The sequence below is a fragment of the Periplaneta americana genome, chromosome 3 (assembly GCF_040183065.1).
Source record: "Periplaneta americana isolate PAMFEO1 chromosome 3, P.americana_PAMFEO1_priV1, whole genome shotgun sequence".
Lineage (NCBI taxonomy): Eukaryota > Metazoa > Arthropoda > Insecta > Blattodea > Blattidae > Periplaneta > Periplaneta americana.
The window spans coordinates 179345410-179633767 of NC_091119.1; the positions used below are offsets into that span (position 1 = coordinate 179345410).

Consider the following 288358-nt stretch of genomic DNA (forward strand, 5'->3'; position numbering starts at 1 on the left):
TAATACTCGTTCTCTTTCACATCTAGGCCTGTCATTTAAAAAAAGTAATCTCAGTAGGATGACTTTATCGGATATTTAATTATTATCATTAGGGAAAGGGATTTGGAGTATTATAAAGAATGGTGAAACGTAGTATAGATATTCGTAGCTCAGCGACTGTCAAGCGAGCTGCATGGCCAAGTACAGTCCACTTCATACAAACTTAGACGCAACGTGCTGTAAACGTATTTCAGAAAAAACAAATTGAATATTTAATGACATATAGTGACCTACATACATAATCTGCATTTCTTTTTTAACTACATATGCTTTTCTTGGCAACGCACAAGACACCAATAAACAACATTACAAATATACGTAGTTAAATATCAATCTCTGCGTCCTCGCGTGTTAGTCGACATATTGATGGTTGATAGACAGATGTCTTCTGCATGGAACTCGCCTCTGAATATGTGTGTTTTTCTGTCAGGAAATATGATAATATGTATACTACGTATATTACAATATTTACAATATATGCAATATATATTGCAATATTTACAATATAGCCTAATACAGTATCATTAAATGTTGGACAAAATGTAGAACCAAACGAAATGGCATTTTCAATTGATGCTATGTTTTGTTCATGAAACAATTATTCCTGCTGTGCCTTGTTATAATAAATTGTAAATATTATTTTCAAATTTTCAAAATACAACTTTGCTCTGTTGCAAGGAAGAAAATGTTTTAACATCTGCAGAGACAATTGGAGAGTACTTGAAACAAGATACGTCAATTAAATTAGCATGTTGAATGACGTCATTGGGACACATTTTTGTTAGTACATCTGAAATCCGACTAAGAATACCGTACCCATCATTTTTAATTAAAACTCTGTTCATTTTTTCACCAACACGTTTTCCTACTTCACCTTCTACTGCACTCAGTTTATTTATAATGGTCCTCATAATATTTATTTGCTCAACTAGTTCTACTCCTGACTTTTCCAATTGAATAATGGCATCCGGTAAATATCCAAAATTTGGCTTAATATCCATGACTTCTTTCTCGATTGTTCTATCATTTAGCAGTTCCTGGCATATCTGTATCGCAACGGCATCATCGGGATCGAAAGACTGGACCACTTTCTTCACAGATTGGAGGTGATGTGCATAATAATTACAAGCTTCTAACCATGACCCCCAGCTCTTAATTTTGTATTGTTAGTTGGTTTCACTTTCGGCATTGTACCTGCACTTCACTACTCTGAAATGCAAACCTGTATGTTGAAGTTCTTATGCGACAACTGTCCCATTCACCTGTTGTAGACGTGCAGAGATCTGAGAGTATGTCATGGAGGAGAGGACTTGGTAAAAAGGGTTGTAAACAAATGGCTGTGTAGATGCCAATACTAGCTTTTACTACTCCAAATTCCGTTCCCTAATTATCATATAGGCCTAGACATTATACGGATTGCCAACACTGAACATAAATTTAAAGTATAGTATATTACAGTGTAGCATGTTAATTCATACACTGTCAATTAATGACATAGGATACGTCAAAAGGATTACAATAATCATAGGTATACTGACGTTCAAAGATAGCTGACCCCACTAATCGATAGTGTTCGATAATTTGTTCGTGTAAGTATCGCTTCTTTAGTTATTACTTCTATGAATAGATTGCAAAGGTAACAGTGTCGCCAATAGTATATAATCTACTTGATATTAATTGCACAAATTTGTATAGCTTAATGAAAGTATGCTACTTTGTATTGTATATATTTGTATAGATTTGGCCGATGAATTGTATATGCCTTAAATTGAATAGTAATCTATATAGCTCTACTGATAAATTGTTTGTGTTTGTAATTTGAAGTAGTTTGCATGATATGTATTATCAATTTCTGTATATCACAACTGGTTGAATTGTTTATGCCTTAAATTTAATTAAATTGTTTTGTATTATAATATAGCTCAACTTATGAATGATCGTTTGCGTTTGTAAATTTAATAATCTGATTGGCTATGTATTGTATACTTTTAGTAGAGCCATCGATGTAGCTCAGTCGACGACTCGCTGGGCTGCTGATCCGGAGCTGCGTTCGGGCTTGGGTTGGATCCCCCTTTGGACTTTGGTTTCTTCGGAGGTTTTCCCCAGCCGTGGGACTGAAGTCGGATGGTCTATGGCGAGTCCTTGGCATCAACCCCTTTGATTTGATTACCCCCTTTGATTTGATTACCTGGTTGGGTTTTCCGAGGTTTCCCCCACCGAAAAGGCAAATGCCGGGTAATATTTTGGCGAATCCTCGGACCTCATCTCATCTCACTACACCTCGCCAAAATGTAAAAAAATGTAAAAAAATTGTACAAAATTGTAAAAATTGTAGAAAATTACTAAATTGTAAAACTATAAAAATTTGTAAAAATTGTAATTGTAATATTGTAAAATGTTGACATGTTCCACATCTTAAAGCTTCATTGCTCATGTAAGATCTATGGAATAAAATAAATGAATGAATGAATATAAATATACCCGCATTACAAAATTCAAATTTTCATCCCTCTCTGACGATTATGAAAATATATTAGAGTTAGCGGGAAACCGCTGATAATGTCAATTATGAGAATAATTTAGACAATCTACATCAACATTCTCCCAAATAATTTTTTACCAGTCTCAATAATAGTGTCATCTATTGAGAACTAGCGGAACCATTTCAAAGTTTGTCAATGTGTTATATCTTTGGTTCTGACTTTTCCCGTTGTTAGAAAGTTTGCTTATACCAAATACCTTACTATAATAATACCGGACAGCTAGCAATTTTACGTGCGAACGACGCTGGTGCTGCTACCTAGGCGGCCGGAGTGGTGATACTCTCGAAACAAGCTGTAATCAACTGCATTGTATATTGTTGCTGGGCTAGTTAATAGTTTTATTAATTAGTGCTGTGATAAAATGCCAGGGTGTATATTATGTGCTGTTTATAATTGCTACAAAATTACAGTATTACAAATTGCTCCAAATCGTACTTTCGATTTCCGACGGATCATAAAACGTGAGTCAACAACATTCTTTAGTAGGCCTAATTCCTTCGTCTTTGTGTTGATAGAAAAATACAAATAGGCTTTTTTTTATCTAGACCTAATAAATGAATAGAAGTTAAAATGTATCGGAAATTTTAAAGTTTTATCAACATAAGTTTTTTTGTTGTCCACATGCCTTTACTAATTATTACAAGCATCAGATTACTATCAATTTTATCTTTGCAGTTGTCAGCAATGCGTATATAAAGCATTATTGTAAATTCATTCCTAATATCAGAATTGATTTTGTCTCACTAAACCAAAGAAAAAATATGTAACAATTAATTACGGAAAGTAATATGAAATATCCAATATTTCTCATAATATGCAGCTTTGATATAAGATCATAATTTTACATTAAATATTAATCAACATTTCTTAAGTGTTTCATATATTACTCCACATTAGTAACTCACGTTTTAAACAATAGTCAGAATCCCGCTATGTTAATATTTGTATATGTGGACCTAATTCCATTCCGCTCCGCTAGATGTCAGGTCCGCGATATTTCGCACTCACGCCAATGCTGCTAGTATACAGCTGTCCGGTATTATTATAGTAAGGTATGTGCTTATACGATCAGGAAATTGGAAGTCAGATATCTTTGAACTTTAGTGTACCTAAGTACAATAATTACACAACAAAAAATTCTACAAGTCCCACAATTAATCTATTTAAAGTTAAAATACTATAGTCATACGAATATAATTAAATATTGCATTTAATTTAATTTAAAATTCACTCAAATGATGTCAAAAAACTCAATATTTAAAAACTTCATTCAACAATAAATCCTTCAAAATCCTCTCGGGGAAAAACTACACCTAGCATTCTCTAGTTTTCCAAGTAATTTATTACAGAGCATGGATCCACTATATCAAACCCCATTCGTTCCTAGACCAACTCCCTCGGGGAATGGGTGAAACTAGCGCTGAGTTAATTCTGATGATTTCAGAAGTAAAAATCCGCCATTACAATATCTGGTAATTCGGTATAAAACGTTGGTCAATATGGCGATTATCATCAAGGATCAGTGACAGGTTATGTTTGGTTTGTTCAGGTTTTTGGTATGCAAGGCATACCAAAAAGCTCAACTAATCAAACCTAACCTGTCACTGAACCTCAATGATGCCATTCATGTCCGTTTTCTGACTTATTACTGACAGCATCACAAAACAAAAAATTGCCAGCATTTGCCCAGCGTAGGCTATATGCAAGGCATAACAAAAGTCTAAACTAACCTACCCTAACCTAACCTAACCTGTTAAGATTCGTATATGCAAGGCTTAGCGTGAAACTTTCGTAATATCACCAAAATTATGTTGGTATGACTGAGAGGAGAGCTCTAAACACTTGAAGGTGTATAAGCGAAGTACAAGGAAGTAATTCAACGCTAGTTTAGCCATGATAATAACATGAGAATAAATGATGGCAAAGTATGTTCGAGATCCAATTAATCGAGTGAAAACGTAGGAAAAATAAACCAACCAAGTAACTTGCCCCAACCAGGATTTTAACCCGAGACTGATTGTTTGACAAACATGCTAATCGTTACTCCACAATGTTGGACAAGAGATGAGATGGGATACAAGTTAGTGAACTGTGGCAACAGAGCGTCACAACACACGTATAGTTTGGCAGCTGTCATGTACAGTATTCCATACGATTCTACAGACATAGAAAGATTGAGTGGAGTCGAACAACATGCATTACCGTACCTATTTGGCTAGAGTACTATAAGGTTCATGAAGACAAATAACCTGGCACTGTGGTTTCATTGCACTGAATGATCTTATATTATTAAAAACACGAAGTACCGTAGTAGCCTACTGCTATCATTTGTGTCATTCAAGTACTTCCTGGCGTAAACAAAGGAATATTTGTAACTTGCTTGGAAAAAACGTATAGGCGTACACATTTGATATAGGTACACAAGTAACTTGGGCCTACATATTATGTACAAACATAATCATTACATAGAAATTTTATAGAATAAAAAAAAAATACTATTTACACAAATAAAGGTTATAGTAACTAAATTGAATGATTTTATTGAGAGTACGATACCTTTATTCATAGTTCCGCAGCTGTCAATGTTAGAAAATGAGGCTCCTTCTTTTTCTTCTTCTTCATCATTGATGCTTTAATCCCAGCTTTCGACTACATTACTACTCGAACTGATTGTAACACAATGTTCATAGTAGGCAGTTCGTGCACAGAAGCCTTCGGTACGTTCTAACACTTTTACAAGCACACGACTCTAAAACTTTTTCTCTAATGTCACTTTTTATAAAATCTTAATATTGTTTACTTTTCTGTACGGGCGTTTCACTGCACCACACTAAACAAATACCAAGAAAATCTCTTGCACAACACTATAAGGCACTCCTAGAAGGATATCTCTCTTTTTCTCAATGTTTAAGCCTATACCACTCAAATTAATTAATCCCAATTTCTTGCACACTGCTCCAGAAAGCTTTTCCTAAAATCACTTTTACTTCCAGTCTTCTGCAATGGCACCATACTACTTATGATAAAAGAGCATCGCTGTCTTTCTGTCAATGTTTTTATAGGTAATTCGGGATTTCTATAATTTAATATCCGAAAGCGATGTCAGTTCTAATCTAATTTTAAAGTTATATCTCTCATACATTTCATAATAAAAAAGAATCATGTTTATAATACATTATAGTTTGTGGCTTACGAATAAAAATTACATAGATCTGTTGAACAGGAAGAATAAACACAACGGTACAGTCAGTCAAAGTATCCATGTCACCAGACACAAAACAAAATACTATCACCACAGTCTAGTGTATACAGTCACGAAGCTCAATATGTAGGAATTATGCAGCCATAGATAATTGCTGACCATTAGGATCGCTACTATCGCCTCATCACAGACAATGCGAAATAGTACCGGCACAGTCTATTGTTCCTAGTACCAGCGAATAGGGATTATAAAGAATGGACACTGAGCGAATTTTCCTGTGTTTTGTTTCTCTGTGTGCCGGCGTTTAGTTCCACTTTCAAGTGCTAGAGGTTAGTGTAATCGAGTATATGCAAAGATAATAATTGAGAATAAAGTTGAGACAGGATCCAAACATCACCTACCTTATTGCATAATCCAGTAACGCTTTGCTTCAAATAAATTCGAGTTAACAGCTTTTCCTCATTTCTCAGTGATAAACTAGTTGTAATAATAATTTTTTATATTTCAGATATAATAAATTATATTACAAAATAATATAATACATTATAAAATTATGTATCAAATTCGTTTAATATTTATATATAATATAATATAGGGATATGGTTTTACTTCTCATAGGAGTTTTCTTTTTCCATTTTCAGTGCTATCAAATCATTACATATTTCAATTGTTGTTGAGGTCAACGTCTCAACTCTCATTATAAAGGAACTGTAGTCTAGACATTACAGTTAATGACGGATTTATTATTTTATGGATCTAATTTATTTTATCTGGGTACATAATATACCTAGATATATTAATTATATGTGTTATATTTCCACTGTGTCGACTGCTAGCTGGTGTGATGTCAGCGCCAACTCTATGGAGAAAGCAGAATCTCACGCTCTAGCTGGCTTGAAGGTCATTGAAATCAGTCCGGCTGCATCAAAGGTACCGACGTGAAGTGTCCATTCTTTATAATCCCTATTCGCTGCTAGTACCCTCAACAACTCAAGCTTCGTGACTCTATATACTAGACTGTGCTGTCACTACGCATACCGTGCGTTTTTTTAAAGCGCTTCATACCTTTGCTGCAGCGAAAATAGGTTCGAAAAACAACGCAATTCGGCCAGCTGACTGCCTTAAAAGAACCGAACATGTTAAATAGTTTCAACTTCCATGATAATGACATGGAATATCGGTAAGAAAATTATTACTAGACGATTTTAACAATAAACGTTGCAAAAGACCAACACACGCATTCCGTAATGATGGATCGTGCAGCAAACTCGTAAACAACCAAAATAGTAGATGTTTTTAGTCAAGAATTGACGTCCCGATTTGGCCGGAACAGTTCCGATTTTCAGAGTCATGTCCCTTGTCCGCGCCAGGTTCGGCCGGGACAATTGTATCTTCCGGTTTTCCCCAAGACAAATGAAATGATCAATGATCTGCGATTGTATGCCTAAATGTAATTGTTTAACTTTCAATACTAGTGAATAGCAGTTATGAATGAGTATAGGCAGAGTTAGAACGTTAAAGTTAGGTTAAGTCGTGCATAAAAAAAAATCGTGTCATGAGTACTATTTCATGACGTAACAAAGTTTCTCGTATTTCATCAAGTAAACCCAGTTTAAAAAAAAAATGAGTCATTGCCGGTACTAAAATTCCTAGCACGCCAGATATGCCACTCTTGCATTTAATGATATAATATTATGACATTGTTGAATCACAATCATAAAACTGTTCGCCTTTTCATGGCTCCTAAGTTGATGCCCCTGTAAGTGTAGAAGCATAGAGGAAGCAAAAGGAGTTACGCCTATGGCCGCGTACAGAGCAATATTCGTATCTGATCAGCAAAATTACCGATTGGGGGGTTTTTGTGTGGTAGTTACGCATTTAATCCCAGCTTCGACTCTGAGGAATATGGTCACCTTAGTTTAGTCAACTGTCCGAAGACAGGTTGGAACCTCGTGACACCAATAAGGCATCACTCATGAGGTAACTAAGCCAGGAGATAATAGGATAGGGTGGCCAGTTCATTTTCTACTCTACTGCATACATCGTTGATTAATTACGATACATATTAGGCTACTACTATTACACTAATCAGACTTAAGATGTACTATATACAAACAATTTATTGTTCTTCCTCTGACACAGGCATCATGGTTTTCAAATTATAGACATCTCAAAATAAAAACAGTGATCTTTGTTTCTATACAGAGTGGAAGTGAAATAAACTTGCAGATTGAAAGGGATGTAGGGTACATTTAAACAAACAGGAAACCTATATTACATTTTGTGATTAAATGCACAGTTAATTAGAAAATTAAGTTTGAAGTTTCAGCAGTCCAGCAACATCGCCACCAACACACTCTACTCGTGATACAGATGTAAGAGGTCAACGAACTCAGTGTGTCTCAGAAGGTGAGCTGCTCTCTGCCAAGACGTTGCCACTTGCTCGCATCGTGCAATGGCTTGAATTTAGAGGTTATTAAAATTAAATTTACACGAAAACCGTGCATGCTATTGAAATACGCCAAAAGGATAAATTACCCTTTATTAGATTTCCTATCTATATGAACAAAAACGATTCTACTCACTATAGTTACAGAAAAAGACATTGCTAAACATTTGGGAAAAAAAAAAAATTTTTTCTGAAAAAAATATTAACTTTCCACCAATATGATATAATTTTTTTTGTTACATGCATGAGCTATTCCCTCTGGAAATCTGCAAAGCAATTTTACTTCCACGCCGAAAAGGAGCACATCTTTCCGATGTCATCTTCAAGAAATAACATGACAAGTGACATTGTGTAATAATGGCAATATAAATGGCATATTATGTATATGCACTTCCATCAATAAATAATGTTTGTACTGTGTTTATTCATGCCATTTATGTTAATTCAAAATTTCCTGTTTTCCTCCGCCACTCTGTATCTAATATTGATTAAACCAGTGTAATCAAATTTAGCCACATAGTAATGCTCAGTTTTCCTTGTGTGTTAGATTAAATGACAGAATATATCACTGCCAAACTGAGTTCAATCTGTTATGCATTAAGATCCTTATCCTCCATTGGCAATATTTAAAGTGGCATACCTTTAAAATGGCATACTTCACACACTTTCGTTCTATAATGAAATATATTGTTGTTGTTTTCTAGTGCCAGGCATTTGACAAAGTCATTTGACCTCTTGCACTCCAATATTTTTGAAAGATATTGTCATGGTCAGCCACTGAAGCACAGATTTTGAGGTGTTCCGAATCCATTTCTTGGTTTGAGTTGCACAATGGGCAGTTAGGGGACTGATATATTCCAATTCTATGAGCTGTTTGGCCAAACATCATGGCCTGTTGCCAATCTAAATGCAGCTACAGACGATTTTCGTGGTAAATCGGGAATTAACTGTGGATTATGATGCAGAGAGTTCCATTTTTTCCCTTGGGATTGTGTTATCAAATTTTGTTTGTTGAAGTCTAAGTATGTAGATTTAATAAATCTTTTCACAGAGTAATACGTAGATTTAGTAACAGGTCTGTAAGTAGCAGTGCTGTCCTTCTTTGCTAAAGCATCCGCATTCTCGTTTCCCAGGATTCCACAATGGGATGGTATCCATTGGAATACAATTCTTTTATTGAGTGATATTAATTGAGAGAGCATTTTAGTTATTTCTGCTGTTTGAGATGAAGGTGTGTGTTTAGAGACTATAATGAAATATGTACTAATAACTCAACTAAAACTAAAGATATTGTTGTTTTTCAAAAGAAAGCTCTAAGAAATCTTGACCTTACCTTCTGAGTACACTCCTTCTGTGATGATGTTTTAAGTTAAAAATCAAGATACCGATATACATTACCGGTCAGGAAGTTTTCGATCACCTATCACAACTATGGATTTGTGGTTAAAACAGGGATTTCGTTTTGAACATTCTATCATATTATAAAGCTAGAGAGAGAAAATATTTATTTTGTTGGTCTATTTAGTTTTTCCGATGTGTTTGTACATTGAAATAAAGTATATAGTTATTTTCATAGCTGATCGAAAACTTTTGACCGGTAGTGTACCTTTAAAATAACCAGAACCTACAGTCCCGTTGCTCTAATTTCCGGCAGCCAATCACAGTGCAGGTCGGCTACATTTAAACATGTGCGTCTTGTGATTCGCTTATGAAGACGTTATTCATTTCTTAAGGCTCGATAAATACTTAATATAATCGCCCGCCATTTTGGCTCTTTCGTTGGCGTTCGCAGAAAGCACACGAAGACGTTATTTGCCACTCAATTATTTGCTGAATTACAGTGTGTTTGATTTATTATCATAGGAGCTACGACATGATAATGTTTAACGGTGTGGCAAATAGATTCCTCGTCTGGTAGCTCGGGAACGAAAGAACAAAAATGGCGAACGATACTACCTACCTAGACTTGATAGAGCCTTCACTTCCTAAGACGTAAGCAAAAAGGCAGAGTCACGCTGGGAATAACAGCGTCGTGACTATAACTGCATAATTTTATAGTAATACAAGACACAAATCAGATCTCCATCTAGCCTCTTCACTAGCCACGTTATTGCTTCCAGTGACTTTGTCATGACAACAACCAAGGAAATGTTTTCATTCAACACAATAAAGCTCGTCCTCATACAAGTTAGAGGATTTCTGAACAGAAAACAGTGTGACAGCTGCAACGGGGTTCGAACACGCATCCGACAGAGCGCGCGGCAGACGAAACGCTGGTACAGGGAGCATCTGCATGCTGAAGGGCAGAGGGGGTGTATTACGGCAATGCGGCGAGGGGAGGTTGCGCGCGCAGCTGCTACTTGCGGAGTGAAGGGGGGACGGACCCTCCTGAATCGTCCAGAGGAGTCCATCGAAGTGGAGATATCCAGATAATTCGAGAGAGCTATCTCTGGACACCCGTAGAAATTTCTCGTAACTATGGTTTAGCTATAAAAGAAGAAACGCGAGCGAACTTAAGCAGTTTCAGTTTATTCAGCCATTCAGTGAGTAAGCCAGTGTTGTTACAGCCAGTGAACAGAGCAAGCCAGCCAGTCTTGTGTACCGGAGTTCGACTTGAGTGTGCGTCCGCAACTGTGTCAGCATCCGAAGGCCTGAGTTCGAGTGCAGTGGACCGCAGTTGGAGGGACTTGAGTTCGAGTGCAGTGGACCGCAGTTGGAGGGACCTGAGTTCGAGTACAGTGGACTGTCTCTGAAGGTCTGTGGTTCGAGATACTGTGAACTCAAGTGACTGAGCTAGAAGAACCGTGAACTGAGAACTGACAGTTCTGTGTTGTAAATAGTGCTTTGTGAATATTAGTTAAGATTAACAGTTCATTGTTGTTCGTAATAGTCCAAGTAAATTGTCATTGTCGTTTGTGGAGTGCAATAACGAACGCTGTGTTGCTGTGCGGAGAGCAAATCCCATTGTTGATGGGAGTGGAATTAAATTATAGAGAGTGATAATTATTGTTAAGATAATAAAATTACATTGTTGTCTAGTATAAAAATTTACAACAGGGTTGGAGAGTTTTACCCCATCCACCCCTACAGCCCTGACCTAGCTCCCTCGGACTTTCACTTGTTTAGGGCATTAAAAGATGCTATTCGTGGAAGACATTTTGAGGACGAGAAGGTGATTCGTACAGCGAAGAACTGGTTTCATAACCAAAACAAGGATTGGTAAGTTACTGACACGGCATACATGTCCTTGTGTCTCGCTGGAGAAGGCCATAGAACTGAAAGGAGAATATGTGGAAAAATAGGGTATCTAGATAAAACATCATTCTTTCATATAAAGAGTCCAGCGCTCAAAGCTTAACTGTGATTTTCCGATCATTACTGGACAATGACTATCAGTGTTAATGCCATATAACTCTCTATGTACATTCTATATGTCTTAAGCTATGCATTGACAGTCTTGGTTCATTTTCGACAAGAAAGTGACATCCATCATTCTTGCAGTGGACTCTTCATATGTGTAAATCACACTGTGTGGAATAAATAATTTTTGAAGAAAAAAAATATGGGGCATTACTTTCTGGGCGACCCTCGTAATAGTGATAATAGTGATGCGAAATTAAAAAAAATTGATAAATGAAAATTTTGTTCTTAATTCTCTAAGAACATCAGTGGCTATCTTCAGACTAGCAATTGGACCAAGTTGGCATTTATACACCAAAATGTGATCTCTGCAGAGAAGATGATTCAACTATGATAACTGCAAAGTTATCGACATTTCAGATAAAAGTGTTAATAACATCACAAACGCTTACTGCCTTATTAGAAAATCCAATGTTCTGAGCACTTGATTGATTGATTAATTAATTAACCAATTAATTATAAGAATAGAAGGAATGGAGAAGCCTGAGGAACATGGAAAGAAATCATGCTTTGTTCTACTTATATAAATATTTGCTATTTTACATATTACAAAGTGTAATTCACATGTACATACTGAAGACTTCACTAATATAAAAATGTGGCGAAAAAGCTTTGGGACCTATACCATGATGTACACAGTAACAAATTCTACAAGAGAAGGGTCAACAAAAGAGTTCGTAAAGTGCTTCAAACTTGGACAAGTTACTCTCTACACCAGGGATGTCAAAGTGCCTGTACGCGTATTACCTGCTCATACTACAAACAAAACAAATCCAACAAGGTTCACCTTTTAGCAAGATAAAGTATAATCACTGCTCTTAAGGAAATGTTGTGCGGGTTCTTGATAGCACGCAGTGCAGGCGCTTTGACATCCCTGCTCTACACCACAGTGCAAGCATCCACAGTTAGTACCAATAAGTCTTGCCAGGTACTCTATCCTCTTTTATACCCATATTGTCCATTATATCCATTTCGAAGGTCTTCAGTGCAGGTTCAAATGTAATTTCTATAACATCATCTTCTTTTGTATCCTTATCTGCTTCTGTAAAGAATAAACATTATCATTAAATAACTAACATTACCTACCATAAATATACAGTTAAAGGTCAATGTAAAAGACGAGCATTACAAAGGTACCCTATACCAGTGTTTCTCAACCGCTGGGACGTGACATCAATTACACTGGGCCGCGAGATATTCTCCTGGAATTCGTCATTTTACTCTTCTAAGTCTTTTTTTTACGAATAAATTTGTTATAGTGGAAATATTCTTAAGAGAATAATTTTTGTGACTGTGTCGAAAAGCACAGATCCAGATCATCTCTAAACTCTAAATTCTAACTAAATAACATCTGTATAACAAATGACAAATGCCAGTGACCAAGCCACTTATTTTTTAATGATCGGGAATTTTTCAGACTTAGAAATCTTCCAACATTCGGGAAAGAAAATACCACTGTTTATGACTGGTCATAGAAATTTCCTGCAAGCAGATTACAACAATGGGCGGAGAATTCTCTGTCACAAAATTGTACAAAATAACATCTATGTTGCAGATTAGCAGGAATGTATAAACAAATTTTTTCATCAATAATTTCAAGTCTTTATTCTTGAGTATTATCCCTGACAATAACTAACATATTGATCAGTGTAATGCACTTTCATGACAACAACTCATATCAATTTCAGTATGCTGCCATCTAGCTACTGCAAAAGAAATCACGTTATAACCCTGAGAGAATCGCATGATTTTACTTCTTTATATTTCAATTTGTATCATCATATTTTTTGTAAAAGGCAAGGATCCCAGAGACAACAAACTGCAGACTAAAAAACAATTTCATGGAGCAGTAGCTTGCAACTACACTTCCATCTATACTCCTGTCGCTCTAATTTCCGGCAGCCAATCATGTTGCAGGTCGGCTACATATATAGTGAGGGTCACATAACAGTTCCTAAACAGCAAATATTGCCGTCTTGTCAGTGTTGCCAACTGTTACCAGATCTCACATGATCCTTCGTACTAAAGGACTTATTTACTTACAGTTGGAAGGCTATTCTAAATAATTCAATAATTTGTAACATATTTTCGTAGGCAAACTATACGAGAAAGGGAACAACATGTCAAGTATTTTGTCTGGCAATACGAAATTTATTGGTTTGACTAAACAACTAACTCATGTAAAAATGTATTTTGTTTGACCACATGAAATTATTAGTACTAACTCCGAAAACTTACCTGACTATAGTCTTGAATTATAACAACACATAAAATAACTATTATGTATTAATATTAATATTGATATTAATTAATTATTAGTATGTTCAAATTCCACTAGTTTCCAGAAACAGGCTCAGAAATCTAGTACAGTTTCAATTTCATGGAACTCGAGTACCGAAAAATATAGTCGATATTTGTCTCAGCTGCCAACATACTAGTTACAAAATCACTACCATTTGTAGTATTTGTCAGTATCGAAATTCGAAACGAAGTTGGCAAAAGAAAATTCAACCTGCAAACTAGAAAATCACCACAATCCACTAGCATATGTAGTAATGGGGGAAAAATGGTTAGGTTTCACCCTTAGGGTATGAAGGGTATGAAGTAGGGTATAAACGTGTCCATCTTGTGATTCACTTATGAAGACATTATTCATTTCTTAAGGCTCGATAAATAGTTAATATAATCGCCCGCCATTTTGGCTCTTTCATTGGCGTTCCCAGAAAGCACACGAAGACGTTATTTGCCGCTCAATTATTTGCTGAATTACAGAGCATTTGATTTATTATCATAGGAGCTACGACATGATAATGTTTAATTGTGTGGCAAATAGATTCCTTGTATGGTAGCTCGGCAACGAAAGAACAAAAATGGCGAATGATACTACCTACCTAGACTTTATAGAGCCTTCACTTCCTAAGACATAAGCAAAGAGGAGGAGTCACGCCGGGAATAACAGCGTCGCGACTATAGTGGTCACTGCCAAAAGTTCATTTTCAACAGTGGTTGGGGAAAACCTCAGAAAAATCTCAACCAGGTAATCACCCCAAGCGGGAATCGAACCCATGTCTCAGTGCAACTCCGGATCAGCAGGCAAATACCTCAGTCAACTGAGATACACTGGTGGCTAGCAGTATTTTATGCTATACAGCACTCTCAGAACTAGTGATATATATACGAGTATAAGCATATCTCTAGTTGTTTTTTTTTATTCTGCTATTTAACGAAACTGTATCAACTAATAGGTTATTTAGCGTCAGTGGAATTGATAGGAAGTTGGTATCTGGCGACATGAGGGCAAAGATTCACCAGGAATTACCTTACATTTCCTTTACAGTTGGGGAAACCTTGGAAAAAACCCAACCAGGTAACCAGTCCAACAGCTAATCGAACCCATGCCCAAGCAGAGCTCTAGATCAGTAAGCAAACATACTTACTGCCTGAGTTATGCTGGTGGCTACTTCCAAACACACTCAACAGTTTTGCTTACCTTTGTAAGTAGCTTTCGTTTTATAATCATATGTTTCTTCTGCTGCTTTAGGTATTGGAATAATGCGACCTGTTCTTACAGATACTCGAACTTTTTCCCCAGCCTCTGTGTACCTCCATTCTATAGGTCCAGCTTTTCTGCAGTAAACAAACGAAAAGGCATTACAAAAATACAATCAAAGTATTTCACATTTATATGTGAAGCATGTTTTTAATTTTAAGGAATTAGTGTCTTTTCACTTTCTCAAATAAAGATATCACATACACATCTAAAGAGATACCACTTTAATTTTAAGGAATTAGTGTCTTTTCACTTTCTCAAATAAAGATATCACATACACATCTCAAGAGATACCACTTTAATTTTAAGGAATTAGTGTCTTTTCACTTTCTCAAATAAAGATATCATATACACATCTCAAGAGATACCACTTTAATTTTAAGGAATTAGTGTCTTTTCACTTTCTCAAATAAAGATATCACATACACATCTCAAGAGATACCACTTTAATTTTAAGGAATTAGTGTCTTTTCACTTTCTCAAATAAAGATATCATATACACATCTCAAGAGATACCACTTTAATTTTAAGGAATTAGTGTCTTTTCACTTTCTCAAATAAAGATATCACATACACATCTCAAGAGATACCACTTTAATTTTAAGGAATTAGTGTCTTTTCACTTTCTCAAATAAAGATATCACATACACATCTCAAGAGATACCACTTTAATTTTAAGGAATTAGTGTCTTTTCACTTTCTCAAATAAAGATATCACATACACATCTCAAGAGATACCACTTTAATTTTAAGGAATTAGTGTCTTTTCACTTTCTCAAATAAAGATATCATATACACATCTCAAGAGATACCACTTTAATTTTAAGGAATTAGTGTCTTTTCACTTTCTCAAATAAAGATATCACATACACATCTCAAGAGATACCACTTTAATTTTAAGGAATTAGTGTCTTTTCACTTTCTCAAATAAAGATATCATATACACATCTCAAGAGATACCACTTTAATTTTAAGGAATTAGTGTCTTTTCACTTTCTCAAATAAAGATATCACATACAAATCTCAAAAGATACCACTTTAATTTTAAGGAATTAGTGTCTTTTCACTTTCTCAAATAAAGATATCACATACACATCTCAAGAGATACCACTTTAATTTTAAGGAATTAGTGTCTTTTCACTTTCTCAAATAAAGATATCATATACACATCTCAAGAGATACCACTTTAATTTTAAGGAATTAGTGTCTTTTCACTTTCTCAAATAAAGATATCACATACACATCTCAAGAGATACCACTTTAATTTTAAGGAATTAGTGTCTTTTCACTTTCTCAAATAAAGATATCATATACACATCTCAAGAGATACCACTTTAATTTTAAGGAATTAGTGTCTTTTCACTTTCTCAAATAAAGATATCACATACACATCTCAAGAGATACCACTTTAATTTTAAGGAATTAGTGTCTTTTCACTTTCTCAAATAAAGATATCACATACACATCTCAAGAGATACCACTTTAATTTTAAGGAATTAGTGTCTTTTCACTTTCTCAAATAAAGATATCACATACACATCTCAAGAGATACCACTTTAATTTTAAGGAATTAGTGTCTTTTCACTTTCTCAAATAAAGATATCATATACACATCTCAAGAGATACCACTTTAATTTTAAGGAATTAGTGTCTTTTCACTTTCTCAAATAAAGATATCACATACACATCTCAAGAGATACCACTTTAATTTTAAGGAATTAGTGTCTTTTCACTTTCTCAAATAAAGATATCATATACACATCTCAAGAGATACCACTTTAATTTTAAGGAATTAGTGTCTTTTCACTTTCTCAAATAAAGATATCACATACAAATCTCAAAAGATACCACTTTAATTTTAAGGAATTAGTGTCTTTTCACTTTCTCAAATAAAGATATCACATACACATCTCAAGAGATACCACTTTAATTTTAAGGAATTAGTGTCTTTTCACTTTCTCAAATAAAGATATCATATACACATCTCAAGAGATACCACTTTAATTTTAAGGAATTAGTGTCTTTTCACTTTCTCAAATAAAGATATCACATACACATCTCAAGAGATACCACTTTAATTTTAAGGAATTAGTGTCTTTTCACTTTCTCAAATAAAGATATCACACATCTCAAGAGATACCACTTGTAATTTTTTTACAAGTTAATTGTGTCTAACGCAAAGCAGAAGAATTAAATTTCATAAAAGCTTCCTGTAGACTTGTATTTTATTAGACACTTCTAATTATTTACAACTGACTTCAATGCTCTGTTTCACAGATATGTTAGTAACCAGTGGCGGCTCGTAGTCAAATGTCCAGGGTAGGCAAAATTTACAGAACATTTTTATGTAATTCCCGCGATTTAATGACAGCTCGCTTTCATCATGCCCCCCGAAAACTTAACTCTTGTTTACATAACAATACTGTTACATCAATGAGCCGTCTCATAATTTGTCGGTTTTTTCTAGTTTATTGTTATACTGCTGTCTTGCAACCCTTGTTGTTCAGACAACATTTCCGAAATTGGATTCAAATTCTTTTCAAGTCTCTTTAGACTTACCGAGTTACAAGTATGATCTGATTCCAAGTACCTTCTTTAGATTACAATAACAAACGTGACCACCTACAGCTTAGCTTTAACTTCACTTCCTGTTAGCCATTTATGTGTTTCATACCATACTTACTTACTTACAAATGGCTTTTAAAGAATCCGCAGGTTCATTGCCGCCCTCACGTAAGCCCGCCATCGGTCCCTACACTGTGCAAGATTAATCCAGTCTCTATCATCATATCCCACCTCCCTCAAATCCATTTTAATATTATCCTCCCATCTACGTCTCGACCTCCCCAAATGTCTTTTTTCCTCCGGCCTCCCAACTAACATACTATATGCATTTCTGGATTCGCCCATACGTGCTACATACCCTGCCCATTTCAAACGTCTGGATTTAATGTTCCTAATTATGTCAGGTGAAGAATACAATGCGTGCAGTTCTGCATTATGTAACTTTCTCCATTCTCCTGTAACTTCATCCCTCTTAGCCCCAAATATTTTCCTAAGAACCTTATTCTCAAACACCCTTAATCTCTGTTCCTCTCTCAAAGTGAGAGTCCAAGTTTCACTACCATACAGAACAACCGGTAATATAACTGTTTTATAAATTCTAACTTTCAGATTTTTTGACAGCAAACTGGATGACAAAAGCTTCTCAATCGAATAATACCAGGCATTTCCCATATTTATTCTGTGTTTAATTTCCTCCCGAGTATCATTTATATTTGTTACTGTTGCTCCAAGATATTTGAATTTTTCCACCTTTTCGAAAGATAAACCTCCAATTTTTATATTTCCATTTCATAGTGTTTCATACCATGAAGGATTAAATTTTCTTGCACCTTTAGCATTGACTTTATGAACAATAGAGCTTAATGCAGGAGTGGGTCGTCCATTGTCCAAAATACTTCTCTTTTCAATGTCATTACGACGCGAAAACGGACAACGTAACAGTTTACTTATTATATCAGTCATAATATAATATTGTTATCACTTACATTAACTATAAATCACCAAATATATGTAACATTAATATACAGTAGGTACTTGCAAAAATCACATTTTCTAAAATACACTGTTAAAAAAAAACATCTTTTAAAACACACTGTTTAAAAACTGTTATACTACTCGTAACAATCTACGTTCCAACTCGTGAAACTTTCAAACAGAAATTTCGCAAATCGTAGGTGTTCGATAATGCTCGTGGGTTCTCGTTAGGGCAGGCAGAATTCTAGCGCGCTGGCTTAAGCATAGAATGCATGCACTAAGAAAGCATTTAGAATAGCGAACTCTTTTAATGCTTACTCCAGGGCCAGCTTTGAAGTTACGTGGAAGGTCGGCTAACTTCGCTTCTGCCTACCTTCTGACGCATCGTGATCTGTCCAGTGTATTCTTGTCGCATAAATCGAACTGCCAGTAGTAAGCAACGTCCAACTAACCCTCAAAAAATCCCATTCATCGTTAATTGAAGAATTTCTAAGCACCTAGACAAGAGTATGTAATTATATAAGGTTTTCCAAATGTGTTGGGGTAGTTAATAAACATCCACTTTTAGGTTCTTCTAAATGTGTTGAGGTAGGCTTAGCCTACCCTGCCTGCCCTGAGGAGCCGTCTCTGTTAGTAACTTACTTTTATCCATGACTGGTATCTAAACTGGTCTTTATTTCATCGTCCTTAGCAACCTAAACAATGGCTTTATTCACAGCACTTAATTAAAAACTTTTTGTGTGAGATCGTGCGTATTTGCTTGTTTTCCGCACAGAACCAATACGCGGTAAGTGTGAAATACCACATTCAGTATTCCCAACGTAACACACATAACAATTTCCCTCTTCTTACCGCTTAAGCGCGACATTCATTTTACTGCTTTAGGCATTTAACATATTATTTTTAGAGACGTTTAACATAGTAATAATTACAAATTGGAAACTTACCACTGCAATTTCACCTAAATTGCAATGTTAATTATTGTTTTTAAATATTTGCAAAAATTAAGTAAAGTCTACTACTCCACGAAACTTATTGCATTGCTGATACAAGTAACATTAAGGAAGCTGTGAAAAAGCAACAAGATTCCAGATGCGGATGTTATTACTGCAATATGTTATATAAATAATATTGTTAAAATATTAAAATGAAAAATAAATCATTACATAACCTTACCGTTTGTTTTAAGTTCGCATTTATAGACTGGGGGGAAAAAAAAGACAGACGTATATCACGGCCTGCTGGAGTACAGTAAACACAGAAAACATTTTATAGCAACAATGCTGATGAAAGATATTTTGGTTTTCCGAAGTTGCCGTCATTAAACAGAAACCAACATAGAGATTTCATTGAAACTAATTAGAAATTCCTCTTTCAGGTATGTAATAAACGATCTTCGCACAAAATAATGTACGATACACGAGAGGTATGTTTGTTTTCATGTTCTCGGAAATTAAAAAAGCTCAACTACGTTTCGCTTTTTCAATCTTTTCCTCGACCATGAAAACGTCAACATACCGCTCTTGTAACGTATATTACTATTCTGCGAGATCATGCATATTTGCTTGGTTTCCGCACAAAACCAATCCGCGGAAAGTCTAAAATTCCACATTCAGTATTCCCAACCTAACAACCATAACAATTTCCCTCTTCTTACCGCTTAAGTGACATATTGATTTTACTGCTTTAGGCTTTTAACATATTATTTTTAGAGACGTTCAATATAGTATTAATTATAAATTGGAAACTTACCACTGCAATTTCACCTAAATTGCACTGTTAATTATTGTTTTTAAATATTTGCAAAAATTAAGTAAACTCTACAACTCCACTAAAGTTACTGCATTCGTGGTGCAAGTAACATTAAGGAAGTCGTGAAAAAATCAACAAGATTCCAGACTCATCATAGACTGGGGGAAAAAAAAAGACAGACATATCACGGAAGTCGTGAAAAAATCAACAAGATTCCAGACTCATCATAGACTGGGGGAAAAAAAAAGACAGACATATCAGGGCCTGCTGGAGTATAGCAAACACAGAAAACATTTTAAAGCAACAATGTTGAGGATAGATATTTTTGTTTTGCAAATTTGCCGTCATTGAACAGAAACCAAGATGGAGATTTCATTGCAACTAATTAGAAATTCCTCTTTCAGGTATGTAATAAACGATCTTCACACAAAATAATGTACGATACACGAGCGGTATGTTTTCTTTCAATTCTCGGAAATTAAAAAAGCTCAACTACATTTCGCTTTTTCAAACTTTTCCTCGAACATGAAAACTTCAACATACCGCTCTTGTAACGCATATTACTATTACATGACAACCAACACATTAGCAACCATAGGTTGCAGCCGCCAAATTACTCTTCAAGGAACGACCACTCATATAAATTGAGGGAAAGAAGACAGAGGACGGACACTGGAAAGTTTTCTTTTCTCAATCGTACTATCAGGGACTGGAATGCTTTACCTGCAGACTTACTAAAGGCTTTACCAATAACCAAAAATGTATTTAAAAATAGGCTTAAGGACTTTACTAACAGATGGTAGTATATTATACACACTATTTAAAAGGTGTAATTGATATCTGGTTATTTGAAGTGTTCTATCAGTGAGGAAGTGTGTTGTGTCAGTGAAATGTGTAGTGTCAGTGAAGTCTATTGTGTAAGTGAAGTGCGTTTGTGTCAGTGAAGTGGCTGTGCAAAGTATTTGAAAAGTGAAATGGTTTTGAAGTGTTAGTGAAACCATGATAGAATCAGTGCAGTGAATGAGTTGACAGCGAAATAAGTGTAGTGCCAAAAGGTACTTGTGCAGGTATAAACCTGACACATTCGTGGGTCTTAGTTCGAACTTAGGGTTAAGATACAAATTAGATTTACTTTAAATATTATTTTAAGTGATCATGCTTCATTTAATTTAGGATGCTCCTTGTTATTATTGTTTTTTTATTAGTTGTGTTTATTATTATTATTATTATTATTATTATTATTATTATTATTGTTGTTGTTATTATTATTATTATTATTATTATTGTTTTTTTATTAGTTGTGTTTATTATTAATTGTCATTATTGAGTTTAATTAGTTACCACTGCCACCGGGTATATACCCATTTGCAGTGTGAATAAATGTTGTTGTTGTTTTCTAATGCCAGGCATTTGACAATGAAGTCATTTGACCTCTTGCACTCCAATATTTTTCAAAGATATTATCATGACCAGCCACTGAAGCACAGATTTTGAGATGTTCCGAATCCATTTCTTGGTTTCAGTTGCACAATGGACAGTTAGGGGACTGATATATTCCAATTCTAAGCAGGTGTTTGACCAAACAATCATGGCCTGTTGCCAATCTAAATGCAGCTACACACGATTTTCGTGGTAAATCGGGAATTAACTGTGGATTTTGATTCAGAGAGTTCCATTTTTTCCCTTGAGATTGTGTTATCAAATTTTGTTTGTTGAAGTCTAAGTATGTAGATTTAATAAATCTTTTCACAGAGTAATACGTAGATTTAGTAACAGGTCTGTAAGTAGCAAATACATACATAAATAAAATTCATACCTTAAATTTATAACTTCTTCACAAACAACACATTATAAAGAAAAGGCGTACAATTTAAAATTGAATTTAGATACCCACAATGAAATTTAGATATCAGTAATGGATAAAATATTGTATAGCACACGACAGTAACAAATTTTATGCACTCATGGAAATTATCACCATTGGCTTTGCCTAGGACGCTAAACTTTCTAGTACCTAGCGCATAAATTCTAATTTTACTCTCTTATACTATAAATTACTATTAATATACAGTGATACTTAGGAATAGACACTAATGTTGGAGCCAAGATACTGTTACTAGTCCAAGGAACAGATTTTGGAAGACAATGCTAACATCCCTTCCAATGGGGATGCTGACGTGCAGGATGCCTTTAAAACTCTCTTAAAATATTCTGTAACATAACCTAACCTACATCGATATTCTTATAAAGGATGATGAGTTTTTATTGTTATTGCTATTTTTTCGAGTATCATATTGGCTAGAATGACCAGACGTCCTCTTTTGTCCGGATATGTCCTCCTTTTTAGGCCTTTGTCCAGGGTCTGGGCTGATTTTTAAAAAATCAAGAAATGTCCTCCTTTTCGTAACTTGTATTTTTTTTTCTTATTTATTCATTTATTTATATACCAGCCGTACCCGTGCACTCCGCTGCACCCGTTAGAAACAAATATAAAGTAATTACATAATTAAAATAGGACATTTGATCCAGGGAACATTCGTGTTTGATAGAAGGATAAATCGTTTAATATGTTACTGTACTTAATTCAAATTGCATCCAAATCATTAAAATGCGATCATTTTGGTCCAGAGACACTCATTTGGTGCAATGACAATTCCTTTAACATGTTTCTTAATTTTTATTACATGCAACCATAGTTTAATGAAGATTGACATCATTTAGATTTAATGTGTATATTTTATTTTACTTGTTATAGGTTTCCACTGAATTAGCTAATAACTTAATTTCAACCCTTGTTTTCTACATATTCAGTAAATGGCGCTTGGCCCACTATGGTTCTGAACCCTTCAAATAATTTAAATTATATTATATAATATTACATATTATGTTATATTATATTATATTATATCAGAAGTTACTGTAATAACATTATAGCATTATGTCCATCTAGAGAAACTACCGTACACTTTCCAATGGTGAAATAATAATTAATTATACAAATCGGTTAATTTAGCTTCTGATATTACTTCATACAAACACAGAAACATTCTCTGTAGGCTATGTTTAATAGCTTTCGATTGTTGATGTCCAAGGCCCCTGTTTCGATTGTTGTTGTCCAAGGCCCCTTACAGACGAAGTCATTTGTTCTTAATTCATTGCACCGTCTTAGATGGCGTTATTTTAATTTTAAAACTCATTTATCTCATTAAATATCAGTCCTATCAAAATTTTGTAAAGAATAAAACTTATCGGAAATCATTTTGAAAGGAACTTTTGTTATGTAACATTTTTCACAAAAATCAATAATAAGCGAGATATTTCGATTTATTAATTCAGGCCCCCTTATAACCCCCCTTTTAAATAAAGTATTTTGAATGTCATATAGCCTAAAATCTAAGTTACAACGAACTTAATTTATATTCCAATTTTCATCGAAATCCGTTCAGCCATTATCGTGTGAAAAGGTAACAAACATACAGACAGACATACAAACAAAAATTTAAAAAAAGCGATTTTCGGTTTCAGGGTGGTTAATTATATATGTTAGGACCAATTATTTTTGGAAAATCGAAAATTACCAGAAAAATTTCGGCTTCAGATTTATTATTAGTATAGATTTCGGAAAACGTATTATTTGTCTTTGTGTTAAATTTTATATTACCTTGTTAACATGTTTCAGCCTGCTATTGGCCATTATCAGAACTCTGAAACATGTTAACAAGGTAATATAAAATTTAACACAAGAAAGACAAATAATACGTTTTCCGAAGTGATTTAGTATTAAAAGTTGTGTAATCAAGATGTATATTTATTTATTTATTTATCTGTTATTAAACATAACAGGAAAAGCCCAATTACAATGCTCAAGACTGACAATTGGTATAATTTATAAAACATAACCAAGGAAAAGGAAACCTATTTTGAAATTACTCATTTGATGCCTTTTTAAGTACTTTCCCTGTAGGTGACAGCAGCATCGATGGAATATACTCTTTGCCAATGATCATAACTCTCTTTGCTCCTCTTTGTTAGGTCCGTAACACACTTGCAGAGTTTTCGCAAGCGAGAAATGTGTTGCAAGAAAATTAAAAAATTGATAACATGGATTCAAATGGACGTCCACACACTGGAAGAGATTCTCGCTCGAGGCAAAAACCTCGCACGAGTTTCTCGCTGGAATCGGTAGCTCAGCGAATTTTCTTGACACATTTATCAAAGATGTTTGACATTTATACTCTTTATGACGATTGAATGTAGAAAAAGATATCACAGGTGGCGATGAATTGTATTGTTTTTATTTGAAAATGAGGAAAGATGGCTGATAATTGCAGTCAGAAACTTATCGAACTTGTATGATGTCACCCGTAGGCCTATTTATATGATACACGGGATGAAAACTATAAAAACACCAAACTTAAAGAAGAAATCTGGAGATAAATATCAGATTATCTGAAAATAAGTAGGGCTATATTTTATTTTGATGAGATTTAATAGTATTAATTAAACATTTGAAATAATGTATCTACGTCTTAACAGTTTACATAATTTTAATCAGAACATAGCAAAGAATCCTCTATCATATAATGAGTAGCAAAAAACTGAGGTCCATTCAATCAGAAATAATGCCTAACGTATCATCATTCACATCGAAACCAGTGTCCAAAACTCGCCCTTATTTTCGTAAGATACAATGTTATTTTCAGATATTTCTGGCTTTAATTTTAGGCCTACTTTTTTTTTATTAACAAAATATGTTCATGTAACTTCCATTTCCTCATCATCTGAATACTCAGATTCAACATAGGGTCCGTATGTAATTTGTAAAGTACGACAATATATTTACAGGTTATATATTATATTTAAGTACGACGATATATGTAAATACATAACCTATAATATTTCTCCCAACGAGTCATTACTATAAACAGAAAAATGCTTTCTGCATGAAGGCAATGCATAGATGATCATAGCAAGGTATGATCTGTGATAGCGAGAACTCGCTAAGTGTGTGGAGGAAGGCTCTTCGCCTCTTTCTCGCAACACATTTCTTGCTAGCGAAAACTCTTCAAGTGTGTTACAGGCCTTATGGTCGTTGCTCACAGGTAGCTAGTAAATCGAGAGATCAAGGTGCGAATGTAGATATTGTATTTGATGTATTTTTATAATAATTTTATTATGCTTAGTTCCCTTAGTTTCATATGTAGGTAAATGTAAAATCATTATTATTAAGTTTATCATAATTATTTTGTAATAAAATAGATATTAACATAGGTACTTTTAAGTATGATATGAGCCTAAATCTGTATTATTAATAGTTTGTAATAAAATAAATATTGACGTAATTAAAATATAATGCAGACCTAAGCCTAAATCTAAATATATATTTTCTGTCCTATTTTTTCGAACAATGTCCTCTTTTTATCGATGTGAATCTGGTCACCCTAATATTGGCCCGAATGTAATAAAAACAGCTGTGTGAAAACCGTACTCATATTATAATTGCAGCTTAGGCCTTTTCTGTTGTAAGAGACTTCTACTTTATAGCATGTGCGGATTATCATCATATGTAACTAGTCGATATTTGAATATAATCAATAGTCTACATTCAGTAAAATGGCAACTTATCCAGAAAGAAATGTTTCAATGTATAAGTAAAAAAACAAGGTTTCAATATCTTAAACTAAAAAAGAAAATTAAAAAAAAAAAACAATACATGTGTTTGTACAACTGTTGTGACTGTTTATTGTATTTTATGCTCGACCATGCCGAAATGTAGTAATTATACACCTGGTAGCAGTCCTTTAATGCATGTCATTAAAGTACACCTACTCATTAAAGTACAGGTATTCAGCCAATGACAACTCAGCTTACAAGAGTTCAGCCAATGACAAGTCAGCTTTGTACCGTTATAAAACCGCGGATATGCAATCGAAAGAGAATTAGCGAAAAGTCACGGAGGCTGGAAATCCAATACTGTCACAGAAAGTTATGTTCTGTTACTATAATAATTAGCGTTAATTGTAGATAATATTCAAATAAATTCAATTTGTCATCTCATTTTTCAATGTCGAATTCAATAATCAAGGTTATATCAAGTTTAACGGGATCACATCAAGGTCAATAACATTATTGTTCCTCGGAAAAAATCAATACTTTCACGTCTGCGCACATCTCACAATTCACGACCTAGAACAAGGTCACTTCTGATCTTGTCAGATACAAATAAAATGTATGCATCTGAATAATTTCAAGTTAGAAATATGGTCGAGCATAAAAAGTCGTATGAAACTTGCCTATAATGATAATTAAGATGCTCGTATGAATATTATGAAACTTGCTTGCGCTCGTTCATAAATATTCATACTTGCGTCTTAATTACTATCATTATAGGCTCGTTGCATAATGTACTATTACCGCATTTTATGAATTTTAATTCTCTTATTACCTTAACAATGAATAAATGATAAAATACTAAACACAATTATTTTATGCTACAAAACTACAATGTTTTGCCTATCTTATGCTGCAATAATAGTGGAGTTTAATACATTTTTAATTTTTTACTTATCTGTCCACATTTTCATGGATTAACACCATATCATTCATTTTCTCTATCTGAATTGTAATTAGGCACTAGACCAACTTACAAATCTGCTGGATCCACTAAGGCCACTTCATTGGTAACCAGCAATGGTTGTTCTGCTCGAATATAGATTCCAGGAAACTCAGAATTCTCTCCAAAAACCTTCAACTTGCAGTTGAGGCCTTCAACAATGACCCAGTTACGCTCCTGGATCACTTGGCTGATAATGCCCTGCTTTCCCTTGTCTGGCCCAACCAGGATCTCCACCTACAGTGACAAGTTACAAGATTTATTTTATATTGTATGTCTGCCAATCAGTAGCTGTTGACAGCTGGAAATCAAATCTGTAATCACACTTCATAAGAATATAAATTATGAGAAAAAATGTTATTAAGTCTGATTTAGAGCAAATTTCCGGACTTCTATTGGGATAAGGTTACCAGATTTTTCTTCAGTTTCCGGGGACAGATACAAATATATGAAAAAACTTTTAACATTTCTGTTGGTTTGTCATTTACTCAGATTGTTTTTGTACACTTAACATAATTAAAATAGTACCCATTATATTTACACACTTTCTACTTAATTATACTTAAATTAGCCTACTGGTATTTTCAGAAGATTTTAAGCAGGTCTTTTCTGGATTCCCAATTTTGCAGCAAATTCCTGACTGATCATGTTAAGATTGGTTAAGATATTAAGCATGGCTGGAATGGTTTCTAAACTCATTCTGAAGGTGAAACGAGCGTTGAGTGACTTCCGCCAATTTTGGAATAGACACTGATGCACTTGAACTGCCAACATAGAAAACAAAAAATCACACTCAATCACTTTCACCTTCATCTTGAACGGATAATAAAAACCTAAACTAACCTAAATGCGTCGGTATCTATTCCAAAATCGGCGGAAGTCGCTCAACGCTCGTTTAACCAAGAGCTAATTTAATCAACTTCTGGGGTTGTGCACAGGGAAACATTTTCTCAGATTTATACACCGACGGATCCTTGATTTCCAGAGAACAAGGTGCCGGTGCAGGTGTTACGTGCTGTCTCTTCTCACTTCATAGATCTCTTGGATATGGAACAAGTTTTGATGGAGAAATCATTGCAATAAGTGAAAGTCTCAGGAATCTTCCATTTCACATCAATAAATTTAAAAATGCAGTTATATTATCAGACTCCAAAGCAGCTATTCTATCAATAGTCTCTAAACACACATCTTCATCTCAAACAGCAGAAATAACTAAAATGCTCTCTCAATTAATATCACTCAATACAAGAATTGTATTCCAATGGATACTATCCCATTGTGGAATCCTGAGAAACGAGAATGTGGATGCTTTAGCAAAGAAGGGCAGCACTGCTACTTACAGACCTGTTACTAAATCAACGTATTACTCTGTGAAAAGATTTATTAAATCTACATACTTAGACTTCAACAAACAAAATTTGATAACACAATCTCAAGGGAAAAAATGGAACTCTCTGCATCAAAATCCACAGTTAATTCCCGATTTACCACGAAAATCGTCTGTAGCTGCATTTAGATTGGCAACAGGCCATGACTGTTTGGCCAAACACCTGCATAGAATTGGAATATATCAGTCCCCTAACTGCCCATTGTGCAACTCAAACCAAGAAATGGATTCGGAACACCTCAAAATCTGTGCTTCAGTGGCTGGCCATGATAATATCTTTGAAAAATATTGGAGTGCAAGAGGTCAAATGACTTTATTGTCAAACGCCTGGCATTAGAAAACAACAACAACAACATTTTCTCGAAGGAAATTTTAAAAACTTCACTCCATTTTGGTCAGGGATCAGTATTTTTTCATTCCACTTTGCTATTTTCTGTGAAGTTACATATTTCTTCAAGCAAGAAATTTAATCAAATAAATTATTTCATCTAGGTCATTTTAAGAAAAATAAGACGTCTTAGTTGTCATGGTAATATTTTTACAGCACTAATGCGATAATGTGGCATATTATGCACGATTATAATGCTGATGCACAAAAAAAAATGTACATTTACAGTATATTTCGTCATTACTGGTATCTAATAAGAAAAAGTTGTTTCCGGTATCCTCCCACACTATACACAGGAAAGAAAATGTACTTAAATAATTATTTTCATATCACTTAAACAATCCTCTCAACTAACCTCGGCTTAATGTCACTTAGCTATCTCCTCACTTAACCCATCTAACACAAGTATCATAATTACAGACAATAACTTTGTCACATTCAAATATAAAACAGAAACAATTCTCCTTAAAATTTATGACTGGTTTACAACCAATAAACTAGCATTAAACATTAATAAAACTAACATAATTCAATTTAAAGCCACTTCAAATTTAATCTCTGAAACATTGGACACAACTATCAACAATATACCTCTACTAGAAACATCAACAAACAAATTTCTTGGTTTGCATATTAATAATACATTAAATTGGAAAAATCATATCAAAGAAATAACCCCCAAACTTAGCTCAGCATGCTTCGCAATTAGGTCGTTACAACAATTTCTAAACAGCAGTATCTTAAAGACAATATATTTTGCCTATTTTCATTCCATTATGTCCTACGGAATAATATTTTGGGGAAATTCTGTAGATAGTAAAAATATATTCTTATTACAAAAAAGAGCCATTAGAATAATAGTTGGAGCAAAGGCTAGAGAATCATGTAGATTATTTTTTAAAAAATTAGAGATTCTAACCTTAACAAATCAATACATATACTCTACAATAAATTTCCTCTTATGTAATAAAGAAAATTTTCCAACTAACTCAGCCATACATAGTATAAATACCCGCAGAAGGAATGATTTTCATACGCCATCATCAAATTTATCATGCTTTCAAAGGGGAGTACGTTACATGGTGATAAAATTGTTCAATAGTCTTCCTGAAGACATTAAGAATCATAGCCAAAACCCTGCATTATTTAAGACAAAACTAAAAAATTACTTAATATCTCACACTTTCTATTCTGTAGATGAATTCTTGACATTTCACAGTACTGTGTAAATATTATAATAATATTAAATGGTAAACATATTACATTGTATAAAATATTATTGTTATTAAGGTATTAATTCTGTACATATTTCATATTTGCATTTTATATGTATTGCATTTTATTGTTAAACGTAAGAATTGGACATGTTCTTTATTCTATGCTGTAAAGCAAATGTAAGAATATTATGGAACAAATAAATCTATCTATCTATCACATAAAGAAACATAACTCAGACGTCAGTCCTGTGTGTGGAGTGAAGCGATATCGAAGATTGGCCTTATTTTCATTACCATGACTGTAAACCTAGGTTTATACATATTTTATAGCATTAAACTGTGAGCTAGACTACTTATTTATAGATTAGTTTTTCTTACCCTGTCTCCTTTGAAAAAACTCCAATTTAGGATTGGCTCAACAAATATTTTCTTGTGGAGAACTCCAGGCTGATTATCGGACTGGAACTGTGCTGTCCATGGACGATCAACATCAAAACGAAATTTTTTTCGTTTCACCTCGCGTTTTTGATACTGTTGTCCCTTTGGCGTACGCCAATATACCTACAAAACATTATGGAAAATATTTTGTTATTCTGTAATGTACAAAATCATTGTAGGTTAGATTGCTGGTAACAATGAAGTGAACTGCCAAAACATATTTGTTGAATTGGATATTATAATTTTCGTTACACTACATATTCTATGCAACTAGTTAAACTTTTCCATTAGTAGCTGTAGAAATAACAGACCTACTTGCAAGAAATGATACGGATAATTAAACTATCGGTACAACATTACATTTAATACCCTACATTTATAGTATTAGGGCGCACTCCATAAGATATTTAAATACACAGCATGTTATTTACTTAAAAATAAAATAAATCGTTAAGACAATGAAGATGAAGATGTCACCTCAATTTGGTCTGCTCCGATACACTTAAAAATACAAACTTGAACTCACCAATGTTTTTTTTATTCTTAACTAAATCAAAACATATGACCATCTAGATAACCGATCATCTTAACTAAATCATACAATGTGATCATCAATTACTATATTAAAAACAATAACACCACATAATAAAATAAAGAGGTTAGATCATAACCTGCTCCATACTCCTCTTGATATAAGATTCCGGAAGATTTGAATATTTCTTAGTTAATTCTCCTACTTTAGAAAATAGTGATCGTGTTAGCCGCATTTTGGTAAATAATATATCACCGCAATAAAATCTGTACAAATTTTCACCTAATAATCGTTACTTGTTATACTCAGCAATACTCACAAATAAACAAATTCATTTTATTATCTTTTTCGGCAGAGGGCAGGGCAGGCTATTCAATCAATGTCGCCAACAGATACTCAATGTCACCAACAAAACATAAAAACCCCATATTCTCACCAGACGTATTAAAAAATAGTAGAACCGCAGAAAACCTTTTAATGAAATATATAAGATAGGTATCTATTAACAACAATCATTACATCTACGATAATTGTGCTTCACATTTGATCCGAACTTTGTTTTCTTAATTCGAATAAAATAATATTTAGGCCTATCTATTTCATACCGGTATCGGTACCTAGTAATTCTTATGGTACCCGGTAAGCTATTGTGAAGGAGGAGCCCGAATGATAGCACTGTAGTAGTGCAGTACCGGTATGTAGTGGATTTACTACGCTCAAACATTCCTGTAGGAGGAATGGTATATGAATTATTAATACATTTTGAATATTGCGTGCACTACTTTTAACACTTGAATATAATTAATTAACTAGACAGATCAATTTCAGTACACACACACTATTTGACTCCACTCTTCAACACCTTTCAACAATCAAAACACACCCACATAACAGGCAGAGAAGTTCGAGATGACGCCGTGATCTAGTAGGCTCTGAGGATGGTGCATGAAGCACTGAAACAGCTTTAAGCCGCACAAATCTTACATAATTAACATGAGTAAGTCCACTAGTTAATCAATTAATTATTAATAGTTGCGGTCTTGTAGATATTGTGACTCAGTTTTGGTGTCATCCGTCGATTCAGGTTGAACAGCTCTATGATTCCAACAGAGTCCCTCTAAAATGTTTCCGTCCAGTCCAAATAAAAAAACCTATTACAGCAAAGACCTAGTAAAGTCTTCGACTATAACTTCCACAGCCTGATGCCATTTTTACGCCAATTACAAAATTATATCATACTACCACCATTATTAGGTGATGATATTGTACTGGTAATGATACTAATATTGAAATGGAACGTGACAGGAGAATGATAGTAGACAAAAAAAAGAAGAATCCCGAAAAAAAAAACCCTCAGGTTCCTTTATAATTTTCTCATTAATTCGTTAAGTATGTGGTGTTTTGTGTTGAAATTTACTCAAAAAAGTTCACATTTTGCGATAGCTTTTTTATTGTTAAGAATACAGTTTTGGATGGTTAGGTAGTCTATCAAGAATCTTATTGACATTGTAACAAACACTAACAAAAGTTAAACAGTGAACAATGAATTTCTATATTAAACAAATCTGGCTTTTTCAGGTATAGCTCCCTGTAAAGCTGATTTTAATAATTTCAAGGGAAAAATTGTTCCAGGACCGTTACTTTTGTTGTCAGTTGGCTAGATTTCATCTTAATGATTTCGATAAATACTAGATTATATGTGTAGTTCAATAACAACTAACTCCATCTGCCTTTTATCTAGACAACAAATTATTGTTCTCAACCCTGTAATAGGACTAACATTAGGCTAAAAGGTTTGATATAGTTACTGTGCTCAAATATAAACACTATTTTCTAACAGTATGGTACATTTTTCTGGTAGAATGCACCAGCTTGGTGTATACTGTAAACTTTTTATGCAGAAAATTAAGTACAGGTACCATAAATCTGTAGGATATCCACAACTTTCCAAGTTCAGGACTAGTTTATGAAGTAAATTTTACAATTACCAGTAACAATATTACATTCTACACCTCATGGTCTAGTGGTCAGAGCTTCTGGCTATAGTTCATGAGGTCCCAGGTTCGATTTCCAGTTACAACACAGTAATTTTTCCTTAAAGGGGATTATTCCTGTGTTCGTCCATGATCTGGAATTTTGGTTAAGTTTAGATTTAAGACTACTCCTGGTACCATATAATCATAATCATTGGGGTAATGTAACTCCGCCTTCCAGGCACCCCAACCTTAGAAGTGGGTTGCAACTAAGCCAATGCCAGGAGAGAAGACCAGAAATGTCGAAAAGACAACCTGGTGGCATTGGTTAAAAAAATATATTACATTCTACATTCTGCATACACTTACTGTTTACCATACCAGCAACTTCATTTACAGAAAAATAAATGTATTTATTTCTCGTATTCTTCAAAATAAGATTCAAGAAAAATGAGGTAGGAAAAGTATTGAATGTGGAGAAACGTTGCACCTTGGAACATGTTATCATTTCTTTCATTTGAAGTAAAAATGATATAGTAGCAGTTTATAAACAAAACTGAGCAGTTTATATTTTTCAGTCATATTTTATTAATAATTCAGGATATTTTATCATCATCATCTTCACTTCACCTTTTTCCAGTGACAGGAGAATGAGTCATCACATCTTTGCCTCTCCCTTCTTTGGAGTTCTCTCTCTTCAGGTTTGAAAAACAGAAGAATTTTGGTAGTCTTGTCCTTTTCTATCCTCAGAACATGTCCATATCATTTATTTTCATTCTTCTTTCTTAATCCTTGCTTAACCTCCTTTTTAGGTGCCAGTGCCTTTAGAGAAGAAGTGATTCTTTGGAATCACACACGAGACATGAATAATGAAGGTACTTCCATGGTGAGGGATCAGCTCAATGCAGGGACCACCTTCGAAAGACAACACGGACATGTATTATATAGAAAACATACAGTAGGTTAGAGTAGATGGAAATTAAATTCCAATTCAACATTCAGCTTCGTGAGTGGCAGAAACCCACATTCAGATTGGTCAGCCAGGGGATTTGAACCCGAGACGATAGCGACTCGACCACCATATTTGAGTCTAACCTTTCATTTAAGATGAAAATGCTTAATTGTTCACTATAAAAATACTTCTGTTTTTTTCAGTACCGGAAGTGTAAATTAGTCACAGAATAAAGAAATCTCACTTCCGTTAATTCAGTTTTTCTTATAAAATTTCCAGTTACTTTTAATTATTAATATTGTAAATTATTACGTTCATTACTTATTTTATTAGCTTTGTTTTGAATCATTATGAATTCTGAATTCACAATCATGTCTGTTTTTTCCACTTAAATTATTTTTAACCAGCATCATTAACTGAATGTAAATGTAAAAAAATTGTACAAAATTGTAAAAATTGTAGAAAATTACTAAATTGTAAAACTATAAAAATTTGTAAAAATTGTAATTATAATATTGTAAAATGTTGACATGTTCCACATCTTAAAGCTTCATTGCTCATGTAAGATCTATGGAATAAAATAAATGAATGAATGAATGAATGAATGAATGAATGAATGAATGTTTGTGAAGTGTGTGCAACAACGTGAAAATAAGTCATCCTTATGATACAAATTCTTCTTAGTGTACCGGTATTCATTTTATTGAAAATATTTTGTACAAATAGTTTGGATATACAGATATCACAATTTATTTTCATGTGTCATTACTTTTATAATAATGTCCTGTTCTCTCTGAATGTAAGTCCTGCACAATTCATAAACTTACAAATCAGCATAAAACAATCTAATATCTACGGAATAACTATTTACAAAATGGCTTATACGTAATTTTATATTTGTACTTGGTGACTCAATGAAACGAAATTTTTTCATTCCTTTAGAAAATTTAGGCGGGGAATGATAGCAATACTGAATCAATGTCTAATGTTTAACCATTTCATGTCACTTTTGTATGTAGGGAGATGTCTATGTCTCAAAGTGCCATAGCAATAAAATATTATTTTTTATAACAACAATGACAGTCCAACCGCTATAAGAAGAGCATTTTGACATCACTACAATCTTGGAAGACATGATGTAGTGCCGTCAATATTATGCCTCAACACATGGCTAAGAAATTTTCAAGAAAAGACCACCAGGCAAACAGGGAACCATTATAACACTAGCAAAGATTGAGGCTATAAGAACCGCTACCAGTATTGTTCAGATTCCTAAACAATCATTGTGACGACTTCCAGCAGTATTAATCTCTCGCTAATGTACACAGAATATGGAGTAAGGACTTGAGCTTTCATTTATATAAGTTCCAGATTGTCCATCAATTAAAACCTATAGACAAAATTAATTTACAGTCTTCGGTTGATAAAAGCAAGAATTGTATGTTTCAAGCCTTTACAGATGAAAATATCGTAAGTTTAAACTCTTGAAATAACGCAAAATGTAGTACATACGTAAAAATTATGTGTTTAGAACGAATTTATTCGAAATTAATGTTTTTCAAGATACATTTTTAATTTCGTTTGTTTGTTTGTTTTTTGCGAAATTTTAATTCAAAATGTCCAAAACATAATTATATTTATTGGAAGTCACATAATATGAGCGTGAATTAATACAATAAGCTTTGATACAGGCGATACAGCTAAGTTCTCTACCCACTGTACTGTTGGCAGACACGACAATGATTGGAGTGAGCTGGATTTAAGATTTTGTTTTAATTACGTAGTCTAGTAAATTTTTTTTTAATTGTGATTTAAATGTACCTAATCTGTTTTGCATTGATATTTATGTACAAAATTTTGAATTTAATATTCAGACTCTATTACAAAAGAGAATTTTTAATGTAATATTTAAACCGTACCTATTTTGAATGTCTTTATTTTTAAATACTGGTATAAAGTAGGCTGAATATATTGTGATGCCAATTAGTTTATATTATTCACAGAAACTTTATGAGACTATTACACTGAATTCTCTACACAACAGGTATCAGAAGAAAATTATAAGTATTGTTAAAATGAACAAAAATCTTTACGATCCCCTTGATGATGCAAATTTCTCGTCTTTGTAGGAATATTCAGTATCGGTAGTATATTATATTTTGCACAACGAAAGTCAAAAAGTCATTTTTTAAATAGGAAATCACATCAAATTTATATTTGTGTTTGTGTTTGTATTTTTTATGTAGTTCAACAACATGCCCCATTACATAGATCGTAATATTACATGTTTTGAAATTTCTGAATAATTGCATGTTCATACTTAAAAATTTACCAATTGCATAATCAATAAATGTCTATGTGATAATATGGAATATGAAATATGGAAAATTCAGGTGGACCAAATTTTGTTCCTGGGTCTGTACAAAGAAAACAAAATCATAGTAAAATACCATTTCAAATTATGAACCCTATACCTCCCTACTTACAAATTTACCAATTACTGTACATAAGCAATAATAATTCAAAATTAAGAAACTCTACGTTTTCCTAGTTACAAATTTTTCAATTACATTAGCAATAAAGATAAGTATAGCGTCAGGATTTCCTTTACATGTTGTAAGAAGTTCTACTCATTGTTGTATGTACATTGTTTGCCAAACCATAAGTATTCCAATGGACTTTTCCGTTTCTAGAGTATGATTTTTGATTATATGTGACTAGTTGCAGAAAATGGGACCTAAAGTCGGATTTTTTTTTTTTTTTTTCAAAAAGAGGATGAAATACTGAGCATTAAAAAAATCCATGGTTCTAGATTCTATAGCTTTTAATATATTACTTGAGTAGCTTAATATCAAAGACAGACATCTGTCGTCTGCATAGTTTTGTTCTAGTGTTCTTTGTAATATTTAACACAATTTATTTTATAAATATAGTGTCAGAGTTTGCATATGGTTTCACTATAACTGGAAAGAGCATGAAAAATTGTATAAAAAACCACAGCTATCTAAATTTCGATTGAGGTCAGATCTCCGTCTTTGATATTAAGCTACTCACTTATCGAATGTTTCTTATTACATTATGTACTTTTCGAGAAAAATGCAATTAAAGTTTTCACTTGTTTTCTTAGCAACCATAAGAAAGATTTAGATATTTAAGAAGCAAAAAAAGCCTACAGGTAGCGCAAAATGTCAAAAAATAGAAATGCAGTTTTTAAACCACAAATTCGTTATTTTGTTCTCCTGTAAAATTTCCTGTCACGACTTCAGGTCCCTTTTCGCGCAACGGGTCACATACGTTGTTCATCTCAAAACTTTATGAAAAAGTTACAAAGTTATGAAAAAGTTTTGTGTACAGTACTTATTTACTAGGTCAGAATTAGTTACAAGCCAGAATCCGCCTGCTATTCTTATGTTATCTCAAAGTACTTGTCTTTGTCAAAGTATATGCTTGACTGTCTGCAGGCTAATTGACTGGGATGTGTGTGTGTGAAATAACACTGAAATTAACCAAGTTTCTACACCGAAATTGAAGATTTTTGTTCACCATAAAATAGGATTCTTAATATCATAGGAAGGTGTTACCATAATTTTGAAACACAGTGTACAGTAAATATTATTTAGTAATTGATTAAGTGGCGATCTTACTCGTGTTCATTGTGTAAGCATGTGCGGCTTACAGCTGTTTCGGTGTTTCTTCACACCATCCTCAGAGCCTACTAGATCTCGGCGTCATCTCGAACTTTGCTGCCTGTTGTGTGGGTGCGTTCGATTGTTGAAAAGTGTTGAAATGTGGTGTCAAATAGTGTGTGTGTTCTGAAATTGATCTGTGTGTTGAGAATTTGATCAGGGTGTGTTTTGGTGTGTCTGTATATTTCATAATGTTCTAGTGTGTTGAGTTTTTGGTTTTTGGGTTGTATGTGTAGGATTTCCATGTCTGTATTTATGTTATTGTATGTATGGTTAGCATTAGTTATGTGTGCGGTATATGTAGATGTATTGTGTCCTCTGGTTATTGCTTTAATGTGTTCTTTGTATCGAGTTTGGAATGATCTGCCTGTCTATCCAATGTAGAAACCGTCGCAACTATTGCATGTGAGTTTGTATACTCCTGTGTGGTTGTATTTATTTGTTTGTGTTGTTTGTGTGTTGAGATGTCTTTGTAGTGTTTTTTCTGTTCTGTATGCTATGTTGTAATTCTGTTCTCTGAATGAGGATGCGATCTTGTTTGTGTTTTTGTTTTCGTATGTTAGTGTGATGTATTTCTTGTGATCTTGTGTTTGTGTTGTGTTTTGTGTGTTTTTGTGTTTGTTGAGTTTTTGTTTTGTCTTCCTTATATTTGGGTTATAATCATTTTCTTGTGCTATGTACTTGATTGTGTTCACTTCTTCATTGTAGTGTTGTTGGCTCATGGGTATGTTGAGTAATCTGTGTACCATTGTCCTGAATGCAGCATGTTTGTGTTGTGTGGGGTGATTAGAAGTGTTGTGTATGTGTGTGGTGGTGGTGGTTGGTTTTCTGTATATTTTGAAGGTGTGTTTGTTGCCAACTTTTTGTTATGGTGATGTCTAGGAAATTTATGGAGTTATTGTTTTCGAGTTCCAGTGTGTATTCAAGTGTTAAAAGTAGTGTACGAAAGATTCAACATGGATGATTATTTAGTGTTAAGAAAATTTCGTTTCATAAGTCACGTTCTCAAGTCTCTTCATTAAAAGAGGAAAATATATTTTTTTTTTAGTAAGATTAATGCAATTCTGTCATGACTTCGTATTCAAGGGTCAATGATAATACGCTGTATAAGGACAATATCCAGGTCCGTTCGCTGGTTGAGCAGGAATGCCACGACTGTTGAGTCTGCAGACATGTTCCTCCATTCTCGGATCCGCTTCATTGAAGTCCAAAGCCACCGAGGACCACAGACGTTCAGCTGCTGCAGCCGCCCTGGGCCACACCCTGGGTGACAAATTGGAAGCGTCTGCAAACTCGCTCCACATGCAGGCCTCTCCTCCAATCACCAGGCTCTTCTGTTCTTCAGTTCCATTGAAACTGTTTGGATCACAGGTATAAAATTTGTGCCAGTCTCCACCACTGGCGAGGTGATCGAGATACCAACAAGCAGACACAAGAGCAGGATGGCCTTCTGCTGTTACCTAGAAATAACAAGATGTCAATATTAACGTCACTAAACTTAAACTTACGATACAGTAGAACCCATCTTATCTGGCACCAAAGGGACCAGGCTAGTTCCGGATAATTGAATAAATACTGCTACCTATATACAAACAAATAAGTTAACATGGAGCAACCATTTGAAATACATTTCTGAAAAAGCTCGTAAAAGATTCTCCCTTCTAAAAAGACTAGCAGGAAAGAAATGGGGATGCTCTAGGAATACTTTGAACACTACATACAAAATGTTTATACAGCCAGTGCTGACATACTGCGGAGAAATTTTAATTACTTCACCTTTCATAAACGAAATAGAATATGTTCAAAACCAACTTTCAGACTCATTACTGGTGGAATCAAAACAACTCCAATAGATTCTATGAGATTCCTCACTAATATTAACAGCATCAAAGTGACAATAGATGAAAAAGCACTGATTCATTATGAAAAACTTATTAGATTACCAGGAAACAATTGGCATTCATACAGTCCTCTCGGTAGATTGAAAACTCAAAAAAGTTTCATATCCATTGTTCAAGAATTAAAACGGAAAATCAATATCCCGAATTTAAAAGAAAACCTACAAATTAAACCAAACCCTTTAACTCTATTAAATATGGAATATAATCTAAATTTAACAGAAGAAATACTGAAATCAGAAGTAAACACTGAAATACTGAAACAATTGTCTTTAGAGACAAATAATATTAGGTACCCTCCATAAAACTGGCTTCATTTATACACTGACGGATCCATGATCTCCAGAGAACAAGGTGCCGGTGCAGGTGTTACGTGCTGTCTCTTCTCACTTTATAGATCTCTTGGATATGGAACAACAAGTTTTGATGGTGAAATCATTGCAATAAGTGAATGTCTCAGGAATCTTCTATGCCACATCAATAAATTTAGGATGCAGTTATATTGTCAGACTCCAAAGCAGCTATTCTATCAATAGTCTCTAAACGCACACCTTCATCTCAAACAGCAGAAATAACTAAAATGCTCTCTCAATTAATATCACTCAATAAAAGAATTGTATTCCAATGGATACCATCCCATTGTGGAATCCTGGGAAACGAGACTGCGGATGCTTTAGCAAAGAAGGGCAGCACTGCTACTTACAGACCTGTTACTAAATCTACGTATTACTCTGTGAAGAGATTTATTAAATCTACATACTTAGACTTCAACAAACAAAATTTGATAACACAATCCCAAGGGAAAAAATGGAACTCTCTGCATCATAATCCACAGTTAATTCCCGATTTACCACGAAAATCGTCTGTAGCTGCATTTAGATTGGCAACAGGCCATGATTGTTTGGCTAAACACCTGCATAGAATTGGAATATATCAGTCCCCTAACTGCCCATTGTGCAACTCAAACCAAGAAATGGATTCGGAACACCTCAAAATCTGTGCTTCATTGACTGGTCATGATAATATCTTTGAAAAATATTGGAGTGCAAGAGGTCAAATGACTTTATTGTCAAACGCCTGGCATTAGAAAACAACAACAACATATACAAAAAAAAGTTCGTATTTCACGGTGCCAAATTTTGACACTGCAGTCATACCAGTGGCGGCTCCTGCGTATTTCTTAGGAGGAGGAAAGAAGTTAACAGCACGAAATGACACCTTCTTGAATGAAACATGCTACAAATTAGCCTACATGCATACATGTAAGACCAGGTTGTGTTGGGGTTGGCCTTCCCTTCTATTCTTGTAAACTGAGTTTCCTAAATTTTCCAAAATATATTACGTTTTCACTTCCATTCATTGTTGAATAATTGCACAAATAACAATTACAAGGAAATTAACAACCTCGCAGCATTTTTCGCGCGAACTACAGCATCACACGTGTTGGAAGAGACCAACTACTAACACGTAACCAGAACCGTTTTACTGAAGTGGGAATGGGAAATAATCTGTTAGGAAAGTGAGAACACTGCACCCACCCACATGGTCTGTGTTGCCACATGTACATTTTACAAGTTCAGTATCACAGGCTTTTGAAGAATGTCAGTTCTTGTAAAGTCATACTACCATTATTGTTCAAAGCTGCCAGTGGCCGATTAATTTTTTATGTTAAAAATAATGCAGTTTGGAGTACCTACTTTCAATTTCAAATATATTTGTACAATACTGACAACTTGGCTGTTGTCCTGTCTAGTAGACAATGAATGGAAGTGAATTTCAGGGGCCAAAAAGATCTACGATACTAACTTAGAACTACTTCCTCTTTGTTTTATATAAATCCAACTTCAACTTTCAGATATCCTCGAAAGTTTCAAACCATAAATAGTAGCTTATATAAAGTGCAATGAATAATATTTTTTTAATTATAATTAAAAAAAGTTTATATGGTGTCTTTCATAGCTTTGCGTTAAAACTGTTCTTATTGTGCCTCCTCCTAGATGTGTTATAGTTTGGTTGAATGCAACATCGTTAGGTGGCAGCGGTAGTGAGCTTGCTGTCGGTTTCTATTTCCCACCCATGCGCTGATTCAGAGGAGGATCTCCTCCCTTTCCGTTCATTTACTTGCTTTAAAACTCTACTTCTTTCTCTGGCCGCTAGTGCATTGTTGTCTATGTTTGTTAACTGCAGTAAAGGAGGAAAGGATTGGCTTTCCTCCACACAAACAATCTTGCATCTTTCTCATAATTTTCTAGCAGCATATGAGCGCACGTCGTTAAAAACTCGATCAACCGAGGTTTGCTTATAGCTGTGAACTTAAAAATTATCGAATCTTCCTCGAATTTCAAGGCACATATTTTATTTGGCATTTACTTTCAAAAGAAGAAAAATGTGAGGAGGACGTTCCTCCCTTCCCTCCCCTGAGGAACCGCCACTGAGTCATATGAAGCTTATTTCTCTATCCCTTGCTCATAACTGAATAAACATAATAACTGTGTGGATTTTCCTTATTAAAACACACAAATAATACACTAATTTTAAGTTCGAATATTTAATAAAATTAAAGTTCGTGCAAAAAACTGTGTATGCTTTCTTTATTAAAACACATCACACAACACAAATAATACATTCACTTTAGGTTCGAATATTCACTGAAAATTAAAGTAATAATAATCAATCAATCTTCTTAACGTATCCAGCTATTTGCTGACAACATAAAGTCCACTATAGTCCACTGTAGTCTATTCAGTTGTTGTTTTTCACGAGAAATGAGGGGTATTTTGATCGGTGTTCATTATAGATGCCTGTTGCTAGTAGCCAGAGGTGGGGTGTAGTCAATATATATTGCAGGGCTGTGTCTTCTGCAACTGGTACTGATGATTTTAATTTACTTCTTTTGTGGTTAATGGATGGACAGTATAGAAGAATGTGGCCCAGATCTTCATCATGATTATTACACCACAGACAAGTAGGATTATCAGAAATGTGAAATCGGTGTAGGTACAATTGAGTGACAATGTGACCTGTTCTGGCTCTTGTTTAAAATGTTTGAACATGTCTGGGCAAGTTTTTGTACATTTCCAGGTCATTTGGTTTCTTTTGTACAGACTGTAAAATTTTTCCTTTGTCAGAAGAGAGCCAATTGTTGATTCATAGGTTTGTAAAATGAGACTTTACTGAAGCAAAAGCACTGGATAGAGATATCACTTGAAGAGGTCTTGGTTGCAAATTATGTTGCCTGTTTTGCAATATTATCGACTTTCTCGTTTCCAGGTATACCACAATGATAGGTATCCTTTGAAATGTTATTTCCTTTTGGAGTTCTTTTAATTTACTTAGTTGTTTCTGAATTGGAATAATTCTATGTGCATATAGGTTTGGTACATATTTAATTATATTAAATATAGCCCCCTTGGAGTCGGTAAGTATGCAAATAGATTTTTCAGAAATTTGAGTAACACAGTGAAGAGCAGCATCAATAGCTATAGTCGCGACGCTGTTATTCCCAGCGTGACTCCTCCTCTTTGCTTACGTCTTAGGAAGTGAAGTCTCTATAAAGTCTAGTTAGGTAGTATCGTTCGCCATTTTTGTTCTTTCGTTGCCGAGTTACCATACGAGAAATCTATTTGCCACACCATTAAACATTATCATGTCGTAGCTCCTATGATAATAAATAAAACGAAATAATCAATTCCATAATAATAAAATTATCCAAACTGGAATAATTTTATCCTCAATTTCTATATTAGGCTTAATATTATGTACATTAATAATAAATATCTTTTAAAGGCTTTAAGTTAACTTTAAACTAATATCCTTCAGCAAATAATTGAGCGGCAAATAACGTCTTCGTGTGTTTTCTGCGAACGCCAATGAAAGAGCCAAAATGGCGGGCGATTATATTAAGTATTTATCAAGCCTTAAGAAATGCATGACGTCTTCCTAAACGAATCACAAGACGCACACGTTTAAATATAGCCAAACTGCAACGCGATTGGCTGCCGGAAATTAGAGCAACAGGACTATAGCAATTCAGTGTCAAGACTGGAGGAGGATGAACATGGTATGAAATAACTTTCTTGATATTTTGGAATATAATACCCTGCCCCTGATGTCCCATTATTAGGATTTAGAGATCCATCTAAAAAGTAATAATAATAATAATAATAATAATAATAATAATAATAATAATAATAATAATAATACACGAAATTTTAAATACCGATAATGTTAAATTGTAAATAATTTTAATAATGACCCCAAATAACAAACTTTTTCGTACACCACTGCCAGTGAAACTATTAAGGCATATTCGGTAATTTAACGAGTTGCAGTTTGCAGCGAAATTTATTCATTTTGAGAGAGAAAACCATTTTTCTTGGCGAGTCACCTCTTCCCTCAACCCAGATCCTACACCTAAATGTTTCACTTACTAACCTTCTCTAGTTCCTCTTCCATATCTCCTGTCCAAACATGGACTACGGTGCCTTCAGGCAGAATGACTCCATTGTCAAGAACTTCTTGCCACACGAGAGAGTTTGCACTTAGATTTGCAGTCATATCAAGAAGCCTTTGAATGTAGATTTCTTCAAGTTTGCCAAAGTTTCCTGTTATATTACGGGATTCCATGAATTGGAGGATATCTGGATTACTGGCCCTGAAAAATGAGAAGGGAAATATTTTAATCCCTATTTTATTGTGTCTTTTGTCATCTAGTCTACTGTCGAAAAATCTGAAAGTTAGAATTTATAAAACAGTTATATTGCCGGTTGTTCTGTATGGTTGTGAAACTTGGACTCTCACTTTGAGAGAGGAACAGAGATTAAGAGTGTTTGAGAATAAGGTTCTTAGGAAAATATTTGGGGCGAAGAGGGATGAAGTTACAGGAGAATGGAGAAAGTTACACAACGCAGAGCTGCACACATTATATTCTTCACCTGACATAATTAGGAACATTAAATCCAGACGTTTGAGATGGGCAGGGCATGTAGCACGTATGGGCGAATCCAGAAATGCATATAGAGTGTTAGTTGGGAGGTCGGCAGGAAAAAGACCTTTGGGGAGGCCGAGACGTAGATGGGAAGATAATATTAAAATGGATTTCAGGGAGGTAGGATATGATGGTAGAGACTGGATTAATCTTGCTCAGGATAGGGATCAATGGCGGGCTTATGTGAGGGCGGCAATGAACCTCCGAGTTCCTTAAAAGCCAGTAAGTAAGTAAGTATTTTATTGTGTTTCAGCACAGAGATGAAATGATTAGAAATTTCTAATCCATGTTACAGTGATATGCACAGCAGAGTCCGTATAGGCCAGTTTCTGTCGGATGCTTTTCCAATTCATTGCTGGCTAAAGCAAGGAGAGGCACTATCACCTTTACTTTTTAACTTCACTCTATAATATGCCATTAGGAAAGTACAGGATAACAGAGAGGGGTTTGGAATTGAACGGGTTACATCAGCTTTTTGTCTGTGTGGATGACATGAATATATTAAGAGGAAATCCACAAACGATTAGGGAAAACACGGAAATTTTACTTAAGGCAAGTAAAGCGATAGGTTTGGAAGTAAATCCCGAAAAGACAAGGGATATGATTATGTCTCGTGACCAGAATATTGTACGAAATGAAAATATAAAAATTGGAATTTTATCCTTCGAAGAGGTGAAAAAATTTAAATATCTTGGAGCAATAGTAACAAATATAAATGACAGTAAGGAGGGAATTAAACGCAGAATAAATATGGAAAATGTCTATTAGTATTCGGTTGAGAAGCTTCCTAGTCTGCTGTCAAAAAATCTGAAAGTTAGAATTTATAAAACAGTTATATTACTGGTTGTTCTGTATTGTTGTGAAACTTCGACTTTCACTTTGAGAGAGGAACAGAGATTAAAGGTGTTTGAGAATAAAGTTCTTAGGAAAATATTTGGGGCTAAGAGGGATGAAGTTAAAGGGGAATGAAGAAAGATACACAACGCAGAACTGCACGCATTGTATTCTTCATCTGACGTAATTAGGAACATTAAATTCAGACGTTTGAGATTGGCAGGGCATGTAGCACGTATGGGCGAATCCAGAAATGCATATAGAGTGCTAGTTGGGAGACCAGAGGGAAAAAGACCTATGGGTAGGCTGAGACGTAGATGGGAGGATAATATTAAAATGGATTTGAAGAAGGTGGGATATGATGATAGAGACTGGATTAATGTTGCACACGATAGCAACTGATGGCGGGCTTATGTGAGGGCAGCAATGAACCTCCGGGTTCCTTAAAAGCCATAAATAAGCAAGTAAGTATATTAAAGAATTTATTCTATCATAGGTAAGGCATCTTACCTATTCTCTTTTGGTTTTTAATGGAGTTCTCAATTCTCTGCTTTGTCTAAACAATATTTTAAAACTTCTCTTGGGATTCTTCTCTCATTAGTATAATTTTAAATAATATTACATTAAATATGAAAATGTTTCAGATTTTTATTGAGGAAGATGAAATTGGGGAGACATGGGCTCCCCTGATGTGATGCCCTTGCTTATTAACACGTCATAATTTAGTCTCATTTCTAATCGACAGTATTCTTATTAACATATTTGGAATGCTTTCGAAAGAAAGCTCTCTAAATAACGAAATGATACGAGTAGACCATAAATATTAAACCAACCAACTCATCTTCTCTTTCCCAGCCAGTTCTTTCCTCATCCTGCGACTTACCAACAATCAAAACTGACTTCGTCTCCTCCCAAATGTATGTATTTTTCAGGGAACAGTTCCACTGCTTCTGCCAGAAACTTGTTAAAGAATTCATAACTGGTTTCGAGAATAGGATCCACTGGTCCAAATGTACCATCAGGGGTGGACCCTGAGTAACAGGGCGTCAGTAGGTCTGGTTGACCCAATCCCCAGGACTCTGTGTGACCTAGAATCATTTAACAACATACATTAATACGAGTAAAATTTAATTTTATAAATCACGACCTATAACAAATTACAGGGATTCAAATAATTCTGTTTTATTGTTTTATTTCTTATTTTTTAACAAAATTATGGTATTTTATTGTTCAGTTCCAAGCAGATTACGCAACACTCGACAGATCGCAACACGCATATGCTTTGGCATGTGCTGCATATAGCAGTAAGAATGTTATATTTTCTTATCAATTGAAGACCGTTTCTTGGTACAATTAAGATTGGCTTTTACATGTAAATTAGTATTAAGCACTATGTATAATACTGTATATATTAGCTTGTGTCGCCGAAAACGTTCTCACCTTCAGCGTATAAAATAAAACATTTGTAATTCTGTATCCTAGCATATTTAGCACTAGATGTATTATATTATATTATGTATTTGTCAATTTTCTGTATACTGACGACGCCATGAATGCTTGTCATTCTTATGGCTTAATAAAAATCTGCCTGCCCGCCCGCCTGCCCACCCGCCCGCCCGCCCGCCTGCCTGCCTGCCTGCCTGCCTTCAAAACTTGACAAATGCAGAAACGTAAAATTTCACAAATTATGTTTTTTCTGTTTTATTGAAATATTTTATATTTTTCATTTTTAAAAAGTTGGTTGTCCTATTGGTTTCTACAAATGATGTATTACTACACAGTAAAGAGTTAAAAAACAAAGTTCCAATATGTAATACCGATATTTATTACTATGTTAAAATTAAGGGGTTTTTTCTAAACTCTACACGTTTTACAGAAGTAGTTTCACAAAATCCTATATATGTGTAATTGGATAAAAGAAGTTTAGTTAAACATATAAATCTGTTGCATAAATACACAGTTATAAATGATATCATGTATGTTTTGTTATTTTCTGAAGATAATCTTGTTGTTGACTAGTTTCAACCTATTGTAGGTTATCTTCTGAAGATAATCTTGTTATTAGCTAGTTTCAACCTGTTGTAGGTTATCTTCAGAAGATAATCTTGTTGTTGACTAGTTTCAACCTGTTGTAGGTTATCTTCAGAAGACAGGTAATCTTGTTGTTGGCTATCTTCTGAAGATAACCTACAACAGGTTGAAACTAGTCAACAACAAGGTACCTAATTTTAATACATGAAAGAAATACAGTAATATTCCGAACTTTTTTTTATTAGGAGAAGTAAATTTCCTTCAAATTGTTATTTACTTTGTGTAGTCAGAAAATTTTTTTATTTTTATTTTATTGGGTTATTTTACAACGCTGTATCAACATCTAGGTTATGTAGCATCTGATTGAAATGAAGGTTATAATGCCGGTGAAATGAGTCCTGGGTCCAGCACCGAGAGTTTCCCAGCATTTACTCGTATTGGGTTGAGGGAAAACTCCGGAAAAAACCTCAACCAAGTAACTTGCCCTGACCGGGATTCGAACCCAGGCCACCTGGTTTCGCGGCCAGACACGCTGAAAGTTACTCCACAGGTGTGGACTAGTCAGAAAATGTAATCAGAGTTTTTGTATGGTGAAGTGCGCCTGGTGTTCTGTCTAGCCTGCAAAGCATTAGGAGTAACTGCTTGAAAGTTGGATATTTGATCGGATGTTCAATCTGGCCAATTGTTCTGCGACCGGTCGAATATAAACCAGTTATAAGTGCTGTTCTGCAGCACTCTAGTTTCTATTTTGACATGCCAAGGCCTTCTCAAAACGTAGGTTCGATTCCAGCTTGAGTTAATTATACGGTTGGATTTTTTCAGAGGTTTTCTCCAATTGTAAAACGAATTCAGGTAATGTTATGGAAAATACTCTGTTTCATCTCGCCAAATACCATTTTTTATCACGAATTCCATCGACGAGGTCGTTAAATAACCTATTAAAATTCCACAACCCACAGTTGACTTAACATATTAATCTCTTTCAAATGCAGAGTTGAATCAGACAGTTCAATGGACTGATGATAGGGTAGTTCCGTGGTAAAGAGGACCACAGTATTACAATAAAATCTACTCTACAACCTCCGAATATTTCTGCGATAGAACACTGACTGTCTTTGGCCACAGTTTAAGTGCAGAACTTACTCCGCTGCACTATATTCTAAACTGCTTACCAGGACTGTCGAATTCAGGAATAACTCTAATTCCCCTCAGGCGAGCATGTTCAATCACTGTACGAATATCTTCTCTTGTGTAAACGTGGGTTCGGTGGTTGTACGCCCCTTTCTCACTGAAACAAATAATTGTAATTTTAAGTAGGCTAGATATTCTTGGTACAGATCCAGAAACAAAATTCAGGTGGCCAAAATTTTCCTTCTGGGTCTGTATATATGAAACAATAATTTCATACTTTCACACAGAAACAAATTCGTCAAAATATATAGTGAGGATCACGTAAGAGTAGCCCCTAATAGGCCAATTTGGCCATCTCTTCAGTGTTGCCACCTAATACCAGATATCACCAAAGAGGGTAAAATCACATTGCTATATACTGAAATAATAATAATAATAATAATAATAATAATAATAATAGTGTTAACAATAACAATGTCTTGCTTATTTACCCATCTCATCCTCATGTTGCGAGGTTTTTCCTAAATGATTCAATAATTTATTTATGAAATGGTATATTTTCTTCCTGGACTTCTCGCATATTATGTTGGTAATTAGGATTAGTATGATCTAATATTACAATTTATTTTGTCAGGCAACATGAAATTTATTGCTTTGACTAAAGAGGTTACGATTCACGAGACCTAACCTAAAAATGTATTTACTTACTTGCATTTTCATCAGTTTGCTCTACTGTAAACAGAAATCATTGCTGCCAACATAACAGTTAGAAAACAACTGCCAATTGTAATATGGTTTGTCAGTACCCGAAATTCGAAACGAAGTTGGTAAAAGAAAATTCAACCTGAGAACTAGAAAGTCACTATAATCCACTAGCATATTTAGGAATAGTGTAAAAATGGTTAGGTTTCACCCTTAGGGTATTAAGGAAGCTGATCCGGACTATACAGCCTTCAAATGTATTTACTTGTTCATTATTTATTAATTCTACTTATTTATTTTATACAAAATTATTTTAAATTACCGGTACTTTTTTGTTTCGGAAGAAGGTAAAGGTAGTCATGTTACATATCATGGAGGTAGAGCCCCATGCTCTCTGGACCGTGGCACTAGAAGGAGGTGGTGTGGTCGGCACCACTCTTAGATCTTTTTACCCCCGGGAAAGACCAAGTACTCACTTTGATAGGAGGTTCAGTGGACCATTCTGGAAATTTGGAGACGAGAAAATCCCGTCACCACCCGGGATCGAACCCTGGACCTTCCAGTCCGTAGTCAGCTACTCTACCAACTGAGCTACCCGGCCGGTTTCGGAAGAATGAATATGTAAAATGTTTAATCTCTTTATACATTAATTGAAACAAAATCCTTTGACATTCATCGCTTTCTTCACTTACGATCGATTAGGGCTATTTTCGTAGGTTTATAATTTTTAGTACTCTCTTCAAAAATAAATACTTCAATATTTTGATATGCGTTAATAACAATAGTAACGCCCGTAGCACACTTGAAGAGTTCTCGCCAGCGAGAAATGTGTTGCGAGAAAGAGGCGAAGGGCCTTCCTCCTCTCACTTGGCGAGTTCTCGCTGTTACAGATCACACCTCGCTATGATCATCTATGCACTGCCTTCATGCAGAAAGCATTTTTCTGATTACAGTAATCACTCGTTGGGGGAAATATTATAGGTTATGTATTTACGTATATTGTCGTACTTAAATATATAACCTGTAAGTATATTGTCGTACTTTACAAATTACGTACGAACGCTATGTTGAATCTGAGTATTCAGATGATGAGGAAATGGAGTTACATGAACATATTATGTTAATGAAAAGAAGAAGTAGGCCTAAAATTAAAGCCAGAAATATCTGAAAATCACATTCTATCTTACGAAAATAAGGGCGAGTTTTGGACACTGGTTTCGATTTGAATGATGATACGTTTAGGCGTTATTTCAGGTTCAATGGACCACAGTTCTTTTTTGTCATTCATGATATGATAGAGAATTCTTTGCTATATTCTGATTAAAATTACTGTTAAGACATATAGATACATCATTTCAAATGTTTAATTAATACTATTAAATCTCATCAAAATAAAATATAGCCTATTTATTCTCAGGCAATCTGGTAGGTATTAGTCTCCAGATTTCTTCTTTAAGTTTCGTGTTTTTATAGTTTTCATCCTGTGTATCATATAAATAGGTCTACGGGTGATATCGTACAAGTTCGATAAGTTTCTGACTGCAATTATCAGTCATCTTTCCTCATTTTCAAATAAAAACAATACAATTCATCGCCACCTGTGATATCTTTTCCTACATTCAATCGTCATAAAGAGTATAAATGTCAAACATATTTGATAAATGTGTCAAGAAAATTCGCTGAGCTACCGATTCCAGCGAGAAACTCGCGCGAGGTTTTTGCCTCGAACGAGAATCTCTTCCAGTGTGTGGACGTCCATTTGAATCCATGTTATCAATTTTTTAATTTTCTCGCAACACATTTCTCGCTGGCGAAAACTCTGCAAGTGTGTTACGGGCCTAATACATAGTTAACACATTGCCTTCGCGTGGGTTATTATGTGCAGTTAGAACGCGGCCCACATAGCTGCTGGAAACACGCCGACTCCCGGAAGAAATCGAATATATTAATTCTGCAGTGCTAGAGAAAAGTGACAAGTCAGTTTCCACAAATCTTTTTTGATAATTTATTGACAACTTACGGAACATCTGCTCGCTTGGAAAAAAATACATAAGTATTTCTCCCATTACAATAATTCATACAGAAAAAAATCAAATCGACATAAACCAATGTAAGTTGTCAATAAATGATCAAAAAAAGGTTTGTGGAAACTGACTTATGTCACTTTTCCCAAGCACTGCAGAATTATTCCCAAACTTTTTCAACTCGCGATCTCCTTTTACAAAGATCTGAATTGGGTGAACTCATTAATATAAATAATATTTAACAATCTTGAATTAATTTAAAGTAGATGCAGTTGCAGTAAATAGGTCTACTCTAGGATTCCCCTTCAAAAATGATGCAACAGTGCTTAAAATATTGAAACTACGTAAGTTCAATAATTATTGAGATAATTATAATTGTACATTTATTTTATATTGGGTTATTTTACGACTCTGTATCAATATCTAGGTTATTTAGCGTCTGAATGAAATGAAGGTGATAATGCCGGTGAAATGAGTCCAGGGTCCAGCACCGAAAGTTACCCAGCATTTGCTCGTATTGGGTTGAAGGAAAACCCCGGAAAAACCTCAACCAGGTAACTTGCCCCGACCGGGATTCGAACCCGGGTCACCTGGTTTCGCGGCCAGACGCGCTGACCGTTACTCCACAGGTGTGGACTGCATTTATTATATATTTATTTTACATTTAGAAACATTAAAACTGAAATTAAATAGGTAACGTTAATAAACATGTCTGTTCTTCATGATATACTGCGAAATCTACCCTCTGTCACTATTCAATCGCATAATGCCATAGCATAGCGATTTGTGTTTGTACTCGCCCGTCTGTTTCTCCCTTCCATCGCCTGGCACGCATCTCCGATGTCTTCTTCTTAGTTGTAATAGACTGAGGAAGCTACTCCCTATCGCTAAATATCAGTCCCCTAACTGCCCAGTGTGCAACTCAAACCAAGAAATGGATTCGGAACACCTCAAAATCTGTGCTTCAGTGGCTGGCCATGATAATATCTTTGAAAAATATTGGAGTGCAAGAGGTCAAATGACTTTATTGTCAAACGCCTGGCATTAGAAAACAACAACAACAACATCTGAAGTCGATAGTTCGTTATTCCAGGTGTAACTTGTAATGACAATATCAAAACAATAAAAAAAAGCCTAAGACTTTTAGCAGCGATCTCGGCTGAGGGAAACACGTCACTGCAATAAATGTAGGCCTACAATTGAAAATTCAACTGCATTCATTAAATAGGCCTACTAGAATATGCGTCTATCATTTTTACAAGATACATTTTGTTAGAATTTAATCTAATTGTCTGATTACCTGAGCTGTGGAAAGACAGCGCTCTCGTAGGGAAAACTGTTGTCATCTACTATGTGCCAATGAAATACGTTCATCTTGTTTATTTCCATAGCGTCAAGAGTTTGCAAGATGGCGGGCAGCGGGTAAAAATGTCGCGCAGTATCCAGCAGGAGGCCACGATGTGAATATCGCGGGAAATCCATGATAGCTGAACTGTTCACTTTCAGCTGTAAAATAATGACACGAACATATGACAAACCAGTGTTTATAATATTAATACCGTGACAGCATGCACATCATAGTAATTAACAATGTCCACTTCAACATTTATTATTGACTTAGGAATTGACCTAACAAAAATGCAACCACTTTCACTGTCACAAGGAGAACAAAGGAAAGACACGGATAACAAGGAGGATACAAGAATAAGAAGCAGAATATTAGGGTACCACCACAGTCTACTATATACAGTCACGAAGCTTGAGTTTTGAGGGTGCTAGAAATAATAGACTGTGACGGTACTACTTTGCATTGCCTGTAATGAGACGATATTAGCTACCCTAGTGGTGAGCAACTACCTAATGTTTGCATATTTACTACGTATTGAGCTTCGCGACTGTATATACTAGACTGTGATACCACGGAGAGTACAAGATTAACAAGAGGAATATAAGGATAACAAGGGAGATGCTGTCCGTCCGAGTGGTTATGTCGCATCTCGGATTCCCCCCCCCTTTCTGCTGGCCCCTCTATAAAGGCTAGTGTCTGGGCAGTCTTAACTATTTCCTGAAAACATTTTCTGTTCGGAACAGAACTTCTACGTAATATTATACAACTGTTAAAATAATTGAAAGAAGTGAACCTCATTAAGTACGTAATTAACCGTCACGTGATTTTACCTCATTTCAATGATCCTGCGACATAATCATTCGGATGGACAGTACAAGGATAACAAGGGGGTTCAAGGATTAACAAGGGGGATACAACGATAACAAGAGGAAGGCAAGGAGAACTAGGGGAAGGCAAGAAGAACATGGGGAAGGCAAGGAGGACAAGGGGAAGGCAAGGACGACAAGGGGAAGGCAAGAAGAACATGGGGAAGGCAAGGAGGACAAGGGGAAGGCAAGGACGACAAGGGGAAGGCAAGGAGGACAAGGGGAAGGCAAGAAGAACTCAGGGAAGGCAAGGAGAACAAAGGAAAGGCAAGGAAAACTCAGGGAAGGCAAGGAGAACTAGGGGAATAGAAAGAGAACAAGGGGAATGTAACGAGAACAAGGGGAATGCAACGAAAGTGTTTTTACAGTTATTGTCATTGACTTAGTTTTATCTTCTGAAAGTTTCATGTTGTACTTTCTAAGAATGAATTGCTGCAGTAACTTTCGAGGAATATCACTTTTGTTGATTTCGTACAAAATTTTGTCCAATATTCTTTTGAGAAGATTAACTCCGTACGTAGATGAAATTATTGGGGATCATCAGTGCGGTTTTAGGCGTAGGCCTAATAGATCGACTATTGATCAGATTTTTTGTATTCGACAGATATTGGAGAAAAAATGGGAGTATAAGGGTACAGTACATCAGTTATTCATAACTTCAAAAAGGCATATGACTCTGTTAAGAAGAACTTTTATATACCGGTAATATTCTTATTGAATTGGTATTCCGAAGAAACTAGTTCGATTAATTAAAATGTGTCACAGTGAAACATACAGCAGAGTCCGTATTGGCCAGTTTCTGTCGGATGCTTTTCCAGTTCACTGCAGGCTAAAGCAAGGAGATCACATGCTTTTTCAAAATTTAAAAATAATGAATAAAGTGGGCAATTAAATTCTTTCCTCTTTACTATTAATTGCTTAACTACGAATGTACTCGTAGCATCTATGCATAAACGGCCTTTCCGAAATCAACATTTTTCTTCGCCAATTTTTTCTTGTGTTATTTTTCTTAATTTTAATTTCAAAATTCCTGCACATATTTTGGATGCTGTGATTAAAAGCGATATCCCTCTATAATTCTTATCTCCCTTTTTATCAACAGGTATCAATAATGATGTTTGTCAGTCGCTTGATATTGTCCCGTGTGCCCAGATATCATTACAAATTTGGACAAGTCTGATTTGAAATGTTTTGCCCTCATATTTCTATAACTAGCCGTACCCGTGCGCTCCGCTGCACCTGTTAGAAATAAATATAAAGTAATTACATCATTAAAATATTACGCTTGATCCAGGGAACATTCGTGTTTGATAGAAGGATAAATCGTTTAATATGTTACTTAATTTAAATTGTATTTAAATAATTAAAATGCTATCATTTCGGTCCAGAGACACTCATTTGGTGCAATGACAATTCCTTTAACATGTTTCTTAATTTTTATTACATGCAACCATAGTTTAATGAAGATTGACATATCTTTTAGTTTTAATGTGTATATTTTATATTACTTGCTATATGTTTCAGAAGTTACTGTAATAACATTGTAGAATTATGTCCATCTAGAAGAACTACAATTTCCAATGGCGAAATAATAATTCAACAATTAATTAGCTTTCGATATTACTTCATACAAACACAGAAACATTCTCTGTAGGCTATCTTTCATAGCTTTCGATTGTTGTTGTCCAAGGCCCCTTATAGACGAAGTCATTTGTTTTTATTTCAGTACAGTGCCTTAGATGGCGTTGTTATTGTAATTTTAAAATTCATTTATCTCATTAAATATCAGTCCTATCAAAATTTTGTATAGAATAAAACTTATCGGAAATTATTTTTAAAGAAACTTCTGTTATGTAACATTTTTCATGAAAATTAATTATAAGGGAGATATTTCGATTTATTTAATTCAAGCCCCCTTGTAACTCCCCTTTTAAATAAATTATTTTGAATGCCATATAGCCTAAAATCTAAGTTACAACGAACTTAATTTATATTCCAATTTTCATATAAATCGGTTCAGCCATTATCGCGTGAAAAGGTAACAAACATCCAGACAGACATACTGTACAAACAAAAATTTCAAAAAGGCGATTTTCGGTTTCAGGATGGTTAATTATACATGTTAACACCAATTATTTTTGGAAAATCGAAAATTACCAGAAAAATTTTAGCTACAGATTTATTATTGGTATAGATTCTATTGGGATAACATCAATTTCATTACCATATCTATTTTTCATGTTTATTAGTGTGTCTATGACTTGTTTTAATAAAGGCATTGTATTCTTCTGTTTCATGGACAATCATAAATCTGGAAATTAAAAAGTCTTCCCATTGACCTTAATATTATTCAAGCCTCTTCAACAATGGAGTGTATTTCGCAAGGAAATGATGAAGCATTTGTGATCAGAAAATTATTGACAAGTTCTCTGGAGAATAGTCAAGTGTTTAGCCTCTTGAACTGTGATCTGTCACAGATATGAGTTACTTTTATTTTCGGGATTATTGAGTTGATAAGAGTCTGGGCTAGAAACCAAAACATACTTGTATCGTGATGAGATAGGAACGTTGCGATTCTGCATTTGAAGCGATACTTGATATCGATACTGAATCCCATATTCTGTATATATTCTCCCATATCGATATTTAAAGTATCGATTGGTATCGCTAAAGTTAATTAAAGAGCAATGTTACTTTCACTAAATCAAAATAGTAAATTCATATTCAATTATACAGTTGGCAAAGAAACGTCTAATATTACAATGAAATATTTAAATACTTTCCAATAAAAGATGAGCTTACAAAATATATGAAAACGAATGACATCTCAATGTTCCAACAGAATTGACATCTACTAGTGTATAGACTATATTTATTCCGTATTGAAATCATTTCGTTTGTACCATTCTTCTTCATTCTCACCATGGTTAACTACAAAACCCGATTTGTCTTGCCACTTTCAATACTCTTGTTTCAATAATGCAATTTTTCTATCGATATTAATATCGAAACCCCAGTATCGAATCCAGTTATAGTCAGTATCGCAAGTATCGATACCTACATATATTGATAGTATCGCAACGTCCCTAGATGAGGAGGTATGATCAGCGAATAGGGATTATAAAGAATGGACACTTCGCGTCGGTACCTTTGATGTAGCCGGACTGATTTCAATGACCTTCAAGCCAGCTAGAGCGTAGATTCTGCTTTCTCCCTAGAGTTGGCGCTGACATCACACCAGCTAGCAGTCGACACAGCGGAAATATAACACATATAATTAATACATCTAGGTACATTATGTACTCAAATAAAATAAATTGGATCCATAAAATAATAAATCCGTCATTAACTGTAATTTGTAGGCTCTAGAGCTCCTTTGAGAGTTGAGACGTTGACCCCAACAACAATTAAAAATGTAATGATTTGATAGCACTGAAAATGGAAAAACAAAACTCTTATGAGAAGTAAAACCATAAACCTATATTATATTATACACAAATATTAAACGAATTTGATACATAATTTTATAATGTATTATATTATTTTATAATATAATTCATTATATCTGAAATATAAAAAATTATTATTACAACTAGTTCGTCACTGAGAAATAAGGAAAAGCTGTTAACTTGAATTTATTTGAAGCAAAGCGTTACTGGATTATGCAATAAGGTAGGCGATGTTTGAATCCTGTGTCTCAACTCTATTCTCAATTATTATCTTAGCCTATGCTCGATTACACTAACCTCTAGAGCTTGAAAGTAGAACTAAACGCTGGTGCACAGCGAAACAAAACACAGGAAAATTCGCTCAGTGTCCATTCTTTATAATCCCTATTCGCTGGTATGATCACGTAAATGCAATGTTGCCGAATTATTACATGAAACAATGTAAAACATTTGACGTTTTATAATAAGAGAATTTCATGGCACTGACCGCAGCTCCGCTGTCGTCTATGGAGAGCAGCTGTGAGAAGGTCTCCATCCCCCGCAGCACGCCCCAAACAGTCTGACTCGTCAGGAGGGCAGCGCCCGGCAGGTCGGGTGTGTTGATGCGCAGTTCATCTGGAATTGTTAATTATTGCTGTTGGTAGATTGCGCGTAATACGAACTATATGCTAATGTGTATCCAAGCCAAGAACCGTACTAGACCAAAACAATATGGCGTCACTATCTGATCTAGGATTGGTTGAATGCCAAAGCACGGTCAAGATAGGCTACAAAATATAGTCCCGTAAATATTTAATTATAACTAATGATTTTACACAAATCAGGACAATTCAAATCAGTGAAATGTAATTAACCATAATGCTAGATTAAAAGAAACCTAATATATCTTTACAATAATGTGTAATTTATCTTTTCTGTTTACCACGTGCGTAGTGATACATTCGCATGGTTCTCGGCTTGGATAGATAATATAACTAGGCCTACATATTATTGTGTACTCAATGTTAGAAATATATTTCAAATATCTCTAAACAATCACGGTGCTCATGTGGCAAGGATGTGAACATTAAAAAAAATATCGCATTTGTAGGCCTAAGTATATCATACTTTTTTAATGAATATTACCGTATCTTATTGTATTGTATTGTATTGTATTGTATTGTATTTATTAACATTCCATGGTATTCATACATGCTTACAGCTAGAATATGGAACAAGTCAAAAAACTTAATACTATTATTAAATCTTAATTTATAGTCACAGTCTAGATGAAATATATACAGACGAGATTTACAATATAGTCTACTAGTACAACACATAGTTTTAGTATCAATTTCATGAAGTGTTATTGAATGTCATGAATTCACCTACAGAATAGAAGGCGTGAGAAATTAGGTACTTCTTTAATTTGGCCCTAAATAATTTTATGTTTTGAGTTTCCTTTTTATATCGATAGGGAGGCTATTAAAAATTTTAACTGCCATATAACGCACTCCTTTTTGATAGCACGATAGACTTGCCGATGGAGTATGAAAGTCATTTTTTTAACGTGTATTTATGCTATGAACTGTTGAATTAGTTACAAAGTTTTCACGATTACATACGAGGAAGACTATTAATGAAAAGATATACTGACAAGCCATGGGCATTATTTGTATATGTTTCAAGAGAGAAGTTTTATATGATATTCTTATTGAATTTGGTATTCCCAAGAAAATAGTTCGATTAATTAAAATGTGTCTCAGTGAAACATACAGCAGAGTTCGTATAGGTCAGTTTTTGTCAGATGCTTTTCCAATTCACTGTGGGCTAAAGCAAGGAGATGCACTATCACCTTTACTTTTTAACTTTGCTCTAGAGTATGCCATTAGGAAAGTTCAGGATAACAGAGAGGGTTTGGAATTGAATGGGTTACATCAGCTGCCTGTCTATGCAGATGACGTGAATATGTTAGGATAAAATCCACAAACGATTAGGGAAAATACGGGAATTTTACTGGAAGCAAGTAAAGAGATAGGTTTGGAAGTAAATCCCGAAAAGACAAAGTATTTGATTATGTCTCGTGACCAGAATATTGTACGAAATGGAAATATAAGAATTGGAAATTTATCTTTTGAAGAGGCGGAGAAGTTCAAATATCTTGGAGCAACAGTAACAAATATAAATGATACTCGCGAGAAAATTAAACACAGAATAAATATGGGAAATGCCTGTTATTATTCGGTTGAGAAGCTTTTTCATCCAGTCTGCTGTCAAAAAATCTGAAAGTTAGAATTTATAAAACAGTTATATTACCGGTTGTTCTTTATGGTTGTGAAACTTGGACGCTGACTTTGAGAGAGTTACATAGGTTAAGGGTGTTTGAGAATAAGGTGCTTAGGAAAATATTTGGGACTAAGAGGGATGACGTTACAGGAGAATGAAGAAAGTTACACAACACAGAACTGCACGCATTGTATTCTTCACTTGACATAATTAGGAACATTAAATCTAGACGTTTGAGATGGGCAGGGCATGTAGCAGGTATGGGCGAATCCAGAAATGCATATAGAGTGTTAGTTGGGAGGTCGGAGGGAAAGAGACATTTAGGGAGGCCGAGACGTAGATGGGAAGATAATATTAAAATGGATTTGAGGGAGGTGGGATATGATGATAGAGAATGGATTAATCTTGCTCAGGATAGGGACCAATGGCGGGCTTATGTGAGGGCGGCAATGAACCTCCGGGTTCCTTAAAAGCCAGTAAGTAAGTAAGTAAGTAAGTAAGTAAGTATTTCTATAATGTAATAAAATAGGAAGAACAGAGTCTCTGAAAGGGGACAAAGATTAAACATTCGGTTATCAGACCACTCTTAAGTCATATTTGTTAATTACTGTTGCTACCTTCCAGACAATGGAAGATCACTTTACAGAACTAAACAGAATCTGGAAATTAAAACTAAATAGGCTACTTCAGATTTATCTCCGATCTTATATAAGCTATTTTTGTTTACATTTAAGTTTCTATAGCATTCTTTTGATTACACGATACGATAATCACTTGACATCGAAATGAATATTTTCAACACTTGAACGTATTTGATAAGTATTGTGTTTCGAGGTTTATAGTCTCGTGTATGTTCGGTGAAGATAACAGTTATTTACATTAAGATTAGCAGCGACAATTATTAAAATTCTGTTTTCTGGATTAGAAAACAAGTAACCTACTCTTGTAGCTTACATTATTTAAAATAACAGAATTGCAGTGTCATTATCACTAATGTTCAGTTACTGATATATTCTCAGTCGCCAGTAATGAGGCCATGTTTTTCTAAATAAGCTTGTAGGGGCATGAATTTTCAAAACGGGACAATTAAACACGTGACTATTTTCGAAAACTGGAAAAATAACAATTGAAAATGCATAATCTCGATTTTCAGATTGTGGGGTCACATCTGTTCAAATATAAACAAATCCTTTGTGACGTAATAACAATAATAATATTACTAACAATAATAATCAGAGCGGGCTTTTTTATTAGCGATAAGTGTGAAATGTGACAGAGAGATGCACCAGGAAGTATTGCACGTTTTATAATAAATGTGACTGATTTATGACAGTAAATTTGTCCCAAATTTTCGCTAAAATTAGCTGTTACTGCCACAAATGCCCATTTCTGCGATGAAAACGAGAAAAAAGGGCATTTTTAAAATAATTTTATAGAAATACAATATATTAGTATTGAAGATGTTAACTGTAAAATAACGAGAAAAATTATTTGAAAATTCTATTATTCCCGTTAATGGCCTATAGAACCATTGATGACTAGGCTTCTGGATAAAACCGAGTGAAGTAACAATAAGGCTGATTTCCTCTAGGCTACTGTACAAAAGGTAGCCTACAATTATTATTATTATTATTATTATTATTATTATTATTATTATTATTATTATTATTTATTGCTAACCGTTAGGCCTACTCCACAGGTGTGGATTTATTTATTTATTTACTTACTTTTATTTATTTATTTATTTATATATTTATATATTTATTTATATATTTATATATTTATTTATATATTTATATATTTATTTATATATTTATGTATTTATTTATATATGTATATATTTATTTATATATTTATTTATATATTTATATATATATTTATTTATATATTTATATATTTATTTATATATGTATATATTGTTTATATATTTATATATTTATTTATATATTTATATATATATATATTTATATATATATATTTATTTATATATATATTTTTATTTATTTATTTATTTATTTATTTATTTATTTATTTATTTATTTAGCTACTAGCTGAAAGTACCCGGCGTTGCCCGGGTTTTCCTTTCTGCTTCTATTTTTAATTAAACTGGTTATTAAATTTTCGGAAGTCTCGGAAACCTAACTATACACAACCAAAACGAATTGTCTTTACTAAGCTTTCCTCGCCCATAAAGATGAATCTTTACTTAACGTCACTTACATGAATTAATGAACTCAGCCAAATGCCTGCCAGGGTTAACTCAATTTAAAACAGTTGTAAATCAGCCACCGAAAAGAAAACATTTCATCATGTGCCTGACGTTAAACTGTTGTTTTAAATTTATTTATTTGTATTTATTTATTTATTTATTTTATTTATTCTGGTGAAGTTAAGGCCATTAGGCCTTCTCTTCCATACCGCCAGAAATACAAATAAAGTAACAGAAAAATCAAACTATAAATAAAGTCAAACCCAACGAAAATATAATTCCTTCTCCTCTTTCTGATCAGTTTCATCATCGAATCAATATTATACATATATAATTTAATTTATATTGGAAGATTTTTTTACCTCTTGACCGCTGTACACCCACTTATATCATATCCAGCTTTTTTAATATAACTTGAAACTATATCTCATAAATTCAGAACATATTATATTAATTCTAATTTTACACACAGAATACAGATACAATATTAACTCGCAATAAGTCATTCTTTAACATAAAGACTAATATTCTGAGAAACGTATAGGCCTACCGGTATTTTAGAAATTAAGAGATTTTTATTTCCACGACGCTTAACATATTAAATTTGCAACGTGAACAACAATATTTTGAGAATAATACAATGTTATTTTCGGTGGACTTATGTACATTCACATACTACATTAGCAACATGACAAAAGTATCATTGAATTGATTATTGATATGTGTAAAATCTTTTTTTTTTCACTTCTTTGTATAAAATATAGTTGAGGATGTGCAAAACACGCAGTTTTTTAGTTAATGTCTGCAACTTTGAGCGACTGTCCTTGAGCTTCATTTTAATATGGCCATTAAAAATGCTAGTGGCATTGAAATTGCAGTTGCTTAAAATTGAATGAGTAGCCTATCCTAGAAATACGTGGAATAAAAACATCTCCTTTTATTTTTGCAGTTAATATTATCAATTCTATTACGTTTCGTATGAGTTTTTCACACCAATTCTTATTCGTGCATAATTTTGGTGGGTCAATATTTCGCAATAGTACTATTGGTTATTCAATATTAAGTAAATTATGTGGTAGCAATCCTTGTAGTTTCAAAGAATTCTAGAATTCAATTGCATAAAACAGTCTGCTCACTATCTACAAAACTGCATCGAGGAATTCATAATACGGTCCTGGACTGCGTAAAGATACTTATTGCATGAATTATCTAGTTTTAGTCTTCATCATGTGTAACAACAATGTAATTTAATTTCGTGTTAAAATTTCCAAGGCCTCGTGAAAGTCGATGTTGAATACAACAGACAATAATAAAAAAACAATTGACTGTAGAAGATTTTGTATTTTAATATTATGCATGAAGATTTGATCTATTTATTTTTATTTTTTATAATTTTAATTAATTTAACTTCCATTTGCACAATTTTAATGTAGCCTATGTTCTTCTCCTGGTTATGAACGTTAAATGTGCAAACTTTGTGCACATATCGGTCAAAGCGTGTAGATTTATTTACTATCACAGCGTTGCAATTTTTTTTAAATGCTCAACAACAAAATGCACGATGTTCACCTGTCCACGCTATGATGGTAAGTGAAATGGCATGACTTGTGCTGCTCTTTTTTATTTTAAATTGGGAACTTAGTCCTAATTGAAGTGAATGTATAATAGCAGGCAGAGTAACTACCTCATGCCCCCATGTTTAATGTTGCTACCAGTGCACTTCATTAGAACCAGGTGCCCAGCTTCGAAGAAGATACAGTAAGCTTATATGCCACTCAAGCGTAACTATTAAGAAACCTGTATGGCGCCCAAATCGGGGAAATCGTTCTGTCGGACCCTGTACTTAATCTTGTAGTTTTCTGGAACTAAGTTTGCTAGGAGTTTTCAGAGCTCAGTGGGAAGTATTTCTTCAGCACATAAATGTATGTAGGCTGCTTCTGGATGAAAACAATCCTTACATTGCTGCTACCCGAAACCTTCAAGATTAAATTGATCGGAGTATTAGTCGCTTACCCCTTCAGCCAGACCAAGTTAATGATTTTCGTCCAAAATGTTTAAGAAGAATACTTCGTGAGGACTCCTTTAAGAAATGGAGTGAACTTCCTGGAAAAGGGAAAGTGTCACATTTTATTCCCACTGGAAGAAAGGGAATGCATGGATTTCCAACAAGAAGGATCTCTCCTGCAGCCAATGGACTGAAGCGATCAGAATGAGCTGCATAGTTATTCCAGTCAGAAGCCTTGGTACTACCCATTGCAGAAGATGCGATGAGCCCATGTACTGGGTTTTTGCCGGAAGGGAGAATTACTGAGAATTGACCGTCATAATAAAATTCGCTCCATGATTGCCAATGAACTTCGCCGGACTGATAAGCATGAGGTGTACGAGGAAATTGGGTGCCTTTCTGCTGACGATTCAACTCAAAGAGCAGATATCATTATTATAGACCGAAAAAAAATTGTGGACTCATTCTCGATCCCACAGTCCGTTTTGAGAACAGCGAGGAACAACCTAGAGAAGTCTGCAAAGAAAAACGGGCAATTTATCTGCCATGCTGCAGCCATTTGGGGATCAAATATAACATCAAGGCATGGGACGTTATAGGAATTATGATTGGGGCTAGAGGCACAATCCCGATGGAGTCCTTAGAAGTCTTCCGAAAATTAAAAGTTCCTGACAGCACCCTGGACATGATATCCTCCACTGCACTGAAGTCATCGATTAGCATAATTAATCATCACTTATAATCTTCATAAAATGTAATTTGTTTTATAGCCTAAATCGTTTGTTGCATTTGCAATACATTTCTCAATGATAGCCTACCTAACTAGGGTTTCTATTAAAGAAAAAATTGAATTAAATATAAATATTCATTTAGAAATGATTAGGTGGCCGATTATTAAACCCAGGTTGGGACGGCTATCAACTATATAAGGTTGTAACCAACTGCGGAAAAGCTATTTTATAGTTCCATGTCATGTTTGCACCAAGAAAATATCCTAGGCTATTTACACTCAGTATTTAGTAACCTCCAGAATGTTTATCAGAGCTGAGCGGTGCACGGACTCAATTTCCGAGAATTAAGTTTTATACGCTAAATTTGCATACATGTGACGAGGACATAGCGGATCTTCTGTTATGCAACTACCGGCAATGTTCCGATTTCCGAAGCGTGTTAAATGCTGTTAGCTGCTGCAGTACATCGCTTGTGCTTGTCATTCACCGCTAACACTCTGGCTCCAAGTCTCGTCTGCTGGTTATCACCCAAGTTAAGATAATTGCTTCCGGTATACTGCATCCCTTACGTTCTCAAGCCATAAACTCTTCAAACTCCATGCATATAAAAGTAACTGGAACAATGATGTTACAGTATTTTTTCGGAGAGAAAGCTTATTATGTTTGTGATACCTGATTTATTAAACCTCGCTTTAACTCAGTCTGCCAATTTTATGAAACAAGTAAAAGTGATCTTCACTGATCTTGCTTGTTTTTCGAGTTTTTTCTCTAAATCATCAAGATTGAAATGTTTATTTGAATCAATAATGGATAATGAAGATTGTGAATGGGACCACGAAACTGTCGTTTGTGCACGAGGGCTGTTAAATTTACTGAAGGATTTTGATTTTATTTTCTGCTAATATCATTCGCTGCAATATCTCCACACTCTGATATTCTGTTTCAAAAAGTAACAGATGATGTTTTTTGTAAAACAAAAATTAATAATTTCGAAGAGTACAAGCAAGGAATGAGAAATTACTTTGAGGAATTTTGAAACAAATGGATGGTTTTGTTGCTGAAAATTATCCTCAATCTGAAAGATCATGGTTGGATGCAATTCTTAGAGATGATAAGAAAATTGTATATAGTTGTTCAATGAAATCCTCCACGTTATCAGAATTTACATAATTCAAATTTGCTGAAAATTCCAAACTGAAGCTTTTGTGTATGCTTGACCATACACAATTTACCACTTTTTCAAATTCGCTCCCTGAAGAAATAGTGTTAAATGTAAAAGAAAACTATGAAGCTTATTTTGATTTACTGTATTAACAGTGTAGTCGTTCTCGTTCTATGCACTTTCGTCTTTCGTGTTTTATGTAAACACGGCCAGGCTTCGGCTCGGTAAATATTCTTATAACTTACACTGCAAGGAAATTATAAAGAAAATTTGAAAATTCAACTCAAACATTCATCAATAAGCGGCTATTTCCAGGAACGTAACTCCCGCATATAACGAAAGCAGACTACTGTATTTTAAGCATTTAATAATCTCATCCCTATGTCAAAATGTCATGCGACGTCACTGGATACCTGGATATATACTGTATATCCATTATTATATTATACAGTAGAACGTTGGTTACATCTAACGCAATTGTATTGTATGCAGTTCTGGTTTGTACGTATTCTGAAAAAATTACATTTAATCCTTTAGTAGTCGCACAAGGGTTATAAACACCCCAGTCACATATATGGAGCTGTTAACTACGTAGACCTATTGAGTAAGCCCGTTGAGTAACCCGTACTTCTGAAAGTTCCAATACCTTTCTTAGAATTGGTAAGGCAACAATAATCGTAATCATGTTTGAAATCGGAATCCACATACTATCCAGTAGCTTGGTTAAGAAGTGAGATGATTCCACATTCTCCATAGTATATTCTCCCGATCTTACGCCCTCATATTTCCATCTTTTCCGTTCTCTATCCAACAATCTTCAAGGGAACTCTTTTGATAACGAAGATGCTTTACAAACTTGGCTTGACGACTTCTTTAACTCCAAACCAGCAGATTCATTTAGACTAGGGTGACCAGACATCCCGTTTTTAACAGAATTGTCCCTTTTTCAGCCTCTTGTCCACTGTCCCGAGAAAAGTATGCTCGGGACTCCAAATGTCCCGTTTTTTTAAATGGCATCCAGTTTCCCTAAATTATTATTAAAATATTTATTTTTGTTTTATTTTATTTAATAATCGCGTAAAACACCGATTCATTCTATACTGTTTCCATCAGATGTCACTGCAATGAATTAAATTCGATAATCGATACATCAGAGCTTAGATCGATAATGAAATGGCTTTTTTAGTAGGAATTTAAAAACTGTCAAAATTGTCACTAATATTTTAAAAGTGATAGATGAAAATGGCCTATTCAGTGAAATTAATCATGTGAAGAACATATAAAGAGAGCAAAAAGTGAACATTGTAAGAAGTGTGATGTTAAAATTACAGAGAGGTGGACTGAAACATTACAAATTAGGAAAGTCAAAGATATTGGCTTTACAAACATAATTCAGATTGTAAGTTTTGTGTTAGGAATACCTGGCAACAATGCATCATCAGAAAGAGTGTTTTCATTGATGAATTCAATTTAATCTGACGAAAGGAATGAGATTTCAGTTAAATCATAAAGACTATGTTAATTACAAAATGTCATTTCAAAAATGTGTCTTGCATGGACTTCTATGGTTTCCTGAATAATAGGCCAACACTTCTAGAGCAAATTCACTCATCAAAGAAATATGATGCAGGTTGTACAGTTCATTTTCATGGAGAGACAGTTAAAAGGTAATATGAGGCAAAACATTTTGTTATGAAACAAGTTCAGAATACAGTGACATCAGTGGCGGTTCCTCGGGGAAGGGAAGGGAGGAACGTCCTCCTCACATTTTTCTTCTTTTGAAAGTAAAAACCAAATAAAATATGTGCCTTGAAATTCGAGGAAGATTCGATAATTTTTAAGTTCTCAGCTATAAGAAAACCTCGGTTGATCGAGTTTTAAACGATGCGCGCTCATTTGCTGCTAGAAAACTGTGAGAAAGATGCTACATTGTTTGTGTGGAGGAAAGTTAATCCATTCCTCCTTTACTGCAGAAAGCACACATAGACAACAGCGCACTAGCGGCCAGAGAAAGAAGCAGAGTTTTAAAGCGAGTAAATGAACGGAGAGGGAGGAGATCCTCCTCTGAATCAGCGCATGGGCTGGAAATAGAAACCGACTGGTCGTGCAGCAAGCTCGCTACCGCTGCCATCTAACGATCTTGCATTCAACTAGACTATAACACATCTAGGACGAGGCACAATAAAAACAGTTTTAACGCAACGCTATGAAAGACACCATATAAACTTTCTTTTAAATTATAAATAAAAAATATTATTCATTGCACTTTATATAAGCTACTATTCATGGTTTTAAACTTTCAAGGATATTTGGAAGTTAAAGTCGGGTTTATATAAAACAAAGAGGAAGTAGTTCTATGTTAGTATCGCAGATCTTTTTGGCCTCTGAAATTCACTTCCATTCATTGTGTACTAGACAGGGCAACAGCCAAGTTGTCAGTTTTGTACAAATATATTTGAAATTGGAAGTAGTACTCCAAACTACATTATTTTTTAACATAAAAAATTAATTGGCCACCGGCAACTTTGAACAATAATGGTAGTATGACTTTACAGGAACTGATATTCTTCCAAAGCATGTGATACTGAACTTTTAAAGTGTACATGTGGCAATACAGACCACGTGAGTGGGTGCAGTGTTCTCGCTTTCCTCAGATTATTTCCCATTCCCATTTCCGCGGTTCCGATTACGTGTTAGTAGCTATAGTCTCTTCCAATACGTGTGATGCTGTAGTGTGCTCGAAAAATGCTGCGAGGTGAATTTCCTTATAATTGTTAATTTGTGCAATTATTCAACAATGAATGGAAGTGAAAACATTATATATTTTGGAAAATTTAGGAATCTCAGTTTACAAGAACAGATTATTGCTATACAGGAGGGAAGACCAACCCCAACACTACCTGGCCTTACATGTATACATGTTGGCTAATTTGTAGCATGTTTCATTCAATAAGGCGTCATTTCGTCCTGTTACCTTCTTTCCTCCTCTTAAGAAATACGCAGGAGCCGCCACTGAGTGACATGGATATGATGTAAGATCCAATTAACCTGAAGTACTTTTAAACAGATAAGCTACCGATAACCTAATTAATCCAGACTAGTTGCAATATAAAAAATTGTCAATAATGGCTTAAGCCAAATGTCCATGCTACTCTATTATGTACTAGCATAAATATTACAGCCTAGTTACTGTAAGCAGTATAGTATTTATTACTTTAAAATAAATAAAACTGGACCTTATTGCTCATGGACATATAACGTAACGAATGTTCAGATAGAATGATGATTCATTTAACTTTAATAAGTGTCCCGTTTTTTATTTTGGAAATCTGGTCACCCTAATTTAGACGCGGAATCGAAAAATATCTCAGCGTTAACAATGAATTATAGACAATGTAGGAGAATATATTACTGATTAAATCCACCGGCATGGCTCAGTCGGTTAAGGCGCTTTCCTGCCGGTCTGAAGTTGCGCTCGGGCGCGGGTTCGATCTCCGCTTGGGCTGATTACCTGGTTGGGTTTTTTCCGAGGTTTTCCCCAACCGTAAGGTGAATGCCAGGTAATCTATGGCGAATCCTCGGCCTCATCTCGCCAAATATCATCTCGCTATCACCAATCTCATCGACGCTAAATAACCTAGTAAATAACCTACAGCGTCGTTAAATAACCAACTTAAAAAAATATATTACTGATTAATTTCTGTCTTCTATTCATCTCAGATAAAAATTTTGTCACAGTGAAAAAAAGCTACAAACTTTTGAATCAACCAAATATCTGTGCTCAAAGAGTTCTAGTAAAATTTCCGACGTACTCTAGATGGCAAGGAAGAGTGTTAAGAGTTACATTGGAAGTCACGTGGTTCATGTTTTTTTTTTATCAGGAATCACAACTTTAACTGTATGCCTTTCATTTCTTACTTCCCATATCATAGACTTATCTTAGCCAATGTGAACCATGTCACTGATAAAATCTGTTGAGAACTTAACACAGCAGTCTCATTTTATATATGCGAACCTCTCAGAGGTGAGTGAAATGTTTACTTTTGGTACTAAAAATGGTTTTGTCCACGGAACTCACACTTTGCAATAATCAAACTGAAAGTACGACAAGGGATACTTAACTGTTTCCTCTAAAATCTACTTCATTTTGAGTCCTCTAGATAGCAGCAAAACTTAAAGAACAAAAAATGTTCAAAGGTACACTATGTTGAAGGTACAACAGTCTCCCCTTGGACGTTGTTTTTGGAGAGAGAAGAGTTTAGACTAGGTACTAAACTTTTTAAAAAGTACTAGATCTAGTACTGAAGTACTAGGGTGGAGACTAGAGATGAACAAAACTAACTGCCGCTCTCGCTCGCTGCGTTCGTTGCATTTGTCTTTCGAGTTTCGTCTCGTAACTCTCGTCCGCTTCGAGTCTCGCTCATCATTCTCGAAAGCATTTCGTCGGTGTGGAAAGATTTCGTAACTTTCAATAACATACATCATTGAAATAAATAACATAATAAATGTTTAAATGAGACAAAAAGACAAAACAGAACAGTATCTTAGTTATTAAAATGTTCTGGTTCTATTATCTGACATTACCTATGGTTACATAAACAGAAAGAAAACACAATTCTCAAATAAATTTGATAAAGAATGTCGTATGGTTACAGATTGATTTGTGTAAGAACGATCTAAAAATTATGATAGGAGTGGTTTATAACCCTCCACATAATTCAAAATATCATAATAATGAGATTTTCGTTAAGTTAAGTCAGGAAATGGAATCATTTGCGGGAAATGTAGGAAACATTAAGTATATAATTTTTGGGGATTTTAACGCGCGCATAGGAGAATTAAACAGTAATTATCATAATACACTGGAAAATATACTTGATAACATTAATATAGAAAGAAGAAGTATGGATAAACATATAAATAATGAAGGTAGGAAATTAATTAATTTCTGTAATGAAAATAATTTATATATCCTTAATGGAAATTTCGGCTGCGGTATATCTGATAACTTCACATATATTTCTAAAAATGGAAGCAGTGTAATTGACTTAGGTCTATGTTCATATGATATACTTACTTACTTACAAATGGCTTTTAAGGAACCCGAAGGTTCAGTGCCGCCCTCACATAAGCCCGCCAGCGGTCCCTATCCTGTGCAAGATTAATCCAGTTTCTATCATCATACCCCATCTCCCTCAAATCCATTTTAATATTATCCTCCCATCTACGTCTCGGCCTCCCTAAAGGTCTTTTTCCCTCCGGTCTCCCAACTAACACTCTATATGCATTTCTGGATTCGCCCATACGTGCTACATGCCCTGCCCATCTCAAACGTCTGGATTTAATGCTCCTAATTATGTCAGGTGAAGAATACAATGCGTGCAGTTCTGTGTTGTGTAACTTTCTCCATTCTCCTGTAACTTCATCCCGCTTAGCCCCAAATATTTTCCTAAGCACCTTATTCTCAAACACCCTCAACCTATGTTCCTCTCTCAGAGTGAGAGTCCAAGTTTCACAACCATACAGAACAACCGGTAATATAACTGTTTCATAAATTCTAACTTTCAGATTTTTGGACAGCAGACTGGATGATAAGAGCTTCTCAACCGAATAATAACACGCATTTCCCATATTTATTCTGCGTTTAATTTCCTCCCGAGTGTCATTTATATTTGTTACTGTTGCTCCAAGATATTTGAATTTTTCCACCTCTTCGAAGGATAAATCTCCAATTTTTATATTTCCATTTCGTACAATATTCTCGTCACGAGACATAATCATATACTTTGTCTTTTCGGGATTTACTTCCAAACCGATCGCTCTACTTGCTTCAAGTAAAATTTCCGTGTTTTCCCTAATCGTTTGTGGATTTTCTCCTAACATATTCACGTCATCCGCATAGACAAGAAGCTGATGTAACCCGTTCAATTCCAAACCCTGCCTGTTATCCTGAACTTTCCTAATGGCATATTCTAGAGCGAAGTTAAAAAGTAAAGGTGATAGTGCATCTCCCTGCTTTAGCCCGCAGTGAATTGGAAAAGCATCAGATAGAAACTGACCTATACGGACTCTGCTGTATGTTTCACTGAGACACATTTTAACTAATCGAACTAGTTTCTTGGGAATACCAAATTCAATAAGAATATCATATAATACTTCCCTCTTAACCGAGTCATATGCCTTTTTGAAATCTATGAATAACTGATGTACTGTACCCTTATACTCCCATTTTTTCTCCATTATCTGTCGAATACAAAAAATCTGATCAATAGTCGATCTATTACGCCGAAAACCGCACTGATGATCCCCAATAATTTCATCTACGTACGGAGTTAATCTTCTCAAAAGAATATTGGACAAAATTTTGTACGACGTCAACAAAAGTGATATTCCTCGAAAGTTACCACAGTTGGTTTTGTCCCCCTTTTTAAAAATAGGTACAATTATGGACTCCTTCCATTGTTCTGGTACAATTTCCTTTTCCCATATAGCAAGTACAAGTTTATACTAGAATTAATAGAAAGCTTTAAGTTAGATATGACTAGCTATAGTCACCATCTTAGTCTTATTATCAATATGCAATTTGAAATTTTAAATGAAGTAAATATTAGCAAAATGAAAAATAATCTCTTGGAGAAGATAAATATAAATAATACTAAAAAACGACAGTATATATGGGAAAATTATAAGGAAAAAAAAAATTTTATTAGGTTAAATAGCAAAATATGTGAAATATTAAGTGTGGGTTTTGAGTTTTTTTGTGATAAAAATAAGATAAAAAATGCCATGGAGTTATTATATAAAATTGTAAAAAACGCGGGCATCGACATGATTCGAGACGAAACAAAGTATGTGCATGCAAAAATTAAAACATGGTTTGATGACGAATGTAAGGAGGAAAGAACTAATTTATTTAAAAAATTTAATCGTTGGAAAAAGACACAAAGAGAAGAGGACAAACAGGACTATATAGACAAAAGAAAAAATTATAAAGACTTGATAATTAACAAAAAAACAAAGTTTCCTTATGAATGAATCCAAAAAATTAAATAATTGGATAAATAACAATAACATACATGAAGTTTGGAAATATCTAAAAAGCACTAAATTAAATGCTAGCTCAAACAAAAAAAATTGATAAGATTAAATGGAGGGAATATTTCTATAATATATATAATAAAGGGGATATAAATAGAGAATTAAGCTTTATAGGACCAATGAATAAATATAACAATGACTTAGATTGTGATTTTAAAATTAAAGAACTACAAGTAGTAATAAAAAAAGCAAAGAACAAAGGGGAGGGTAGCGATGAAATACCAACAATTTTCTGGAAGAAAATGATGACAAAAAACAAATATCAACAAATGATATTAAAACTATTTAATAAAATAAAAAATTCTAACTATTATCCAGCAAATTGGGCTTGTGCAAAAATAATTACAATTTATAAAGAAACAGGCGATAGGAATAACCCTGGAAACTATCGAGGTATCTCTATATTATCCAGCCTTAGTAAACTATATATAAGCCTGATTGCACAGAGACTTGCAAATTGGCTGGTTAAACATAATATTATTAACAACTTACAATTCGGATATAAAAAAGGAACATCGACTGTAGATAGCTTAATATTAGTTAATGAATTAATAAACAAATACACTAAATACAAGAGAGGGAAATTATATTGCTGCCTTGTTGACATATCAAAGGCTTTTGATTTTATAAATAGAAATAAACTGTTTTTTAAATTGGCGAAGATCGGTCTGAGTAGTAGTTTCATTAAAAATATAAAGGCGATGTATGAAAATGCTTGCATTATAATAAATGAGGTAACGGGGGCAGACAGCGAATGTGAAATTCCCATGACTAATGGAATAAATCAAGGATCAGCACTCAGCGGTTTACTGTATATATGTTACGTAAATGATTTAGCTGACGACATAGAGAATAACTGTGGGCACTGGCCTACTCTTGGGAATGTGCAAGCACCTGCATTGCAATTTGTTGACGATACACTTCTATTGTCAACAACGGTAACAGGTATGAGGAAATTATTAAACACTATGGAAAATTATTGCTTAAACTGGGACCTGAAGTTAAACAAAGATAAAACAAAACTGTTAATATGTAAACAGGGGTGTAAACGATCAATGTCTGAAAATATACTTATCAATGAATTTAACTTAAAAACGACGACGAACTTAAGATACCTCGGAATAAATATAAACTACAAAGGAGAATGGTCTTATCACATAAATAATATATATATATATATATATATATATATATATATATAATGTTGGTAGGGAAACTGTAAAGATTATAGACTGTACTATGTATAAATTGCCCAACATCAAGGTTAATATGCTTAATAGAATTTATTTCACTACGGTTGAAGCTAGATTATTATATGGATGTGAGATATGGGGATTAGAAGATAAAGCTATAATGAAATTAAATAGAATAAGAGCAACTTATTGTAAAAAAGTATTAAATATTAGTTCAAATTCTTCAAATAATGCTGCTAGAATAGAAATGGGAATGGATAGTATCATGAGCACAATATTAGTCAGAAGCACAAAATACTTAATTAAAAGACTCCAAAGTGAGCAAAATAAGTTGATGAAACAATATTTACTAAATCAAATTGATAATACGACAAATAAAGCAATAATGAATATTAAAAATTACATCTTTAAAATTGGGCTAGGGTGGTTATGGAATAGTTTAGCTACAAGAAATATGTCAGCAAGCCTAAATCTAATTAAATCAAGATGTAAAAATATAACTAGGCAAAATGATTTCAGTAGTAACAATGAAATGCGATCCCTAATATTTTTTAATGAATATAAAAAAATATGGGGAAGGAGTACATATATAGAAAATGTGAATATGAAGGAAAGATTTGGACTAGCTTGGTTTAGACTGGGGATTTGGAAATTAAGAAATAATAGAGGCAATATACCTCAAGGCACATGCCCATTGTGTGGAAGGAGAGAAGATGACATTCACATTGTTCTTGAGTGTCAAAATACTGAAGATATACGTAAGAAATTTATAAAAGAAAAATTCCTTCAAATAAATAAAGAAATAGCTATAAAAAAGCTCATGAACATTAATAACATAAAATTGCAAAAGCAATTAGGTTTATATCTTTTTTTGGTTAAAAAAATTAGAATGGATAGAATAAAGGAAATAGATGTGAACGAAAGTAATTAAGAAATATACAAATAAATAGTGAAACAATTGTAGTGTATGTGTATGTGTATATATGGTTCTCTCTTTTTCTTGTTATAGATGTAAAATTATGCATGGAAGAAAGTAACAAGTGTAGATGTATGGAGAAATACGAGGAAAGTCAACATCCCTTAATAATAAACAAATACACGGAAAATAAAATACCGGAGAAGATTGCAAAATTAAAAAATAGAAGGAAGGAAGCATTAAGGGGAAGTACAGTTACTGAGCTGACTAATAAATTCAAGTTTGGAAGGTACGCTTTGTCTAGACTCACAGATAATAACATATTTGACTTAGTTAGAAATTATTTGGCTATCTTTTTTTATTTCTAAATTTAATAGTTTTGAAGGTACGTCAAAAGAATATTATGAAATAAAATTAAGGAATGAAGGCTTACCTACGAGAGAGAGCTTGTATGAACTGTATAAATACTTTTGTAAGGAAAGAGGTATGGAAGAAACTAGAATTAGAGATGATTTAGATACGCTAGCTGCACATTGCAGAGTGAAGAGGGAAGTACATCTTAGGAAGGTAAACCAATACTGATGGTACCAATATTCTAGAATGAGTTGAGTCTTGCACAATAACTGAAAGCTAGTGCAAGACAAAACAAATATGTTAATACGTAAAACGTAGAAATTGTATTTAAATAATAATATATCTTTGTGTAAAATTGTTGTATGTAATGTGTCTGTGATCTATTATATATAATAAACCAATAAATAAATTTGCATTTCTAAGAAACATAAAAAATAACGTTAATATCTTCACGCTCGACCATGTCGAAATGTAGTAATTATACACCTGGTAGCAGCCCTTTAATGAACCTCATTAAAGTACACCTATTCATTAAAGTTCAGGTCTTCCACCAATCAGAAAATACCATTGTGGCAATACGAAAGCGCAAGTATCTATTATTCTCGGATATGCAATCGAAAGACAACTAGTTCTGTTACTATAATAATCAATCAATCTCGACGTCTCGAAACACAAGCAGTCTTTACGTCAATGACGCTACGTAACACAACATTGTCGTGCGGGTTTTCGGCTTTGCGGGCGCTGTTAGTCTTGCTTCCTCGATCGTTGTTCATCTCTAGTGAAGACCCTATGTTTAATCAGATGTTGTAAATAATATTCAAATAAATTCAATTTGTCATCTCGTTTTTCAATGTCTAATTCAATTTCAAGGTTATATCAAGATTAATGTTTATTTTACTCTCTAGATTATATCAACGTTAATGTCGACATTTCTTTCTCGGAAAAAATCAATACTCTCGCGTCTGCGCACATCTCATAATTTACGAGGTATTGTACAAGGTCAGTTCCGCTCCTCAGTCAGATAAGAATAACATGAATACTTATGAATAATTTCAAGTTAGAAATATAGTCGAGCATAAAAAGTCGTATGAAACTTGACTACAATGGTAATTAAGACGCTCGTATGAAAATTATGAAACTCGCTTGCGCTCGTTTCATAAACATACTCGCGTCTTAATTACTACCATTATAGGCTCGTTGCATAATGCACTATTTTACTTGAGATTGCACACTTGATCTCAAATATATGAAAAGAAAATTCCTAGCCTTTTAATAAGGGCCTGGTAACTAAATAAAGACTGGGAAACGGATTATTATACACTGAAAGGTAGAGATATTATTTTAAATAGGCTACTTGATTGTTTATACATATATAACAGTTGCCAAAGTAGATAAAAGTTCAGTCAGGTATAAACAACTGTGGGGATTCAAGGCTGCTTGACGTTCGGGACTTCGAGAGTGATCAATCTCGACGTCTCGAAACACAAGCAGTCTTTACGTCAACGACGCGACGTAACACAACATTGTCGTGCGGGTTTTCGGCTTTGCGGGCGCTGTTAGTCTTGCTTCCTCGATCGTTGTTCATCTCTAGTGAAGACCCTCTATTTAATCAGATGTTCAGTTCATACCACGGTTCATACGGTACTCATAGTAGCACGTCTTTCACTTGTTTACAGAATCGATGGCAGGCATTGCTCGGAGAAAGGAAGGCTCCATCTACATTCTGTGTATTCAACTACAGTATTTTTCAATCACATTTCCAAGGCCTAGTTATATACCAGTTATTAGAGTTGGGCAATACGATTCTTTTTCAGAAGTCATACATTACGAATCGATTCTAACGATTCGTTCACGATTCTTCCAGTCTGCGATTCCAACTATTCTTTTGAATCGTCAATGAGTTCACGATTCTTTCTAGTCTGCGATTCCAACGATTCGTCAACGAACGACTTACAGGACACTTTCCTTTGCAAACCACGGGTAGAACAAAAACGTTCTACATCTCTCGCATAGATGGCATAAGAGGCGAGACATTTGATTATCTCTTTCTCATTGGCTCGAACCATTCATCATGGACTCCATTAGTCTACAAAATTATTCAAGTCAGTGCTTCTTAATTATAATTTATCAACTGAACCTTATTATCAAGTATATTTTTTGCATTACATCTCTATTTAACTATGTAAATTTCAGGTTCGTGTTCATTATTTCTCACACTTAACAAATTCAGTATTTTGATTTCACTCTCGCTCGGGAGCATTCGGCACGGTTCGGAAATGTCCGCTGACAGGTTACATCAAACAGGTAAATAGAATCGCGGGTTGCGATACCATGTCAATTCGTTACTATTCTTTTGAACGACGATTCCTTACGATTCTTTTGAACGACGATTCGTTGATACCACGAATCGATTCTCACGATTCTTTATTATTAGTCGTTCGAGTGAACGATTCGTTCACGAATCGACCCAACTCTACCAGTTATAGACAAGAATAAACAGGTTTACATTCTCCATAAAAAAATCTTTACTTACAGTGCTCATCCATGTGCAGATAGGGTAGATCCTCACAAGGGGCCATCAGCTGTATTTCCAGGGAGTCCAAGTATGCCCTGAACTGAGGATCCTTCTTCCAGCCCTTCGATATGGGCTCGCGGTGGGATCTTGTCCTCATGTTGATGTCCCGTGTCTGAATTATGACATTATAATACCGCTTTATGGCTTCCTGAAGCAGATCACAATTCTCTTTGGTCACCTGAAAAAATAATATCAGAAAAGTGTCAAGTTTCTCAGCTTTGGCAAACTTTTTGTAATTTTAACCCACAAGAGCCTACTAATTTGAAATACTGAGTGAGGGACGAAGCAGGACTGCACAAAGTGCGAGAAAACTTAAATTACCGTTTCTAAAAAAATGTCCATATATATTTTACAGAAAATAGCATCATTTGATTTCTCATACTTAAGGGCATACTCCACTAATAATGACAACTGAAGGGTACACGGGAAAAACGAAGAATGTCACAATTCCTTTAAGGATAATATCGTTATCTAATTCACTGTATTACTACAAATTTTTAGTGTTATTTTTACCAAAAGTGGTAAAGGAGAATTAAAACCACAGATACACTCATCACTTCCTTCATTTCAAGTAGAAACACCAATAAATTTTGCAATAATATACTGAAATAGATCATTATCTCACCCTTAATGGAAATATGACATTGTTCGTTTTTCCAGTGTACCCTTCAACTTTATTTCCAAATCATTTCTTTTCGACCAAATTTTGAGAGGGTATTTACTATGTAAAGGACGAACAAAATACAAATTTTGAACTCTCAAATGTTTTTGTCTTTTGACCCTTTTTTCCTATTTTTTAAGTATATTCAAATCCAAGTTTCTAGTAGCAGATCTCAATTTTTAAGCTTCCTTTTTTATTAATTCACAATACATAGAGAAACATTTCTATGCATTCATTTTATCAAATATCTCTTTTATTCACTTTCAAAAAATTTTTTTTTGAAATGTTGAAAATGTTAGTTTTCTATAATTCATGAAAAAAGTATTGTATTTTCAATAAGTCAACCCTTAAGGAGATTCAATGTCCTTAAGGAGATTCAAGATCCTTAAGGAGATTCAAGAATAACTTAAAAAGTTGTTGTGTATAAAGTGTAAATTAAAATTAAGGTGACATTTATTTTTTAAGGTGATATGTGTTTATTTAGCTTAACGAGATACTCCCTTGGTTTGAATTGTAAATTATTTAAAAATAGCGTGTAAGAGGGTCTTAGACTATAAATGTTTAGTTTAAATGTAGTTCTGTTTAAAAGTATGAATAAAAGTGTGATTGTTTGCCTTAATTGAACTGTTGTATCAGTGAAGCGTGGTGAGTCAGTGAAGTTATGGTTTTACAGTGCAGTGAATAGTTCCGATCAGTGATAATTTATAGTGTCAATGAAATGTGTTTTATAGTGTCAGTAAAATGTGTTATATAGTGTCAATGAAATGTGCCATAGTGCCAGTACAGTGAGTGAGATGAGAGTAAAGTGAAAGAGTATTGTCAGTGTTATTATTAATTGTAATTATTGTGTATAATTGTATTATGTATTCTTATTCTATTGCGCATTTGTATTGTGTATCTATGTATAATGTATAATTGTATTGTGTATTGTAATTTTATTTTGTATTGTTTATATTGTGTATACAACTGCCACCGGGTGCTTGCCCACTTGCAGTGTAAATAAATACATACACATGCACATAACAATGATACATTGTTTCAGACATGTCAATGAACAATCGAACTAGAATGGTATACTGATATTCGAATTCAGGTACTCTAGTATAATATCATAAAAGGGATTTACATGTAACTAGTCATATAAACAGGCTTGAAACCTTTCCGGGTTTACTTGATGTACTGTTTCTGGCAATTTGTTAAATAGGTCAATAGCCACATTGCAATACCATTTATTTGATTTAACCAATCTAACCTTGGCCTCATCCAATAAATAATTACTTCTTGTGGAATAATTATGTCGATCCTTACCCGTATAATATTCGGCTGACGAATGTTTAATTTAATCAAACACTAATAAGAGTTTATTACAGGTAATATTTTTTTCTGAACAAACAATGGTCTGCAGTGAGCGACGAATAATGATGCCACTGATATAATTCTTACGGCCTTGAAGAGGCGAGTCCCCCTCTATTAATTTTATTGGGGTTACGACCCCCCATGGTTTTGTAAGTTGAGGGGAGAAAGTGCTTTCCCCCTCCCCCAAAATCGGAGCTTATATTTTAAACGTTATAAAAACATAATATTGTTCCGTTATCTAACGTGAACTTCCCCATAAAAGAACAAGCATGACCATTGTTTTACTTTCTCAATATACGTAGTAGAAAAACTGTTACAATGCTGGATATGTTATTTTCATATTCCGTGCTGACGTGATGGATTAATTCCCGAACGCATTTATAGAATAGTAATATGCGTTACAAGAGCGGTATGTTGAAGTTTTCATGTTCGAGGAAAAGTTTGAAAAAGCGAAACGTAGTTGAGCTTTTTTAATTTCCGAGAATTGAAAGAAAACATACCGCTCGTGTATCGTACATTATTTTGTGCGAAGATCGTTTATTACATACCTGAAAGAGGAATTTCTACTTAGTTGCAATGAAATCTCCATCTTGGTTTCTGTTCAATGACGGCAAATTTGCAAAACAAAAATATATATCTTCAACATTGTTGCTTTAAAATGTTTTCTGTGTTTACTATACTCCAGAAGGCCGTGATATAGGTCTGTCTTTTTTTCCCCCAGTCTATAAATGCGAACTTAAAACAAACGGTAAGGTTATGTAATGATTTATTTTTCATTTTAATATTTTAACAATATTATTTATATAACATATTGCAGTAATAACATCGGCATCTGGAATCTTGTTGATTTTTTCACGGCTTCCTTAATGTTACTTGCATCACGAATGCAGTAACTTTTTAGTGGAGTTGTAGAGTTTACTTAATTTTTGCAAATATTTAAAAACAATAACTAACAGTGCAATTTGGGTGAAATTTCATACTTTCCGCGGATTGGTTTTGTGCGTTAACCAAGCAAATATGCACGATCTCGCACAAATATATTTGCAATTGTTACTGTAATATTTTATTACATAAACACAAGTACGAAGAGCGTCTGTGAAAGACTTCGATTACAATTTTGTAAAAACAAAAAAATGATACAGAACTCTGAAACGCCATACAAATTTTGTTTCCGAAAGGAACTTCCTGAAGAGCCAACCAGAGTGAGGAAAGCATTGGTGACGATGCAAATATTATTCAAGGGCAAGAGACAGGAAAGCTATTATCTTGTGTAAAACAAAATGTTGGCAATGATCACATCGGTGTGATATGTAATCAATATCTTGACTGAAAGGGTAAGTTCATATGTAGAAGTGACATATGATTTTTATTAACATGAATATTTATTACCATCAATAATTTTTCTGTAAAGACGGACCTAGTACAATCCAGTTGTACAGGTCTGCCTTAACTCTAATAATTATGATTTATAGGTATAACAAGTTTCCCATTAGTGCCTTGCAAAGTTCGAACATGAGAGGGGATATCAAGATACTACAAATAAAATCGTGCACATCCGGTTACGAAAAATAGAAATGATCAGTGGCGGCTCGTGAACTTGTGGATTGGGGGCGCTGCAGTAGATTTTGGTATATACAAATTTCACTTCAATCTTCTCCGGAAGGGAAAGTTGAGAAAAATTAATATTCTGTAATTCACACACACTCATGCTTGCACATTTGCACTGGTTAAGTTACGGTACTAAGATGTCACACCAAAGCAACACTCGGATATACTGATGGTCAGCAATTTTCTAAAACTGGAAAAGAAGTCTCTTTCATATTTTACATGTTATATCAAAAGGATTCTACTCGCGCAAACATTTTGAGTTAAGGAGGCTGGATATATAATAATAAGGCAAAAGAGGATATTAATTTCTTTATATTAACTCGATAAGATTCTACAACAATAAGTATGTGAAGAGAAAATAAAAATTTTGTCATTAAGTTTCAAGGGAATAGAGAATCCATTTGACGCAGCATTGCAATAGCTGTGTGGAGGGGAGGAAAGATCTTCCCTTGTAGCCTGGCTCTGCAAGCCACTGCAGCGAAATATGGGTTTTAAACAGCGGCAGTTTCCCTCTGCTTCCCTTCACCTCTCTAACCCCTGACCTAGCAAGACACACTCTCTATGAGCTGTCCCACCTTGCAGATCCCAGGACGACTTTGAATGCAGTGTCAATTCCAATTCAGTCGATGCGCAAAAATATTATGCATCAGATAATAGTGAATATTCCCGGCCAGATGAAATATAAAGCAATTTACTTAAGAAAAGCTATAAAAAATTATTCTACAAATTAAAATTAAAATTATTTTTATTTTCTTGACAAAGCAGGGAGTACTGCAGCTCCGCAGCTCTTATGGACGAGCCGCCCCTGGAAATGATATATTGCTACTGATCGCCTGGCGCTATAGTCAGTATGCAAAGCTCTTCCTTCTCGCGGAGTGAACCAGTTTAATGAATGTGCTACTCTTTCTCGCTCTTTGTGGGTGGACGGCTCTAGAGAGGGCTATGCTCTGAGTCATGAAAGGCAGACGATACTGAACCATCCAGGAGTTTTAAGAATCGTTGCAAGGACGCGATTATCATCGTGTACCTTTCAACTGATATTTCCTCCTCTCTCCTCATTCATTCATTGCAGTTAAATATCGTCAGAAGCAACAGATTATGAAACTACAATCATTATAACTTGAGAGTGTTTTTTATTTTTGTTAGTAATTTTTATCAACAGTAATCTCACTAGAGGTTTCGATTTATCTAGTGAAAATCAAAACTCGAGTGGGATTTAATTGACTATTACACGATTAGAAGAAAGTAGGCTATATAAAGATTAGAAGTAACAAAGTGTACAATAAAATATTAATTGGCTTACGAAAATGCAACTGTCTTCAAATGTATTATTGTACCGTCTCAACATTACGCTAGATGGCAGTAGTGTTTTATGATTATGTTTTCTTGTTACCGGTATCAGTTGTGCCAACTATGGAATCATCATTGAACTCTGTGGACTGTTACTAGTCAAGAAGGCTTTGTTGATTCAGTTTCATTTTTATTAAAACATTTGCATTCCATTTCAATCATCCGGATCCCAGTAATCAACGTCACTTGACAGATGATTTTCAATAAATCTTAGTATTAAACAATCTCTGTTACGTGACTATCCATAATATATAGCAGAAGCTATAACAAACATAACCTAAATAATATAAACAAGTGTTAGAAAAGTTTTAATTAGGGATGATGAAATAAACAAGAAACGTTTTAATTAACGATGATGAAATAAAAAATAAACATGGATAATTTTAAAAGAAACAATTACTGAAAGTACAATTTTCAAGTTTGAATGTTTTGGTGGTTCAGTTGATGTTATATTGGACGTGTGCGTAAAAGAAGTGAACTCGTTGGTGTACATGGTGTATCCCTCAACTCATTCAGGATTTCCGAATGGTGCTCTTCATATATGACCAGTGATCTTTATTAATTCTTGTTCTTGAATGCCAAAATGCGAGTCATATTTGAAAGTGATGTGCATCGACTGGAGTGGTTTGTAATTTTCTGTTTTTTGACGGCCAGACCAGTGCAGTTTGAAATGTTGGCAAACAAAGAAACAAATGCTAGGGTAGTGATAAAAACAAACAAATGCTAGGAACGCGATAAAATTAAACAAATGCTAGGGACGCGATAAAATTGTGCGATAAGCGGCCATGATTGGTTGAAAGACGTCCTTTCGTACCGTTTTATTGGTCGAAAGTAGTGTGACGTAGTAAAAGTGTAATAGTCTCTTTAAAAATAATTTATTAATGAAATAATAATACATGCACTTAGAATAATTAAAATGCATAGCCTATATTAACAACTACTCTTTTAGAGGTAACCTATATATTTTGAGTTTAAAGTATGAACGTTACAACAGTAAGTGTGTACTTATTTGGTTTTCTATGTTGTAAGTAATGTAACTTATTTTATTCTTGCATTTATTTACATGTCAGATTTTATCTATGCATTACGCTTATTCCTTTGTTGTTACCGATGTCCATTAGTTGATTTATATATTAGTTATGAAGATAAATGTACCAAAGTGTCCAATCAATTATAGGCCTATTTCAAGCTAACACTTTTTTTTTAATTAGGAAAAGTAAATTTCCTTCAATTGTTACTCCATTTGTGTAGTCAGAAAATGTCATCAGAGTTCTTGTATGGTGAAGTGCGCCTGGTGTTCTGTCTACCCTGCAAAACATTAGGCGCAACCGCTTTAAAATCGGATATTATGTCGGATGTTGAACCTCGTCGGTAGTTCTCCGAACGATCGAATATAAACCGGTTCTAAGCGCTGTTCTGATGGATGGACTGTGTTATGGACGACATTAAGAGGCTTGGAGTGAAGAACTGGTGGACGGTGGCTAAAGATCGAGACCGATGGAGAAGAATTCTTAAGGAAGCCGAGGCCAGATCCGGGCTGTAGCGCTATGGATGATGATGATGAAGCGCTGTTCTGCACTCCTCTACAATATACTACAAACTTCGCCCTGCTCCATAGGCATCCAACAGTACGTGGAAATGAAGCATGTAAACTAAAATAACCAAGTCTGTTGAAAACTGGTAAGAGGCCTTATGTTCGTTTCATGTTTGCAGAGTGTCTGTGAAACCGAAACTCTCTTTGCATTTGTTCAATATTTCCCCTTCCTTCCATATTATGTTCGATGCCTTTCTCCTTAGTTCCTCCTCTTCCTGCGTCTTTATGCTTTAGCTGCATAAGGATGTCAAGCACATATCTTGTGAAGTTACGCACAGTAATGAGTAGACTTCGTGGAATTGCCACGAGAATCGTAAGGTTTACTACGCACGCGGTATAGACTGTATGAAAAGGGGACGTGCAACGGATGGAGTAAGCCTCTGACGTAAACACTGAGCAGTATACTGCGGTTACAATAAAACCTGTATCCTGCAGTGAAGAAATATAATGAATGATCATTGAAGTAGGAAATGTCTAAACATGTAAATACACAATTATTTTGTAGTGAGATATATTAACTCTTAAAATTTAATGCAAGATACTCACATCATCCTTGAATATGTTCATTGCAGTGAAGAGTTACGTACATTTTGAGCGACTGCAAAGTAAACCTCCGATGGTCACTCAAACAGTTTTTATATTGGGAAAATGTACGTTCAACATCACACGATGTAATAGGTGCAAATTTGAAGAACGGAAAGTCACTACTTTTTAGTACACCAACTTCAGACATCTTGTCGTGACCTGATAGTACATCATTTATAATACGAAGTTGTGAATAGGCAGAATTTTCAGCAATAATGTATCTCAACTTACATTTCACTTTTTTTGAATTAGTGAATTGTTATTTTGGATAACGGTTTGTGATACTTTATACACTATATTAAGGGCTTCTGAGAGTTGTACTGGTTGCGGGGGTAAGGGTATTCCAGGGGAAATTGTTTGGAACAGCAACACTCTCATTGTAGTATGTTTGATTGAATTCTTGTCTACACTGAACAAATGTTAACCTTTGACTATTCCAACCACAGTAATGCAAAAACAAGTGCTTACATAGGTATACATTAGCTGTAGCTGCTCTATCTATTTGGACCGGTCACATCTCTTAACATGAACTGCTTATACTATGAGACCGGGCGGTCGCACACCTCCTCTATACTACCGTACATCGGCAACCTGATTGCATGCTGCGTGTGGCAATTCAACGATGTCTAGTAATGAGTATAGATAATTTTTTTAATAATATGACTAAACATTCACAAAAATATACGTACAGTGAAACCTCGGTAAGACACTCTTCAAGGGAACGCATAAAAATAGCGTATTAAACGGGATCGCGTATTAGCGAGAATGGGTATTTTTGGATTTTTTAAACTTTAACACAAAAGTATGAATCAGCATAAACATTTGTAGAAGAAATTTAAGAATTAAATACTGTAATTATGCAGGATAAAAAAAACGTTATTTTATTTTCTTTCCTTTCAGAAAATGTCAGAACAAATACACTGTCTTAAAAGTGTCCCTTTATTAAAAATTCAAAAATTATTTTCTGTCTTGCACTTGATCCAGTATTATGAATAAATTGCATTTTCCTCACGATTTAAATCAGTAATTTGACTACTAGAAACATTAACGGATCTACGAATCACAGATACCTCGGCAAAGGCTTCGTTGCGAGAAGGATTTGGAACGTCTACCGCTTCCACTTCTTCTTCGTCAATTCTTCACTGACAATGCGATTAAAAAACTGCCAGCAAGAAGGACAAGCTCTGAATACAGTAGTCTCGCAGGTACTCGAGGGTCATATTCCATTCTCTTGTATTCACCGAACAAAGACTTCTACAAATCCTTGAATATGAGGGCGCTAGCGGTAAATGTAGAAGTCCAAGAAAATTTTCTCAGTATCCTTTAAAGTACGATATTTTCGAATTTTCAACAGACGAAAGAGAGTATTAAACGGGATGATGAGCGTATTAAGAGATGGATTTTACATGGTTTAATATAGGGATATCAAAGAGCGTATAATGCGGGATAGCGTGACAAATGGGCGTGTATTATCGGGGTTTCACTGTATAAATAAATGAAACAAAATATATTTAATAAAACGCATATGTTCATGGTAAAGGTAATTATTTAGCCCGTCAAGGCCCTACTTATATAACCCAAAAAGTCTTTTTGTCATCAATTTTTTATTTGTTGAGTATATTTTTGTTTAATAAACGGCGGGAAACTATTGAAATTATGTTTGATTGTTTTTACTGCGTGTTTAACTTATTTCGGATAATTTCCGAGAAACGCCGGTCTTCTACAAGGTATGTGAGAAAATTAGTAGGTTAGTTGAGGGGATATCGAAGTGATGTGATTTCAATGACCTTAAATCTTTTCACATATCCCTCGGCCTCACGTCACTTAGATATACGCTCAACCAACTCACTAACCTTATGACATACTTTGTAAAAGACCGGCGTCTTCTCGGACATTACGAGAAATAATAATTTCAACAATTTTTCCGCCACCTTTTAAACACAAATATACTCAACAAATAAAAAATTAATGACAAAAACGCACTTTTTTTGGGTAGCCTATTATATTTAGAGACTGCTACCAATAATCGGCGAAAGATACCTAGAGAAGAAGTAAGAATATTGTATATAGCATTTGTGGACCTAGAGTGACTGAGTGGATTGGAATAAACTGATGAGGATCCTAAAGAAAATTGGTGTAGATTGGAAAGAGAGGAGGCTGTTCAGTAACCTTTATATGAAACAACGAGTCAAAGTCAGGATAGGAGAGGAAATGTCAGAAGGAAGTGAAATAGGGAGAGGAGTACGTCAAGGATGTCCTTTATCATCTATCCTGTTCAACATCTACTTGGAGGATTTAGTAGCCTAAAGAACTGTTTTCAGAACATGGGAGGAGTGATAGTATGAGGAAAAAGAATAAAGTCCAATAAGATTTGTTGACGAGATGGTGTTGTTAGCAGAAGAGGATATGATACCAAGGGATATGCTACTGGAGCTAAATACAGCTGTGAGCAGTATGGAATGAAGATAAACGCCAACAAGACGAAGACCATGGTCATAGGAAGAAAAATAAAGAAGATAAACTTGCGAATTATAAGTGAGGCAGTATAGCAAGTGGACAGCTTCAAATATTTAAGGTGTACTACGAGCAGTAGGCCTAACATGAGCTGCTGCCAAGAAGTCAAAAGGAGGATAGCAATGACCAAGGAAGCTTTTAATAGAAAAAAGAGCATCTTCTGCGGACTTCTGGAGAAAGAACTAAGGAAGAGACTAGTGAAGTGCTTTGTGTGGAGTGTAGCATAGTATGGAGGCAGAAACGTGGACATTACGACGAAGTGAAGAGAAACGAATAGAAGCATTTGAAATGTGGATATGGAGAAGGATGGAGCGTGTGAAGTGGACAGACAAAATAAGAAACGAAGCTGTGTTGGAAAGAGTGCATGAAGAAAGAATGATGCTGAAACTGATCAGGAAGAGGAAAAGGAATTGGCTGGGTCATGGTTGAGAAGAAACTGCCTACTGAAGAATGCACTAGAAGGAATGGTGAACGGGAGAAAGGTTCTGAGTAGAAGATATCAGATGATAGACGACATTAAGATGTTTAGATCATATGAGGAGACAAAGAGGAAGGCAGAAAATAGGAACAACTGGAGAATGCTGGGTTTGCAGTGAAACACCTGCCCTTGGGCAGAACACTATGAATGAATGACGAGCTAAGTAATTGCCTATAATGTTAGTAAAGTCACAGTCTTACTAATAAAAACTCTATATACAGACGTTTAACTGTCATATACAATGAGTAGCTCGTTTATAAGTCGTATGTAAATTCCTTACTAATAATCACTACATACGTCGTGTATAACAATATAACTGTTACACAGCTACGTCATAGTTTCGTCATTACTTCATTACGAAAGGTAACAGAATATCTGAGGTTCTCTATTGCATCCGGTAGAGTGCTCTAGAGTGCCGTGTTAAGTATCGACAGTACAACTGGCTCTGATCGATTACCACACTATATTTTGATTAAAGAGTACAAGCTACAGCAATATTATTCTTATTATTCTGTGCTCTTTGGTTTGTTCGTCATAAAATGACAGTCGATACAAACAGCTGTTAGAAAGGCGGCATTTTTCCTCTATATACAACGCTTAAACAAGGGGTTTCGTGTATATAACTACTGCAAAGCAATTCCCATTGTATAGTTACAGACTGTTCATACATCCATCGCTTATGCATGGTTTATTAGTAACGTTTTCTGTCTCAACTCTGCATAATTCTCGTATAATAGTGCATTATGCAACGAGCCTATAATGGTAGTAATTAAGACGCGAGTATGTTTGTTTATGAAACGAGCGCAAGTGAGTTTCATAATTTTCATACGAGCGTCTTAATTGCCATTATAGGCAAGTTTCATACGACTTTTTATGCTCGACCATATTTCTAACTTGAAATTATTCATAAATATTCATGTTATGGTTATGCAAGTGAGGAGCGGAACTGACCTGAATTGTGAGATGTGCGTAGACGAGAAAGTATTGAATTTTTCCGAGGCACGAATGTCATTGACCTTGATATAATCGTGCCTCGTTTTATGGTGACAACGCTGTTTAGTTCTTTTAGCACTCTGATTATTATATTATTTATGTATTTGTTATATTAAGAATTTTAGAAAAGGGCGCAAATAGCCATAGTAGCTGACGCGCTCTTCTTAAACCCCACTACTACTAACTGATATAATCTAGAGAATAACATGAAGATTAGTCTCGATATAACCTGGAAATTGATTTAGAATTGAAAAACGAGATGACAAATTGAATTTATTTGAATATTATTTAAAATTAACGTTAATTATTATAATAACAGATCATAACCTTCTGCGATAGTATTGGATTTCCAGCCTCCGTGACTTTTCGCTAATTGCCTTTCGATTGCATATCCGAGAATAATCGATACTTGCGGTTTTATAATGGTACAATGGTGAATTCTTATTAGCTGAACAACTGAATTATAATGAATAGGTGTACTTTAATGAGGTGCATTAAAGGGCTACTACCAGGTGTATAATTACTACATTTCGGCATGGTCGAGCATAAAAACTATACACGGTTTATTAGTATAGTACATTATGCAACGAGCCTATAATGATAGTAATTAGTAAGTATGTTTGTTTATGAAACGAGCGCAAGCGAGTTTCATAATTTTCATACGAGCGTCTTAATTACCATCATAGGCAAGTTTCATACGACTTTTTATGCTCGACCATATTTCTAACTTTAAATTATTCAGAAGTATTCATTTTATTTGTATCTGACAAAAGATCGGAAGTGACCTTGTTCATAGCTCTTGAATTGTGAGATGTGCGCAGACGCGAAAGTATTGATTTTTTCCGAGGAACAATAATGTCATTGACCTTGATGTAATCCCGTTAAACTTGATATAACCTTGATTATTGAATTCGACATTGAAAAACGAGATGACAAATTGAATTTATTTGAATATTATTTACAATTAACGCTAATTATTATAGTAACAGAACATAACCTTCTGCGACAGTATTGGATTTCCAGCCTCCGTGACGTTTCCCTCGTCTTTCGATTGCATATCCGAGAATAATCGAAAACCTGAACTTTAATGAATAGGTGTACTTTAATGACATGCATTAAAGGACTGCTACCAGGTGTATAATTACTACATTTCGGCATGGTCGAGGATAAAGACCGTTAAAAGATAAATCGTTACTCAAATTTAAATTTATCTTTAAAAAATAATTACGCTTACCTGAAATGTGAAGATAGATGGACGGACTACGACATAGCCATCGTAATTGACGATTTGCTGGGGTTTGGGCCAGGGTTGTCCGCTAGTCGCGGTTACCCACGGACCCGGAGAGACCTTGGTGTGGCGGTTATAGTATCGAGTGCCATTGCACGCTGCTGCAAGCACCAGCAAGCACACAGTCAACAAGCGCAGCATGTCTGAGGCTCTGTGTGTTATCTGTGTCGGAGGCAGACTGAATCAGCTGCGGGAACGAGCTTCTGTTGACAGCTGGGGCGATGGGCGCGCACTCTAACCGGATTCGGGAAATCACACGGAAGGAGGGACTGGAGGAGAGGGTTTATTTATGTCTCCATTACGTAAATAATAATGTGTTTGAAAATATGCGGAGCAAATCACAGATTTCGGTGTCAATGAAATGTGAATTAAGAGTTGATGGGCCCGTAATAGAGGTTCTTTACCTTGTTTTGGCCCGATTCCAAAGCCAATTATGCGATCAACTTGCGCGACCCATGGATTTATTTTCAACTGAACAGTGCCAATGTAATAATGCCGTATAATAAATGTAGGAATTTAATAATAATAATAATAGTAATAATAATAATAATAATAATAATAATAATAATAATAATAATAATAATACGTACGTACTACGTACTTACTGGCTTTTAAGGAACCCGGAGGTTCATTGCCGCCTTCACATAAGCCCGCCATTGGTCCCTATCCTGAGCAAAATTAATCCATTCTCTATCATCATATCCCACCTCCCTCAAATCCATTTTAATATTATCTTCCCATCTACGTCTCGGCCTCCCTAAAGGTCTTTTTCCCTCCGGCCTCTCAACTAACACTCTATATGCATTTATGGATTCGCCCATACGTGCTACATGGCCTGGCCATCTCGAACGTCTGGATTTAATGTTCCTAATTATGCCAGGTGAAGAATACAATGCGTGCAGTTCTGTGTTGTGTAACTTTCTCCATTCTCCTGTAACTTCATCCCTCTTAGCCCCAAATATTTTCCTAAGCACCTTATTCTCAAACACCCTTAATCTCTGTTCCTCTCTCAAAGTGAGAGTCCAAGTTTCACAACCATACAGAACAACCGGTAATATAACTGTTTTATAAATTCTAACTTTCAGATTTTTCGACAGCAGACTGGATGATAAGAGTTTCTCAACCGAATAATAACAGGCATTTCCCATATTTTTCTGTGTTTAATTTCCTCACAAATAAATAGCACAGGCAGTCAAATCTGGGGAGCGTGGCGACCATAACCAAACACCAACAACTCTATCTTCATTCCCTGAAGCTGTAAACGGTGGCGAAATCTTGTTGGCAGACGATAGATAAGTCGTAATGAGTCAAGATTTTTTTTAAATTTGAAAAATGTATTAATTATTTCTTGAATACATCTTTCAAAGTTATTTGTGTCACAAAATAAAATGTGCATTTATGGCACACTACACACCAGAATCTTAAAATTCTTATTATTATTTGTCTGGTGCACTGTGTTTTTTATATTCATCGTCTATAAACATCGTTTGCATAAATGTGTACCCCACTTACACGTACAATTAATATGAACATAAACATTTCAACAGCAAAAAAAAAACACGTAATATAGTAGAGCTGCGGTGCCCACATGGAACCCATGGGTGAATTTCCCTCTAAACCACGGTTTAATTGAAGGGTTCAGAGCCATAGTGGCCAAGCGCCATTTATTAAAAACGGAGAAAGTGATTAAAGTTAAGTGAATACCATAGTTTAATGAAGTCACTGGAACTCTCTGCCGCCTGAAGTCAAAGTCTGCCGAACATTGAAATCTTTCAAATCCAAGTTAGAAAATTATCTTATGACGAGTTGCCAAACTAACTTACTATTATGACAAGTGTTGTATTGCATGTTTCCACGTATTCGCATTTTTTTATGTTCTAGTGATATTTAACTTATTTTACATTTTTGTTTTCATATTTTCCGATAATGGTATATCTATAATGTGATAAGTTGAGCTATATATAATCATAATTTTCCTTACTGTGTGTACTTAAAAATATTGTATTCATTGTATGCTTTGTACTGCACTATTTTATTATTGCCATTAGTATTATTATTATTATTATTATTATTATTATTATTATTATTATTACTGCTATTCTTATTTTTTATCATTATTAATATTATTAATTGTCTTATTTTTTATACTTTATACTTTGTATGTCTCATTTATTTTGACCTGCTGTTCACATTTTATTATGCTTTTTTCTTTCTTTCTGTATGTTATATATTATGTCTGATTTCTACTTACTTGTTGTTTACATTTTATTATTATTATCTTATTCAGTTTTGTGTGTAAAATTGTAGTGTACTTTGTAAATTTGTAGTGTTTTTTGTAACGCAGTTTTACTCCTGGTTGAGTGTTAGAGAAGGCCGTATGGCCTTAACTCTGCCAGGTTAAATAAATCATTATTATTATTATTATTATTATTATTATTATTATTATTATTATTATTATTATTATTATTATTATTATTATATCATTTAGTTTTAAAGTGAATACTTTATATTACTTGCTACATTATGTTTCCATTGAATTATGGTAATAACTTCATTTTAACCCTTGTTTTGTACGGTTTTAGTAAATGGCGCTTGGCCCACTATGGTTCTGAACCCTTCAGTTGTTGAAATATAGTATAATAATTATGCCAGCGAAAGGAGTACTCCCTCCTAAGCACAGCATTCTCGGCAATGTGGCTACTCGCGGAACCTGTTAACGCCAGGCCATCAAGGAAAGATTCCTGCTGTACATTACGTGATTTTGCAGACAGTTATTATCAGTGGCGTAGCATGAAATTTTGAGCAGGGGAAGCTAACTCAAGTTGTCTTTCATGAAATATGAGAAAACGTATTACAAAAATACAGTCAATGTCAAGTCAGCAGTCGAAGATTGGTTGGAACATCGTAAGTAACACCAATAAGGCATCACCTCAAATGGTACGTAGTAAAATATGATTTCACGGTTTACACATATCTCTTAACAAATAAACACGTATATGTATAACATTAGCTCACTCCCTGTCATACTTAGAGAAATCACAATATTATTATCATTACGTAAGTATGCGTCTGTCTTTTGGTTGTGTCCTTCATTGACAGCAAGGGAGTCGGTCATTTGTTTTTTAGATCACACTTTTGTTCAAGTCAGTCTTGATAATACAATTGTCCTAAAAAATTAAAGTAAATTAGTGTCAGGAACTGTTATTTCGCTCATTATTTATTATATCAGCCACAATGCACACTAACACTTCAACTGAACACAACTGACGAAAAGGGATAACTCGGAAACTACTTATTTTAAATGTTAAAGCTAGCTTCTTTTCGAGCCTTGTGACTAGGGTAGTTTAAAAGGGATGGAAAATCTGCGGGGTGGATTACAGAGAAGAAACCGGTCTGCTTGGAAGCTGGTGTGTGCAGGCTTCTTGTTTACTGCTGCATCACAAATCATCCTGAGCTGCCGCATCACAATATTTAACGCGTAAATATAAATTATATTAAAATTAATAAATAATTTTCTTCATAAACTGCAGGTTTATTATGAAATTATTATTAACTGGGGAAGCTAAGCTTTTTAGCTTACATTGACGCAACGCCACTGGTTATTATGACGCAATGTAGAATTAACAAATTGTTTTTCATTTTGAAGGACATTGTGAATACTATGCCACACAGTTTAAAGATTTATTGGGAGAAAAGAGTTAAGTGAAACATCTGATGGAAATAAACAAATACACCACAACGTATACTGCGAAACACGTGCGATCCAGCAGCCTGACAAGCAGAGACCAGCCGCTAGAGTCCTCTGCAGGAGGGAGCTCCACTAAACCGGACCCCTCCTCCTCCGTTCCCTCGGGCTTTACAGTAGCGGCACCCTGTACATCAAGAACACAACGTATGCGAGATTGTAAGCTTAATACACATAAAAACAAATCACTATTCTGAAGATTACATAAACTTTATCAAATAGTAAAAAGTATCTAGATACTTTAGATCTAATTAAAGGTTGGAATTGCTTTTTTGACACCAACAAGGCATCACTCATGAGGCAACTAAGCCAGAAGATAATACGATATGGTGCCCAGTTCCTTTCCCTCTCCATTGCATACATCGCTGACTAGTTACATATTACCACAGTCTACTATATACAGTCACGAAGCTTAATATTTACTAAATATGCAAACGTATACAGTTGAAATATGCATCCATATATAGTTGCTCATCACCAGGATCTCTACTATCGCCTCATCACAGACTCTTTCCCTAACAGACCATAAAATGTATTGTACTTTCGATATCGTGTTCTTTTGAAAAAGTTAGCACCTTCCTTCCACTATTGAAATATGAAATACATAAGGTTTATATATTATTTTCATAAAATATATATATTATATTCTATAAACTCACCTTCCTGGATCTTTGGGAAGAAGGATAGCTCTAACCTATTTTTCTTACAATTTATAGTACTACAAACATCTCCTTGTCCCATATTATTATTCAAATTATTGTATTACACTACTCCTATGAAATTAGTGTACGTACGATTGTGTTACTTCGTCTCTTAGGTAGTAGATAAATACAGTACTCAATTGTAGTATTAAAATACAGACAAATAGAATGTGACGGGTGTCATACATGACATTATGTTTAATTATAATGTACAATTGCGAATATAGGAATATAAGTTAAATATAGTAAACATAACCTATAACATACATATGTAGTGGCAGGGCATTGGAGGCCACTAAAATGAGATAGAAGGGGGCAACTGGTACAGTAAACATTACCTATAATTTCAACATGTTTAAATATTCGTGCGGTGCAACTGAAAATTATTGAATCGTGCATAAATGAATGTACAAGAATTTCGCAATATTTAATCGAAATAAAGGCAGATATCACACATACGAACAACGTAATTTTCACACCAAAAATAATATTACACATTAACCCGCAAGGAATTATGTCTGAAGTGTCCCCTAATCATTGTTTTAAATTTTATTAATGCAATTACACTACATTTTAGAGAAATATATGTTACTCTTTATGCATTCCAATTAATTTATATGGTTGAAACGCCGCCCTTCGTGATCGGGTTAAGCGAGTCACATGGTCTGCCTTACGGCCTGTATTAGATCACGATGGCAGTGACACAGTCTATTGTTCCTAGTACTCACAGCGCTCCAAGCGGCTAGCAACTATCGCGAGAAATACAACTCGTTGGCAAAAAATTACCCCAAGCTTCGTGACTGTATATAGTAGATTGTGATATTACACTAATCAGACTTCAGCTGGGGATTAACAATTTTATTATTACAAACAGGTTTACAATGTAATATCACATCTTCCTGAGACCAATGTCCTACGTTCTTATTTTTTTCCCCAATTCTATCTTCCCAATCCCGTTCTTCCAGTCCTTTCTCTGCAAACGCTTTATTTATATCTTGCAACCAGGTGTTTTGCGGTCTACCTCTGTCTCTCTGGAATCCAATCTAAAACTCTTATTGGTAGCCTTCCATCATCCATTCGCTTTACAGGTCCATACAATTCTGTCTACATTTTACGAAATCTAAAATTGAATTTTCTTTATTCATCTGTTCTCTCATCACTTCATTTCTTATTTTTTCAAGTTTAGAATGTCTGGCCGAATGTCGTAAAAATCCATTTCTAATGCTAATAATTTTGATCGCAATATTTGATTTAACTTCCATGTTTCCGCTCCATATGTTGTCAAACTGAAAGTTTGGACTATAGACAGATAAATATTTTTGTTTCCTTAAAAATAGTCTTGTTCCATAATATTCCATTTAACATTGCTATTTCTGATTTTCCTTCATTTAGCCTATATTTAATACCATCATCCTGTGTTGCATTTTTATTATTTTTGTCTCCTAAATATTCAAATGTCCCGCGCCGTGGCGTCGCGGTCTAAGGCATCCCGCTTAGGACTCGCGTTATGGACTGCGCGCTGGTTCGAATCCTCGTGGGAGAAGACATTTTCTCATGAAATTTCGGCCAGTGTATGGGACCGGTGCCCACCCAGTATCGTGATGCACTTGGGGAGCTACGATAGGTAGCGAAATCCGGTTGCGAATACCAGCTATAACGGCTGGGTGGATCATCGTGCTAACCACACGATACCTCCATTCTGGTTGGATGATCGTCAACCTCTGCTTCGACATGTGGGCGTGAGGCCAGCAGCCGGCTGGTCGGTCTAGGCACTTCACGGGCTGTAGCGCCAGGGATTATTATTATTAAATATTCAAATTCATTGCATCCTTTGATGATGCCTATTCCATTTTACAAAACCAAATCTCTTGTATTTTCACCGCATCCCATATAAAATGTTTTGTCAAAATTTATTTTTAATCTCCATTTATCATACTCTTCAATCAATTTTCTAAACATATATTCTGCATCATCACATTAACAACAATTAAATAAAAGTATAAATCTCTTGTAGGTCTCATCCCTATATTTCTCATAGCGCCCGAGGGAAACCACGGTAAGCTATGTATGAGTTGTCTTGACGACAAGCCAATTGGCTTACTGTGGGATTAGAACTGATGGGAATCCGTCAAAACATGTATACTTACTTCTGCAGATACTTTCACCGAGAGAAGAGTCTGCCCAAGTCGAAAGCTTGTAAACCAGTTTGTAGTTCGAGACACCCAAGCTGGAGGAGGTGCGGAGATGGAAGACAGATATCTGAAGATGATGGTTAAGACAAGAGAGACTCCGGACAAGGCCAATGAGTCGCGGTAGAAAAGCACTGAAAACAAAAGAGATCCAAGTTAAGCATGCAAAATAAATAGGCTTTGTTAACTAAATGACCGTCATTATAACTAGTGAATCTGCCCCGCTTACATCCCGTGAATCTACATGGGGATACGGGAATGTAAAGTTCCGTTTTTCCATATTCTTACTAGAAGAGAAATTGAATTCAATCCGATCCTTTCAACCAAAGACACAAATAAATATTGAACTATGCAGATTCCAGAAAATTACGGCGAAGAGAAAAAAAATCTCTTTGCATTGTATGAAATAGAATCCATATCTTAACAATTCAGTTATAAACCTTTTACCAACAGCTTATGAAATTAGCCATTACACTACACAGTTTTCTCTGAGAGATGGTAAGAACTTCAAGAACGTTATGTTTCAGTTAAAATAAAGTGTGTGTATTTGTCTTCTACACTTTTTCTTTTAATGTTGCTAAAATAACAATATCAGGGAATTAAATCAGGGGACCGTGGGGGCCACATATTATTAGTGATGACTATCATTAAACACTTCGCGCGAATTTTCCGCAAGGAATAAACGGCTGTATGTGCTGTGGCACAGTCCTCCTGGGAAGTCACGAAACTATGCTCTCTATCAGTTAATTGAGCAAAAAGGGCTCTAAAATGAAATTCACATATATGTCATAGTTATTGTATTCTAAAAAAATAGGACCTATTTTCTTTCACCGCTAGTAGCGCATCGTACTCCTGTTTCTTAATTATGTATGGGTTCCTCGTGCAGCAGGTTAGGTTTTCAACACTCCTGTATCAGTTGTGTTGTGTTTTAATATAACCACGCAGGTGGAACCAATGCTTCGTCCGAAAACAGGGTCAAATTCTTCACCATACACACTATTCAAAATCTAGTCATAAAATCCATTCCTGGATGCAGGTCTACCAGGATATATTCTTGTACTACAGTAACTCAACATATCTATATATAGTTTGAACTGGTAATGGAAATTACGGGAAAACGGCTGGACGGATTTTAATAAATGACCCCTCATTTTGAAGCTTGGAACTCAAAGTTTTTCGAAAAAATAGTAGTTTTCAGTGAAATGTCAATTTTTAAACATAATTTTCCTATTTTCCAAAATCCATCTGTCGTCAGTTTTGAGAACTAACTAATAGCATTCACGGTCGACTTGATATTCCCTTCGCTTTTTTGTAAAGGAGAAGCGAAGCGAGCATCAAGTCGGCCGTGTTGCATTTCAGAATAAAACAAAACACATACTACAGTAAACAATTTTACATGAAGGCCATGATCTGCAAGAATGCTGACATATTTAGAGCTCAAATTAAATTGGTTATTAAAAACTTAACTTACTAAAAATAATTTACAGGTTCGATTCTGTGGTGTGTAATTTTCTGGGTACAGCTGTGTATTGGATATTAAAAACTACAAAACTTGAGGTGTTTTGATAACATTATTACCATTAGAAATGAAATATTATTGTAGTTAATGCCGTGATGTGACTATTTTTCATTAATTATTACATATTAATGCTATATTGATGATATGAAAGTGAAACGTTTTGGGGTTATATAAGTAGATGTAGAGAATAACTTAAATTAGATTTTGAATTCTATATTTTACTGAGTGGCGGCTACATAGTATACTGAAAGCTATAAAACTTATGTAAGATAATAATATTATTAAAAATCAAATATTTTTATAATTATTAATCAAGTGGGTTTGGGTCTTTTTCATATATTTAATGGCGGTGTGGTGTAGATATTTATATGCGTGGTTCTCTTCAGTATTGGCTCGAGAGAGAATATCTTTCATTGTAATGGAAGCAAATAACTTTCCGAATGTCTGGTATTCTTCATTTAAAATAAATCTGAAAAATGTTTATTTTGAACGTCAAATGAACTTAGTTTGCAGCATTTGCTGCACAAGCCACTAGTAAGGTTTTAATCTCAGTAACTTCGTAGTCGTTCGAACATAGACATAGGAAATTCCCATTTGCTGCGAAACAGGCCTAAGTGATTTTCTTCTTGTGAAATCTTCCAGGAAATGTGCAATGTTATCTCACCTACGAGGGGACACTTGTTTCCGTTGCTGTGCAACATCCAGCCCAGGTACTGCAGCTGCAGGTAGTGGCAGAGCAGAGTCACGCAGGAGAGGTTCAAGCGGTTGCAACCGTCGTGCCGCAGCCAGAACGTCGTCAGCACCAGAACCGCGTACACTGCGCAGCAACAAACATAGCGTTCCTTAAATGTATACAGACTGGAAGATGTCCATGACATAACTTCACAAAATGAACGTTAAGATATAAAAGAAATAAAATTTTGCTTTGCCATTTTGGGTTATTTCTTTTTATTTGGCGACAAATCTACTCCGTTTTAATTTAATTTACAAACCTTTCCTCATTAGAGGGCAACCATATGGATAGAGTGATATAAACAACATGAAACTTTATAATAAAATAACGAGGGTGTGGTATAAAAATACGGAAATTATAGCTTTAATATATAAAAGAATCTACAGAAAGTAATAGAAATGAAAGAGTGACGAGTAACTGGATAAATAAGTGCGTATCTAGGTCAGCGAATGACGGAGAGAGTGACTGGATGAATAATTGCTTATCTAGGTAGGCGAATGACGGAGAGAGTGACTGGATGAATAAGTGCGTATCTAGGTCAGCGAATGACGGAGAGAGTGACTGGATGAATAATTGCGTATCTAGGTCAGCGAATGACGGAGAGAGTGACTGGATGAATAAGTGCGTATCTAGGTCAGCGAATGACGGAGAGAGTGACTGGATGAATAATTGCGTATCTAGGTCAGCGAAAGACGGAGAGAGTGACTGGATGAATAATTGCGTGTCTAGGTCAGCGAATGACGGAGAGAGTGACTGGATGAATAAATGCGTATCTAGGTCAGCGAATGACGGAGAGAGTGACTGGATGAATATTTGCGTATCTAGGTAGGCGAATGACGGAGAGAGTGACTGGATGAATAAGTGCGTATCTAGGTCAGCGAATGACGGAGAGAGTGACTGGATAAATAATTGCGTATCTAGGTCAGCGAATGACGGAGAGAGTGACTGGATGAATAAGTGCGTATCTAGGTCAGCGAATGACGGAGAGAGTGACTGGATGAATAATTGCGTATCCAGGTCAGCGAATGACGGAGAGAGTGACTGGATGAATAAATGCGTATCTAGGTCAGCGAATGACGGAGAGAGTGACTGGATGAATAATTGCGTATCTAGGTCAGAGAAAGACGCAGAGAGTGACTGGATGAATAATTGCGTATCTAGGTCAGCGAATGACGGAGAGAGTGGCTGGATAAATAAGTGCGTATCTAGGTCAGCGAATGACGGAGAGAGTGACTGGATGAATAATTGCGTATCTAGGTCAGCGAAAGACGGAGAGAGTGACTGGATGAATAATTGCGTGTCTAGGTCAGCGAATGACGGAGAGAGTGACTGGATGAATAAATGCGTATCTAGGTCAGCGAAAGACGGAGAGAGTGACTGGATGAATATTTGCGTATCTAGGTCAGCGAATGACGCAGAGAGTGACTGGATGAATAAATGCGTATCTAGGTCAGCGAATGACGGAGAGAGTGACTGGATGAATAATTGCGTATCTAGGTCAGCGAATGACGGAGAGAGTGGCTGGATAAATAAGTGCGTATCTAGGTCAGCGAATGACGGAGAGAGTGACTGGATGAATAATTGCGTATCTAGGTCAGCGAAAGACGGAGAGAGTGACTGGATGAATAATTGCGTGTCTAGGTCAGCGAATGACGGAGAGAGTGACTGGATGAATAAATGCGTATCTAGGTCAGCGAATGACGGAGAGAGTGACTGGATGAATATTTGCGTATCTAGGTCAGCGAATGACGCAGAGAGTGACTGGATGAATAAATGCGTATCTAGGTCAGTGAATGACGGAGAGAGTGACTGGATGTATATTTGCGTATCTAGGTCAGCGAATGACGCAGAGAGTGACTGGATGAATAAATGCGTATCTAGGTCAGCGAATGACGGAGAGAGTGACTGGATGAATAAATACGTATCTAGGTCAGCGAATGACGGAGAGAGTGACTGGATGAATAATTGCGTATCTAGGTCAGCGAATGACGGAGAGAGTGACTGGATGAATAAATGCATATCTAGGTCAGCGAATGACGAAGAGAGTGACTGGATGAATAATTGCGTATCTAGGTCAGCGAATGACGGAGAGAGTGACTGGATGAATAAATGCATATCTAAGTCAGCGAATGACGGAGAGAGTGACTGGATGAATATTTGCGTATCTAGGTCAGCGAAAGACGGAGAGAGTGACTGGATGAATAATTGCATGTCTAGGTCAGCGAATGACGGAGAGAGTGACTGGATGAATAAATGCGTATCTAGGTCAGCGAATGACGGAGAGAGTGACTGGATGAATAAATGCGTATCTAGGTCAGCGAATGACGGAGAGAGTGACTGGATGAATAATTGCGTATCTAGGTCAGCGAATGACGGAGAGAGTGACTGGATGAATAAATGCATATCTAGGTCAGCGAATGACGGAGAGAGTGACTGGATGAATAAATGCGTATCTAGGTCAGCGAATGACGGAGAGAATGACTGGATGAATAATTGCGTATCTAGGTCAGCGAAAGACGGAGAGAGTGACTGGATAAATACGTGCGTATCTAGATCAGCGAATGACAGAGAGTGACTGGATATATAAGTGTGTATCTAGGTCAGCGAATGACAGACAGTCACTGGATAAATAAGTGTGTATCTAGATCAGAGAAAGACGGAGAGAGTGACTGGATAAATACGTGCGTATCTAGGTCAGCGAATGAGAGAGAGTGACTGGATATATAAGTGCGTATCTAATTCAGCGAATGACGGAGACAGTGACTGGATAAATAAGTGCATATCTAAGTCAGCGAATACGGAGAGAGTGACTGGATAAAGAAGTGCGTATCTAGATCAGCGAAAGACGGAGAGAGTGATTGGATAAATAAGTGCGTATCTAGGTCAGCGAAAGTCGGAGAGAGTGACTGGATAAATAAGTGCGTATCTAGGAGGGCGAATGACAGAAAAAGTAATTGGAAAAATAAGTGCGTATCTAGGAGGATGAATGATAGAAAAAGTAACTAGATGAATAAGTGCGCATCTAGGTCAACGAATAACAGAAAGAGTAACTGGATGATACGTATCTAGATGCAGCGAATAATAGAGGGAATAGAATAGAATAGAATAGAATAGAATAGAATATTTTTTCGCTGGCAGAGTTAAGGCCATAACGCCTTCTCTTAATCAATAGTAACATACATATTTAAATTATGAATATTTACAATGCAATAAAGATTCTACAGCAATATTCTACAGTTAAATCCAGAGTGACTGGATGAATTAGTGCATATCTAGGAGGGCGAATGATAGAGTGACTGGATGAATAAGACAATGCGTATCTACTCATAGATCAGCGAATGACAGACAGAATGAGTGGATTTATTTATTTTATTTCGTTATTTTACGACGCTGTATCAACATCTAGGTTATTTAGCATCTGCATGAAATGAAGGTGTTAATGCCGGGGAAATGAGTCCGGGGTCCAGCACCGAAAGTTACCCAGCATTTGCTCGTGATGTGTTGAGGGAAAACCCCGGAAAAAACCTCAACCAGGTAACTTGCCCCGACCGGGATTCGAACCCGGGCCACCTGGTTTCGCGGCTAGACGCGCTGACCGTTACTCCACAGGTGTGGACGAATGAGTGGATGAATAAATACTTTTGTGTCGGGTGATTAAATGATAGAGTGAATAGATGAATAAGTGTGTAAATATATTGATGAGTGAATAATATAGAGTGACCGGATGAATAAGTGAGTGAGTATTTGAGTGAGCGAATGACAGACTGTGACAAAATGAATGAGTTAGTGAGTGAGTGAGTGTGTGAGTGAGTGAGTGATTACTTACTTGGAAAGCTGAATGACAGATAGAGAAAGCGACTGGATGAATAAGTGCGTATCTGGATCAGTGAATGACAAAGAGATTTGTGTAAATTAGATGTATATAAGTGAGTAAGTGTTTGGGTGGACGAATGACAGAGAGAATCACTGGATGAACAAGTGCGTCGGCTGCTGAGCGAAAGACAGGCAATCAGTCTGACTGACTGAGAAATGAGCGAGTAAATTGGAAATAAGTGCACGAGACAAAGTCTTTAGTAAATGAGTGATATCTTACACAGAGCTGGCACACCCACTGTGGCCTGGTACATGCTGGAGTGTCTCTGCAGCACGAAGCTGTAGCGGATCCATGGGAACGTCTGGTTGTCCCCGTATCTCTCCACATGCCTCCTTGCAGTGGCGGATAACAGATTCCAATGCCGACTCGGTTTGTAGTTGAACAAGTCCACCTTAAATATACGGTAACACATTACGGTACATTATAAAATTATGTACGTCCTTTTTGGTCATCCCCTTAAACTATATTCAACTACTCGTCTACATATCCACCATCTCTCTATCCACCTCTCCTACCTTGGTCATCCACTCACACTTACACCCAACTACTCGTTTACACATCCACCATCTCTCTATCCACCTCTCCTATCTTGATCATCCACTCACACCTACATCCACCTACTCGTCTACACATCCACCTGCTGGGTAACTTTCGGCTTTGGACCCCGGACTCATTTCACCGGCATTATCACCTTCATATCATTAAGATACTAAATAACCTAGATGTTGATACAGCGTCGTAAAATAACCCAATAAAAAAATACACATCCACCATCTCTCTATCCACCCTGCTATCTAGGTCATTCACTCACACCTACATCCAACTACTCGTGTACACATCCACCATCTCTCTATCCATCCTGCTATCTTGGTCATTCACTCACATCTACATCCAACTAGTCCTCTACACATCCATCATCTCTCTATCCAATCCTCCTATCTTGGTCATTCACTTACATCTACATTCAACTACTCGTGTACACATCCACCATCTCTCTATTCACCCTCCTATCTTGGTCATACACTCATACCTACATCCAACTAGTCCTCTACACATCCATCATCTCTCTATCCAATCCTCCTATCTTGGTCATCCACTCACACCTACATTCAACTACTCGGCTACACATCCACCATCTCTCTATCCACCTCTCCTATCTTTGTCATCCACTCACATCTATATCCAACTATACCTACTTATCTACACATCCACCATCTCTCTATCCACCTCTCCTATCTTTGTCATCCACTCATATCTACATCCAACTACTCGTCTACACATCCACCATCTCTCTATCCACTCCTCCTATCTTGGTCATACACTCACACCTACATCCAACTAGTCCTCTACACATCCATCATCTCTCTATCCAATCCTCCTATCTTGGTCATCCACTCACACCTACATTCAACTACTCGGCTACACATCCACCATCTCTCTATCCACCTCTCCTATCTTTGTCATCCACTCACATCTATATCCAACTATGCCTACTTATCTACACATCCACCATCTCTCTATCCACCTCTCCTATCTTTGTCATCCACTCATATCTACATCCAACTATTCGTCTACACATCCACCATCTCTCTATCCATCTCTCCTATCTTGGTCCTCCACTCACACCTACATTCAACTACTCGTCTACACATCCACCGTCTCTCTATCCACTCCTCCTATCTTGGTCATACACTCACACCTACATCCAACTAGTCCTCTACACATCCATCATCTCTCTATCCAATCCTCCTATCTTGGTCATTCACTTACATCTACATTCAACTACTCGTGTACACATCCACCATCTCTCTATTCACCCTCCTATCTTGGTCATACACTCATACCTACATCCAACTACTCGTCTACACATCCACCATCTCTCTATCCACTCCTCCTATCTTGGTCATACACTCACACCTACATCCAACTATCCTCTACACATCCATCATCTCTCTATCCAATCCTCCTATCTTGGTCATCCACTCACACCTACATTCAACTACTCGGCTACACATCCACCATCTCTCTATCCACCTCTCCTATCTTTGTCATCCACTCACATCTATATCCAACTATGCCTACTTATCTACACATCCACCATCTCTCTATCCACCTCTCCTATCTTTGTCATCCACTCATATCTACATCCAACTGCTCGTCTACACATCCACCATCTCTCTATCCATCTCTCCTATCTTGGTAATCCACTCACACCTACATTCAACTACTCGTCTACACATCCACCATCTCTCTATCCACTCCTCCTATCTTGGTCATACACTCATACCTACATCCAACTAGTCCTCTACACATCCATCATCTCTCTATCCAATCCTCCTATCTTGGTCATACACTCACACCTACATCCAACTACTGTCTACACATCCACCATCTCTCTATCCATTTCTCCTATCTTGGTCATCCACTCACACCTACATTCAACTACTCGGCTACACATCCACCATCTCTCTATCCACCTCTCCTATCTTTGTCATCCACTCACATCTATATCCAACTATGCCTACTTATCTACACACCCACCATCTCTCTATCCACCTCTCCTATCTTTGTCATCCACTCACATCTATATCCAACTATGCCTACTTATCTACACATCCACCATCTCTCTATCCACCTCTCCTATCTTTGTCATCCACTCACATCTATATCCAACTATGCCTACTTATCTACACATCCACCATCTCTCTATCCACCTCTCCTATCTTTGTCATCCACTCACATCTATATCCAACTATGCCTACTTATCTACACATCCATCATCTCTCTATCCACTTCTCCTATCTTTGTCATCCACTCACATCTATATCCAACTATGCCTACTTATCTACACATCCACCATATCTCTATCCACCTCTCCTATCTTTGTCATCCACTCACATCTATATCCAACTATGCCTACTTATCTACACATCCACCATCTCTCTATCCACCTCTCCTATCTTTGTCATCCACTCACATCTATATCCAACTATGCCTACTTATCTACACATCTACCATCTCTCTATCCACTTCTCCTATCTTTGTCATCCACTCACATCTATATCCAACTATGCCTACTTATCTACACATCCACCATATCTCTATCCACCTTTCCTATCTTTGTCATCCACTCACATCTATATCCAACTATGCCTACTTATCTACACATCCACCATCTCTCTATCCATCTCTCCTATCTTTGTCATCCACTCACATCTACATCCAACTACTCGTCCACACATCCACCATCTCTCTACCCACTCCTCCTACTTTTCATCACACGTTACTCACGGCCTCCTCGTCGATAGTGATGTTGATTTCCTCCCCGGATTGCATCCACGCGCCCAGGCTCAAGGAGCAGTTCACCTTGTCGAAGGGCCAGTAGGTGAGGTCGGGGGCGCACAGGGCGAAGTACACGGTGCCCGGCGCGCACATCACGTAGCCCTTGGACTTGATGTCGCACCTCCCACTGGGCATCCGCACCTCCACCTCCCAAGTGGCGGTCCTGCAAAAAAATCTAAATTAATTAACGAGCCGTGTGTTGTCTGCATAAGTATCGGAGAAGAGGAAGCCGTAGTTCTTGTCTCAATTGCACCAGATATGGTGCCTGAATATTAATGTTGCAAAATGAAATGTAAACTATTTTTTTTTTCATTTCCTAAATATACGAAATACAACATTAAAGGAATGCGGTATTACAAAAACCTGTTTCAAGATTTTCACGTATCTACGAGGCATGTCCTGAAAATAGGCACTGTTAACGCATATTACAAGGTGCAGTCAATATACAGGGTGATTCACGAAGATTGTGTCATATTCTAGGATATGATTTCTAACATTATTGTGATGAAAAAAGTTCATATAATTATATATGTCATATTTTTTTAATTCAATGAGTTACACACTCCTGAATATAAAAACATAAACGTAAAAATTAGACCTATGAAGGTTTAAGCATTTAATCAAATAGTGTAAGTTCTTACAGTCAATTACTTAACAATATTACATACATTGAACCTTTATATTATTACATGAAGTAGTATTTAAAAGTTATGACAAACGTTTTCACCAATAATTTGGCATCTTCAGGTCACATTAAAAGAACATAGTGACATAAAATGAACACTTAAGATATTCAAGTTAAGCACAATCGTTAAAAATTAAAAACTAGTATAATAGGCAATCTGAGCAATATGCTATTAAAATACATGTAGCAGGAAGATGATACCATGAAATCGTGGGATAGTCTGATAACATTGTATAAACTGATAAGTGTACACAACGAAGAAAGAAGACATAATAATCTTCAAGTTTATGCGGGTGCAGTTCCCAAAATGATGAAAATATGCTACAGTATATAGGTCGCTCCTGCTGCCGTTTATGGACGTATGGAATTAAAGCCCTGTAAGTATAAAAAGGGTAATGTGAAAGAATTTTTTAAATAGAAAATTACGAAAGGATATTAGTATATTATGCAACGAGCTTATAATGAAGGTAATTAAGAAGCGAGTATGGATATTTATGAAACGAGCATACGCGAGTTTCATAATTTTCATACGAGCTTCTTAATTACCATTATAGGCGAGTTTCATACGACTTTTTATGCTCGACCATATTTCTAACTTGATATTATTAATTTTCTTTGTATCTGAACTTGACCAATGTCCCGTATGTTGTGAGATGTGCGCAGACGCGAAAGTATTGATTTTTTCCGAGGAACAGATATTCACATTGACCTTGCTAGGCCATAAGAACCTACAGAGATAACATTGAAATTAAATTAGACATTGAAAAACGAGATGACAAATTGAATTTATTTGAATATTATTTACAATTAACGCTAATTATTATAGTAACAGAACATAACCTTCTGCGACAGTATTGGATTTCCAGCCTCCGTGACTTTTCGCTAATTCTCTTTCGATTGCATATCCGAGAATAATCGATACTTGCGGTTTTATAACGGTAGAAAGCTGACCTGTCATTGGCTGAACAGTTGTAACCTGAGTCGTCATTGGCTGAAAGACCTGACTTTTAATGAGTAGGTGTACTTTAATGACATGCATTAAAGGTCTCCTATCATGTGTATAATTACTACATTTCGGCATGGTCGAGCATAAAATTTTTTTGAAGTCGTGGTTAATGATATTTACAAGATAGTTGAGGAGAAGTTGACTTGAGTCCATTGATGCAGCAACACGACTGAGCTTTACAGTGGAATGTAGTAAATAAAGAAAACTGTGTACCAGCCAAACCTAGTGGATAAACCGGAATTATTTCTGTAGAATTTTGAAAAGCGGGTTATTTAAATTAGGATATTGTTCATTAAGGAAATGGGTATTATTATTATTATTATTAGAGTAGGTGGCAATGTAAAACTCCTCTGCGGCATTCATGTACTTATAATTATTGACAGTTTTTAAAACTTGTAGGGTGTCATCTATACCTGTAATTTCATGGTTGTGATTGATTAGGTGTGTTGCAAATTTCGACTTATTTCTATTATATTTGAAATCGGAAACAAGTTCCCTATAGCGTGTGCGGAAATTTCTCTTGGTTTGTCCTACATATTTACTAGGGCCTTTAAAATTTTAAGCATTTAAATTCTGTGGTGTTTGGTCAAATCATGATCACTCCAAAATCCTGTTTTCAGATACACGCATTTTTATCTTCAATTTTCCTTCACAAATCATAATTCTAGCTTACATACAAATGTGAACGAAAATAACAAGATTAGATGAAGATATCACAAGGGCTGCGCTTTCAGCTAAAAAAAAGGTCATTTTTGGAGTATCGTATTCTGAACAAATACCACAGAATTATTTACGAGAATGGTACTGAATGTATATTATACATTCATTAAAGAACTTTCACATTATTACTCATCTGAAAAATCTGTCTTAAAGCCGGTTTTCAAAGAACTCACTTTCTGCAGCAATACATGAAGTCGCCCGAATGTGAACTGCGCGCGCAGCATTACCTAACTTCCGTTGTTCGGATGGTAGATACGTTGTACCGATGTTGCGTTATCTCTAACCCTGACACTGATGTTACGATACTTTGTATCGCTGCTATTAGTTGTACTGTAACACACACACACACAGTGCCACACGTCGAGACAGAGAGAGAGAGAGAGTTCACAAGGATGCGTGTTACAGAAGGAAGAACCGTAATTTTATCCAAAATTATTCATAATCGGACACATGTATATATGAACTCTCTTCTTCACAATGATATCAGGAATAGGATCCTAGACTATAGCACAATTTTCGTGAACCACCCTGTATTTCCGAACTACACTTGCATTTATTGTACCGTTAAATACACATGTGCGTGTTAATGAAGATAATTCCTTCAGTGCTTGTTGAGTCAGTCCACCAAACAGCGTAATATTGTATTTAACCCTTAACTTGGCAAGACTTCATTTCTCACACTAGTTTATTAAACCGTGTCGGACTGTAAAGAAAACAACAATCGCAATGTCCATATTTTATATGTTGTGCAATGTTATAGTATTGTGAAATTTTAATTTTCCTACCAATTTTTTTTCTATTGCTCTATTAAAATTATAGCCTACTAGTGGCTTGTGCAGCAAATGCTGCTGCAAACTAAGTTCGTTAGACGTTCAAATAAAAATTTTTCAGATTTATTTTCAATGAAGAATACTTGTCTTTTTTATAGTTATTTGCTCCCATAATAATGAAAAATACTCCCTCTGAATGGATTTTTTTAGCCAAATACTTTTTCTTGAGCCTATCCAACTTCAGTTTTTGAGTTTCAACGCGAGAACGCAAGTATCAATGTCAGGACGATAGCAGTAGCTATTTCAGGTCATTGTGGATTGTAGGCAAAAGTTTAAAAAAATGTCAGGTTTGCTAAGCTTTCGAACAACAGCATTTTCTTATAGCTGCTGCATGTAGAACCTGAAATGTAGAGCGTAAAATCATTTTATCCTACTAAGAGATCTTGCTGAAATGATTTGGAGACTACAAAATTTTCTAGGCCTCTTATTTTATCAGTAAGTAATACCTTTTGATCTTTCCTTAGGAACTGTAATTTTTGCGCTCTCTCGAGCCAATACTGAAGACAATGACACACATCAATATCTACACTACACCGCCATTAAGTATATGGAAAAAACCCAACCCCACTGGGTTAATAAGTATAAAAATAGTTGATTTTTAATAACAATATTATTATCTTACTTAAGTTTTGTAGTTATATATAGCAGCCACTCAGTAAATTATAGAAATGAAGATCTAAATTAAGATATTCTCTACATTTACTTACATAACCTCAAAACGTTTCACTTTTATGTCATCAATATAGCATCAACATTATGCACAATTAATGAAAAAGAGACGCATCATGACATTAAGTATAATATTTAATTTCTAATGGTAACAATGTCATCAAACTACCTCAAGTTTCGTAGATTTGAATATCCAATACACAGCTGAACTCAGAAAATTATACACTGCAGAATCAGTTTTTAATAACAAATTGAATTGAGCTCTAAATATGTCGGCAATCCTGCAGGTCATGGCCTTCGTGTAATAGCCTATTGTTTATTGTAGTGTGTGTTTTGTTCTGAAATTCAATCAAGTCGGCCGTGATTCACTAAAATTAGTTCTCAAAACTGACAACAGATGCATTTTGGAAAATAGGAAAATTATGTAGGAAAATTGACATTTCACTGAAAACTACTACTTTTCCGAAAAACTTTGGGTTCCAAGCTTCAAAATGAGGGGCCATTTATTAAAATCCGTTCAGCCGTTTTCCCGTAATTTCCATTACCAGTTCAAATTATATATATAAATAGCATATTAACCTGTTGTATCCTATAGAAAACTTTGTCAATTTAAGAGTTAAGAACTGAACTTCTACACGTGATTTTATGCAAACATGTCAAGGACCTATTTTTATTTTTTCCTGGAATCTCTCCATATACGTTTATGGCTAGTCTTCTTCTCTGTTTTTTGAAGCGTTACATTTACGTAGTATAGATTCCAGTTGTTTCTTTGGTTCTAGATTACTACTCCATCTCCAATGCCCTGTGTGTTGCCTACATTCAGGGCAGTCCGGAACCTTAATGAGTGTCCCTTGTACAGGGACATCACTTTATTTTTACTTCAATTTTTATTGTACCTGAGTTTTTGAATGTACTTCACTCCCACCCCTTCTACTAAGGAAGTTCCAACTCCACACAGAACCAAGACCGCAGATAGTAAGCAGTACTGAGTTACTGGGTATAGTACGTTCCAGAAATATGTTCGCGTTTTCCAGTGACGAAAGAGCTTTCAATATTGAATCATATTTTCGCACAGGTACTGTCCGTTTGCCTACGTCGCATCCCGATTTCCCCCATCTGCTTCTGCTCGCCCCTCTGTAAAAGCTGGGCTGTCTTAGCTCTTTTCTGAAAACATTAATTTCTCTTAGGAATTGGACGTTTACGTAATATTATACAGCTGTTTAATTTAACTTAAATAAAAGGGCCTCGTTAAGTAATTAACTGTCACGTGAGATCCTCCCTTTCTACAATCCTGCGGCATAACCACTTGGACGGACAGTAGATAGTATGTCTGAGTAATTTTATATTTTCGGGTCGGGCAGAAGTGAAGATTGAATTCACAGTACGTAGAGTAGGTACAGAATTATTTCAACATGAGTTACTAGTACGAAGGACGAAACTGGCAATTGGAATTAGATGCAATAGTCTATAGTGCGATAATATGCACAAAAGAACTGAAGCCTGTATCGAAATGAACGGCCACCATTTTCAAAATTGTGTTTAAATATTCATATTATGATTATTTTTCAATTTAACTTCTTTCTCTATATTGTACGCTGATGTGCTGTAGACAGTATAGCCTACACTGCATAACGAATACGTTCGCATGGATAACTCACTTCGTGAGTAAAAACACTTATTCTTAATACAGTACTGTACTTTGATTAAAGAAAAACCTAATGAAAATTATCAAACTCAAAATCGCGATATTTCCTAGTTTACGTAAATGGATGAACTACTTTTCTTCCATCCTATACCTAGTAGAGTGATTTGTGTTTTATGCCAGTATCATCGAACTCCAGTCTTGGAGGGGGGAGCAAGCGGTGTTTCCGGTTCTCTAAAGGTATAGACAGGTTAATATTAAAAATGTTAGTAAAAATAAAATGATGTCCCTGTATATCTCATGCAATATCAACATTGTTCTTTTAGCATGCACTGTGACTTCTTCTACTGACTAGCCACAAACGCCATTCTCTGACTCGCGATGTTTATTATTTTGCTGTTTGTTAAAACTTGTTTAAAACAATTGAACGGCAAGCCGGCTTTGAGTATGATCTTTAATACTTTTTTATTGCTATGAATGTGTAATAAAGTGAAAATTTATCATCAAATATAGGCCTACGTGAAGTGTATGGTGAAAATTCGATAATTGGGGGTATGTTTCAAAAATGGGTTCGTATGTCAAATGAAAGACGATAGAATGTGTGTAACAGCAGCATCTGTATTAAAATGAGGTAGTCGATTTGGTGTTACGTGTACAGTCAGAAAAGTAAGACCTTATTTGCTGTGTATTCACATCGCTGTATTATTCGCCATTCGAGAGTCTTAAGCATTTCAGATATAAGCTTATGTTCTATTAGATCAAAATTAGTACTTGGAACTTTTGCCGCGAGATTTAAATGCTCGTTGAAATTCCTGTATTGAACTTTCTGAGAAGACAAATCAACATCCAGATATGTTCTTCAATTCTTGAGTATTTGTCGACCGATTTTGAATAGACTCTGGACTCTATGAAAGTCTATAGAAAAAAATCACTTGCTAATAAATCAGGAGATCAGGGTGGCCAGTTTAAATGTATATAGGGTGTTTAAAAAATACGGGGCATAATTTCAGTTATGTATTTCCCACATGTAGACAATCAAAATAGTTCATTACAACATGTGTCCGGAAATGCTTTATTTCCGAGTTATGGCCTTCACAACATTGAAATTCACCGGAACGTTTTTCTTTCCGCAGTTCGTTGTCATTACAGAAGATGTTCAAAATGTCCACCTCCTGCTTAAATACAGACCACACATCGATGTCTCATTGACCTGCGAACACGATCCCAAACTCCAGGAGTATTGCGTATGTCCTCGGAACATGCCACAATTCGATTCCGAAGGGATTCCAAATCAGGCACCGGAGACGAATAAACCAATGATTTTAAAAGGCCCCACAAGTAGAAATCGAGAGGGTTCAGATCAGGTGAGCGTGGAGGCCAAGCAATTGGGCCACCTCTACCTATTCATCGATCAGGAAACCTTCGATCCAAGTACCGGCGAGCCGTACGACTGAAGTGTGCAGGAGCGCCGTCATGCAAGAAGTGAATGTGTTGACGATTGTTCAGTGGAGTGTCTTCTAAAACATGAGGTACGGTTCCGGTGAATTTCAATGTTGTGAAGGCCATAACTCGGAAATAAAGCATTTCCGGACACATGTTGTAATGAACTATTTTGATTGTCTACATGTGGGAAATACATACCTGAAATTATGCCCCGTATTTTTAAACACCCTGTATAACAATTTTTAAGTGCTAGTAGTTAACTGTCGAGAATGCCGCGATTTTCAAAATTGTAATTGTTTTTGCTGGATCATCGCTTTATTTTAGTTTCAGTGTAAGTAAAAAAGCTTCTTCATTTGGAAATAGACTTACGTGTTCTTTCACATTCACTGTGTTATTTTGTCAGTCTATGACTCTATTCTATGTACTTATATTCGTAGGAAGTTTTGTACCCATATATTCTTACTCACGTAGCAAACTGTGCGACTTCTGGGACCCAGATTTCGTCGCTGTTCACATTTAAAGAAGTGATGCCACCATAATCATCCGGGTTCCAGCGAAGGTGCTCGTCTGTCCATTGCTGTAAAAAGTTACAGATTATTCTAAGCAGAAATAATTATTTTTGTACATTACTTCTTTGTTAAAGTTTTCATAAGACTTCAAGCATCAGGAAGAAGAACACGTTTTCAATAATATATTTACATTCAAACAACAAACCATTTTAACACTATAATGATATGATTAAAATTAAGAAGGAATAAGAATATACTAATAACAAGGGCTTCGAAACACCGTCAAATTTAACGTAAGTGAAAAATGTGTTTATAAAATTCATTTAATTCATACAAATCATAGAAATACTGAAAAATATCTTAAGTTCTAGTCATTAATTAGTGGGAACAAATTCCTACAATGGTATACAATACACTTGCTCTTCTCAATAATAGGCTATAATGACCCAAAGCGGATTTTGGGTCCCGATACTAAACGTTAGGTTACGTCAGTTACAGGGAGTTGTTTGAACTTATTACTACACTCCTTCCATATGCCAACGGACGCGACGTCTTGTTGCTGTGTAGGGACAGAAAATCCACTGTCTGATTATGACAGTGAAGTTTGGACTCGCAAACAATATAAGAAAATATGGAGACAGTTGAAATGAGATTCTTCTTAAAATAAGAATGAGATTGAAACCCTACCACATGTGCTTGGCTTCTGAAGAAAGGGAGAACTTCTCAGGTAAAATCGCCACAAAAGAGTAAGAAATTCAGTGGCTAACTGCTTCAGAGAGTGCAACAATTCTGAAGTGCATGAAGAGATTCATTGTATTTCAAATTAATGTTTCACTAAGAGAGCAGATATAGTTGAAATGGACAGACAGAGAAATAGGGGATACATAATTGACTCAACCGCACACTTTGAAAGAGGAGGCACTCAAATACAAGATGTAAATCTGGAGAAAAACATCATTATCATCCTTGTTGTGCTTACTTTTCAAACAAATACAACATCGAGAACTAGAAAACGATTGGCTTGGTTTTGGCGCAAGAGAAGCTATTACAAGATTTTTTGCTGATCTTTTCAACAGTTTAGATCTACACAATTCTCATCTCGAAGACATCGGCCTGCAAATCTTAAGGGATTCCTTTAGCTATAGGCCTCGTACATAATCATTTATATTCTTAAAAATTAAAATGGATTTAACTTCTTGAAAGTGATAGCTGCCCACTCAAAGTTACATAAAGAAAATGAAAACAGTTATTATACTAATGCATTAAAATTTATTAGCAAGCATAAATTAAAATACTATCTTGTTTGAATTGATCAGAAGGCTGTTTCTTCATGGTAACCCTTAGAAAGGCACCTAACCTATAACTTCTCTCTAATGTGCTACAGTTCATGCTTCATGTTACGTTTTATGTTTCCAGGTTATGTATTGACTTCTGTTCTAAGTTTCATGATCTATATGATGTCCTACGATATGTAGTTTGTTATGTTCTATGCTATGTATTATGTTCTATTTTTATGATTTATTTCATGTTATGTTTCACATATTTATATTTTATGTTCTATGTTATGTTTTTGTGTTTCACTTTATATTGTACGTCATGAGTAGGCTTCGAGACTTCGGACCCAATAGAGCAGTTCAATGGGAAATCCACATAACGGTGTACTGAGTATAGTGGTAAAGCGTACAGTGGGTGGGGGTACTGTTGAATGAATGTCAACAAATACGCAAAGGAAAACGCTCTGGATTTGAAGATTTTGACGAATAATTTGGTTTTTATACAAACTGTGTCTCAAACTATTACACGGTTAGAAAAATCAGAGCAAGAGATGCCGGAAGCCCTCAAATTAATTTAGAAAATGATGCAGAGAATTAATGAGACATCAAGTACACCGGTTACTGAACGTATAAAATAGAAGTGGAAATCAATTTTAAGTAAAAATAACGGATATGGAACATTGTGTAAAATAAACAGCAAATTAGTGGACATAGAGTCACCCGAGAATAAAGGACTGTCTCTTAGAGACTGCAATGATGTTAGGTTTTTTCGTTTTGCTCCTATCACGTCATGCGACGTAGAGCGCAGCTTTCTACAGTACAAACTTTGTTTGGCAGATAACCGAAAAAGATTTACGTTTGAGACACTGAGAATGTATCTTGTAGTAGGTACATTGCAATTCGGTACTGTAACTGCACTTCCTAAAGGTGACCAATAGGATAAATGAATAAATTAAAATTGCCACATGCTTATTTCCACCATTAACACTGTGTATAATTAAACACAAATGCTTATAAAAGACAGGAGAATAAATGCTTTTCACATTCTTTTGACATTGTCATTGTGTAATGTATATTTACTTTCAGAATGTACAGGGACATCATTTTATTTTTACTTCAATTTTTATTGTACCTGAGTTTTTGAATGTACGTCACTCCCATCCCTTCTACTAAGGAAGTTCCAACTCCACACAGAACCAAGACCGCAGATAGTAAGCAGTACTGAGTTATCGAGTAAAGTACGTTCCAGAAATATGTTCGCGTTTTCCAGTGACGAAAGAGCTTTCAATATTGGATCATATTTTCGCACAGGTACTGTCCGTTTGCCTACGTCGCATCCCGATTTCCCCCACCTGCTTCTGCTCGCCCCTCTGTAATAGCTGGGCTGTCTTAGCTCTTTTCTGAAAACATTAATTTCTCTTATGAATTGGACGTTTACGTAATATTATACAGCTGTTTAATTTAACTTAAATAAAAGGGCCTCGTTAAGTAATTAACTGTCACGTGATTTCCTCCCTTTCTATAATCCTGCGGCATAACCACTTGGACGGACAGTAGATAGTATGTCTGAGTAATTTTATATTTTCGGGTCGGGCAGAAGTGAAGATTGAATTTACAGTACGTAGAGTAGGTACAGAATTATTTCAACATGAGTTACTAGTACGAAGGACGAAACTGGCAATTGTAATTAGATGCAATAGTCTATAGTGCGATAATATGCACAGAAGAACTGAAGCCTGTATCGAAATGAACGGCCACCATTTTCAAAATTGTGTTTAAATATTCATATTATGATTATTTTTCAATTTAACTTCTTTCTCTATATTGTACGCTAATGTGCTGTAGACAGTATAGCCTACACTGCATAACGAATACGTTCGCATGGATAACTCACTTCGTGAGTAAAAACACTTATTCTTAATACAGTACTGTACTTTGATTAAAGAAAAACCTAATGAAAATTATCAAACTCAAAATCGCGATATTTCCTAGTTTACGTAAATGGATGAACTACTTTTCTTCCTTCCTATACCTAGTAGAGTGATTTGTGTTTTACGCCAGTATCATCGAACTCCAGTCTTGGAGGGGGGAGCAAGTGGTGTTTCTGGTTCTCTAAAGGTATAGACAGGTTAATATTAAAAAAATTAGTAAAAATAAAATGATGTCCCTGTACATATGTGTGTGTTTCCCCATACTAACGTACTCTACTCTAAATAGCAACGTTGTTACCTCAACACATCTCTATCTACCTACAGTGAGTCAACAACCCATAGTGCATGCACAGTAAACGTACTGTATCGGGTCCAAAGTCTCGAAGCCTGGTCATGAGTTATAACCTATTATATCGTATGTTCTATGCTATGTGTTAAGTTGCAAGTTCCTATGTTATGTTCTGTGTTATGTTTATGCATTTATGCTATGTTATGTATGTGGTATGTGTGTAATACCTATGTTCTATGTGTTATACGTTTTATGTATGTTACGTGTTTCATGTGTGTTATGTATGTATGTTATGTTGTGGTACGGCTAGCATGCGATGGTTACAAGTTACACATGGGCCCATTGAACTACTGCGGCCAAATATTCACATGGGCAAGATGTGTCCAGTAAATTTCCAATGAATATCTCCAGAGGCACATTTTCTTTAAATCTTCGACACGGAACTCCCAGATTCATTTTCCTTCCCAAGGAGAATATACTAGAGGTTTCCATCGTTCTCAACCATCCAAAGTTATCGGACACGTGTGAACACAGAAACCTCAGACCTAACCGCAAGTATGGAGATAAATATCCCTTTCTTGCCTGAAATCGAACCCATATTCTCTAGCTACAAGTGTGTCAATTTAAAACAGAGTGAAGAATTCATAATGCGCAAATGTATAAAAGGAATTCTTACCCAGAACATCCAGCAGTGAATATTAATGGAATTTATATGTTCGTCCTGCAACAAGAAATTGATGTAAATTAATTGACCATACAAAGTGCATCACTAATGGTATAGTAATATCAATATTAATGGCATCAGTACAGGATTCTTTAGCTCACATTATTTTCTTCTTTCTCTGTTGAAACTGCGCTTAACATTTTATTTTTTTTACTCCACTTATATGTTCACTGGCACCCTTACATATATTATTATAATGTACCGAAGTACATATGATATTTCCATGCAGATATTTTGCGTCATCATACGATGAAAGAGTAATGGAACGGAGAAAAATTCTCTCCGGCGCAGGGATTTGAACCCGGGTTTTCAGCTCTACGTGCTGATGCTTTATCCACTAAGCCACACCGGATTCCACCCCGGTGTCGGAAGAATCGTCTCAGTTTTAAGTTCCAACTCTTGGGTTCCTTCTAGTGGCCGCCCTCTGCACTACGTCTCTGCCGGAGAGAATTTTTCTCCGTTCCATTACTCTTTCATCGTATGATGACGCAGAATATCTGCATGGAAATATCATATGTACTTCGGTACATTATAGTAATATATGATATGCGTAAATCACTTCGTGATTTAAGACGGCGCTTATTCCGTCGGATCCCGGCCAACTAGTCATTCATTACGAGTGCACCTCAGCACATATGTGGACTTCGGTCCTAGGTCCACAGATATCTATGACGTAGTGCAGAGGGCAGCCACTAGAGGGAACCCAAGAGTTGGAACTTAAAACTGAGACGATTCTTCCGACGCCGGGTGGAATCCGGTGTGGCTTAGTGGATAAAGCGTCAGCACGTAGAGCTGAAAACCCGGGCTCAAATCCCGGCGCCGGAGAGAATTTTTCTCCGTTCCATTACTCTTTCATCGTACCCTTACATAACCTAACTCTTGCAACATGTTTTTTTTTATTTCTGCATTTACATTGAGTCTAGAGACTTCCACAGATAGGTACTCAAATAATTGAGTTTAAAAAAAAACAATCATAGTCCAAAAACATACATTTTCATGAGAAACAGAAAACTATCTGGCATAGAAGTTGTTGACACTTCAAGTATGAAATTCATCATGCCATTTCTTAAGGTGTTCTAGAAACTTAGGAAAACTGAAGCACATTTATAACTTAAATTACCTCATAGAAATAAATGTGTAAATGCAAGTAACCGTGGACAATGGTTGTTTTAAGAAGTTGTGGCTGAAGTGTGCCTCCTTTAATCTTCTTTTTCTTTATTATATCCTGTTTCTTCTCCTTTCGTTGCTTATTTTCTTCCATGGGGTTACTTCTGCACCTAAAGATGACTCCATAACTAATACAACAATTCACGTGCTAAAATATTTTTCTCTGAGTTGGCTTTTGCCGCGTACGTAATGAGATTAATTGGAAATGAATAATTTTATTTATTTATTTTATTTATTTTTATTGCTAGTAAGTTTGAAATTAATACAAATTAATAAATACAATGAAAGATAAACTAACCCACTCCTGAATAAGTAAGACTCGTGCTCAGGAGGGGATTCCAATATAGACAAAAATAAAATTAAAATTGAGAGTGAATACAGATTAAATAGTGTTTAATATGTTTAAACCCGAACTATAAATCCAATACAATTTTTTTTATTTTTTTTTATTAATTTGGAGAGGATTCGTGGTTGAAATGTTATTGGAATAAAATTTGTTTAATAATCTGGGACCTTGACTCATGCTATGATAAAAAGCTGTATTGGTTTTAAATTTTGGTTCAGACAAACGCAGAGAATTCATATTTTTAGTTCTATATTTATGTATATATCTTTCAAAGTTATTAAAATTTCTATGAAATGTGCAAGAATAACAAAAATACGACTTTTGTTTTAGCTTTCCTAAAAATTGCAGTATTGTAACTTGGTTGACTTTTACTCTCAGATAGGCTACAGCCAACCAAGGCGACTGTTCATGCTGTTCAAGATGGGCGATAATCTCTGGGAAGTCCATAGAAGTGACAAGATTCTTAATTTGGATGAAACGAACAGAAGGCCTATTAAAATGTAGAGGAATTGCTGTTCAGAAGTTTGAAATTTACTCACAAAACTGATGCTCCTCAGCAACATGTTGACACTGACGACTGTATCGTAAGAGTGATGAGAAACGGGCCTCACCGTCTTGTCGTAGTCACATAACAGGTCCTGCTTCAATCTGGTGGTTTCCGTCTTCCGTGTCGGATTTTCGATGCAGTCATCTTCAGCATGCACGACTGAAAATTTACATGTATCTTTTTCATCAAAAAATACATCCAAAAAGAGAAATCTCCAAGCAGACTAATGAAGCTTTCTATACTCACACCACTGTAACTCAATAAATACAACATTATTGTAATATTTCTATACTTTCACCACTGTAACCCAATAAATACAACAATAGCTACTGTAATATTTCTATACTCTCACCATTGTAACTCAATAAATACAACATTACTGTAATATTTCTATACTTTCACCACTGTAACTCAATAAATACAACAATAGCTACTGTAATATTTCTATACTCTCACCATTGTAACTCAATAAATACAACATTACTGTAATATTTCTATACTTTCACCACTGTAACTCAATAAATACAACAATAGCTACTGTAATATTTCTATACTCTCACCATTGTAACTCAATAAATACAACAATAGCTACTGTAATATTTCTATACTCTCACCATTGTAACTCAATAAATACAACAATAGTTACTGTAATATTTCTATACTCTCACCATTGTAACTCAATAAATAGAACAATACTGTAATATTTCTATACTTTCACCACTGTAACTCAATAAATACAACAATAGCTACTGTAATATTTCTATACTCTCACCACTGTAACTCAATAAATACAACAATAGCTACTGTAATATTTCTATACTCTCACCACTGTAACTCAATAAATACAACAATAGCTACTGTAATATTTCTATACTCTCACCACTGTAACTCAATAAATACAATAGCTACTGTAATATTTCTATACTCTCACCACTGTAACTCAATAAATACAACAATAGCTACTGTAATATTTCTATACTCTCACCACTGTAACTCAATAAATACAATAGCTACTGTAATATTTCTATACTCTCACCACTGTAACTCAATAAATACAACAATAGCTACTGTAATATTTCTATACTCTCACCATTGTAACTCAATAAATACAACACTAATATTTCTATACTTTCACCACTGTAACTCAATAAATACAACAATACCTACTGTAATATTTCTATACTCTCGCCACTGTAACTCAATAAATACAACAATAGCTACTGTAATATTTCTATACTCTCACCATTGTAACTCAATAAATACAACAATAGCTACTGTAATATTTCTATACTCTCACCATTGTAACTCAATAAATAGAACAATACTGTAATATTTCTATACTCTCACCATTGTAACTCAATAAATAGAACAATAGCTACTGTAATATTTCTATACTCTCACCATTGTAACTCAATAAATAGAACAATACTGTAATATTTCTATATTCTCACCATTGTAACTCAATAAATAGAACAATACTGTAATATTTCTATACTCTCACCATTATAACTGAATAAATACAACAGTACTGTAATATTTCTATACTCTCGCCACTATAACTGAATAAATACAACTATACTGTAATATGTCTATACTCTCACCACTGTATCTCAATGAATGTAACAATACTGTAATATTTCTATACTCTTACCACTATAACTCAATAAATACAACAATACTGTAATATTTCTGTACTCACGCCACTGTAATTCAATAAATACAACAATACTGTAATATTTCTATACTCACATCACTGTAACTCAATAAATACAACAATACTATAATATTTCTATACTTTCACCACTGTAACTCAATAAATATAACAATAGCTACTGTAATATTTCTATACTCTCACCCACTGTAACTCAATAAATACAATAATACTGTAATATTTCTGTACTCTCACCACTGTAACTCAATAAATACAACAATAGCTACTGTAATATTTCTATACTCTCACCACTGTAACTCAATAAATACAACAATACTGTAATATTTCTATACTCTCACCACTGTAACTCAATAAATACAACAATACTGTAATGTTTCTATACTCTCACCACTGTAATTCAATAAATACAACAATACTGTAATATTTCTATACTCTCACCATTGTAACTCAATAAATACAACAATACTGTAATATTTCTATACTCTCATCACTGTAACTCAATAAATACAGCAGTACTGTAATATTTCTATACTCTCACCACTGTAACTCAATAAATACAACAATACTGTAATATTTCTATACTCTCACCATTGTAACTCAATAAATACAACAGTACTGTATTATTTCTATACTCTCACCACTGTAACTCAATAAATACAACAATACTGTAATATTTCTATACTCTCACCACTGTAACTCAATAAATACAACAATACTGTAATATTTCTATACTCTCACCACTGTAACTCAATAAATACAACAATACTGTAATATTTCTATACTCTCACCACTGTAACTCAATAAATACAACAATACTGTACAATTTCTATTCTCTCACCACTGTAACTCAATAAATACAACAATACTGTAATATTTCTATACTCTCACCACTGTAACTCAATAAATACAACAATACTGTAATATTTTTCAGACAACGCATACTAAACCAATATTCACGTATTGATGTACGACTTTGTACTGGAAGGTCAGTATTGAATGTGTGAACTCCCTTGTAACATAACACTTCACCGCCCACCGTGTTCAAATTACGCCAGTATCAAAAGGAGGAGATAATGAGTTTGTGTGTGTGTATGTGTATACAGTAATGATTTTCAGACTGTATTTTCCTCAAGAGGAAAAATGAAACAGTATTTAGGATTGGAAACATATTTCCTTAAGACTTAACATGGTTATAAAGTATTGCTTTACACTTCCATTCAAACATCATTATTATTTTTTTAATAGGAATATTTCTATGTTAGTCACTATTTTAGTTAATCATACAACCAAAAAATACGCTCTTCTTCCTCCTCCAGAGTTCCGGATCCGGACACTCTCCATCGTCCATGTTTCTTTTCTGCATGTTGTCCTAATTTCATCCTTCCAAGTAGATCGTGTTCTTCCTAATTGTCTTCTTAAAGATTCTTCCATACTTCGCACGAGTCTTTGGTCGATATAAGGAGGATTTTTTATGATAATTTCTAGAGAATACGGCGTACATGCTCACCAGGTCTTACCGTGTGCGACTTTTATTTGTGGGGAAGCCTAAAAATGATAAAGTCTATTCTAAAGAAATAACCCTCACACTGTCACATATGAACTGAAAAGCAATAACTTTTGCGTGTGAAAGCTGTTTGACCAGAAGAAGTCAGGAATGTCTGAATTCAGGGAGAGAGACACTCCTATAACACAGGTTATATAGTGTTCGGAATTTATAAAATAGCATTGGATATATAGGCGTCTTCTTAGCCCACACCTCCTTCTTTGTAATATAACTATAAAATAAGTTATTTTCGTATTTTATAACGTATATAAAATAACAGAAACAAGTCTAAATACTGTAATTGAGCATTGCTTCCAAGTATAAACGCTTTACATTGTTTATAAATATTATTATATATTAGTTGATTTGTATTTTCAATAACCAAATAAATTGCATAAAATTTACTTCTGTTATTTTATGTACCGGTATATAAGCAGGTACATAAACAAACTAGTTCAGTTGCTTTAAAGAGAGGGATGATATCCGCTAAGACGAACCTATATACCCAATGGTACATTACTATAAACGCTCTATCCTACTCATAACATAAAAACAGTAGTACTGTATATTATGAAACAAATTTATAATGTTATAATTTATTGTATGAGTCAATGTTTAGGAAACGAGAGAAACAAAGGCAATAACTGCATAACATTATAAACGTGTTTCAGACTTTATTTTTTCTACGACAGCATTATAAAATAATTAATAAAGAAATAACATATGAAGGGTACAGAGAAAGAAGAATCAAAGTCACAATTCTCATAAGGGTGATGACATCATCTAATTCAGTCAGTGGCGTATTCACAATTTTTCAATTTACATATCGCTATTTTAAATTTTATGTATTATTATTGTTATTATTGTTATTATTATTATTATTATTATTATTATTATTATTATTATTATTATTAGGTACATTTTATAGAACAGAAATATAAATCCTTTAGGAATTAAACTTACATCACACAAAAGAGGTTGACTAACGAAGGTGATTCTAGAAACTCAGAATATTAAATTTGTTTAGGATTTCAGAATTTAAATCAATTTATTCTACTTCAAATGTGTTCTAGATCTTTTCGGTAGGTATACTAATGGAGTAAAGTAATTCTTAACACTCAGATCACAGCCGAGATAAACTTGTACTAGTATTTCGTAAGAGTTCCCATCAAGCAGTCCATCTAAGGAATAGGACCAAGTACCATAGACTATACACAACGAAACAAATACGATCCACTATTTTGCAGAACAAGACCCAAACACGGTCTCTATCTGGTGATGACGTCACAATGAGACCATCGTCTTCATCTGTCTCGTCCTTAGCAACGGCCGTAACCTAGAATAATAAATAAGGTCATTAATATTAAGAAGGCGATATTCTAATATTCTATGGCTACGTAAGAAAATACAAATAATATAAAATAATACGTACACCCAACTACTGCAGGTTTTACATTGGAGTTGAAAGATACCTGACCTTACTAATCGTTAGTGATCGATAATTTGTTCGTATAAGTGTGTATTCTTTGGTTATTGCTTCTATAAATAGATGGCGAAGATAATAGTCAGTGTTGACAATGGTACATAAATATACCCGCATTATAAAATTCAATTTTTCATACCACTACACTGATTATAAAACAACACTGGGTTTAGCTAGAAACCGCTGATATTGTCAGTCATGAGAATAATTTATGCTTAATCTACATAGGCTAATCATTTTTCTTGACACATTTTTAACCGCCCCAATAATGGTGCCACCTATTGAGAACTAGCAGTACTCTTTCAAAGTTTGTCAATTTTTTTATATCTTTAATTCTGACATCCCGTGGTTGAAAAGTACGCTTACACGATAATAAAATCGTAGGTCAGATATCTTTGAACGTTAGTGTACACTGGCGTTAAAAGATACTTTACTAACAGATAGTGATCGATAATTTGTTCGTGTAAGTGTGTATTCTTTGGTTATTGCTAAGATAACAATCAGTGTCGCACATAGTAAATAGCCTAAATATACTCGCATTATAGAATTCAAAATTTCACCCTCCCCCCTCTAATGAATGTAAAGCACTGGATTTAGCGGGAAACCGCTGATACTGCATGATGGTAATTTATACTTAATCCACATTACCATTTTCCTCAACACATTTTTAGTCCACACCTGTGGAGTAACGGTCAGCGCGTCTGGCCGCGAAACCAGGTGGCCCGGGTTCGAATCCCGGTCGGGGCAAGTTACCTGGTTGAGGTTTTTTCCGGGGTTTTCCCTCAACCCAATACGAGCAAATGCTGGGTAACTTTCGGTGCTGGACCCCGGACTCATTTCATCGGCATTATCACCTTCATTTCATTCAGACGCTAAATAACCTAGATGTTGATACAGCGTCGTAAAATAACCCAATAAAATAAAAAAAATAAATAAACACATTTTTAACCGTCCAAATAATAGTGTCACCTATTAAGAACTAGCGGAACTACTTCAAAGTTGTCAATTTGTTATATCTATGGTTCTGGCCTATCCCGTTGTTAGAAAGTTCGCTTACACAATCAAAAATCTGTAGGTCAGATATTTTTGAACGCCAGTGTACGAAATGTTAGACTGTACAATAATAATTACTGGAAAAAAAAAACTATCACTTATACCTGACGTGATATTTGCATGAGGACAACCAACTGGCCCACTCTGTAGCTCAAGGCACGGTTTGTAAGATTCTGTATGCATGTTGGAGGATCTGTCGAGGAGGACAAACATCTGAGAGCAATTGTCACTACGAGAGACACGCCTAGTAATACCAAAGAATCACGGTACAGTCGCACTGAAACAAAAGGCAAAACAAATAGCTGTTAGCAAAGAATGTGATACGCGTTTATTTTTTTCTGATTAGTGATATGTAAGTGGACAGCCCTAATAATACATTGGTTGGCCGCATACCGGAAGCACAGCTACCCACATGAAAGCGTGGAAATATAAAATGTATTCACTGTATAAGTACCTAAGCATTTCCAATATTGTAGAACAAATTATAACTTACCCACAATCGGGCTGCTCTCTCCAGTGTTTCCCAGAGTCATTCCCAAATACTGCAGATAGATGCAGTGACATATTAAAATGACACAAGAGAAGGTGATTCGTTTATCATCCGACGCAGAAAGAAACACGAAGTTGAGTAAAACCATGATTGCATTAACTGTAAACAAAAACATACATTAAAATACTCAAGTATAGATCATAAGATAAACGTAACAGAGCTAGAGACTACAATTTCGAAACCACGCATGTTAACAACGCATCTTTCATCAAAAATTCAAAACGGAGTTATTTTGCGAAACCAGAATAATAAAAAATTCTGTGCCACATGGTTGAGATATACTTTTTTTATTAAATATTTCAGTTGCTTCCTAACAATTAAGTTCTGTATTAAAATACAAACAACATTCCTTCTTGCTGTTTATTTTCTTGATAAAACAATTTGGGGAGTGACAATGAGTAGTGAAATTTGTACCCAGTTTTGGCCTTACAGGCTCTCGCGTCACGGATCATTCACAAGATAAGCGTGAATTGAATTACTTGCTTTATGTCAATACAAAAATATGAACTTTCATTTTCTGCATCACAGACAATTTTTTTTTAATTCCAAAAAGTAATATGCATTCATTCATTCGTTTTTATAATATAGTTTTTATTTTATCGCGTCAATAAATATTTTAGAACAGATGTACCGTTTTGGATACTTAGAAATATGTTCAGCCTGATTAAATATCTCCTTACTCATAGTCGTATAATGAAAAACTAAAAACAGAGTTAATATGTTTTACTAATGCTCTTACCCAGAGTCGTACAATGAGAAACTAAAAATAAAGATAATGTGTTTTACTAATGCTCTTACCCAGAGTCGTATAATGAGAAGTAAAAATTAAGATAATGTGTTTTACCAATGCTCTTACCCAGAGTCGTATAATGAAAAACTAAAAATAAAGTTAATGTGTTTTACTAACGCTCTTATCCAGAGTCGTATAATGAAAAACTAAAAGTAAAGTTAATATTTTTTATTAATGCCCTTTCCAGAGTCGTATGATGAAAAATTAAAAATGAAGTAAAAGTATTTTACTAATGCTGTTACCCAGAATCGTATAACGAAAAACTAAAAATAAAGTTAACGTGTTTTACTAATGTTCTTAACGAGAGTCGTATAATGAAAAATTAAAAATAAAGTTAATATTTTACTAATGCTCTTACCCAGAGTCGTATAATGAAAAATTAAAAATAAAGTTAATATTTTACTAATGCTCTTATCCAGAGTCGTATAATGAAAAATTAAAAATGAAGTAAAAGTGTTTTACTAATGCTTTTACCCAGAGTCGTATAACGAAAAACTAAAAATAAAGTTATTTTATTTTACTAATGCTCTTATCCAGAGTCGTATAATGAGAAACTAAAAATAAAGATAATGTGTTTTACTAATGCTCTTACCCAGAGTCGTATAATGAGAAGTAAAAATAAAGTTAATGTGTTTTACCAATGCTCTTACCCAGAGTCGTATAATGAAAAACTAAAAATAAAGTTAATGTGTTTTACTAACGCTCTTACCCAGAGTCGTATAATGAAAAACTAAAAGTAAAGTTAATATTTTTTACTAATGCTCTTATCCAGAGTCGTATAATGAAAAATTAGAAATGAAGTAAAAGTATTTTACTAATGCTGTTACCCAGAATCCTATAACGAAAAACTAAAAATAAAGTTAACGTGTTTTACTAATGTTCTTAACGAGAGTCGTATAATGAAAAATTAAAAATAAAGTTAATGTTTTACTAATGCTCTTACCCAGAGTCGTATAATGAGAAATTACAAATAAATGTAATATGTTTTATTAATGCTCTTACCCAGAGTCGTATAACAAAAAACTAAAAATAAAGTTATATGGTTTACTAACGCTCTTACCCAGAGTCGTACAATGATAAATTAAAAAATAAAATTAATATATCTTGTATTAATGTCCTTACCTAAGACCGGAGCACCCACGATCACCTCAGGTAAGAAAGAGTGTCTCTGCAATGTGAACCTGTACTCTACCCATGGTAAAGTTGCGTTGTGTTCCAATAGATCCAAGCGTATTGTCGAGGTTGCAGACAACAGCTTCCACTCATTTGGTTCGTATTTACTCTGGTGTACCTAACCCAGTTAAAATAACGTTGTTATTTAAAACCATATCTCTTCGTGACATAGTTCACACAAAATAATGACAATATTGAATTATTCGTATGGTTTTCAACTGTCTAGGGATTCTGTTATACAGTGTGTATTTGTAAAAGGAAAATATGTTTCTTGGACTGGGAAGAAAGAAAAAGTAGTGCTAATCAGACTTGGTCAATCAAAAGACGGTTTGAGAACAATAGCAACGTAATTTTTTAGAACAGGCCTACACATTGTTTGCGCTCTCCGAGCCGGCTCACAGCTCATGAGCGGAGGCAGATATTAACTGCGCTCTGTATAAGGGTGGACTGGAAGAAGGAGTGACCTCGTACAAAATGTACACAAAAGAAAGTAGGCCTACTATTAAGAGTGTTTATGACATGAATTCCCATTCAGTGTTTGCAAAACTATCTTGGACTATTATTAATTAATAAATAAATATTTATTTTACAGAAATAATAGAAATTCTATAGCTACTTAAATATACAATATCATTTTGTTATATATTTTTATTTATCGGTGCATCAAAACGGGGTTTTATGCTGTTGGCAGCTGAAAGGAACAGTAGCCTACTGATCGTAATGAAACATCAGTTACAAATGTTCGATGCCTGCCTTTATTAAAGTTGATTATAGAAAACACTTGCTCACTTGAGCCAAACATAGCAATCATTTTCACATCCAGCCTGTGTAGTCGTGGATATTATTGCTAATGTTTAGTCTTGTAAAACTCAACCAGGCTAGTAGTATTATCCAAACGATCTTTAGCCCTTAGGTCACATTGAAGATCAATAAGTTCGAGCTGTAAATCGTTAAATGTTAAATGTTATGTTCCGTCTTTTAGATTCCTCCATACTGTACTGTAGCAGTAGGTAAGCAACGTGAAACAGTTACTGAGAATAGGCCTACACACTGCACTCCACTAGATAACTGAGTGGTCGTTTCCCTCTCCTCTACCTATATCAAGTCTATGTCATTCTGACGCATCTTCCTCTCCGTTTCGGCGAAAGGTAAACACAGCTCTCCCGCTCCCAAGGAGCGCGCGCGCTCGTTGAGCGCTGTTTGTGCAGGTATGTCCTAGAATGTTCCACAAGGTTGACGTATTATTTCTCATTATAAGTTTAATAACGACAATTAATTTCCTTTATCGTGATATTTGTAGTCCACTTTCATGAACAAATGAAGGGCTCCCTGCGAAAAGGAGGTAGCTCTACTTTTACAAAGTTGTGGAAAACAACAAAAACATTCTAAAATAATTCAAATTTTAGCTGAGCTTCTTTCCTTTTCTGACTTACCCGTTTATTATAAAGAGAGAGCGAAATATCATCGCCAGCCTCCCGCCATGATCCAAGTCGGAAGGAGCAGTTCAGACTGTCGTAAGGCCAGTGAGTGGAATCCAAGGCACAGACTGCAGCATACACCGCAACCATCGAACAAGTCACGTAACCGTTCGAGTACACGTAACATCCGATGCCGGTTGTCTCCTTGTCCATGTTCCGCATCATACTTCTGAAACATGAAATACCGATTGTGCCCGGCTAGGATTGTATCTGCCTTACATAACTTTCATAAATAAATAAATAAATAAATAAATAAATAAATAAATAGGGAAGTAAATAAATAAATAAAGGAATAAAGAAATTAATGAAGAAAAGAACGAATGAATGAATGAATGAATGAATGAATGAATGAATGAATGAATGAATGAATGAATGAATGAATGAATGAATGAATGAATGAATGAATGAATGTATGAATGAATGAATAAAGGAATAAATAAATAAAGGAATACAGGAATAAATAAATAAAGGAATAGATAAATAAATAGGGAAATAAATAAATGGGGAAATAAATAAATAAATAAATAGATAAATAAATAAATAAATAAAGGAATAAAGAAATGAATGAAGAAAAGAACGAATGAATGAATGAATGAATGAATGAATGAATGAATGAATGAATGAATGAATAAATAAATAAAGGAATACAGGAATAAATAAATAAATAAATAAATAAATAAAGGAATAGATAAATAAATAAATAAATAAATAAATAAGTAAATACGTAAATAAGTAAATAAATACTCGTAAATAAAAAAATAAATAAATAAAAGTAGGTATAAATAAATAAAGGAATAAATAAATAAATGAATAAATAAATAAAGGAATAAATAAATAAATAAATAAATAAATAAATAAAGGAATGAGTGAAGTTATGAAGGTCCAGATGCAGATACGATAGCCACAACACCTTTGATTTCTCTTTTAGTGCCGTGTAAGCGAATTCTGTCATTACATCTCAGAAGGCCAATATAACTCATTTTATAAATTGACTTATATTCTGTGCAAGCTTCTGTATTCTACTCTATATTGTATATTGTGCGTAGCTCAGTCGGCTAAGGTATTTGTCCGCCGATCTGGAGTTGTGCTCGGGTGCGAGTTCGATTCTCGCTTGGACTGTTTACCTGATTGGGTTTTTTCGAGGTTTTTCCCAACGGTAAGGCGAATGTCAGGTAATCTATGGCGAGTTCTCGGCTTCATCTCGCTATCACCAATCGCATCGATGCTAAATAACCTACTAGTTGATACAAAGTCGTTAAATAACGAAATAAAAATATAATCAAGAGGTGGAGGAATCCATTACTTACGGAACAAGACGTGCCACTTCCGGTACCCATATTTCATCAGTTGACATAACCAAAAAATTGATATTCTCGTATTCTGACGGCTTCCAACTCAAACGCTCGTCTTTCCAGAACTGCAAAAAAGAATAAATTCCTGTTATCGTCTTCAGCTCATAAGGGAGCGTTCAACACTGAAAGGTTGGCTAGGACCTTCAAAATTTGTACATTGAAAGGTCGCATTTATAACAAATTTTCTGAGAAAAACATTTTGAAATCGACCTGTAATTCAGTTAAATAGTATTTGGAAGTCCTAATGATGTCGCTCGGAGGAAGGCAAGCACACTGTAGAACCAAATGTAGCACTGTGCCCTCTGTGTAAAAAAGGGATACAGGGACTTCTCGGACACACTGTATATTACTTGATACATTAAATATTTATGGTTTCAAAATAAAACTACAAAATATACTTCTACTCACCCAGAGTGTAAAACTGTGAACATTCAAAATGCCGTGTTCGTCATCCTGTGAATGCAATAAAAATAAAATTACTTACACTGTCTCGTTGCTAAACTAATAACATTATCCTAACTAATCCTACTACTCTGCTCCGTCGATAAATAAGAATATGTTTGAGTCTAAAGAAAGCAGAAAACATTACAACGTGGTCTGTTGTTGTGACGAGAATCCAAGCCTCCGCATATCGGTAAGACATCGTGTCACAAACACTTTCAAGTCTGAGTATTTCTGACAAAGTAAATATCATTCAACGCCCTGAAAACAAATGTTAAGGATATTGCTGGAGAGAGTAAGGTAATATTTATTTTTTATTTTTTATTTATTTAATCCTTTATTTACTGATTTACTTCTTTCTTTATTTCTTCATTAATTAATTCATTCATTCATTCATTCATTCATTCATTCTTTCTTTCCTTTCTTCATAACTTCACTCATTCCTTTATTTATTTATTTAGTTAATGATTTATTTATTTGTTCCTTCATTTCTTTATTTATTTATTTATTCATTCCCTTATTTATTTATTTGTTCCTTTATTTCTTTATGTATTTATTAATTTATTCCTTTATTTATTTATCCCTTTATTTATTTATTTATTTATTTATTCCTTTATTTATTTATTTATTCCTTCCTTTATTTATTTATTCCTTCCTTCCTTTATTTATTTATTTATTTATTTATTTATTTATTTATTTATTTATTTATTTATTTATTTATTCCTTTATTTATTTATTTATTCTTTTATTTATTATTCCTTTATTTATTTATTTATTTATTTATTTATTTATTTATTTATTCCTGTATTCCTTTATTTATTTATTCCTTTATTCATTCATTTATTCCTTTATTCATGTATTTATTTATTCCTTTATTCATTCATTTATTTATTGCTTTATTCATGTATTTATTTATTTCCCTATTCCATTATTTATTTATTTATTTATTTATTTATTTATTTATTTATTTATTTATTTATTTATTTATTTATTTATTTATTTTTCTTGAGACATATATTTTAGGAAATAAAATTAATTGGTATTAATGTTGTAACAGATTCGCTTTATTAATGAATTAACAACTCTTAAATACCTATTCCCGTATAATCGATTTTACTGTCCATAATATTCCTTGAGTTTCTTGTGCTATCTCAGTGGTATTCAATCTTTTTTTGCTGACATACTCTCGAATATATTTGTACCCTCAAACTGCATAGGAATTATATAAGAATTGACAAAAGACTAGCCTATGACTGATGTATTAAAAATAAATTATTATTATTTTTATAGTAGATTATTTTACGACGCTTTATCAACAGCTTAGGTTATTTAGCGTCTGAATGAGATGAAGGTGATAATACCGGTGAAATGAGTCCGGGGTTCAGCACCGATAGTTACCCAGCATTTGCTCATAATGGGTTGAGGGAAAACCCCGGAAAAAACCTCAACCAGGTAACTTGCCCCGACCAGGAATCGAACCCGGGCCACCTGGTTTCGCGGCCAGACGTGCTAACCGTTACTCCATAGGTGTGGACTAGTATTATTATTATTATTATTATTATTATTATTATTATTATTATTATTATTATTATTATTATTATTATTATACAGTACTTTCGTTCTGTTATAGTTTATCAGTCGTTGTTCAACAAAATTTGTAACAGTGACGAAGAAAAAAATGAAAACATATCAATAAGAATCACGATGATCAACGTTGTACTTCTCAGAATACAGTGCGGCACTGCACATTGAATAATGTGGTAAGGGGAAGCGTACCCATCCCCTTTCTCCCCTTCCATTTAAATGCTGAGCTTATTGCGTTCTGTTGATGTATTCGGAAAGTAAGTTTTGCCGATGTATGGTACACACATTGACACACTGAATACGCCTATGTAGTCATTGCAAAATAGAACATAAGATAATAAACTTCACTTATTCTTAGCTGAGTGACTGCGTGCCTTTACTGCTGGCTATCAAGGACAGACTACAAACTTCCACTGCTAATTTCGGGGGATGGGGATTCATCAACCATTCAACTTTCTTACAGTGATCTCTCCCTCTCTCTCTCTTGGTACGTAGCTCATTTGCAAAATTTGTATAACAAATGGACGATTGAGAACATCAAAATTAAAGTACTATTTAGTGCATATTCTGCATGTATTAATATAGTGCAATGTCTCTGCCATAGTAATCAACCACTATACACTCACCTTGCTTTACAGCACTGTTTTGAATGACGTAACAGACATGACGGAGTAACAGATCTGACAGGTAACAGACATGACAAAACAAACAAGCATGTGCTAACCTAAAATTTTTTTGCTTAAAAATCTTCAAAATATCAACTTAACTACTGCACACGTGCACTATTATGTCCTCTTGATCTTGACTTTATATGTTATTTGTGGAAAACACAACACAAACAGATCTGACAGAGTAAAAATGCAAGCTTAGACTAAAACATAAAGCAAGAGTATGACACACAATCTCGCCAAATCAAAATGGGTGAACATAGCAGTACAATCAAAATGACTCTTTGTGCATCATCTTGGCTTGTGCTGACATCTGTGGGGTTTCTTTTTCAACTGTGTATCCATAGGAACAGAATGGTGTAACAGACCTGACTGACTTACTGGACTAGAGTAATTTTGTAATCTTATTTAAGGAAATATAAACTCAGACATAAATGAATAAGTTTTGATAATATCAAATGTTTCTTTGATTTTTTCCTCAATTACATTATTAAAAAAACCTTTATCTAAACATAATCATGCTCCATTTTAAAAACTTAACTAGTATTGACACAGTATTTCAGCTAATACTATGAGAATTTTATTTTATTCTCGTGAAATATTTCACATGAAGGAAATAATTCTTGTGACGTTTACTACATTAGTATTGAAACTACTCACTGTTAGGAATTTATAACTCTATCGTTATAAATGCAATAATGGGAAGGGTAAGAATTGATGGACGTCATTTGTTATACAAATTCTGCAAATGACCCACGTACACAAAAAGAGCTGATGTCTGAAGAATAACGAACACCAGTCACGAGAAATGAAATAAGCTAAGCATTGGGACATTCACTAGTCATTCAGAAAAAGGGAGACGAACTCGCGAAAACAGCCGAATCGCCATGTTTAGTAGTTAGTCATAAAACAAAATGCATATTTTTCGAAACGGAGATGATAATGAAAGGGGAATTGTGGAAAGTGCTAGTGGAGCGACAGGGTAAAATGGGAGAGCCCCGAGAAAAACCCACACAATTTTGGCTTTATCTACCACAAACATCTCCGCCATCGCCAGGATTTTAACTCGGCACTACTGTAGATTTAAGCAACGTTCTGCTACCAAGGCGATTATAGTCTGTAGTAACACAAATCATCCAAAAACGAGTGTGCAGCATTACTACTGAAAGGATATATTACGCGTATTTCAAGGTCATGGCCCAAGTCTCGCTCTACGAGTTATACTCTCATTACTACTAAAGGAAATATGCGCATTTCAAGGTCACGACTCAAGTCTCACAATACGAGCTATACTCACATAAGTCAGGCTTTTCAGGAACATGTCAGGGACGACTTTGGTTGCCTTTGTACGAGTGTCAGCGGGTCGCAGCTTCTTATCGTAGTTACAAAGCAGATCTTGCTTCAAACGAAGCGTCTGAATTTTCGTCTTGGGCACCGTGCAGGTCTCCTCAACTGACTGTGCTGAAAATATACAGCTAGTATGTAGGTTGTAGTCAAACGATGAAACTCATAAAGTCAACACTTAATGAAGTGTTTTTATTTTTATTGTGTATTAACAGTGAAATGTAATATATATATATATATATATATATATATATATATATATATATAGTAGTTTATTTTACGATGTTTTATCAACACCTACAGTATGGTTATCTGGAGTCTGAAGTTATACAACAGTGATAATGCCAGCGAAATGAGTCCAGGGTCCAGCTCAGAAAGTTACCCAGCAGTTGTTCTGAATGGGTTGAGGGAAAACCCCAGTAAAAACCTCAACCAAGCAACTTGTCCCAACCAGGATTTGGACCCGAGCCCACTCGTTTCACGATCAGACATGCTAACCGTTATTCCACAACGGTGGACGTAAACTAAATAAAATAAAACTGTTTCGATGGATGGTAATCTTATATAAATATAATTGATTAAATTCACATTTTATCAGTCTTATTAAAGGTATGCCACACGGCCTTGTTTCCCACGTTTGGTTTGCGTACTGGGTTCATACCGGCCCACGTTTAGCACTCCATTATACCTGTTAATTAACGAAATTGTGTTGGCTAAAAAAAACAGTTTGTCCTCTTAATAGTGCATTCTCTTTTAAATTATTATTATTATTATTATTATTATTATTATTATTATTATTATTCCTACTATTTACCTCTGACTCAGGTTCTGGCTGATATGTACATCTATTAGCAGGCAGTACATCTCACTTGACGATATGCGTCAGAGGAAGAACAATTTTGTTTGTATACATCTGAAGTCTGATTAGCGTAATATGTAACTAGTCAGCGATGTATGCAATGGTGGGGGAGAGAAACTGGCCACCCTACCCCATTATCTCCTGGCTTAGTTACCTCATGAGTAATGCCTTATTTCTGTCACTTATGAGGTTCAAACATGCCTTCGGACAGTTGACTAAAGCTATCATTATCACGATTATTATTATTATTATTATTATTATTATTATTATTATTATTATTATTATTATTATTGCCTTGTGCGGAAAATACCCTGTGCCTAGCAAAATATGTTTAGATAAAACAATATTAGAAAGAGAAAATTAGTTTGCATATCTCGGATACACATTATCTTTTTTCGATGAAGTAGACATTTCACAGAAACTTTCTAAATACACCAAAACAATGGGAATAATTAACACCATTATGAAACCTTCCCTAGTACAAAGGCATAATACTCGAATTCGCCTTTACAAGACCTTGGCGAGACCTGTACTTTGTTACGGCAGTGAGGCATGGACATTGAGGAAGAAAGAAGAAAGCAGAATAACGGCCAATGAAATGAAATTTATGAGATATACAGGGGGATATACGAAATGGGATCACAAACGCAATGAAGATGTAATGGAAGAATTACAACTAGAACCTGTAATTAATCACGTAAAACATTATCGAAACAACTGGATAAATCATCTGCATCGCGTGCGTAGAGATAGAATCCCAAAAAGTCATGCTCCACTATCGTTCAAAAGGGAAGAGATCTCTCGGTCGTCCAAAGAAGCGCTGGATTGAAAATTCAACAGAGATCGTAACAGGCTATATGGCCTAACACTTAAAGGGAAGATTATTATTATTATTATTATTACTATTATTATTATTATTATTATTATTATTATTATTATTATTATTATTATTATTATTTATACCCATTCATTAAGAATGCTTAATTAGAACTATAACTTATTCTTTTTCCACTCCTCTGTGTCTATTAATTTTATGCTATACGTTGGTAGATCCAAGCTTGAATATGCATCTGTTGAATGGAACTCCATTATTTCCACTGACTCGGCTAAATTGGAGAATATTCGAAGAAAATTTATTTTTTTTTTGTGTTCTTATAGATTTTTACATAATTCCGATGATTATAAATATGAGATTAACTGCAAATATTCTAATTGCGGTAATTTATTTGCCAGACGTCAATATCTTGATTATTTACTTTTTGTCCTTAAGTCCTTAAGGGTGATATTGATTGTGAACCCTTGCTAAGCAATATTAGTCTTCGTATTCCTGCTAAGGGTTTAAGATTTCAAAAAAAAAATTTATAATAAAAATTCTAACTCTGTCTCCGGTCTGCAGATGTATAAAATATACTAATTTGCATAGATTGAACTTGGATCCATTTAATGTGTAGTAGCTATACTATAAGTTACTTTGTAGAGTTTAATGTCAGTTATTCATTTACGCTTTCTGTTTAGATATGTATTATAATATTATTTTCGTCATGTTTCACATCATCTGTATTATGTTAATTCATATGACTCCATCCTTCCATTTTCAATTGTCATTATTTTAATAATTAACTCCTATGCGCTTTTATTGTAATTTCTATTATTGTTAATGTTTCTGTTATGAAATTGTCATGTACTGAACTGTTATTGGCTCCTGGCTGTTGTACAGCACATTAAATATTAGTAAATAAGTAAAAATAAAACTAAATAAATTATTATTATATAATTTTATTACTATTATTTATAGATTATTTAATTCCCTTGATTAGATACACTTAAATCTTACAGAAAATTGTATTTATCTATTCTAATTCCATTACCATAATTTCTGTATAGACATTATAGGAGATAACAGGGATTTCCAGAAATCCACTTTCACTTTTTTCGGTATCGGGATGACAACGTATATTTACATAAAATTAGAAATCTACTTCTTTCAGCAATGCGATATTCTATCTCTATATTTCGTAAAATTCAAGTAAAAAACAAAAAAGTCAACCTGACTCGAATAATGACAAAGCAATTACGCAAAGAATGAGTGTGACGTTTTCTTATGAGAGAAAATATGCAGAATATTCAAAATTGAGGCCCTGGTTATACAAAATGTTAGATAAACATAAAACGTTAAGATTAATGAAAGAATAATATACAACACCATAATTTAAATCTCAACACAGTGAATTTGTTGCCGGTATTTAATTAATTTAGCCCATATAATTTACCTACTTTTCTTTCTTTCAGTCGATAATCCGATAAGCCCTAATTTTCTGGGGAAATGGAACCAAAATTGGAAGCGTCTTGATTTTACAAAAGAAAGCCATTAGAATTTTATGTAAATCAAACTATCTGGAACATTGTCGGCCACTTTTCAGACAATCACGGATTTTAACAATCATAAATTTGTATATATATGATCTAGTACTTTACACTCGACAAAATATCGACAATTACTCATTAGTGGCCAATATACATGATCATGAAATTAGAAATAGTGAAGAAATTAATATTCCATATTGTAGATTACACAAGAGCAACACAAACTTTTTAATTATGGGGATGAAATTATATAATAAGCTCCCAAGTCAATATTATAAATTACCAATCAATAGCTTCAAAACTAGATTTTATAATTGGTTATTAAATAATCCTTTTTATTCTGTTGCTGAGTTTTTCAACACAAATTTGTATGAAATTGTATTTTAACAAATAAGTTTAATTGCAATTTAGTTAAGTTTTCTTTAATTTAAAAGTTTCATATTATTTCGTGTTTTCATTGTATTATTTAAATTTTGCTGTTTCTTTTATTGGTGTTTTTTTAAATGTATTTATATGTTTTTCAATGCATTCTGACGAAGCCTAAAACTGTATGTCTAATGGCCAAATTGAATTGAATAGTTCCTCAGTGAATAATCTTCAGTTCACTTACCACAATAAATATACACTGTAAATAAATATAAAATAAACACACAAGAATGCACGGGTGAAGTCATTATGTAATATAGAATGCACACAATGATAGTTCCTTTCGATAGATCAGGAGAAATGTTAAAGCCGATGTAGTAGGGCTATTAATATCAGTGATCCTCCTCCAGAGTGAATATTGAGTTACGAAAAAACCGTTTAAACACATGTCTGATGGTACAGTCACTTCAAATGCTAAACCACATAGAAAATATTTCTCTCACCGCACAAAACTCATCACAACACACTACATCGCGTTCTGCAGTCAGTTTTACCTCAAGCGAGGCAGATCTGTGTAAATCAGCTGTTATTAAAGTGGCATGCGCATTATACTGTGTTTCTACCCAATGAATGTCCTCTCGCTCAAAAGAGCCATTTAAGTATGTATTGTTTCAGTATATTATTGTTAGGGCGCTACTTACAGCTTTCAAAGAACCCGGAGGTTCATTGCCGCCCTCACATAAGCCCGCCATCGGTTCCTATCCTCAGCAAGATTAATCCAGTCTCTACCATCATATCCCACCTCCCTCAAATCCATTTTTATATTATCCTCTCATATGTCTCGGCCACTCCAAAGGTCTTTTCCCCCCTCTTCAGGTCTCCAAACTAAATACTATATGCATTTCTGGATTCACTCATACGTGCTACATGCCCTGCCCATCTTAAACATCTGGATTTTATATTCCTAATTATTTCAGGTGAAGAATACAATGCGTGTAGTTATGCGTTGTGTAACTTTCTCAATTCTCCTGTACTTCATTCCTCTTAGCCCCAAATATTTTCCTAAGCACCTTTTTCTCGAACACCTTTCTTAAGGGTAAAGGATAGTTACTGAAATTTGACTAAAATTCACATTTTTTCCGCTTAAGGGGAGAGGATGGTATTTTTTTAAACTTTTTTCCTATTTGGTGTAAAATATTAATTTTTTTATGTAGAGAGCTCATAGCTGTGACAACTCAACCAAATAAAAATATTTTGAAAAAAAATTATTTGGGGGACCAAATTTGAAAAAAAATATACCCAATGCAGGATTGTACTAAAACCGATATATCTAAACCGTTTTTAAAGATAGATTCAAACCGTTTTTGCAATGTATTTGCGAAAGCATGTTCTACAAATTGTAATAGAATTTTGATACTAGTCCCTACGTTTGTAAAATAAACAATTAAAATTTAATGACAATTTTCTGATTTCCTTTCTTGCAAACAAACGGACGTATTTTTTAAATGAAATCAATTAACAAAATTCTGTTACAGAGAAAAGTTTCCTAATAGTCTAAAGAATGTGTGCTCTAAATTTCATGCATGTATCTTTAATAGTTCAGAAATTATATCCATTTTTGTCTGGCAATGTAGCAAAAAAAATGAAGTTACTGTAAACCGATAAATGCGGGCGTGTGATTTAAATATCCATAGCGTAGGAAGTTTAAAAATGACGTCTCAACATCCGATAAGGGCAAAAATAGCCACAAAATGTTATTCAATGCATTCCACACATATCAAAGGGTATTTTAAAGAAAAAAAAGTTGAAAATTTAATTTACCGGAAACAACAATAAAAGTGAGCGTGTGATTTAAAAATCCATAACGCAGGAAGTTTAAAAATGGCGACTCAACATCCGATAAGGGCACAAATACCCATAAAATGTTATGCTATGCATTCCACACATATCGCAGAGTATTTTAAAGAACTTTTTTTTTTAATTTAATCATTTTTTCACCAAAAAATACAATCCTCTCCCCTTAAAATAATCGTTTGCCTGTGGAGAATATATTACAAATAAAATTTAAGCCCTAACTCGATGCTAAGGCATTTAATAATACCCTTTTTAAAACTGATAGCCAGGTATTTAAAACACTGCACCTACTTCACTTTCCAATCTCACTCGTCTTAAATTACCGCATTCTCAATCTTATTTCGGTTGTTTCATATAATTCATTCAATAATATGGAAGCCCTATCTTCATTATTTTTTCCGTTTTATTCACTAGATAGATGGTATTATCACAGTCTAGTATATACAGTCGCGAAGCTCAATACGTAGTAAATATGCAAACATTAGATAGTTGCTCACCACTAGGATCGCTAACATCGCCTCATTGCAAGCAATGCAAAATAGTACCGTCACAGTCTATGGTTTCTAGCACCCTCAAAACTCAAGCTTCGTGACGACTATATAGTAGACTGTGGTATTATTCCTACAGCTATTTTTGTCAGACATGCTTGAAAATCGTTTCGATCTGAGTGCAGAAATGTGGACGGACACACACACACACACACACACACACACACACACACACACACACACACGTAACTAGTGTATTATATAGGTTGGAGTTAGTGTATTTTTGTGTTTTACATTTGTATATCGTGGGCTTACAAGGAAAAAGTATTAAGTCCAAAAATGGGAAAATTATTAATGGTAATAAATACAACAAATTGTGCTCTGTCTACAGGGAAAAGAAACTAAGTCTTAGCTCTTATAGTTCCTCGGTAGTGAAACCTTCACAAATTAAGCTCATTACAAACAAAATGTTGGCAAGAAAAAGAGTATTAATTGCACTTACCTTTCGCTGTACACCTCAATGTCACTTTTAGTATATCCGTACAGACAATTTTAGCCCATAATCTGATCAGGTATACAACAATGTATGCTATTCATTAACATTGTGATTGCATATGTTCTCATAAACATGAACAATAGGGAGGAAATCGTTAGAGCTAGCTGTGCAGAATGCTGAAGTGATTGCTGGTAAGTGATTCTTCTTAAACGTATACATGATATAACCAAAGAAATACTGTAATTATTTTAATATTTTCATGTTACTATTTTTATGATGTACCTAACCTTTTTTAATCTTGTTTTAGGGTCCAGTAAGAACTGTGAGAATAATTTAACCAAAAATATGGAATTAGTTTTGAATGAGTGGAACTGAAGTTATGAGAAATTTAATTATACATCTAAAATAGACATGATAGCATTAAGATATGTTACATATTATTAAAGGATGACTTTATAATTATTTTCGAGATGCAGTAAAGAAAATGATCATTTACCAGCAGAAACCTCGTCAATCACAAGTTAACAAGATTCTGTGTTGGAGGAAATGAATAAAGTTTTTGAAAATTTTGCATATTTAGATCCTCATTACCATCCTAACTCCGAGAATCAGAAGGCAATGAAATGTGCGGCACCTGAAGGACCAACTCAAGAAAGTTAAAAGTAGATGGAGGAAAAAGAAATTCAAGCAAAAAAAAAAAAACTTAGGTATGTATGCTATATAAAATATAAAAAAAAAAAAAACTTGGGTATGTATGCTATATAAAATAGAAGACCAAAATTACTAAGGGCCGTATTCATAGACATCCTTAGCGCGGGCTTCCGGTGGATGATCAGCGAACTAACGTTTTTCTTATTTATAAACCAGTGTTAGCGATATGATATATGAATCCTGTACAAGTAATCAGTTGATAGCCGGGGCTAGTTTAGCACGCTCGTAGCGCGGACTAGCGAAATGTCTATGAATAGCACCCTAAATCTATAAACTGTAAGTTCTGTAAACTTAAGTGCACTGAAAACATTTCTGAAAGGAGGCGAAAGATTTGTTTAACCTATTGAAAGTTGGACAATTACAAAGGCAGAAAAACTTCATTCTCCATTGTGTCAACAGTTACCAACATGTGGCACTGCAATCGACTAGGTTCCAGAACCTTCCGTGAATGACAGTGGAAGTAATGATTCTGAAGATGACAGCTTGTGATTTAGCACTACGTTATGAAGTTCAAAACCTGGACATATAGTTCCTTTCAATTCAGCCCTATTCGTGTTGAAACCATAATCCAATCTGCAAAATGTGCTAATATGTAGCTTGATACGTGCATTATTTAAAAGAACGAAGTAAATGTGTTTAAATGCAAAACAAGATTTTTTTAACATTAAAACTTTCAAGTTTATCTCAGTACTTTATGTTTGGGTTTGACACCTTTTCCTTGTAAGCTCACGATATTAGGCCCATATCATTATGTTTGAGACCTGTATCATATTTCAAGCTTTCTCCTGAAAGTTTGCGTTATGTTATGCATATCACTCGAGTTTCTCAGTCCGTATACCAGAGGATAAAAAACCAGCAAAGTCCATGCATAAAAATTTACTTCAGGTGTTTTGGAATCACTCAGTAATGACACTAGTTAGGTATATTTGTTTATTTATTTAGCTAGTAAGCAAAGCGAGTACAAATTCAGAATTATACAACAAAAATGTTTCTAGCCACTATCGTTAAGAGCCAGGCTCGTGTACGGTGTGGTCTTAGTCAATCAACATAACATTTATAAAGGCAGTTTACTAAATTCAGACTGACAACATACAAGACAAAAAAGAAAGAAAAATAGAGGGAAAAAAACTCACTTCGTATAAATTGGCAATGAGACAAAAACCAATGACGTTAAATAAAAACATGAATATAGTCAGAAATAAAAAGGTAAAAATACAGCATTTGATAATATATCTTTCAAATAATTTCATAAATTTCTTCTTTAAAAGGTTCAATTTTAAAATATTTCAAATTTGAAAAATTATTTTTAATTTCATTATAAAGTCTTGGGCCGAAACTAGCACCATGTTTATGACATTTAGGCTCAATTAATGGGAAAGTAGACTTTTGTCTTCCAGTACGATATTCATGTCGATCAGATTTGTTTTATTTGATTTCTGTGGTAGTAAGTAAACTATATTTATAAATTTCTTCAATAGTTAATACTTCAAAATATGTATTAATTAAATTTATTGGGTAATCCATATTTTTGGGACGACAAATTTTTATTCATCTTCTGTGTAATAACATTAACGGATTAAATACAGATGGTGCTACTCCACCCCAATTTATTACACCATATTGTATTAATGATTGTACTAAAGTTAAAGATAATATTCTCAATGCCTTCAGTGATAAAATTTCGAAATATTATGAATTTATAAATTGTCTTTCATATACTTCTACACAAAATCAATTCGTTTATCCTAACGTTGCTTAGACCTATTGATAAACAGGAAAAAAATGACAATAGTAGTTGGTTTAGTACTTCAAGCTTGGGTACCAGTGGAAGCTGCATCTGGTGTGTACTAGCATGTCCTGTGAGAAGGCTCGATGTTCACTGCAACGACCAGAAAAACTGGAACAAAAGATAAGACAAATTTGATAGTGAAGTGGTTGTGTTGAAAATAAATGTACAGCTGTCAAAAAAAAAGTGGCCGCACTTGTGAACAGCGAATATTTTCTAAGTCCACTTCGGATAACGGTGATGCTACATGACTCATACGCTTATAGAAGCAGTTTCGGAATTAAGATTTTTAAGCAGGCGTCATTCACATCTGTGGCTCGTATAGGAGCCATAATATGTTCGCTAAATGATTCGAAGGTTATGAGTTCGAGCCTTGTTCAAGTTATTTGTATTCTGTTACAGTTCTTTAGCGATACCTCTAAATAATATTTATAGTTATTTTATTTTGTTATCGATCGTTAGCGATATAAATAATATTAAAGTTACCACTTGCATTATCATTTTAGCTATATAAATAATATTAAAGTTATTTATGTTCTGTTATAGTTCTTTAGCGATAAAAGTAATATAAATTTAATGTTAGATTTGAAACAATGTAATTGCGTAATACTATTGTTAGTTTTTTCTTATATTACATTACATTATCCTATAACTCAAAATGAAAAGGAGTGACCAGGATTTGAACTAGCAACGTTGACATCTAAATTCGGACATTCTTCCGACAGCTACGGGGCACAAGAAGCATATGCAAAAACATTTGTCCAATCCCCCTCCATGACGTCCTGATTTCTCGAAACTCATCCATGATGCCTGGGATTCCATAATTGAGAATAGTTTCCATTTGAAAAGACTAGTAGATTCCATGCCCACTCGACTGCAAGAAGTGATCGAGATGACAGGAAAATGAACTAAATACTGAATCGTGGCTTCGTGTTCTCTTTTTGAACTTTTAATTGTTTGAATTTTCTAAGACAGACGCCAGTAAGTTGGCTTCGTTTATGCCACGAAAGATATTTTTGTCGGAAATATATTTTCCTTTTCATTTGCAGTCTCAATGTCATAATAAATAATGATAAAGTTCTGGAATAATACATTCATGAACCTGATAATTACTGAAACAGTCGGAAAAACAGGAGCAATTATATTTTATCTTAAACACAAAGAACTAGGTAGTGTTTGAACGCACGACCTCACGGATACCAGCCCGAAACGCTACCATTACGCTATCACAGTAACACGGAGGACACTAATTATAACTGTAGATATCAGGAAACATGGTCCAACATGTAACATCGTCTCCGAATTGTAGCAGAGATACCCGAAGGGAACTTAGTTTCTAGAGAGTGGCCACTTTTTCTTTTGACAGCTGTACACCAAAGTAACAAGAAATTTAGTTTCGAGAAACAAGAACTTTGACCTGGTGTGACATTTAAAGTTCTTGGAACGCGTCCATTTAAATGCAACCAGGTACATTTAAAAATGTCTTTATAATCCATATACAGAAGTCAAATTAATATATCCCCAGACTGAGTACTTCAACACCATAAGAGAATTTTAGGACTTTCATTAGACATCTTTTTCTGGTTTTGGACAGTTTTTAGTGGTTTATTTTACGACGCTGTATCAACATCTCAGGTTATTTAGCGTCTGAATGAAGTGAAGGAGATAATACCGGTGAAATGAGTCCGGGGTCCGATAGTTACCCAACATTTGCTCATATTGGGTTGAGGGAAAACTCCGGAAAAAACCTCAACCAGGTAACTTACCCCAACCAGAATTCGAATCCGGGCCACCTGGTTTCGCGGCCAGACGCGCTAATAGTTACTCCACGATGATTATTACCTCTCAAAATATTGAATACCATTTTTAACACCCTGTATAAAAACCATTTAGAATTTAGTGGAGAAAATTATTTTAGGAAATTTCTTTTCTTTAACGACGCCATATCAACTACTGGGTTGTTTAGCGTCGATGGAATTGGTGATAGGCAGATGGTATTTGGTGAAATGAAGCCTAGGATTCGCCACAGGTTACCTGACATTCGCCTTACGGTTTGAGAAATCTTCTGAAAAATCCCAATCAGGTAGGCTAATCAACTCAAGCGGAAATCGAGCCACGTTCAAGCGCAGCTCCGGAACAGCAGGCAAACCCGCTACCGCCTACGGTGGTCCTAAAATCTGAAAAACAATATTTTGGTTAGTTTCAACATACAAGTTATCTTAATTTCACCATTCATTTCACTTCCTACTATTTTCCAACGAAACATGGCATTTGCAACATTGTATTGGTTTCCCTAACGTTCTCTGGAATATTTACACGATACCAATCACTGAAATAATAAGTTGTCCCGTTTAGCCAAGGAAGGATGCAACCGCTATAAATTTCATTTAAGTCTAGTTTTTCAGATAAAGCTCCCTGTGAAGCAGACTTTAATAATTTCGTTAGGACATGACAAGTGCTTAACACCCTTCCTTGTTACACCCGCCCGCCACGATGAGGCACGGGACAATGGGCGGGACCTGGAAGAGAAAGAAAAACAAGTCAGCATCAAGCATTAAAATACAAAGCCTAATACGTTATAGTTCCTAACATACCGAAACAAACCTAACCTCATTTTCAGGCTCTTAAGAGCTTCCATTACACTAAAAATAAAATAAATAAATAAAATTGTATTACAATCTCCATAACAGTATCAAAGTTACGTTTTCTCGTATATTATTACGTAGCATTTCCTCAAGATAATTTTTCTACTGGAAGCTCAAAGCAAACGATTGAGAGTTCATATGCCACTTTGATTTAGAAGTTAATTATAGTCTAATAAAAATATAAGAACCTGGCATATGCTATGACCACATGGATATTAAACTTGGAATTATTGTACTCTATACAAGTTTAAAGTAACATGAGGATTTAAGTCCTAACAATTTAAGAAACATCAAATCCAGCTTCTACAAAATTTTTAAAGTTTGAGTTAATGAACTTAAAAAATGTTTTCTCACAGACGTTACGTGTATTGTTTAGCAAGGACTCAATTAACTTAAGTGTCATTACCTCATTTACAATGCCATGTTTAAATACATGCACATTGAAACGTAAATGCTTGCCAAGTTGAAAATATTCTTCTAATTCGTCCTCTTGAACTTTTCAGAAATCTGCGAAATCGATTAAATCTACGCAAAAATTTCCTCATAGACGTTACATATATTGTCTACAAAGCGCTCAATTACTTTGGGCATTATGAAACTATTACTGCCCTTTAAAATATTCAGTTTTAATTATCAGTTACTTCTGTTAATGCTTCATTTACAAGTCACATATTCCATGTTGAAATACATGCATATTCAGTTTATAATTATTTAATTAACTACATTTATATTTACTGAGTAAGGTATATGAGGAAATAAATTTAAAAATATTCTTCGAATTATTCCTCTTGAACGTTTGTATGAAATCGATGAAAACGATGAAATCGGTGAAAACGACGAAATCGGTAAAAATGTTTCCTCATATACTTTACATTTTTATTGTATACTAAGGGCTCAATTAAGTTGTGCATTATGAAAAAATTACTGCCCTTTGAAATATTAAGTTTTAATTATCAGTTACTACTAATATTGATTCATTTACAACAGCCACATATGCAATGTTGAAATACATGCATATTCAGCTTATAATTATTTAATTAACTACATTTATATTTACTGAGTAAGGTACATGAGGAAACAAATTGAAAAATATTCTTCAAAATCTTCTTGAACTTTTGCATCAAATCTGTGAAATCGATGAAATCTACGAAATCGATGAAAATGTTTCCTCATAGACGTTACATTTTTATTGTATACTAAGGGCTTAATTACTTTGTGCATTATGAAACTATTACTGCCCTTTCAAATATTCAGTTTTAATTATCAGTTACTTTTCATATTTATTTATTTACAATAGTCACATATGCCATGTTGAAATACATGCATATTCAGTTTATAATTATTTCATTAACTACATTTATATTTACTGAGTAAGGTATATGAGGAAACAAATCCTTCAAATCCCTCTTCTTGATCTTGTGTAAAATCGGCGAAATCGATGAAATGAGAGATGAACTCCTTGCATGTCGAAATTGCAACAACCGTCTTTGAAGTAAACTGAAGTATTTTCAAACTTTTTCCTCATACGAAGTTTCGTCGTATTAATTTTTCGTCGTTTTTAATTAAGGATGATGTATTTGTGAATTTCACTATGTACCTGAAACCTTAATAAATTGTTCACTCTATAAGGCCTAACCATTTCAGTGTTTGAAAATGCTTAATTTTTTTTAGAAGAATTTCTAAAAATTGTTTCTCATTCTATCTGCTAGCTATTTCTTTTTTACGCTGGTACCCCCCGTCCCTAGAACCCTGAGTGGCAGGGCTCGTCCTACGCCATCACTGGAGTCCTACGGCAACCCGCCGAAAGAGAATTTTGTATGTGTGAGGGCTGTCGCCTAACCAGACTAACGAAAAAAAAGTTACTAGGCGTGCAAACGTCCGAGCGTCACGGTTTTCCCTGTGATGAAAAAAAAGCATCTTACAGACTAAACACTCCTGATTGAACGTCCATATTGTGCCAGCAAAGGGCTAAGGACAATCCATATTCTGCCAGCAAAGGGCTAATGGATGCAAAGCTAAACCCATCAATCACGACGACGTAGAATCATCAATTGCAAGAAGATTTTGAGTGTGCCTAACGTGGAGGAAGCGGAGGACCTTAGATACTAAAAGACTTATGAAATACAAAAAAAATAACCATCACAGAGTTCCACCGTGACTCTTAATCCTAGAATCCTGCTTCCAACCGGCGCCGCACCGAAGTCCTACTACCGGTGGTTACAGTAATCGCTCATCGTATCTAGGGTCGGATACGATGCTCACACTTGAAACCGTTCTATGGCGTGTATACCCCGATACGGCGCCGTGGCAAATCCCTCAAACACTGACTCGTGACGCTGCACTTCGAGGTAACTCACTGTTTGTAGAGGCCATCCTTGGAGAAGAGCTCCAATCTGAAACAAATTCAAATTCCTTTTCAGACCTCGTGTAATATTACACGCTTTCTTTCCTAAGTTTTCTCGTATCGAAGAAATTAAGGGGTATATACAGAGTGATTTATATAGAACTGACACGTTTCTTTCTTTAATTATTCCGTTGGAAATTCATTCAATGACCAAATTTTATCACCAAATTAAGCAGAATGTTCTGGAGTTTCGATTCGTTGTCACTAGATGCGCAGATGTTTGTTTTATTCCTATTGTTGGCAGCTGTTTTCGACATTTTGTGTCAAGGTGAAAATGCAGTACACATTAAATCAACGACTCTTCCTTGTGAAGCAATACTGGATTACGAATTCAATTACAGCTACTCAAAGGGCATACCAGAGAGAATTTGGTGTTCGCAATCCTCCCAAAAGAAACACAATAATGGGACTGGTAAACAAATTGGAAACAACCGGATCTCTGGTGAGTGAAAAGGGCAAGCATCGTTCATCTAGGCTTCCCACGGTAGTTGTTGACATAAGAGCACAATTGGAGCAGTCACCCAAAAAATCATTAAGACGTTTGTCGCAGGAGGCAGGGTACACCTACTCAATGTGTCAGAGAGCCTAAAGCCATATAGGGTTAAGGTTGTTCATCAGCTACAGGAACCAAATAAGGATGAAAGATTGAATTATTGTCGTTGGTTTCAGACGTTCATTGTGCAAAATCCTGCCATATTGTCCATCACATGGTTCACAGATGAAGCATGGTTCCATTTATCCGGTTATGTGACGACCGAATAATTTCCAGGAACCTGTGGCCACCGAGATCTCCGGATTTGACAACGCCGGACTTCTTTCTATGGGGTTACTTAAAAGACAGGGTTTACGTCACAGATCCCCAGACATTGGACGATCTGAAGCACAACATCACACAGGAGATTCAAGCTAACAACAGAGTCCTCCAACGAGTGGCCAGTAACATGGAACGACGTGTTGAGTTGTGCCTTATGCAGGATGGAGGACATTTTCAACATTTGCTATAGGGGTAAATAATCTCCCAAAATTCCTCTACATTTTAGGTATAATAAGTTGTCGCTAGCACAATTCGTTTTGAAACAATTAATGAAAGAAATGTGTCAGTTCTATATAAATCACTCTGTAGAATGAACCGTTGGTAATGTGATTAATTTCAGGAGATTATTCTTAGAGAAATTTCAAACAAAAGTGTAAATGCAATATCCCTCTTTTTTCTTTTTCTAGATAAAAAAACCTTTTATATTAAACATTTCGTAACGTGTTTTTGGGGAAGCCGTTGACTTAATTCCCAATACACTCAGTCAATTTAAGAGAGCAGAGTATTATGATAAATTATTGAAATAATTTTAGTTTTGTCCACACATCTCTTTATTCATTTTTCACTGTTGCTACTTCTCGTCACTGGAATTCTCTGCCGTCTGAAGTCAAGGGCTGCCGAACTTTAATTTCCTTTAAATGTAAATTAGAAAAATATCTTATGACGAGTTGCCAGACCTAACGCGTTGCAAATATTTAATAGAATGTGTTCAACTGTATTTTTATTTTTTATTTTCTTTTTGTTTCTTATTTTTTATTGTGTAACCATGTAAATCGTATTTATCACACTTAGCGCCAATATGTATCCCACTGTGTTGTTTTTTTATTATTAATCTATTTTTGTGTACATTTTATTCAATTGTCGGTTTCTGGTTTAATTATGTAAATCCTACTTAATTGTAATCTAATACTAATATGTATACTAATGTGTTTATTTTTATTTTTACTGTGTACATTTTTTTATATTGAATTATCGGCTTCTGTTCTTATGTGATTGGTATTTGATTCCAACAACATTAATGTTTATTTCACACTGTTTATTTTTATTTCATGAGGTAAATTTTTATGTAACTACCACTTTTGATCTCATTATGTACCTAAATTGTAACAGTATGTAATTACTTAATTCTGATCCAGTTTTATTTTCAACTATGTAAGCAAGATTTATCCTGGTTGAGTGTAAGAGAAGGCCTTACGGCCTTAACTCTGCCAGGTTAAATAAAGTTGTTATTATTATTATTATTATTATTATTATTATTATTATTAAGGTAAAGGTATCCCCGTAACATGCCATGAAGGCACTTGGGGGGCATGGAGGTAGAGCCCCATGCTTTCCATGACCTCGGCACTAGAATGAGGTGGTGTGGTCGGCACCACGCTCTGACCGCCTTTTACCCCCGGGAAAGACCCGGTACTCAATTTTATAGAAGGCTGAGTGAAAGTTTGGCAACGAGAAAAAATCCTGTCACCACCTGTGATCGAACCCCGGACCTTCCAGTCCATAGCCAGCTGCTCTACCAACTGAGCTACCCGGCCAGCCATTATTATTATTATTAAATGTGCAGAAATTTATTCTGAATAAATGTAACAAAATTTCTTTGCAGAACGAAAAGTTACATTTGTTCTGCTCAAATTTCAGAATATTTAAAGAACAAAAATTCTTTCAATCATTTATCATAATACAGTGCTCTCTTAAACTGACTGAGCATATTGGGAATTTAATCAATGGCTTTGCCAAAACACGCTATGAAATTTGTAACAAAAATTTTTATCTCGAAAAGAAAGAAAGAAACGAGCAAAATTGTATTAAACTTTTTTGTTTGAAATATATCAAAGTATAACCCCTTTAAATTTATGACATTCCTTACTGTTCATTCTGTAAGATAATAGACAAAAAAATGACCGCTTTCCTATAGCATGAATGTATCAAATCTATTTCGGACAGCATTTGGTTCACACGATTACGCAAAGTATGTTTATCTTGAATTTAATTTACTCTTTGGATATATCTTTATTATAGATTAGACACAAAAGCAAAAAACCAACAAAACGGAGTCTTGCAGAAGAAATTCTTTCTATCGGAACTAACGGAAGTCTTCCGAAGGGACTTAGAGTAGGGCAGCCGATGTTTTTGTCCAAGATTATACACCTTTGGCTAGTATTAATTTAGGAACATTGAACATTCAATTTCCACATATTCTGAGTTAATTTTGGGCCGAGATTTGGTCTAATGATTACACAATATCACCACAGTATAGTATATACAGTCACGAAGCTCAATGTCGACGGTCTTGCGGTCTTAGTTAACGGTCTTACATGGAACAGAGTCATTTTACGTTAATTGCTGCTTAGAGAAAATTTTATAACGACATCAATAGTTCTAATTAAGATTATTATTCTGGCGGACTTAAGCCCACGAGTTTATTCCACTCAGCCAGAAGCAAAAACTTAATATTGCAAGTTAATACAACTTGCAGACTTATTGTTGCTATGGCAACAAAGTCCTACTGTCACTATATGTAATGGCGAAATAGGAAGGCCGTACTATATTCTATCAGTTGAGGGTGTCACTAGAGACCCGATTATAATGGTTGACGCCTTCCACTTAACAGCTACAATTTTAAACTATGAAGGCAAATTATTCCATAATTATTATTCTGGCGGACATAAGCCCCCGAGTTTATTCCACTCGGCCAGAAACAAAAACTTAATATTGCAAGTTCATGCAACTTGCAGACTTATTGTTGCTATGGCAACAAAGTCTAATTGCCACTTAATGTAATGGCGAAATAGGAAGGCCGTACTATATTCTAACAGTTGAGGGTGTCACTAGAGACCCGATTATTATGGTTGAGGCCTTCCACTTAAGAGCTACAACTTAATTATTTCATAATTATTCTGGTGGACATAAGCCCACGAGTTTATTCCACTCAGCCAGAAACAAAAGCTTAATATTGCAAGTTAATACAACTTGCGACTTATTGTTGCTATGGCAACAAAGTCCTAATGCCACTTAATGTAATGGCGAAATAGGAAGGCCGTACTATATTCTATCAGTTGAGGGTGTCACTAGAGACCCGATTATAATGGTTGAGGCCTTCCACTTAAGAGCTACAACTTAATTATTTCATTATTATTCTGACGGACATAAGCCCACGAGTTTATTCCACTCGGCCAGAAACAAAAACTTAATATTGCAAGTTAAAACTTGCAGACTTATTGTTGCTATGGCAACTTAATTATTTTATAATTATTATTCTGGCGGACATATGCCCACGAGTTTTTTTCCACTCGGCCAAAAACAAAAACTTAATATTGCAAGTTAATACAACTTGCAGACTTATTGTTGCTATGGCAACAAAGTCTAATTGCCACTTAATGTAATGGCGAAATAGGAAGGCCGTACTATATTCTATCAGTTGAGGGTGTCACTAGAGACCCGATTATTATGGTTGAGGCCTCCACTTAAAAACTACAATTTAAAACTATGAAGGTAAATTATTTCATAATTATTCTGGCGGACATAAGCCCACGAGTTTAGTCCACTCGGCCAGAAACAAAAACTTAATATTGCAAGTTAATACAACTTGCAGATTTATTGCTGCTATGGCAACAAAGTCTAATTGCCACTTAATGTAATGGCGAAATAGGAAGGCCGTACTATATTCTAACAGTTGAGGGTGTCACTAGAGACCCGATTATTATGGTTGAGGCCTTCCACTTAAGAGCTACAACTTAATTATTTCATAATTATTCTGGCGGACATAAGCCCACGAGTTTATTCCACTCAGCCAGAAACAAAAGCTTAATATTGCAAGTTAATACAACTTGCGACTTATTATTGCTATGGCAACAAAGTCCTAATGCCACTTAATGTAATGGCGAAATAGGAAGGCCGTACTATATTCTATCAGTTGAGGGTGTCACTAGAGACCCGATTATAATGGTTGAGGCCTTCCACTTAACAGCTACAACTTAATTATTTCATTATTATTCTGACGGACATAAGCCCACGAGTTTATTCCAGTCGGCCAGAAACAAAAACTTAATATTGCAAGTTAAAACTTGCAACTTAATTATTTTATAATTATTATTCTGGCGGACATATGCCCACGAGTTTATTCCACTCGGCCAGAAACAAAAACTTCATATTGCAAGTTAATACAACTTGCAGACTTATTGTCGCTATGGCAAAAAAGTCCTAATGCCACTTAATGTAATGGCGTAATAGGAAGGCCGTACTATATTCTAACAGTTGAGGGTGTCACTAGAGACCCGATTATAATGGTTGAGGCCTTCCACTTAACAGCTACAATTTAAAACTAAATTTTAAATTATTTCATAAAAACAATAAGCGCCTTGTTCATTCTTTGCTAACCCTATAGATTTTTTATATCAAATGTCATCACTACTCACCAACCCTGATGATGCGACTCCATCCTCTTATTCCATCAGTTAGAGACATCTGCCATCTTTCTCTGTTCAACAGGAAAATTTTTCAGCAACAAACATTTTAATCCTGTATTAAGTTTAACGGCAATATTTCTTTCGTATTGGGACAAATTTGAATTACTATGTCAACAGATTTCGGGAGCTATCTACATATGCTTACTCGTGTTTATACAACACAATAGGAAAGATTTATTTAGTTCTGTAGATAGGTTGTACCAGAAACAGAAAAGATTTTAACTGAAAAGTTTTGAACTCAATTATGAAAGAAGCAGGTATTTGTATTGACTGGTTTTAGGAAATCAATATTAAGTTCCAAGTACGAAACAGTCAATCGGGGTTATTATATTCCCTCCTCCCCCTTTTCTTTCCGAGAAAGAAATTTATGCAATATTTCTGAAATGCATCTCATATTGGTACATTTTTCGTAGTGAAACAACCTTAATATAAAAAATTATACAATAATACAAAATCCCGAATTATGAAATTTCGGTACATTACAGTAAAATCGAGCATTTCTCCAGTCTTTGAAGTCGTTGTGTGCAGTATATATGTCCTCCAGAAAGATTAGCACTGGTACGAAATTCTGAACGTTTCACTTTTTTTTTCTTTTTTTTTCCCCCCCAATTTGTTATTCGTCTTTAAGTTCCTTAAGTAGTCGCGTCATTCTCGAATGGTCACGTCATCTTTTGACGTCAAATATTGCGTCACAAGCTTCAGTCTATTCTTTGCTTTAAGGACTTAAGTATAAAACGGAAGCGAGAACATTTTTAATCGTAACAGCTTTTACTGCTTTTCATCAACCTACTAAAAGTATGTTTATACATTATGAAAGTAAACGATGGCATCTTATCTGTTACTATGACAACAAAATAAAAGCTAGAATATATTTTGTGCGTAACCAAACTAGTTTTATGGAACAACCTGAAATACAAAATTCGAAATCTACTTCATTCTCTGTTAGTCGATATATGAATATTTTTGTACGGAATTATAAAGTATTCTGAGATACATTGTTTTCTAAAGACTTGTTTCGGAAAATTTGAGCCTGTAATATACAGTATGTAGTAAGCATAGCATGGCTGTAAGTTCCTAGATTGCAACCTGTAATACAATTTCATAATCGCTACAGACTCCGAGTGAAAGTCAATTTGAACTTCGATAATTCTACAAAAAGTCGACATCATCATACAAATTTCTGCAATGACGATGGTTGATTTCGTTTCCTAAGCAATTAATCCATAGACATATGGCGTTGTAGACCAAGACAGTCTTGAATTCTGAACTGCTTGGCTAGTTAATTCTGAATTTTTCGTAGAGACAAACTTGTACTAAATAAAAATTTAATGAGCAGACATATTGGTACTTGAAACATGAAGCTGTAGTTGAAAATGAAGGCTCTATCAATCGAGACAATTTGTTCCGTCACTTACAGCCGTACGTCTCAACCTGCTGAAAGAATGAGAGAACTTTATGCAGAAATATTTCATGTAATTTTTTAATATTAACTGGAATAATGTCCGTTTACTGCATTTGTGACAGCAAAGAATGTAGTTATATAGGCCTATACATCGACAAATTTAGTTTACTACATTTCTACAATTTTATTCGACCTAAATATGCAAGTTTCTGCAATTAAGTGGTTAATTTTGTTTCATAATTATTGATCTGTGATCAAAAATATGGCGTGAAAAACATTGAGAAAGTTTTTAATTGCTTGGCTAGTTGCTTCCAAATTTCTCTCAAATCTGTACTAAATTTAGTAGCCAGATACAGTAGCAATTTGAACATGAAGCTGTGGTTAACAATGTATGGTCTATCAAATCCATTTGTTCATCTGCCAACAGCTGTCTGTACTATCAATCTGCTGAAAGATTACGGACAACCATTTTATGTAGACATTAAAAATTGTTTCTATGAATTTAATATAATTCGAATAATATATCCATTTACTGTATTTTACGATAGAAAAAATCAGTCACTTATCTGACACCTACACAATATTTCCGGAACTTCATTACCAAATTTCACATATTGAAGTTATTTTGCCAGTTTTACTTAAATTAAAACTTACTATTTGCTCTTACAGTCTTAATACTGCAGTACGTAAGAATGCCACGAAACAACAATGAATTCTTAGATTTACGAACCCGAAACATCAGATAAGCCTAAACAAAATGTGAAGATAATGCTACGGCAAAAAATTGTTCCACAATGAAATATAACGTTCAATTTTTAACAAAAGAGAAACGATTTACATTCAGAGTGACTATAGAAGCGGAATATATAGCCAACTCTTCGAAAAAAATTGAAAGCTTTATGGCATCGAAACGAAATTATATGCCTTCATGAAAATGTTGATCAATAGCGTGTAATTGTTGCAATAAAACATGAATAATTACGATTACTTGAACATAATTATCGATTAAATTATTCGGTTGAGAAGCTTTTGTCATCCAGTCTGCTATCAAAAAACCTGAAAGTTAGAATTTATAAAACAGTTATATTACCGGTTGTTCTTTATGGTTGTGAAATTTAACTCTCGCTTTGAGACAGGAATAGAGGGTAAGGGTGTTCGAGAGTAAGATGCTTAGGGAAATATATGGGGCTAAGAGAAATGAAGCGACAGGAGAATGGAGAAAGCTACACAACGCAGAACTGCACGGATTGCATTCTTCAACTGACATTAGGAATATTAAATCCAGACGTTTGAGATGGGCAGGGCATGTAACACGTATGGGAAAATCCAGAAATGCATATAGTGTTAGTTGGGAGGCCGAAGGGAAAAAGATCTTTGGAGAGGCAGAGACGTAGATGGGAAGATAAAATAAAAATACATTTCAGGGAGGTAGAATGTGATGGAGACTGGATTAATCTTGCTCAGGATAGGGGCCGATGTCAGGCTTATGTGAGGGCGGCAATGAACCTCCGGGTTCCTTAAAAGCAATTTGTAAGAAAGTCGTTTTAAAATGGTCTTTGAAGAGATTGACAAATAGTAAGGGAAGAGTTTTTTATAGAACGGTACAGGAAGAATACGACTTGGTAACACGTATCTAATTGTTGACATAGCAACAATGATAAAACGTTAAAAATATTGTAAACTAAGTAAATGTGGTTCATCCTAGACCATATGAACGGAGAAAATGTCAAATTTCTAAGAGAACATTTTAACAACTTCTTTAATGATGAAAATTCTTAGTTGAATACGTTAGACGTAAAATTCACCCACACAACTTAGAACAATTTCCTTTTTTAAAATAGAACTTACTGCTGGTCTTGCAAGAATTTAAGAATCTTTGTGCAGCAATATACAGTATATCTATACTTCCACAAGATGTAGGCATTCTCTCAAATGAATTTTATGGCTTATATCATTGTTATAAAGCAATTTCAGATCATGCAACAAAGACGCGCATGCGCAGGGTTACAAAGTTAGTATGTTAGTATATTAGTATGTAAGTATGCAAGTTCATAAATTCACTTGAGAGTTGCCAAAAATGAAAATCCACAAACTATTAGGAAAAACACGTGAATTTTACTTGAAGCGAATAAAGGTTTGGGAGTAAACCCCGAATAAACAAATGTTTACACGATTGTTTTAACCAGAATATAGTACGAAACTGAAATATAAAAATTTGGAATTTATCCTTTCAAAAGTGGAAAAATTCAATACATTCGAGCAACAGAAATATAAAAGACACTCGAGAGGAAATTAAAAGCACAATAAATATGGAAAATGCCTGCTATTATTCGGTTGAGAAGCTTCTATCATCTCGTCTGCTCTCGAAAAAACTGAAAGTTAAAATTTATTAAACTGCTGCACTGCCGGTTGTTGTGAAACTTTGACTTGCTTTGAGAGAGGAACCGAAGTTAAGGGTGTTCGAGAATAAGGTGTTTAGGAAAATATTTGCGGTCAAGAGAGGAAGTTACAGGTGAATGGAGAAAGTTACGCAACGCAGAACTGCACGCATTGCATTCTTCACCTGACATAATTAAATTTACTAAGCCATTTGTAAGTATATGTTTAAGATGTAACTGGAAAATATTTTATCAATTTGGATTAATGGCACCATAATCTAAGAAAATAAAATCAAGGTTTTACACGAAATAAAAAGTGAAATGTCAATATTAATGTTTCATCGGCAAAATTTGTACTTCTGTTCTAGATATTCCTATAACTGATCAAGAACTGAACATTGTTCTTCCCTTTCATATTACAATATACCTACAGTTGGTACGTTTAACCAAATGTCCCGGGTTCGATGCCCGGCCCCGGAACAATTGCTCCCCTCGAAATTATTCAGACCTACAGAACTTCCGAATATAACTAGTAATTTAACATGTCAAGTTCCAGGACACGACGGAACACCCTAAACCCTAAATGTAATCAGTCGCCGTGAAAGCCTAGAAACTCCAAGGCACTGTCTAGTGTTTCGAATTTGAGAGACCTTTGATGAAATCTCAAATTAATATTTACAGAAAACCACAGCTTCAGATTTTTTTCTGACAGTTTACGACAAAAATTCTTTGTACAATGAATGTTAAGTAAATTTTTATATAAGCATTTCACATCTTTTACTACACGATATAATTGATGTGGTGAATTTTAAAGCGCTCTTCTTGTTCCCTTATACAGGTTTTAAAGGGTATAAGTGCCATTATTTTCATGGATGATTATTCATGTCATAAAAAATGTCCTTACAAATTTTTTTTCTAATTTCAATATTTAACTAATTATTAAAGTTTACAATATTAGACGTTTTGCAACGTTGCTGGCTGGGGGGAGTGGGTCTATAAGTACACAGTACAGATCAAGCGGTTATAGACATACCGGTATAGATGCTCTGTTCTAATACCGGAGAGGACCATGATAATACTGTTTATATAAAACGAGCAGCAAATACAAAGTTTCAATCTCATTAATAGAACATTATGGTAAATTTACATTTTATGCAACAATATTGCGCCATTTTTTATTGTATGTCTAAAAAATAAAAAAATGGTTTTCTGCACAAAATCACACGAACTTTTTTCTAATGCAAAATGTTAATTCTCCCGCTTCCGTAAAGCAGTATCATTTTTAAACAAATTTCTGGTTGTGTGATTTTCGAAACGGGGGAAGAGACTCCTAGTTTCTTAAAATCGTTGAGAAACTGCTACAAAAGTTTGCAGATTAGGCAACCTTCTCCGAGGAAAACGTTTAAGATACATCTTTGTCTCACTTGAATTACGACGACTTTCTCCATAAATTAATAACATGATATTCCTAAACTGTAAATGACATTGTAAGTTGTTTATTGAATACCCTGTAGGCTACTGAACTGTCATCCGCTCGGCAGTATACCTATGGACGGAGCTTTACCTCAGCTGACTCGTATGTCTGCAGAGTACTGCCTGCTGACTACGTTGCCACGTCTCACGCCAGAATATTAACAAATTTAAGCATGCATTTTTATTTAATTTCACGAAAACTTAATAGAACACACATTTATTTAAACTAATATTAACTCTCTGCTAGATATGCCTACTGATGTAATCGTTTTCGTAATTTTACCAACGATATAAGCAATGTAACGCAAAGAAAATAAGAAAAAGTTTTTTTCTGGAAAAACTATCAAGTTTTGACCTATGTTGTCTAGACATTTTTTAATACTGTAGATGGTCCCCGACGACTGTGAAAAGGACGGAACTTATACCCCTTACATTCTGTATATACAAAAAACCACAGCTTCAGATTTCTTCCTAGAGTTTGCAACAGATTAAAAATTCTATGTGCAAAGAATTGTTTAAGTAAATATATGCTCTAAACAATTTCAGATCTTTGACTACCGGTTCACGATTTAATTCATGTAATAAATTTTAAAGCGTTATTCTTGTTCCCTTATATATGGATATTTATCAGTGATAGCGTAATACTAACTTTATAATTCGAATCAAGTTTCATAAACACTGATTTAGGCAGATATAATGTAATTCAATTGCACGATAGTCCACTGAAGACAACATACGCAGCAGTAACCGCCTAAACTAGGTTTTAATATTTCCTACCTACTCGCAAAACAGAAAAAAAAATTGACAAGTTCTAATCAACTTTCGTTAGAGTTTCTTTTCGATTCCACACTGAGGAGTCACTAGTATAAAGGGTCAATTAGAATATCCAACAGTGTTGCGTACTGAAGAGTTAATATTGGGGAAATGCTTGACAGGCTCAATAATGTAAAGTACGCATGTGAAATTAACAGATATTAATCGTATTAAAACTATCAAAGTACGGAATTATCTGTGGGTTTGTATCTAATGGAATATCGCTTCCCATTTTTCTAACAGGCAATTGAAACAAAGTCTCGTTTATATTTTATAATTATATTTCAATGCGCTAATTTTTATATTCGAACGTAATTCTATTGAAAAACATTAAATTTACAGTAAATACTGTCTATGTAGAGTTTTATTCAACTTTCATACGAGGTTTAAACTTCATAAGTGACACCAGTAAGGCATCACTCATGAGGCGACTAAGCCAGGAGATAATGCTATAGACTGACCAGTTACTACTACCCCAGAGTGATGCGCAATGTATGGTAGCTATTATGAACTAGCTTATCTTGTGATATTTGCTACTTGCAGTACGAAAAAATTTGAAAAGTTACAATAAACTATCCCTAAATTTTAGTTTCACCTCGACACTAGCAAGTGAATCAGATGGGGTAACTGCGTTGCGTAGAAAAAAAAACTTATTATTGCGGAAATTCTGTACAGGCGCACTAATGAAATCTGAACGCGAAATACGTAAGCGAAATGGACAATCTAATAATTAGAACTATGTAACAAAGCTTTGTGTCTAACGAGATATAGTCTCTTATTTTTCTTACTAAAATATTTGAAAGTGGAAGTCTATTTTATATTTGAGTACGCTAATTCTGATATTGCAACGTAATTCCATTGCAAAATATTAAATTTTTAATACATACGTCTAGCTAGAGTTTAATTGTAGACAAATATGGAATAATATCAGCGATTATAAAGTACATTATCTTTTAATACTAGCTACTTCATCTTAATCCCAAAAATATTTTAAAAATAAAAGTTCAATCACATTTACGCTCAATCATTTCACTTTACAGTACCTCAAAACTGGATATCGAAGTCGAGTCAAACAGGATAACTTCGAAAATTCAGTGAAGTGTTTAAGTTTTGGAGAAATGCTCTAATATAGTCGAAAATTACGTATACGAAACCAACGTTAATCGCAATAGAACTATTTATAAAATCACTGAAACTTTCATCAGTAGCTTTATATCTAATCAAAGCTCGTTGCTTTGCATTTTTCTAAGAAAATTTATTTGAAACTAGATTTCTTTATTTATATTTCAGTAATTTCGATATCTGAAAAGAGGTTGAGAAAGTATCGAAAATTTCCAACGAAATCGAAATCTTACGAACTAGATGAATACAAACGAACAGGTTGGCTTGCTTCTTCTTCTCCCGACGACAGCACTAACAGCAATGAGGAGCTACAGTAAGACACAGATGCTGCTACCCCTACGTTGTTCTTCTAGATGGCGTTTGAATCAAAGTATTACCCCCTCTATGTATCATCAGGGCGGGCTGCAGTAATCATTGATATAATAATTATAAAGTTAATATTAATAATATATGTTGTTATGAATAGCATTTCATTACTCAATTATAAATTAAATCTATTAGTGGTCTCCCGACGACGGAATTAACAGCAATGACGACAGGTGTTCGAAATCCTACTCTGTTTTTCTAGATGGCGTTTGAATCAAAGTATTACCCCCTCTATGTATCCTCATGGCGGGCTGCAGTAATCACTGATATAATAATTATAAAGTTAATATTAATAATATATACGTTGTTATAAACAGCATTTTATTACTAAATTATAAATTAAATCTATTATTGGCGTAATTTGTTTAGTAATAATAGTTATTTAAATCGAGTAAATCTCCAATGCTAATCTTTGTTCAATTCTACTAAACCACGGCTTAAAGTCAAAAACAAATTAATTAAATAAAAGTAACCCAATTCGGAAAAACAAAATAGTATTAATTTATTATACTAAATAAAATAGAAATAGAAAACACAACCGCGTGTATAATTTCGTAAATTCTTCACCTTTATAGTATTATACATTCCCTTTCGCCATTTTGTGTTTCGGAATAGATATTTGATAGCCGTCCCAACCAGGGTTTAATAATCGGCCACCTAATCAATTCTAAATGAACATTTATATTTAATTCAATTTTTTCTTTAATAGCAACCCTAGTTAGGTAGGCTATCATTGAGAAATGTATTGGAAATGCAACAAACAATTTAGGCTACAAGACAAATTACATTTTATAAAGAATATAAGTGATGATTAATTATGATAATAGATGACTTCAGTGCAGTGGAGGATATCATGTCCAGTGTGCTGTCAGGAAATAAATGCCATGTATATTAATATGCTATCAATCTTGAATCATTATATTTATATTCACTTTTTCTCTTTATATTTTGTCAAATTCTAAGTTTTTGTTTCTCCTTCCTCTTTTACCTACTGTTTTTTCTCTTTATTCTCTTATATTCTTTAGTTTTTTCATCGGAACTTGACGTAATTAATATAAATACATGAATTGTTTTTATTTTATGATCACTCCATTATATCGTGTGTCTTTCTGGGCATAGAATATAAAGATTTAACACTGCCATAACAAACCTATGTATAAAAACAATGAAGAAATAATTTAATCAGAAGGCCATGTTTAGAAATTAGTAGGCTTTGAAAATTTATAAATCAAGAGAACATAAGGCTTTGATTTAGCAACCGTAAATGATGTTCTCTTGTTTTACAAATTATCAAAGCCTGCTAATTTCTAAATATGGCCTACTGATTTAAGTTATTTCTTCGTTGTTTTTATTATATATAGTTTTATAGTAATATTAAATTCCTGTCTTACAGCCACAAAAACATAACATGTAGGTACTGTACATACAGTAAATATATTTTAAATTATTTATGAAACGGTGAATTAATAATACTTATACCAATAAAAATATATAAATAATCTCAGTCAAGTCTTTCATTTAACCATTTCTTCATCTAATTCCCTATTTATCCATCTACGATTCGACTTACAAATCCATATTAAAATCATTCCGTCTATCCATTCATTCATCCAACCATTTAATTTATGTATCCACCTGTCCAATTCGTCAACCCAACCATCAGACGCTACATGCTACGTGCAATAAGCTATAAGGGAGAAGAATTCAATTCTTTTACCCAATACTACATACAATACAAAATAACCAATAGGAGATGTGTACTCAATACATTTATCTTACTCTGCATGCAGTGCACAAGAGCAGACAAGTATTTACTTCTTATTATCCAACACTGTATGATGTACCCACTCGGGGAGATGAACTCAGTCGTTCTAACCTGCACTGCCTACAGTACACTCTAGGGTAGACGCAGTTAAATATACTATTTATCCGTCACTAAAAGCAACACATACTAGTGGAGATACATTCATCTGCATTTACTCGACGCTACATAGTAATGGATTCAATTGTTTTTAACCGACACTACATAAATAATGTACGTTCATTATGGGAAACATATTCGTTTTCACCAGACGCTATTTTTTAAATATATAAAAAGGAGACCTATTCAACTGTTTATATCCGAGTACGTAGGAAAGTATTCATTTGTTTTATCCGACGCTGAATGTAGTAACTTATTCAATTGTTTTTATCCGACGCTGAATGCAGTATTCAATTGTTTTTAACCGACACTACATGTAATGTACATTCATTATGAGAGACACATTCGTTTCTATCAGACGCTATTTTTAGAGTGTATAAAAAGGAGACCTATTCAACTGTTTATACCCGAAGCTGAATCAATACGTAGAAAAGTATTCATTTGTTTCATCTGACGCTGAATTCAGTAACATATTCAATTTTTTATCCGACGCTGAATGCCGTATTCAATTGTTTTTAACCGGCATTACATGTAATGTACATTCATTATGAGAGACATATTCGTTTTTATCAGACGCAATTTTAGAGTAAATAAAAAGGGGACCTACATTTGTTTTTATCAGACTCTATTTTTGAAGTACATATAAAAAGGAGACCTATTCAACTCTTTATATCCGACGCTGAATGTAGTACGTAGAAAAGTATTCATTTGTTTTACCGATGCTTGATGCAGTAACTTATTCAATTGTTTTTATCCGACGCTGAAAGCAGTACGTAGAAAAGTATTTATTTGTTTTATCCGACGCTGAATGCAGTAACGTACTGAACTATTTTTATTCGACGCTGAATGCAATATTCAATTGTTTTTAACCAGCACTACATGTAATGTATATTCATTATGGGGAACATATTCGTTTTTATAAGACGCTATTAGTATAAAAAGAAGAGCTAGTCAACTGTTTATGTCCGACGGATAGCCTATCGCACCGGAAGGTTTCCTTATCAGAACACGTTTAAGTATCTGATAATCGAAAAGAATAATAAAAAGTTTAAATTTTATAAATTTAGAATAAGGTCAAGATAAGTAAATCCGAAAGGTTCTGCTAATACACGTCCCAATTGATGAACCCCACATACGTAGTACATCAGGCACAAAATCGTTACCTAACCATCGTAAAGAATATTACAGTGGAATCCCTTCGTTGTTCATAAATGGGGGTAAAAACTATTAGCCAATCAAAGGCCATTTTATACATTTGTACTGCGTTATTGGTCTTATGTGCTCGCCCCTACCTCGGCGATACAAGCAATGAACTCGTAGATAGAGGACGGGCTGTAAGCAACAGGGTGAATACAAAGACTATTTACTGTTTTAATACTATGTAATACTGATGATGATGATGATGATGATGATGTACTTATCTTTAAGCCAGCGGTGACCAAAGCAGATGTCGTGATTTCATCGTGTAATCATAGAATTCAAACGGGTACGAGGAGTTTCCTGTACATTGCTGTGTGTTTCATTCACGTACGGTATCATATCGCTCTACAAACTCTGTCTCTACAAGCAGTAACAGATGGTTTCGTAAAGAATGAGAAGGAGAACTTTTTTGTTGTTCTGTCGGACAAAATGTAATATGTTTACTTTGCTTAACAGTTCAATTAGGAGTATATAGAAACATTAATTGCCACGCTGAATAATGTATTATTATTATTATTATTATTATTATTATTATTATTATTATTATTATTATTATTACTCACTACTAAGTATGTGTTTCTGTAATTCTTCTGTACGTGCATGAATATTGATATTTTTAGATCTTCTTCCTAGGAGAATAAAATTATTAGGTTTTATCTCAATTTTAATCTTCTTAATCTCTAGATGAGGGTAAATATTTATTAGTTATTCATTTAATAATAATACTGTAGAAAAACTGATTCAATATCATATGACAACGAACTATTAAACACCAGGAATTGACATGTCTTAAATCATAGCCAGGAAGAGAAAGACGAGATAAATAAATGTAAGAAAGTCAGCTATCTAATGAGGTTTGAAATATCTCGTGCTCTAAAGCCTTTAAATATAACAGAATTTCTCAAAAGAGTAATGATTAAAGTAGCTTAAATAACTTGTCGATAAGAAGTTTTTAATTTTGAAAAACTACGAATTTCTTGACCAATTATCGAGAGAAGAATTTAGAAAATTCCTGATTATATTCAAAAGGAAGGTTAAAAAAAGAAGCAAGAAATATCGTATATTATTCACTGGCTCTTGATGACAGCAGTAACATTACTGATACAGCAAAACTTGAGATTTTTATCCGCGGGATTGATCAAGATGTTAGTACAGGAACCACCACTGGTTGTAGTTTTCATGCCAAGTACCTTTCCTCCGTCTCCTTATTTCATAGGCTGTCTGTCGCATGTAATCACTGCAGCTCGAGTTTTGGTCACGGCTAGACTAGAGTGAAACAGATCGCATGAAAAATCATGAGTCAAAAAGTTTCCATTCTACCAGGAGTGATGTCAGAGTAAACCTTTCATGTAAAAACATTACAATTTTTCTTTCTTGTAGTTGAAACATAAACGTTTCGTGGAAAAATTAACTGTAGCAGCTATATCATTACCAGGGAACGGATTTATATGGACTAAAAATATATGAAATATGTAAATATATATGTAGTTATTTTTACCAAAATATGGAATTAAATATGGATTTTTACCAAAATATGGAATTAAATATGGACTTAAAATTATAAAAAAATGACTATGTACGTTAAATATTGGTACATTTTAATCAAACTAAACAAAAAATATAATGGACGTACCTTATCTTCCAATGTAGTTTCAACAAAACACAATTTTTATTGTCTGTTACCATAACAATAGGTTACAAACATTTCTTTCAAGTGCTGAAAAGTGAATCTTCTTCTATTGTCTCTGAGGATAGATTTATACTGACTAAAAGAGCGTTCGACGTCACAAGAAGTAACTGGTACATAATTCAATTTCACAATGTCTGCTGGGGATAAGTCCAAGTTAATCTTCACTGTTGATTCACCACTCATCACAGCAACAACCTTTTGTAGTTCTTCATATCCAGGTTTTTTTGAAAGTACAGTGTCCACCTTAGCTCTTACTGCATCTGCAACTTTACCTCTACCACGATTCAGTTGTTCCACAGTACTATTTATAATTTCAAAACTTTCAGATAGTGAAAGGTGCCTATTTTGGAGACTTTTGAGCGTTTTTATGATGCATGAAAATGTATGCTGAATGTGAGCTAAGTCATTCTTCACACTTATGTCACAGGTAACTGTTTTCGCAGTATCAATTGAGACTGCATCTTCAGAGTCCAATGCAAGGAGAACATTGTTAATAGAGTCTATATGTTCGGCATAATATTCAACTGCTTCTAGCCATGTACCCCATCTAGTTAAAATTGGCTTTGGTGGCAATGGAATTTCAGGGTACATTTCTTTCAACACGTTAACTCTACTGGGAGCTTTGAGAAATACTTTTTTCACTGATGAAATCAACAAATCTACTTTAGGGAAATTGTCTCTGACCACTTCTGCCACACGATGAAATGCATGCGCCACACAAGTAAAATGAGTCAATTTAGGATATACAACAGATAATGCTTGTCCAGCTTTGACCATATAAGGGGCAGCATCGCTAATAAAGAATAACACATTATCGTACATAATACCCTTTGGCCACAGGATACCCATAGCTTCGTTGAACAGTTTAACTATAGTTTTGTTATTGCACTTTTCTAGAACATCACAATGTAAAAGAATTCGTTCAGAATATTGTTCACTTAACAAACCGATAACTACATTACCAACAAGTCTACCTTCTTTGTCGGGAGTCTCATCAATGGAAACCCAAATTGAACTATCTTTAATTTCATCTCTTATCTTCTGTATTGTCTCATCGTAGATGGATGGAGCATACGTCTTCCTAAGTGTTGACTCATCCGGGATTGTATGTTGAGTATATTTTTCAAGGAATTCCCTGAAGACCTTATTCTTTAGTTTGTAGAGAGGAATATCAGCAGAGATGAGAGAACGGCACAGGTCGATGTTAAACTCAGATCTTACATTCGATGTTGTTGGTTGTGTTAAAAACAATTGTCTCTGCTTGGAATTTAGTTGTTTGTTGGCCTGATGTTTACTAGTTGTAATGTGTTGTTGCACCAGGAACTTTTGTGTAGATGATACTGCACACTGACACAAATTACAAAATAATATTTTATTGTCAGTTGATAAACCATCTTCTTTAAATTCTGAAATGTAACTTGTTAGTTTTGATTTTAAATTGACTGAATGACGTACTTTTGGCATATTTACCGTCTTTATAGTATGATTTACAAAACTGAACCTATGTGTACTCTGACTGGCATTTAACTGTTGAGCTGCACAACTGAAGTCTGTTAAAAATTTTAAATTAAATTAATACAGTTTTGTAACTTACTTTCCCATTGTTGATAGGACTGCTAATTTTCAAATAACTCTGATGTTAAAGGGATTACTGAACATGTGTTTAAATCTCTATTGTTGAAATGTATTTTTAAAAGTTAATGGAATTTTGTTTTGTTTTATTGTTAAACCTAATATAATATGGACTGTTTTATATGAAATATGGAAAATATATGGAAATTAACGAAAATATGTACTAAACTCTAAAATATGGAAAAATATGGAAAATAAAAGTAGGATTTTTCAACCCTACACATTGTGAAACATAAAGATAATGCAAAATATAAATTATATTAGCTTTATAAGTAAATATGTATTTACATATAAATCCTTTCCCTGATCATTACCAACATTATAAAGCAACTCAGTTACTGTGAAACGCGTACAATGTATTCGTGACACTTTATTTAATTTCTTACAATACAATTTTATTTATGTATTCATTACAACAGTCATTTTAAATTTAAAATCGAGAAACAAATTAATAATTTTAAGTATTCCATCTTATGAATATGAAAACATAAAAAATAACACAAATGGTGAACAAAACACGATCGAGAAGCGTTCCCAGCAGACTCCAAGTCGTGGCGTTATCTGTCTCGGATGTTTCAATGAGGACAGCTTCATCATTTGCTCCTTCCTCCTTGGCAATAGTTGAAGCCTAAAAAAAGAAGTACGTAATAAACTGCCACGACATGAATTCATCGACTAATATCGTCAGTCATTTAACTCATTTCATCGCTATGGCAACAAAAACAAATGAACTATATCATCTCAGGAATTTATTTTTTTGTACATCAGCATTATAAACAGTTTTTGTGCGAGATCGTGCGTATTTGCTTGGTTTCCGCACAAAACCAATCCGCGGAAAGTGTGAAATTCCACATTCAGTATTCCCAACCTAACACACATAACAATTTCCCTCTTCTTACCGCTTAAGTGACATATTGATTTTACTGCTTTAGGCTTTTAACATATTATTTTTTGAGACGTTCAATATAGTAATAATTATAAATTGGAAACTTACCACTGCAATTTCACCTAAATTGCACTGCTAATTATTGTTTTTAAATATTTGCAAAAATTAAGTAAACTCTACAAGTCCACTAAAGTTACTGCATTCGTGATGCAAGTAACATTAAGGAGGCCGTGAAAAATTAAACTTGCCGATGTTATTACTGCAATATGTTATATAAATAATATTGTTAAAATATTAAAATGAAAAATAAATCATTACATAACCTTACCGTTTGTTTTAAGTTCCCATTTATAGACTGGGGGAAAAAAAAGACAGACGTATATCACGGCCTGCTGCAGTATAGTAAACACAGAAAACATTTTAAAGCAACAATGTTGAAAATAGATATTTTTGTTTTGCAAAATTGTCGTCATTGAACAGAAACCAAGATGGAGATTTCATTGCAACTAATTAGAAATTCGTCTTTCAGGTATGTAATAAACGATCTTCGCACAAAATAATGTACGATACACGAGCGGTATGTTTTCTTTCAATTCTCGGAAATTAAAAAATCTCAACTACGTTTCGCTTTTTCAAACTTTTCCTCGAACATGAAAACTTTAACATACCGCTCTTGTAACGCATATTACCATTATCGTTAGTCAAAATCGTGTATAATACGCCACATTATCTACTAGTGCCGTAAAAATATTACCATGCCAACTGAAACTTCATGAAGCAAGATTCTGCAATCGGCAAGCTTCATCTTTTGGTAGACCAGTGGTTTTCAATCTATGGTACGTGTACCCTAGGGGTACGCGGGGTTACTTCAAGAGGTACGCATCTCACTGATTATGTATGTAAAAATGCTGGCATATTTATTTTTTTGTACTTGTTGATAATTATTGCATTATATTATAGTTTCTTTTGCAATATCAACTCTCATTTTTTCTTGCTTGAATAACATTAACTACTGCATAATAATAATAATAATAATAATAATAATAATAATAATAATAATAATAATAATAATAATAATAATAATAATAATAATAATTCATTTTAATACAACACCAATTATAGACATTTGTTAATTCTTATATAATTGCAACGCAGTTTGTGGTACAAATATATTTTGAGGGTACACTAGGAAAATAAGATTGAATACCACCGAGGTAAAACAAGAAAGTCAAGGAACATTATGGTCAGTAAAAAATCGATCATGCGGGAATGGGTATTTAAGAGTTATTAATTCTTTATTAAAGGCGAATCTGATGCAACGTTAATACTAATTAATTTTATTTCCTAGAATATAAATATAAATATATACACTTTTCAAGAAAATACAATAATAGATGAATGAATGAATAATATGGATCAATAAATATATGTAAAAAATATATAAACTAATAAATGAATGAATAAATAAATAAATACTACTACTAAAAACTAACGCACAACACATAAGATAAAAATAATTTTATTTTGCTCGTAGGGTTGCTCCATCGTTTCGCAAACATCTCTACTCACAAAATAAAATGTAATTTCAACATTTAAATAACTATTTACATAGGCCTACATCCTACCCAGTGTGAATTCCTACCTTTGTTATTTTCATTAGGAGAATCAGTTGGCCCATACGGTAACTCAACAAGCGTTTTGTCAACCCACGTATCCATGTAGGAGGTTCAATTGATGAGAGAGACAAGCATCTCAGAAAAATAGCGACGACCAGAGACAATGCCAATAAAATTAACGAGTTTCGTTGTAACTGCACTGAAATAAAAAAAAAAGAATCAGATTAGAACGCTGATAACTATGGCACTCTGAACACTGATAATAATACAGGGTGAAAAAGGTATAACTATAATAATCTTAAGCACAGAATCTTTAGGCTGTAATTAATCGAAAAGTAAAATTTCATTTTGGTATTTGAATAACAGTTTACCCGAAAAAATAATAATTTGTGTCTGAAGTTTGAATATCATTTATGGTAAAACTATTGGGCACTTAAACGTATGAGTGGTAAGATATCAACGCGAGAAGGAGCCGAAAAAATATCCTTTTGCTATTTCTTCCAGAAACGCTTCATTTGTGTAATAACTAGGCTTCGAGACTTTGGACCCGATACAATAAGTGCATGTACTATAGGTTGTTGACTCGCTGCAGGTAGCGAAAGGTAGAGATGTATTGAGGTAACAACGTTGCTGTTTAGAATAGAGTATGGTAGTATGGGGAAACAGACGTGTATGTATATTCTGAAAGTACATATACGTTACAGTGTTACACAATGACAATGTCAAAAGAATGTGAAAAACATTTATTCTCCTGTCTTTTATAAGCATTTTTGTTTAATTAAACACAGTGTTAATGGTAGAAATAAGCATGTAGTAATTTTAATTACTTCAATTATCCTATTGGTCGTCTTTAGGAAGTGCAGCTACAGTACCGAATTGCAATGTACTACAAGATACATTTTCAGTATCTCAAACGTAAATCTTTTTCGGTTATCTGCCAAACAAAGTTTGTACTGTAAAAAAACTGTGCTCTACGTCGCATGACGTGATAGGAGCAAAACGAAAAAACCTAACATCATTGCTGTCTCTAAGAGACAGTCCTTTATTCTCGGGTGACTCTATGTCCACTAATTTACTGTTTATGTTACACAATGTTCTATATCCGTTATTTTTACATAAAATTGATTTCCACTTCTATTTTGCACGTTCAGTAACCGATGTACTTGGTGTCTCATTAATTCTCTGTGTCATTTCCTCAATTAATTTGAGGGCTTCCGGCATCTCTTGCTCTGACTTTTCTAACCATGTAATAGTTTCAGACACAGTTTGAAAATAGGTTTGTATGAAAACCAAATTATTCGTCAGAACCTTCAAATCAAGAGCTTTAATTATTCTGATTGCAGAACAGTCGTCACTCAATGTGTTGATTATTTGTACTGGAGTATTTGGCATAATAAATAGCTGCATTAAGCCATGTGCCCCATCTAGTAACAACGGGCTCTGGAGGTAGAGGAAGAGTGTGTGCTATTTCTTGAATTTCGCAACCGTCTTTGCGTATTTGTTGGCATTCATTCTACAGTACCCCCACCCACTATACCCAGTACGCCGTTATGCGGATTTCCCACTGAACTGCTCCATTGGGTCCGAAGTCTCGAAGCCTTGTAATACGTAGAAAATTAACTGATTAACAAAGCTCGGAACTTGGGGACTTGTGTTTCATGTGCATGAGTAAGGTTACAGGTACAACGTACACAAAGCTCACGCTGCAAGTGCTCAGGGACAGTCGTATGTTCTAAGAAAGTGGTCACAACTAATGACAGGAAGACGGACGAGGAAACTGTGGCATGTCGAAGACAGTGACATTCAGAGAATTACAGGTAAACGATCTGTTTGAGGAATTATAAAATACGTGTTATTCGAATGAATATTATACAAGTTTGAAAATACATTTTTTTTAATTTTAGGTACAGAATTCCGTGGAGGAATTCGAAGGAGATACATTATTTTCTTCGAATGGAGAGTTTATATTTTGTAAGTTGTGCCACACAAAAACTAGAGGCTGGAAACCGGCATTCATTGAAAGACATTGCAGTCCCTTAAATTGGTGGAAGATTTGTCCATAGCCATGGATCAAGTAGCAGAGAAACCTACCGTAGAACAAAATGAAAACTATTTTTGAGAAAATTTTAGGATATACTTATCTTTCTCACATACGAGATCAGCTAGCAATTGCTGAAAATCAAACAGAAAACAGTGACAGTTTTTTTATAATTTATTGATCGATAAGCGCATTTTGCGCTATACAGATCATTTCTAAATAAAATATAAATACAATACATGACACTGAATTGAGGGCAGCCTAGATTGGGCTCCTCAATGAACAAAAATAATTGTTAATAAATAATTATTTACATAGGTTGGAGTGATGATAAATTTTTATTATAATATGAGGTCCATTGGAAGTCGGCTCTTGATTCTGGTGGGAAATGTGAACTTCCTTCCGAGAGAGTAGTGGACGGCGCCTGGAACATTTGCTAGGTTGTCATAGAACTTCTTAGCTTGTGAATGAATAAACTGTTTGATTGTGTCAATACCAGTTTCTCTGTGTAGTTGGCTGTTACGGACAAACCAAGGAGAATTGAGTGAAATTCGTATGACTTTATTTTGAAATGACTGGATGTGTTTAATTTTACTTATTGCAGCTCCTCCCCAGACAGGACAGGCATAAAGCAGTAGAGGTCGTAATAGAGATGTGTAAAGTAGCAGGCAATTTTAACAGTGACAGTGAAAACATTCAGTATTTTAAGTTTGCTCCCGTCACTTCATGTGACTTGGAAATAAGTTTTTCTCATTTCGTATCAGCGAAGAAGTTATGGATCCGAAAACCTTCGAGTGTACGTAGTCATACACTGTAATAAAATGTACAGAGCAGAACAGTACATTTGATATATTTCTCATGTTTATTTTTATTGCATATGCTATAAAATTACGTGTTTCAACCTACCATAATACTATCAATATGTTATTCCAGTCAGAAACCACTTTTATAGCAGACCTAACAGTACCTCCGTGCTGGAAGCGGGAGTTTGTTGACATTGAAGTCCGGTCGCTTAGCCACGTGCAAAGACATAAGTCCCGAAGTTCCGAGCTTTGCTGATTAAAAACGAATTTATAGTGTGAGGGAACCTTCAGGGAAATCTGGCATCGCTGCACTTAAGGGTTGCTCAGCAAGTGTACACTGTTTATCTGCGTTCTTACGTTGTACCTAAGCAGTAGCAAGTCTTATGCAAGCCTTTTCGTAGAATTAATTAATTAATTAAGAATAAATAAATAAACAAATAAATAATAAATAATTCGTACAAATAAAAATAATAGCCTTTTTATTTTTTTTCTAATATATGTCCCTCAAAACTAGGTTGCCTTCTATAATTTATAACAATCATCAGCAAAAATATCTGTATGCAGATAATTTACACTGTAACTCTTGGTAGCGCATACAAAAAAAATACTTTTCCTTTTTCTAGCTTTCCCTGATCACAGGTCCGATACGTAGTCCTTAAACGTTGGATGTTTCTACATAAAAAGACCCAAAAATTTCGCACTACCTTCAATACCATGAAGTACTAAACGACAGTTGAGTTATATATATCTGTCATCCAATTTAGAGAAGAACATTTCTCGTACCTGCAACTGGAGTGACGTCTCCTGTATTCCCCAACACTCCTCCCATGTACTGAAGATACAGGCAGTGAAAGACTAACGTGAAGCAAGAGATGTGGATACGTTTATTCTCCAGTGGAGAAAGCCAGCACGAAAGAGATACCAGAATGACAATAGCTGAAAGCAAACATTATTAAAACGTCAATCAGTGAAATCAAAAAGATTAGACATATTGCTACAGTAAATGATCAATCTTATCACAATATGCTGCAGGGCTTGATATGTTCCCTATTAACTAAGATTATAAGTGAAAAACATAACTTTTGAAACATGTTCAAAATATTTCATTTTTTACTCCTATAACTTTTGTACACAGAGCTTCTTCATAACTTAAATATAGAAAAGCCCCAAACAGTGTTTTATATTTTTTATTCACATGGTGTTATTGAAATATTCTTATTGAATTTGGTATTCCCAAGGAACTAGTTTGATTAATTAAAATGTGTCTCAGTGAAACGTACTGCAGAGTTAGTATAGGTCAGTTTCTATCTGATGCTTTTCCAATTCACTGCGGGCTAAAGCAAGAAGATGCACTATCACATTTACTTTTTTAACTTCGCTCTAGAATATGCCATTAGGAAAGTCCAGGATAACAGAGAGATTTGGCATTGAACTGGTTAAATCAGTCTGTGAGGATGATTTGGATATGTGAGGAGAAAATCCACAAACTATTAGAAAAAACACGGGAATTTTGCTTGAAGCAAGTAAAGAGATAGGTTTGGAAGTAAATCCCAAAATCAAAGTATATGATTATGTCTCGTGACCAGAATATTGTACGAAATGGAAATATAAAAATTGGAAATTTATCCCTCAAAGGGGTGGAAAAATTCAAGTATCGTGGAGCAACAGTAACAAGTATAAATGATACACGGGAAGAAATCAAACGCAGAATAAATATAGAAAATGCCTGTTATCATTCGATTGAGAAGCCTTTGTCACCCAATCTGCTCTCAAAAAAGCTGAAAATTGGAACTTATAAAACAGATATATTAATCTACCGGTTTTTCTGTGTAGTTGTGAAATTTGGACTCACACTTTGAAAGAGGAACAGAAAGGTTGTTTGAGAATAAGGTGCTTAGGAAAATATTTCGAGCTAAGAGGGATGAAGTTACAGAAGAATAGAGAAAGTTAGACAACACAGAACTGCACGCATTGTATTCTTCACCTGACATGATTATGAACATTAAATTCAGACTTTTGAGAAGGGCAGGGCATGTAGCACGTATGGGCGAATCCAGAAATGCATATAGAGTGCTAGTTGGGAGACCGGAGGGAAATAGACCTTTGGGGAGGCCGAGACGTAGATGGAAGGATAATATTAAAATGGATCTGAGGGAGTTCGGATTTGATTGTAGAGACTGGATTAATCTTGCTCAGGATAGGGTCCAATGGCAGGCTTATGTGGGGGCGGCAATGAACCTCCGGGTTCCTTAAAAGCCAGTAAGTAAGTAACTGTGTTGATAAAGAAAAGGATATGCAGTTATCATTAATAAAATATCATACCTGAAATTTTATTTACGCAATAAATAATATAAAGTTGTTGAGCTCCACTGTTTGAAACTATCTTTAAATTTTCTGTACATGAGAGAGAGGAAAGTGTCCTTACCAAGTGCAGGAACGACAGCAATCACCTCTTCCTTCACAGAGTATCTGAACATAGCGAAATTGTATTCTATCCATCTGTATGTGAAATTGACTCCATAGTCTTGTTCCCGAACAACTGAAGTTGCAGACAACAACTTCCAGACTCGATTATCTTCGTAGTTTGCCAGATTCACCTAAACAGTAAATCCGGTATACGATAGTTTAGGATTTCAACACAGAATGCCGTACACTACAGGCTACAAGCAGATCGTGTGCCGGCAATGATTATCATTCTATCTGTGAAACACGAAGGATACATTTCGGTAATAACACATGTTTGTATCGTATTTCTAAGGCATATTTGGGTATAGCTGCATTGACGACAGAACGAGAACTGCATCTCATCCGCAAAGAATATGAAAGAAGGGTTGTCTCATCCAGTGGATATAAATACTACTAGTCCAATGCTGTGGAATAACGGTTAGCATATTATATTATGCAAATTTGGCTTTCAGGTATAGTTCCCTGTGAAGCAGACTTTAATAATATATACGTCACTGTAGGTAGGCCTACGTTAAAAGAAAGCCACACTTCAAGTCACACAGAGTTTGTGTGCACTCAAAGTTGGGTTTCTGGCGTCTTGTCAGCCCACTTGAGGTGTGTGGATATAAGAGAAAAATTGAGACGGTGTCAGGTGTAGTTCCTGGATAGTTCAGTCGGTAGAGCGTTGGCTCGCCCAGCCAAAGGTCCCGGAATGGATACCCTTAATAATTTTTCCCTTGAAATTATTCAAGTCTACTTCACAGGCAGCTATACCTGGAAGCCAGATTTGCATAATGCTGTAAATAAAAGCTCCTAGCAGTGACCGTTGAATTTTATGTAAGGGCGCAAATAGTCATAGTAGCTGATGCGCCCCTTTTAAACCCAGTAACTAACTTTAAAATGTCGATTTTCCGTAACGAGAACTTGTTTCTAATTGTGAAATAGAATTGAAGGATGAAATTTTAGGACTATACTATGTTATATATTATTTCAATGTACCGAAGTACATATGACATCTATGACGTAGTGCAGAGGACGGCCACTAGAGGGAACCCAAGAGTTGGAGCTTAATCTGAGATGATTCTGTCCGACGCCGGGGTGGTATCCGGTGTGGCTTAGTGGATAAAGCATCAGCACGTAGAGCTGAAAACCCGGGTTCAAATACCGGCGCCGGAGAGAATTTTTCTCCGTTCCATTACTCTTTCATCGTATGATGACGCAGAATATCTGCATGGAAATATCATATGTACTTCGGTACATTAAAATAATATATGTGATATGCATAAATTACTTCGTGATTTAAGACGGCGCTTATTCCGTCGGATCCCGGCCAACTAGTCACTCATAACGAGTGCACCTCAGCACATGTGTGGACTTCGGTCCTACGTTCATAGACATCTATGACGTAGTGCAGAGGGCGGCCACTAGAGGGAACCCAAGAGTTGGAGCTTAATCTGAGACGATTCTGTCCGACGCCGGGGTGGTATCCGGTGTGGCTGAGTGGATAAAGCATCAGCACGTAGAGCTGAAAACCCGGGTTCAAATCCCGGCGCCGGAGAGAATTTTTCTCCGTTCCATTACTCTTACATCCTATACTATGTTGATAAAATTGAGTGGTTGAGTGTTAGAGAAGGCCGTATGGCCTTAACTCTGCCAGGTTAAATAAATCATTATTATTATTAATATTATTATTATTATTATTATTATTATTATTATTATTATTAAAATTGGGTAACATGTAAATGAAATTTTAATGGTTATTTTTCTGCAAGAATCAAAATTTTTTTCCGCAAAAAAATGACAAACTTTCACTCACCTTCCCCCTTAATGGAGACAGCGAACAAAATGATATTATTATTATTATTATTATTATTATTATTATTATTAAGCTTATTATTATTATTGTCATTATTCTTATTTATTATGATTAATATTATTATCATTATCATTGTCATTACCATCATTATCATTATTATTACTATTACTATTATTATCGTTATAATTATCATTACCATCATTATCAGGGAACGGATTTATATGGACTAAAAATATATGAAATATGTAAATATATATGTAGTTATTTTTACCAAAATATGGAATTAAATATGGATTTTTACCAAAATATGGAATTAAATATGGACTTAAAATTATAAAAAAATGACTATGTACGTTAAATATTGGTACATTTTAATCAAACTAAACAAAAAATATAATGGACGTACCTTATCTTCCAATGTAGTTTCAACAAAACACAATTTTTATTGTCTGTTACCATAACAATAGGTTACAAACATTTCTTTCAAGTGCTGAAAAGTGAATCTTCTTCTATTGTCTCTGAGGATAGATTTATACTGACTAAAAGAGCGTTCGACGTCACAAGAAGTAACTGGTACATAATTCAATTTCACAATGTCTGCTGGGGATAAGTCCAAGTTAATCTTCACTGTTGATTCACCACTCATCACAGCAACAACCTTTTGTAGTTCTTCATATCCAGGGTTTTTTGAAAGTACAGTGTCCACCTTAGCTCTTACTGCATCTGCAACTTTACCTCTACCACGATTCAGTTGTTCCACAGTACTATTTATAATTTCAAAACTTTCAGATAGTGAAAGGTGCCTATTTTGGAGACTTTTGAGCGTTTTTATGATGCATGAAAATGTATGCTGAATGTGAGCTAAGTCATTCTTCACACTTATGTCACAGGTAACTGTTTTCGCAGTATCAATTGAGACTGCATCTTCACAGTCAAATGCAAGGAGAACATTGTTAATAGAGTCTATATGTTCGGCATAATATTCAACTGCTTCTAGCCATGTACCCCATCTAGTTAAAATTGGCTTTGGTGGCAATGGAATTTCAGGGTACATTTCTTTCAACACGTTAACTCTACTGGGAGCTTTGAGAAATACTTTTTTCACTGATGAAATCAACAAATCTACTTTAGGGAAATTGTCTCTGACCACTTCTGCCACACGATGAAATGCATGCGCCACACAAGTAAAATGAGTCAATTTAGGATATACAACAGATAATGCTTGTCCAGCTTTGACCATATAAGGGGCAGCATCGCTAATAAAGAATAACACATTATCGTACATAATACCCTTTGGCCACAGGATACCCATAGCTTCGTTGAACAGTTTAACTATAGTTTTGTTATTGCACTTTTCTAGAACATCACAATGTAAAAGAATTCGTTCAGAATATTGTTCACTTAACAAACCGATAACTACATTACCAACAAGTCTACCTTCTTTGTCGGGAGTCTCATCAATGGAAACCCAAATTGAACTATCTTTAATTTCATCTCTTATCTTCTGTATTGTCTCATCGTAGATGGATGGAGCATACGTCTTCCTAAGTGTTGACTCATCCGGGATTGTATGTTGAGTATATTTTTCAAGGAATTCCCTGAAGACCTTATTCTTTAGTTTGTAGAGAGGAATATCAGCAGAGATGAGAGAACGGCACAGGTCGATGTTAAACTCAGATCTTACATTCGATGTTGTTGGTTGTGTTAAAAACAATTGTCTCTGCTTGGAATTTAGTTGTTTGTTGGCCTGATGTTTACTAGTTGTAATGTGTTGTTGCACCAGGAACTTTTGTGTAGATGATACTGCACACTGACACAAATTACAAAATAATATTTTATTGTCAGTTGATAAACCATCTTCTTTAAATTCTGAAATGTAACTTGTTAGTTTTGATTTTAAATTGACTGAATGACGTACTTTTGGCATATTTACCGTCTTTATAGTATGATTTACAAAACTGAACCTATGTGTACTCTGACTGGCATTTAACTGTTGAGCTGCACAACTGAAGTCTGTTAAAAATTTTAAATTAAATTAATACAGTTTTGTAACTTACTTTCCCATTGTTGATAGGACTGCTAATTTTCAAATAACTCTGATGTTAAAGGGATTACTGAACATGTGTTTAAATCTCTATTGTTGAAATGTATTTTTAAAAGTTAATGGAATTTTGTTTTGTTTTATTGTTAAACCTAATATAATATGGACTGTTTTATATGAAATATGGAAAATATATGGAAATTAACGAAAATATGTACTAAACTCTAAAATATGGAAAAATATGGAAAATAAAAGTAGGATTTTTCAACCCTACACATTGTGAAACATAAAGATAATGCAAAATATAAATTATATTAGCTTTATAAGTAAATATGTATTTACATATAAATCCTTTCCCTGATCATTATCATTACTATTATTATTAATTATTATTATTGTCATTATTCTTATGTATTATAATTATTACTATTATTATTATTATTATTATCATTATCATTACCATTATTATTATTATTATTATTATTATTATTATTATTATTATTATTATTATTATTATTATTATTTTGTTCGCGGCCCCCCATTAACTACTCTATCGATTCCCGAGGGGCCACGGGCCCCCGATTAAGAATGACTGACCTAGCGAATACCATGCTATTAGTTGGATTCGGGGTTCGCGACTTAAAATCGGGAATTTGAAGGCGCGATCCTTTTAGCATGGTCTTCTACGGAGGGAAATAAAGCCGGAAGGCTCACATTGTTAACATATGAAATAGATTGTTTTTTCATCATCAGTGCCATTTTACATTTGCGGCAATAATACACTCTATGATCTATGTAGTACTGTATTATATCACTGCCACCGGGTGTATACCCAATTGAAGTGTTATAACATAACATAACATCTTGGCGTCATGTTGACTCACATGAATGGAGTCTCGCTGTATTCAAATTGTGCAACTCGTGTAACGTAAAAATATGGTCTCGAAGTTAACCCGATAGTGGATGTACATGCTACGAAAAGGAACAGAAATTATGAAATATTACTCACGTGTCCATAATCGTTGTCGACTGTTATTTCTCCAGCTAGACGCGACAGAGAACCCGCCCTAACAGAGCAGTTAATTCTATCGAAGGGCCAATATGTTAAGTCCAGGTCGCAGAGTGTAGAATAAACCATCCTCGGCACACACGTGACCATGCCGTTGAAATACACCAGACACCTCGTGTTCTCTACCTTGTTGAAACTTTCCCATGCAGAAGATCTGAAATACATTAAGCATGTCACGGATGACTTTATTTGTAAGTATAATAATAATAATTCAATCTTCCTCAAATTGGTGAGGTTGACAAAGATAAAGAATGTTAAACAGTAACATTTAAAAGGACATTAAAAATGTCTTACAACAAATTTGTTTACAAGGAACTAAAATTTACAGTAGATAATATTTCACATAATGAAAATTTATAAAAATACAGATAAAAAAATAGACTGAGAAAATTCAACTGTAATTTGAATTGAAATACTAATGTCGCCGTAAAATCTGCAGAGAACCCTTCAAAGCTTGTTGTTGTTTGGACTCCAAATTTATGACAGAATGACACAAATTGTTTTGTTATGGTCCCCCTAGCGCCAACCATTAATACGATGACTTTTACATCCCTGAGTTTATATGATGTTTTGTAATAAGGGATAGTGGGTTCATAAATTCTCCTTTTCTCTAGATCAGCGGTTCCCAAACTTTTTCAGCCACGGAGCCCTTTTTGAAGCAAAAGTTTCTTGTGGAGCCCCAAGAAATGTTTAGCTTTTAGTTATATCTGTCTTTGTTCTATGAAGCATATTACACATGATACGTAATATGAAAGTATGAATAATAAGATATACTATATTAATAAAGGAAACAATAGTAAAAAAGTACTGGAGATAATGTTATTTAAATATACAAAATGATATAACAAGCAGTTAAGATATTAAAAAAAATGTTACAATGTTACATGTACACTCGAAGTTAATGTGAAGAATGTACCTATTTCTTGCAGCAGAGTTTGTCACTGTCCGTTGTCACAGAAGTGAGTTTGAAGACGTATATCGTCTTCTGCGTCCAAACAGGCTCGATATTTTGTTTTTGTAGCCATGTACCTCGAAAAGACCGAATCATAGAGATACGTAGTACCAAAAGCCAGGAAGATAAATTTAACTTTTGAACTTAATATCAAAAAATCCTCCCTTAACTTAAGTGGTTTGCTTTTAAATGATGACAGACAGTGGCTGTCAGAAATCATATATTTTATAAGGACCTCATATTCTACCGCAGTGAGAGCTGCTGGTTTTGACTTCACTGGAAATGGATCTACAATCCTCTCATACTTCTTTCGAATTGATTCCTGAGTGTCCCTTGGCAAGTATGAATTCAAATTTTGAAGCTAATTGCCAAGGCGTTCTTTTATTATTGCTATGAATGAGTCATTCATTGTTGTGTTATTTTCTTCTATAAAGTTTGAAATCAATTATTTTCGACGCTTTCTATGCAGAACGCTATCTTTTTTTTCAGCGCGGCAATTTTTTTCATTGACATCGAATATAATCTTCCATTTACCTTGTATGGATGTGCTGAATTAGTTAATTTTGAAAAAATGTCTGCCAAGTAACATAATTTGCACAAAAATTCCTGATCAATAAAATAATCTGCTAGCAAACTGTTTTGGTCATTCAAAAGTGAAGAAACTTCCGTTCGAAGTTCAAGTAAACGGGACAACACTTTATCACGCGACAACCAACGCACTTCTATGTGTAATAACTAAGGAGCGGATTTATATGTAATTAAATATTATTTTTGCGTGTGATGAAACACAATTAACAAAGTTAAAAATTCCGAACATAATGTTTCAAGTTTAAAACCCGAATTTTATTTCACATAAAAACACATATTTTCACAAAAAAATTATGTAAATACATATTTTCAGGAAATCTATTATAAACACACAAATCTTGGAGTTTTTTTTTACTTAAATAATTTTTACAAGAACTTTTAAACATTTTAAAACTAAATCAATTATGTCACTCAGAAGTATGTTATCTTTTTAAGAATTCTTGGTTGCTTCGTGTTTCTAAGCGCTGTGTAGTATATCCCTCTCCATTTTTGTAATAGTATCGCCTCAAGTTCTGAAAACCGCTAGGCAGCATATCAGTGTTATTATATGAGAATAAATTAACATGGACAAGAAGGAGAGATTTTGCAACACATAATTGGGAATGTTTATTGTTGCTGAAGATGATTTCATTCCACGCTTTATTTATGAAACACACAGATAAGAGTTCAGGAATGAACATTATTTAATTTAAACAAATCTCTCCCCTCTCGCTCATGTCCATCAAATAAGGCAATACGTCTTGTTGTGATTCCCTGTTACCGGGCTTCATCAATCGATATCCTTCAAGATATACTGAAAGATGGTTATTTAAAAAACGATTTGGCTTTCCTATTAGCAAATCTAAGCTTTTTGTGTGACACCATAAAAAGAACTCGAAACATCCAAAAACCTGTTGTCTGAAACAGGGAGGTGCGTGCCGTGGAAATTAAACTAGACTCGCTACCAGGTTCAGAAGTACAAGTACTAAGGGACAAATTCCAGAATGTGTTTGGGAAAAACAGTGGATATAAAAAATGTGTAAAGTTGCACAAGTATTGGAGGGTGTGCTTGTAGGTGAAACTGACGGTGTTTGTATTTGTGACATCTCTTTTTAAATATGCACGTCTGACGTCCTGTGATGTGGAAAGATCGTTTTCACAGTATAAGTCGTTGTTCAGAGATAATCGGCATGCATTTGTGATGGAGAATTTGGAGATGACCTTTGTTGTTCACCGAAATTCTCGGCGAACTACTAGCACTCAAGTGTGGTTGGTGAGTACCTAGTAACATTTTTTTTTCCAAGCTAAGTAAGGTATTTTTGTCATATTTAAAAAATACATATATATTTTTTTATTTTTAGCAAATATTTTTGTACTTTTTAGCACATAAATTATAAATATAGGGGAGAGTCGGTTAGTATCGGACATCGGGTAATATCGGACAGTGAGTTTCTTTCATCTACCATACGATGACAGTACCTGATTGACATGGTTACGTTTCTGTGATGTCGCATAGAGAAACGTAACCATGTCATTCAGGTACTACCATATGGTGGTAGATGAAAGAAACGCACTGTCCGATACTACCCGATGTCCGATACTACCCGACTCTCCCCTATTTAAATTTTTTAGCACATAAAAATCCGCTCCCTAGTAATAACAATGACTTGTGTAGCCCTATATTTCCCATATCTTCGCATAGAATACTGAGTAGCCTACACTGCAAAGGTCGTGCCTTAACAAAGTTGATAATTTTGACGACGTTGTGTACATAGTACTTGCTTTAATAACGCTGGCATTTTTTTCGCTGCGAGAGCGTGTTGGTGTAGTGCACAATGACTACTTGTGCAGTTTTTTCTTAACTTTCTTGATCCTTGTAACAGCTCCAGAAACAGGACCTACCATTGCCTTTGCGCCATCTGTGCACACGTCAATGCAATTGTCCCAAGGTTTTCAATGAAATTTCAGTACCGCTTGTGGAGGATGGCAATGGCTTGCAGAACAAAATATCTTCAAGAAAGGACCCGAAAGCTCGTACAGCACAAACGTCATTAACACAGCTAATCCGGCAACGTCCGTGGATTCGTCAAGTTGTAGCGAAAATTTCATTTGACTGATACGGGAAATTATGATATTTTTAACATCGTTTGATAGATTCTGTATTCGATTACGCACAGTGTTATTTGATAAGGGCACACTGGAGATCAAGTTTGCAGTTTTTTCGTCCACATGCACTTCACTACCTTCACTAATAGTGGTTTCATAAGAGTTCCAGCAAGAGTGAGGTTTACCAACAAGAGCCAGGTCATGACTAATCAAGTACGACGCTTCCAGTGGTTTCTCGTTATTTGTTTTTACATGAGATAAAAATATTGTCTGAACTGCATGGAGTTCGTCTGTTTTTCTTTTAAAATACCTAATCTGCAGTTTCAATTTTGAAGTCAGGATGAGTTTTTAAATACCATTTCTAAGCTTGGCAGGGAACATAGAACTACTAGGCAAACCGTTGTTACATATCTCACACTGTGGACGTCCATCAGCAAACTCAGTGAATCCCATGTCCAAATATGAATCGCAATATTTTCGTTTTTTAATTCCTTTCAGTACTTCTACACTAGGCACCATAGACTCTGAAGCAGGATCATGTTCAACATATTCCAAACTCAATCTCAAGGAATTTGCTTTACCTTCTTTTAAAGTGAGGTTACAGCTGCTGTTATCCCCCTTTGACTGAGCACTGGTTGGTAGCTGGTGATTCCTGGGTATTACGGAGCCCGTCTTAAGCCACAGTTCCATTTCAACGAAAGTTTAGCAATCAAATCAACATGCAGGTGTATATATATTTTTTGAGGCAACGTAATAGTCAATAGATTGCAGATTCCACGTATCATAATTACCAAACGCTGCCTGCTTGGTATATAAAACATAGAATAAATTTCGAGAATCATTGAATAGGCCTACTTGGCAAGAAAGAAAGATCGAGATAGTTCCATCTATTTTTGGTGCTTCCAACTAGAAAGAAAACGCAAACATTTCATGAGAAAGTATTTTTGTCATCTTCATAACTGCCGCGGACGGAGCCCCTGAGAATCACTCGCGGAGCCCCAAGGGCTCCGCGGAACACACTTTGGGAACCGCTGCTCTAGATTAACCTCTTCAGATTGATTCTGATGCGTCTCGAATCTGATGGTCGGATCCAGAATATAACCTTCTGTCTCTCCAGGTTTAAATGTTATAATATCAATACGCCGAAGACTTCCAGTATCCGCTATTCCATGGACTTCTTCATAGGTAGTGTAGCCATTGGACTTAAGGCATATTGCGATTACAGACCTGATCTTGTGACGTCTGCTGTTACGAAGAGTTTTGCCAAATGGGCATGAACCTAAGACATGAGCCAAAGTTTCAACCTCACTGTGGCATCGCCTACAGTGGTTATTGTCTTGAGTTCTGCCTGGAACAGCGCGTACAGGAGCAACATTGCCGGTCATCTTTAGCGCATCTCTCCACTCGGAGCTAGAAAGGCCTGTATGATGTTTGCGGGAGTGAAGTCTTGATATAAGCTGACTCCTTAACTGTGTTTGGATAATCATTCATTCATTCATTAATCAAATCACACACCTTGCTGTGTGTTCGATTATTTTTATAATACGAGGGTCATTTCATAAATAATGCACAGGTTGGAAGAACTGCGAAGTGATGACGCAACACCAATGAAAATTACTTCAGTTGCAGTTGAAGGCTTAAGGAAGAAGAATGTGTGTTTCATTTCGTCCATAACATACTCTGTGTTCAGGTAACGAGAGATAGAAATGGAGCCTACACAGATCTCGGGCACTGTGACGGTTGAAGACCAAAGATCGTACATCTATATATAAGTTATATAATTTGAACTGGTAATGGAAATTACGGGAAAACGGCTGAACAGATTTTAATAAATGACCCCTCATTTTGAAGCTTGGAACCCAAAGTTTTTCAGAAAAATAGTAGTTTTCAGTGAAATTTCAATTTTCCTACATCATTTTCCTATTATACAAAATCCATCTTTCGTCAGTTTTGAGAACTACTTAATTGCATTTCAGAATAAAACAAAACACACACTACAATAAAAAAAATAGACTATTAAACGAAGGCCATGACCTACAGGATTGCTGACATAGAGTTCAGATGGCTCAGATTCTTTCACATCATAATGTCAATATGTCGATCTTCATTTGGGTAATTTTTTGATAGCATATAAAAAATAATTTACATGTCTGATACTCTGCTCTGTAGTTTTCCGAGTACAGCTGTGTATTGGATATTAAGAACTACAAAACTTAAGAATGTTTGATGACATTATTACCATTAAAAATGAAATATTATTATAGTTAATGCAACACATATAATGCTATATTGATGATATGAAAGTGAAACCTTTTTGGGGTTTTATGTAAGTAGACGCAGAGAAAGAATATTTTATATTAGATCTTAATTTCTATCATTTACTGAGTAACGGCTATATATATATGTTACTGAAAACGTAAGTAAGGTAACAAAAATGAAATACTTTTATACGTAGTTATTAATCAAGTGGTGTGGGTCTTTTTCATATATTTAATGGCAATGTGATATAGATATTTATATGTCTGATTCTCTCATTTTCCTTGGTAGTAATTGAGTCATGCTTCCTATTTTAGCTGCGTCTTTAAACTAAATTAATTTCATATTTCTTTGGTTTAATCGATTAGATTTGTGATCGTTGCCAAGCATATTATGTTGTTGTAGGGAAAATAGCAAGCCATTTCACTTCTTGCTACCGTGATGAGTAAGTTTATTTCCCGCAACAAGCAACGAATGAAACACTGAAACTGCCAACGATTTACGATGGACAATTTTATTTAGGTTGCATATAAGATTCTACAACTCTGACATACCATTCGCCTCGCTTTCCGCATCTCAGCAATAAATTCCTCACAACAGCCTATATTACAGAAAAATATAAGGGATAACATTCATTGTTACACAAATTAATCCAGCAGTATTTGGTAGATCAGTATTGTCTGGAGGAAGCGCAAAAATTACAATTCCTAAGAAAAGACGAAATGGTATTACTGATAAAATAAGAGATCTACAAGATTTTGTAATCTTTTGATCACCTCAGCAAGATCTCTTAGTGGAAAAAAGTTATTCTGCCCTCTACATTTCAGGGTAGTTCACGAAACATGCAGCAGCTATACCAAGATGCTAAGTCTTTTGTTCAAAGCATGACAAACCTTACATTTTCTTAATTTTCACCTACAATCCACAATGACCTGAAATAGCTACTGCATTACTCCCACATGGAAAAGTCGCTGATCGTCCTGACATTGTTACTTGCGATTTCGCATTGAAGCTCAAGAACTGAATATGGGTAGGTTCAAGGAAATGTATTTGGTATAAAAACATTCAGAGGGAGTATATTTCACTATTATGGAAGCAAATAACTTTCAAAATGTCTGGTATTCTTCATTGAAAATAAATCTGAACAATTTTTATTTGAACATCTTACGGACTTAGTTTGCAGTATTTGTTGCACAAGCTACTAGTTAAGATCGAATCTTGACGTGGCAAAAACTCATTTGACTGTGATTTCAACTCCGGCTGGAAGTGTCTAATCTACATTCCATCAATAGAAATCTGGGAGGAGGAGAGTGGAACATGTCTATCCATAACCTCACTGTTCACTTGTCTATGCGTAGCGAATCCGCTGACGCATATTTAGGATGTGCGTAGGATTGAAAGCAAGCTATCAATTAACAGTTGAGAAGTGCCAAAGATGCAGTTATCTAGTGCGTAACTTACCCATAGTGCACAATATCTGGTATCCAGATCTTTTCACTCTCTACTAGAACTTGTTTCAGATCTTCGTATTCCGAAGGCTTCCAAAGCAAATGTTCATCCAGCCATTCCTGAAAATATTTACACTTGTATACTTGTCTGACGAGAGAACATTTAGCTATTACTGTATGTGACAGTCTCTTATGTTAATCAATTGCCATATTCTTATTGTCTTATTACCTCAAATAATTTGATTTTCCGTATTTAATTATGCTAGTAATGTGAGTTACGACATTGTTATCAAATGCTTATTATTTAAAGACGGCAGTGATTAGCGATTACTCATTTACTAGCAGTACAATTAATTCCTTGCACTACCAAGACTATATAGAGTGATTCACAACTAATGGTCCGCGCTTTATAAATCAGTTCTAAAGGCCATTTTGACCATAAAATATCATATGAACATGGGTTCGATTACCATTAGTTTGAAAGTTATTCTTAAAAATCAAAACGTCATACTGTGACTCAGGCTTTGGAGTTGCTTGCATCGTAAAACAAAAATTGGAACGTAAACTAAACGTAGGGTTGCGCTGTGACGTGAAGTACGGAAGTGAAGGGGAAGATAGCCTGGTGATTATCAGCTGCGTTCATCAGAGGCAGCCGTGACGAGGTACTGAACGTTATGCGCACCGCACGCCATTCACACCCGTGCGGCCAAGGGATATTTTGAAAATCTGCTTCCAAATTGAGATATATTTCTTCTATGATTAATACAGTATTTTTGAATTAATATTTCTGTGTATTTTAAGTGAATAACTCTCAGTTCTGCTCAAAACCACTGCTAGTTTTGTAGGTTTCAATCAGCTGTAACCTCCATGCTCATATGATATTTTGTGCTCAAAATGATACATATAAACTGATTTCGAAAACCGGGTCACTAGTCCTGAATCACCCTGTATTCAGGGCCGGAATTCATTTATTTATTTCCAATTTATTTATTTCCAATTTATTTATTTCTTATTTATTTATTTATTTATTATTTATTTATTTATTACTTATTTATTTATTTATTACTTATTTATTAATTATTTACTTATTTACTTATTGGTTCACTCAGCCTCCTATAAAATTGAGTACCGGGTCTTTCCCGAGGGTAAAAGGCGGTCAGAGCGTGGTGCCGACCACACCACCTCATTCTAGAGCCGAGGTCATGGAAAGCATGGGGTTCTATCTCCATGGCACCCAAGTGCCTTCATGGCATGTTACGGGGATACCTTTACCTCTACCTTTTTACCTTTACTTATTTATTACTTATTTAATTACTTATTTATTACTTATTTACTTATTACTTATTTAATTACTTATTACTTATTTACTTATTACTTATTTAATTACTTATTTATTACTTATTTACTTATTACATATTTAAATACTTATTTACTAAGTTATTTATTACTAATTTACTTATTTATTTACTTATTTACGTACTTATTTATTTATTACTTATTTATTACGTATTTATTTATTTATTACGTATTTACTTATTTATTACGTATTTACTTATTTATTTACGTATTTATTACGTATTTACTTATTTATTACGTATTTACTTATTTATTTATTTACTTACTTACATATTTATTTATTTATTTGTTTATTGTTAGCGATAAACACGAAATGTGACACAGATACGCCCCAAAAAAGTAGGCTATGTGCAGTTTTTCATAATTGTAACTGATTCATGATAGTAAATTTGTCGCGTAATTTGGAGCGTAATCTCGTGATCAGTCACTTACCAGTTTGCATTCTACGATTGATTACAATGGTGGTACAGAGGAATAATGTCGCGAGATGGATGTTGCGAACGAAAGCGTGACATAATTTATCCAAATTATCCATGAAGTTTAACCTCTAAACTCTGTATACTGAAATGAAATTTTCATGTATACAATTCTACATTCGATTCTCATAAAGGAATTGTATATATGGCATAGAGTGTGACTCACCATGACCAGGAAACAGTGAATATCCAAAACGTGGTACTCCTCAACCTGCAATAATAAGAAGAATGTACGCTACTGCATCGTTACATACAAACATACTTCATGCCTGGCAGATAACATTTTTCGAATGTTTAAGAAATCAAACAAATTGCTATTAACACGCACAAAGTATGTCAGATTAATGTGCAATATTTTAAAAGCACAATACGTAGGCCTATATTCCAGGTCTAAAATTTCTTTTACCACACTGTTATAATTCATTACTAAATTGCCATTTAATATCTGTAGCATCATCTGCACTTAGTCCATTAATTTTATTACATAGAAAATTAATAAAAATTTGTCTGACCAAAAATATGGATTACCCCACAAATTTGATTTATACAGATTTTAACGTATTAACTATTGAAGAGATTTATAAATATAGTTTACTAACTTACTATCACAGAAATCAAATAAAACATAAATCTAAACGACATGAATATCGTACTCGAAGACAAAAGCCTACTTTCCCATTAATTGAGCCTAAATGTCATACAAGTGCAGCTCTTAAACATGGTGCTAGTTTCGGCCCAAGACTTTATAATAAAATTACAAACCATTTTCCAAATTTCAAATATTTTAAAATTGAAGTTTTTAAAAAAGAAAGTTATAAAATGATATATAATATTAACAAATGTATTTTTTTACCTTTTATTTCTGTCGACTACATTCATGTTTTCATTGAATATCACTGGCTTCTGTCTGATTGTCAACTTATATTAAATGTGTTTTTTCTCTCTTTTTCTCCGTTTTTTGCTCTTGTGTGTTATTTATCGATTTGAATTAAGTTACTTACTGTATTTAGTAAACTGTCCTTGTAAATTTTATGTTATATTATTGGATAAGACCACACCGTACACGAGCCTGGCTCTTACGGTAGTGGCTAGACACATTTTTGTTTTATAAATTTAATTTGTACTCACTAGCTAGCGAGTTAAATAAATAAATAAATAAAATAAATAAATAAGTAAATAAGTAAGTAAATAAATAAATAAGTAAATAAATAAATTAGTAAGTAAAAAAATAAGTAAGTAAGTAAATAAATAAATAAGTAAATAAATAAGTAAATAAATAAGTAAGTAAATAAATAAGTAAATAAATAAATAAGTAAATAAATAAATATGTAAATAAATAGATAAGTAAATAAATAAATAAGTAAGTAAATGAATAAGTAAATAAATAAATAAGTAAATAAATAAGTAAATAAATAAATAAGTAAATAAATAAATAAGTAACTAAATAAATAAGCAAATAAATAAATAAGTAAATAAATAAATAAGTAAATAAATAAGTAAATAAATAAGCAAATAAATAAGTAAACAAATAAATAAATAAATAAACAAACAAATAAATAAATAATAAAAATAAATAAAATGTATAAATATGTTTACTTCTGATTGTAATTCTTTTAACCATTTCGGTTTTAGGTCAGTTTTGTCTAGAAATATAATACATTTTTTTTTAAGATCGACGTAGTATCCCTTAGTATAATGTTACCTAAACATTTTATTTTCCTTTCCAGGATTATTCCTAAACTACTATCCATCCCCATCTCCAGTCTCGCTGCCAAATTTGACGCTTTCCACGGTACACCTAGAAATTTTTTGCACAGGATTTTTTATGTATTAAATAAGGTTCAAAATATCCACTTCCTTGCTTATATCACTCTTCCTATTTTGAACGAAAGGATATAGCCTGCAAGGGACCTCAAGAATGCCTTCTCAGATTAGCCTACTTCACTTTTCTATTTGTTTTTAAGGTCCAGTAACAGTAGTAACACACAGTTCATAGTAATATTACTTTTGAAATGCAGCACTTCTTTAATAAATAGATGTAACACTTTAGCAACATGATATATGGAACAGCTGATGCTATGAGGCTACTCACATATGTCAGACTCCTGAGTAACATTGTGATGTACACGAAGGTGGCATTCCCATTGTCGACGACAGGCCTGATGGTTTTGTCGTAGTTGCACAGCAAATCGCGCTTCAGGCGTAGCGTCTGGCTCTTCGGGCTGGACACCCTGCAGAAGTCTTCTGCTGTTACTCCTTGAAAACACATCAAATCTGTAGGATAAAGCTATTGTATTCGCTTCTCTCGTCAGGAATATCCTGCCATCCACATAAGGTGAGCGTCATAGCAGCTGAAGGCGTCATCAGTTGCCATAGTAGCACTGTCTTCCTCTTCTTTAGCCAAATAAACTTATTTTCATATACTGTACCTTAATTGCATATTAATTTATTTTTACACAAAATCCCATTTTTTGCTTATGAAATACTGATTGTACGTTACGTAAAACTATTTTTTAACAAAGATTTTAAAATTTCAAAAGCTTTCCCACTTTTGTACAAGCCAATAGTGAGTAACTTGTATGGAACATTGCTTTTAACATTTTAAAATTCATTCTTACTGAAAAATGCTGCATATACTGTATCTGTTTGTTTTATTTGAAGTGCTGTATCAGTGAAACGTGCTGTGTCCATGAATTCACGGTTTACAGTAGCAGTGAATAATTTCAATCGGCGATAATTATAGTACCAGTGAAATGTGTCATAGTACCAGTGCAATGAGTGAGATGAGAATGAAGCGAAAACGAATCAGTACTAATGTACACGTCATATTTATTAGTACCGGTATGTATGTATGTACTGTATGTATGTGTATATATATATATATATATATATATATATATATACGTATTTTGCTCACAATGTCTTCGGAAATAATGTATACATATACAGGTGATTCACGAGGATTTACCGTCCGTTACGGAGTTTATTCCCGAAGACATTCTGAACAAAAAATGGCATATAAACATTTGTCCTAATCTCAATATTTTCAGAGTTACATTAATTTGAAAATGTTTATAAAATACCATTATTCTTGGGTTTTAAGGGTAAAAGAATATTACAGATAAATAATGAGCTATTCAGGAGTATCATTTCTTTAATTAGCTAGTATTCTGAAGCTAAAAATGTGCTATGAATTCCATAGTTGCTTTATACAGAATTGTTTTTCGACTTTTAACTACAAAATTACATTTTCTTACGCATTTACCACAACAATTGTTACAAATCACGCCACTCTTGTAAATTCTTCAAGACTGTACATTAGGATGCATAATTAAACTGTAAAGAATCAAGTTCCTGAAGCCATATGATTTGTAACAATTTTTGTGGTAAGTGCATAAGAATGATGTCACTTTTATTTGAAAATTGAAAAACAAAATCTGTACAAAGCAACTAACAACACACTTTTAGCTTCAGAACACTAGCCAATTAAAGAAATGATACTTCTGAATAGTTCATTCTCTGTTTGTAATATTCTTTTACCCTTAAAAATAAAGAAAAAAGTTATTTTTCAAACAACTTCAAATTAGTGTAACTCTGAAAATATTGAGATTAGGACAAATGTTTATATGACATTTTTTGCTCAGAATATCTTCAGAAATAAGCTCCGTAAGTGACGGTAAATCTTCGTGAATCACCCTGCATAGGTTGTAACGGAAAATTAGATTCAATCATTAATAAGGTTATTTTAACTGATATTATTAATTGTAATTATTTTGTGTAATTCAGTTATCACTGCCACCGAGTGTTTGCCTATTTGCAGCACACACACACACACACACACACACACACACACACACATAAAAACACAAACACATAGACAAAAACACACACTCAAAATCACAAACACAATAAGTGTTTTTTTGGAATAATTCAATAAATTTTGCATATGTTGTAAAACAGAATATTTTTATTTTGCATAGGGCGTGCAAGAGAATGAATCTACATTTTTTAAATGTTTATATTCATCCTGTTCTGAAATGTATGAAATCGTAAATATTTTATTAACATATTATTGTTCTATGATAACAATGAACAATTAAACAGAGAAGTGCATCTGAGTATCAGTTTATCACTACGAAAAATAAAAATGACCTGAATCCAATAATTATGAACAGAATCTAATCGAAAATAGTTTAATAATAATGGTCCCATCATTCCCAATTATTTATAAAGTTAATTACCATGGCAAATCTTACAGAAAAAAATTTAAAGCCAAGGTATAGTTTTAAAAATACGCACAAAATTTATTTTACTTCAAATACTCTTTTACACAACCAAAAAATTAATTTTGATATAAGTAATACAATAAATAAACAAAAATTATTTATATAATTTCACATTGTACCAAATTGCATGGAAACCTCTCCAGTGTAAATGAAACTCTACATTTTTTTTTTCAGTAAAACTAAAGCTTAAGTTATAAGCAACGCTCCACACTTTTTACTCACCCTATCTAGTAAAATATATGGCTTACATACTTCAAACAGATACTAAAAGTAAAGACAAGTAGCCTACATAATTACCATAGCAACTAAACGCAGCAAATAAACCTGTAATGACAGCAACGTAATGCATTATTAGACACAACGAAAGGCAGCGAAACTTGAACGAAGTCCATTTGGAACTACAAATTAGTTCATTAACCCAAAACGCATAACAGACACATACGCCTCCAAAATAAGTTATCGTATTACAAGAACACATGGTTAAGCATATCAGTACCTACTCACGTAGGCTGACGAAGGAATGATCGTGGCATTGTAACAGGCCAAGCCATTAAAATTATATTTACTAGAGAAGTTCTCAATGGCCACTGTAAATTATCCAGTGGGTAAGGGTAAAACCACAGTCTAGCATGTATTGTACAGTCACGAAGCTCAATATGTAATAAATATGCATCCATAGATAGTTGCTAACCACTAGGATCGCTACTATTGCCTCATTACAGACAATGCGAAATAGTACCTGCACAGTCTATTGTTCCTAGCAACCTCAACAACTCAAGCTTCGTGACTGTATATACTAGACTGTAGTAAAATGTTCTCCTCTAGGCCCAAGGGTTGTGGTTCAAACACCCCTGGGATCGATAGATTTTTCAGGATGTAAAAATCAGGAGCGCAAGTCCTCCGAGAAGAACTTTAAGCCGTGTATCCCGTGTCAGACTTTTCCGGCACGTTAAAGACCTCCAAGTCTTAATTGGAAGATACGTTAATTGCTGATTTGCATACTGAATTTCGCTGTTCTGTGTTCGTGGATCTCAACCAAAAAGGGACTTTCGAGCAGACAGTGGACGCAAGCCATTAAGATGAACTGTAATACAATACCTGTACGTACTCTCACTGGTAGAACTCTTGACTCAACCCGTTGCAGAAGATGCGACGAGCAAGAAACGCTTCCTCACGTCTTGGGTTTCTGCCATCATGGAGAATTGCTCCGAATCAACAGACATAATACGGTTCGTTCTCTTATCGCATCTTCAATCCGTCAGAATCCTTCCTATGAGGTTTATGAGGAGGCTGGTTGCGTCTCTTCTGATGGCTCTACTAGACGTGCTGATATCATCATAATTGATCGGCAGTAGGATGAGGGTGTCATTCTTGATCCCACAATCCGTTTCGACATGCATGAGCGACAGCCACAAGAGGTGTGTCATGAAAAACAAGTCATCTATGAGCCTAGTTGTCAGCATCTTGGAGCACAATACCACATCACATATTGGACAGTTTTTGGACTCATGTTCGGTGCCCGTGGCACGATCCCACGAGAAACTTTAAATCAACTTAAACAATTTAAAATTTCTGATGCAACGATTGATGCCATAGGATCTCATGTGTTAAAATCATCCTTAGCTATAATTAGTAATCATTTGTACCCAACAAACTTTTATTGTAAATGATTTCCTATATTTTCATATAATTTATCCTAATGTTTTCTTTTTCCTTCAAATTGTCACACAATTGGATTTCATGATTATTCTTTATGAATTGATTGGCCGATCTATTCGAACCCTTATTTAGGGCGGCTTTTTTTTTATAAAATTTTATTTATAGAGTAATACTTTCTTAAACAGTGTTCGTAAGATAGAAGATCAGTGACAGGTTAGGTTTGGTTTATTCAGGCTTTTGATATACCTTGCTTTTTGATTAATAGATAAATCATAGGTATGTAGTTTGACCTGAACTATTCAGTATGTATATTTCCAATTAACGTTTCGATAAATTAGAGCCTCTGGACTAAATTATTTGCTGATGATATGACGTTGTTAGCAGAAGAGGAGATGATACTAAGGGATATGCTACTGAAGCTAAATAACAGCTGTGAACAGTGTGGAATGAAGATAAATGCCAACAAGACGAAGACCATGGTCATAGGACGAAAAGTAAAGAAGGTAAACTTTCGAATTCTAAATGAGGCAGTAGAGCAAGTGGACAGCTTCAAATACTTAAGCAGTAACATGAGCTGCAGCCAGGAAGTCAAAAGGAGGATAGCAATGGCAAAGAAAGCTTTTAATAAAAAAATAGGAGCATCTTCTGTGGATCTCTGGTGAAAGAACTAAGAAAAAGACTAGTGAAGTGCTTTATGTGGAGTGTGGCATTGTACGGGGCAGAAACATGGACATTACGACGAAGTAAAGAGAAGCGACTAAAAGCATTTGAAATGTGAATATGGAGAAGGATGGGGCGTGTTGAGGAAAAGTATTTGGCTGCGTCACTGGCTGAGAAGAAACTGCCTGCTGAAAGATGCACTGGAAGGAATGGTGAACGGGAGAAGAGTTCGGGGCAGAAGAAGATATCAGATGATAGATGACATTACAGCTTTTCTCCTCGAGCTCTGCCCTTGTGGTCCTTCAAAAAAGATAGAAGAAAAAATAAAATTCAAACGAATTGTGTATCACACTATAGCTGAAAATCTCAGAGTTTGTAAATGACACATGGTAATCGCCTTTCACTTTTTCTCCCAGTACTGACATTTTATGAAATTTATTTACCCTACTCGTCTACCGACTTCCCACTCTATTCTCAGCAACAAAAGAGAGATTTAAAGCACTATGAACGTGGTGTTTCTCGCTATATTTTCCCTGCACATCTGGCGCCGTGCCTGTAACCCAGCTAAGGACCACCCGAATTCATAACAGGACCAAAGTACCGAACCTTTCGTTGTATTTATGACTTTCTTAATAGTTTGCACATTGAAATGGTCACGTACTGTACGTCGTACACCAATAATAGAACATGCAAAATTGCATCTTTACTTGTTGAAAATCGGGCATGTTTCTGCATTAATTTTTTTTTATTTCTCTTTTTGCAGATGACGATGTCAGAAATTAACTTAACATTAACTTAATTAGTTAATACTAATATAAGATTAATTGAATTAAATTAATTTTAATTAATTATTTCTATATTAAAATGTAAGTATTAAAATATGCTACATAAATGATAAATTTGCTTTCGAAGGGAACTAGAGTAAGGAGGTCCGTGGAACTGTTCTGACTAAAAAAAGTGGTCCCCACTTCAGAAAAGTTTGAGAAACGTTGCATTAAGATATATAGATCATATGCGGAGACATAGAGGAAGGCAGAAAATACATTAGAAAGCTGGGTTTGAAGTGAAAGACCTGCCCTTGAGCAGAACATTATGAATGAATTAATTAATGAATGAATTAAATGTTCAGAGCACAAACTCCAGGAAAACTTGAAGTAAGAATCCAGAGATTGAAGACTGCTTACCGGGCAATGGAAATACGAGGAAGCGACTAAAGACCCATTCACAATGAAAATTAGTCTAAACATAACCGTAACATAAACACAGAAGTTTGCGGCCAGATTATCAAATGAAATCATTCACAATGATTCACATAAACACTGACATTAACATTGCCGTTAGACGTTAACATGAAAGTTTGCACAATCGTAGAGCGCTGAAGTATACGACAGAACAGTGAATAGGGATTATAAAGAATGGACACTTCGCGTTGGTACCTTTGATGTAGCCGGACTGATTTCAATGACCTTCAAGCCAGCTAGAGCGTGAGATTCTGCTTTCTCCCTAGAGTTGGCGCTGACATCACACCAGCTAGCAGTCGACACAGCGGAAATATAACACATATAATTAATACATCTAGGTACATTATGTACTTAAATAAAATAAATTGGATCCATAAAATAATAAATCAGTCATTAACTGTAATGTCTAGACTCTAGAGTTCCTTTATAATGAGAGTTGAGACGTTGACCTCAACAACAATTAAAATATGTAATGATTTGATAGCACTGAAAATGAAAAAAACAAAACTCTTATGAGAAGTAAAACCATATACCTATATTATATTATATACAAATATTAAACGAATTCGATACTTAATTTTATAATGTATTATATTATTTTATAATAAAATATATAATACACTAGCATTACCCACCCTTCTATACGGAAGCGAGATTTGGACATTAAAGAAAAAAGACATGAACAGAATCAAAGCAACGGAAATGAAATTTTTCAGGAGAACAGCAGGATATACTCTTTTAGACCGAAAAAGGAATGAAGAAATTTTAGAACAATTAGAAGTAGAGTCAGTAGAAGAAAAAATCACCAGATACAAATTCAATTGGCTAGATCATGTAAAAAGAATGGAAAATTCAAGAATCCCAAAAATTATGATGCAATATAAACCTAGAGGACATCGTCGACCAGGAAGACCGTTAAGAAGACTGCTAGATGGGGCCGAAACAGGTCTACAGAGGCCTAATTCGTGAAGGATGATGATGATGAATAAAATTTATTATATTTGAAATATAAAAAAATATTATTACAACTAGTTTGCCACTGAGAAATAAGGAAAAGCTGTTAACTTGAATTTATTTGAAACAAAGCGTTACTGGATTATGCAATAAGGTAGGCGATGTTTGGATCCTGTGTCTCAACTCTATATTGAATTATTATCTTAGCGTATGCTCGATTACACTAACCTCTAGCGCTTGAAAGTGGAACTAAACGCCGGCGCACAGAGAAACAAAACTCAGGAAAATTTTCTGAGTGTCCATTCTTTATAATCCTTATTCGCTGGACAGAATATGAGGAAATGACGTCGTTATGTTTCAATGGTTACCAAGTATCTTTGCGGTTATGTTTATGTTCCCATCGTGAATGATGGTATGACTTCTTGATTTTACCGTAACGTTTACATTCATAAGTTAAAGCTTACGTTATGTTTAATTTTCATTGTGAATGAGCCTTAACTCGTGAAACTACGAACAATATGTTTATTACCCCATTTCTCTAGGAGTCTTACACGTGTCCTAAAATATGTATACACAGATAAGCACAAAATACGTCAAAATGAACACGACGAAACATGTTCGGTCTAGCAGTTCTCCGAAAAGCTTCCATTTTCTCTTGTTTTCAGCTGACATCTCCTTGGCAACAGTGTCATTCATAACTTCGTCATTCTCTTCTTCCAGTTTCTCGCAATTCTGTTGACAGAAACCAAAAGTCACGGTGAAAGGCAGAAAGCCTAATCACTCATCCACGTACGAGAACAAATTTATTTACTTATTCATTTAACATATATTTATGGTAAATTGAGAAATCACTAAAATAAATGCAAATATAGGTACAGTACAATAATGCCAGATATATATACCACTACGTATACATATACACGGTGTAACAGAAGTGATAGTAAAAAATTTAGGAGTGAAGTAAAAATGACGAGAAGCAAAAAAGTTTCAGTAAACATGGGTCCGCAAATTAATCGTTTAAAAGATATTCGCCGCAAAATAGAATAATGTCGAATTTATGCTATTTTGTGCGAAGTAACATCGAAATTAATCAAAATTTTAAACTTTTTCACGGCAAAATAGGCTAATGCCGAAATTAAGCATTTGTGCGAAATAACACCGAAATTAATCGAATTTTAAACAGAAATTTTAGACTTTTATACATAGAAAAATAGGACACTGCCGAATTTTATCCTTTTTTTTGTACGAAATAATCCGGAAATTTACCAACTTTTTAAACCGAAATTTTATATTTTTATTAATCGCAAAATGGGACAGTGCCGAATTTATACTTTCTATGCGAAATAATACCGAAATAAACCGAATTTTAAACCGCACTTTTAATCTTTTATTCATCGAAAAATAGAATAGGCCTACTGCCGAATTTTATGCTTTTTTGTGCGAAATGATACCGAAATTAACCAAGTTTTTAAACTTAAAATTTATATTATTATTCACCACAAAATAGGATAGTGCCGAATTTATATTTTTATGCGAAATAATACCGAAATTAACCGAATTTTAAACCGACATTTTGGACTTTTATTCATCGGAAAATAGGGTAATGCCGAATTTATGTTTTGTGCGAATTAACACCGAAATTAACCAAATTTTTAAAAAGTTTTAGACTTTTTCACCGTAAAATAGGATAATGTCGCAATTAAGCTTTTTGTGCAAAATAACATCGAAATTAATAAAATTTTAAACCGAAATTTTAGACTTTTATTCGTCAAAAAATAGGTTACTGCCGAATTTTATGTTTTTTTTTTTGTACGAAATAATCCGAAATTAACGAAGTTTTTAAACCGAATTTTTATATTTTTATTCACCACAAAATGGGACAGTGCCGAATTTATACTTTTTTATGCGAAATAATACCGAAATTAACCGATTTTAAACCGAAATTTTAGACTTTTATTCATCGAAAAATAGAGTAATGCCGAATTTATCTTTTTGTGCGATCACCACAAAATCAGATAGTGCCGAATTTACATTTCTTGTGCGAAATAATATCGAAATTAACCGAATTTTAAACCTAAATTTTGGAATTTTATTAATCGAAAAAAGGATATTGCCGAATTTTATACCGAAATTAACCAAGTTTTTAAACCTAAAATTTATATTTTTATTCACCACAAAATCAGATAGTGCTGAATTTATATTTTTTGAGCGAAATAATATCGAAATTAACCGAATTTTAAACCGAAATTTTGGACTCTTATACATCAAAAAATAGGATAATGCCGATTTTATGTTCTTGTGCGAATTAACACCGACATTAACCAAAATTGTATATTTTTATTCACCACAAAATCAGATAGTGCCGAATTTATATTTTTGTGCGAAATTATATCGAAATTAACCGAATTTTAAACCGAAATGTTGGACTTTCATTCATCGAAAAATAGGGTAATATCGAATTTATGTTTTTGTGCTTATTAATACCGGAATTAATCAAATTTTTACATCGAAATTTTAGATTTTTATTGACCGCAAAATAGGAACTTTCTCGAGTTTTATGAAATAACTTAACAGCATTAAATTATATAATCGATATATATATCTAAGACTTTAAAATCTATAAAGATCAAACACTACGTTTGATAGGACACTCACGAAACCTATAATAAAAAAAAACTCACACCCACTCCAATCCTCTCTTACATGAACAAATATGTAGTTCTATAAATAACGCTTAGCCAGATTACTTTACGTAAAAGAATTGTTTTCAGATTCTTATACATTTGTAAATTTTCTTTACCTTCGGGTGGCTCAGCCTTCTTGACATTAGCAGCAACTGGCGGGCGTCGCTTTCAAGGAAGAAATTGATGACGCGTGGCACAGATGAAGATGACGTTGTGGCCCACTGGTTGAATACCGCAAGCTCCAGAGCCAGCACGCACATCACGAGGCAATCTCGGAGGAACAGAACTGCACACGGAGGGAAAGCAATGTAACTACTCAATGCCGGCCTTACATAAGCCCCACATCAGTCCCTATCCAGTCCCTAACATCATATCCCACCTCCCTTAAATCCATTTTAATATTATCTTCCCATCTACATCTCGGCCTCTCCAAAGGTCTTTTCCCCTCTGGCCTCCCAACTAACATTTTATATGCATTTCTGGATTCGCCCATAAGTGCTACATGCCCTGTCCATCTCAAACGTCTGGATTTCATTTTTTTTATTATGTCAGGTGAAGAATACAATGCGTGCAGTTCTGCGTTGTGTAACTTCCTCCATTCTCCGTAACTTCATCCCTCTTAGCCCCATATATTTTACGATGAAAGATAATGGAACGGAGAAAAATTCTCTCCGGCGCCGAGATTTGAACCCGGGTTTTCAGCTCTACGTGCTGATGCTTTATCCACTAAGCCAAACCGGATACAACTCCGACGCTGGTTAGAATCGTCTCAGATTAAGCTCCAACTCTTGGGTTCCCTCAAGTGGCCGCCCTCTGCACTACGTCATAGATGTCTATGAATGCAGGACCGAAGTCCACACATGTGCTGAGGTGCACTCGATATGAGTGACTAGTTGGCCGGGATCCGACGGAATAAGCGCCGTCTTAAATCACGAAGTGATTTTACGCATATCATATATATTATTTTAATGTACCGAAGTACATATGATATTTCCATGCAGATATTCTGCGTCATCATACGATGAAAGAGTAATGGAACGGAGAAAAATTCCCTCCGGCGCCGGGATTTGAACCCGGGTTTTCAGCTCTACGTGCTGATGCTTTATCCACTAAGCCACACCGGATACAACTCCGACGCCGGTTAGAATCGTCTCAGATTAAGCTCCAACTCTTGGGTTCCCTCTAGTGGCCTCCCTCTGCACTACGTCATAGATGTCTATGAACGCAGGACCGAAGTCCACACATGTGCTGAGGTGCACTCGATATGAGTGACTAGTTGGCCGGGATCCGACGGAATAAGCGCCGTCTTAAATCACGAAGTGATTTTACGCATATCATATATATTATTTTAATGTACCGAAGTACGTATGATATTTCCATGCAGATATTCTGCGTCATCATACGATGAAAGAGTAATGGCTTAGTGGATAAAGCATCAGCAAGTAGAGCTGAAAACCCGGGTTCAAATCCCGGCGCCGGAGAGAATTTTTCTCCGTTCCATTACTCTTTCATCGCATGATGACGCAGAATATCTGCATGGAAATATCATATGTACTTCGGTACATTAAAATAATATATACCCATATATTTTCCCAAGAACCTTAGGCGTACTCTCAAACACCTCTTGGTCCGAATTCTTAGTCAACATTTATCGTAAGGAAACCCTCAAGCAGTTGTTTATAATAATTTCCAATTCATAAATTCCACTGAAGTGAACACTTATTCAAATAAGGTAGCTTGTCAGCTTACTCAAGTGTTTCCTTATATGCATTGTAATCAGCCGATTCGGTATACAATGGATGATGATTAATAATAATAATAATAATAATAATAATAATAATAATAATAATAATAATAATAATAATAATAATGTTTTATTTTCGCTGGCAGACTTAAGGCCATAAGGCCTTCTCTTCCACTCAACCAGCCTTAATCAATACAATACATAAATTTAAATTACAAATATTTACACTACACTTAAAAGGTTCTCCAGCAATATTCTTCACTACACATTTATTTAAATTTAGATAAATCTATAAGGTAAAGTAGTAACTTAATTTATGAGCTAATTTAATTCAATGAATTATAATTAATTTAATATTTGAGATAGCTAGTAAAATGATGAAAATTAATTTAATATAAGCTTACTAGGACTATGTTACAGGGAGAATATATATATTTCTATTTCTATAATGAGAATATTAATGTAATTGCCATTAGAGGTTTTGTAAATCTATTTAGATTAGGGTTTTATTGAATTTATTGAGTTCTATAATTAAAATGAAAACAAAAATGTGTTTCGGCAAAATAAAAGATATATCAGAGATATGTAAAACCGTTTAGAGATGTACAATGACCAACAATTTAAGAGGATATACCGTTTCAACAAGAACACTGTTGTGGATATTCTGGTGCTTCTCATTGAAGATCATAATAAAACCATGAGAGGCTTACCGATTTCGCCAATGCTGAATATACTGATTGATTTGAGATTTCATGCTACAGCATCATTTCAAGTAGGTTTATGTAATAATATAGCAATAACTGATATTAATGTAATAATAATAATAATAATAATAACAATCTATTTTTGGCAACACATAAAGCTATACTGATTTTGTTATTTTTTGGTTTGCGCAGATCTACATTTATTTATATTTCGTAACTAGTTCTCTTAGCTAACTTCTCTCTTCTTCTGTAAAATGCTTTCTCGACATTTTATAAAATTCTTAGCTCTATAATATATATTTTTTTTGCACGTTAATAATGCCGATTTAACCATTTGAAGGCGCTGGAAAACAATTGAGCGAAAGGGCTCACATTTAGCCATGTTGCCATATTTCTCTCGATGTTAGTGTATATGAAAGAGTAGCGTCTCTGCAATACAATCTAACGCTCATTACTTAAGTGTTTCCTCATTTTATAAGTGACGACTATGAATTCGACCCTTAGGGTGCTATTCATAGGCATTTCGCAGCACGCGCTAGGAGCGTACTAAGCTAGCTCCGGCTATCCACTGGTTACTAGTACAGAATTCAAATCATATCCTATCGCTAACACTGGTTTATGAATACGAAAAACGCTGATCGTCCACCGGAAGCCCGCGCTAAAAATGTCTATGAATACGGCCCTTAGCTTCTATTCCTCTCTCAAAGTGAGAGTCCAAGTTTCACAACCATACAGAACAACCGGTAATATACAGTAACTGTTTTATAAATTCTAACTTTCAGATTTGTTGACAGAAGACTAGATGACAAAAGCTTCTCAACCGAATAACACGCATTTTCCATATTTACTCTGCGTTCAATTTCCTTCCGAGTGTAATTTATGTTTTTTACTGTATCAGGGACTGTCGAAATAAATTTGAATTCAAACCCAACCTTACTAGGCACTTGGTCAATAATTGAGACTCGTTCAGACATGGTTTCTTGTAAACAGTTCTCTTATTCTATCACGAAATATTTCAATATCCGGCAATTTCATCACTATATAACTGTATTATTCTAGTTTAATTTTTATTTCAGTAAAAAAATATATTTCTTTGTTCTTAACTTCTACTGTAAATTACCTAGCCTTTATTAATCAGGTATTCTTTTCGTACCTTGATTTTTATTTTAATTGTAATTGTAAATTTAATATTAATTGTAATTATAATAATTTCAGTCGTATTCTTTATATTGTACGTAGTTGTAATCCCTTGGTGGAGGAAAATAGAAGGCCTAATGGCTGTATCTCTACCGACTTCAATAAATAAATACTAAATATTATTTTTATATAGTTGTATCACTCATTTACTTAATATTAATTCTTTATGACTATAATCTCAGCTGTTCCTCACTCACCTATCTGAGGGGCCTTGTCTCCATCTGTCATGTTTCCGATATCCTGCAAGACGAGAGAGTTCACTAGTACCAACGTACAGCACAGATTGAGACGGACTTCGTGATCTGTCCCCAACCAGATCGACGCCAGGGTCAAGACAACGAGCACTGAAATCGACAAGAAACGGACCAGAATCACTTCTAGCATGTCATCCCTCTTTGTAGCAATACCTGTAGCATGTAATAATGTTGTTTTTTTTTATTTAATATCGATGAGCTGATACAAGAATAGAATTACACTGAGAAATGTTGAAGAAACTGGAGTGCTTCAAGAAAACCAAATTGTGAAATTTGAATTCCAGAATTTATTGTTTAATTTGTATTCCCATAAATATAAAACTAAAAGATCGGACAATATATGCTTGGCTGAACATAAATGTACCACAACTGTAGCATATAATCACAGTAACAACTTCGGTCCAAGGCTTTATAACAAGATAACAGCTAAATTTCCAAACATACAATTTGCCAATGCTCCTTATTTAAAAAAAATAAACTAAAAATTTTTGTTTAGGGAGGAAATATAAAGTATCAATTATTGTAATATCTGTATTTTTCTTTTTCTCTTTTTACTTTTTATTCTGTCATTTCATAAAATGCCTTAAAATTTTGTGGAATGCCACCCGAACATGAGTATATACTTTTTCTGGGGGTTCTACAGTGATTTTTATTAAAAAAACAATAAGGCCTCTTTGTTCTAGCAATAAATTATTATTATTATTATTATTATTATTATTATTATTATTATTATTATTATTATTATTATTATTATTATTATTATTATTATTAATGTTAAGGCGTTACTTACTTACTGGCTTTTAAGGAACCCGGAGGTTCATTACCGCCCTTACATAAGCTCGCCATAGGTCCCTATCCTGAGCTAGATTAATCCATTCTCTATCATCATATCCCACCTCCCTCAAATCCATTTTAATATTATCTTCCCATCTACGTCTCGGCCTACCTAAAGGTCTTTTTCCCTCCGGTCTCCCAACTAACACTCTATATGCATTTCTGGATTCGCCCATACGTGTTACATGCCCTGCCCATCTCAAACGTCTGGATTTAATGTTCCTAATTATGTCAGGTGAAGAATACAATGCGTGCAGCTCTGCGTTGTGTAACTTTCTCCATTCTCCTGTAACTTCATCCCTCTTAGCCCCAAATATTTTCCTAGGAACCTTATTCTCAAACACCCTTAATCTCTGTTCCTCTCTCATAATGAAAGTCCAAGCTTCAAACCATATAGAACAACCGGTAATATAACTGTTTTATAAATTCTAACTTTCAGATTTTTTTAACAGCAGACTAGATGACAAAAGCTCCTCAACCGAATAATAACACGCATTTCCCATATTTATTCTGCGTTTAATTTCCTCCTGAGTGTCATTTATATTTGTTACTGTTTCTCCAAGATATTTGAATTTTTCCACCCCTTCGAAGGATAAATCTCCAATTTTTATATTTCCATTTCGTACAATATTCTGGTCACGAGACACAATAATATACTTGTTTTTTCGGGATTTACTTCCAAACCGATTGCTTTACTTGCTTCAAGTAAAATTTCCGTGTTTTACCTAATCGTTTGTGGATTTTCTCCTAACATATCCAAGTCAGCCGCATAGACAAGAAGCTGATGTAACCCGTTCAATTCCAAACCCTCTGTGTTATCCTGAACTTTCCTAATGGCATATTCTAGAGAGAAGTTAAAAAGTAGAGGTGACAATGCATCTTCCTGCTTTAGCCCGCAGTGAATTGGAAAAGCATTAGATAGAAACTGACCTATACGGACTCTGCTCTATGTTTCACTGAGACACATTTTAATTAATCGAACTAGTTTCTTGGGAATACCAAATTCAATAAGAATATCACATAATACTTCCCTCTTAACCGAGTCATATGCCCTTTTGAAATCTATGAATAACTGATGTACTGTACCCTTATACTCCCATTTTGCTCCCTTATCGGTCGAATACAAAAAATCTGATCAATAGTCGATCTATTACGCCTAAAACCACACTGATGATCCCCAATAATTTCATCTACGTAAGGAGTTAATCTTCTCAAAAGAATATTGGACAAAATTTTGTACGACGTCAACAAAAGTGATATTCCTCGAAAGTTACCACAGTTGGTTTTGTCCCCTTTCTTAAAAATAGGTACAATTATGGACTCCTTCCATTGTTCTGGTACAATTTCCTTTTCCCAAATAGCAAGCACAAGTTTATAAATTTCGCTATGTAATGCACTTTGACCCTCTTGTATTAATTCTGCTGGAATTTGATCGATACCTGGAGACTTGTCTTTTCAGATTTTCTATCGCAATTTCGACTTCTGAAAGCGTGGGTTCGGGTATAAACGCTTCAGCAGTTTGTATTTCAATTTCGTCCCGATAATTTCTATTTGGCCTATGTACATTTAGTAGTTGCGCAAAATAGTTTTTCCATCTGTTTAGGATTGATGAAGAGTCTGCAAGCAAGTCACTATTCTCATCCTTGATCACGTTTACCCTTGGCTGAAATCCGTTCTTAAATTATTATTATTATTATTATTATTATTATTATTATTATTATTAAATCTTGTTCAGACGAATCGTCAGAAATCCATATCGTCCTCATACCACGTTGAAGTCTGGAGATATAAGCTACTGACTTGAAGACATGTGACTTAGCACGAAATAACTAAAAGCATCGGGCGCTGTTGTAATTAGAATTCTTTTCTTTCGCTCAAGATCAGATAGAATTATTTAACGCACTAAATATCAGACTCAATCCCTTAAATAAGATGTTTCTGTATCAATAAACATGATACCACAGTTTAGTATATACAGTTACGAAGCTCAATACGTAGGGAATATGCATCCATAGATAGTTGCTAACCACTAGGATCGCTACTATCGGCTCATCACAGACAATGCGAAATAGTACCAGCCCAGTCTATTGTTCCTAGTACTCTCATCAACTCACGTTTCGTGACTGTACATACTAGACTGTGATGATACCATGGATATAAACAAAGGACAATCAAATCACGGTAAACAAAAGAAGCGTTTTACTAGTAGTATTCGCTAGATTTCTAATTTCCTGTTTTCTTCATTTAGCAGCAATACGTTTGTACAGAAATATCTAGTGTGGATAATTTTTTAAAAGCTCTTAATGAGCATTATTCGAAAAATATAAAAATTTATTGGGTATTCCATTTAAAAGAAATGAGTTGGAGTATAAAGAACTCTGTGATAACACTATTGAGTTCTTAGTATACGGCTACCCCCACACGCAGAGTTTCGTGTCACTGAATCAAATGCTTCAAAAGTTATTTAGATGGTTCGGGACTTTTAACTAACCCTGTGTAAGTATAAATCATAAAAATGGCCGAATGGACTGAGCGAATTTTGGGATTACACTGTTCAATTATACCATTCTTGGGATTATTGTGTCTAACACTAATGACACAAAGTATTGATATCTTTTGCAGAACATTGACTGGTGGAATAAATGTGGTATTTAAGCATCCGTGCAAAATTACACCTACAAAATGTGTAATAATTACCAGTGGTGGGAACGATGATGGCGACTTCAGAAATGGCTGCGTTTCTCTTCAGAAGAAAGCTGAACTGTAAATTAGGGTATACTTTGTCTCCATACATCATGTTGCTGCTCATGAACTTTCTGTCCAACAGAGTCCACTGACGGTTGGGGATGTATTGCTCCAAATTGAACTTGAAACAAAATGCACAAGATATTTGATAAATCGCCTTAATTAAATAAGAATACAGTGCCCCAAGTCAATGATCCAGAGATCTTAGTTTAGCTAGAAACTTTTTAAAACATTAATACAGTCGAACTTTTCTAATTCGTAGAAAAATTAATACAATACAGTAAGAACGAAACCATTTATTCATGATTTCTGTAAAACATTGTCAATTTTTTTTTTTTTACGTTTAATCTTTGATTCATGCAGAATTCTTAAAGTTCACTGAGCGATTGGAAAATTGTCTCACTCACATTTTGTTGCTCTTCAACATAGCACCTTACTTTTTGCATGTGGTCCATGGCCTGAACGATTTTTTTCGAGATGTTCTGGCCCTTTTTCTTCATCAGAAGACAGGGCGACTTTCTTAATTTCAGAACTTAGTTTCGTTCAATTTCATCTTCAATTATTAAAAAATGTAATTGCAGACGATTGTTTAACATTGCGTTATATAGAAATGTCAAGGGACCGCGAGAAAAGTTAGAATTTTTCACTTTGTAACTTTGTTACATTTCTTGCAGAAGACAGAAGAGTTTTTCTATTGCAGGTATGCCAAAACCCTGCACATAATATCAATTAATGTTAATTAATATAATTAATTTAACTACCTTGTGCATCCCTCGTGTTCATCGTACGGCTCGACCTTCCCCACACGTTACCTGCACTTTGTTTACGTTTTCACTGTGCCTACACGTAAACACTGTGACAAACAACCTCGAACTAACGTCAGACATCTGTTCACTATGACTGCGCACAGCACTCTGTTGGCTGAAGGCTCATTCACAATGAAAATTAAACATAACCGTAACATGAACACAGAAGTTAGCGCCCAGGCTACCAAATGGGATCATTCACAATGATTCACATAAGCATTGACATAAACATTACCGTAAGACGTTAACATGAAAGTTTGCAAACTCCAAACTTTCATGTTTATGCTTACGTGATTTGCAAACAGAGCGCTGAAGTATAAGTTACGACAGAATATGAGGAAATGGCGTCATTATTATATTTCCATGGTTACCAAGTATGTTTGCTGTTATGTTTATGTTCCCATCGTGAATGATGGTGTGACTTCTTGATTTTAATGTAACGTTAAGTTAACACTTACGTTATGTTTAATTTTCATTGTGAATGAGCCTAGGTTCGGTTCCTACAGCGCGCAACGGGACGGCTGACAGGTCATTTTGCGTTCTTAACAAAAATGTACCTACAGAGTAACGTCACATGTCTAAGCTCCATTGTGCATCAACCTATTGCCGCCGTAAAGGTATCCCAAGCCCGCCGTCTACTTACTGCCCGTGTCTCACGTCCTGAACCGAGAGTTCCCTAGTGCTTATAACCACGCCTCTTAGGTCTGCTCGGAACGTCAAGGTAGTTGCAGCGTGCGGCACGGCAGCATATTACATGTTCTGAAAACATTATCCTATGCCATCGCAGGGATCTTTACTGGTTATAATACTGGATACTCTAATCGTGGTTACCACTATCGCTATTATCTCTGATGGCGATTTGCTAAAATGTATGTACACACTAGGCCACTCTTCGTTCAGTCTGGACAATTGCTGAATTACCATAGAGCAGCATTTCTCAAAATACATATATAGAAATGTTACGAAAATATGAATTCAATAATAACATGAAACCACCGACGATAATAATAATAATAATAATAATAATAATAATAATAATAATAATAATAATAATAATAATAATAATAATAATCCAAGAATATGCGTAATAATAATATTCCAATCATATGCGTAATAATAATATTCCAATAATATGCGTAATAATAATATTCCAATAATATGCGTAATAATAATATGTTTAATGAACATCTAAAACGGAAAATACCCATAATACTTATCACTTCCATCAATGGATTCTCTGCGTATGTGTTCACTAAAACAAAATATCGAAAAGACAAGATGTAGAAGTACAGTAGAAATGAGACTACAACTTTCCGCCATAAAACCAGATTGCAGGCTTAAAAAGCAAATACATTCGTCCCACTGAACAGAATTATTGAGATACTAGCTTTCACTTGTCTGTTAATTATTAAACACTAATAAAATATTACAGGGATTCCGCAGTTACACTTTAGATTAAAAGGGGTTTCGCGGTGGAAAAAGTTTGAGAAAGACTGCCATTGAAGAAAGAGTTTACGGATGTGTACACGTGACTACTGTAATCGCGATTAGGTCTATAATGTCGTGTAGAGACTGTAGTCTACAGTTGGTATTAGTGTTTAGTTACAGGAATTGATGAGGACATAATTTGTTTTGTGATGGGATAGCCTATACATTCGCTTGTCCATGGCTGATCTTGCTCCATAGCTGACGAAAGGAATCCTGAAAAGGCCGATGTGTTGAACGTAGGGTAGTAGGCACATGCGGTACCCAGCACCTCCTACTCTGCCCCTCTGCGTCTCGCCCCGCAAAGAAACAGCTCAGGAAGTGAGGCACGGGCAGTATATCAAACACAGATTCACAAGTGACATTTCCTTGTACGACTAGAGAGTTATTAATGTGCTAATAAAATGTATAGATGTCTGCTTCTCCCCACCGTGTCCGTTTTTACGCTCCCTCCTCTTTCCCCATCGCCGGAATGCATTGGTGTAGTTCTTGTGGAGAATTGCCTAAAATATTATGAGCAGATTCGTCAGTCTGTGACTCACATATCCCTCCATGTAGAGCAGCACTATCTCCTCCGAGGACTGCATCAGGGTGGACAGCGACACTGTGCAGTTCTGCGTGTCGAAAGGCCAGTTCCTCAGGTCTATGTAGCACAGGGCCAAGAGGTCGTGGTCGGCCCAGCAGTGCACGAACCCAGGAGACTTCACGGAGCAGAGCTTGGACCGCGACCGTAGAGACGTAAAGTCCCACCATGACCTGCAACAGTCCACTCTGTGACTCTGTCTATTGAGGAGAATGAATGAATCAATCAATGAAATGAATGAACCAATGAATAAATGAATGAATCAATTAATTATAATTAATCAATAAATTAATCGATCAATCAATCAACAAATGAATTAATCAATTAATTAATTAATTAATGATTAAATAAATAAATAAACAAATAGATAAAATATAGAATAAAACACGAACTCTGATAAGTTGCCTAACAAAATACATCAGGTTCACTTTAAAAGTGGAAACCAGATAAATAGTCGGTAGTACAGTGCTATATAAACAGGGGCTAATATCATATATAAGTTTTTATGTAATTTTTTCTGTTTTTTTAATGTCTTGTCTGTGTATTTATACAGGGTGTTTCCGGGCTGGTGTTACAAACTTTCAGGGATGATGGGGAAGGGCACATGTATCAATTTGAGACAGGAACCCTGGTCCGGAAATGACTGAGTCGAAAGTTATAACCAAAAATAGTTGTGTGGAAATGGAATTTTAATTTCGCACCACGTGCCCTCCTTCCCTTAACCTTTGGAACAGTCGTGGAAAGACGGTACGGGCCGGATGTCTCCTAGATGGTACTTGGCCCGATACAATCTCTGAGCTTGCCTACTGTTCCCATTGGCTCATCCGTATTCGAAAATCATGTCTGCATATTCCGCTCTAGTGTACTCCTCCATTTCACTAGGACTGATCGACTGGACACTGCAACTTGTACACATACACTGCTGTCTACAGACGTGCATATCAAGACCGACCATGTCCGTTACACATTACGCTATCTGCATTGCTTTAGTGTAGTTTCCTGTCCCCACCCCTCAGACAGCGCACTGAATGGAATAATGTAGGTAGACAACGTAAACAACGTCAGATGAATACAGTATGTGTAAGATGTACAGATAGTACACATAAATAAGTTGTACAGAGGAATAAAATTATTTCATTTCCACACAACTATTTTTGCTTGTAACTATCGACTGAGTCATTTCCGGACCAGGGTTTCTATCTCAAATTGATACATCCGCCCTTCCCCATCATCCCTGAAAGTTTTTAACATTAGCCCGGAAACACTCTGTATAATATGTCTATGTCTTATGTATTGAACATGCATAATAATAATAATAATAATAATAATAATAATAATAATAATAATAATGAAAATACTAATACCACACTCTAGTACATACAGTCACGAAGCTCAATACGTAAGGAATATGTATCCAATGACAGTTGAACTTTAATTGTTAGCCACTAGGATCGCTACTAGCGTCGTGTATTACAGGCCGTATGTTCGGTTCAAGTTTGTCGAGTATGGCGAAGTTCGATATTCACTTATTTTCGCCCTGCGGAAGGCGGCCTGTTGTGTTTGTTCCACCTTGTTATAAAAATATTCACTGTCTTCCACTTATGCTTTAACCGCTTAAGGATTTTAGCACACTTCTTGCGTTTAGTTTTACATATAAAATGAGATGAAGTTTTTAATGTCTTGGTTGCCTCTCTCATGTTCGAACATTGCAGGCTACTATCGCACAGTCTATTGTTTCTAGTATTCTCAGTTGCTAACCGCTTGGAGCATTGTATCGCGAGAAATGAAAAAAATCACCTCAAGCTTCGTGACTGTATGTAGTAGGTTGTACCACAAAATAATAATGCAAATTAAAATGTGTATTGTGACAAATTAATGAAATTATCGAACAAAATGCATGAGCACTTACGTTGACATGTGATACACATCAGGCACCCAGATAGAATCGCTGTCTATTAGAATTGTTTTCACACCGCCATAATCAGACATATTCCAAGCCAAAAATTCATCTCTCCACATCTGCAACCATCGTAAATAACCTTCAAAATCTGTCAAAATGACTGAAAATCATGAAAGTGGGAAACCCGAGCGCCCTTTGACATGCTTTAAATGAACCCCTTTTCTAATATTTATGAAGGAGGAACATGCGATCTTCGATTGTATGCATTGATAATCCCTAGATATTCGAGTCAACACTACCGAGATGCAGTGTAGCGGAACAGAAATCAATCAAGGTCGCTGGAAGAGTCCAAACATATTGCGAGGGATTAGATCCTGTTTTACATTGTTGAAGGTATGTGCATACAAAATTTCAAGGCAACTTTAAGTATGTAAATGGAAGTTTTATAGAGAAACGTTTGGGGCCTCTAGCGAGGGGATTCACATTATACAAACTTATAGTTGTGCACAGCTAATAATTCTTTAAAATTAACTATCCATGATTTGAAATGAAATGAATGTGACTCACCAGATTCACCGAAGCATGAAGAACAAACACATCAGCACTCTCTTCCTAAAATGAATTAAATGAAATTAATGATACACAATATTAAGATAATAAAGAAATGTAAAAGTAGGTAGATTTTTTTTAAATTTTATTGGGTTATTTTACGACGCTGTATCAACATCTAGGTTATTTAGCGTCTGAATGATATGAAGGTGATAATGCCGGTGAAATGAGTCCGGGGTCCAACACTGAAAGTTACCCAGCATTTGCTCGTATTGGGTTGAGGGAAAACCCAGGAAAAAACTCAACCAGATAACTTGCCCCCACCGGGATTCGAAGCCGGGCCACCTGGTTTCGCGGCCAGACGCGCTGACCGTTACTCCACAGGTGTGGACAAAAGTAGGTAGATGCGTTATTAAGACCCATTTTGTTTTTTTTTTTTTTTTTTCATTATACAAACTATAAAGATAATAAAATTGTTGGCCTGGAGGAGGTAAATATTACGTCATCACCTGTATAATACAGAGTGATTCACGAGGATTTACCGTCCTTTACGGAGTTTATTTCTGAAGACATTTTGAGCAAAAAAATCATATAAACATAGTTCCTACTCTCAATATTTTTAGAGTTACATTAATTTAAAGTTGTTTGTAAAATACGTGTTTTCTTTAGTTTGAAGGTAAAAGAATAATACAGATAGACAATGAACAATTCAGAAGTATAATTTCTTTAATTGGCAAGTATTATGAAGCTAAAAATGAGCTTAGTTTCTTCGTACAGACTTCTTTCTTTTTTTTTTCTATTTTTAACTAGAAAATTACATTATTCTTACGCACTTATCACAACAGTTATTACAAATCACACCACTTCCACAAACTTAATTATTTGCAGTTCAATTTTGCATCCTAATTTACAGTCTTGGAGAGTTTACAACACATTTTTGAAAATGTTGCCGTCCGCTTGAGTACACTTGGTCGCACGCTTGTGAACGGCACTCGTCGCTCTACGTAACTGCATTCGGCTATCTTTGATTTCCGTAGCGCTCGCGCTGGCTGCTGACTGCACGCTGACCAAGATCACGCGTTCACAGCAATGCGTTCCAATAACGAAACATAACTCTGTAAATATTGAGAATAGGATCCATGTTTATATGACATTTTTTGCCAAGAATGTCTTCGGAATTAAGCTCCGTAAAAGACGGTAAATTCTCGTGAATCACCCTGTATATTTGGAACACTTTCAGAAAACACAACTTAGTAATAAACATGTCAGCTGTAAAGGGAGTCAACTTACAAAGTACATGGAGATGGGTGTCAAGTCAATTGCAATTCTTGTTTGATCAGACTTCACTCTAACAGGTCTCACTGTCTTGTCGTAATTGCACAGAAGGTCTCTCTTCAAGCGGTATTCTGCAGACTTGGGTTTCGAGCCAGAATTGCAGTTAGATTCAGCCTTTCCTGTAACTAACGTTCAATATTCTATGTTAAAGGTAGAAAATTCTCTCTAAGCCTGACAATAAAAGCATTTCTACTCGGATAACAGCACTCATACTCGTAGACGTTATGAGCAAAAATTTCACTTACTGTCAAACAATCTTCAAAGAGTTTCCAATCTTGCTAAATAAATAACGTGCCTAGAAAATAAACACTCAATACGAAATATTTATAAAATAAATGAGGGAGTCCCGCTCAAAACCTACTCAATGCATAATTTTAGATATTTACAAAAATGAGAAAATTACGCATTTCAGTAACCATGAGTAATCCAGTTCTCTTTAAATCTAAGTTCGCAAACATACATTCTTTTCGATTAGAACTCAAATTATTAATAGATTCGTTCAATTACTTTAGCAGATAATGATGTTTAATTCTACATTAAACAGCGTTTACAGTGCAGTTTTTATTAAACATAAAGAAAATTACATTTACAGCAGTACATTTTACTGAAATACGTAACGAGGTTAATTGTTATATATTTTTTCATAAGACAGTACTATTTTTAACACTAAAAGGACCGTATCGGTCATTCTGACGGATAAGCGTTTTTAAGGCCTCACAAATTGCACAGGATTTATATTAGCGCCTTTATATATTTAATGATTTTATACACGTACACTTTTTAGTATTAAACTTGCCTGAAAAAATGAAATCTCTAACACGAATATGAAAAGAGATATAAATGTAGAAGTATCGCCACTGTTCATTTTAACCGGTAGCAGCTATTGTTGTTGTAATGTATAAACATACAAGAATGAGTTACTTAAATTGTTCGTAGTTTTATCTTGTTTAAATAAATAAGTAAATAGTTAAGTAACTAAATAAATAAATAACTAAACAAATAAGTAACTAAGCAAACAAGTAAATAAGCAAACAAGTAACTAAGGAGTTAAGTAAGTAACTAAGCAAGTAACTAAGTAATTAATTAAACAAGTAAGTAACTAACCAAACAAGTAACTAAGGAGTTAAGTAAGTAACTAAGCAAGTAACTAAGTAAGCAAGTAATTAATTAAACAAGTAAGTAACTAAGCAAACAAGTAACTAAGGAGTTAAGTAAGTAACTAAGCAAGTAACTGACTAAGTAAGCAAGTAATTAATTAAACAAGTAAGTAACTAAGCAAGTAACGGACTAAGTAAGTAACTAAGCAAGTAACTAAACAAGTAAGCAAGCAAGTAAGTAACTAAGCAAGTAACTGACTAAGTAAGCAAGTAAGTGACTAAGCAAATAAGTAACTAAGCAAGTAACTAAGTAAGCAAGTAAGTAACTAAATAACTGACTAAGTAAGCAAGTAAGTAACTAAGTAACTGACTAAGTAAGCAAGTAAGTAACTAAGCAAGTGGGTAACTAAGTAAGCATGAAGGTAAGTAAACAAGTAAGTAACTAAGTAAGCAAGTACGTAACTAAGTAAGTAACTGACTAAGTAACTAAAGAAGTAAGTAAGCAAGTAACTAAACAAGTAACTAAGCAAGTAAGTAACTGAGAAAGTAAGTAACTAAACAAGTAAGTAACTAAGTGAGTAACTAAGCTAGTAAGTAACTAAGTGAGTAACTAAGCAAGTAAGTGACTAAGTAAGTGAGTAACTAACCAAGTAAGTGACTAAGTAAGTGAGTAACTAACCAAGTAAATGACTAAGTAACTAAGTAAGCAAGTAAGTAACTAAGCAAGTAACTGACTAAGTAACTAAGAAAATAAGTAACTAAGGAAGTAAGTAACTAAGCAAGTAAGTAACTAAACAAATAAGTAACTAAGTAAATGAGTGACTAAGTAACTAAGAAAGTAAGTAAACAAGTAAACAAACAAATATATAAATAATAAACAAGTGAGTGAGTGAGTGAGTGAGTGAGCCCAATGTTGAAATGAGTACGAGTAAACTATGTTTGCTTCAGAAGTAAATGAATATATAAATAATTAAATAAAATAAACTCCTTTGTTCAAATGAGTCCTATGAATACACTATGTTTGCTTCATTTAGAGGGAAATATTTTTTCTTCGTCGATTAATAACACTGCAGAAAGACTTAGTACTGAAGTCTGCAAACGCTGTTAGATTACCAAGCGAAGACACGTGTCTAACGAACTTAAAACATGCATTCTTATTATTTTGTCGTTGCATTAGGTAGATTTTGAACGGATCCCTCAAATATATTCTAAGAGTTTTTCTTTTGCCTATATATGACTTACCAATCAGAGTAACGAAACAAAATATCCACAGAATAAATATATTTCCAATCATTTTAAAATGGTGTTATGTATTGTGTCACCAGTAACAGAAAATTATATACACAAATATGATGGCAACATTTGAAAGCACTGAAAGCGTGGTATCTGAGAAGGAAAACGGAGTATCTATAAATCTGACACCATTGTGGATACGCCCCCGTCATATCTTGTTGGAACAGATAGACCAATGCGTGTGATGCACTGTGGTGAGCATGTATGAGAATTTTATACTCGCATTACGATTCTCGCAAATTGTATAGAGTGACTATCACTACCGCCATTCTCATATATGCCATAATTGTGACTGAAGTCTTCTCAGTTGACGTCGTTATCACCACATAATATCAGTCACATTCTTTTCCATCAAAGCTCAGCGTGACGTAAAATCATGACCAGAACAACGCAGATTAAACAGAAGTTGTATAGCCATAGGTTAACAACTGGCAAAACTCCGCTGTAGGAGGTTACTAAACCTTACCGCTGCGCTGGAGGCGGAATCTTCCGCCATTAATCTGTACCATTGTCGCACTGACTGCCAAGTCATCTGATGCATCACTGCTATCACTTAAACTTCTAACGAAATTATTTCACTGTCTAATATCATTAGCACTACTAAAATATTGTTCTTAGTTGTTTGTAATGTGATCAACACATTTCTTGCATTCGTCTTTTCCATATTCTGCGAAAAGGCGGCGACAGAATCGTTCCTTTAGGTTAGGTGAGATTTTTGTTACAATAATCCCATTGGAAAGAATGAAGACAACTGATTAAACATTTTAGTCTGGCACTTAAGTAAACGAAACCAATCAAAACAATAAATGCTTATTTTTAAAGCACTGTTGAGTTTCAAAGGTAAATAATGTTTATGTACGCGCGCGAGCAGTCAGACAAACCTTTAACAAGTGATATCTTGTAGACTCATTCTATTAACATGGGGTTTTTTCAACATAAAATATAATGTATTTAGACGATTTTATGCACCGCAACTACACACTTATCTTTTCAAGGAAAAAAGTTATCGTCGATTGTTTTATACTTCAAAAACATATTTTCCCACACTACAATAGTATAAAACAAACCTCACATTTAAGAAGTCTTACATTTGTTATATTGTGGCGAATCAGACATCTTAGAAATCTGCAAACAGTACTCTTCAACATGTTTTTTTCATTATTAGAATCTGACTACCACTTTTTGAGTTATTATTAATTATAAAAAATGCAAAAATATTCTACTTCATTCAAAATCTAGTGAGAAACGCCTTCTTCCGTTATTGGTTGACAATTAGAAAGGAGGAGGTGAATAGTGTATTGTGTCACTCTTTAAGATTGAGCATGCGCAGACCAACCGAGTTTTATAAGTTGTTCCCCTATAGTTATTCAGCGTTGAATTAGGGAAATGTGGATGAAAGGATTGGCTTAGGTGGGTTTACACCGATCCATAACTGGGACAAGAGTACCGCAATCAACGTGTGTTCAGTGGTTCTGTGGTACGGTCACTCGTATTCAGTACCTATTGTTTTGCTGCGGAGAGTGCTAAAAATTTTGTCTATAGTCGGGGCGGTTTGATTTGTACAAAATTCATTTGAAGCTATACAGTTGATTTTTTTACAGCTCATGAACACGTAACTTGACTTTTTACTGACAGTCCTACCAATAAAAACTTTTATACAGATATATAGACGTCTACCAGATTCGACGGACCAACTTATACCCTAAGTTAGATTTAAAACTTTGCGAGTCTTGCTATCGGGCATATTATGGCGCATGTATCCACCTACGATCGTTTAATAACAGCTTTCATTTTAAACCCCGAATGTGCTTTATAGATTCACTAAATTCATTGCGTTTAATTAATTTTTTTATTATGTTTATTAATTATGTTTCAGAATAAGGTTGCTAGGAAAATATTTGGGGCTAAAAGGGATGAAGTTACAGGAGAATGGAGGAAGTTACACAACGCAGAACTGCATGCATTGTATTCTTCATCTGATATAATTAGGAACATTAAATCGAGACGTTTGAGATGGGCAGGACATGTAACACGTATGGGCGAATCCAGAAATGCATTTACAGTGTTAGTTGGGAGGCCGGAGACAAAAAGACCTTTGGGAAGGATAATATTAAAATGGATTTGAGGGAGGTGGGATATGATGATAGAGAGTGGATTAATCTTGCACAGGATAGGGACCGATGGCGGGCTTATGTGAGGGCGGCAATGAACCTGCGTGTTCCTTAAAAGCCATTTGTAAGTAAGTAACTTGTAAGTATTATGGTTTATTTAACGACGCTCGCAACTGCCGAGGTTATATCAGCGTCGCCGGTGTGCCGGAATTTTGTCCCGCAGGAATTTTTACATGCCAGTAAATCTACTGACATGCGTCTGTCGCATTTAAGCATATTTAAATGTCATCGACCAGGATCAGGAACGAACCCGCAACGTCCAGGACAGAAGGCCAGCGTTATACCAACTGTGCTACTGAGGCCGACTCATTGCATTTATTTTACTCGAAATATCTGAGAGAATTTTTAGCGTTATTCATAATTTATTAATATTTCCTTATAGATGTATAATTTTTCAGTAAGACTATATCATAACAGAAGTTAGTGAGGTCAGCAACACCGATAAAGTAAAAACAGAGCAAAATTCACAGATAATAGCAATAATACACAATGAAGAGCACCAAGTACACGACGCTGAAGACCACGAAACTGACTCGATCCAGCAGCTTGCCAGCGATATGCCAGGTCGCTCCTCCGAGTTCGGAGACGGGCTCCACTTCTCCTGTTTCAGCAATCTGAAATGTCACACAATTGTAATACGAACTGACATGAGAATATCTCTGTAATATATGCTAATCTAAGATCTAGAATATAGTTATTTATGTATTAAGGGCGGTGAGTAGTTTTTACTAGTCGAGGACAAGCTTGTAGGGGGGAGTGCAATTAAATATTCCAGGACTAGTGAATTCTACTTATGCCTAACTTACGAATTGGCGTATGCTTTTTTTCCAGTCCCACATTTTACGTATTAAAATATAATTTAATCATTTTACATGATTTAATACCAGAACTGTTGGGAGGATCGTCGAGTTTTGGGTATTATTTTTGTTTGTTGCTATGCGACTATTGAATGAAATATATTTGCATGTAACACAGGGAAGTAATGTGACTTAGAATAGAATAGAATAGAATAGAATAGAATAGAATAGAATAGAATAGTTTTATTTTCGCTGGCAGAGTTAAGGCCATAAGGCCTTTTCTTCCACTCAACCAGCCTTAATCAATACAATAATGACATACATATTTAAATTATGAATATTTACAATACACTAAAGATTCTCCAGTAATATTCTTCAGTTAAGTTTTTAGTACAGCCATCGATGTAGCTCAGTCGGCAAACTCCCTGGCCTGCTGATCAGGAGCTACGCTCGGGCTTGGGTTGGATCCCCCCATTTGATCTCATTGATTGGTTTCTTCCGAGGTTTTCCCCAGCCGTGGGACTGATGGCGGGTGATCTATGGCGAGTCCTCGGCCTCTCTTCATTTCACCCCCGTTTGGTCTGATTATCTGGTTGGGTTTTTTCCGAGGTTTTTTCCAACCATAAGGCAAATGCCAGGTAATCTTTTGGCGAATCCTCGGGCCTCGACTCATCTCATCTCACTACATCTCGCCAAAAATTGTAGAAAATTGCAAAATTGTAAAAGAATTGTAAAAATTGTAATTGTAATGTTGTAAAATTTTGACTTGTTCTACATCTTAAAGCTTAATTGCTAATGTAAGATCTATAGAATGTAATAAATGAAATGAAAAAAATGAAATATTCGTAGGCAGACATTAGAGGTTCCTGTTCTTACCGTGCGAGGTTGTGGTAGGAAGAGCAACAGCTGTCCAGTTCGATTTTCCTGCACTCTCTTAGCGACAGCAGTCACCCAGCTGGGAGGCGCAGTACAACGGGACGATGTCCATCGAACAAGCAGCGTTATAACGAGGCAGGACCCGCATATCATCAAGGAGTCTCGATAGAACACCACTGCACAGTATGGCAATCGTTATCACTTCATTACCTTACTGACAGTAACAATTGAAACATTTAAACAGAATGTCACAAAAATTGACAGACAAACGAATAGGTCATATTACGCTTAAAAATTTGAGTCTGTACCGGTGTGTATAGCTGGCGCCAGCGTTTTTGGCATGTGTCCTAGATATATAGTGCCCAGTTTGTGAGCATGTCGATAGTGTAGCTGAGAATGGTACCACTTCATATACTGTACACGTCGCATCAGCCATTTGCCAAACACAGTTGTTAGACTGACTGCGGCAAATGTAAATCACTCGTACTTAACGTTCCCATTACTTATTTCACACGCCAAAAAACGGTGACGCGGACTGTACACCACAGGCGATATCCCAAGTGCCATCACTTTATCAAATGAGGAGATTTCGTTCAAAACCTGCTAAATGCATAATTTTAGATATTGAGAAAAATGAGAAAATTACGCATCTCAGTAACCGTGCGTAACGCAATTATTTTTTAATATAAATGTGCAAACATACATTCTTTTCTATTACAATTCAAATTGTCAATAAATTCATTCATTTGGTGTAGCAGACAATGATTTTTAATTGTACATTAAGCACGGTTTGCAGCGGAGTTTATATGCAGCATAAATTAAATTAAATTTACAACAGTATATTTTATTGAATGACATAATGTGGTTAATTGTTATAAAATTGTTTCATAAGACAGTACTATCTTTGACACTAGAAAGACCGTATCAAGGCTTCACAAATTGCACGGGATTTATGTTACTTGCAAATGGCTTTTAAGGAACCCGGAGGTTCATCGCCGCCCTCACATAGGCCCGCTATCGGTCCCTATCCTGAGCAAGATTAATCCATTCTCTATCATATCCCACATCCCTCAAATCCATTTTAATATTATTCTCGCATCTACATCTCGCCTTCCCCAAAGGCCTTTTTCCCTCCAGGATTCCAACAATACTCTTCATGTATTTCTGGTTTCGTCCATACGTGCTACATATCCTGCCCATTTCAAACGTCTGTATTTATTATTCCTGAAGAATACAATGCGTGCAGTTCTAGGTTGTGTAACTTTCTTCATTCTCCCGTAACTTCATCAGTCTTAGCCCCAAATATTTTCCTAAGCACCTTATTCTCGAACACCTTTAACCTCTGTTCCTCTCTCAAAGCGAGAGTCCAAGTTTCACAACCATACAGAACAACCGGTAATATAACTGTTTTATAAATTCTAACTTTCAGTTTTTTTGAGAGCAGACTGGATGACAAAAGCTTCTCAGCCGAATAATAACAGGCATATCCCGTAATTATTTTGCGTTTAATTTCGGCATTTATGTTAACGTCTTTAAGTAAATCCCGAAAAGACAAAGTATATGATTATGTCTCGTGACCAGAATATTGTATGAAATGGAAATATAAAAACTGGAAATTTATCTTTTGAAGAGGTGGAAAAATTCAAATACCTGGGAGCAACAGTAACAAATATAAATGATACTCGGGAGGAAATTAAACACAGAATAAATATGGAAAATGCGTGTTATTATTCGGTTGAGAAGTTTTTATCATCCAGTCTGCTGTCAAAAATTTGAAAGTTAGAATTTATAAAACAGTTATATTACCGGTTGTTCTTTATGGTTGTGAAACTTGGACTCTCACTTTGAGAGAAGAACATAAGTTAAGGGTGTTTGAGAAAAAGGTTCTTAGGAAAATATTTGGGGCTAAGAGGGATGAAGTTACAGGAGAATGGAGAAAGTTACACAACACAGAACTGCACGCATTATATTCTTCACCTGACATAATTAGGAACATTAAATCCAAACGTTTGAGATGGGCAGGGCATGTAGCACGTATGGGTGAATCCAGAAATGCATATAGAGTGTTAATTGGGAGGTCGGAGGGAAAAAGACCTTTGGGGAGGCCGAGACGTAGATGGGAGGATAATATTAAAATGGATTTGAGGGAGGTGGGATATGGTGATAGAGACTGGATTAATCTTGTTCAGGATACGGACCAATGGCGAGCTTATGTGAGGGCGGCAATGAATCTCCGGGTTCCTTAAAAGCCAGTAAGTAAGTAAGTATGTTAACGTGTTTATAGGCCTATATTTGATGACTTTTATATACGTACACACTGTATTATTAAACTTACCTGAAAAAATGAAATCTCTAGGAGGAATGTGAAGAAAGTTACAAATGTACTTAATTTAAAGGACAGCGACAGTTCATTTTTACAGGTAGCAACTATTGTAATATCGAAATATGCAATAACGAGTTTCTTAAATTTTTCCTTCTTCTATTTTATAAATAAATAAATAACTAAATAAATAAATTAATTAATTAATTAAAAAATAAATAGATAAATAGATAAATAAGTAAATAAATAAACAAATAAATAAATCCAAGTTTATGTTGAAATGAGTACTTGTAAATTATGTTTTCTTCAGTTAGAACAAAATATTTTTTTTTCATTCATTAATTGTATTCTTAATATTGTAGTTGTAATTCCCTGGTAGAGGGGAAGAGAAGGCCTGATGACCTTATCTCTACCAGGTTAAATAAATAAATAAAATAATAACACTGTAGAAAGACTTGCTGTTACATTACTAAACGAAAATCATGTACGTCTCTAACGACCTTAAAATATGCATTCTTATTATTTTACAGTTGCATTAGATAGATTCTGATATGGAATATCAATACTAACTTCATGCATTAAGCAGGTTTTGCAGCGGAGTCTTACTTTTATACGTTTTTATATATGGAATTATATTAAAATTGGATAACCATAGTTACTACATTTAGCAGAGTACGTCACAGAGTATCTTATTTATACATAACTCAATTTCATCAAAAACTGCATTAAGCAGAATTTGAACTGGACCCTCTTAAATGTTAAGTAAATAGCTATTTGAAATAAGTCTGTGAAACATATTATTAATTGGTGACTTAATTGCAATGTTACCTATGAGTGGACAGCTGTTTCCATTCTCGTAGAGCAGAAGGCTAATGAACTGAAGGTACAGGATGTGGCAGACGAGGATGCTGCTAAGCAGTCCCAGACGTGCCCCACTCTCCGCCTCGATCCACGAGGAGGCCAGGGTCAGCATGCTGAGTACTGCGTACATAAGCACATTACCTAATTTTTAACATGAACAAGTTATGCAAAGTGCCATCCCGAATTGCCATATTCACAGAAATACTTCCTTAAATTCCTCTTCCACCACAACCTGTTTTAACTCGTTAGGGAACATGACTAGAGGCGGTTTTGTAACTATGCTTAACACATTAATTTGAATGCTGTAAAATACAGGGACATCATTTTATTTTTACTCAATTTTTATTCTACTTGAGTTTTTGAATGTACTTCACTCCCACCCCTTCTACTAATGAAGTTCAACCGTCCTCCACACAGATCCAAGACCGCATATACAGTCATAGTAGCCTTACGGTCATAGTAAACAGTACGTTCCAAAATATGTTCGCGTTTTCCAGTGACGAAAGAGCTTTCAATATTGAATCATTTTCGCACAGGTACTGTCGTCCATTTGCCTACGTCGTATCCCGGTTTCCCCCACCTGCTTTTATTCGCCAGCTAGTGGTTGGACTGTCGTCTTAGCTCTTTTGTGAGAACATTAATTTCTGTTAGGAATTGGACGTCTACGTAATATTATACAACTGTTTAAAACAACTTAAATAAATGGGCCTCGTTAAGTAATTAACTGTTACGTGATTTCCTCCCTTTCTACGACCCTACGACATAACCACTTGGACGGACAGTAGATAGCATGTCTGAGTAATTTTATCTTTTCGGATCGGGCAGAAGTGAAGATTGAATTTACAGTACGTAAGGTACTCTTTTATAGAATAGTTACAGAACTATTTCAACATGAGTTACTAGTTACAAGGACGAAACTGGTAATTGGGATTAGGTACAATAGTATATAGTGCGATAATATACACATTAGAGCTGAAGCCTGTATCGAAATGAACGGCCACCATTTTCAAAAATGTGTTTAAATATCCAAATTATGATTATTTTTCAATTTAACTTTTCATTCTCTATATTGTACGCTGATGTGTTGTAGACAGTATAATATACACTGCATAATGAATACGTCCACATGGACAGCTCAGTTAGTGAGTAAAAACACTCATTATTAATACTGTACTGTATTTTGATTAAACAAAAACCTAATGAAGATGATCGAACTCAAAAACAGCGATATTTCCTAGTTTGCGTAAATGGATGAACTACTTTTCTTCCCTCCTATACCTAGTAAAGTGATTTGTATTTTACGCCAGTATCATCGAACTCCAGTCTTGGAAGGGGGAGCAAGCGGTGTTTCCGGTTCTAGACCTTTAATCCAAAGATATAGCCAGGTTAATATTAAAAATGTTAGTAAAAATAAAATGATGCCCCTGTACATTCCCTAATTTCTAACATGAATAATTTCTGAAAATCTCATTCACGAAAATACTTCATGAAATTCCTCTTCCACCATAACCTGTTTTAACTCGCTGGGAAACATGGCTAGAGGCGGTTATGTACTATGCCGAACATCTTAACTCGAATGCTGTAAACATATTGATTTCAGCTTCAAAGCATTGTCATACATGTTAGAATGAGACTGTATTAAATCCATTACCTTCGACTTAATTGCAACTTTCATCGCATTTTGCAGCAAGTTCATTTTAGACCATATCTGTTTAGAGTGTATCTTAATATCAAAAACTAAATATTTTTCTTTCCTAAAATTCCTGGATTGTCATAATACAGTATATTTATTTTCCCTTGTCTTTTAGCATTAGAAAAATATTATCCCGGAAATTACGTAAAAATATAATACCTGACAAGTTGTGGCTGGAAAAAAAAAATAGGTTACAAGGAAGAAAACGAGAATGTTTTACCGAGTGCAGGGATGACGACGATGGCCTCGTAGGTCGCAGAGCGTCGGGCCAAAGAGAAGGCCAGTTCCAGATACTCGTATGTAGAGTTCTCGTACTTCTCCGTGCGGGGTCTTATGTCAGCCTTCAGCACCGCCCATTCTTTATTCGGCTGGTACATACTGAAAATCTGAAAACATAATTACTTCTTTAAATCGAGTTAATACGCCATTCTTTCAACTATTTTCCCTAGCTAGTCTTCTACTAGATCCCAATTTGTGAGTATAGTAGGCCCACAGTCTACTATATACAGTCACGAAGCTTGGTGTGATTTTTTGCATTTCTCACGATAGTTGCTAGCCGCTTGGAGCGCTGTGAGTACTAGGAACAATAGACTGTGTCACTGCCATCGTGATCTAATACAGGCCGTAAAGGCAGACCATGTGACTCGCTTAACCCGATCACGAAGGGCGGCGTTTCAACCATATAAATTAATTGGAATGCATAAAGAGTAACATATATTTCTCTAAAATGTAGTGTAATTGCATTAATAAAATTTAAAACAATGATTAGTAGACACTTCAGACATAATTCCTTGCGAGTTAATGTGTAATATTTTTGGTGTGAAAATTACGTTGTTCGTATGTGTAATACCTGCCTTTATTTCGATTAAATATTGCGAAATTATTGTACATTCATTTATGCACGATTCAATAATTTTCAGTTACACCGCACGAATATTTAAATATGTTGAAATTATAGGTTATGTTTACTGTAGAAGTTGCCCATTTCTGTCTAATTTTAGTGGTCTCCAATGCCCTGCCACTACATACAGTATGTATGTTATGTCATATGGAAAGTATAGGTTATGTTTATTCCTATATTCGCAATTATACATTATAATTAAACATAATATCATGTATAACACCCGTCACATTCTATTTGTCTGTATTTTAATGCTACAATTGAGTACTGAATTATTGTATTTATCTACTACCTAAGGGGCGAAGTAACACAATCGTACATTTACTAATTTCATAGGAGTGGTATGGTAAATTTTCTGTCTACAATTAAGGGAGGTAGATGTGATAAATTAAAATCACAATATAAATACGTTTCTATTGAACCTCAAAATAGCTTCCATTCTAAACTTAAAATGTTGATGCGAACAGATTATGTTAACGTGCAAAATTCTCTTCACATTAAAATAACACAGTTTTGTAATTATTTCTGCAACATATTATGCAACAAGAAGTAAACGGAACTTATGGACATATTACACTAAATAAAACTTAGCAATGATACGCAATAAAGTTGTAATATAATATTTCACTGAGCTACATACACTGAAATAGAAAACCCGAACATACATTACGGCCTGGTCTAGATCGAAAAGGCATTGACTGTGCCGTATTTCGCTTTGTTGTGAAAAGTTGTGTAAACTGTGAAATGTTCGTTATTGGTTGTAATAACTGTAAATGACTAAAATACAATAATTTGAATACTAATATGGGACAAGGAGACGTTTGTGGTACTATAAATATTGTAAGAAAAAGAGGTCAGATTTATCCTTCATCCGAAAAATCCAGGAAGGTGAGTTTATAAAATATAATATATACTTTATGAAAATAATATATAAACCTTATGTAGTTCGATTAATTAAAATGTGTCTCAGTGAAACATACAGCAGAGTCCGTATAGGTCAGTTTCTATCTGATGCTTTTCCAATTCACTGCGGGCTAAAGTAAGGAGATGCACTATCACCTTTACTTTTTAACTTCGCTCTAGAATATGCCATTAGGAAAGTTCAGGATACAGGCAGGGTTTGGAATTGAACGGGTTACATCAGCTTCTTGTCTATGCGGATGACGTGAATATGTTAGGAGAAAATACACAAACGATTAGGGAAAACACGGAAATTTTACTTGAAGCAAGTAGAGCGATCGGTTTGGAAGTAAATCCCGAAAAGACAAAGTATATGATTATGTCTCGTGACCAGAATATTGTACGAAATGGAAATATAAAAATTGGAGATTTATCCTTCGAAGAGGTGGAAAAATTCAAATATCTTGGAGCAACAGTAACAAATATAAATGACACTCGGGAGGAAATTAAACGCAGAATAAATATGGGAAATGCGTGTTATTATTCGGTTGAGAAGCTCTTATCATCCAGTCTGCTGTCGAAAAATCTGAAAGTTAGAATTTATAAAACAGTTATATTACCGGTTCTTCTGTATGGTTGTGAAACTTGGACTCTCACTCTGAGAGAGGAACATAGGTTCAGGGTGTTTGAGAATAAGGTGCTAAGGAAAATATTTGGGGCTAAGCGGGATGAAGTTACAGGAGAATGGAGAAAGTTACACAACACAGAACTGCACGCATTGTATTCTTCATCTGACATAATTAGGAACATTAAATCCAGACGTTTGAGATGGGCAGGGCATGTAGCACGTATGGGCGAATCCAGAAATGCATATAGAGTGTTAGTTGGGAGACCGGAGGGAAAAAGACCTTTAGGGAGGCCGAGACGTAGATGGGAGGATAATATTAAAATGGATTTGAGGGAGGTGGGGTATGATGATAGAGACTGGATTAATCTTGCACAGGATAGGGACCGCTGGCGGGCTTACGTGAGGGCGGCAATGAACCTTCGGGTTCCTTAAAAGCCATTTGTAAGTAAGTAAGTATTTCACATTTCAATACTGGAAGGAAGGTGTTAATTTTTTCAAAAGAATACGATATCGAAAGTACAATAGGCCTACATTTTATCGTCTGCTGGGGAAAGAGTCTGTGATGAGGCGATAGTAGCGATCCTGGTAGTGAGCAACTATCTATGGATGTATATTTCAACTATGTTTGCATATTTAGTAAGTATTGAGCTTCGTGACTGTATATACTAGACTGTGGTAGGCCTATCTGTATTAAATTGATCTGAGATCAATCACACAAATAATATACCACATAAACAAACATGTAAGAAGAATATTCGCTGCGACAAAAAATTGTATCGCTGATTTAAATAATTGTGAGGTTATGTACTGTCAATGAAATTGGTGATAGCGGGATGGTATATTGGCGGGATGAAACCGAGGATTCACCATGAAATCACCCGACATTATCTTAACAGTTAAAATCTAAGAGAAAAAACGCGATGTATGCAATAGGACATCGTACCGCAAATTTTTACGTGGCGTTTTCCTTTCACAACCAAAAATAGTATACCCATGGATTATCAACAGTAATTCACTCCGTTTCACTGGAGGTTTCGATTTCTCTTGAGAAAATCAAAACTCAAGTGAGATTTAATTGACTATTACACGATTTAAAAAAAAGTATATAAAGATTAGAAGAAATAAAGTACTCTAATACAATAAAACATTAATTGACTTACTAAAATTCTATTTCACCAATGTTAGCTTCACCAAAACATTTGAAAGGAGCAGCCATTTTCAGTTGACTATGCGGTAAACAAATGACGATCGCAAAACATGTTTTATTGTACCGTAAAGAATTTGCAGTTTGAAATGTTGGCTAACAAAGAAACAAATGCTAGGGAAATGATAAAAACAAACAAATGCTAGGGAAGTGATAAAAACAAATAAGTACGGGAAGTGACAAAATTGTAGCAATAAAAGCCATGATTGGTATAAACACGTTCTTCCGTACCGTTTTATTGGTAAAAAGTAGTATGACGTATTAAAAGTGTAATAGTCAACAGTAATTTCACTAGAGGTTTTGATCTATCAAGAGAAAATCAAAACTCGAGTAGTATTTAATTGACTATTTCACGATTAAAAGAAAGTATATGAAGATTAGAAGAAATAAAGTACTCTAATACAATAAAATAATAATTGACTTATTAAAATTCTATTTCACTGATGTTAGCTTCACCAAAATGTTTGAAAGAAGCCGCCATTTTCAGTTGACTATCTATGGCGGAAACATAGTACAAAATGAAATAGAAGAATTGGAAATTTATCCTTTGAAAAAATGTAAATATTCAAACACCTTGCAGCAACAGTAACAATAGTATAAGTGACACTCGAAAGCAAATTTAACGTTGCATAAATATGGGAAATGTCTGCTATTATTCGGTTCAGAAGCTTTTGTCATCCAGTACGCTCTCAAAAAAGCTGAAAGTTAGAATTTATAAAACAGTTATATTACCGGTTGTACTGTATGGTTGTGAAACTTGGACTCTCACGTTGAGAGAGGAACAGAGGTTAAAGGTGTTCGAGAATAAGGTGCTTAGGAAAATATTTGGAGCTAAGGGGAATGAAATTACAGGAGAATGGAGAAAGTTATACAAATCAGACCTGCACGTATTGTATTGTTCACCTAACGTAATTAGGAACATCGAATAAATTCAAGGGAAAAATTGTTCTGAGGCCGGGTATCCATCCCGAGACCTTTGGCTTAGAGCACCAACGCTCTTACGAACGGAGCCACCCAGGAACTTCACCCGACACCGCTTAAATATTTCCCTTTTTATCCACATAACTCGAGTGGGCTCACAAGACGCCAGAAACCCACAATGAGTGTTCACAAACTCTGTGTCACTTGAACCTGTGGTTTTCCATTAACGTACATACAGTAACGTTAATGTATGGCCCTCAAGATTCCCTGATTTAACCGCCTGTGACTATTATCTCTGGGGATCATTAAAAAATAAAGTGTATACAACGACTCCACACACTTTAGACGAACTTAAGGATAACATTCGCCAAGAGATCAATTCAAACGAAGGCAGGCAGTTCCAGCATCTCCTTTAGAGTCATGGGTGAGTTAATAACTTTTAAAGTGCATTAGAATTTATTAGGCAGTCACTCTAGCTTGCTAAACATCGGGCTCTTGTAGTCTATTGCCAGGTCGGCGGGAAGCGATAGCTTATCGGCCGAGCGGGACCCCATCTCAGCTGTGATGCCGCGATATAAAGAGTGCTAAGGAAAAAGTATCCAATATTTTAGGAGGTGCTAGTATGCATCAAAACAAAAAAGTCTAATAAACATGGGTCCTACAACACATACTTTCTGAGATCTGAACACTTGTTCATAGGAGGTGCTCAATGTGACGTCAATTCATGGCAATGCATTCCTCTGGCCTTCGGCGTAAGGAATCACGCACTCTTTGAATTGGCCTGGTTGTTCTTGATAACCAAAAGTCTAGGGGATTTAGATCTGAGGAACGAGCAGGCCTAGATGTGGGGCCTCTCCAATCAATCCAGCATTTCTGAAATGTCAGCGTCAGGTGTTCACGCTCATTGCGGAAAAATGTGCTTCGGTGCCATCGTGCATGAACCACATCTGTAGTCTTTGTTGACATGGCACATACTCCAGCTACATTAATTACAAAACCCTGATAACGAGCCCCAGTTAATCTCTGTGGTAGCACGTATGGCCTTAATCTATCGCCAAGAACGCCTGCCCATACGTTGATTGAGAATCGGTGCTGATGTCTTGTTTCTTCAACTGCATGGGGATTTTCATCAGCCCACAAATGCTGATTACGAAAATTCACAACACCATCTCTGCTGAACCCCTCTCATGTCTGCAACCAAACTTTTCTTTTCAGTATTCCTTGCGACGTATCAGTATTCCATGCCAAGGGTGTCAACTACGGTATGATTATCAGGCAGCCTGTTGTATTGTAGGGCAGAAAAATGCATTGTCATAAATGGTCGTCACATTGAGGCACCTCCTATGAACAAGTTGAACAAGTGTTCAGATCTCAGAAAGTATATGTTGTAGTACCCATGTTTATTAGACTTTTTTCTTGTTTGATGCATTCTGTCACCTCCTAAAATATTGAATACTTTTTTAAACACTCTTTATAGATGATCCAGTATTTTAAGAGCGTACTTGGTTGCTTCCCTACCCGTCACGACTCACCTCGTCACCCATGTTCGACGCGAGGAGCTCCAGTTCGTCCTCCGGGAGCCGCCAGGGGGCCATGAGCGCGTCGCACACGTGGGAGTCGTAAGGCCAGTGAGTGAGGTCGGACTTGCAAACTGTGTGGAACGAAGACCTGGAGAGGCAGCTCACGTGACCATTGTGGAACAAGGTGCAGAGGATGTCCGGCGAATACAGCCGGTCGCTCACTATGTTCCTGCAACACGAAAGCTCCACTCACTGCTTATACTGGGTGTTCATTTCAAAGTGTGTCATGACGTCACTGTTGTGAGTCAGCGATTTAAAGCGAGTTTCAGCTTTTATGTCAGAGAAGTGGCGTTCAATCTGAACTTGAGAACGTGTACGGTATAACTTGAACGTCGTAGCAACAGATGGCGGTCTGTACTGTCTGTGTACTACCATAACCTCTTTCGAACTGTGTTTTTTGCGGGCAAGTCCTACGCAGGGTATCTGTTATCATCGGTTGCGTACGGCAACATTCCACAACACAAATCAAATGCTCCGTGTCCATGTTCACCGTCGAAGTTAATGTCAACAAATACGTACCGGTAAGTAATCGTCTTAACCCTCTCCCCATATCCCGACAGTAAGAAAAATCCCACCTCAGTACATGTTTCCAAACAGTTCACATTCCTGCCACTACCGGCGTTACCATACGTATCGGTAAGTACTCTTCAGAATGAAAGCCGTACTTGCTAGGCAACTTCTCTGACACATAGGTAATACACCTCTGCGGAAGTGTAGGAAGATTGAATTCTCTAGGCTCATCGACTAGCCACATGACGGCATACAGCGAGCCACGACACACTTTGAACTGAACAAACAGTACAGAGCGTTCGAGCCAAGACGTCCTCCACTACCATGAAAACTGGTTGGCGGGCGGGAATGATGCGAGTCCCAGTGTTATACATCTCGCTAGTTACGGCACATTCCCACCCCACGGCTCTCAAGCCAGTATGCAGTGCGTCTCTGCTGTGCGCGTTTGTGTTGTGATGTACTGTGTACAACAATGTGTAAGCTTTCGTGAAATATACGTGGAGAACCTGTTGCTGTAAATTCAGACGTCGTCTCCCCGATGGTCCTGTGCCAAATAAGGAAACAATATATAGACTCGTAATAGTATATTGCGATGCAAGCATTTTAACAGACTCGAGGAAAAGTTAGAAAAGACGAGACGAAATCGAGTCTTCTCCATTTCAGACATTCTGTTATGCACTTAACACAAGTATTGCATACTATTTTTGGCCGATCTTATGAGGTTAGGTACAGCTTACAGCAGTAAAATTATTGGAAATATTCAACATTTTTTTTCCTTCATTACTGTATCTTGTACAATAATGATAATTGGTATGTGTAAAACACTGTCCTTCTGCTATATGAAACAAAAAGTTTACGATTTATACTTTTTTTTTTTCAAAATTCAAGACAGTGGCAGTTCACCATGCAGTGATGAAGCGTTTCTCTCATGACTCATAAACTTGTTAACTTTTTCATGTTCTCTCTCTTTTATTTTATTGCTGAGACTCATGTTTACAATATCATGCGCTTTCAACTACATTCCTTAATAAATAGTATCTTTTTTATTTTGTGTTAATAGAAAATACTGATATTTGACCATTTTTTTTAATTAATTTATTTTTTATCAGACATTCTATTAAAGATAGAGAAGTGATTTTGCATCATATTGTAGATATGACATGCATAAATACACACAAAAATTTCATCACAGAATGTTAGATACTTTTTGAGTTATGAGGGAAACGGTTCATCACTGCACGGTGAATTTTGAATTTTCAAAAAAATATATAAACACTTTCTTTTTAATCGTAAAAATATTTTTATCGTATAGCAGAAGGGCAGTGTTTTACACATAACAATTTTCACTATTGTACGAGATACAGTAATGGACGAAAAAAATGTTGAATATTTCCAAAATTTTACTCCATTGAGCTGTACCTAACCCCTTAATAAAAAGATAAATTATATTATTAATCATTTTTAATTTAAATAAATAGTTTGGTTTTTGACGCTAACATTTTCATGTGTGATCTTTCTAGCTGATTGTGTTATTTGTTTGCTGAAGTGTATAATATTGAATGAAGGAAGGATGCGCACAAATGTTGCTGTACATTGAAGGTGCTTGAAATAGCTCTGTAGTAAAGAATCCAAATGTGAGGAAAACTGGTTTTCTATATTAATTTATCGTCAACTACCGATTCGTTATTTCTTACTACTAATTACATATATTTTACAGTAGATTCACAGTACTTTATTCGAAGTTAGCTTACATGGTAACCCATCCAATCTGCGGCATCCATATGGTGTTGCTTTCGGCAGGAATATTCTTGATATTCCCGTAGTCTGATGGATTCCACTTCAACCGTTCATCATACCAATACTGTAAGAATAGTGTTGAAAATTACAACTTAAATGCACTTAGATACTGTGCCAACTGATTGGAAAGTCTGAAAATATTCAGTAAACATATAAACCTTTAATTATTTAATGAATATAGTTAGATTATCAAGGAACGGAAACTAAAACCACATTACAGTATACTATTCAATCGATTATACCATCCAGACACATTATTTGCAGACGATTTAGTGTTTATAACGAGCTCAGAAGATGATCTTCAACGTTCGGTCCACTCTATCTACCAAATTGCAGAAAATTAATGACAATAGAAATGTCAACAGCAAAATCTAAATTTGTGGCCTTTTTAGGAAAAGATTCAGTTCGTAGTAAAATTGTCATTAATAATAAAATATTGAACAAATTAAATTATTTAATTACTTCGGATATGAAATCGCATATGAAGAAGATTAAATACCTCAATCAAAAATTCATTAAATTCAACAGAGCAATGGGAACTATTAATAACATTTTTAAACCAATCACATTACAGAAACACAAACTCACTAGAATCTACAAAACATTAGCCAGATCTATACTATGCTATGGCAATGAAGCCTGGACAGTTCACAGTGTGGATATACAAAGATTGACACCGGCAGAAATGAAATAATGAAGATCTCAGAACAATAAGTGGGTTATCGACCAAATGTGGCATTTTCGGATTTCCAAAACTTACTTACTATTCCCGCCTCATAGAATCAGAATCTGTCATTGGTTCCCTCATAAACCGGTTTGTAGTATTAGAAACTGAAGTTCATCTAATATGCTGTTCCAAAAAATAAAGTGAATAGAAACTTTGCTTTTGCTCTCCTGAAAAGTTGCCTTTTGGCTCGTAACCCACTTATTGTACTGAGATCTTCAATTTATGAGACGCACAGCAGGCTACTCCACAATAGATTTTAAGAGAAACTCTGACATCATGAAAGAACTACAAGTTGATAGATACATAGATTATACATACAAAACTATAGAAGAAATTGGAAATCTCATGTACAAGATCATGTTAGGAACACCAGTTAACATAATATCTAAATACAGAAATCCTACGTCAAAAGCATGACTTACAGCAGCCATTTTGTTTTATTATAGATTTATTAATTTGTCCTACAGAATAATACCTGTAACCAAGGACCCGGGTTCGATCCCCGGCGCCGGAGCGAATTTTTCTCCTCAAATATAATTTTGTTTTAATAATAATAATAATAATAATAATAATAATAATAATAATAATGGTTTATTTTAACTGGCAGAGTTAAGGCCATTCGGCTTTCTCTTCCACTCAACCAGTATGATAGAAAATTACTACAATGATATGAATATAACATAATTAATACAATACAATACAATTCAAAGCAATACAATACTACAATGCAAGAAAATATAACGCATAATTAATATAATACAATGACAATTATTTTCATCTTCACTACACCAATAAAATAATTATGTAATAATAATAATAATAGTAATGATAGTCATACTTAAATTAAATTAAATTATTAAACTCGATCACAATTATAACTTCAATTTGACTGCGCCCGTAAGAAATCGTTTAGCCTTTTCTTGAAAGTGGTTATTGTCTGGCAGCCCGTAATCTTCTGAGGTATAGAATTCCATTCACGGGGGACTGAGACAGTAAAAGAGGATGAATAGTGGGATGTTCTATGGGCAGGTATTGCTAGGATTTGGCTCTCCCGAGTTAAACATTTAACCCAACTGAAAGTAGATTGTGAGAAATGCATATAGAGTGTTAGTTGGGTGGCCGGAGGGAAAAATACCTTTGGGGAGGCCGAGACGTAGATGTACATATTAACCCTGAGTCTATTAACTTCAGGTTAAAATTTTAACTTGTCCTTGCTACTGATGCGTTTCACCAAGCCTTTCCGGCAGAGAGTTAGCTAACACCGCTTTAAGGCCCGTTACACACTTGAAGAGATCTCGCTAGCGAGAAAAGTGTAGCGAAAAACAGGCGAAGAACCCTCCTCCACTCACTTGGCGAGTTGTCGCTATGATCATCTATGCACTGTCTTCATGCAGAGAGTAGTTTTCTGATTGTAGTAAGCACACGTCGGGGGGAAATAGTACAGGTTATGTATATTGTCGTACTTTACAAATGATGTACGAACGCCACTATGTTGAATCTGAATCTTCAGATGATGAAGAAATGAAGTTATATGAACATACTTTGTTAATGAAGATTTATTAAATGTACATACTTAGACTTCAACAAATAAAATTTGATAACACGATCTCAAGGGGAAAAAATGGAACTCTCTGCATCAAAATCCACAGTTAATTCCCGATTTACCACGAAAATCGTCTGTAGCTGCATTTAGATTGGCAACATGCCATGATTGTTTGGCCAAACACCTGCATAGAATTGGAATATATCAGTCCCCTAACTGCCCATTGTGCAACTCAAACCAAGAAATGGATTCGGAACACCTCAAAATCTGAGCTTCAGTGACTGGCCATGATAATATCTTTGAAAAATATTGGAGTGCAAGAAGTCAAATGATTTTATTGTCAAACGCCTGGCATTAGAAAACAACAACAATTTTGTTAATGAAAAGAAAGTAGATGTTAACGTAACTACAAGCTTAACCCCGTATTAAAACAAACTTTTGTTGATGAAACAGAATTTTAGTCAAATCTAGAGGTAAAATTGTATAACACGAGGTTAAGTTTAAATCCCTGTTGATGAAACCGGGCCTTAGAGTTTAAAATACACAGAAAATTGAACATTTCAACAAAGTAACACGCGTAGTTTCAAGGTCAGCAATTTCGGAAGTGTAGTTTTGTTTACGACGTGTCGCACGGAAGCTTCTAGCAGCGGGATAGCAAGAAAATGATCGCTCTGTATGTCATTGTAAATAGTAATCCAAAAAGGATCAAACAGTATGCGAGTAGCAACAAATGCAGAATTATAAACAATATTCCAATAACTTACCATCCACAGTCCAAAATACACTCCAATGGTGTCATATTCTTCATCCTGAAACAAAAAATTATTATCATGGATTACTATCAACCTGTTTACATAACTTAGTTTTTAAATTTGTCGAATATTCTTAATAGCTAACTAGATTTTTTCGAAGAAGGAAGAATCAAGTTCTCATTTTGATATTTAGGTATTAACATCCGAATCATTACTTTTTCCAGCAGCATTGCAGTTTTCCAGTTGCCGCACTGTGTGATTTCGAAATCTTGAGAAAGGGACCTCTACCTCCCAGCTCCCTTTACAAATTTAGTTTCTGAAGGAGTACTTACAAGGATAATGTGTCTCAGGAGTAAGTGGAGGAACACTTCTGTTCTGTTCCTATGGTTCTCGTTGTCCTGCGGTCTCACAGTGATGTCATAACCGCACTTCAGTTTATTCCTTAGGCGAGTTTCGTCCGTCACGGGAGCCTGTCTCTTGCACTCTCCGTCGCACCACCCTGTATAATACATGAACACGTCATAAGAATCTCTTGTAAGATAACACAATAATAATAATAATAATAATAATAATAATAATAATAATGAAAATAATAATTATTATAATTATAATTATAATAGTAGTAATAATGACAATAGTAATAAGAACAGTAACAATAATATTTAATAATAATAATAATAATAATAATAATAATAAAAATAAAAATAATAATAATAATAATAGTAATAATAAGTGATAATGCTAATTATAATAGTAATAATAATAGTGATAATATTAATATTATTATTATTATTATTATTATTTTATTATTATTACTACTATTAGTATTTACATTCATTTGAATTGATTCGTTAGTGTTCTTTTTGAGCTTTTCTGTATCATGTATTTTACAGTTATTTATTCATTTTGTCATTTTTATTTGCATTTGTCTCTAATTTTATTAATTATTTTATGCACTGTTTTTGTAATTCCTTGTTCATTGTAAATATTGGGCTGTTGTACAGCACACTAAAATATTAGTAAATAAATAAAATAAATAATAATTTACTCATTATTATTAATAGTAAAAGTACTTGTTTGTTTGTTTGTTTCTTTGTTTGTTTATTTATTTATTTATTTATTTATTTATATATTTATTTATTTATTTATATTTAATGAGCTGTACAACAGTCAGTGCCAATTATAGTTCAGCACAAAGACAATATAACAAAAACATTAGCAATGATATAAATTACAATAAAAGTACAATGGAATAATTAAAATAATAACAAGTAAATAAAATGATAATTGCAAACGAAAGAATGGAATCATATAAATAGTATTACAAAGATATACAAGATGAGAATATTATAATACATATCTCAACAAAAGGCATAAATTAATAACAACTGACATAAAACTCAAAAAGTATATACTACACATTACATGGATCCAAGTTCAATCCATACAAGTTAGCATACTTTATACATCTGCAGGTCGGAGAAAAAGAGAGATTTAGAATTTATATTATAAAATTTTTTATGAAATCTTAAACCCTTAGCAGGAATACGAAGACTGATATTGCTTATGAATGATTCACAATCAATATCACCGTTAATGATAATAATATTATTAAAATAATAATAATAATAATAATAATAATAATAATAATAATAATAATAATAATAATAATAATAATAATATGTAGTAATTATAACAATTTATTGCAATCCGATTATAAAGAATCACGTACATAATAATAATAATAATAATAATAATAATAATAATAATAACTACCTTGATGTAGACACGTGGCCAAGAAGAGCAACACAATCTTTATCCAGTACATAGCGCGTTGCTACTCATCGATTCAACAACGTTTTGGTGTCCGATAACTTACTCATACGCCCCTCTACTCAGTACACGCCCCCAACCGCATCTATGCTGATCTTAACGGTCATTCCAACAACATATGAACAGCTATTACCATCATAATTGCCATCATTATTACTATCTCCATTATTATTATTATTATTATTATTATACCCTTATCATCACCACCACCACCACCACCACCTCCACCACCACCACCACCACCACCACCACCACCACCACCACCACCACCACCACCACCAGGGATCTGTTTTACGAAAATACAAGTTACAGGTCTGCAAGTGCACTGGTAAGTGCAAGTTACAGGCTACAGGCGTTTCTTAATTTAGTAAAGGACTTGCTTGACTTGAAAGGAAAAGAAGCTATTTAAGAAAGCCATAGCTTCTACAATGTAGGTAATGGCGATATTTCTTTGTTCATATCACCGCCCTCTGGATTATAGTAACTGGCAGTGGTAGTTATAAATAATTATTATAAACAATTGCTATTGCTGTAAGCTGTAATGTAGAAATACATTCTAAATTGGTTATTGTAAAGGAAATTCTAGAGAAAAGTATTATTTTGTTTAGAGCTTCTTCTGAAAAGCTTACAGAACAAGACAAATTAATTAATTATATGTAACAGAACCTACAAACTGTATTCTACCCGCTGACAGACATGAATAGGACTTGTATAATATTGTCACTACACTGGTAGCCTAAGACTTGCACAACTGTAATGAAAAATTGGTGACCGCTGACAGACATGCATGAAATTCACCTATAACCTGTACTTTATCTCCTTCACTTACAAGTGCATAAGTGTAGTTTCATAATACAAGTTTTACAAATTATCAATATATTCATGTATAACTTTTAACTTGTACTTTCATTTTATAGGCCCCAGGCCTCTCGACTGTCCCGATCAGAACTTGGATTAGCTTTACCGGAATTGATCCTTGCATTTAGGTTGTTTCGGTCCATTGTGTATCCTATGGGATGATTTTTCAAGTCCGACAGCTGGTATGGCTGGTATTCGTAACTTCGATGCTGATAGGTGGGCCACCCTCTGCCCTAGTAGAGCCAGGTCTCATCCTCAAACGAATACTACTAATTTCCAGTACCAAAAACTCCGTATTACTCTCAAAACTTCATAACTACCGGTACTTCACATGATGACTGAATTCTCACTCGGTCCCACTTCCTGGTTTCGAAACCCAAATTGATCCCTCTTGTCAAGAGAGGGACAACCGCCTTGAAAACTATAAACAATGAAACTCAGTCCCGTTTGTTGATAAATGCAATCTATTACAGTGCATAAATATCATTCCCATTTTAAAAGACTTAGGACTTATTTGTACAGGGTACACAACGATCCAGCACTACGACTCTTCAAGATCTATTGCGCTAACCCTCAAGCTAGGTGCATTCCTAAACCCACACAGGCTGACTATACTAAGGTTCGCTGCGTACCCAACTTTAACTTATAGCAGGCAACCCCACTTGTCCCTAGGTCACCCCCTCCGAGTATCGTCAGCCTGTTTTCGAGTTTTCGTAAGGTCTAGGATCAGTGGCAGGTTAGGTTTGGATTGTTCAGCCTTTTCGTACGCCTTACATATAGGCTATGTTTTTTGGTTGATATGTAGATACATGGAAAGCGAGGTTTCGTAAGGTCTAGAATCAGTGGCAGGTTAGATTTGGATTATTTATACTTTTTGGTATGCTTTATATATGAGGGGGTCAGAAGCAAAGGGGTACAAGAGATATTTCTAAGAACAAGAGTCAAGTGCATCCAAGGCAAGCTAAAACATTTAACATTTTTAGTGGCAAAAAGATATATCTTTTAACCACATCACACACTAACACTAAAACTGAAATAAAATATTTCATGAAATTTACGAAATCTTAAGTACCGGTACTTACAACCACATTTTCTCACAAATAATTTAAGTGCACTTATACCCCTTTCCTTCCGACTCACGTATAAGCTTATACGTTTTCTGGTAGATACGTAAAAGATAGAAAGCGAATTTTCGTAAATACTATTAATGGAGAAAAATCCATTCCGGCACTGGGAATCGAACCCAGGACCCCTCAGTTGTCGCGCTGTGCTCTTAACCAGCTGAACTATCCCAGGATCCGATCCACAACGCCGGCTGAACTTTCCTCCTTTTTCATGACTGTACAAAGTCATAGAATACACAATATTCAATAGAGGACGGCAAAGTTCTCAAATAAGAGTTTTCGTATGGTCGAGAATCGGTTACAGGTTAGATTTGGTTTGTTAAAGTTTTTTTTATACATCCTGTATATACGATTTTTGGTAGATACGAGTAGATAAACAGATAGATTTACCCTTGACCAAAAAAACGAGTGCTTTTCCGCGTAGTGCAATATCATGGTGGTATCACTGGATAACGCAATCATTGCGTGTGAAAGAAAATCATCGGAAAATATTTGGTGCTGGTTAGGTGGCTTTATAGCATCCGCAGTGATCACCAAAGCTCGGAACTTGGGGACTTGTGTCGTGTGCATGAGTAAGGTTAAGGCACAACGTACACAAAGCTCACGCTGCAAGTGCTCAGGGACAGTCGTGTGTACTAAGAAAGTGGCCACAACTAATGACAGGAAGACGGACGAAGAAACTGTTATGTCGAAGCCAATGACATTCAGAGAATTAAAGGTAAACGGTCTGTTTGAGGAAATAGAAAATACGTGTTATTTCGAATGGGTATTATAGAAGTTTGAAAATACATTTTGTTTTAAATTTAAGATACAGAATTTCGTGGAGAATTCGGAGGAGATACATTATTTTTTTTCGAATGGAGAGTTTATATTTTGTAAGTTGTGCCACACACAAACTAGAGGCTGGAAACGGAATTCATTGAAAGGCATTGCAACTGCTAGCAACTGCTGAAAATCGAACAGAAAACAGTAACAGTGAAAAAATTCAGTATTTTAAGTCTACTACCGAAAAATCTTCGAATGTAGGTAGTCATACACTGTAATAAAATGTACACAGCGGAACAGTAAATTTGATATTTTTTCATGTTTATTTTTATTATATATATGCTATGAAATTACGTGTTTCAACCTACCATAATATTATCAATATGTTGTCGGAGCCAGAAACCACTTTTGTAGCAGACCTGACAGTACCTCCGAGCTGGAAGCGGGAGTTTGTTGACATTGAAGTCCGGTCGCTTAGCCACGTGCAAAGACACAAGTCCGCAAGTTCCGAGCTTTGGTGATCACATCGTATCTCTCGTGTGTTGTGCTATAATTTTGAGTTTATTTCAAATTATTTAAGAATTTTTTTTGTCCCGTATGGTGCATAGGGAGTATCAAAGTTTCATCTTGATTTGTAATATTTATTTTGGCACATCCTGTGTGGGTGGTTTCTGCAACGGCATCTGAATAAGAGTTTAATGATATTGGTACACACGTGATGTAGGAGTATGTTTGTAGTAGTCTATATCGCTCAATACAAGAATGATCCTGATATTGCTTGTAACTACAACAGAATATTTAAGAAAACACTTATTGTTTGATATTACACTGAACATGTACATTTTATGCGATTTGTTACCTACGAGTTGCATCGTGTGTGAAAAAATATATCCTTTTTATATAAATATTAACAGTAACGCTGAATTCAATAGCGTTAGTATCCATACCTCCAATACAAGGGGCTGTATTCCTGTGATTACACAATACCTGATAGTCTTCTTTTCCAATTCTTCCCCCGTCAATGCGTCAGCTTTCTTTCTAAGAGACACTTTTCACAAATTCTCTTTACTTCTCACTACGTTTCCTGCAATGTCAATTCTTACCCGGCGTTGTTACACCATCATAATGTTCAAAATTCATTGCAATCTTATGAACATTACTAGAATTTACTCCTACAAATCGTTCACTTTCAGTGTTTCGTATAGGTAATATCAGATTTCTGTCACTCAACACTCGAAAACCCTGGAAGTATCATTAATTCATAACCTAATTTTAAAGGTTTTCATTTTTTGCAAGTTTGACCACATCTAATATTCCAGCTGTATGTTTTCATAACAACCAAGAATGTTAACCGTAGGCTAGCGATGACCGAAACTCGAATGACAATATGATTACGCGCCTATGAAGTAAGCAGACGTGGGAGAGGTACTGTACTTTGCATGAAAACTACAAGCGTCATGGTTCGTGCACATTTTCTCATCATCCTCACGTATAAAAATCATAAGGCTTTGCTGTCGTAATGTCACTGCTATCATCAAGAGGCAGTGATTAATATACTTTTATTTTTGCTTATTTCTTTAATCTTCCTCTTGAATACAATCTAAACTTTCCTCTGATCTTTTCTGAATACTTGGTCGAGAATCGTGCAGTTTTTTTTTTAATTAGCAACTTCCTTCGGACAAATTACTTCAGCCATTTTAATGATTTGCCTTTTTAAAAACTCTACTTCTTTGAAAAGCTTAAGAGCTCGAGCTATTTCCCACGCCGCTAGATAGCTGGCTTCCTTGCATTTATTTATGTCGTTTTTCCTTCCTGACGACGATTTAAGGTTTATTTCAGTTTCTGTATGTCGTCATCACCGTTCTTGTTGCTGTTATTATAATTATAATAGTTATTACTATTACTATTATTATTATTATTATTATTATTATTATTATTATTATTATTATTATTATTATTATTACTACCGCCGCTGTTGAAAACAAATATATAATAATTAATCAATTTATCCCTTTATCTGTCTGCCTATTTAGGCTACATAATTTATTTGTTACATTATATTTATTACTTTATTTATTTATTTATTTAGTTATCTTTTACCAATTAATTTACCTATTTATTTATTTACCAATTTATTTATTTATTTGCTTATCAATTATTTGTTTCTTTATTTATTTATTTAATTTATTTCTTTGATTCATTCATTGCTATCTTTATTTATTTAAATATTTATTTATTTATTTATTTATTACACAATTTATTTATTATTTAATTTACTTATTTAGTCATCTTTTACCAATTAATTTACCTATTTATTTATTTGTTTATTTATTTCTTCATTTATTTATTTACCAATTTACTTATTTACCAATTTATTTATTTATTTACCAATTTATTTATTTGTTTATCAATTATTTGTTTGTTTATCAATTATTTGTTTGTTTCTTTCTTTCTTTATATATTTATTTAATTTATTTCTTTGATTCATTCATTGCTATCTTTATTTATTTAAATATTTATTTATTTATTTATTTATTTATTTATTACACAATTTATTTATTATTTAATTTACTTATTTAGTCATCTTTTACCAATTAATTTACCTATTTATTTATTTGTTTATTTATTTCTTCATTTATTTATTTACCAATTTACTTATTTACCAATTTATTTATTTATTTACCAATTTATTTATTTGTTTATCAATTATTTGTTTGTTTATCAATTATTTGTTTGTTTCTTTCTTTCTTTATATATTTATTTAATTTATTTCTTTGATTCATTCATTGCTATCTTTATTTATTTAAATATTTATTTATTTATTTATTTATTACACAATTTATTTATTATTTAATTTACTTATTTAGTCATCTTTTACCAATTAATTTACCTATTTATTTATTTGTTTATTTATTTCTTCATTTATTTATTTACCAATTTACTTATTTACCAATTTATTTATTTATTTACCAATTTATTTATTTGTTTATCAATTATTTGTTTGTTTATCAATTATTTGTTTGTTTCTTTCTTTCTTTATATATTTATTTAATTTATTTCTTTGATTCATTCATTGATATCTTTATTTATTTATTTATTTATTTTGTTGTTATTTTTATGCTAGTCAACAGCGATGATGATGATGATGATAATAACTTATTATTATTATTATTATTATTATTATTATAATTGATGTTATTGTTACTGTTATTATTATAGTTGTTTTATTATTAATGTGTTATTTTATTATTCTTATTCTTATTAATATTATTATTAAATTAATTAATAGTAAATACATAAGTAGTAATTAGTTACTTCTTATCTTAAGATTAAAAAGCTTAAAATGGAGATATAGCGGGTAATTTCATCCTCCAAGGGACGAGATCTAAAAAATATATAAATATTCCCGCACATAAAGAAGAATTATAGTGAGACTTGCTCATCTACATACGTACGTAAGTTTTCTGCCCATGGGCAGGTATTTCACTGCAAACCCAGCATTCTCCAGTCTTTCCTATTTTCTGCCTTTGTCTTAGTCTCCGCATATGATCCACATATCTTAATGTCGTCTATCATCTGATTTCTTACTCTGTCCTTAACTCTTCTCCCGTTCACCATTCCTTCCAGTGCATCCTTCAGTAGACAGTTTCTTCTCAACCAGTGACGCAACCAATTCCTTTTTCTCTTTCTGATCATATAGTAATAGTAATAATAATAATAATAATAATATAATAATAATAATAGTATTAATAACAATAATAATAATAATAATAATAATGACAATATTAGTAATAATAATACCTGTCAGCCACCGGCGTGGATCAGTCGTTAAGGCGCTTGCCTGCCGGTCTGAAGTTGCGCTCGGGCGCGGGTTCGTTACCCGCTTGGGCTGATTACCTGGTTGGATCTTTTCCGAGGTTTTTGCCAACTGTAAGGTGAATGCCAGGTAATCTGTGGCGAATCCTCGGCCTCATCTCGCCAAATACCATGTCGCTATCACCAATCTCATCGACGCTAAATAACCTAGTAGTTGATACAGCGTCGTTAAATAACTTTAAAAATACCTGTTACATCTTTATATTCAGAGTGACATTTATGATGCCTTTTCATGTCGCTTCTATATACTTCTAATTGAATAGTTTAGCAAAGCAAACATATTACATTAATTTCTCCGACAGATAAATTAAATTCCTCTTCCCATTCTGTGCGAAACCTTCTGCTTCTGCTAGAGACAGAGGGTTTGTAGTTCGTAGAACGTCATGATTAAAGCTCGGAACTTGGGGACTTGTGTGTCGTGTGCATGAGTAAGGTTACAGGTACAACGTACACAAAGTTCACGCTGCAAGAGCTCAGGAACAGTCGTATATACTAAGAAAGTGGTCACATCGAACGACAAGATGACGGACGAGGGAACTGTGTCATGTCGAAGCCAATGACATTCAGAGAATTACAGGTAAACGGAATTAGAAAATAGTGTTATTCGAATCGGTAGAATAGAAGTTAGAAAATACATTTTTTAAATTTTAGCTACAGAATTTCGTGGAGGACTTCGGAGGAGATACATTATTTTCTTCGAATGGAAAGTTTATATTTTGTAAGTTGTGCCACACATAAACTAGAGGTTGGAAACGGTAAAAGACATTGCAGTCCCTTAAATCGGTGGAAAATATATCCACAGCCATGGAACAAGTCGTAGAGGGACCTGCCCTAGTAGTGACACACAAATTGAAAACTATTTTCCAGAAAAATTTGGGATATCCTACTTATCTTTCTCAGATACGAGATCAGCTAGCAACTGCTGAAAATCGAATAGAAAACATTAACAGTGAAAACGTTCAGTATTTTAAGTTTGTTCCCGTCGCTTCATGTGAAGTGGAAATAAGTTTCGTTTCAAATCATGTTTAACTAACAGCCGAAGAAGTTATGGGTTCGAAAATCTTCGAATGTACGTAGTCATACACTGTAATAAAATGTACAGAGCAGAACAGTAAATTTGATATATTTCTCGTGTTTATTTTTATTATACATATGCTGCAAAATTACGTGTTTCGACCTACAATAATACTATCAATACGTTGTTACAGCCAGAAACTACTTTTATAGCAGACCTGACTGTACCTCCGTGCTGGAAGCGGGAGTTGTTGACATGAAAGTCCGGTCGCTTAGCCACTGGAAAGGCACAAGTCCCCAAGTTCCGAACTTTGGTCATGATACCGCCACTGCTTGCCTTCAGTACGTGAGCGAGACAGAGGGCAACGCGCAGCAAACTCCCCTTACCAATTTGAATGTTCGTGATTACACGATGTAATCACGATACCCAGTTTGGTCAAGTTTACATGATTAAATAAAAGACGCATGAACACTGTATAAATAAGTTTTACTACTGTATTATAAGATATACATGAACAGTTAAAATACTGTTAAATAGGCCTACGAATGTCTGATTCTGTTCAAATTATAGTAATGTTCTTATAACAAACATGAAGAGAACAGAAACAATTGAAGGGTTCAGAGCCATAGTGGCCAAGCCCCATTTATTAAAAACGGAGAAAGCAAGGGTTAAAGTTAAGTAAACACCATAATTTAATGAAGATTGACGTCTATATATATATATATATATATATATATATATATATATATAATTTGAACTGGTAATGGAAATTACGGGAGAACGGCTGGACGGATTTTAATAAATGACCCCTCATTTTGAAGCTTGGAACTTAAAGTTTTTCGGAAAAATAGTAGTTTTCAGTGAAATATCAATTTTTAAACATAATTTTCCTATTTTCCAAGATCCATCTGTCGTCAGTTTTGAGAACTAGCTAATAGCATTCAAGGCCGACTTGATATTCCCTTCGCTTTTTCGTAAAGGTGAAGCGAAGCGAGCATCAAGTCGGCCGTATTGCATTTCAGAATAAAATAAAACACATACTACAGTAAACAATATTACACGAAGGCCATGATCTGCAAGAATGCTGACATATTAAATTGGTTATTAAAAACTTAACTTACTAAAAATAATTTACAGGTTCGATTCTGTGGTGTGTAATTTTCTGGGTGCAGCTGTGTATTGTATATTAAAAACTACAAAACTTGAGGTGGTTTGATGACATTATTACCATTAGAAATGAAGTATTATTATAGTTAATGCCATGATGTGACTATCTTTCATTAATTATACATATTAATGCTATATTGATGATATGAAAGTGAAACGTTTTGGGGTTATAGAAGTAGATGTAGAGAATAACTTAAATTAGATTTTGATTTCTATATTTTACTGAGTGGCGGGTATAGTATATGTTACTGAAAGCTATAAAACTTACGTAACATAATAATATTATTAAAAATCAAATATTTTTATAATTATTAATCAAGTGGGGTTGGGTCTTTTTCATGTATTTAATGGCGGTGTGGTGTAGATATTTATATGCGTGGTTCTCTTCAGTATTGGCTCGAGAGAGAGTATCTTTCATTGTTATGGAAGCAAATAACTTTCCGAATGTCTGGTATTCTTAATTGAAAATAAATCTGAAAAATGTTGATTTGAACGTCTAATGAACTTAGTTTGCAGCATTTGCTGCACAAGCCACTAGTATCATTTAATTTTAATGTGCATACTTTATCTTACTTGATATATGTTTCGTTAAATTATGGTAATCACTTAATTTTAACTCTTGTTTTCTCCTTTTTTAATAAATGGCGCTTGGCTCACTATTGCTGTGAACCCTTCAATTCAGTATCGGTAATTGGGCAAAATATTAATTTAAAATAGTATTAAATAAAAGCAGTTGAAACTTCATTTACTCACCCTAATTAAGAAATGTTCTAAAACCGCCTCCATTCTTATTCAATATTTTTTACATCTGCTTAAGAAATGAAGTTCCCTTTGGAAAATGGATCCGGAGTCTTCTTCGGAGTTATTTTTAACTCCTTTCAGGGTATGTAGCCTATTTTTACACACTTCCTTGTTGAATATCTTCAGAGATTCTTACCGATAATTGTAACCACAATGCATAAATTCCATAATCTCATTCCATAATTTGGGTAATTAAATTATATACAGCGAAACCTCTCTTTAAGGACACCCCCAAGATACGGACATTCCTCATATACGGACAGATTTTTATGTCTCAACTTAAATAATATAGAAATAATGATAAATTTAACTCTCGTTTACGGACACTCTCAGACACTGACACGGACAGCTGTTTCACAGTCCTAAAGCTTGCTTTACCTCCTGACTGCGGACAGACTTGTATTTCAAGACCTAATGTGTAACAAAAATGGAAAATTTAGTGCAGAAACTCCTTAACATGAAAGAAAACAGTAAGGTCCGAGATCGTGAAATTGTATTCGATACACAATAGGGTTAGTAGGATTATTCTCTTCACTTCAATTATTTCTTTTTCGAGAGATATGGCACCTGAACGTAAAGGTTAAGTTGAAAATAGTAAATTACAGTACTGCATAACTGTAGACCTAGAATAAAAATGTATGGCACAGTACTGTATTTTCCTTTTTCGGTCTTATCTACTGTAGTTCAAAGTTGCAATGAATTTATTGTAGTGTACTGTATTTAGAATTATACTACAGTAATATATTTCATTTAAAGCGTGAAGGGATAAATAATTCATATTATAAATTTACTGTTAGATTGGGGAGCCTCCCTCCCAATAAAGGACACCTCCCAGATGCGGACAGATTGTTACGTCCCTTCTTGTCCGTAAATGAGAGGTTTCACTGTATTTTACATCAGTACCGGAACTGCGCTTTCTCTTTAACCAGCTTGTGGGAGCGTACTCCTGCCGATAGCGGAAGTTACAGTCTTCCGGTTGGGAGATAATTTGCTCACCCGCTTTTATTGAACATATTTTCAACAAAATTCTTAATTTTAGGAATTGTACCGTCGCAGAACAAATATTACGGTATAAAACCCACCAGAAGTACAAAGTATGTAAACAGGGTCACGACAAAGGTTAAAAAGTTGAACACTAATAAGAATGCGTCCCAGTCTGGCAACGACGCATTAGTGGCATTATCCACTGCTGTACCCTCGTTTCCAGATGTAGAAGTGTTTACCTGAAAAGAGAAAGACAAATAAAAGTGTTATAAATGTGATATACACCTTCTCATTTATACGTTTTACCTCTTCACAACGATTCATTTCTGTATCTTGTAACCATTATATTCTACTGATATTTAATTTTCTTTGCGTATCATTCAAAAGACATATACAGAATGTTTCATAATTAGGGACCGGATTTTTATGTAATATCAAGGTGTGAAATATGTACGTATTTATGTAAGAAAAATAAGCTGAATATGTATCAAAATATGTAAAATCATGAAAATATTTAATATCAATATCTGCGCTGGTTTGTATTGTTAAGCCTAGATATTTGTAATCTGATACAATTTTTAACTTTCTGTTCTTCATGATGATTTCTACTGTTTCTGATGCTCTTCCGCCGTTTCTGAGTGTCATCATTTCTGTCTTGTCCACATTTATATCAAATTTGTTTTTATTGCACCATTTTACCATGATGTTTATTGTTTGTAACTTTGTAAGGTCTTCAGACCCTACTACTATGTCGTTCGCTTATGCGTATGAGATCATTCCCTTCTTGATTTTTACAATACAAAGTAGTTGTATGAGTAAGGTTGCCTTTTGTTCACTCATATTTACAGTGGGCGGTAAGGGGTGAGCGCCTCTTTTACTTCCTGAAACTAAGATGTTATGTTTCGTCCCGAAATATATCCTTTCTCGGTAGGTAAAAAGGCTTTTTAAATCTGTGTATTTCAAATTGTAAACTTCCCCAACAGAAGTTTTCTTTTTCCTTTTAAAGAAGTAAAATTGAATAAAACCCCTAAATATGTAGATTTATGCAATATAAGCCATAATATGTAATGTGGGGTAAATCTGTATAAACATGTAGTATCAAATTTTAATAGATTAATGGTAATTACAAGATTCGCGAAGATTTGTTATTTATATATGGTTAGGTTGAAAGTAATATAATATATAATTACATAAAAATCCGGTCTCTATTCATAATTGTAGGTACAAACTGCAGGGGTGAGTAGATGACAATAAAATAAGGCAAAAGTCCTAATAAATATAGGTCTGGAAATCAGGAAAAAAATGTTGAATATTTCCAAAATTTTACTGCTGTAAACTGTACCTAGCCCCTTAAAGTATAAATACTAAGAGCTTTCTAAATTGAACTTCTGGATTTCTTGTGTAATTAAAACTTACATTTTGATTTGAATTATGAAAAATCAACACTTGTCCAACTCGTGTCTGAACGACCCATCTGGATAAAGCAGATGCCCAAATTGGTAGCACTACGGATGCCGTTTTAAGACCTCGAACAATGACAGTTGTAAATACTGCCATAGTCGCCAGGAACATGGAATCTCTGTAAAACGTCACTGTAACAAGAAATCATATTAGTTAACAGCTTGACATAACCAAGAATTTAAATTATAAAGAGAAAAAAACGTTCTTGAATCGTGCCTACGACATGGCACGTGGCATGCTATGTATATTACGTGGAGAGAAATGTAAACTATGTCGAAAAATCCAAAATATTTTACTCAATATTAGCTGCTATTAACTAATAAATAATTGAGAGTAGTTATATAAAATCAGCTCACCAATAAGAGGCGTCTTGTCTCCATTTGAAGGAAGCACTCGTCCTAGATGCATCAAAAACCCGAAGTGACACAAAACATCCACAGCTGCTAGTATCAACCTCTCTGACTCACTAGCCTCCATCCAGTAAGTCGCTAGGGTTACCAACATCAACACTGTAAATAAAGTGATCATCAAATGGTATGCGATAAAGTTTTCATATTAGAATTAATTTTGCCTAAGGGCAGGTCGTCACTGCAATCTCAACTCTCCCCAATCTTTCCTATTTTCTGCCTTCATCTTAGTTTCCTTATACGATCCACATATATGTTAATATTATTATCTGACATAATATTCTGCCCCGAACTTTTCTCCTGTTCACAATTCCTTCCATTGCATCCTTCAGTACGCAGTTTCTTCTCAGCCAGTGCCCCAGCCATTTCTTTTTCTCTTCCTGATCAGTTTCAGCATTATTCTTTCCTCACTTACTTTTTCGACCACTGCATGTAAACTTACAATTTCTTTGTATTGTATTTTTCTGGCAATAAACGATATTATTATTATTATTATTATTATTATTATTATTATTATTATTATTATTATTATTATTATTATTATCAGGGAAAGGATTTATATGTAAATACATATTTACTTATAAAGCTAATATAATTTATATTTTGCATTATCTTTATGTTTCACAATGTGTAGGGTTGAAAAATCCTACTTTTATTTTCCATATTTTTCCATATTTTAGAGTTTAGTACATATTTTCGTTAATTTCCATATATTTTCCATATTTCATATAAAACAGTCCATATTATATTAGGTTTAACAATAAAACAAAACAAAATTCCATTAACTTTTAAAAATACATTTCAACAATAGAGATTTAAACACATGTTCAGTAATCCCTTTAACATCAGAGTTATTTGAAAATTAGCAGTCCTATCAACAATGGGAAAGTAAGTTACAAAACTGTATTAATTTAATTTAAAATTTTTAACAGACTTCAGTTGTGCAGCTCAACAGTTAAATGCCAGTCAGAGTACACATAGGTTCAGTTTTGTAAATCATACTATAAAGACGGTAAATATGCCAAAAGTACGTCATTCAGTCAATTTAAAATCAAAACTAACAAGTTACATTTCAGAATTTAAAGAAGATGGTTTATCAACTGACAATAAAATATTATTTTGTAATTTGTGTCAGTGTGCAGTATCATCTACACAAAAGTTCCTGGTGCAACAACACATTACAACTAGTAAACATCAGGCCAACAAACAACTAAATTCCAAGCAGAGACAATTGTTTTTAACACAACCAACAACATCGAATGTAAGATCTGAGTTTAACATCGACCTGTGCCGTTCTCTCATCTCTGCTGATATTCCTCTCTACAAACTAAAGAATAAGGTCTTCAGGGAATTCCTTGAAAAATATACTCAACATACAATCCCGGATGAGTCAACACTTAGGAAGACGTATGCTCCATCCATCTACGATGAGACAATACAGAAGATAAGAGATGAAATTAAAGATAGTTCAATTTGGGTTTCCATTGATGAGACTCCCGACAAAGAAGGTAGACTTGTTGGTAATGTAGTTATCGGTTTGTTAAGTGAACAATATTCTGAACGAATTCTTTTACATTGTGATGTTCTAGAAAAGTGCAATAACAAAACTATAGTTAAACTGTTCAACGAAGCTATGGGTATCCTGTGGCCAAAGGGTATTATGTACGATAATGTGTTATTCTTTATTAGCGATGCTGCCCCTTATATGGTCAAAGCTGGACAAGCATTATCTGTTGTATATCCTAAATTGACTCATTTTACTTGTGTGGCGCATGCATTTCATCGTGTGGCAGAAGTGGTCAGAGACAATTTCCCTAAAGTAGATTTGTTGATTTCATCAGTGAAAAAAGTATTTCTCAAAGCTCCCAGTAGAGTTAACGTGTTGAAAGAAATGTACCCTGAAATTCCATTGCCACCAAAGCCAATTTTAACTAGATGGGGTACATGGCTAGAAGCAGTTGAATATTATGCCGAACATATAGACTCTATTAACAATGTTCTCCTTGCATTGGACTCTGAAGATGCAGTCTCAATTGATACTGCGAAAACAGTTACCTGTGACATAAGTGTGAAGAATGACTTAGCTCACATTCAGCATACATTTTCATGCATCATAAAAACGCTCAAAAGTCTCCAAAATAGGCACCTTTCACTATCTGAAAGTTTTGAAATTATAAATAGTACTGTGGAACAACTGAATCGTGGTAGAGGTAAAGTTGCAGATGCAGTAAGAGCTAAGGTGGACACTGTACTTTCAAAAAACCCTGGATATGAAGAACTACAAAAGGTTGTTGCTGTGATGAGTGGTGAATCAACAGTGAAGATTAACTTGGACTTATCCCCAGCAGACATTGTGAAATTGAATTATGTACCAGTTACTTCTTGTGACGTCGAACGCTCTTTTAGTCAGTATAAATCTATCCTCAGAGACAATAGAAGAAGATTCACTTTTCAGCACTTGAAAGAAATGTTTGTAACCTATTGTTATGGTAACAGACAATAAAAATTGTGTTTTGTTGAAACTACATTGGAAGATAAGGTACGTCCATTATATTTTTTGTTTAGTTTGATTAAAATGTACCAATATTTAACGTACATAGTCATTTTTTTATAATTTTAAGTCCATATTTAATTCCATATTTTGGTAAAAATCCATATTTAATTCCATATTTTGGTAAAAATAACTACATATATATTTACATATTTCATATATTTTTAGTCCATATAAATCCGTTCCCTGATTATTATTATTATTATTATTATTGTAGCTCGGATGTTTAGCCATTTATAACAGCTAAAATAGGCAGGCAAAAAAGGCAATAAAATGTAAAACAAAGGTACAATAAATTTTGAAAAAGACATACATTTTAAAAAGACATAATGTAATTTAGCAATAAATTTAAATTATATCGACATAAATCACAATTTTACTTCCTAGTTGACACATGTTGACTTATAGAATACTTTTTTTCGTGATTAACTGTCTTTTCACAAACCTTACATAACAAACCTGTCCCATCGGTTGAAAACATATGGACACCAAATTCACTAACGTTAGCATGAAGTTTACTTTGCAATGCACTAGCAGAGAAGGGCAGCACTGCTACTTGCAGACCTGTTACTAAATCTACATATTACTCTGTGAAAAGATTTATTACATCTACATACTTAGACTTCAACAAACAAAATTTGATAACACAATCTCAAGGGAAAAAATGGAACTCTCTGCATCATAATCCACAGTTAATTCCCGATTTACCACGAAAATCGTCTGTAGCTCTGCATTTAGATTGGCAACAGGCCATGATTGTTTGGCTAAACACCTGCATAGAATTGAAATATATCAGTCCCCTAACTGCCCATTGTGCAACTCAAACCAAGAAATGGATTCGGAACACCTCAAAATCTGTGCTTCAGTGGCTGGCCATGATAATATATTTGAAAAATATTGGAGTGCAAGAGGTCAATAATGACTTTATTGTCAAACGCCTGGCATTAGAAAACAACAACTCTTCAATGGTTTACTGAATTTGGGCATTCTAGCTAACCTATCTTATACCTTTTGTCACCCGACTATAACTGACTGTTCCTCACTCAAATTTCTTTCTCCTACAATAATAAATACGTGTAGCACGAAACTGTAACAGTAAGATTTGAAAATATGAAAACAAACAATTGAAAATGCTACGTGACAACTTCTATGGGAACGGGCTTAATATTTAAAATTATAAAGCCAATTGTTGGTATCGTGAAGACGTGACATATTTGTAACTGTGGATTGTCGATCACTATTCATATTACACCAACAACAAAACAATTCGTGTCATTCTGTCATAAATTTGAAGTCCCAACAACAATTGTTAAGGAAATTTCTATGATAGCTTTGAAGGGTTCTCTACAGATTTTACGGCGACATTGTACTTCAATTCAAATTAGAGTTGAATTTTCTCATTCTATTTTATTTTTTATCCGTATTTTGTTTTATTTTAATGCAAATTTTTCTTATTGTAGAACATTATCTACTCTAAATTTCAGTTTACTGTAAAAAAAACCTTTGTAAAAAATTTCTAATGTCACACTTTAAATGTTACTGTTCAACATTCTTCGTCTTTGGTAATCTCACTGAGTTGAGAAAGATTAGATATTATTTTAGCACGATTATTAGCAGATTAAGCACCGAAATAAATTACTTTTATTTACTACTGTTAGTAAAGTGAGTCATTGTTTCACATACTTGCATTTCATACACATTAAATTCTAATTATTAATTAGAAAATTGCAAATAAACAAGAAATATTGTTTTAAAATGACAAAAAAGGCATTTATTATTGAATTAGTAACAAAAAAGGAAAATAGACAAAATAAAAATTGGCCCTAACACTTTGATTTATCCCAAATCACATTTATACCTATGAAAATAATGATTTACTTGCACCCAATAAAAAAAGTATTTTGCCAAACATCTGAGCTCTAATTATTATTATTACTACTACTTACTTACTTACCTACTCACTGGCTTTTAAGAAACCCGGAGGTTCATTGCCGCCCTCACATAAGCCTGCCATTGGTCCCTATCCTGAGCAAGATTAATCCATTCTCTACCATCATATCCCACCTCCCTCAAATCCATTTTAATATTATCTTCCCACCTACGTCTCGGCCTCCCTAAAGGTCTTTTTTCCCTCCGGCCTCCCAACTAACACTCTATATGCATTTCTGGATTCGCCCATACGTGCTACATGCCCTGCTCATCTCAAACGTGTGGATTTAATGTTCCTAATTATGTCAGGTGAAGTATACAATGCGTGCAGTTCTGCATTGTGTAACTTTCTCTATTCTCTTGTAACTTCATCCCTCTTAGCCCCAAATATTTTCCTAAGCACCTTATTCTCAAACATCCTTAACATTATTATTATTATTATTATTATTATTATTATTATTATTATTATTATTATTACTAACTGTTGATAAATCATTAACCTATATCGAAAACAAAACATCTACCCTATTATCTCCTGGTCTAGTTGCCTCATAATTGGTGCCTTGTTGGTATCACTTGTGAGGTTCAGACCTGTCTTCGGACAGTTGACTAAACAACAACAACAAAACAAAACAGGACCAAAAGCTGCTCATTGTGTGTTACAATGTTGAACAGCATCATTTCAGAACTCACCAACAGCAGGCAGTATAACAGTAGCTGCGAAACTCCGTGGCTGCCTCCTCAACACGAATGTATAAACGCCACTGGAATAGACGTCTTCAAAAGAAGGAACCTCCTTCGACTCTATGGAAGAACTCGTGGATGTCACCTGCCACTCACGGTTGACGTTGGGATTATTTAGATACTGAAAAAATAAATACAGTAAAAACTCTATGAACGATCACTCCTCTTAAAAGGCCGATTTTTCTTAGAACTGTTGTAAAAACCCATAAAACAAATATATTTTTATATATTATATTAATGTATCGAAGTATATATGATATTTCCATGCACATATTCTGCGTCATCATACGATGAAAGAGTAATGGAACGGAGAAAAATTCTCTCCGGCGCCGGGATTTGAACCCGGGTTTTCAGCTTTACGTGCTGATGCTTTATCACTAAGCCACACCGGATACCACCCCGGCGTCGGACAGAATCGTCTCAGATTAAGTTCCAACTCTTGGGTTCCCTCTAGTGGCCGCCCTCTGCACTACGTCATAGATGTCTATGAACCCAAGAGTTGGAGCTTAATCTGAGACGATTCTGTCCGACACCGGGGTGGTATCCGGTGTGGCTTAGTGGATAAAGCATCAGCACCTAGAGCTGAAAACCCGGGTTCAAATCCCGGCGCCAGAGAGAATTTTTCTCCGTTCCATTACTCTTTCATCGTATGATGACGCAGAATATCTGCATGGAAATATCATATGTACTTCGGTACATTAATATAATATATATGATATGCGTAAATCACTTCGTGATTTAAGACGGCGCTTATTCCGTCGGATCCCGGTCAACTAGTCACTCATAACGAGTGCACCTCAGCACATGTGTGGACTTCGGTCCTACGTTCATAGACATCTAGAGGGCGGCCACTAGAGGGAACCCAAGAGTTGGAGCTTAATCTGAGACGATTCTGTCCGACGCCGGGGTGGTATCCGGTGTGGCTTAGTGGATAAAGCATCAGCACGTAGAGCTGAAAACCCGGGTTCAAATCCCGGCGCCGGAGAGAATTTTTCTCCGTTCCATTACTCTTTCATCGTAAATATATTTTTGCTTCCATCCCTCTCCACGACCACCGACCAAATACTAAATACGCGTTTTCCTAATTTCATCCCTTTTAAAAGACCAGATTTCAAAATTAAAGTACAGTATTATAATTTTACACTATAGTAGTTCAACTTGATACGAATACATAGGCCTACTTTACTGCATCTTCCAAGGTTAAAATTAAATTTGACGTTTTTATGTTTTATATACAGGGTAATTCACGAGGATTTACAGCCAGTTACGGAGCTTATTTCTGGAGACATTCTGAGTAAAAAATGGCATATAAACATTTGTCCTAATCTAAATATTTTCAGAGTTACATTAATTTGAAATTGTTTGTAAATTATTATTATTATTCTTTAGTTTTAAGGGTACAGGAATATTACAAATAGAGAATGAACTACTAAGAAGTATCATTTCTTTAATTAGCTGATATTCTCAAGCTAAAATTGTGTTTTGAATTCCTTAGTTGCTTCGTACTGAATTTTTTTCCTTCGATTTTTAACTACAAAATTACATTTTTCTTGCGCATTTATCACAACAATTGTTACAAATCACGCCAGTCTTATGAATTTTTCAACACTGTGCATTAGGATTCATAATTAACTTCTAAAGAATCAAGTATCTAAAGTCGTAAGATTTTGTAACAATTCTTGTGATAAGTGCATAAGAATGATTTAATTTTTAGTTAAAAATTGAAAACCAAATCTGTACAAAGGAATTAACAACACATTTTTAGCTTCAGAATATTACTCAATTAAGGAAATGATACTTCTGAATAGTTCATTCTCTATCTATACACTAATAATAAATCTGTAGCCGAAATTTTTATAGTAATTTTCGATTTTCCAAAAATAATTGGTCCTAACATAACCCTGAAACCGAAAATAGCATTTTTGAAATTTTTGTTTGTATGTCTGTCTGTATGTTTATTACCTTTTCACGCGATAATGGCTGAACCGATTTATATGAAAATTGGAATATAAATTAAGTTCGTTGTAACTTAGATTTTAGGCCATATGGCATTCAAAATACTTTATTTAAAAGGGGGGGTTATAAGGGGGACTGAATTAAATAAATCAAAATATCTCGCTTATTATTGATTTTTGTGAAAAATATTACATAACAAAAGTTTCTTTAAAAATGATTTCCCAAGTTTTATTCTTTACAAAATTTTGATAGCACTGATATTTAATGAGATAAATGAGTTTTAAAATTAAAATAACGCCATCTAAGGCGGTGCAATGAATTAAGAACAAATGACTTCGTCTATAAGGGCGTCTATAAGGCCCCTTGGACAACAACAATCGAAACAGGGGCCTTAGACATCAACAATCGAAAGCTATTAAACATAGCCTACAGAGAATGTTTCTGTGTTTTTATGAAGTAATATCAGAAGCTAAATTAACAGATTTGTATAATTAATTATTATTTCACCATTAGAAAGTGTAGTTTCTCGAGATGGACATAATGCTATAATGTTATTACAGTAACGTCTGAGTAAATCGAGGACAGGTAAGATTAAAATAGCTTCTTATGCACAGAAAATTTGATAGGCTATTTTGTACATTCGTTTTCTGTATTTCTTAAAATAATATTTATGTACACTCATTTTAATCTCTGAGAATTAACGAATAACGAGAGTGTATTGATTTAGTATGCAGTAATAGTACGTTAGCTTAGCAATCCATTATTTTATAATTCAAATTTTAACTATGCTCAATTGAATCGTGTTAAATACATAAAATATATATGCAATAAATGCAATGCAAAAAAAATTGGGTAATGAGCGAAGCAGATTATCTTGCGCTGTTGTAAAAGTTGTTCCCTGGATCAAACGTCCTATTTTAATTATGTAATTACTTTATATTTATTTCTAACAGGTGCAGCGGAGCGCACGGGTACGGCTAGTTTCTAATATTATTTTACTTTTAAAACTAAAGAATAATGATATTTTACAAACAATTTCAAATTAGTGTAATTCTGACAATATTGAGATTAGGACAAATGTTTATATGACTTTTTTGCTCAGAATGTCTTCGGAAATAAGCTCCGAAAGGGACAGTAAATCCTCGTGAATCACCTTTATAACTCACAAAAGTGATCATGAATACTTATCGAAACTTTGCAGAAACCATAACGTAAAATGTCGCGTGGTTGAAAATTGTCACCCAGAGGAATAAAACCTTAGCTACACAAGTTATATGAGCAACTTAAAGACTGAAACTAAAGAATGTTATTATGTAAGCTAGGTTATAAAGGTTCCTAAAGCCTAACGGTTGTAAAAACTTTCTAGGCAATACAATGAAAAGAAAAACGCTGGTTGACAGGTGTCCCCAACACGTGTACTGAAGAGATATGTTGAAAAATAGTTCATAAATTGCTCTATCTGTTCCAATAAATATTTTCATTACATTACGTTTTTTTTTTCTCTACACGGTCCAAGGGAAACTTATTTTGTGCGAGATCGTGCGTATTTGCTTGCTTTCCGCACAAAACCAATACGCGGTAAGTGTGAAATACCACATTCAGTATTCCCAACGTAACACACATAACAATTTCCCTCTTCTTACCGCTTAAGCGCCATATTCACTTTACTGCTTTAGGCTTTTAACATATTATTTTTAGAGACGTTTAACATAGTAATAATTATAAATTGGAAACTTAGCACTGCAATTTCACCTAAATTGCACTGCTAATTATTCTTTTTAAATATTTGCAAAAATTAAGTAAACTCTACAACACCACAAAAGTTACTGCATTTGTAATTCAAGTAACATTAAGGAAGCCGTGAAAAAATCAACAAGATTCCAGATGCCGATGTTATGTTATATAAATAATATTGTTACAATATTAAAATGAAAAATAAATCATTACATAACCTTACCGTTTGTTTTAAGTTCGCATTTATAGACTGGGGGAAAAAAAAAGACAGACGTATATCACGACCTGCTGGAATATAGTAAACACAGAAAATATTTTATAGCAACAATGTTGAAGATAGATATTTTAGGTTTTAAAAGTTGCCGTCATTGAACAGAAACCAAGATGGAGATTTCATTGCAACTAATTAGAAATTCCTCTTTTAGGTATGTAATAAATAGACTTCGTGGAATTGCCACGAGATTCGCAAGGTTTACTGTGCACGCAGTATAGACTGTATGAGAAGGAGGCGTGTCTCTGATGTAAACACTGAGCAGTATACTGCGGTTACAATAAAACCTGTATCCTGCATTCAAGAAATATAATGAATGATCATTGAAGTAGGAAATGTCTAAACATGTAAATATACAATTATTTTATAGTGAGATATATTAACTCTTAAAATTTAATGTAAGATACATCATTCTTGAATATGTGCATTGCAGTGAAGAGTTACGTACATTTTGACCGACTGCAAAGTAACCTCCTCCGATGGTCACTTAAACAGTTTGTATATTGGGAACTTGTAGTTCAACATCACACGACGTAATACGTGCATTTCTTAAGAACGGGAAGTCACTACTTTTTAGTACACCAACTTCAGACGTCTTGTCGTGATCTGATAGTACATAATTTATAGTACGAAGTTGTGAATAGGCAGAATTTTTTGCAATAATGTTTCTCAACTTACATTTCACTTTATCTTAAATTAGTGAATTGTTATTTTGGATAACGGTTTGTGATACTTTATCCACTATATTAAGGGCTTCTGAGAGTTGTAGTTTAGACGATTCTAACAGGTTGATGCTTTTGGACACGATTTTAAAATTAGAATCAATGACAATATCTTTCAATAGCTATAACAGCGGAATTGTCTGTGCTATCCAATGCATGAATTACCTCCATTATTTTTCCGTAATATTCTGCATAATAATTAACAGAATTCAACCACGTTTCTCAACGGGTCAAGACTGGCTGCGGGGGTAAGGTTATTCCAGGAGTAATTGTTTGGAACAGCAACACTCTCAATGTAGTATGTTCTATTGAATTTGTCTGCACTGAACAAATGTTAAACTTTGACTATTCCAACCACAGTAATGCAAAAACAAGTGCTTACATAGGTATACATTAGCTCTAGCTGCTCTGTCTATTTGGACCGATCACAACTCTTAACATGAACTGCTTATACTACGAGACCGGGCGGTCGCTCGCCTCCTCTATACTACCGTACATCGGCAACCTGATTGCATGCTGCGTGTGGCAATTCAACGAAGTCTACTAATAAACGATCTTCGCACAAAATACTGTACAGGACTGGTAACTGTGTCCGCGGTCTTGTTGGTGAGGAAAAGGTTTTCTGAGGGAAGCGAAGAGGGAGGGGGGAGTTGAGCTTATTGGTAAACGTACTATTATGCGTGCAAGAAACATTTCCTCTTACCTTGTCTTCGCCTAGGCTTGCAGTGGGATGCAGACGGAGTCGCGTTTCACTCGGATTCTTCAGAAGATGAACTGCCATTTTTACTATCGCTGCCCCCGGCTTCACTATCACTATCAGTGTTCAAGTTGATTGATATTTGGTCAATTACATCTGGAACTACTCCGTCCTTTTCCCAGTATTCTGCTTCTAAATTGGCGACGTGGTGGCAGAAACCTGCCCAATCTTGTCGTGTTACCTCCTGTATTGCGTTCTTCGTAGTTTCGCGCAGCTTTGTTAAAGACAAATCTCCTGTAACATTCGTGTCCCTTACAATTCTCTTGATTTTCGACCATGCGAGTTCGATGACATTTAGATCACACATATATGGAGGAAGACGTATCACAACATGTCCACTACCTGACAACATGTTATCTATTCCATACGTCTTCTCCTTTGGTTTCAGTGGAAGAATCAGTTTATAAAGGTCGTTCTTACGCATTGTCTCATTGCACTCGACTCCTTTCTTTCTCAGCCACTCTATCATGTCCCCTTTGAGGACATAGGGTGATGGCGCTTTATCAACCTGAATACAATGGTATGGTGCATTGTCTAAAACGACAACAGAATTTGGCTGAAGATTTGGCATAAGTTGATTAACTACCCACTTTTGAAAATTGCCGCTATTCATTTGCCCATGGTAGTCTCCTGTTGTAGAGCCAGCTTTGTATATTAGTTCTGCACCGGCAAGAAAACCACTTGCGCCCCCGGCATGTAGTATTTATCAGTCTGTTCCCCGAATTCATATTGTCCTGAACTCCCATTACGTCATCACTTTGCCAACATCTTTGGTGAGTTAGATTGCTATCGACCCACGTCTCGTCTACGTACACAATTTCACGTCCTTCTTCTCGATATTTCTTCATTTTACGCAGATAGTTTGCCCTCCAATCTATAATATCCGGTCTTTCTACCAAGATTTTTCGTTTTGACTGGCATTTCCTCCATCTAAACCCCATGCTTTTCACGACTCTGTTTAGTGATTTTCTGCCCCAAGGAAAATTGGTTTTTTCTTTAATTGCCGTCAAAAGTTTAGGTATTGTCGGCACTCTCTTTTCTTGAATATAAAAGTCAACACACTTGTTGAAGTCGTCTACATGCAGTATATTACGAGATATTCGTCTCTTCTTTCCTGGCCATTTCAGAAGTCTATCCGGACTGTTTTCTTTTCTTATCCTATGTTCCTTCCTAATCTTCTTTATTGCACTATATCCCACTCCAGTGTATTCGGCCGCTCTTTCAGTTGATTTATTTAAGGCAGTCGTGGCGAAAATGCGACTCACGAGCACATTGTGGCTCGCAGTGCTTTTCTCTCGCTTCCTACCTACAACCCCCACCCTCTCACACACTGGAGTCAAACTCCGTTCTATTTGTATTTGTCTCGCACCTGAGAGTGACGTATCGTCGCAATATCTCTCTCGAAACCATGTACCTCTACAAATACGAAAGTTTCAAGTAGGATGGGAGAATGCATTCTTTTGCTTACAATATGATGAAAATATTAAATGTATGATTTGTTCACAAATATTACTAGGAAAACGGTTATATAACATAAAACGGCATTATAAGTTACTACATGTTACTGATGAAACATTAAAAGGTTAAGTGTTATTGTTATTATTATTATTATTATTATTATTATTATTATTATTATCATTATTATCTCTGTATGTAGATTCTTTTACAGCAGATGTACGAATAATGCGGTTAGATTTTCAATTTAAACTCACAGATTTACAATGTGACGTTAAATGAAAGCTAGATGTAAGGACTTGACAGATATTGAACTTTTCAAATCTTTGGAAAAAAAAAAAAAAAAAAAATATTTGAAGCTTCGTTCTTTCGCTTGCACTGTTGAAGCCATGTTCGCTGTAACTTACGTTTGTGAAAAATTATTTTCAACAATGAAAATAGTAAAAATTAAATTTAGATCACGACTGACAGACAAATACCTTCGTGATCAACTACGATTGGCAGTAAGTGACATAATTCCTGATTTTGAAACTTTGTCGCAGAGACATTCTGAAGACAGTTAATTTTAGGTTGTGATAATGTGTCCTATGTTTTCTTGTTCATTTCTTTCTTCGTTACACGTCCTAAACATTAACTTCCCCTTCGGTTGTCCGCCTCCCTCCATAGGTGCTATGCACGTTGCAGCTTACACAGTGGCTCGGCGCACCATGGCCTTTTCGCCACGGCTGATTTAAGGGAATCCTCAAATGTTTTTGCACTCTTTCCTCATCGCACTTCTCTATGATGTTAGCTATTATTTCTCTTGCTTCACTATGAATAGTTGTGTTTGCCTTTCTATTAGCCATACTAAACGAAAGTGTTTAAGACTATCGTTCTTGCTAATATCACTGCTCTATAATCTCGCACTATTATTCCTATACTATAGCTATACACATCCTATACTATTTTATCACTACACTACACTACACTATGCTAATCCTATACTAGATATACGCACTACACTGAATTACACAGATTTACTGTAATTACTGTATAAGGAAGTTCTGAATTGAACAATGTAAAGAATACTGTAAACTCAAGTTGACTGCACTCTCGCAATATATATTCAGAACTGGTAGTTGTCTGTCAATGTCATAGAAAGGCCACCCCCATCCCGAACCTTTAGTACCTACCCTCTTCCCCGCGGTTGCGGCAGACCCCTCTCACACTGACACAGTTACTAGTCCTCCACAGTAATGTACGATACACGAGCGGTATGTTTGTTTTCATGTTCTCGGAAATTAAAAAAGCTAAACTACGTTTCGCTTTTTCAATCTTTTCCTCGAACATGAAAACATCAACATACCGCTCTTGTAACGCATATTACTATTCTGGACACGCCTCGTAATAAGCACTCCCACCTGCTCGGCTATTACTGATTCTGTAAGGCGGGAATCACGGCGTTCTCGTCCGCTAGGCGAGGCAGTGAATCCCCCGCGGGTAGGGAGGATGCCTTTTGTGTAAGACACGTACCAAATCTACTTCCGTGATGCGTATCTTGTCCTCTTCGTGGAAGAGTATGCCGATTTCCAGCCTACACGTGTGGGAATCGTAAGGCCATAAGGTCAGGTCTGCAGAACAGGTAATCGTGTGGATGTAAGGAGGCACGCATATCACAAACCCGTCGGAGTACACCATGCACAAGGCAGGTCGTATTAACGTGATCACGTTACCCATGTCAGCTCTGCAACAAGAAATGAGGATTACGGTCTTGCCTTACTTTCCTTTATTAAGTTGCCTGTAGCTCGCTTTGTTGGCTTGAAATATGCTCGTCATTTTTAATTCACTTGAATGAATTGCAACTCGCTTAAGGTTATGGATCTGTGAAATTTATAACTTCCACATTTTTATATCAATTAATCAGAAACTTTTACCACATATTTCTTACAAAGAGGACATGCAATACACAATTTTTAACACTAGTATATCAGAATAATTTCAAGGGAAAAATTGTTCCGGGGTCGGGTATCGATCCCGGGACCTCTGGTTGAACGTATCAGCGCTCTTTCCAACTGAGCTACCCGGGAACTCCACCCGACACCGTCTCAACTTTTACCTTTATATCCACACAACTCGCGTGGGCTGACGAAACGCCAGAGACCCACATCGAGTGCACACAATCTCTGTGTGACTTGGAATTGTGGTTTTCTGTTAACGTACACAGTGACGTATATATTATGCAAATCTAGTCTTTCAGGTAAGGCTCCCTGTAAAGCAGATTTGAATAATTTCAAGGGAAAAATTGTTCCGGGACCGGGTATCGATCCCGGGACCTCTGGTTGAACGTACCAGCGCTCTTTCCAACTGAGCTACCCGGGAACTCCACCCGACACCGTCTCAACTTTTCCCTTTATATCCACACAGCTCGCGTGGGCTGACGATTGTGGGCAGAGATTGTGTGCGCTCGATGTGGGTCTCTGGCGTTTCGTCAGCCCACGCGAGTTGTGTGGATATAACGGGAAAAGTTGAGACGGTGTCGGGTGGAGTTCCCGGGTAGCTCAGTTGGAAAGAGCGCTGGTACGTTCAACCAGAGGTCCCGGGATCGATACCCGGCCCCGGAACAATTTTTCCCTTGAAATTATTCAAATCTGCTTTACAGGGAGCCTTACCTGAAAGACTAGATTTGCACTAGTATATCACTTAGGAATATATTAATTTATTTATGGTGATCACTTTCAAGTGCTAATAGTGTATTATTCTATACTAGCCGTACCCGTGCGCTCCGCTGCACCTGTTAGAAATAAATATAAAGTAATTACATAATTAAAATAGGGCAATTGGATCCAGGGAACATTCGTGTTTGATAGAAGGATAAATCGTTTAATATGTTACTTAATTTAAATTGCATCCAAATAATTAAAATGCGATCATTTTGGTCCAGAGACCACTCATTTGGTGCAATGACAATTCCTTTAACATGTTTCTAATTTTTATTACATGCAACCATAGTTTAATAAACATCGACATCATTTAGATTTAATGTGTATACTTTATTTTACTTGCTATAGGTTTCCATTGAATTATGGTAATAACTTAATTCTAATCCTTGTTTTCTACGTATTCAGTAAATGGCGTTTGGCCCACTATGGTTCTGAACACTTCAAATACAGTAACTTAAATTATATTATATAATATTACATTACATATATTATATTACATTACATTATACTTTCCAATGGTGAAATAATAATTAATTATACAAATCGGTCAATTTAGCTTCCGATATTACTTCATACAAACACAGAAACATTCTCTGTGGGCCATCTTTCATAGCTTTCGATTGTTGCTGTCCAAGGCCCCTTATAGACGAAGTCATTTGTTTTTTATTTCATCATACGGCCTTAGATGGCAGTTATTTTAATTTTAAAACTCATTTATCTCATTAAATATCAGTCCTATCAAACTTTCTCAAGGAATAAAACTTAACGCAAATTATTTTTAAAGAAACTTTTGTTATGTAACATTTTTCACAAAAATCAATAATAAGCGAGATATTTCGATTTATTTAATTCAGGCCCCCTTATAACCCCCCTTTTAAATAATGTATTTTGAGTGTCATATAGCCTAAAATCTAAGTTACAACGAACATAATTTATATTCCAATTTTCATCGAAATCCGTCATCCATTATCGCGTGAAAAGGTAACAAACATACAGACAGACAGACATACTAACAAAAATGTCAAAAAAGCGATTTTCGGTTTCAGGGTGGTTAATTATATATGTTAAAACCAATTATTTTTGGAAAATCGAAAATTACCAGAAAAATTTCGGCTACAGATTTATTATTAGTATAGATTTATCGACAATTCAATGTTCTCTTAAGTTCATAAGTTTGTTTACGAAAATGATGAATATTACTTACGCTGTGTAATCTCCCACGTCAGGCTTCCACACGTAATAGCTGATCACTCGCATCCTATCGATGTTGTCGTAATTGGCTGCATCCCATTTAAGACGAAAATCATGCCACCCCTGCAAACAGCAACTGAGTTGTACAGACAGATACGACATCAATACATATTTCCAAAGTTTCGAGAAAAAGAAAAGAGTTGTCAAAAAGTTTCAATCGATGGTAATGCGCCATATCTTGTCATTTTCAGCATGCATTAAAGAGGAACATAATTACTTTCATAATTTGTTACATTACAGAGAGAGGCGAATGAGCATTACCATGATGACTAGGAGGAGGATAAGGATTAGAATGATTAGGCCTACGATTATTAGGATGAGGAAGGGGATTAGATAATGACGATTAAAATGAGGTAAAATGAGGATGACGGCGATGAGGATGAGATTAGGATGAAATAATGATGAGGATGTGATTAAGATAATTATGATTATGATTAGGATTAGGATGATAGGAATTAGGTTGGGGATTAGGATGCTAATATGATGATGATGATTAGGATGATGATGATGACGATTATAAATGATGATGTTGAGGATTAAGGTCAGGACGAGGACAAGGACGAGGACTAAGAATAGGATAACGATTATTATTACTCGCATTATTATTTTTATTATTATTATTATTATCATTATTACTCGTATTATTATTATTGCTCGTATTATTATTATTATTATTATTATTTTTATTATTATTACTCGTATCATTATTATTATTATTATTATTATTATTATTATTATTATTATTATTATTACTCGTATCATTATTATTACTCATTGTTACATTACAGAGAGATGCGAATGAGCATTACCATGATGACAATGAGGAGGATGAGGGTTAGAATGATTAGGCCTAAGATTATTAGGATGAGGAAGGGGATTAGATGATGACGATCAAAACGAGGTAAAATGAGGATGACGGCGATGAGGATGAGATTAGGATGAAATAATGATGAGGATGTGATTAAGATAATTATGATTATGATTAGGATTAGGATGATAGGAATTAGGTTGGGGATTAGGATGCTAATATGATGATGATGATTAGGATGATGATGATGACGATTATAAATGATGATGTTGAGGATAAAGGTCAGGACGAGGACAAGGACGAGGACTAAGAATAGGATAACGATTATTATTACTCGCATTATTATTTTTATTATTATTATTGTTATTACTCGTATTATTATTACTCGTATTATTATTATTACTATTATTATTATTACTTTTATTATTATTATTATTATTATTATTATTATTATTATTATTATTATTATTATATTTGAATGACGTAAGTATAGGAAGAACAAACATAAGAAAATTCTGAAATCTATGTTTGTTGTACGTACAATAACGTAAATTGTACTTTTCAGAAAAAGACATGGGCATGATCCAGGCAGGTATTGGCCTTGTATTATTACTGTTTTCAGTTATGTAATATTCACTGCGCAAACTCACCACTCTCAGCCAGCTGTGTATTTCAAGAACGTCTGTCTTGTCGTCCTGAAATGAAATGCGCAAAAAAATTAATTTCTGATATATATTTTGTATTTAACTTTTACAATTCATTGTTTAATATTTAATTATTCTATTTTTAACAAACAATTGCCTTAGGTATTTCTCACAGCTACATGACTGATCTGTTTCATCTCGTATCTACAATGGACTCTTTTCGTGGTAGACTGGGACATTGTTTGGATGTGGATGGTTCTCATTTTGAGAATCTGTTATAAACTTTAGTGATCGTGTTTTGTTTACTTCTATGGCCTACTCAACATAATTTTACATATTTGTTTCAAGTTTGAAGACCAGGAAACAAGTTTAATAATTAATAGTTAAAAGACATTAAACGAGTGAATGAGTAAATTTTCTACACATTCATACGTAAAATTTAATGGAGATCCGGAAAACGTAAATGAAGAGTCCACTGCAAGAATGATGGATGTCATTTGGAATACATTTTGCAGGAGAAGCAATTGAAAGTTTGAAATGCTTAGCGCTCAAATCTTAACTGTGATTTTCCGATCATTACTGGACAATGACTATCAGTGTTAATGCCATATAACTCTATGTACATTCTATATGTCTGAAGCTATGCATTGACAGTCTTGGTTCATTTTCGACAAGAAAGTGACATCCATCATTCTTCCAGTGGACTCTTCAAATTTTAATATATGATGTCATTTAAAAAATAAGTTTGCTGTCACAATCTTATGTCTGAATAACTCATTTTTTTCGAACACTGGTATCGTACTCGTATTATATGGTTTATCTCCAACAGCTTTTGAATAAACCTTTTTTTCTTGTAAAATTAAAATTTAAGAAGTTATTAGCAATATTCCATACTTATTTTTCACCCTGTATAAACAAATATACATATATTATTAAAGACATTAACTCATTGACATTTAATGAAAAGTTAATTATTACATTGACGTTTAATATAGCCTAATATAAATATAACAATCAAATACATAGCACAAGAAAACTGATACAACGCCAACATAATAGACAACATAATACGTAAGACAAAGCATAACCACAAAAAACAGAAGAATACAACACAAACACAAGAACACAAAAAATACATCACACTAACATACGAAAACAAAAACACACATAAAATTGCAACCTCATTCAAGAAATTAAATTACAACATCGCATACAGAACAAATAACACTCTACAAAAACATCTCAACACACAAATAAACAAATACAACCACACAGGCGTATATAAACTCAAATGTAACAACTTCTACATAGGACAGACAGGCAGATCATTTCAAACACGTTACAAAGAACATATCACAGCCATAACAAAATTACAAAACACCTCCACATATGCAGAACACATCACAAATGCCAACCACAACTACAGAGACATCAACACAGACATGGAAATGCAGCACATCCAACCAAAAAGCCAGAAACTCAACATACTAGAACAATATGAAATATACAGACACACGAAAACACACCCCAACGATATTCTCAACACACAACTCAATTTCAAAATACATACACTACGAACGCACCCTCGCAGGAAACAACAAGAGGCGCCAAGACCAACAACGACCAGTTCTGAAGATGACCCATAAATAGGTCGAAACATGTAAACAAGGTACGTTAAAATTTAACACAAGGAAGTCTTATCATACATATTCCGAAGTGATACAGTGTTTTTTTTTATTTTATTGGGTTATTTTTACTACGCTGTATCAACATCTAGGTTATTCAGCGTCTGAATCAAATGAAGGTGATAATGCCGGTGAAATGAGTCCGGGGTCTAGCACCGAAAGTTACCCAGCATTTGCTCGTATTGAGTTGAGGGAAAACCCTGGAAAAAACCTCAACCAGGTAACTTGCCCCGACCGGGATTCGAACCCGGGCCACCTGGTTTCGCGGCCAGACGCGCTGACCGTTACTCCACAGGTGTAGACGATACAGTATTAAAAGTTGTGTAATGAAGATTATATAAATACATAAATTGATGCAAGACTAAAAAAAAAATTAAATTGTTGATTACATTCAATAATATTTTTATTATTTGTTTTATTTGAAGAGCATATAAAATCAATAAGACACCTTGAGTGCACATGTGTCAAATATTATAACACGACGCAAAGAGGAATAGGAAAATTCACACAGAGTCCAAATAATCAAACAGGAAACGACTAAAAAATTAATTTCCTATTACTGATTAATACAAACAGGTATTAGAACAGTCGACTCTTTCGTATGGCAATATACAGGGACATCATTTTATTTTTACTAACATTTTTAATATTAACCTGTCTATACCTTTAGAGAACAGGAAACACCGCTTGCTCCCCCCTCCAAGACTGGAGTTCGATGATACTGGCGTAAAACACAAATCACTCTACTAGGTATAGGATGGAAGAAAAGTAGTTCATCCATTTACGTAAACTAGGAAATATCGCGATTTTGAGTTTGATAATTTTCATTAGGTTTTTCTTTAATCAAAGTACAGTACTGTATTAAGAATAAGTGTTTTTACTCACGAAGTGAGTTATCCATGCGAACGTATTCATTATGCAGTGTATACTGTCTACAGCACATTAGCGTACAATACAGAGAAAGAAGTTAAATTGAAAAATAATCATAATATGAATATTTAAACACAATTTTGAAAATGGCGGGCGTTCATTCCGATACAGGCTTCAGTTCTTTTGTGCATATTATCGCACTATAGACTATTGCATCTAATTCCAATTGCCAGTTTCGTCCTTCGTACTAGTAACTCATGTTGAAATAATTCTGTACCTACTCTACGTACTGTGAATTCAATCTTCACTTCTGCCCGACCCGAAAATATAAAATTACTCAGACATGCTATCTACTGTCCGTCCAAGTGGTTATGCCGCAGGATTGTAGAAAGGGAAGAAATCACGTGACAGTTAATTACTTAACGAGGCCCTTTTATTTAAGTTAAATTAAACAGCTGTATAATATTACGTAAACGTCCAATTCCTAAGAGAAATTAATGTTTTCAGAAAAGAGCTAAGACAGCCCAGCTTTTACAGAGGGGCGAGCAGAAGCTGGTGGGGGAAATCGGGATGCGACGTAGGCAAACGGACAGTACTTGTGCGAAAATATGATTCAATCGTCACTGGAAAACGCGAACATATTTCTGGAACGTACTATACTCAGTAACTCAGTACTGCTTACTATCTGCGGTCTTGGTTCTGTGTGGAGTTGGAACTTCCTTAGTAGAAGGGGTGGGAGTGAAGTACATTCAAAAACTCAGGTACAATAAAAATTGAAGTAAAAATTGAAGTACAAACTGAACCAAAATCTACCGACAAATTTCTGGTAGTTGTACTGTACATTTAACTACAGGAAATGATCTGAGGTATAAAACTAATGATCAGAAACATTGCCTCAACATTCTTCATTCCTCAGTACTACGACATAAATCAGTCAAACTTCGAATGAAACAACTGCCCAGTTTTTATGGATGAGCCTTGCTTACAAAATTGAATCGAAGAACACGAAGGCGAAGAGAGACGCCGACAGTCTCGTTGCCAAAGTAAGCTGGACGGTTGGCATCGTAACCGTAGCAAAGTAGCTTAGTTCGAAGTCTGCTGATGGTAGTGGTAGCTGGTATGTCTTTGTCACATTTCAGGTCTTTACGTTGATACTGTTGAAAAGAAGGTTGAGCCCCTAAAACAGACCATACAATATCTCATTAAGTAATCTTAATTTTTCTACACCTCAATGAAGATAATAATTTATTATAGAACTCTAAAGACTCGTTTACTATTGATCGATTATAAGAAAGCTTTCGACTATTTTCATTTGGATAAATTGAGCGAAACAATTAAGACCTTGATACAATACCACTATCTAATTAGTGTTCCTATTTTTCAGAACGTATTTACTTACTTATTGGCTTTTGCGGAACCTGCAGGTTCATTGCCGCCCTCACATAAGCCCGCCATCGGTCCCTATCCTTTGCAAGATTAATCCAGTCTCTATCATCATATCTCACCTCCCTCAAATCCATTTTAATATTATCCTCCCATCTACGTCTCGGCCTCCCCAAAGGTCTTTTTCCCTCCGGTCTCCCAACTAACACTCTATATGCATTTCTGGATTCGCCCATACGTGCTACATGCCCTGCCCATCTCAAAAGTCTGGATTTAATATTCCTAATTATGTCAGGTGAAGAATACAATGCGTCCAGTTCTGTGTTGTGTAACTTTCTCCATTCTCCTGTAACTTCATCCCTCTTAGCCCCAAATATTTTCCCAAGCACCTTATTCTCAAACACTCTTAACCTATGTTCCTCTCTCAAAGCGAGAGTCCAAAGTTTTACAACCATACAGAACAACCGGTAATATAACTGTTTTATAAATTCTAACTTTCAGATTTTTTGACAGCAGACTGGATGATAAATGCTTCTCAACCGAATAATAACAGGCACGTCCCATATTTATTCTGTGTTTAATTTCCTCCCGAGTGTCATTTATATTTGTTACTGTTGCTCCAAGATATTTGAACTTCTCCACCTCTTCAAAAGGTAAATTTCCAAATTTTATATTTCCATTTCGTACAATATTACCGTCACGAGACATAATCATATACTTTGTCTTTTCGGGATTTACTTCCAAACCTATCTCTTTACTTTCTTCAAGTAAAATTCCCGTGTTTTCCCTAATCGTTTGTGGATTTTCTCCTAACATATTCACGTCATCCGCATAGACATGCAGCTGATGTAACCCGTTCAATTCCAAACCCTCTCTGTTACCCTGGACTTTCCTAATGGCATACTCTAGAGCAAAGTTAAAAAGTAAAGGTTGTAGTGCATCTCCTTGCTTTAGCCCACAGTGAATTGGAAACGCATCTGACAGAAACTGACCTATACGTACTCTGCTGTACGTTTCATTGAGACACATTTTAATTAATCGAACTAATTTCTTGGGAATACCAAATTCAAAAAGAATATCATATAAAACTTCTCTCTTAACCGAGTCATATGCCTTTTTGAAATTTATGAATAACTGATGCACTGTATCCTTATACTCCCATTTTTTCTCCATTATCTGTCGAATACAAAATATCCGGTCAATAGTTGATCTATTACGCCTAAAATCACACTGATGATCCCCAATAATTTCATCTACATATGAAGTTAATCTTCTCAAAAGAATATATTGGACTAAATCTTGTACTTCGTCAACAAAAGTGATATTCCTCGAAAGTTACTACAGTTAGTCTTGTCCCCCTTCTTAAAGATAGGTACGATTTTTCAGACCGTAGCTCCTCAAATCTGAACTCTATATTCGATACACACACACACTGGTAATATTTCCAATTACTTCAATACTGTATTTCTCACTTCTGTTTTTGATGGAAATCATAGACTAATATAAAAACTCGTAGTGCATAAATACGAGTTTGCAAATGCTATCAAACATTTAAATGCTCGTCTTGCAAGCTTGAAATATTCTTTTGATCGAAAACTGATCTACTCTCTGCGAAAAGTATAGTTTTAATATTCTATCAGTAGGTACATATTTCAATGAGTTTTTTCCTTAATATTTCGTGCAATTTCAATCAGTTGAACGCAACCGTCTGAAAACAGATTCAATATTCACATGTGACTACTGTAATTGTTTTGAGTTTCTTCCGAAAAAAAACTAAAAAAGATGTTTAAAATTGTAAAAATTTAATTGCATGTCCTCAAACACAAACTCAGTATTTTTTGGCGCATTATACGTATGTAACAAAATTTTTCACGGCTTCAACACACTGAAATGAATCAATTTTTTTTTTTCAAGTGCTGTCGACCAGAAATCAAGATTTCTTATAAATCCGTCCATTTTATCTCTCCCTATTATTATGTTAAAATCTTCGCCTTGCAAACCATCATTCAAAGTATTTAAATGTTTGTAAAATCATTGTTTTTTTATTTTATACTAGCCGTACCCGTGCGCTCCGCTGCACCTGTTAGAAATAAATATAAAGTAATTATATAATTAAAATAGGACGTTTGATCCAGGGAACAACTTTTACAACAGCGCAAGATAATCTGCTTCGCTCATTACCCATTTTTTTTTTTTTTTTGCATTGCATTTATTGCATATATATTTTATGTATTTTAACCCGATTCAATTGAGCATAGTTAAAATTTGAATTATAAAATAATGGATTGCTAAGGTAACGTATTATTACTGTATACTAAATCAATACACTCTCGTTGTTCGTTAATTCTCTGATATTAAAATGAGTGTACATAAATATTATTTTAAGAAATACAGAAAACGAATGTACAAAATAGTCTATCAAAATTTCTGTGCATAAGAAGCTATTTTAATCTTACTCAGACGTTACTGTAATAACATTATAGCATTATGTCCATCTAGAGAAACTACACTTTCCAATGGTGAAATAATAATAAATTATACAAATCGGTTAATTTAGCTTCTGATATGACTTCATATAAACACAGAAATATTCTCTGTAGGCTACGTTTAATAGCTTTCAATTGTTGATGTCCAAGGCCCCTGTTTCGATTGTTGTTGTCCAAGGCCTCTTATAGACGAAGTCATTTGTTCTTAATTCATTGCACCGTCTTAGATGGCGTTATTTTAATTTTAAAACTCATTTATCTCATTAAATATCAGTCCTATCAAAATTTTGTAAAGAATAAAACTTATCGGAAATCATTTTTAAAGAGACTTTTGTTATGTAACATTTTTAAAAAAAATCAATAATAAGCGAGATATTTCGATTTATTTAATTCAGGCCCCCTTATAACCCCCCTTTTAAATAAAGTATTTTGAATGCCATATAGCCTAAAATCTAAGTTACAACGAACTTAATTTATATTCCAATTTTCATATAAATCCGTTCAGCCATTGTCGAGTGAAAAGATAACAAACATACAGAGACATACAAACAAAAATTTCAAAAATGCGATTTTCGGTTTCAGGGTGGTTAATTATATATGTTAGGACGAATTATTTTTGGAAAATCGAAAATTACCAGAAAAATTTCGGCTACAGATTTATTATTAGTATAGATGATTTGTATTTTTTTGAGTGGGGTTAAGTACCGGTATGATAGTGGTGGGGTTGGGGTTCAAAATAAATGTCTTGCCCAAAAGTGGGTCGCGCCTTCGGAAAGTTTGGCAACCCTGCACTAAAGGAACTAGCAGCCTAAGTTTTCATATTGCACTATGCTGAATCATTACTAGGATCTGTAGCATGTATCATAGCTAATCTCACTGAATGTTATAATAATTTTATTATATTGCAAAAATGACTGTATACGTCAGGTCGAATTATGGTAAAGTGAAAGAGAAGACCAGATGACCATAACTTCATACAAATAAATAATTTTATGCTCGACCATGCCGAAATGTAGTAATTATACACCTGGTAGCAGCCCTTTAATGGACCTCATTAATGTTCAGGTTTCCCACCAATCAGAAAGCAATATGAAAGCGCAAGTATCGATTATTCTCGGATATCCAATTGAAAGACAACTAGCGAAACGTCACGGAGGCTGAAAATCCAATACTGTCGCAAAAGGTTATATTCTGTTACTATAATAATTAGCGTTAATTGTAAATAATATTCAAATAAATTCAATTTGTCATCTCGTTTTTCAATGTCTAATTCAATTTCCAGGTTATATCAAGATTAATGTTCATTTTACTCTCTAGAATATATCAAGGTCAATGATATTTGTTCCTCGGAAAAAATCAATACTTTCGCGTCTGCGCACACCTCACAATTTACGAGATTGCACAAGGTCACTTCCGCTCCCCAGTCAGATAAGAATAATATGAATACTTATGAATAATTTCAAGTTAGAAATATGGTCGAGCATAAAAAGTCGTATGAAACTTGCTTATAATGGTAATTAAGACGCTCGTATGAAAATTATGAAACTCGCTTGCGCTCGTTTCATAAACATACTCGCGTCTTAATTACTATCATTATAGGCTCGTTGCATCTAATTCTAAATGATATTAAATATTTTCAATCTAAACTTACCAAACAAAACCAGCAACGAATATATTAACAGAGTAGTCCATAAGTTTGGCATGGTCGCTGCCCAGTACAATAAAGCATTTAAATGGAATCTGTAATGATGATACACAACTGAATGTCATTTATGTAAGATGATTCCATTTCCACCCACCACGTGCGAGATCAGAGATAAGAGTGGCAGGTTACTGCACTAGAAATTCAAGCCTGAATTAAGCCTGATCCCGTCCACTGCTGTGGAGTAACGGTTAGCACGTCTGACCGTGGAACAAACGGGCCCGGATTCAGATACTGGTTAGGAAAAGTTACCTGGTTGGGGTTTTTTCCGGGAGTTTCCCTCAACCAATCGAAGCAGAATTGCTGGGTAATTTTCGGCGTTGGACCTCGGACTCATTTCGCCATCATTAATTTACATATCATCATCATCCATCATCATCATCATCATCATCAGGCTTCGAGACTTCGGACCCGATAGAGCAGTTCAGTGGGAAATCCGCATAACGGCGTACTGAGTATAGTGGTAAAGCGTACAGTGGGTGGGGGTACTGTAGAATGAATGCCAACAAATACGCAAAGGAAAACGCTCTGGATTTCAAGGTTCTGACGAATAATTTGGTTTTCATACAAATCTATTTTCAAACTGTGTCTGAAACTATTACACGGTAAGAAAAGTCAGAGCAAGAGATGCCGGAAGCCCTCAAATTAGTTGAGGAAATGACACAGAGATTTAATGAGACACCAAGTACATCGGTTACTGAACGTGTAAAATAGAAGTGGAAATCAATTTTATGTAAAAATAACGGATATGGATCACTGTGTAATATAAATAGCAAATTTGTGGACATAGAGTCACCCGAGAATAAAGTACTGTCTCTAAGAGGTTTTTTCGTTTTGCTCCTATCACGTCATGCGACGTAGAGGACAGCTTTTCACAGTACAAACTGTGTTTGGCAGATAACGGAAAAAGATTTACGTTTGAGAAACTGAAAATGTATCTTGAAGTACATTGCAATTCGGTACTGTACCTGCACTTCCTAAAGACGACCAATAGGATAAATGAAGAAATTAAAATTGCTACATGTTTATTTCCACCATTAACACTGTGTATAATTAAACACAAATGCTTATAAAAGACAGGAGAATAAAAGCGTTTCACAATCTTTTGTCATTGTCATTGTGTAACGTATATTTACTTTCAGAATGTACATGTGTGTGTGTTTCCCCATACTACCGTACTCTACTCTAAATACCTAGCAACTTTGTTACCTCAACACATCTCTACCTTTCACTACCTGCAGCGAGTCAACAACCTATAGTACATGCACAGTAAACTTATTGTATCGGGTCGCAAGTCTCGAAGCCTGATCATCATCATCATCATCATCTCTATAATTTATTTTATTGGGTTATTTTACGACGCTGTATCAACATCTAGGTTATTTAGCGTCTGAATGATATGAAGGTGATAACGCCGGTGAAATGAGTCCGGGGTCCAGTACCGAAAGTTACCCAGCATTTGCTCGTATTGGGTTGAGGGAAAACCCCGGAAAAAACATCAAGCAGGTAACTTGCCCCGACCGGGATTCGAACCCGGGCCACCTGGTTTCGCGGCTCTCTATAATAGTCCGGGTTAAGTTTACTGTGCGGCATGCTGTACTTGTACAAGAGCGCGGCCGTTTAGCTACCCAATCATTAACAGAATAGGAGTGGTAAGCACAATAGGCCTCAGGCTACAGTGTAAGCCTTCGGGTCCCTCCTCTCTACAAGAGAGAGAAAATATCCTGATCTTCATAGGACATCCACAGAAGGCACTACTGCTATACTGATTAAAAATGTCCCATGCACAATCATAAGATATTCATAGCAGAATTTATGCGATGTTAGTCACGATAATTACGTAGGATTTAGTAATTTCGTCTTCAGATAATAATAATAATAATAATAATAATAATAATAATAATAATGACTAGGCTTGTATTGTTGGGGACCGATAGGGTGAGTTACGGTAGTTTTAAGTTTACTATCCGTTCAGCACTCAATACTCTAGCATGCATAAACAGTGTACCTGCTGAATACTCCGTTCACCAGTCGCTACCGTAGCATGCGTAAATAGTGTACCTGCTGAATAATAATGCTGAAGGTTAAAAATTGTCAGGCGCATATTTTTGCAGCGGAATTTGGTGAGTGTTTTGAAGTGAATGGCGGGAACATTACATGTAAATTATGTAATACAAACATACGAGATGACAAGCGATATTATATACTGAAACACTGTAGCACAAGAAAAGCAAGAGGGAAACTCAAACCCACGAATAATACTATGATAATTCTTCAGCACATAACGAAAGGTACATAAAAATAACCATAAAAATAGTACCAATGGAAAGAGAGACTGAAAACGTTTAGTTCTTTACCTTAAAGATGTTCAATGTGTCCCTCCTTGGTACATGGCATACCTACATCAAGTTCCATGTAGGTACGTGGATTTTCCAACCCCCAGATTCTGAGGTTATGTCTGTTCACCTTTCCAGAAAGATGAAGAGTGGCTTTGTCAGAAAACACCAAGGAACGAATAAATTCATCATCGTTTTCAATTAAAGTCTGCAACTTATGCAGAAAATTTGTTCGTAGCACTTTGTCCTCTGGTTTTAGGGCTTGCAGAACTGTAGTCGGTACGGATTAAATCTCAACCGCTTGCGAAGACTCTTGCCTTAAAATCAGTGTACCACTAACGGATTGCAGGCCCACTGAGTGGATTTGCACCAAACTCTGTTAGGTAATGCCGTTGCACATTAATAACCGAATAGTTCAAATAAAAAACAGGAACACAAAAAGCTTTTCTGTTCTCTATAACAGCCATTTCGCCTCAACAATGAACAAATTTGTTTATATGCGCCACAGTCTAGCATATACAGTCACGAAGCTTGAGTTGATGAGGGTACTAGGAACAATAGACTGTACCGGTACTGTTTCACATTGTATGTGATGAGGGATAGTAGCGATCCTAGTGGTTAGCAACTATTTATGGATGCATATTCCCTACGTATTGAGCTTCGTGACTGTATATACTATAGTCGCGATGCTGTTATTTCCGGCGTGACTCCGCCTCTTTGCTTACGTCTTAGGAAGTCAAGGCTCTATAAAGTCTAGGTAGGTAGTATCGTTCGCCATTTTTGTTATTTCGTTGCCGAGCTACCGGACGAGGTATCTATTTGCCACACCGTTAAACATTATCATGTCGTAGCTTCTATGATAATAAATCAAACGCACTGTAATTCAGCAAATAATTGAGAGGCAAATAACGTCTTCGTGTGCTTTCTGCGAACGCCAACGAAAGAGCTAAAATGGCGGGCGATTATATTATTTATAGAGCCTTAAGAAATTAATAACGTCTTCATAAGCAAATCAGAAGACGCACACGTCTAAATGTAGCCGATCTGCAACGCGATTGGCTGCCGGAAATTAGAGCGACGGGACTATAGACTGTAATATTATGCGCTATTATGAGGCAGTATTACCAACTAGGAAAATAATGTTACCACAACTAAACTTTTTGAGTTTCTCTTTCCATTAGTGCTATTTTCATGCACCTCAGATTCATAGAACGTAAATTACATAATAATATGTTCGAAACTGAAAAGGTCTTTCGCAAGGACATTTCAATTTTCGTGGACTCTATATTTCTCATTGTAAGGACCGGCATGTGAGGCTCGATTTATAGTATTTATGAGTATATATTATATAGTGACTTGATAACATTAATCGATTAATTTTATTCAGAGAATGGATACTGAAACAGTCGCATCGATTGTATTATGTTTCATTATTCATTTGTTTGTTATTAATTTTATCATGCACAGAGTTGTTGTTGGTTTAGTTTACCGATGTACGGTGACGCGGGTTCTCGGCGAGGACTGCAGTTGCGGCCGCCAGAATATTGCCGTAACAGCGCAACACACTTACCTTATAATAGATGCTGAGAATGTCGACACTCTTGTCCCACACAAGTTGCGGTGTGAAGGAAGCTTCATTTACGGAAGATTCTTTACTTTCACAGTTAACATATATTTCAGTCTTAATAACAGTCACTTCATGGCTTCAAGAGAACCCTCTTGCACATACAAGAGGTGGATAATATGTCTAATAACCGCTTTTTGTTGAAATCGTCATGTTCAATCATATTCTTCGAGATGGTATACTTTTTACGAAATTATAAAACTCACTTTCTCACATTCAATATTCTTTAAATTGAACGAACTGACACGCCAATCGCTTTGTAAGCACTTTTTCCACTTGTTAGATTTCTTTGTAGGATGTTAACAGAAAAGTTTCTTTTTATGTTTTGTCTCTTTCTTCATGAAACCATAACATATCAGGGCCATTAACAAAAGAGCTGTTTTTTTTTTCGACCTTTTCAGATCAGGTTAAATGTAAATTTCGTATTAATAACCAAAATGATTTACTTACAAGTGGCTTTTAGAGAACCCGGAGGTTCATTGCCGCCCTCACATAAGCCCGCCATTGGTATCTATCCTGAGCAAAATTAATCCAGTCTGGTACAATCATATCCCACCTCCCTCAAATCTATTTTAATATTATCCTCTCATCTACGTTTATTTTTTTTTATTTTAGTAGGTTATTTTACGACGCTTTATGAACATCTAAGGTTATTTAGCGTCTGAATGAGATGAAGGTGATAATGCCGGTGAAATGAGTCCGGGGTCCAGCACCGAAAGTTACCCAGCATTTGCTCACATTGGGTTGAGGGAAAACCCCGGAAAAACACCTCAACCAGGTAACTTGCCCCGACCGGGAATCGAACCCGGGCCACCTGGTTTCGCGGCTAGACGTGCTAACCGTTACTCACAGGTGTGGACATCTACGTTTAAGCCTCCAAAGATCTTTTCCCCTCAGATCTCGCAACTAACACTCTTTGAGGTGTTTCAACATCCACCCTACAGCCCGGATCTCGCTCCCAGCGATTGCCATCTTTTCTTACATCTCAAGGAATTCCTGTCCGGTCAGCATTTTCACAGTGGCAGAGAGGTGCAGACGGGTGTCACACACTGGTTCCGATCCCAGGCGGAAGACTTTTATAACACCGGGATACAAAAGTTGATCCCATGGCATGACAAATGTCTCAATTCCGGTGGGGAATATTTTGAAAAATAGCTCAATAATTGCTGTATCTGTTCCAATAAATCTTTCCATGAAATTGTGTTTTTATTCTCTAAACGGCCCCAAGAAAACTTACTTTCTGGACGCGTCTCGTATTTGCTTGAAAGTGCGTGTTTCACTTCTTAAATCAGTCGCAAGTCGGTTATAGAATGCCACGGAATATACTAATAGGCCTAATATATCGTCCCTTTCCATTTTTTTAGTTGTTTACGTAGAGTAAATACTTATAGTTCAATTTTTTCTAATAAAATAACCTACATGCAGTAGAATTGAAGACGGCAGTTTATTCAGTAAATAGCTGAACAATAAATGATACATTTTTCCAACCACTAACAATTCATGGAAAAGCAGAAGTTGTAATTTATTAAAATTCTCTTAACTAAATTCATAAGTTTTAATTTGAGAATTCATAGAGTCGCGGATTGAAAATTACGGTATAAATCCCACCAGAAGTACAAAGTATGTTAACAAAGTCACGGCAAAGGATAACAAATCGAACAGGGACAAGAACGCGTCCCAGTCTGGCAACGAGGGATTAGTGGCGTTATCCACTGTTGCACTCTCGCTTTCAGAGGCTGAAGTATTTACCTGAAAACAAAAAGGAAATGAATAAACGGTATAAAGATTACGAAATATACGAAACAATTCACTTTTTTCTTTATCAAGCAAGAAATTATAGCCTACTTCTGTTTGTTTCTTTTTTTTTTAACATAATGAAAAAATACAGGGACATCATTTCATTTTTACTTCAATTTTGATTCTACCTGAGTTTTTGAATGTACTTCACTTTCACCCATTCTACTGATGAAGTTCAACCGTCCTCCACACAGATCCAAGACCGCATATACAGTCATAGTATCCTTACGGTCATAGTAAACAGTACGTTCCAAAAATATGTTCGCGTTTTCCAGTGACGAAAGAGCTTTCAATATTGAATCACTTTCGCACAGGTACTGTCGTCCATTTGCCTACGTCGTATCCCGGTTTCCCCAACTAGCTTTTATTCGCCAGCTAGTGGTTGGGCTGTCTTAGCTCTTTTCTGAGAACATTAATTTCTGTTAGAAACTGGACGTCTACGTAATATTATACAATTGTTTAAAATAACTTAAATAAAAGGGCCTCGTTAAGTAATTAACTGTCACGTGATTTCCTCCATTTCTATAACCCTACGACATAACAACTTAGACGGACAGTAGATAGTATGTCTGAGTAATTTTTGTCTTTTCGGATCGGGCAGAAGTGAAGATTGAATTTACAGTATGTAAGGTACTTTTTTATAGAGTAGGTACAGAATTATTTCAACATGAGTTACTAGTACGAAGGACGAAACTGGTAATTGAGATTAGGTACAATAGTCTATAGTGCGATAATATGCACAAAAGAACTGAAGCCTGTATCGAAATGAACGGCCACCATTTTAAAAAATGTGTTTAAATATCTATATTATGATTATTTTTCAATTTAACTTCATTCTCTATATTGTACGCTAATGTGCTGTAGACAGTATAATATACACTGCATAATGAATACGTTCACATGGACAACTCAGTTCGTGAGTAAAACACTTATTGTTAATACAGTACTGTATTTTGATTAAACAAAAACCTAATGAAAATGATCAAACTCAAAAGCGCAATATTTCTTAGTTTACGTAAATGGATGAACTACTTTTCTTCCCTCCTATACCTAGTAAAGTGATTTGTTTGTATATTACGCCAGTATCATCGAACTCCAGTCGTGGAAGGGGGCAGCAAACGGCGTTGATCCAGAGGTATAGGCAAGTTAATATTAAAAATGTTATTAAAAATAAAATGATGTCCCTGTACGTACCAAACCTGGATCCCACAGTATGCACCCAAATTCTATTACGAACTTTTTTTTTTCTACGAAACACATACATATTTTCACTTTTTCATTAATCTATCTATAGTTCTCTCTCCAATAACAGGTCTTTCACTGCGAACCCAACATTCTCCAATCGTCCCTGTTTTCCATCTTATTCTTAACTCTTAGAAGCCGGAAGACTTATACCACTATAGCACGCAAATGTCTACCTCTTAACCAGGGGTTGTCGTATGCCTGCATAATCGGGTAAATTCGTGTTGGGTTCGTTAGCCTAGCGGTTTAAGGCGCACAAGATATGTCCGGCCAGCATATCATGCCTAAGATTGCAGGTTGGCGTCCCGGCCACTGCAGTCAGTTGAGCCTGTGGTAAAGGATGGGGAGGGCCCATGTAAAACAATCGGTGTAATGGTACGCTGAAAGCTGATAGAGTTTCAATTGACTGGAGTTGAAATGATTTTGCTCTCTTTTTTTTTAAGAAAAAACATTATTTACAAAAAATTTAGTTATTTTAATCAAGTGCAATGTCGTTGATGTTATATAAAATTAAAGAATATCAACGTATTTTATATATAACGTACAATTTATAACATATATCACGTCACGGCCAAAATACTAGCTGTCCACTATACTAGACGCACGGCTCCTAAAGGTTGTCTCCGCATAAGATCCATATAAATTAATGTTGTCTAGCCTCTTCAGTTTAGTATTATTTCAGTATTATTTATGTATGCTTCAGTATTATTTGTATTTATCCTGGTAATAATGAACAGTTTGACTCGTAGACATTTTGTTTTTCAGCATTAACTTCCCATGATTGTACGAGAAGATTCGAAGAGAACGGCAGTTACGTAGACTTTCAGCTCCCTCTACTACCATTAATGCATAACACAATGTCAATACGGCGGTTGCTGTCGTCTGCGATACAACGAACTTTTCTGTTGATTTTCGAGTTTGGCATTTTTTTCCTGGTTATTATAATATATTATTATAAGCGTATTATGCTTATTTAAGTTGTGTTAACTCTCGCTAAGTGATTTTATATTTTATTTTATCCGTCTTAGTATTTATTTTATTATTGTAAATATTTTTGTTTTATCACTATTATTATTATTATTATTATTATTATTACTATTATTAATGAATTATTTTGTATTACTATCTTTGTATCATCTCCGTCACGGTTATTCTATTATTATTATTATTATTATTATTATTACTATTATTATTATTATTATTAATGAATTATTTTGTATTACTATCTTTGTATCATCTCCGTCACGGTTATTCTATTATTATTATTATTATTATTACTATTATTATTAATGAATTATTTTGTATTACTATCTTTGTATCATCTCCGTCACGGTTATTCTATTATTATTATTATTATTATTATTATTATTATTATTATTACTATTATTATTATTAATGAATTATTTTGTATTACTATCTTTGTATCATCTCCGTCACGGTTATTCTATTATTATTATTATTATTATTATCATTATTATTATTATTATTATTATTATTACTATTATTATTATTAATGAATTATTTTGTATTCCTATCTTTGCATCATCTCCGTCACGGTTATTCTATTATTATTATTATTATTATTATTATTATTATTACTATTATTATTAATGAATTATTTTGTATTCCTATCTTTGCATCATCTCCGTCACGGTTATTCTATTATTATTATTATTATTATTATTATTATTATTATTATTATTACTATTATTATTAATGAATTATTTTGTATTACTATCTTTGTATCATCTCCGTCACGGTTATTCTATTATTATTATTATTATTATTATTATTATTATTACTATTATTATTATTATTACTATTATTATTATCATTATTACTATTATTATTATTAATGAATTATTTTGTATTCCTATCTTTGTATCATCTCCGTCACGGTTATTCTATTATTATTATTATTATTATTATTATTATTATTATTATTACTATTATTATTATTAATGAATTATTTTGTATTACTATCTTTGTATCATCTCCGTCACGGTTATTCTATTATTATTATTATTATTATTATTATTATTATTATTATTATTATTATTATTGTTACTATTATTTCTAACATCAACATTATTATTGATCTCTGTAAAATTTATGTAGACTACTGGACTGTATCCCAGCACGAGCATTTGCTCATTTCGGGTATCTATTCATATGTATTCATTTCAAATGTAAATTGTGAATAAATTTCAATTTGAATTTGAAAATTTGAATCTAATACTTTATTCTGCCATGAACTTCTCTCCCGTTCACCATTCCTTCTAGTGCACCCTTCAGTAGGCAGTCTTTCCTCCTGATCATTTTCAGCATCATTCTTTCTTCGCCCACCGTTTCTAGCACAACTTCATTTCTTATTCTGTCTATCCATTTCACACCCTCCATTCTTCTCCATATCCACATTTCAAATGCTTCTGGGCGTTTCTCTTCACTTCGTCGTAATGTCCATGTTTGTAACCCATACGGTACCACACTCCGCACAAAGCACTTCACTAGTCTCTTTCTTAGTTCTTTCTCCAGACATCTGCAGAATATGTCCCTTTCCATTTTTTACAGTGCGGCCAGAAGGATTATATCAATGGATAAAATCAATTACCTCACTCGGAATCGAACTCGCGACCTTTCGGCTTTGCAGTGTTGCGCCTTAGACTCGTCTCTATCACAAAGATATTTCCGTAGAAATACAGCAGTTTTTGTAAGATTTATTCGTAATATATTTTTTATTATTAATGAGGATTTGCTGTCAAAATAATTACAGTGTACAGAACTGCAGTGAAGTAGTTCATGAGATATTTTCTTCTTTTTACTAGGTTTTTCTGGACACTATGTATTCAGCTCAATAGAGTTCCTAAACTGAACTTCCAATTCAATGTATTTAACACTGACCTTCTGATTTGAATTATGAAAAATCAACACTTGTCCAACTCGTGTCTGAACAAGCCATCTGGATAAGGCCGATGCCCAAATTGGTAGCACTACGGATACTGTCTTAAGACCTCGAACAATGGCTGCAGTAAATACTGCCATAGTCGCCAGGAACATGGAATCTCTGTAGAATGTCACTGTAACAAGAAATCATATTAGAAATTATGTTTAGAGTAACAAGGAATTAAAATTATAGATGGAACGCCCTCTTGAGGATGTACGAAGGCCGAGACTGATTTTTTTCACTGAGTTTATTACTCTAC

The 288358-nt window shown here is 34.7% G+C and overlaps 8 protein-coding genes across 11 annotated transcripts in view; all 8 read right to left on the reverse strand.

Annotated features, from left to right (window-relative positions):
* Window positions 1–7886: 7886 nt before the first annotated feature.
* On the reverse strand, window positions 7887–31532 carry mRpL24 (mitochondrial ribosomal protein L24). Its single transcript, XM_069822311.1, has 5 exons — window positions 31210–31532; window positions 30479–30661; window positions 27143–27345; window positions 15144–15280; window positions 7887–12695 (listed from the first exon to the last, which is right to left on the reverse strand). The coding sequence occupies exons 1-5, from the start codon at window positions 31303–31305 to the stop codon at window positions 12559–12561; spliced, it is 756 nt and encodes a 251-aa protein (XP_069678412.1). The 5' UTR covers window positions 31306–31532; the 3' UTR covers window positions 7887–12558.
* A 7088-nt stretch (window positions 31533–38620) lies between these two features.
* LOC138696861 (beta-hexosaminidase subunit beta-like) lies at window positions 38621–90076 on the reverse strand. The gene is made up of 8 exons (XM_069822312.1): window positions 89833–90076; window positions 77418–77637; window positions 57439–57566; window positions 52589–52794; window positions 48604–48719; window positions 46284–46488; window positions 44014–44233; window positions 38621–39141 (listed from the first exon to the last, which is right to left on the reverse strand). The coding sequence occupies exons 1-8, from the start codon at window positions 90025–90027 to the stop codon at window positions 38770–38772; spliced, it is 1662 nt and encodes a 553-aa protein (XP_069678413.1). The 5' UTR covers window positions 90028–90076; the 3' UTR covers window positions 38621–38769.
* Window positions 90077–93553: 3477 nt separating this feature from the next.
* LOC138696862 (neuronal acetylcholine receptor subunit non-alpha-3-like) lies at window positions 93554–122451 on the reverse strand. Of its 2 annotated transcripts, none has more exons than XM_069822314.1 (9): window positions 122332–122451; window positions 119764–119930; window positions 117664–117708; window positions 113452–113561; window positions 105939–106152; window positions 102867–103038; window positions 98705–98857; window positions 96480–96655; window positions 93554–93758 (listed from the first exon to the last, which is right to left on the reverse strand). In XM_069822314.1, exons 1-9 carry the CDS (start codon window positions 122381–122383, stop codon window positions 93585–93587), a joined length of 1263 nt encoding a protein of 420 aa, XP_069678415.1. In that variant the 5' UTR covers window positions 122384–122451; the 3' UTR covers window positions 93554–93584. The 2 variants fall into 2 exon arrangements, with proteins under 2 accessions (XP_069678415.1, XP_069678414.1); XM_069822313.1 differs by lacking the exon at window positions 122332–122451 and adding an exon at window positions 120020–120059.
* A 1220-nt stretch (window positions 122452–123671) lies between these two features.
* Window positions 123672–138934, reverse strand: LOC138696863 (neuronal acetylcholine receptor subunit non-alpha-2-like). Its single transcript, XM_069822315.1, has 9 exons — window positions 138736–138934; window positions 134856–135019; window positions 131274–131318; window positions 130821–130930; window positions 129469–129682; window positions 127985–128153; window positions 126016–126171; window positions 125627–125799; window positions 123672–124322 (listed from the first exon to the last, which is right to left on the reverse strand). The coding sequence occupies exons 1-9, from the start codon at window positions 138797–138799 to the stop codon at window positions 124155–124157; spliced, it is 1263 nt and encodes a 420-aa protein (XP_069678416.1). The 5' UTR covers window positions 138800–138934; the 3' UTR covers window positions 123672–124154.
* A 29569-nt stretch (window positions 138935–168503) lies between these two features.
* Window positions 168504–192699, reverse strand: LOC138696865 (neuronal acetylcholine receptor subunit non-alpha-2-like). Of its 2 annotated transcripts, XM_069822316.1 has the most exons (8): window positions 192120–192699; window positions 190194–190238; window positions 188209–188315; window positions 180807–181020; window positions 175921–176092; window positions 174279–174431; window positions 170681–170853; window positions 168504–168780 (listed from the first exon to the last, which is right to left on the reverse strand). In XM_069822316.1, exons 1-8 carry the CDS (start codon window positions 192294–192296, stop codon window positions 168610–168612), a joined length of 1212 nt encoding a protein of 403 aa, XP_069678417.1. In that variant the 5' UTR covers window positions 192297–192699; the 3' UTR covers window positions 168504–168609. The 2 variants fall into 2 exon arrangements, with proteins under 2 accessions (XP_069678417.1, XP_069678418.1); XM_069822317.1 differs by lacking the exon at window positions 190194–190238 and having other exon boundaries at window positions 192120–192427.
* Window positions 192700–198579: 5880 nt separating this feature from the next.
* On the reverse strand, window positions 198580–219225 carry LOC138696868 (neuronal acetylcholine receptor subunit alpha-5-like). Of its 2 annotated transcripts, none has more exons than XM_069822322.1 (9): window positions 217987–219225; window positions 215603–215766; window positions 214331–214375; window positions 213773–213882; window positions 211823–212036; window positions 208942–209110; window positions 205354–205500; window positions 201628–201797; window positions 198580–199559 (listed from the first exon to the last, which is right to left on the reverse strand). In XM_069822322.1, exons 1-9 carry the CDS (start codon window positions 218036–218038, stop codon window positions 199386–199388), a joined length of 1245 nt encoding a protein of 414 aa, XP_069678423.1. In that variant the 5' UTR covers window positions 218039–219225; the 3' UTR covers window positions 198580–199385. The 2 variants fall into 2 exon arrangements, with proteins under 2 accessions (XP_069678423.1, XP_069678422.1); XM_069822321.1 differs by having other exon boundaries at window positions 215603–215772; window positions 217987–218454.
* Window positions 219226–220531: 1306 nt separating this feature from the next.
* Window positions 220532–240138, reverse strand: LOC138696869 (neuronal acetylcholine receptor subunit non-alpha-2-like). Its single transcript, XM_069822323.1, has 9 exons — window positions 239995–240138; window positions 238551–238717; window positions 238231–238275; window positions 235151–235260; window positions 232842–233058; window positions 226976–227141; window positions 225030–225182; window positions 221882–222057; window positions 220532–220822 (listed from the first exon to the last, which is right to left on the reverse strand). The coding sequence occupies exons 1-9, from the start codon at window positions 240044–240046 to the stop codon at window positions 220673–220675; spliced, it is 1236 nt and encodes a 411-aa protein (XP_069678424.1). The 5' UTR covers window positions 240047–240138; the 3' UTR covers window positions 220532–220672.
* An 8018-nt stretch (window positions 240139–248156) lies between these two features.
* LOC138696866 (neuronal acetylcholine receptor subunit alpha-2-like) overlaps window positions 248157–288358 on the reverse strand; it is a 60876-nt gene continuing 20674 nt past the window's right edge. Inside the window, exons 8-15 of the mRNA XM_069822318.1 lie at window positions 288057–288232; window positions 270037–270081; window positions 268532–268641; window positions 266141–266351; window positions 257683–257854; window positions 252459–252611; window positions 252058–252233; window positions 248157–250880 (exon numbers count right to left, since the gene is read on the reverse strand). Of these exons, the coding sequence (XP_069678419.1) occupies window positions 250722–250880; window positions 252058–252233; window positions 252459–252611; window positions 257683–257854; window positions 266141–266351; window positions 268532–268641; window positions 270037–270081; window positions 288057–288232 (1202 nt within the window). The 3' untranslated portion in view covers window positions 248157–250721. The remainder of the gene's footprint in view (window positions 250881–252057; window positions 252234–252458; window positions 252612–257682; window positions 257855–266140; window positions 266352–268531; window positions 268642–270036; window positions 270082–288056; window positions 288233–288358) is intronic.

Bases quoted from the DNA above. Each gene is read 5' to 3' on its own strand.
- mRpL24 (XM_069822311.1), bottom strand. From the start codon at position 31,305: ATGCGGCTAACACGATCACTATTTTCTAAAGTAGGAGAATTAACTAAG. The intron at 30,662-31,209 runs GTTATGATCTAA...AATGTTTTGTAG, and splicing joins TCAAGAGGAGTATGGAGCAG to GTATATTGGCGTACGCCAAA. The intron at 12,696-15,143 runs GTAAGCAAAACT...TATTCTTTACAG, and splicing joins AACGAAAGCTACTTACAAAG to AAGCAGATAAGGATACAAAA.
- LOC138696861 (XM_069822312.1), bottom strand. From the start codon at position 90,027: ATGCTGCGCTTGTTGACTGTGTGCTTGCTGGTGCTTGCAGCAGCGTGC. The intron at 52,795-57,438 runs GTCAGTGCCATG...ATTATTTTACAG, and splicing joins TAGACGACAGCGGAGCTGCG to CTGAAAGTGAACAGTTCAGC. The intron at 46,489-48,603 runs GTAAGCAGTTTA...AAATGATTCTAG, and splicing joins TCCTGAATTCGACAGTCCTG to GTCACACAGAGTCCTGGGGA.
- LOC138696862 (XM_069822314.1), bottom strand. From the start codon at position 122,383: ATGCGTTGTCTGAAAAATATTACAGTATTGTTGTATTTATTGAGTTAC. The intron at 103,039-105,938 runs GTGAGTAACGTG...CGTATATTTAAG, and splicing joins TCACTATCGACGAGGAGGCC to GTGGACTTGTTCAACTACAA. The intron at 96,656-98,704 runs GTGAGATAACAT...TTTTGTTTTCAG, and splicing joins AAACAAGTGTCCCCTCGTAG to TGCTTTTCTACCGCGACTCA.
- LOC138696863 (XM_069822315.1), bottom strand. From the start codon at position 138,799: ATGACTTCACCCGTGCATTCTTGTGTGTTTATTTTATATTTATTTACA. The intron at 131,319-134,855 runs GTGAGTATAGCT...TTGCATTCACAG, and splicing joins TCCTGAAAAGCCTGACTTAT to GATGACGAACACGGCATTTT. The intron at 129,683-130,820 runs GTAAGTAATGGA...TTCATGTTTCAG, and splicing joins GAAGTGGCACGTCTTGTTCC to AAGTATGATGCGGAACATGG.
- LOC138696865 (XM_069822316.1), bottom strand. From the start codon at position 192,296: ATGTGTTTTCAAGGAGTAACAGCAGAAGACTTCTGCAGGGTGTCCAGC. The intron at 181,021-188,208 runs GTAAGTTACGCA...AATGTATTTCAG, and splicing joins CCAGATATTGTGCACTATGG to ATCTTCTGCATGGGAAAGTT. The intron at 170,854-174,278 runs GTACGAGAAATG...TTTTTATTTCAG, and splicing joins AGACGTCACTCCAGTTGCAG to TGCAGTTACAACGAAACTCG.
- LOC138696868 (XM_069822321.1), bottom strand. From the start codon at position 218,038: ATGATTGGAAATATATTTATTCTGTGGATATTTTGTTTCGTTACTCTG. The intron at 213,883-214,330 runs GTGAGTCACATT...CGATGGTTGCAG, and splicing joins TTCATGCTTCGGTGAATCTG to ATGTGGAGAGATGAATTTTT. The intron at 212,037-213,772 runs GTAAGTGCTCAT...GGACTGTTGCAG, and splicing joins GATGTGTATCACATGTCAAC to GTCATGGTGGGACTTTACGT.
- LOC138696869 (XM_069822323.1), bottom strand. From the start codon at position 240,046: ATGTACTGGATAAAGATTGTGTTGCTCTTCTTGGCCACGTGTCTACAT. The intron at 235,261-238,230 runs GTAAGTTATTGG...CTATTCTTACAG, and splicing joins TGTATTTTGGACTGTGGATG to TATTGGTATGATGAACGGTT. The intron at 227,142-232,841 runs GTGAGTCGTGAC...TTATGTTTTCAG, and splicing joins CGTCGAACATGGGTGACGAG to ATTTTCAGTATGTACCAGCC.